The following is a 288,358-nucleotide window of genomic DNA, read 5'->3' on the forward strand; positions in this document are numbered from 1 at the left end:
CATTTCTTGAAATCTTGAATCAGAAAATTACCGTTATTGGTTGTTATTATTTAACTCCTCCATTAAGCTCAACTCCCTATTCCCTAGTAAACTCTTCGTTCCAGGATATTGCAGAGATGACCTCATTTAACATCATCGGGTGACGTCATGCCAGATCCAAATTACTAGAAGTTTTCTCCCTTTTTTGCTATTGGTATCTTTTATTTTTGAAACTGTAATTCTGTTGTCTTTTTTTTTTCTCTACCAATTCTCTCCGAGACTTTCTTCATCAAGAGTCTACGTTTGTTATCTTCGTCCTCTAGTTCTTCTTTACCATCGGACTCTCTCTTCTGACTCTCTTGTTTCTTTTACGCTCGCTCTCCCTATCCTGGCCTCTCTCTCTCTCGCTCTCCCTATCCTGGCCTCTCTTTCTCTCTCTATCTCCCTCTCCACCCCTTTCTTGTTCTCTCTTCACGCGATCTGTTGGTGATCGCAGCCAAAGCCCTCTTCAGCTTCCTCCCCCCCCCCCAGCGCCTCACACACTCACTCTCCACTCCTCTCTATCTCTCAGCCTCCCCCCCCCCTTCCTTTCCCCACTCCTTTAGCTCATTCGAAAGTGCAGTACGAGCCAGGAGCAGTGGTGTTCCTTCTAGCACAGACACCTACCGCTACGAGTGAGTACGATAGTTAGATTGTTCCTGGTTTGGTTTTGTTTTTCCCTTTTCATTTTCTTCAATACTCTCGTCTGCTGTGTGACAAAGTCATCGCCTGTGTTCCATGTCTTCTTATCGTCCCATGGATTTATCGTAATGTTCTTATGGGCGCTGTTCAGTAAGTACGTCTAGAGTAGCTAAGGCTAAGATACAAGCCTCCGTGAAGTGACTTTAGTGTTTTTCCTCATCAAAGCGCTGACTACTGGGATGTATAATAAGTACCAGAGGTCTCCGGACAGCGGGTCATCATTTGCATTCTTTGAATTGTGATCAGATTTCATGTTTTGTTTCCTTGGCTTGCGTCGATAGATGCCATTGTTATCAAGAGAATGGGATATATCTTTTAAAGTAATACATATGTTGTTAATGCCTGCGACTTTTAAAATTTGCATTGTGAGCTACGATACAGGGTTTTCGTATAAAACGAAAGTCATCATATATATATACATATATATCGTACACTTGTATATTAATTCTCGGTCATTACACCTCACGCTCGATACTCAGACCCCCCCCCTCCTCACATGTACAAGCTGTTGTAGAGAGTGGGGAAAAAAAAAAAGGGGGGGGGGAGGGGGCAACACGACAGGATGTGGATGTGTTTCTATTGATCTGTCAGTGTCAGTGTCTAGAACACCAGTGTGTCAGTGACAGCTGTGATGGCTGACTGCTTCAGGAACAATGTTTTCGGCCTCAGAGAGAGAGAGAGAGAGACAGAGAGCTCTAATGCTAAAGAACCCGGGGCAATCAAAGAATTTTTTTTTATATCCACATGCACATATGATGCAATTAAAAACAGAGGCCTATACCGAACTTCCAGTGTAACTTAATGAGCTTTCTAAATTATGGCTGCAGTATGGAGAGTGATAAATATAAAATTGGTCAATGTTACATTTGATTTTTTTTGTTTAATTTTGATCTATCTTCTGTGTATATAATTATGGACTTTTAATGCCTTTGTTTGTTAGTAAAGGCCGTTCAAAGTGGGAAGAGAGAGAGAATTCCAGATAGGGAGATAGGTCTTGTTAAAGAATCTATCATCAAGTCCGCTCAGAGTGATGTTTCAAGGAAGCTTCTAGTATTGCATTATTAATATTCAGAGAGCTAAAGAGAAAGGGGGAAGTATCAAGAGAGAGAGAGAGAGAGAGAGAGAGAGTGAGAGAAAGAGAGAGAGAGTAAAATCTAGTAAAATCAGCTTCTGAACTCATGGAGACGTTCCGAGACTGTTGGAGAGAGTCAATACGTTGGTTGTTGTGTTGTTGGTTGTTGTGCTGGACACATGACACCCTTAGTTGACGTCTTAGTTTGAGACTATAAATAGACTAATAAGTACTGAGTGGGCTTCGACATTGTGTACAATCCTATATGCCTTGTAATGTGTCAGTAAGAGTCACATCCAGAGAGATGTTTGATAATGTAAAATAGAGCTCCACGAGACAGGTTGTACAACAAAGGGAACTAGCGACTCCTACAGGGAAATAGATTTGATTGAGAAAAATACGTAGGAATGTTAGTCTTGTATATGTAGCCAAGTCCAAATAGTTCAATTGTTATCATCATCAACACCCCATTTTCGTTTTATTGACATAATACTTGATCTACTACTACTAATAATAAAAGTTTGATTTTTCTGAGCGCTGTTAACAAACATGATGTCGGCTCAAGGCGCTGTGATAACATTGTCGTGAATATAAAATCATCCTTATATCAGCACATCGTTCTCTAAATTACAACATTATCATTTTTATATTTCAAAAGATTAACATAATTTTATCATTATCATCTTGATCACATCATTTTCATTATTAAATCATTATCATCACAAGATAATTACATAATTACACAAATGTATTACTATGCAAGCACATCATTGTCATAATTACATCAATATCACCATCACGTCACCATCATCATTAAAGTATAATACATCATTATTATCACTAAATCATGCTCGTAATTACAACATTATAATCATTATCATCACATCGACAGACGTTCTAATCTTAATTGTATCAGCACCAAGTCCAGTCAACACACTATTAACAGCAGACATTGTTACAATAGGGGTAGTTATGAATATTTATAAAGAGGCTGTTGCCTTGGTTCATGACTAGTAAACTAGTTCTAAAATAGACATAAATAACTTAATCAAGAAAATATAAAAACATATAACAAATAATCAAATGTGTTGATAAAGTAAAAGAAAAGAAAAAAATTGAACGATAATTAATGATTAACTGCTGATAATGGCATACATTTCAAGACAGTTTCAGATACATAATCGATCAATCACTCTATAAGGAATACTTTTTCCTTTGTAACTAGGAACAATAACCTCGGCATTGATGTCAGTTTTCGTTCTGAAAAAAATGAATTCCCGTTCTATAATTAGAAAACGTGAAACAACAGCTTCAAAGACGAAACAGTTTGTATACAAGTCAACAGCGATGTTTGTTGGCGCATTGCCTTGACAGAATTTCCTTGTTACCGTTTGTTAGAGACAGGCGCCTTAAGTCGGTCTTTGTCTAGCGATCTGTCTGTTTTTGGTACAACGGGAATATTTTTAGTGCCGGATTGAGGTACTTAGATACCCAGGTCCAGAATGTAGACAATATATATTGAGTATTATAATTTGTAAAGAAATTGCAAAGCTTATATCAACTTTCTCTGTTTGTCTGTCTGGTAAAAAGTGTGTACACGTTATATCTCCCACACCATTCTCGGATCAAGCTGAAATTTGCACAATTATTCATTGCCATAGACAAGACATGAATCAATAAAAAAATGGAACCAATTAGACAATTTAGTACTAGTAATATATTATTTTGCTCAATAGCAACAAGAGAAACTTATACATCAGTATTTACGGATACGCTTAAATTTGTTGGGTTTAGTCCCCTTAAATAATTGCTAACGTTATTTCTCCCTCACGCATTCTCCGATCAAGTTGATACTTTAAACAATTATTTACTGTACCTAACAAAACATGAATCAATAAACAAAAATACTCAGTTAGTCAATTAATTATTACTAATTAATTATTTTGTTTGATATCGAATAAAGGAAATAAATTGAACATTATCGGTATATATAGTTTTAAGTACGGAATTTTCCAGTTTACATAAGCTTTGTTTTTTGTTTTTTTATATTTTGTTTCTATTTTGCTTGTTTAAAGTGTAAATAATGTACTGTGAATAATTTTAAAAACAAAAAAACAGACATTACAGAAAGAAAGTAAATTTAGATATTTAATCAAAGAAAAAGAAACCATTCCGTCGGACATTTAATTTTTAAATTAATAGATAACCCACTAGAACCATTGTTATTAGAGGACCCCCCCACCTTTTTTAAGTCAGTACTTCATGGAGGGTGGATGGCTGAAGGACGCTGATCTCAAAAACGGCCACAGCGATTTTCCTAAAAATGAAACAGCTGTATATCGCTGACAACACGGGGGAAAATCTAGTAAGAGTGAAAAATAAATTTAAATTTGGCTAGAGTATTAGACCTAGATCTAGATCCTATATCGGTTTTGAAAGGACTATTGCGTTCTTGAAATAAATGTCCTAATGTAAAACATTATTGATAAAACAGTTTAATAAATTAATTCAGAAAAATGTGCACATTGTCTTCTTAGTCTAGATCTTAAGGCATATTCTTAGAATATTATAAAGTGTAGTAGATCTCAAAGTGTAGTAGATATCAAAGTGTAGTAGATCTCAAAGTGTAGTAGATCTCAAAGTGTAGTAGATCTCAAAGTGTAGTAGATCTCAAGTGTAGTAGATCTCAAAGTGTACTAGATCTGTAGGGTAACAAATGTTCCATTGTTTTTAAATCTAAAATTCATCTTTAAGATAAACACAAGTGCTCTGTAAGTTGTATAAAGGATAAATTGTCTTTTTCAAAAAAATGTTTTGTTTCCTTGTACATTCTTCAAAGCACAAAATTTTTTCAGAACATGGGGACTTTTAATACTCTCTGTGCTCAATCTCAGCTCACTCTCAACTCACTCTCAACTCCAATCTACTTGCTGTCGCCATATAAACTCCATATCTCCCCATCTACATCAGACATCACTTCCTGTACATACATCAGCCATCACTTCCTGTACATACATCAGCCATCACTTCCTGTACATACATCAGACATCACTTCCTGTACATACATCAGCCATCACTTCCTGTACATACATCAGCCATCACTTCCTGTACGTACATCAGCCATCACTTCCTGTACATAATCAGCCAACACTTCCTGTGCATACATCAGCCATCACTTCCTGTACATACATCAGCCATCACTTCCTGTACGTACATCAGCCATCACTTCCTGTACATAATCAGCCAACACTTCCTGTACGTACATCAGCCATCACTTCCTGTACATAATCAGCCATCACTTCCTGTACATACATCAGCTATCACTTCCTGTACGTACATCAGCCATCACTTCCTGTACATACATCAGCCATCACTTCCTGTACATACATCAGCCATCACTTCCTGTGCATACATCAGCCATCACTTCCTGTACGTACATCAGCCATCACTTCCTGTACGTACATCAGCCATCACTTCCTGTACGTACATCAGCCATCACTTCCTGTACGTACATCAGCCATCACTTCCTGTACGTACATCAGCCATCACTTCCTGTACATAATCAGCCAACACTTCCTGTACGTACATCAGCCAACACTTCCTGTACATAATCAGCCATCACTTCCTGTACATACATCAGCTATCACTTCCTGTACGTACATCAGCCATCACTTCGTGTACATACATCAGCCATCACTTCCTGTACATACATCAGCAATCACTTCCTGTGCATACATCAGCCATCACTTCCTGTACGTACATCAGCCATCACTTCCTGTACGTAATCAGCCATCACTTCCTGCACATACATCAGACATCACTTCCTGTACATACATCAGCCATCACTTCCTGTGCATACATCAGCCATCACTTCCTGTACGTACATCAGCCATCACTTCCTGTACGTACATCAGCCATCACTTCCTGTACATACATTAGCCATCACTTCCTGTACATACATTAGCCATCATTTCCTGTACATACATCAGCCATCACTTCCTGTACATACATCAGCCATCACTTCCTGTACGTACATGAGCCATCACTTCCTGTACATACATCAGCCATCACTTCCTGTACATACATCAGCCATCACTTCCTGAACATACATCAGCCATCACTTCCTGTACATACATCGCACGTGCATTTATAAAAATAAACTGTATGAAATTCCCCCAGTATCTAACACTTGCAGCTTAGACCATAGTAGATCTACATGTATTATAACAGAACATACACACTCCCTAACTCAAAAAGTCAAACATTATTTAGTTTGTTTTAGTTTCTTTTATTGCCTTCCAAGTTTTAATGGGCAGATGATTGAAAATACATCTGTTGTTGTTGTTTTGTTTTTTTTTAAATAAAGAAACCGTCACAAGCGTGTATGTGTTTAATATGTACATCCACTTTTTTCCTACTATTAGTGAGTAGTGCTATGTACTAAAAACATTAACATCACGGAAAAACAAAATACCATTTATATCAGGAGCCTTCTGTCAACTAAACATTCTAGTTGGCTATGTAATCATTTTGTTTGTAAGTGAACCATTCAAGGAAATATTTCTCACAGCTTCCCAAACTAACAATGACAAATATACAATGATTGAAATCAATCACTTTTATCCACTTTTATTGTTATAGATTTAGATAGCGTCCAAGTACTCTATCAAACTGACGTCACAATTCGGGCAACTCTATTAAATTCGAAGCCGTCCATCGATAGAACTGTGCTGTTCTGCTCGTATTGATTTGAGAACCATTTGAAATTAAAATGTATCGATCAGTTCGTCTGGAAGTCGGACAGATAGAATTATGAGTTGGACTAGTCCAGCTATTTTGTCAGTAAGTTTCCAGAAGACGGGAGCAGCCGACGAGTTTGTTAAGACAATAGTCTGTTGTTGACGAGCTCTACGGAGAGGGTTGCCTAGAGACTGTATTGATACCGGAACCAGGGAAAAGACACACACAGTGCAGCTTTCTTTGGAGGGATTGGGAAGACTAGAACCTCTATTGGAGTAGTTTACTCTTTTTACTAGTTGTTTCTATCTATCTATCTATCTATCTATCTATCTATCTATCTATCTATCTATCTACTATCTATCTATCTATCTATCTATCTATCTATCTATCTATCTATCTATCTATCTATCTGTCTGTCTGTCTGTCTATCTATCTATCTATCTATCTATCTATCTATCTATCTATCTATCTATCTATCTATCTATCTATCTATCTATCTATCTAATCTGTCTGTCTGTCTGTCTATCTATCTAATCTGTCTGTCTGTCTATCTATCTAATCTGTTTGTCTGTCTATCTATCTAATCTGTCTGTCTGTCTGTCTATCTATCTAATCTGTCTGTCTGTCTGTCTATCTATCTATCAACCTATCTGTCTGTCGGTCTTTCTGTCAATCTCTATATATATCAATGAATATAACTCTTCAGCACTTTCTGGCATGGCCAGGCTCTGTTTCCATTCTCTGTCTCTCTCTCTCTCTCTCTCTCTCTCTCTCTCTCTATCTCTATCCATAACTCTTTTACTTCTTCTTAATCTCTCTCTCTCTCTCTCTCTCTCTCTTTCTATCACCCACCCATCGACTGTGAGTCAATTATTTTTCTTACTGACTCTCATTCTGTCTCCCCCATTCTGTCTCCCCCATTCTGTCTCCCCCATTTTGTCTGACCCCGTTCCAGTCTACCTTCCTAAACACGGGTAATAACTAGTACGAAGTAAATATGTATGTAGCGGGAGATAATCTAATATAGAAAATACATAAAATGACGAACAACAAGAGTTATGGTTTCCGCGGTCACAAGCCTCCTCTCATTTGTAGCCCCTAGAGTTATGACACCACAACTCACACACAGTCACACGCACACAGACGAACAGAACCAATATCATTAGTAGGCCTACCGTAAAATGAATGTGTCTGATGCACAAAGTCGCGCGCTAATCCATACATCCTGACCTTGTCATCTACCGTCTGCTTTCTTTGACTTGTTACGCAATCAGCTTAGTGCGCGAATTTTTTCATTAGATTTTTTTGTTTTAGATTGTTGCCAACTTTAAAACCCTACATTGTCCATAGAGGGTATTTAATGATGCACAGGTCTACACATTATGCAAAAACTAAGTTGCGATTCGGCGGGAAAGAAGACTACATTCGCATTTAATGCAGGGCCGGATTCACGACTTTGTCACCTCGCAGCGTTTCAAGCTTATATGTGTATAATATATAGATTGTCTCCATTGTCTTCTGAAATACAAGGAGCCACACACACACACACATATATATATAAAGAATCACCCTTTGGGTCAGGATTTTGTGATTTTACCATCACAAAAGAGATACAAGACACCGATAGCAAAGAAAAACAGACACAAACACTCTTTTGTTCCCCTGGCAATCAAATCATTAAATAAGAACAATCTATATCTATAAACTTTGTCACATGTAAATTATGAGTGAGTCTGGTGTGAATGTAAATTTTGGTTTCTTATAGTTATAATGTTTTTTGTTTGGTGTAATGCACAAATTCTTGAAATTGTAAGACAAATTTCCATATGGACAATAAAGATTATTATTATATATATAGGATATATACAGGGCTTTTTTTGTGACGGTGCGCAACGGTACGGCGTACAGGCACCTTTTTTATATTTCTAAATCACTTTTCTTGTATTTTAACGTATATTATTAATTTTTAGTAATTAAACGTTAGGCAATCAGCTTCTGAGTACCGGCACCTATTCACTGAGTACCGGCACCTATTCACTGAGTACCGGCACGTATTCACTGAGTACCGGCACCTATTCACTGAGTACCGACACTTATATTTTTTTTTTACAAAAAAGCACTGTATATATATATATATATAATTAGATCATTGCAACAACGTTTGGTATACAACATGCATAGGAAGCAAGTCAAACCCCATAGTATCTGTGGGTTAAATATAAGTTACGTTAATCTTGCAACAGACATACACTAAATATGCTTGCCATTTAAGTTCAACAACTTTAAATGCCAGCGACAATATTTATGACTGATAGTGATATGCTTAATGTAAATTTTGGGCCCCTGCAAGGCGCGGGGCTCAATTGGAGCAATCTGTCAAATCAGCCTAAGGCCGGCGCTGGCTAATATAGAGGTAGCCTCTTTCGAAAAGTAGCCTAGAGTTAGGGCTTTGTTTATTTAAAAAAAAATGTACAAATCATTTGTCAATAGGCTCCGTCCGAGTACACAATTTTATATGTTGGTTTTTCCATTCTCGAATCTAAGTTAAACTTTACACAATTAATTATTGTCCCTAAAAAAATTAATCAACACAAATTATAATAAATTAATTTTTGTTTAATAATTAATTTATTTAGAAAAGGAAAATAAATATAACAGTATTGAGACACATGGTATAAATGTGCAGTTCTCTCTCCTATCTAACTTTGTTTTCTAAGTAAATTTTAGATAATAGTTTGTCATTTTTTATTACTATTTTTCAGCAGTGTCTCAATTCAAAAGGTGCATTGGATTTACAATGGACCGGCTTTAAATCGTTAATTCATTTCTAGCCATGGATGTAACGGATTAACGGGTGCTGGTCTTCTCGTCTGCTGGAGATCAAGGAAACTGCTTCCTGGCGGAGAGATCTGCCAAACATCCTGTTAGCCCCTACAACCATTGAGTTCCAGAAGATCAAATTTGGAGTTTTAATATTGTTTCATAAAAAGTGATAAAATATTGTGTCTTTGTGTGACCTGTGTGTTATTTTTATAAAGTTACTTACTTGACCTAGTTAGTCACACAAGATCGTCTGCTGTTGATTGTATTATTTCTGGATTTACCCGATCTTCAGATAGGTGAGTACAACATTTGGAAAAAAATTCTTGAATATATTTTATTTCAAACTTTTTCTAGAACTTGTAAAAAAAAATATTATATGTGATCTTTAGTTTCCTCGAGATACACGTCCTCGTGGAGGTTTGGTGTCAGAAGTAAAAGTCGTCATTTCCGGTTGAACGTCCGATACAAGAAGGCATCAGAAAGAGGCATATGACTACCAATAACCTACTACACACACCTACACAAACTCACTGTGGCTATAATGCCTAGCGCATTGATGAATATATAGACTCAAAACACGGCCCACCAAACTACAAACACACACACACACAGTTTGGAACATTCACCCAGCTAAAACAACGAACAGTGCTAGGCTCAAAATAAATTCTTAATTAAAAGATAGGTCTTTCCAACGTTCTGCCTCTCTCTCTCTCTTTCTCTCTCTCTTTCTCTCTCTCTCTGTATCTCTTTTTTTCTCTCTCTCTGTATCTCTCCTCGTGTTTCTCCGTGTCTCACTCGTCTCCAAGAGGCAGTCTCTTGTTAGGAATATTGATTTGTTTTATAACCTAGACGGCTAACCACTTCTCCTTCCCCCCCCACCCAACTCTTACATTGCTCTCTCTCTCTCTCTCTCTCTCTCTCTCTCTCTCTCTCTCTCTTTTGATCCCAGCAGATTGTGTGATTGATGAAATCTAGAGTATCAATATCGATCAAATCAACATGTAATCGATTCCTCGTTTTCCCTTCAGTACGACACACAGAAACAAATCTACACTCCTCGTGTCCACTCTCTCTCCCTCTCTCTCTCTCTCCTCCCTTAGCCCTGCCCTCCCTCCAATCAACTCTCTTGCGTCCTTATTTTATCTTCCGAGTCTGGAGAGAAGCGGATGGTGAAGAATGGGGGGTGGGGAGAAGTGACAGAATTAAGAGATTATGTCTTCACTCGAGTTGTGTCATGACATCCTTTTTACAACGACAATCAGCTGACATTGCAAGTGACCGCTATCTGCCTGGACATTACGCAAGCACAACGGCAATCAGCTGACATTGCAAGTGATTAGGCAAAGGCGTACATTCGTGGAGATCAGAGACAGGAGTTGAAAACAGTTAGACACCTCTTTATATAGCTACTGCCTTCCAGACATTGTTTTATAGACGTAACCACTATCTCACAGACACCTCCTTATATAGCTACTGCCTTCCAAACATTGTTTTATAGACGTAACCACTATCTCACAGACACCTCCTTATATAGCTACTGCCTTCCAGACATCGTTTCATAGACGTAATCACTATCTCACAGACACCTCTTTATATAGCTACTGCCTTCCAGACATTGTTTTATAGACGTAACCACTATCTCACAGACACCTCTTTATATAGCTACTGCCGTCCAAACATCTTTTTATAGACGTAACCACTATCTCACAGACACCTCTTTATATAGCTACTGCCTTCCAGACATCGTTTTATAGACGTAATCACTATCTCACAGACACCTCTTTATATAGCTACTGCCGTCCAAACATCTTTTTATAGACGTAACCACTATCTCACAGACACCTCTTTATATAGCTACTGCCTTCCAGACATCGTTTTATAGACGTAACCACTATCTCACAGACACCTCCTTATATAGCTACTGCCTTCCAGACATTGTTTTATAGACGTAACCTCTATCTCACAGACACCTCTTTATATAGCTACTGCGTCCAGACACCTTTTTATAGACGTAACCTCTATCTCACAGACACCTCTTTATTATGTAACATTACGTTTGATACTTTTTCTGATTATGAATTTTCTGACAGTAGAAAAAAAATGACTTCACTATTTCACGAGTGACAAACTCAAAATTCTATCTCTCATTTCGTAACAGTATGTTACTAGCCCAACATTTTAGTATACGATATCATGGGACACGATAGGATGATAAAGAGGTCACAGCCGGGTCTACGTTTCCACGTGAACTGCCGCACTTCAGCATAACTTTTAGAACACTGAACAATCTTTGCATCTGAATTGATTTGATAATGATAAACAATATGAAATTATCAAATATAATGTTTAAAATACGTCGGAGTGGTATTCATAAATAACTGACCAAATTTTCTTCATACTTATTACATATTAAAGTGTCTGCCCCAAATTTGAGACAGGAAGTGTAGCTCAAACAGGGTAGACCTAAAAAAGAGCTTACAATATTTAAGCCTTAAGTCCTCATTAAACCATTACAGAGTCGAAGCTCTCGAAAATATGTGTGTCGAAGGAGCTAGTCAGTTACAACTAAGAAGAAAAATGGTTCAATAGACCGACGTTCCTTTGATCTCAGCAACATGTGTTTTTGTTGTGTGTGTGTGTGTACGTTTGCGTGTATAATTAATTAATTAATTGTGTGTGTGTAAGCTTTACGATTGTGCTGTGTTTGTGTTGACGCGTGTTTATGCTTGTTTGTGCGCGTGTGCTAGTTCGCGCGCACGCAGGAATGTGTTTGTTGATCGAGTTAAATAGCAACTCGGTGAAGTGTCTCGGTGAGCAAGTCACGTGCTCCACAAGTCGCCTGTTGATTGGTCAAACAAACCGCACTTAATTCTACCCTGGTGTCACACCTGGACCAAAAACCAACTGAATTTAAGTTCAAGTTAGAGCTAGGTCTAGTTGACGTTTTAGTTATGCAAATAATAATATTTATAATAATAATTATTCAATAAGATGTTGAGTGATAATCTCGAAGAGGTATACTGATAACTTAATATATAGATAAGGGATGCCGGACTTAACTAGTAGGTAAAACAGTGGCGTACCAAAGCTAGGTCGCCTGGCGCCTTTGGGCGCAAAGGGGCTGAAATGCGTTTCGCCTCTTCCCCTACATCTAGGTAGGCTCCTTGTTTCTACTATTTACACAGGAGGGCGAAATTCTGCTTTGTGAAAGCGATGCTGCTACTTCAGCACTGCATAAGATACGCTGTTATGGTTGCCATGGCGATTTAAGGATATGCTGTTTAACAGGGCGCCCCAGGCAAAATAAGGGTAAACGAGGTTCAGATTGCCCCCGCGACCTGCAATCAGCCGAGATCCCTAACCTCATGCGTACGACATATCGCCCCCGGGGAAGCCGACGCGACATAATGCGGATGGAACACTCACTGGACAGCGCCAAAGAGCAAAGTTGATTGACTTGGGTTTGTCTCCTTTTACCTTATAGCTTTCTATCTGTCTTTTTATCTATCTATCTATCTATCTGTCTTTTTATCTATCTATCTATCTATCTATCTATCTATCTATCTATCTATCTATCTATCTATCTATCTATCTATCTATCTATCTATCTATCTATCTATCTATCTATCTATCTATCTATCTATCTGTCTGTCTGTCTGTCTGTCTATCAATCTATCTATCTATCTATCTATCTATCTATCTATCTATCTATCTATCTATCTATCTATCTATCTATCTATCTATCTATCTGTCTATCTATCTATCTATCTATCTATCTATCTATCTATCTATCTATCTATCTATCTATCTACGTATAGATGACATTTCAGAAGTCAAACATATAGGCCTATTGAATTTGGCCTAAAGATACATTGAAATTGTGTTAAGTTCAAGTTAGATTGAAGATAATTTAGAGATTAGTTGTAGATTTGGAAATAAGTTAAAATAAGTTAATGATAACTTGGTAATTAGCTGATGGTTGAAAATAAGTTGAGGATAATAAATCAGTAACTTAATAGTTCCAGGCCAAGTAATGCGCCCCCGGCAACAGTTGACCTAGCAGTCTTGAGCTAAAAATCGTGTCAGGTTCACGGATACTATTTGAGACATTTCCTAAGTACTTTGTCCATTTCCTAGGTACTTTGTCCATTTCCTAGGTACTTTGTCCATTTCCTAGGTACTTTGTCCATTTCCTAGGTACTTTGTCCATTTCCTAGGTACTTTGTCCATTTCCTAAACAAATATAATTTCAAAGAAAGGCTGAATTAGAATACTGTGATTTCTTCAATGTGTTCTATATAAAGTTAATATTGTATTTTCTTATAATGGTTTCAACATTATTTGTGCCAATATGTTATGAGAGGAACCAGTATGGCTCGCGCGATGGAATTAATTTCAATGCAAACTTTTGACAAAAGGGCGAAGACTTTCTTTAGTTTTATTTAAAATTTGAGACTTTCGGAATTTTAATTTCTGTAACCCACTTCCGGTGCTTCTTGCTTACATTATATTGAAAGGGTTTGGATAAGAATATATGGGATAGAGCGTTCACTAAGTGGAGTTGTAGAGCTTCTTGTCAGCTTATTTGTTTGCATGATTCTAAGCTATTGAATTGCTTTGAACAAGAGACAGAGAAAAGTATATTCTTTAATCTCTTTAAAAAAGCTACTTTAAAAAAAAAAAGATAGTTCCAACACAACTACACCAAACTAGGAAAACACAAAAAAATACTTAAAAAATAAACAAATCTTATCGTAAGTCTAATGGTATCAATCCGTTTGGATCAGTCATGTAATTGTATAGAACACCGACCTGGATAGAATAAATCTGCGCTGTTAGAAATATATTAGAAATCGTTCTTGACTGAAGTGGTAGTGTAAGCTGAATTATTCCCCTTTCCAAGGGAAAGAAATAATACTTGACTAAAGTGGCGGTAAAAGCTGAATTAGTACCCTTTATAGATTGTCAAGCGCTTATTACCAATTTAATTACATGACTGGTCCAAACTAATTGACACACTTATTATATGCCTTTATTTTGCTTGTTACCAATTAATATTGTTTAGATTTTAGCAATGCGCTTGGATCCTATACCTTGTCTGGACCAGTTGTGAAAGGGGGAAGGAAGATGGGGGGGGGGTAACTTGTTGAATGTTTACATGATCGTTTTTTAAATGCATAAACAAAATTCTTTCAGGCACTAATTCAAATTATACCACCACATCTGTCAAGTACGATTTCTTTCCCTTGTTCAAGATACCAAACAAAATAATTAATTACCAATAGCGAATTAAGTGATTGGTTGATTTTTTTTTTGTATATTGCTACTTGTATTGTCAGGTAAAAGAAATAATTGTGCGAAATTTCAGCTTAATCCGAGATTGTGTGTGGGAGAAATAACGTGTACAAACGGTTACAGACAGACAGATAGACAGACAGACAGAGAGTGAGTTGATTCGAGTTCTATAATAATAGAATCACCAACTGAAATGTGGAAAAGTTTTAAGTAAGTCTAAGACTACACAAGAAGCACCGCGCTCTGCAGACATTCCAGCTGATATGCAAAGTAAGCGCAAATCAATTCGTCAGGCATCAAACCCATAACTGCTGGTGCTATCTTACAAAAGCGGCTAAGTGCCAAGACTAAACAGCATTCTTGAGCTAGAAACCCAACCAACCAAAGGAGAGAAGAAAAAATAATAGACTCTAGACATTCCAGACAGAACTCAAACATATGAACGATATCAAAGGAGGAGATATATAGGGATTTAGTGTGTGTGTGTGTGTGTGTCTGTCTGTCAGTTTTTTGTGTTCACACGTCACGTGCTAATCATGAACATAGACTATTCTATTTTTCACACGTCTACGTGCAGACTACTTGCAGACTACGTGTAGGCTTCATTACCCAACAAGTTCTGATAACGAATCGTAATTACTCCACGTGCTGGAGTCTATGACATTCTTTCTTCGCGATAATCTACCACAGAATGGGGTCACGTGATCAGCCTTGAAACAGAATAGAGTCTTCCTGTGGTAGCCAACTTTATATTGACCAGGGGCTACTTAGGTGTCTCACACATGGGTCAGGGGCCACATATAATGAAAATGTAAAGTCTAAGGGTTCGACACTCGTCCGCTGTTTCATTATGTATTAGTAAAAACTGGTACGTAACAGGTCTGATAACGATAAGCCCTGCTTTACGGGCCGGAAATGTGGACTTGGTATGTGAATACAATCTGTATATTTAAACTTAAAAACAAAAGTTCAGCTTTCAAAAGAACAAGAAGAGTATCTCCGCCTATTTCGAACACGAACATGACGACTTGGACTTTTAATAGCGCATTTTTTTTACACGTGACGGACAGACAAACAACATATAGACAATTATAATTTTCCCTGCTTTGAGAAAAAGGGGGGGGGGCTTCCATAAAATACAAACACATGCAATCGTCTGCTAAAACCAGTGAGATCTTTAGGATGTTAAGTCCTACTTTAAAAAATCTTACCTGTCATTTAATGTGTTGAAATTATATACTCTTGGAGGAGAATCAGCCTTTGAAGTTAGCTCCCTTCTGATCTTGAAATGAAATAATGAAGACATTACAAAGTTGTTAAACTAATCTCTTTCTTGTTCAAATGGGGGGGGGGGGAAATGGAACAACAGAATACAACATAAGTGGAGCAGATTATAGTTTATAACTGCGTTGAGGTCTACGGGTCAACATGTTGTTTTATAAAGTCTAGTGGTCAACACATTGTTTTATAAAGTCTAGTGGTTAACAAATTGTTTTATAAAGTCTGCAGGTCAACAAGTTGTTTTATAAAGTCTAGTGGTCAACACATTGTTTTATAAAGTCTAGTGGTTAACAAATTGTTTTATAAAGTCTGCAGGTCAACAAGTTGTTTTATAAAGTCTAGTGGTCAACACATTGTTTTATAAAGTCTAGTGGTTAACAAATTGTTTTATAAAGTCTGTAGGTCAACAAGTTGTTTTATAAAGTCTTTAGGTCAACAAGTTGTTTTATACAGTATGTAGGTCAACAAATTGTTTCATACAGTATGTAGGTCAACAAATTGTTTCATACAGTATGTAGGTCAACAAATTGTTTCATACAGTATGTAGGTCAACAAATTGTTTTATACAGTAGACAAGCTGACGGACACATGTCCATAATGTTGTTTTATTTTAAATTAAATTCGAACAAGTTACTTTTGTAAAATAGTCAGCGTTTTATCTTCTTCTCTTATAAAGCTGACTTACGCTACCAGGCTGTTGGAGTGTTGTGTAGTCTGTCTGCTTGGGAATAAATAGCTTGCTGTTTTCTTCGCCTTCACAACGAGGCTACTGACCCTGTTTGTATTTAGACTGTGTAGACTTACATCCGAGTTCAATGATTATGTTAAAACTTCAAATGTAAGAATGAAGCAAAAAAACGAGTTAGCATACTATGCTAAAGCATAAACTCCTAACATTTTTAAACTGTTTCTCTCCGTAATTATTTACCACATTCTTCAACGTTGGTATCGTTAGTTAGGGGAGAAAGAGTTAATGAATATTCGAAAGGATTATATAATGTAAAAGCTTTATGGATTGTGTGTTTGTTGGCAAGTTTCTTTGTTTGAACGTCAAACTAGGTCAACCAGTTATTGGATCAATAATTATGAAACATTTTTTTTTGAAATTATGGAAATAGATTTTGTTTCATAAACACAGGCATTTTGTGAATTTTTGCGATTTTTGTGCGTTCCTTGTAAAAATGTTTGAGTTTGTGTGAAAAAGTGAGGGAGGTCACACTGGTGTGTGTGAGAGAGAGAGAGAAAGAGGAAGAGAGTGTGTGTGTTTGTTTTGAGGATTCCAATTAATCATATGAAATAGAATGATCTACGTACGTTTTGGTGTGAGTTAGATTAGAACGAGAGTGTCGCCTTGAAGACTTCGCCAAGCTGGCTCTAAACTAATTCAATTCTGTCCTACTTCAAAGCGGAAGTCCATGTCATGGCACACGACATTTATCTAAGTTATTTTAAGAAAAACTTTTGTTTTGGAATATTTAGAAATCATACGAAATTTTTCAGTATAAGAGTAACAATTGAGATGAGTTCTGAACCCAAATATTTTTTCTTATTCACCTTTTCCCAACCTTTACTCATACTGATATTTTTCTATTGTATAAAAGAGTTTGATCTTTAGATATTACAAGATACAGAAATTTACAAAGAGAATTAGATGAATTACAGAAATGGGAATCAAATTGGAGCATGTCTTTCCAACCAGAAAAATGTCAGTTATTAAGAGTAACAAAAAAACTAAAACAAATTAATTCCACTTATCTTATTCATGGTAAACCAGTAACACAGACTAAAAACGCAAAATACCTAGGTGTTATAATAAATGAAAAACTGTCATGGAATCCCCATATTGATGAAGCTATCAAAAAATCAAACAAAGCATTAGGGTTTATCAAAAGAAATTTCTATAAATCAAATAAGAACATAAAACTAAAATGTTATTTGACCTTGGTTAAGCTAATAATAGAATATGCATCCTCTGTTTGGGACCCCTCACCTTAAGAAAACATTAAGAAACAGAGACAAAATAGAGCTGTGAGATTCATAACAAACGAACATTCACATTTGACTAGAGTAACACCTTTAAAAAATCACTAAATTTAGAAAGCCTTCAGGACAGAAGACTCAAAAGTAAAGTAGCAATTATACATAAAACACTTAATCATAATCTTCAAATACAAAAACAAAATTTAATAAAATACTCAGAAAGACACAAAGATAAAGGCACATTCCTCATTCCCATATGCTAGGACAAATTTGTACAAATACTCATTCTTCCCTTGTGCTATTAGAGCATGGAATGGGTTGCCTGAGCTGGCCAGGAAAACCAGTGACTTGGCAGAATTTAAGTCATTGGTTAATATACATGACTGAAAGCATGACGCGTAGGACGTAATCATCTTCTTTTTTGAAGTAACGTCTGTATAATATAAGAAGATAAGATAAGATAAGAAGATAACTCACAATATATACTTGAATACTAAAAAATAAGAGTAGAATCTAATTGGCCCAGTTAATTTCTCCTCTTACTTCCGAAATGTTTTGTTTAGAGCTTTAAATTAGAGTCTGTAACAAAACAAAGTTACAAACATGTTTATTGAACACAATGTAATTACAAATGAGTTTTTTTTTAAATATTATTTTTCGTTTATTTTTTTATTTATTGGCTGCGATCCTTAAAGTCTTAATCTAAATACGTGGGGTATCTTATCTTTTCAAGAAACAAATCGGTTGTATTTGCAATCACCAACTGAAAGGTAAATGTAAGGGCCTGTTAATTCATATTAGAATATTTTTCAAGTAAAAAGGTTTTTAAAAGGTACGTTTTAAATAGGATGAATAACGAGCTGTAGATGTCTGTAGAAAGCGTTTCTGCTGTGAAGAAAGCAAGAAAACGCTTTTGGCGCCCCCCTATACCCCCTCCCCCTAGCTGTCAAGAAAAAGCCTCAACATCGCCTGTTTTTTTCTATTTTTGTGACAAAAGTTGAGAAACACTGCTTATAGTAAACATATATATATATATATATGTGCTGTTTATGTTTAGTGTTGGTGTTTATAATTGCTTAGGTAATACATTTAATAAAAGATTTCCAGCACAGAAACATAAAACTAAATCTATAATTTTGATGTTAAGCTGTTAATTCAATTTACTACAGCAAATTCATGTTTTTAATTGCTTAGGTAATACATTTAATAAAAGATTAAATGTTTAAAATATAGTCACATACCTTTCCAGCACAGAAACAAAACTAGATCTATATTTTTGATATTAAGCTGTTAATTCAATTTAAAATATCAATGGTAAATGTATTGATGAATGTATTGATGAATGTATTAATGAATGTATTGATGTAACTATTCTAAAGCTTGTTAAAATGTAAATAGACGAATCTCTCAACTGGTCAAAATGTCCGAGGAATTGAGAGAGGTTGTCAAAAAGTCTTGCTTGGTGCCCCAACGGTACAAGGGACATGTGAAGTTGAAAATGTATAAGAAATATTACAAAATCAAATTTCTTTTGAAATGATATGCAGTATTTTATGTAATGAAATTAATTTTTTTAATTTTTATATTACGGTCTTAGAAAGAGTGAAGTGGCCCCGACAAAGATTCCTTCACAGAGGGCTCCACTTACTAAAAACCGGCCCTGTCTGGGTATTATTCAGTGTCAAAATGCCACAATTCAGGATGTTTATTTTCCATAAAGTGGTCGCGGCGCGTGTATAGCGGCAATAGGAAGTGTACACAGAGATAAGAAAGTTGGCATTAAAGGATCACATCCGCCTCCATCTAGATAAAGAGCTTTTTTTTTTTTTTTTTCAAAACAAACATTGAAAACATGTTTGGAAAAAAACAACAACATTGGCAGCACGGTGTCAGAATGAACAAAATGAACATTTGTAGTAGAAGCACAGAGCGCTATGTGGGATGTTATGAGCATTCTCTTCAATTTCTTGTTATGCTTTACGCTTTCAGGTGAAAGATCCTCAAACAGATTGACCCCCAACTCACTGTAGTATTAATGATATTTTTCAATTTGATAGGGTATAGAATGCACACACGTGGTGTCCGGGGGTGTGGACCGCATTGGGTTAAAATCATCATGGGTGATAGCAAGAAGAACCTGTATATATAATTCTCTACGTCGTCCAACCATGCGGGACAAGACGCATGGTAAGATAACTCTTTTATTTCTGCAAGTCGGACTAGAGTTACCCCACGTTATTTTAGCGGCGACAGAGAGCGCGGCTTAGAAAAAAAAAGGGGTGGGGGAAAGAAAAAGTAATCTTCTCTGCAATATATAAGTCTCACTTCGCCCAGCCTGTTTGTACAACTGTGTTTTTCAGGAAGTGTTCACCCGTCACTAAATAGTGGCGTATGCTTCGCCGCCGGTCGGCTCGAGTATTATTAGAAGGACATTATTTTAATATTCGAACAAACCTTTGAACGTTTTATATTAACGGTAGCTTTATCGTTATATATATCGTTATATATATATATATATATATATATATATATATATATATCGTTATATATATATAATGTATGATATAATATTATAATGAAAGAAAAGTATTTTTAAGGAACAATAACACGTTAAATAAGTTTCAGACTCAATGTAATGACTTCATACGAAAGTACCTTAAGGACAGACTAATATTCTCAGCGTAAAGATACGCAATTATAAGTTGCTAGGATTTTAATTGTAGCACCTATTCGCTTCTGTCTCTACCTTTCTCTGCCTTCGTACTTTCCTGGAGTTACCTGGCCAATGTCGTAAACCAATGTCGTCTGCTAAATCTCCTCCTCTCAAGTGGCCATAACTCTGCACGGCACGAGCTAGCACCTTTGCGACATCAACATGAGCGTCAAACTCTTTTTTTTTGTTGTTAGCCGTTAGAGCGACGCCCCCACGCAAACATCCCCCACGCAAACAGCCCCCCTTCAATATTACTATCTTTTTATGGCGTTTTTTTTAATAACAGTAGTATTCAGTTTAAAATAGAAAGGGCAGGGGAAGATAATGGGGGATTGTTCTTTTTCTTGTAGAGAGAGGAAAGGTTGGGTTACATGTGTACAATAATAGGAGCTCATTTTGGAGCAGTGCGCTTGGGAGTATGGTGTTACCATGCTGTCGTGATAGCGAATGCTCTTCAGACTGGTTGAATAGTCATGATGGTCATCCAATGATGGCATCAGGGAGAAGTGGGTGATCACTGCAATGTTTGAGTCGAAATTTGACTTGAATGTTAACAAATAATCTACAGGCTATCTAAGCATTGTAGTAATCTCTTTCTTATTGTCCTTAACAGATTAATCCATATTGATTATATAATATCTTTCTCTCTCTCTCTCTATATATATATATATATATATATCATTATATGTAATATACATATTGAAGACAGGCGCAGAAGATGGAAGAAAACTTTTCTATTGCTTGTTGTGTTTTTAAAAACTGGTCAGAAAGGATGATTGTGACACTATAAGAGCGAGGGAATAGGCTGGTATGTCAGTGTTAATTGTGGACCATATGGCACAGTAGATGTACTGCTGATGAATCGCCAAGGCTTTATATTCCTAAGATCATATTTCAATCTTTTGACGTTCACACACACACACACACGTACACACATCTACATATGTAACCACACTCACAATCTTTCGGCTGTCCCCACAAATGTATCCACACTCTTTAACACACATAAAGAGTCACATACACACATTCACACTCAGACCTTCGATCTCTATTTCTATCTCTCTCTTTCACACACACACACACACAGACACACACACACAGACCCACACGCACATAGACACACACATTTCATCTTATCACTTATCGAACGTGTGTCTTGTTTCTACATCACCCAGCCAAAATAAAATATCAGGATCCACACTCACACCTGACGGCTGCTCCCGCTGACTCCCTTCTGGCCAAGTTCTGGTGCTACAGGGAACTGCCATATGCCTGATTGCACTTCTAAATTATATTTTGTAGTTTTTCTGGCTTTAAAGAAGATGAAGAGGATGAAGGGTGGGACGGGGTGAGAGGAGTATAATAGCAAGTGGCAAAGTGTCAGAGTGGAGAGTGTCAGAGTGGAAGAGTGTCAGAGTGGAAGAGTGGCAGATTGGAAGAGTGGCAGAATGGAAGAGTAGCAGAATGGAAGAGTGGCAGATTGGAAGAGTGGCAGAGTGGAAGAGTAGCAGAATGGAAGAGTGGCAGAATGGAAGAGTAGCAGATTGGAAGAGTGGCAGAGTGGAAGATTGGTAAATGAGAAGAGTGGCAGATTGGAAGAGTGGCAGAGTGGAAGAGTGGCAGAATGGAAGAGTGGCAGAGTGGAAGCTTGGTATAGTGAAAGATTGGTAAATGAGAAGAGTGGCAGAGTGGAAGAGTGGCAAAGTGGCAGAGTGGCAGAGTGGAAGCTTGGTATATGAGAAGAGTGGCAGAGTGAAAGAGTGGCAAAGTGGCAGAGTGGCAGAGTGGAAGCTTGGTATATGAGAAAAGTGGCAGAGTGGAAGCTTGGTATATGAGAAGGGTGGCAGAGTGGAAGATTGGTAAATGAGATGAGTGGCAGAGTGGAAGAGTGGCAGAATGGAAGAGTGGCAGAGTAGGAAATCGGCACAGTTGAAAAACTAGTTTATTTCCGACATATTTGTCGCGTAACGACATCACATAATGCAAGGTACTTCTGAACTTGTTAAAAAACGCGAATCAAATATTACTTTAAAAAATAAAGAAACAAATGTCAAGCCGAGACGCAATATGTAGATATTTGTTTCAGAAAGATAGGGTCACTTTTGCTGCAGGCATTTAAAAAAAATGTTTACTTGGCTAGATAAATAATTTTGTCTACTTTCATGTACACACATTTTATTTCTGCTTAAGGTGTGTGAAAGTAGATCTCTAGTTTGCATAGACATGCGTCATGAAATGTTTTGTTTTTATTCGCGAGTGTAACCTCGCTTTGAAAACGAGGTCTGGGTCTGACTGATATTCAGAAGCAGTGCTGTGTGAATCGTCTGCAGAATTATGAATACAAAGTTAAGAATTAAAAATAAAACAAAGAATAAATCAACAATATAATCAGTTCGTTTTTAGTGATTCTGCAAGCCAAATAATATCTATTAATATCACGTGGTGCTGGGGTCAAGGTTATCACAGTAATGTAACTAGGAAGATTTTATTCTAATAGTTTCGAGTTTCAACACAGAAGAGTTACTAATCTAATGGGGGATAAATGGTTTCCAGTACCAGGGTGAGTTTGGGAACCTATAAATAGAGAAGGTATCGGGGTCCATTCAGTATTTAAATTTCAAGCTTTACGTTAAGTCTTTTCTTGCAAAAAGGAGGAACTCTTCAATACCGCGAAGAGACAAAAGCTGAGCTGGTTCAGTCTAATTGTAAGACATGAATCATTTTCAAAAGTCCGCCCTTCAAGTCGCAGTAGAGAGTGCAAGGGTCATCCAATTCAAAACTGGCTGTAGGCCTACAAAGTAAAAGATTGAGGTAGATTTTGAAAGAAATAGACTAACTAAAGAATGTCAAGGAGTCCGTATTGAAAGATCACTGTTGACAACTAAAAAAGAATTAGATGAGCTAAGAAAATGAGCGAACAATTGTGTGCCAACTCAAATATTTTCTTAACCTTTTAAAATATTAAGATGATCAACACTCCGAAAGATTTGGTCTCTCCACCACGCTTTCCATAAAATTCAACAAAATGAAAATACAGAGAAAGAGTGTGTGTGTGTGTGTGAGAGAGAGAGATAGAGAGAGAGAAAAGGAAGAGAAAGGATAGCAAAAAATAAGACAAAGAGAAAGAGAGAAAGTTAAATTGACTGTGGTTTCTCTGCTCATCATCACAGTGACAGCTTTTCAGAGAAGCGATGTTCTAACAATTTCAACCAACCGCATCGAACAAGGGTGAGCTCACCCCGGGGGGGGGGAGATGACTTCCCCAGCTGTTCCTGACAAGATGAATGGGACCGCACTGACCGGGCTTGTTCTGACTGGTTTATTGATGACCTTGTCAAGCCTAGAACTTTTCATCTTAACACCTGGCTCTGTGTCATTCAGCTTTCTACTTAGCAAGGAACTGGCAATGAATATTCCAGAGAATCGGGAGATCTTTTATTTTAAAAACAGACTCTTTTGTTCGTGTACTTGATGTAGGAACGTTTAATGGAGAAAGTGAATAAAAGACAACAACTATATCTACTTAAAAAGTTTACAGTTGTATCAGTGGCGTATCTACGGATTTGGGGGCCCCAGGGGGGGGGGGCTTGACCTCTTTAGGGGCCCCTTCATTATGAGATTCAGAAAGAATGTAAGCACGTTAACCCTCTAAGAACTAACGATCACAGACAAAACGTGTGATTAAAGTGGATTGACTTTTTCCTTGAAGAAGTAAGAGTTAAATATCAGAATAAAACCCCAAAACCTTGGTTTTTAAAAAGCAAAAAGCAAAAACTGATCGATAGATTCTTTGACTTTCGTACCTAGATCTAGTATGTTTTCAATTAAACCATTAGTATCTATTTGCTCCAGACTAACTTCAAAGCGCTTGTCGAATATTGAATTAACTTTAGAAGTGTGTGGCGATCCTTCAGGCTGACTGTCCGTTCGTCTGTCTGCCCGTCTGTATGTCTTTTCGCCCGTTCGATTGCCTGCCAACGGAGTGGGTGTTTTGATTTTTGTCTGTGTCACTTTACTGTGTCTGTGTTTGTCTATCTATCTATCTTTCTTTCTTTCTATCTATGTATCTCTATCTAGCCATCTGTCTGTTTGTTTGTCTGTTTGTCTGTCTGTCTGTCTATCTATCTATCTATCTATCTATCTATCTATCTATCTATCTATCTATCTATCTATCTATCTATCTATCTATCTATCTATCTATCTATCTATCTATCTATCTATCTATCTATCTAATAATCTATCTATCTAATAATAATCTATCTATCTAATAATCTATCTAATAATCTATCTATCTAATAATCTATCTATCTATCTATCTATCTCTATCTAGCCATCTGTCTGTTTGTTTGTTTGTCTGTCTGTCTGTCTCTATCTATCCATCTATCTATCTATCTATCTATCTATCTATCTATCTATCTATCTATCTATCTATCTATCTATCTATCTATCTATCTATCTATCTATCTATCTATCTATCTATCTATCTATCTATCTCGTGTTTAAATAAGTAGATCTATATCCTTACAACGATTTCTTTGAAAATTATTAATCTTGTAGAAAGTGGTAAAGTGGTAACAGTTACTTGCCCTTGTTCATCCCGCCGCCCCCCCCCCCCCCCCCATTATTCCCTTCACCTTTTTTTTTTCTCAAACACTGGACATCAGTGGGAAGCAATCGTTAACTGGTAAACTAATTAAGGTCCATAACCCCGGTTCTAACACTCGACCTATTGTGAGATTAGTGATCAACAGTGAGCAGTTCACCTCTTCCCCTGCCCTCTTCTCTTCACCTTTACTCCCTAACACCCCCTTCCATTTCACACGCACACAGAATCATTCCTTTTCTTCTTCATAGTAGTGCTTCAGAATACACTAGGCAAATGACCAAAAATAAAAATAAAAAAAAGGTGGGGGGAGAGAAACACGGGGAAGAGAAAACAAAATAAAACAGAGTTATCTCCGTCGTTAAACAATTCCGCGGAATATAATTGGATATCCGTTAGTGCTATGACAACACGAGCGTCTTTTTTTCTTCTGCTTCTCTTGTACGGTAGCGCAGCCGTTGATAAAGAATCGAACTTTTTTTTTTTAACCTCTGCATTGATTGTACTGCAAGGTTGGAGAGTGCGGGCTACAGGGTCTCATTGTAATGGTGTTTTAAAACAAAATCATACAAGGTTTTTTAAGTATAAAGATTTGACGAAATTTGTAAATAAAGCTATAAAAGAAAATGCAGTTTTACATAATTAGTCGTAGCTTACATAATGAGTCCTCATTTACTTTAAAAAATCTCTCTCTCTCCCGTCTTTCTCTCTCTCTCTCTGTCTGTCTGTCTGTCTCTCTCTCTGTCCCTCTCTCTCTCTCTCTGCCTGTCTCTCTCACTCTCTCTCTCTGTCTGTCTGTCTCTCTCTCTCTCTATTTCTCTATGTATATATACAGTGAATATAGAGACTATATAACCCAAAACCTACACCGGCTCACTCGCTCACAGGATGGCAGCCTTGTCGTTTTGGAATGCGCTCTGGACTGTCGTCTCGATCGCCCCGGATTCGCACCCTACACTTCCTCTCCCGACCTACAGGATGTTTGAGTTAGGATGCAATAATTTTCAATTCTGATCAGACGTCCGAAACATATCAGACAACAAAAAAATACTCATCACTTATTCTTACCTTAATATTCATAACAACATGATTTTGTGTCTGTGTTGAATGACGCATGGAAACAATAACTGGTAACGTTCCATTTTGTAGGAGGCGCGGTGGCTGAGCGGTAAAGCGCTTGGCTTCCGAACCGGGGATCTTTGGGCGCCTCTGAGTCAACCAGCTCTAATAAGTACCTGCCATTAGTTGGGGAAAAGTAAAAGTGGTTGGTCATTGTGCTGGCCACATGACACCCTTGTTAGCCGTTGACCACAGAAACAGATGACCTTTTCATCATCTACCCTATTGACCACGAGGTCTGAAAGAGAAAACTTTCCATTTGGTCCTAATCTCTTTAGAATTGTGTGAGCCTAGAGCAGTGACACCAAAGCTATGTCCATACCTACATCGGAACCAAAAACAATTCCTTATAGACAGAGTCTAGGTATTGGAAGTAGAATGTCATCCTTGGCTTCTGTTTGCAACGTAATCAGCTATTTCTATGGGATAAGAGATAACAAGCACAATCTAAAAAAAAAATCTTTAAAAAAAAAAAAGCTTAACTAAAGGGGGAAGAACTCCGTCCTTAAAACTAGATGTACAATTTATTTCCCTTATTCGATATTAAACACAATAATTAATCACTAATGATTAATTGACTTATTGAGTATTTTTGTTTATTGATTCATGTTTTATTAGGTACAGTAAATAATTGTTCAAAGTATCAACTTGATCTGAGACTGTGAGGGAGAAATAGCGTTGATAATTATTTAAGGGGACTAAACCCAACAAATTTAGCCTTATTAGTTAATACTGAAGTATGTGTTTCCCATGTTGCTATTAAAGAAAATAACGTATTACCAGTAATTAATTGTCTAATTGATTACTTTTTTAAAAATTGATTCATGTTTGTCTATGTCAATGAATAATTGTGCGAAATTTAAGCTTTATCCGAGAATGGGTGTGAGAGAAATAAAGTGTACACACTTTTTGCTAGACTAACAGATAAAAGGAGATATTAGCGTTGTAAAAATAGCTAAATATGAAATTCATTATTTATCTTCGAATAAAATACAAAACATTACGCCACTAAATTACGAAACTACTGAAAGGTGTAGCTATATTCAGAGTCTGTCTAAGCCGCCGATGTTTTCTCGTAAACAAAGATATTTTCTCTTGTTTTGGACTTATCCTTCAGAAAATCTATTATCGCGAGCAATGAATATCGCTGCAGCTAGAAATCAAAACAGCATGGAGCCAGACATCTTGATTCGGCGCCCTCAACTTCCTCTCCCCACCCCCCTCCTATTCGTTTACTTTATGTAAACTTTCTCATCACACTTTCAGAAATAAAGTTTGCCGAATCACACAATGGCGCTCGGGGGGGGGGGGGAAGGGGCACCACCGCCGCATACCACCTCAGAAACCCCCCCCCCCCACAACCCCCACACCTTTTCTTTTCACAAGCAAGACATGTCGGGATGTTACTGCTGATGTCGTCTTGTGCAACTGGGAGATTTATCAGTGATTTCCTAAACAACAATGATAGAAAAATTCAAGTCTAAACTAATCACATGTAAATATTTCCTTTTCCAATTTCGCTTCCAATCCCCCTTTTTTTTTTACGTTTTCTTTTTAGCTCGAGGATTTCCTCGTGAGTTGGTGTGGCTCTAGAAAATCCATGTTTTAAATTTCCAATCGCAAAATAACATTTTTTTTTTCGCTTATGAGGGAACGTGAAAGGAGGCTTTGCATTTAAACAAAATGTGCTTTTCGTTAGAATTACCTTTTCCTTTTTGTTTTCAATTTTTTAAAATAGTTTTTTTTTTTGGACTTTATCAGATTGTTTTATAAATGTTTGACCTGCAAAAAAAAAGTGTTGCTTCTTGATCATGTGTGCTTATCTGTAGGCCATTGTTCTGAAATCATTTTTGCCTAAATGTAGTTGGGGTTTCAATACAAGTAGAATGGAGACAAATCTCTCAAATATTTGGCTCATTTGGTGTTTCCAATAGACAGCAACCAGCAGCAGTCTAGTTAACTTTGTCATCACCTGCTGGCATGGTAATACTTAGACTCGAACAGAGCTACCATCTCTTGAAGAACTTTTTCATGAAAGATGCCTTTCCAAAACACTCACGATTCTTAAGGACAACCTGCACCCATTAAACCACTGTTACATAAGATCTGAACGAAGTGGTCGTCTCCTTTCCATTAGGACTAAAACAGAAAGATTTAAAAACTCCTTTATCCCAGTTTTGGTCAAAGTGTTACAAGGTCATCATTGCAGAATTAAAGTATTTTAACTTTTCTGTTTGTAGCACAAGAATAGTTGAGTTGACAGCAGTGACCTTTCGATCACCTTCACCTATAATTAGTTTGTTGGATCGTTGGGGCACCTCACAAAATTTGTCAACCTTCTTTCTCCATTCCTATCTATCTTTTGCCTTGGATAGAACCTCTTTCAATGGCAGACTCGTCCTTTGTTTATGTTGTCTTCCCATCGCTTTCTCTGTCTGCCTCTTCTTCTTTTTTCGTTGTACTGTTCCCTGAAGGAAGGTCTTTGCTACGAATGAGTCGAAACTTATTGTAACGTAATTATGTAAGGCAAAGGTCTATATTTAAAATTTACTTTGAAACAAAGTGTCAAATTCAAAGCTGAAAAGTGGTTCATAGCTACACGTAAGATTAAAGTAGCACAACCGCGGGGTCATATCTCCAAATGAAAATCTCCGCCTCAAGCATAATAAGAAATGGAAATTATTCGCCTCCCTAACCCTGTTCCTACCCAGCTTCCCCACTATTTAAACCATAACTTAAACCCTAATCTTAATTATATCAGTGACTGTTGATTAAAGACCACTTGTTTAACTGAGACAGAAGGTTGAGTTAGGGCTTTTAGACTAAGAAGATATGATAGTTGATAGAGACAATATCAAGTTGGACTTATTTGTGAAGACAATTAAAAAAAAAACAAAGCAGGAGTAACGAATGATATAAATGACCCCGATCTAACCCCTCTTTCTCGTACGATACAGATGTACGTTATGTAAGTTAACACAGCTGTAACTGGTGCTAAATACGAAAGCTTGTTAAACCGTTTTCATCGTCAGAAATAATGGGTTACCATCACGGCCGCAGCTGGTACTAAATGTACGTAACTAACAACGCTGCCAACGGCTACCTGAATGCCGTGATAACTATCGATCTGTCTATGCGCTAAGACGGAATCAATACGTACACACGACATGCTAATCGATGAATGAAATTGTTTCACTGATCGATGGGGGCGAAGCGTTCCCTTCATTGACTTCAGCTGTGACAGTGTTTAGGCACTTGTACTCACTCCCTCACTCACAAACACACACACTCTCACTCACATACACACACACACTAACTCATATACACATGCACACACACTCGCTCACACACTGAAACCTCACATTGCGTTGTAGAGACACTGTGACTATGCATATATAACCAAGGCTTACCTCCTTCTAAACGCAGTCCGAATTAACCTTCTCATCTTGTCCATGCCATCACCCTTGTTCCACCAAAATAGCCGCTATTAGTTCTGTGCCCGTCCGTCCGTCGCGTCCATCCCTTTTAGATCTTATAAACTACAAAAATGATGAAAATCGGTCATCATTATATTTTAGACATTACTAAGTTCTGATGCAACGGCTACTGTTTTTTATTTTCTGAACTTGAATCATTTAATTTTTAAAATTAAATATTGAAATGTAGTTTTCATTAAATTACAACAATTTAAAATGAAACACTTCAGGGGAGGTATGTTTTTTAAGAAAGGTCTCAGACTTTTTCCGCCTTGTTACAAAAAAAAAAATGTGCTTCTAAGGTCACAATAGAAAAACTATCAATGGCTCATATAAAATATTTTTTCCATTCACTAACTAGCTCATTGAATGAAATACTGATTTAAATGTTGCTTTTAAAAAGATTTTTGAATTCAAACTTTATTTTAGTTGTAAGTTTAAAATAGAGTAACATTTTATTGCGCACAGTCGTGACATGCTGCTGTGTACACTTGACGACAATCTAAATCAGACCAAATAGAGCCCAGAACTAGATCTATATTTAGGTATAGATCTAAATGTATAAATAATTTGAGAAGTCTAGGCATTGGATTTTTTTATCTGAGAAGTTGCTGTTGCTACTTCATGCACTATTCTCGCAAAAGCACGTCTAGACCTGGAAGTCTTTTCACGCTGCAAAATATTTCTGGATTTAAAGAGATTTATTTTGTTGTTACCTGATTATCATACGATTTCTTTTTCTATTTGTCCAATAGCATTAGATTTGTACTCCCTCCCCCTTTTTCTCTTTATCTCAACTCTATCTAGTTAATCTCTTTGTTGCTTCATACTTTTTATTCCTCCACGATGTTTCAGAACTATCTTGTCTTGTCATCTCTCTCTCTTTTACCCCTCCCACACCCCAGGCAATTTTTTGTTCCCCCCCCTTTTTTTTTACTAATGTGAAGCACGCACGTCTTCAAACATCTTCAAACCTTCTCCTCTGTAACCTATGTTTGAATTGTACTTTTATCCCATTGTTTTTCTTTTGTTTTTTTTTACTTTTTTTTTTCTTTTATAACTAATAACTTTTTTTGTTTTGCTTTCAGTTTTCAAAATAAAAAAATAAATTTATGACGAATGTTTTTCCTACTCTCTTGCCTACGATCGTTAGGATAAATCGCTTCTGGTTTTCTGATAAAACATTCATTGTTCTATATTTATTTCTTGCCAAAGTTCATCTTGAGGGGAGAGAATCCTCTTGTGAAATTATGGTAGTTTTAATCTAATTTCATACGACTGCGTTCCTTTTACCAAACTGCATTTAATCATTGAAGTGCGTTTTTTTTTTTATTTATTACAAAGCTTTTGTAAACTCAGTCTGTCTGTCTGTCTGTCTGTCTACTTGTCTGTCTGGTAAAAGGTTTGAAAATGTTTTTTGTCCCATTTCTCATTCACGGATCAAGTAAAAAATTTGCAGAATTAATTATTGAACCAGATATGACATGAATCAGTTTTCGAGAGTGTCAACCAATTAGTTAATTAATTATTGATGAATATTTTTTTTGTTTGATATCAAAATAGGAGAATAAATACTACTTAATGAGAGATGTAGATGTATATATGGACTTAATCCCGTAATTAAGTTATCAAGGAAATAAATACTACTTAATGAGAGATGTAGATGTATATATGGACTTAATCCCCTTATTAAGTTATCAAGGGAATAAATACTACTTAATGAGAGATGTGGATGTATATATGGACTTAATCCCCTTATCAAGGGAATAAATACTACTTAATGATAGATGTGGATGTATATATGGACTTAATCCCCTTATTAAGTTATCAAGGGAATAAATACTACTTAATGAGAGATGTGGATGTATAAATGGATTTAATCCCCTTATGAAGTTATCAAACGTTTCCTACTTCCCATTCTCGGATCAAGTTGAAATGTTACATAATTATTCATAGCCGGTGATAATACACGAATCAATCCAAAGATAAACTTATCATTTAATTATTTAGTACTAATTAATTAATTTTTGTTTTATGTAGTAGAAAGCGAGATAAACCCGTAATTTTTAGATGAATGGCAGTAATGGGCGGTTCTTTCCTTTAAATAAGCTATAAGCTTTGTTTGTTTTTTGAAAAGTTGTTCTTTTTTTCTTTTGCTATTTTTTTTTTTTTGATTCTAAAATTCAAAATAGGAAGAAAGGAGAATATCCTGAGAGTCAAAGTTTGAAGGGAAAGAGATTATGTACATTAAGAATCAATAGACCGAGTAATAGTTTGATTAACAGATTTCATTTAGTAACAAACGAGATTCACGTTATCGAAAAAACCTAATGCACATTTATTTAGAACGTGGAAAAATAGGATGAACTCGGATTTTCCATAGTGGTTTTTCAGATCCGAATGTGACAGACTTTACAAAACTTAGAAGCTGCTTGTGATTTTTAGGGGCTTGCTAAAGATCCATTCTTCCTAGCCCTATTCCCCCCTTTCCCTTTGAAAAAAATACAGGTAGATACAGCCTTTATGATTCGAACTCGGGACCATCGCAAGTACAGCATAAATCACACAGTCAATACCAAGTTGGAAAGCTGAGGGCGGGATGTCGTCTGGTGCCAAAGAAAACAAGCATTTCTTAAATCTGCATGTTTGGTTGTGATGAACGAACGCCTGAATGTAAACATTTCTTTTCAGAGATGATTGACCAAAAAAAAAAAAAAAATAAATACAAGATGAGTCAGTAGTTTGCTCCCTTTCAAAGTTTCAAAGAGAAACAAAATGGGATGGGAGAGATAGAATTAGCTTCAAAGCGCTGTGGGAGTTTTTTTCTTGATGAAAAGGAAAACAAAATGTGGGATATGGGGGAGGGGGGGATGGTTCACGAATGAATCATGTGTGCTGTTTGACAATCTTGTAGAGCAATATAAAGGTGTTTGGGTGTCACAGCCAGATACAAGAGTTTGGGAGTCACAGCCAATAGCAGGTGTTCTGGAGTCACAGCCAAATAAAGTTGTTTGGGGGTCAGGGCCAGATACAGGTGTTTGTGAGGAAGGACCAGATACATGTGCTTGGAATTCACAGCCAGATACAGATGTTTGGGAGTCAAATCAGATACAGATGTTTGGGAGGCGGAACCACAAACAGGTGCTTGGTAGGCAGAGCCAGTTACATGTGTTTGAGAGGTTTGGGGATAGGATTCAGAAACAGTATTTGTTGATGGTGCATGAAGGCTAAGCTTCCATGCAAGACACATACACATGCACACAAACATTCATATTGCACACCCAACACACACACACACAAAACCACACTATTACCAACTACAAGACGTATTTAAACTTGAGGATCAGAGTCTCAAATCTTGTTGGAAATATTGAATGCAGCATCAATAAATAACTCAAACCCGACTTGTATTATCAGTAACGGTCAGAAGAACTCCTATCGACCTAGCTAATACTTCTTACAGGCATCGAAACGGGCTCCATCCAAAGTGTCATCTAAACGAGGAACGCAAAGTATATAAGCTTAAAAGTATATTAACTTTAGATCAAAAAGAATTCTTCATCCAACAATGGCTTCCTACCCTCTGCGCCAGATCGCAATATCTTTCTAAATCAATCCTTCAAATTTCCTGATGAAAACATTACTCTGATACTTCGTCTTCTAGTGCTGAGTTGGGTGGTTTTTTTTAATAAGTAAAAAAACTTGCACTGAACACCCAAGCTGATTTTGTGGTAGGATTTGAGGGCGGAGAAGAAGGGGGTCGGGGTCGGGGGGGACGCCGATACTTCAATTTCGTATTGATCCAGAAGAGAATTGCCCAAGGTGAGGATTTAATGTCCTTGTCTTACCCTTGCAACACCCGCACTAGGAGAAAGCTACATATTCCGAGCCTGACATAAGAAATACTTTGAAAGAGGATTGGCAAAAGAAATAGGGTGAAAAAAAATGGAGGGGGGGGTTTTCCTCGTAAGTATTACGTGGAGGAGGGGGGTGGTAAGCTTAAACACGGCGGTGTTGGAGGTAAATGAAATAATGTCAGTTAAATCGCGAATCAAAAGAAGAAACCGTTTCGATCTGTCGCGCACACTGTTGGAGAAAATAAACTTCAAGAGCTCCAGTTTACTTGGCTTTATTTTCTAAGTGAAAACCAAAAAATATTCAAAAACTCAAAACTAGTCATAGTTCAAAGATTCTTAAACATTATTATGTGGAAGATTATTGTTTCTTTCCTTAGAGCCATTTATATTATCATTATCCTTCCACAAAGGACTCTAGTTCTAATCCATACTCTGGCTAAGTTATGCTTGCTAAGCACCTAAAGTTCTTAAGGTAGCATGAAAATGATTGAAAACCTTCTAGACTCCCCCACCCCTTCTTACTCATTACAAGGGATTTGAGTATTATATAGCATGAAAGATGCACTATTCAAAAGTAAATCCAATATATATATCGTAACAGTACAAAGCTAATTTTTAAAAGGTAATATAAACTCACTCTGTCTATCCGTCTGTCTGTCTGGCTGTCTGGCTGTCTTGTAAAAAGTTTTAACATATTTTTCTCTCATTTCCCCATTCTTGGATCAAGTTGAAACTTTGCACAATTATTTAGTTAATTAATTAATTATTGGTGTTTGTTATTTTGTTTAAAATCGAAATAAGGTAATAAATGCTACTTAATGAGAAATGTAGATGTATATATGGATTTAATGACCTTATCACATTTTGAAACGTTTTTTCTCCCACTTCCCATTCTCGGATAAAATTGAAATTCTGTATAATTATTCATAGTCGATGCCAATACACAAATCACTTCAAAAATTAAACGTTTAGTTAATCTATTAGTACTAATTAATTTATTATGTTTTATATAGCAAAAAAAAGGGATCTAAACCCAGCCATTTTCAGATAAATGTCAGTAATTAGTTATTCTCTCCCTAGATTAGCTTTGTTTTGAAAGAGAATCTGTTTTCTATTGCTTGTTTGTTTTGTTAATAAATTTAGTATCAAAAGACTAGGTAATAAATTAAAATATATAAGTATGTATATTCTGAGCATGCAAGTAGGGGACGACCAACAAATATTCAGGCTTTGGGTGGTACACATAGAATAATACATATATACATACAAAAATTAAAACAACCATACTGCGATTAATGGGGCAGACGATGTAATGGTCAGCTGTTTCTGTGGTTGATGAGGATGTCATGTGACCAGCGCCTTTCCTTTTCCCAAACTAAAGCCAGGTACCTATTCGAGATAGTTAGACTCAGAGGCGCCCTCAAGACCCCAAAATTAAAAATCCAAGTCTTCACCAGGGTTCAAACACGGGGACCCTCGGTACGGAATCCAAGCCTTTTACCACTCAGCCACCGCAACTCCTATATTCTGAGATTTATTTGTGTGATATTGCACATCCATGCTTTTCTAAAGAGTCTTACAGCAACCGAAACAACTCGGTAACCGCTGTTGCCAGAGAAAATTGGAGGTGCCTCATGCGTACAGTCTTTAATTATTGCACCTGCTGGTGGCGAGGATTCTGGACGTGGGAGCAGAGTCTTTCGTTCTCTGAAGTTATCACACGTAGAGAGGTAGATAATTGGAGAACAGATCACACGGCTGCCGAAATCAATAGCTGGAGCTTATCGATCTTTGCGTGGCGAGATGGGAAAGAAAAGAATGTTGATAGCGCAGAAGACTCCATTACAGTAGACATGTGGACAGTGCACGACAAATAGAGGCTATATGTGATTACAATGCTTATATTTACTCACTCCGTCTGTCTGTCTGTCTGGGTGGAATCTGGCGCATGTTATTTCTTCCACGTCCTTTTCTCGGATCAAGTTGAAACTTTGCACAATTAGTCGATGACAACACATAAATCAATAAAAAAAAGATTAACAAATTAGTAAATCAATTATTTGTAATTTATTAATTGGGTTTTATATATAAATCCTAATAGGGGAGATAAGTCTTGTGTTGATAATTAGGTGGTTCGCTAAAAATTCTAAACAAACAATAGTCTATAAACCTTTTTTGTTTTTATATAAATGCTCAGTGGCATTTGACGCTGGACTTAAAAATCGGCCATTGAATGGGCCTGTGATGTCACAGCCTGTAGGCTACGGAGACCAATAGTTCGTTGCCACGTCGTACAGATCTGTGACATGACATCGATGTATTGGTCTCTACTGCCCACGGGTTACAACGTTGCAAGTCAGTGTCAAGGCCTTCTATGACGATTGGTCTCGGCCTGGCGGATAAGTGGCGATTTATGAGGTCACAGTTGTTAGATTGGCTTTAATTATTTCCTTTCTACCATTAGTTTTCTACATGATTTTTTAAGTTTTTGCTTTGTCCTTCTCTGTATTAACAAGCGCCAGATGTTTAATGTTTACAATAATGTTGGTTTGTATGTTTGCAAGCATGTGAGTTTCCATGCTTGCAGAAATATCCGGGTTTGTGTGTATTTTAAATACCTGGGTTTGTGTGTATTTTAAATATCTGGGTTTGCGTGTCCTTACAAACATCTCGGTTCGAGTATTAACACGAAAAATAGGTTTGTGAACAAACAAATATCTGGGTTTTGTTTGTTGCATATGCATACATCTGGGTTTTTGTATTTTCAAACAAATGTGTTTTTGTACTTAAAAACATCTTGGTTTGTGTGTACAAACATCTGGCATTTAGTGTTTTAAAAAATCGTTTTTTTGTTTATAAACATTTGGGTTAAATGTTTTTAAAAAATCTGGGTTTGAGTGTTTACAAATTTGTTCCTTCATCTGTTGAGCATTTGTGAATAGTTAAGAGATCAATTCTCTAGTTTTAAAAAATCAAAGTCACTTTAGATCTAATGTAAAAAAAAAATGCTCCCCGTTGGATGTTACCTAATTTGTTTAAATCATACGGTGATTTGATTCACTTGAATTGAATCTAAGATTTGAATGATGTTTACAAAGCTTGCACCAACTCTGGGTGGAGGGATTAGTGGTACACGTTTTTTCTCCCACTTCCCATTCTCAGATCAAGATGAAATTTTGAACAATTATCCATAGTCGAGGACAATACATAAAAATATTCAAAGTAATTAATCAATTAGTGATAATAAATACATTTTGTTTTATATAGAAACGGGAATAAACCTTTCAGTTTTGAGAGGTGTAACAGTGATTGTGCGGTTCTTTCTCGTATGTAAGTTTTTTTGTAAGTATTGTTACGAATCTCACTATCCAGGCTCTCTGCAAGCTGCACCATACACCACCAACTTAAAGAACTTGACAAGTCAGGGCTCCAAAATAACGTAACAGTTTAATGGTTGAATAAATAACAGCCAATACTGTACAATTGGCAGCACGTAACACAAGACTGTACAAATATCTCCCGATAACACCGTACCGCCGTATCAAGTCTTGCACTGGCCTCTCCGTCTCGTTCCGGGCTTGCACTGGGTTCAACAGTTCAGGATTGACTTCACACACTAGGCTCGTTGTGTCAGACTCGATAGCAGACCAAGATCAAGACGCCAGTCGTCTCAACTGTACTTGACAGTACTCCGCACTGAACCGTCGTAATGCTCCGTACAGAACCACACCGCTGAACTGTGCTGTAGTCGACCGGACTGTAGTGAACCGGGCTCTGAACCCCTGCCGTGAACCCGCTTTCTGAACCGTCTTGACTGCGTCGCCTCCGCTCTTATATAGGGTCCCTACTGGCCTTCTCGAACCGGACAGAACGCCGCTCGAGGTTTCTAGGTGGTCAGATGACTACAACTCTCGTGACGCTCCTGAGCTCTTGTTCACGACGGCGATCTTTCCCGAACTGTCCTGTTGACACGCGACTCGGCTGACCGTCGTAGCTCGTCACGGTTGACCGCTCGTCTAGCGCTGGCCTGGGGCGATTTGCGTCGGCTGACTACACACACACCACTACCCTCATCTGTGCCACCACCAGGTTTATAACAGTATTTTAAAAAATTTTGTTTGTTCAGATATGGACAGATACTTCTCTTTTTTTGTGGTGATTTTCTATAGAACATAAAATTGACAATTCAAGTCTTACGTTTCACTGGGGTATTTACTGATGATTAAAGGATATGATTGTTTTTAAAGCTTAAAAGAGTTACAGAATATTCCAGACCCTTAGACAATTTAATGCTGTCTTTGTAATGCACAAAAAGAAACATCAATCACTGTTTATACATCGGCTGATAGAAGTGAACTTCATTATTTGCCCCATGGATAATAATGTAAATCATTTATTGACAATGTAATTAACATTTAATAAAAACATAAAGAAATGTTTATATTATCCTTGAGATATTTAGTTTTATTGTAGTGTAGAAAATATAATAAAATACAACCACGAATAGGAAATTTAACATTCAAATCAAAGTCACAGCTTACCTGGATATCTTTTTTTTTTAAAATTTGTTCCATCTGTTTATATTTTTATGGATATAAAAAATGTCACGGTTCAGCAACAAAAAAAATGTAAAATCTGCCGGAACGACTCAGCTCTCTGCAAAAAACTACAAACGACAAATGAATGAAAGAAAAACCTGTGTAGTTGATTAGGAAATTATCCGAACTTTTTCTTTACCCCAATCTTTATTCTTTGTATTTTTTTAAACTTTTGTGTTGGTTCTTTCCTTCCACTTTTAGATCTTCATCTTTCGAACTTTACGCTGTAAAAAAAATTTGCCTCATTAACGCGCGTATTTGTTGAGTATAAGAGGTTAGTAGGTAACAGTGTCGGTGAAGATACAGGCAGAGAAGTGGCGGGATGAGGTGTGTGGATGCAAGGGGCGAACGTCAAGTTGAGACATGAGAAGAAACAATAATAGGAATAGGAGATTCAATATATAGTCAACCATTTAGATTACGACTTGTACACTATACTGAAGAACTGATACCTATACTAATATTCTGGCAGCTTTCAGCTTGATAGAATCAACATTTTAAGAATACGTTTTTTGTTTGTTTATTTTTTGGTATTTTTTGGCAACAGAGGCGTCATTGACAAAGTTTATTTAGTTTATGTATTTTTTTAAAAAGTCTCACTATCTTCTATAACTAATTTCCTTATATCGCCACCACAGTAGTTCATATCGATTTCTCTTCTTTTGATTTCCTTTCAATATATTGCAGTGCTTAAAGAGCGTCAGCAAAGATCGTGAAAATTAAAGTGCAAACAATGAGCAGATTTCTGCGATTGACTTTTGGTGTCAAAAATTTACCAAAGTATTTGGTTGAGCTCATTCTTAAATAAAAAAAAATTAAATGTTTTTAATGGAAATAAGCAGACTCACAATAAAATAATTATAACTTTTATATAGTGCTACTTTCATGCTTATTTGTAGGGGTTTTGGGGGGGGGGGTATCTGGGTATCTTTAGGCGCTCAGTTAGCACTACCCTGCCCGAGTCGGGTGTTGAACCTCGAGCCCCCCTCCCTTCAAATGTAACCAAGCCAAGCCAAGTTCGAGAACTAAGCCTCTCGACCACGCTTCACCATAGAGGGCGAAAAATCGCCTTGATTTGATTTTTATGGGAGGGGGGGGACACCTCTATTACTCCATCCTTCTTGACAATCGCCCAAGAAGTTCGCCTTTGGCTTGCAGTCGTCTCCCATGCGGGCTAGGTACAAATAACTCATTATCGTCATCGTGATGTATATGCCATGAAACATTAAGACGCTATCGGTTTTCTTACCATTAAAACATTGGTGAAAATAATTTTATTTTTTTCTATGGACACCTTCAGTGGTGAGTCGTCTATAGATCAGCCGGAACGATGTCGCCCACACAGCAGTTCCTTCCTTTCCACGCAGCTGATGTGTCCAAAGGAACGGCTGGTGCTGATACGCGGCATTGCAGGCTCTGCTAGGGTGTGGCACTGTGGGCTTGACCAATGATCTGACCGTAATTAAAGAAGCACTATCTACCATGAATGCGCCCTCAGAACGAGACAGCTGGAGGTCGCTCACAAAGGATACACATTTGAGACTAAGAGAAAATCAGCTGCCGAAGACGCAGAAGGCGAAGGGAAAATCGAAATCGACCACCTGCGACAATGGTTATGCTTGCCCGGGTGTGGCAAAATATGTAGGTCACAGCTGTGGCGGAAACAGAAATGTAAAAAAACAAAAAACATCGAATATCTCATTTTGTAAAGAGGATTACGAGATTGGCCTGATGGATAAGTGGTAAAGCGTTTGCTTTTGGACAGAGGTGTTTTGGGTTCAAATTTTGCATTTCAATAATATTTTAGACGCCACTGAGTCCACTCTAATGGGTACCTGACCATAAATATAGAAAGAAAATTTGGTCGTTGTGTTGGTCACATGATAATCTGGTTAATCATCGGCCTTAGTAACGGTTGTCTTTTACTTCATCTGACCCATATATTGCATGGCCTGAAAAAAAAAAGACGCTTTAAAACAATGCACTAATGGATCATATGTAACCCTTAGTCCTAATTTCTACCACACATCACCCGACGTATTTGTTTTACCCCCCGACTATCGGCCACCGCCATAATCCAAAATCAGAACGAATTATCTTTCGACCTGTGTTAACAATCTGATCTCAATTACTGGTCTCAAGTGCAAAATTTGAAAGCAGCAGCAAGGGAGTTAATAAGCTTGGTTAGTGAGACCATCGATCAATGCAATTAGTGGAGCTTTGTGACGAAGAGTAAAACAGATCTTAAGCTGTTTTTATTTTGTTTTTAAGTTTTTAGCGTTACGGCGTGTAGCAGAGAAGCTAAATATAAAAAAATCTAAAATAAAAAAGAAGCTTTTTAAAGGGGAAGAACACTACTTTCGAAGTCTCTTGTGTTAGAGGCTTACAAGTGGAGATTCTAAAGAGAACCACAATTTCAGTCCCGAAAATCCTTTATGCGATTCCATATAGTGACTATCTTTAGTACCATTCAGCTGAAAAAAGGACAGGTCAACGGAATATTGTTAATAAGCTTTAGGTATCTGTGGTACTTAGCGCTGCGTCTTGATAGAAGAATATGCTATGTCTAAAACCAGAACCGGCAGCCGGAGCTACGGTCTCGGAGCCTCAACAAGAAAGGGACCTCCACAATTAGATACAAATATATACAAATTTCTAACCTTTTTATTTCGCATTTTTGCGGCTGCCGAAAATGTCGTGATTAAGAAGCGTTAGCATTTAGCCTGCTGGTGATAAGTAAATACAGCTCCGAATTTACGAAACTGTTTCTACCAAGGGCCTTACCCTCCACAAACTAAAAAATATACACTTTTTAAAACTAAAATATGAAATTTAAGTTTATTTGTTAAAATTAAGTAGGATTTAAAATGTACAATAACTCCATTTCTTTCTCCTAAAACATAGCATGCTTTTTAGATATAATTATTTTCAGTCATAAGTGGATTTTCATTAAAGTTTCCGAAAAACTGTAGGAGCCTCCACAAAAATCCTGCTCCAGGGCCTCCTCATACTTAAATCCATCCCTGTTCAAAACGGTAATAACTAAACTTTTAAATAATAGTTGTCCACAGGTGAGGCTAACAATGTAAAGAGACAAGCAAGAGAGATGTCATTTCATAAACATTTATTAGATAACGAAAGGAATCCGCCTCTGAGGTCGTTTAACTAAATAGTTACGTCCAAAGCCTTCTAAAGTGAACTTGCCTGTCTCTAAAGACGCTAACATATGTACTGTTCTCTTTATTCCATAACTAAACCTAGTCTTGGTTTTTTATAGTGACCTTATTGTCGCTATATAAAACCAAGCCTGCAATAAACAAAACAAATGACTCTTTAACTTTTAGCGTCTAATTCGTTATTGTAAACTATCGTAGCCTGCTTAACATATCTGAAGGGATACGCCCAGAAAGCGCAACCTTCGTTGGACTTATACAGCAGTAACAGCGAACCTGCGATAAAATGATATGCTCCGAACTCAAAAATGGTCTCGACCAGAGCGCTACCTCCAGAAAGAAGCACTGAAGACTCTCTGCCCTCTTTCATCACTCTCGGGCTTCACGAGGTACTGGAGATTGCTCCAATCTAGACTAATCGAATATGCTACATGTCGTCTGCTGAATTGCACGAGACGTCTTTCAGGTAAAAAAAAGACTTTTTATACAGGTCTAGATATTTGGTGAGCTTATTTCGCCTTGAATCAGCGTCAGAGATAGTAAAAAGTAAAGTTCCCCTTTCAGACCTTGTGGTCTATAGGGCAGATGATGTAAAGGTCATCTGATTCTGTGGCCTACGGTTAACGAGGGTGTCATGTCGCCAGCACAACGACTAACCGCCTTTACTTTTCCCCAACTAATGTTAGGTACCCTTTAGAGTTGGGTGGACTCAGAGGCGCCTAGGGATTCCGAAATAAAAATCCCAGTCTTCACCAGGATTCGAACCCGGGATCCCCGGTTCAGAAGCCAAGCGCTTTACCGCTCAGCCACCGCGCCTCCGTCAGAGCTACTAGGGGGGCTAAAATTCAAAAATCAAATTAAAAGATAATAATAAGGCGTGTCTTCGAGTCCCGAAGATTAATGAGGAATGCAGTATTTCCCTTGGCTACGCAGCCCCAGCTGTGACCTACATTAAAAGATAATGTAGTAACAAATAGCCATGACTTGACAGAATTTAAGTCATTGATTAAAATGCATGACTAGATTGACCTAGGAACACACTTAAGATATAATCATCTTCTTCTTTTTAAAGTAATGTCTGTAGTTCATAAGATATAAGATTTTTTTTTCTTAAAAATTTTTTTTTTCGTCTTCCTCATTTTGTGGTTTATTTTAAAATGCTCACTTCTGATGTCGAATCTCTGTTCTTTAAATACTCTCTGTCTCTCTCTCTCTTTTTAACCTGTCATGACAAGTCAAAGTACCACGTGACTAAGAGCATTCTAACGCTTGACATGTAGGCACAGTAGCAACAGTTCTGTTGTTAAAACTAGAGGTCCTGAGTTCAACACTTCCCATGCCAGCACTTAGCGGCACAGACAATCTCAATGGTTTCATTGGCTGTTTCGTTCACCTGAGTTCACATCTAATTAATGTTTGTTTTATTGTGATTAATGCAACGGATAATATTCTCCCTCATTACAACTGATGTATTCAGGGCCGGCCTTAGGTGATTGGGTGGCCCCAAATGTTATAAAAAAAATAAAAAATTAAGACCGAAAGTTAAGCAATGAATTAAAAACATCTATAAATCAACAAATAAGTTAAATTCATATAGCACAGTTTTCGTAGTATCCTATTCACTCCTTGAACACACTCCCACAGATGTCATTTCCGCTAAATCCAAGCGCCGATAGCATGGAATTGCTTTATGGACGATTCATGATAACCAGACTAGAAATAAAGTTTCGACATTTCACCAACAATGGTCCTCTAAAGTATGTTGTCTAACAAGTTGATTGGTGAATAAACCTTGAATGATAGTCAAGACTGACAGCTAGACTAGCACAGAGAGTTCTCTTAGGCTGGAGATTGGATCCACGTTTCGCAATGTTCTGGGGGCCTCACCATTCGGAAGCTTTAGGCGGCTGCCTAGTTTGCCTATGCCTTTTGGCCAGTTCTGATGTTTCCCCTTTACAATACGACCCATCCATAACCCTGAGCCTGTGGTCGAACTGTTGATACGCAATTTAAGGAGGAATTACCTACATGCAAACGCGAACCAACTGTTTGGGTGCGTATTGTTATTTTCATTTCTCGCTGACTCATAAATTAAAGATGTTCCTTTAAAGAAAAAGGTAATTACGTCTTTCTGATGTCAATCTAGTCGTGTACGATACAGACGTAGATTCGACTAAGTCATTTATTTTCTTAGCTCATTTAGGCAAACTCTTTCCGTGCATAAATGCTTCTAGGGAAGCCGTGTCACTTGTACGAGTTTGTCTTAGCATATGAAATAAGACAACTCTGTCTACCTGAGTACTTCATAAGCTTGCGTTCTTATAACTATAATAAGCTTAGGTTTTTGGCGTATCCGGTGTACAAAAAAAACATTAGGAAGTGTTGCTAAGCCATGTATTTAAAATGGTATATGATCATTTTTCTGCCCTTTAAAGCTCTGCTTAATCACATTTTCTAAGCTCTTCCGTTTGTGGATCTATATTGTTTCTTAGTTGGCAACATTAAAGTTTAACATAACGTCCCTGACAGATATTGATTCATATAGAGTCTTCAATAAATGATTCCAAATCTTCAGGATTGAGGATTTAAAAGTAAAGTTACAATTATGCATAAAACACTGAACCATAACTTACAACCACAATCTTCAAATACAAAAACAAAACGTAATAAAAAAAATTACAAAAGTACTTCAGTTAAAGCATGAGCACTCTCCTCGTTCCATATGTTATTAAAGCATGGGATGGGTTGCCTGAGTCAGCCATGAAAACCAATGACTTGGCAGAATTTAAGTCGTTGATTAACATTATTACTTTGACATAGGAACACGCGTAGGACGAAATCATCTTCATTTTTGAAGCAATGTCTGTATTCTATAATATAAGATAAGAAATAGCAGAGATTTTCGCTAGTTGAAAGCTAGAGTTGTAATAACACTATAGCTAGTTTATGTTAGCTCGTTTCTATTTCTTTGTTGAGACCGTGAACACTGTTGTAAAGGTTATTTTTTAACCTTTTTTTAATGCTATAAATATTTTCTTCCAGTACACGTGCTCTGAAAGATCACAACATGTGGCTCGCGTCACCAGCTCGTGGCACGCGTAGCAAAAAAAAAAAAAGGAAAACAAATCGGTTCATGTGAGTTCTGTACAATATTGGCCCTTTACATGACAAGTCGCAGACTAGTGTAGCACCCCACCGGGGCGTAAGGGCGGCAGAACAGAGAAGTGAGGGCAGTGGTAAAACAAGATTTATCATGCACATTCGCATACACACCACTTTATTTGTGTGCTTTTATTACGTAGCAGGATTTAGCTCAAGGGGAAAAATCCTGGAGGTTAACACGGGCTCTGCACTGGTCAGCGCATCTCCCTGGGGTGTCATTAGCGCCATGGGTCTCATGAATGAGTTCAAGACATTGTCCAGGCGAGCATGGTTTTCAAGGTCTGGCGGAGGGGCGGGTATTGTCTAAGTATCACCAGTGCTACCTTACGTTTTGCTGCTCTTAGTTCATGCTAAGAGACACCTTGAGTTTGTTTTTAAGGTTTATGTAATATGAAAGGAAACTGTCTATAGAGGCGTTGTACAAATGAAGATGTATTAATTCTTTATTTTCACTTTATGTATAGCATTAAACAGAATACAAAGGAAAGTTTCACCAAGATATTAAACAACAATAAAATTATCTATCTATCTATCTATCTATCTATCTATCTATCTATCTATCTATCTATCTATCTATCTATCTATCTATCTATCTATCTATCTATCTATCTATTTATCTATCTGTCTGTCTGTCTGTCTATCTGTCTATCTATCTATCTATCTATCTATCTATCTATCTATCTATCTATCTAACAATACACAATGAACCAGAAAACAGAATAAAGAATCCCATGGCCAAGGAAAACACACACGCACAAATACAGAAACATTTTTTTCACCCAGTTTTACGTGAGACTTTAACCTCTATTTATAAACATGAGTTCTAAGATCTTATTTAAATAAAACTGAACTGTTGGCTTTCAAAAAAAAAAATGTAGGTGAAAGATGAACGCGAATGCACACGAAAAGCGATGACGTCAACTGTCTGATATACGAGGTTGATCATTGCCTAATGGGGTTTATTTACGGTGGTGCGTTTATCTCACGAAGGTCCTTTCTGATTTATCGGACTTTCTTTTAATGGCTTCTGCTTTATTGTTTCTCTTCTTGTTAGTATTCATTGAAAAGATTTATTTACAGAAAAAAACAACAATAAGATATAAGTAAAACAAGTTCTAGGCCTATAGAATTGTATTGTTAAGTTTATTCATTAATATCATTTTAATAAAAGATTGACAGAGTCACACTTTAATAAGTCCTCACTTCAAATACGTAATGGCGGGTGGAGTTAAGGAAAGAACTTGTCATAAATGTCATTACTTTTACCATTATCAATGTAGATAATGACCCATTGTGGAAGGAGGGTGATTTTGAATAGTCAACATTTGTGTCCAACAGCAATCCCCTGGATGGGGTCAGGGGTAAAAGAAGAAAGAAAAAGGTGATAGCTCCTAGACATGTTTAACCGAGACCATTCGCTATAGAAGGCCTAATCACTGACCTTCAACGTCACAGCCCGTGGGCAGTTTAGACCAATAGCTCGTAGCGATTAATCGGAGAGATAATCAGTGGCTTAGCTTGGGATACAGGGGCCCCGGGGGGGGGGCATGACCTCTTTAGGGGCCCCTGCAATTTGACGTTTGACACCATGACATGTGATAATGGCAATAATACTTAATATAAAAACAAATTTCGGACACTCATTTGGGAGACCGGCCTCAAGAAATATCCCCGAAGGATTTTCAATCTTTAACCTTCCCCCCTTTTCCCAACCCTATTTACTCCACTGGAGATAATCATAACATCTGATCTAAGAACACTACACCACAATATTCTTCTGAATCAGATCTACTTTAAATCCACTTCATCTTGTGGAAGCTGAGCTTCTATCTTTTAAACACGAGAGGGTTGGTACATGTATTTAGTTGTTTAAACGAAGTGTCTGTCTTTGCTAGTTGCAGAAATAGACTATTAAGTGCACCAGCCTTAGACCAATCTTTGCTGGATTACTTTAACTCGGCTCTGATGCATTCAAAACGATAAGTTTTAGTTTTGACATGAGGCCACTTCTGGGGTGAATCTTATCGAGTAACCGTTGCGCGGTTCACCTAGCCAAAACATAGCAGAAATTTAAAAAAAAAGTTAAGCGATTTTAAATAACAAAATGAACTTAAAATTGGAGAGATTTACTAAGGTGTGTATATTGTACTGTATTTCAAGTCAATTTTGGGATAATTGTTTTCATTTAGGACTTAGTGGTCTTCAGGTGTGTTTAGTTTCCTTACCAATTCCTAAGTATTCACCTGTCTTTAATACTCGTCTATACATGTATTCGGTTGTCTAGGAGTGTTCAGTGGTTGTCTGCTAAGGTAATCACATGTTTTCAGTAGTATTGATCTTCAGGAGTATTCAAGTGTCACAAAAAAAAAAAAGAATTCTGTGTCTTCAAAAAAAAATAATTCAAAGTATTTAATAGTTCTCAAAAGAAGTTGGAGGTATAAAGATATTTTTTTGTAAATTTTAGTTTTGATGTGACTAAACCATTAACCCTTCATTTTCAATGCATACTTTTGTTCCGCTAAATAGTTATTGGTCTTAGGATGTGTTCGGCTTGTGCAATTTACAGTCAGATGTTCAGAGCTTGCGTTCCGATTTTCTTTCTGATAAAAATATGTCCGAGACGATGCTGTAGGCCAGGGGTGGCAAACACTTTGCTTCAGTGGGCCAATTTTTTTCACTTCTAATTCAGATGCGCCACTTCAAATTTTTATAAGTTTTCATTCTTTTGAAGTATGGTCATTTGTACATAGTTGGTTTCTTTGACGCATTAGTGTATAGTGGAGGCAGGGATTTAAGAAAAAAAAAAAAAAAAAAAAAAAACTTAACGTATTAAGTCTGTTTTTGCCAAAATTTTTAGTTTCCATTAATAATGTTAAATTATTATTTCTGTATGACTTAATGACTTATTATAATTTATGAACAATGTTAGCAGTTTTACATTTTTTAAAAATCCCATACAGGCAATATACATATTTAACTAGCATTGGCGATTTTTCCTTTCAAATGTGCTTTGCTTTCACCAAATCAGTAATATCATGATTTACTTTTGTGACCTCAGTTGTTGTTGTTTTTTTTAATCATTTTCTTTCAAAATGTTGAAACTATCATAATGTGTTTCTAATTATAGAAAGCTTAAGTAGGTAACATACATATTTGCGAAAAAAATTCAATGGTAACAATTATATTAATCTATTACATTACTTGTATTTTGGCCTGATTATTTTGATAAACATTTTGGTCAATTTGGTCGTCATAATAGCTAGTAAATTAAATTCCTGTTTTTTTTTTTGTCTGAAATCGGTTATTATCATTTTTTTTTGTGTGTGAACAGACTTGCTTTTTTTTTCTCGGGGTGAAATGCGCCACTTGTAAGTGTGCTATGCGCCGCTTTTGGCGCATGTGCCATAGGTTGGCCACCCCTAATGTAGGCCTTATCTCCACACTCGCCCCAGCGTTCCGGCTCTATGAATAAAAGGAAACTATTCCACGTTATAAGACTATAAGAATGAATGTTAAGAACTATTGACGTCAGTGGCCTCCCTTATCAAAGAACAATTGCATGAATCATGACAATCATGTGACTATCATGTGACTATGAGAGGCGCAGGTGAGCTTTAGCAGAAATAAAAAAGAATAAACACAATTTCTTCTTTAAGACGCTTCAAAAAAAACAAGAAAAACAAGAAAAAGAAATCCAGCCCCATTCGTGATTGAGAACAGGGATTTCCTGACTGGATTGCTTATGCCACGTATAGTTAGGGTCTATCTACTGAACACTGTAAGCTCTCATGCGGCAGATTTCTACGGGTATTTAAGTTTAGAAGATTTGGGAGCTTAACTCTTTCTCTCCGTAATTATTTTCCCCATTTCTATAAAATTAATCATTTTGCTAATTTGTATTCTCACTATTTCTCAATACCCTGCTATGACTTCAATAACATTTTTTTTGTTTATCAGAAAATGATATATTTGTATCGAATTTTAGGGAATTGCATGCTCAATTTGGTTTAATGGGGTCAAATCAACGTTGGCATCGTCAATTAGGAGAGAAAGAGTTAAGAACTTCAAACAAGCAGCCTCTCTACCAAGTATCTAGAATCAGACTTTGATTTACTAAGTTTCATCGACTATGAGCGTCATAGTATAGTCTATTGACGATGGAAGAAAGATATATATTGAATTTTCACCTTCAGCTATTCCTTAGTCTGTTGGACCGTTGAGGCACCACACAAGATTTGTAAACCGTCTTTCTCCATTCCCCTCTGTATTTTGCCTTGAATAGAATCTCTTACCTTGGCAGGCCCGTCCGTTCTTTATGTTGTCTTCCCATCGTTTTCTCTATCTTCGTCTTCGTTTTCCTGGTACTGTTCCCTGAAGGAAGGTCTTTGCAAGCCCCAAAGACCTTGTAATATGTCCATAGAGTTTAATTTTTCCTTTTCATTTTTACAATAGTTAGTAAGGTATTTTTGGTCCATATATATATATGGGGTCCTATGTGTGTGTGTGTGTGTGTGTGTGTGTCAAGTATTTCTCTCTAGGAGACGTGTTAGTTGTTAATAACAGTAGTAATAACAAAACGTATTAAAAATACTTGTAGAGAAGGAGTCGGTAAAGTTTTATCACAATCATTCTATGGAAGGGGAAGACCTCACCACCATTTCTTTGAACCCGGACCAGTGGCGTAGCTAGGAATTGGTCATTATTTGGGGGCACGAAGGGCTTGACCTCTTTGGGTGCGTAATATTTGTGCGTAATATTTAATATTTAATGTAAAAAACAATTTTGAACATTCATTTAAGGGCACCCCACGAGTGGGGGACTTGAGGGGTCTTTTCAAATTCTCCACCCTCCTTCCATTCTAGCTAAGCAGCTGACCCGAACTCATTGGAATCCAGCTACGCTACTGTCTAGAAAACTTAAATGAAAGCGATGAAAATCTGCTGACGGAATATGTCCTAGAGCTAGACCTTTTGAGAACCTGCAATGAGAAGATTTAAAAAAAAAAGAAAAAAAAAGAAAATGTTTACTGCATGCGTAATGCTGACAACCTGTAAGGACCACACACATACACACAGTTCTAAACACGTGGATTGTTTAGGAATAAGCCACCCAGACCACTTTCCGTTTCTTCTCTTGGTCTTACCTTTTCGCAAAAAACTGGCCAGTTTCACAAGTCAACAGTTGACTTTCATTGAGATGAATATCAACGGAATAAGACTTTAGTTGAGATAGAGCAGTGCGCTAAGACTATATAGAATTAGTGTGTGTGTATATGTGTGTATATGTGGATGTGCGTGTGTGTGTGTGAGGGCACAAAGTAGGGCATAACAATTATCTTCTCTCTTGTGAACGAAACAGTTCTGTGCAGTTGTGTTCTCGTTACATTTTGTATTTGCTTTTTTCATTAAATGACTCACTGTCACAAAATTTTGACTCACTGTCGCAAAGACATAGGAAAACAACCTGAATTAAAAAGAAAAAAAAAGAAAAAGAAATCGGAATGAAGCTTATAGATACGTTTAAAAAGGTCCAAAATTAAGGGTGTGTATAGTGTGCGATCGAATTGATCTTCGAGCCTCTCCTTCTTTAATAACACTGCCTGTGGTCCCGTCTGGTGCATGGACCACTAACCAGCGTCCTTTAGCGTCCTTCAGCTCCATTTAGCTTCCTTCAGCTTCTTTTAGCTTTCTTTAGCTTCCTTCAGCTTCTTTTAGCTTTCTTTAGCTTCCTTCAGCTTCCTTTAGCTTCCTTCAGCTTCCTTCAGATTCCTTTAGCTTCCTTTAGCTTCCTTCAGCTTCCTTTAGATTCCTTCAGCTTCTTTTAGCTTCATTTAACTTTATTTAGCTTCCTTTAGCTCCCTTCAGCTTGCTTTAGCTTTCTTTAGCTTCCTTCAGCTTACTTTAGCTTTCTTTAGCATAAAGGTTGGTATTGACAAAGGGGACCTTGTAGTCAGCTATTCAGTGGTTAAACAGAAATAATTAAGGTCATCACTTAAAACAAAAAAGATAATTTATTTTTAACTATCAACTATTTTACCGATTATCTCCCTTTTTGCCAAAAAAATATGTTGGTGAATAATCATATATCTCTTCTTTTGATTACAATATATTTGATTTAAATATTTTCTTTTAATCAGGCGCAAACAGAGCAGAGAACATTAAAAAAAAAAACCTCTTGATCTCTCGTTCTAGCTGTTGAAGTTATTTGGCAATTAAAACTGATATAAGGGTCGTGTTATATGATTTCGTTTAACGAGGATGCCTGTTGACGCTCCTTGGTTGGGTCACTATGTAACATAAAGTGTGGCGTAATATATATGTATGTGTTGTTGTGTTATGTCATAGTGTGTCTGTCTGTGCATGTGTCTGTGTGTGAGGTGTGTTTGTGTGTGTGTGTATAGAAAATAAAAAGATTACACTTGTGTAGGAAGTGAATTTATATTTTTTAAAAATTGTCTTATCTAGGTGTTTTTTTTTATTTCAGAGATGGGTTTATCGGATAGAGACCTATATTTATGTTCGTTTAGGTTTTTTCTTCTCTTTTTCTTATCATTTTATTCCAATGTTTAATGCTTTAGGTTTGTTTTAAGATTTTAAGACTTGCAGAAGTCAGTGTAGGAACTGCAGGGAGTTCCTCCCCTTCCCTTCTCTCACCCCCCCTCCCAACTCAACATACTGTTCTCACACATACACTTACGACTCACACACATACACATGTACGCCCCAGACGCAAAATTTGCTTATGTCAAAAAAACTGACGATCTAAGTAGGCCATCAGATGTATGCCTTTTTTTTTTCAGAGGACTCGATGGGTTATAAGCAGGGGTGTAGGCGGTGTTGAAATTGGCCCTGTCATTCCAATACACTCCAGCTCACAAATCATATATCTTATGATGGGCATCCAATTCTAGGTCTACCTGTCCTCAACATCAAATGTAAAATGTAATAACTCTCTATCTGTATAAGAAATGTAGGCCTTGTGTTGCCCATTAATCGCTAAGTGTTTGGGCCCTACATGAATGAGGCCTACTAGTAGCACTGTCTATGGGTGTAGGCTATTAGGTTATTTTGGAAAATCGGTTAACTCTTTCTCTCCGTAATTATTCTCCTTATTTCGATAAAACTACTCATTTGGCTCATATGTATTTCAGAATCCTGTCATGATGAAACTTCAATAACTTTTTTTTTGTATGTTTACAGCAAATGTTACATTTGGTATTGAATTATAGGCGAATGCATGTTCGTTTTATAAAACACGTATTAAAGTTTATAAATCCAAAACCAATTTAGTTTAACGTTGGCATCGTGAATTAGGAGAGAAAGAGTTAAGATTAAATTAGTATTACACTGCAGAGGCTGTAGAAAAATTTGTTTAGAGAGTGCATGAATCACCCCACTATTTAAATGTCCCCCCACTATTTAAAAAAGGAGAAAAATTTGACCCAGGAAACTACAGACCAGTATCACTTACCAGCATCACATGTAAAATCCTAGAACACATAATATGTAGCAACATCATAAACCACTTAGACAAACATAATGTCCTCACACCATACCAACATGGCTTTAGGAAATATAGATCATGTGAAACACAACTAATAGGATTAATTGATGATTTTTCAAAAGGTTTAGATAATAGTGAACAAATAGATGCTATCTTACTAGATTTTTCTAAGGCTTTTGACAAAGTTCACCACCATAGTTTGCTTAAAAAATTAAAATATTTCGGCATTAATGGTCCACTGCATCAGTGGATTAAAGTTTTTCTGATAGGGAGAGAACAAACTGTAATAATAAATGGCTCTAAATCAACACCGATAACAGTAAACTCAGGTGTACCTCAAGGAACAGTCTTGGGTCCACTACTATTTTTAATTTACATAAATGATTTACCAAATTGCATTACTTCAGGAACAAAAGTCAGATTATTTGCAGACGATTGCATAATATATAGAACAATAAAAACAACACAAGACACAGATATTTTACAAAGAGAATTAGATGAATTACAGAAATGGGAATCAAATTGGAGCATGTCTTTCCACCCAGAAAAATGTCAGTTGTTAAGAGTAACAAAAAAACTAAAACAAATTAATTCCACTTATCTTATTCATTTCTGTGGTGAAATAGTTGCTATTTGTTTATGTTTGTGTAACGTCGTGAGAATGTGTTCACAACATTGATTTAGTGTGCTACTGTCCAAGTCTCCTTCGTCAGTTCATGTGTCGTTCTAGTTTAATAAAGCCTTGTTTTAGGTTAATCTTCAGTGTTCTTTATTTCTTATTACAATTTATTAAACTAGAAATTTTCAATTTCATGGATCTATGTGCCTCACGTATCTTTTTTGGATTTTCGTTCAACACTATTCTCAGTCTGTAAGTAAAAGTAGTAATACAAATGGAACGTCTATTTAGGCCAAAAGAGCTAGACATAGAGCCTAGCTCGCCATCGGCTGCCGAGAAGTGGCTGCACTGGCTCAGAACATTTGAGAATTTCATCTCCTCAGTCTCTCATTGCGAGATTGACAAAAAGAAATTACTAGAAAACTACGTTTCTTCGAGCGTATTTCAGTACATAAGTGAGTGTACAACGTTCGAAGAATCAATCAAAGCTCTACAAAATGTCTACGTGAAGCCTAAAAGCGAAATTTTTGCACGGCACATGATAACTCTTTGTCGACAAGAGAACGGACAAACCGTTGACTCCTTCCTACTTAAGCTTAAAAGTATGGCCAAAGACTGTGACTTCAAAGCTGTCACCGCTGAAGAACACAGAGATATCTTCGTAAGAGACGCCTTCATTACTGGACTGGCTTCAAACAGCATAAGGCTGCGACTCTTAGAGAAATCTACTCTAACTCTACAGTGCGCCTATGAAGAGGCAAGACAACTCGAATATGCCCATAACCATGCCATGGCGTATAACATCCACTCTGAAACTCCCTGTGGAGCTAGCGCCGACGAGGAGAGCCTTTCTCCAATGACAAAAGTAGAACACGAGGTGAGTGCGGCGACTAGTAAAAGATGTTTCTTTTGTGGATACAGCCCACATCAACGCTTTAGATGTCCGGCCCGTGACGCTACATGCAACTTGTGCGGTAAGAGGGGCCATTTCCAGAAAGTCTGTAAATCGACCAGACAGACACTCAAATCTACAACCTCAGCCATAGTGAAAGCAGATGATGACACGTCTCGGACTACAACCGTTGGATCTTCCTGGGCATCGACACCAGCGTCCGGTCTTACTAAATCTACTATTTCAATACTCGTCAATGGAGTACCATTGAAGGCTCTCGTAGATACGGGGAGCAGTGAAAGCTATATATCTTCTTCAATTGCTAAAAGGTACAAATGGAAATTAGAAACGTCCAGAAACAGAATCTACATGGCCTCTACACATCTTTCTCGCACTACTCACGGCCATATTTTCGCTAAAATAAAGTACAAAGATGAACAATATGAAAGTGTTAAGCTCTCACTACTAGATGGACTAGTATCTGATGTAATCTTAGGGCTAGATTTCATCAGCCAGCACGAAAAACTGATGATCCCATTTGAAGGAAAACGAAGCACTCTCCAGGTCTGTACGCTGAAAGCTGCAGGAGTTGAAGCCCCTCGCCTCTTCGCTAATCTGGCTCCTAACTGCCATCCCATAGCCACTAAATCTAGAAAATATTCTATGCCTGACTCCAAATTCATTCAAACTGAAATCAAGAGACTTCTATCTGACAAAATTATTGAGCCTTCCACGTCCCCGTGGCGAGCCCAGATAATTGTAACAACGAATGAAAGGCACAAAAAGAGAATGGTTATCGACTATAGCCAAACCATCAATCGATTCACTTACCTCGACGCGTATCCCGTGCCAAAAGTGGATGAACTGGTGCAGGAAATATCTAAATACTCAATGTACAGTACATTTGACCTCAAAAGCGCTTACCACCAGATACCTATCAGGGATGATGAAAAGCAGTACACGGCGTTCGAGGCTGGCGGAAAGCTTTATCAGTTTTGCCGCATTCCTTTTGGAGTGACAAACGGAGTCGCCGCATTTCAAAGGACGATCAACACAATAATTGAGGAGGCAGGGCTACAGGACACGTTCGCTTACGTGGATAACGTTACCATCTGCGGACTTGACTCCATTAGCCACGACCAGAATCTACAGAGATTTCTCAATGCCGCTAAAAAGTACGGTATCACCTTCAACAATGATAAAAGTGCTATTGCGACTAATAAAGTATGCCTCCTAGGCTACGAAATCTCACAAGGGCAATTAAGACCAGACCCCGAAAGATTTCAAGCATTGAGAAACCTACCTCCACCACAAGACATGAAATCACAAAAGCGGGTGATTGGACTACTCAATGGATCCCAAATTTCTCCAACAAGATCCATTTATTGGTGAACAACAAAGCCTTTCTCCCCCCCCCTGAACAAGTACAACAAGCTTTTAAACAGCTAAAACACGAACTTGAAAACGCTGCTGTGTCGACGATAGACTACAATCGACCACTAACAGTCGAAACAGATGCCTCTGACATCGCGATTGCCGCCACTCTTAATCAAGACGGCCGTCCTGTCGCCTTCTTTTCAAGAACACTCACTAATAGTGAACGCAGACACTCAGCAGTGGAAAAGGAAGCATACGCTATCGTAGAAGCCCTGAGAAAATGGCAACATTACCTTATCAGTAGACCCTTCACATTGGTTACAGATCAACGCTCAGTGTCTTTTATGTTTGACCAGCAGAACAAGGGCAAGATCAAAAACGAAAAGATTCAAAGATGGCGACTGGAGCTTAGTTGTTTCCAATATGACGTCGTATATCGACCCGGGAAACAAAACGCCGCGGCGGATACCTTTTCAAGGAACCACTTTGCGTCAGCAATGACTGGAGAAGACCTCAAACTGTTACACAGCAACCTCTGTCACCCAGGGGTCACGATACTCCTCCATTTCGTTCAGACTAAGAACTTACCTTTTTCCTGCGAGGACGTCCGCAAAGTGGTAAACCAATGTAAAACTTGCGCTGAACTGAAGCCTAGATTCTTCAAACAGTTTTCAGGCACCCTCATCAAAGCTACCCAACCATTTCAGAGAGTAAGCATTGATTTTAAGGGGCCACTCCCATCTGCTACTCACAACAAATACTTATTAACAATGGTGGATGAGTACTCACGCTTCCCATTTGCCTACCCATGTCCCGATATGTCCTCATCCACTGTCATAAAGTGTTTAAATCAGCTGTTTTCCTTTGTTGGGATGCCAGAGTACGTCCATTCTGACAGAGGTACGTCCTTTATGTCGAGGGAGGTGCAATCCTTTCTGCACGAGAGGGGAATAGCTACAAGTAGAACAACCGCCTTTAATCCTTCAGGCAACGGACAAATTGAACGACTAAACAAAACACTATGGAACGCTGTTACTTTAGCACTGAAAGACCTCGATCTCCCGATCTCGAGATGGGAGCTTGTCTTGAACCAGGCCCTATACTCGATTAGATCATTACTATCTACGGCAACAAACGAAACTCCACATGAGAGAGTTTTCCGGTTCAACCGGAAATCCTCCTTCGGGATATCTATCCCCACTTGGCTATCTAGCCCAGGTAGAGTGTTGCTGAGAAGAGAGAACCGATCTTCAAAGTATGATCCTCTCACGGAGGAAGTCGAATTGCTGATGTGCAACCCCCAATATGCCGTCGTACGGTTGCCCAGCGGTAAAGAGGAGACGGTCTCTCTAAGACGCTTGGCTCCCACCCCCTCCCCATCCACAACAACAAGTGAACCTTCGTTCTTCCCTCAGGGTGAGGATAATGAATATCCTCCAGAAACTCAAAACACGGAAGTACCAGTCAACACCCCTACGGTGATACAAGAAAGGAAAGAACCCCTGGTAGGCTCTGAGGACCTCCGAGCGCTTCCTCTTGAAAATACCCCACTTGACGCTCAGGAACTCACTAGTGACTCCCAAACTGTAGAACAGGATAGTCAACCCCGTTACAACTTGAGAGAGAGAAGAACCAGACCGAACTATAGAGTCTAGAGTTGTTCCTTTATTGCACTACTTATGTTCTACATAAACTGGCATTGTTTATCTCTTGCTACTGATACTAGAGTTTACTTTTCACTTATTTACGTACATGTCTACTTACTACACTATTTGTTAATATTTAAAACAGAAACTAGTAATTGTTTATAAGTCATACAACAGATACTGGTTTTTAGGTTTCTTTGCATCACCGTTCACTATTGTTTACAAGAGAAATTAATATTTCGACACTATTTATTGATCTATTGTATTACAGGCACAGGCATTCTCTTTTATTTATGCTATTGGCCTACTATATTACTATACTTGCTATTTTAATTCTAGGCGGGGTGAATGTGGTGAAATAGTTGCTATTTGTTTATGTTTGTGTAACGTCGTGAGAATGTGTTCACAACATTGATTTAGTGTGCTACTGTCCAAGTCTCCTTCGTCAGTTCATGTGTCGTTCTAGTTTAATAAAGCCTTGTTTTAGGTTAATCTTCAGTGTTCTTTATTTCTTATTACAATTTCAAACCAGTAACACAGACTAAAAACGCAAAATACCTAGGTGTTATAATAAATGAAAAACTGTCATGGAATCCACATATTGATGAAACTACAAAAAAATCAAACAAAGCATTAGGATTTATTAAAAGAAATTTCTATAAATCAAATAAGAACATAAAACTAAAATGTTATTTAACGTTGGTTAGACAAATAATAGAATATGCATCCTCCGTTTGGGACCCCTCAATTCAAGAAAACATTAAGAAACTGGAACAGACACAAAATAGAGCAGTGAGATTCATAACAAACGAACATTCACATTTGACTAGATTAACACCTTTAGTAAAATCACTAAATTTAGAAAGTCTACAGGACAGAAGACTCAAAAGTAAAGTAGCAATCATACATAAAACACTAATCTTCAAATACAAAAACAAAATTTAATAAAATACTCTGAAAGACACAAAGATAAAGGCACATTCCTCGTCCCATATGCTAGGACAAATTTGTACAAATACTCCTTCTTCCCTAGTGCTATTAGAGCATGGAATGGGTTGCCTGAGCTAGCCAGGAAAACCAGTGACTTGGCCGAATTTAAGTCATTGGTTAATATGCTTGACTAAATGCATGACGCGCAGGACGTAATCATCTTCTTTTTTGAAGTATTATATAAGATAAGATAATCCATTTTTTTAGACGCATAAGCAAAGGTGTCAGCTGGCGCACAGTTGACTCAAAAGTCGACCATCTTTGTGACGATTTTTTATGAGATCTATATAGGCCTCAAACTGTTTAATCATAAACAGGATTTCCTATATGGTCGGTTCAAGCCTTTGGATTTTATCTCTTCAGCTTACTAGTTTGAAAGTTCAAAGGTCAAAGACGTCTTAAATTTCTGATCATTTACGCATGACTAAACGAGAAATGAGATCATGTCGAGATCTTGCCGAGATCTGACGAAGTCTGGAAGAAAAGCATGCAGTCACGTATTCTGCATGTACGCACCTCAAAACGGATGAATTAGCTTAGACTAAACATTGTTTGTTGTGTCTGGAAAGGTGCACGTTTCGCTTCTAAGCTTAAATACTTTAAGAATGTTTTTTTTATCATTTGTCAAAACCCCAAGGGACTCAGGCTTAATGTTTACATAAGCACCAAGGCTCTTGGTAAACACTACGGATGAACACTTACAATTTATTAAAATGTATTTCAGTAGGTGCTTGTGTTTTGGTCGAATATGTTTCAGCAACTGTTTATGAAGTAAACGTACCGCAATATAAGATAAGATAAGATAATTTTTATTGATCCAATCTAATGGAAATTCAGTTTGACAACTATTGACAACGTCAACGTAACTACTGTAACAATAACATTATAGATGCAAATACGAACAACATTCCCACACGAAACACATACACACTCACAAACAGCGCTTTATGAATAAGACTTCTATGAACTTCTCGATGATGACAGATGATCTTGTAACACTCTGGCCGACAGTGGGATGAAGGAGTTTTTAAATCTTTCTGTTTCAGTTCTAATGGAAAGGAGACGACCACTTCATTCAGATCTTATGTAAAAGTGGTTTAATGGGTGAATGTTATCTTTAAGAATCGTGAATGTTATGGAAAGGCATCTTTCATAGAAAAGCTCTTTACCTTGATCTTTAATTCACGGAGTTATATATTAATAATATTAATTAATATATATTCAATATATATAAGTCTGTGAATAAGAGGTGGGAATTATGAACCATATATATATATATATATATATATATATATTGTCCTGGTTTTGAAAAGTAACGGCACTGAATTTTTTTTTCATGTATTTGCAAAAAAAATAAAAAATAACGGACCTTTTTTTGTTGAAGCATAATTAACACTGAAAAATTGTATAATCACTGGCTTTTTCTGTGTAGATTGTTTTTTTGCCTGTGTACTTATTTTTCAATTTATTTAATATGTCAAGGGATGCAACTCTACAACAGACATTTGTCGAACCTGAAATTTGATACGTTTCTCTCCCCTTTTGTAATCTCTGCGGTTCTTTTTTTTCCCCCTTTCTCTAAGCTTGTGTAGACAAGGGAAGACAAGAGGAGAGACTACCTGCGAGGAAACACCTGAAAGAATCAATTCGATTCCCCAACACAAATAGCCTCCTGTCACTGGAGAGTTCCGTGGGAGCAAGGAGAAGAGGTGGTGAAAAGCAACAGGTCCTCCATCCTCCCTGCACTCCCTGCAACACTTTCTCCCTACCTCACCCCGCCCACTCGACAACACCTCCCCCTCCCCCGTTCTAACATGCACTTCCTGAAACTCATCGTCTGCGAGTTCACCTGGACAAAACACAGGCTTCCACATACACACACACACATGTGCACACAGGCACACACACATGTGCACACAGGCACACACACATGTGCACACAAGCACACCTGTAGGGTTGAATAAAAAAAAAAAGGGGGGGGGTTGAATAAAAAAAAACGGAACTCTACAATAACTTGCTCCAATGTTCCTGGCTGAACTTTGTCGCTGTTGGAGTTCAGAAAGTGAGTAACAGACATACTTGTACACCTGACAACAGGACGCTCACATTGCGTATTTCTCCAAGACGTTCTATATGCTACGCTACATCGCTCGGCCAACAAATTTGTACTTTTTTAAAGAATTGAGCCCAGGAATCTGGAAACTCTAGGCTAACGCCTGTCTGAACAAATCCTCTATCTTGTAGAGATCCAAGCCGATGCGAAGATAATACATTGCTTTAGGGACGAGATGCGAGGCCGAGCACACCGGGGAAACTCGTCAATTATCTTTTTAATGTTCTCTGCAGCCATGCGTGTGCTTTTATAAAAAGGCCCCATAAGGATCGTTAGGCGGATCGTAACGGGTTGGGCTCTTTTACATCCCCGCCAGTGCAATGAACGAGGTCCTTAAGCACCCCATATCGGGATGTTGTTTAGCTTACTTTCTGGCCTGATCGTCTGCAAGAATACTATCCCCTGCATCACATTGAGGCAGAGAAGTGTGTTGAGCTGCCAACTTCTGTTCGTGTCATGCCTTTTATTTATATTCTAGTTGTGTCCCTTGCTGTTCGTGGCAATTTCAAACAAAGACTTAAGACTTGTGCCCCTTGCGAAGATTTTACTCAGATGTTAAAGACATTCCACTAGATGCTGAAGCTAAGAATAACATGCCTTATCAATGACATCCTTGTCAATGACATCCCTCTAGGTGACATTCCTGTCAGCTCCATCCCTCTTTTACACCCCTCCTCCAAACAGTAGCATCGAACTTACAGGCAACTCTCAGTAATTCGATACAAGTTCAAGGACCATTAACAATTAATATATTTAATGACTATTTCTTAAGATCACGATCAGTTTAACGAGACATCTACCTTGGCCGCTCGTGATGATAATTAACATCATTTTCCGAAGTAGTTTTAGAAATGTCCTTTTTTAAAAAAAAATTGTAGTTTAATCCCAACGACCGCGATATAATTCTGGGTTTAAAAAGTGTTTTTAAATCTAACATTCATTAATTTTTAACTCTTTCTCTCCTAACTGACAATAACAGCGTTGATTCCACCAGAATGTGGTAAATAATTACGGAGAGAAAGAGTTAAGAGAAAAACAATCGCTCTTTAAGTTGCAGAAAGGAGGAATTATCTTTTTAAAAAGTATTTTTTTCCTTGTTGTTTTTTTAATTTTCGTTTCGTATTACAATTTTGTGTTTTTCAGAAATGATATAATTGAGTCAATTTCTCTTAGCGAAATAGTTTATGTTAACTTTTTCTTGTTCCTAGAGACAGTTTAACTCTCTCCATTTAGATTCGTGTTTACACCTTCCACTGGATTCATTCTCAAATAAATAAATATTCTTTGAAGTTCTGTTACCGCCCAACATTTAGAAACCTGGCATATCTGTCATAGACAAAAAAACATTCTTTCAATTGCCACATTGCATTAATATCTTGGGACGAGACAGGAAATTTGGCATTTTGGCATCCTGCTCATTCAGTACTTCATGCCAACGGTTCTGCAACACTTTGGTTCGCGAGAGTATTCCCCCAAAGGTGTTGATATTTATTGCGTCACAAAGGTAGGATTTAAGAGTACCGCAGGACCGCGAGAGCGTCTCTTTTTCATCTCGCCCAAAAGTTTAACGGAGAAATGTCAAGTCGGGATGACCCTTTCCCACAAGTTGAGCTATGACACATTATTATAACGAGGAACACACAGACACAAACAGACACACACATATATAGTGCTACATTTTTTGCACATGCTGTGATGATGCTGATTCCGAAATGTATCGAGCTCTGACATTCCTTTGGATCCAAAAGCTTCGCAGTGAGTGGAGGGCGGATTTTCTCTGACCGAAAACTTCAGACTTCATTTCAGACCTTGTGGTCTATAGGGCAGATGATGTAAAGGTTATTTGTTTCTGTGGCCTAATGGTTAACGAGGGAGTCATGTGGCCACCACAATGACCAACCGCCTTTACTTTTCCCCAACTAATGTCACGTACCCATTAGATCAGTGGCACCCAAAGATCCCGGAATTAAAAATCACAGTCTTCACCTGGATTCGAACCCGGGACCCCCGGGTTAGCCACGGCTAACTAAAAGTGGTCAATTATTCTAACGACTGCAGGTTATGACATTCTAAATTTCCAAGGCTCTACTGAGAATTATCAACAGTGTTAAAATTAATGCTTGTGTTTATTCAATATTTTAAATTATATCTGTCTGAGTCTATATTCTACCAATGACTTTGCTAGCAGCATTTATGATTCTTTGCAGTCATACTTTCAAGCACTCTCTTATTGCAATGTTTCCCAAAGTATGGTACGCGTACCCCCAGGGGTACGGGAAGAGTTTGGAGGGGCTACGCGTTGCACCTCATTAACTATGCTGGTTTTTTTTAAATACCCATTTATTATGTTCTGTAATAAATGAAAGTGTGGTTGGGGGGGGGGGGGCGAGGGGTACTCAGCATTACAAAAATTATAAAAGGGGTACACATAGGTCAAAAGTTTGGGAAACACTGCTCTGTTGCCTCATATTTTCATGTAATCTATGTTAGATCACAGCACGTTCTGGTGTATCCTACTTTCCACCAACCTCTGCTGCTTCGTACTTTAAATTACGCTCTACTTACGAACTTAAGAGTCGTGCGAAACTTGAGAGCAAGGGAATAATGTTCCTACTTTCTAGATTGTATTTGATGTGAAATGTAATAGACCTGTGCTTATCCTAGCGTGATCATAGTATTAGAGGCTGCAACCAGCATTCTTTAATAATGAATGGTTATTGTTAATTGACTCATGACTACGCCTCCAAGAGCTCGACACACAGAAAGTAAGCTAATTATCAGATACATTTTAGAAGGCATGTCTACAAGTCGTCGATGCGCCAAGACACAAAATCGATGTGGCCCGGGGGCTTGGAACTGTAAAACCTTTGACCTAATTTCACACAATCACGTTTTTTGTTTTCTTTTCTATATCTTTTATTAAATGAAAAAAAAAAATCTATTTCATTACTATGAGCCATTTTAGGAAAGCAGAATGTTATGAAAATATCTTCATTGCTAGTATAGTCTTTAAAAAAATCTATAAAATGATAAATAGCCATATTATAGTTAACTATCACACTATCAGATCGAATTGTTTCGTCATCTGGTCAGCTTCCTATGAGCACGTGACGTAACTCTTTGTTCGGCTTAAGCCTGCAATTACTTCCCCTTATTGATTAAACTAGTTTTGTAATTATTTTTTTTTTAATTTAAAGAGTATTAATCCTGCTGTATTTCTATTGTTTTTTCAATCTGTTCTTCCCGGGGAAAGGACAAACGATGGTCGAGATAACCTTATCACTGCTGAGTGCTGCTGGATTGATCTTTGGTTCGGAAGGACAAGCGAAGCGTCTGTGGGGCACTGGGTGGGGTGGGGCTCGGGGGAGTTTGGTTTGCAGGCCTGGCTTAGGGATCAAATACCAAGCTGTTCCTTCTTCTTATTGCATTCGTTACACGCGTCCAGAAACGTCCGAACATTCGTCTTTATCGACCAGAGTCAGCGCCTGAAGATAAGTCCTCTCCAGTAGTGTAGGTTTTTAGTCTACTGCATAGAAAGCAAAGGTGGACTAATGGAAGGGTCACGACCTGTGACGTGGTAACGAGCTATTGGTCTAAACTGCTAGTAGGTTGTGACGTCGCCTTGCGGTGTTCAGGACTTCTATAATGATTGGTCGCACATTAACCAACAGAATTTATCTCCGTTTTTTTTCCTCATAAGAATTGATTGTTAATTTATTATTTTTTTTATTTAAAGAACGAATTTAAAACTAGACACTGTACTGAGTGGTTGGACGTCCCTGCGCTTGGATACCAGGAAGGGGGGCATTTGTTGCAGAAGCTACCTAACATTTGCATGCCTGATGGCTATTCCTTACTAGACAAAACTATGTCATGTCTGAATATATAGAAGTACAAGGTCGTTTTTGTTCCGTCTTAAGAAATAAGAACATTGTTCTTACGTTCAGAGGCACAATGCGCGCCCCGGGGGGCAAGAAACTTTATTGGCGCCCCCCCCCCCCTTTCTATTTTCCATGAACATCACATAGAAATATAGGCTTATAAATGAAAGTATTTAATAATAATATAATACAAATAACTTAAGCATGAATTTGTTAACTAAAATATCCACAATCATTCTTATTTTTTGCGCCTCCCTGCGTGCCCCCTTTGCCCCCCCCTCTCTACGCCTCTGCTTACGTTATTTCTATTCGTGTATTTTCTAATGCCGCGTTTGTTTGTTTTTGAGACTGTTGAAGAAATACCGCACCATGGGCGTATCCTTTACACGTAGATGCAAAACTTTTACTGAATAATCGATCATTACAACTGGAATCCGGGTCTTTTATCACTAGAGTCTCATTAGCAATTATCACTGTGCACTAGACATTAGGATTGAAACTAAGACCGCAATCTGCCATCCATATTGTCTTCATTGAACACCATAATTAGGCAATGTATTTTATTTTCAAATCTAGAATGTTATTGTTACAGTAGTTGCGCTGAGGTTGTCTATTGTAGTCAAACTGAATTCCCATTTGATTGGATCAATACAAATTATCTTATCTTATCTAACACACACACACTCTCTCTCTCTCTCTCTTTCTTTTTCTCTCTCTGTTTATATATATATATATATAAATATATATCAACGATTGTTTTCGCTTTGCTTATACTCAATGGTAACTGGTTGAGTGCCAGATTTAAACCACCATCTGAAGCCGACGTCAAAAACTGCTAGCTATCAGTAACGGTTTCCTGCTTATCCTCAACATCCGTTTCTTCCCCCCCCCCACCAGACAACTCTCTGCGGGAGTACGCATCAGAACTCTCAAGATCACCACAGAGGCGTGTGCTCCTCTCTGGGTAGGCAGTGGCGTAGTTTTCTTTTCAACTGACGGCACGATTGCAGTAAACAAGCTTCCTCTTACTCGGTGAACTTCTAAAAGCTCTTCAGGTTTAGGCCACAAGGTTTCAACAGCTAGCGGAAGTCCGAATCTCGTGATGATAACTTGGCGAGCTACGCTCCTGAAGCTAAATAAAAAGGAATACAATGCTTAGGTAACGAGGATTAGAAGAAAACATTTCCTCAAATGAGTTGTTCTAGTGCCTTGTGAAATGCTCCATCTTCCCTAGTGCTATTAGAGCATGGAAAGGGTTGCCTGAGTCAGCCAGGAAAACCAATGTCTTGGTAGAATTTAAATCATCGGTTGACATGCATGACTAGATTGACATAGGAACACGCTTAGAACATAATCATCTCCTTTTTTGAAGTAACTTGTGTATTTTATAAGATAAGATAAGACTCCAATTTTGAGAATAAGAACGTGAGTGTTGAGAACAGAATGTCTTAAGCTCCTAAACCCTTGACCTTCACCTCTCTTTTCTTTGTCTGTTGGACGTTGGGGCACCACACAAGATCTGTCGACCGTTTTTCTCCATTCCGCTCTGTCTTTTTCCTTGGATAAAATTGTATGATCAATGATCAATGATCATGAAAATGATCAATGTTAATGTTTAGTATTTAAAATAATCTGTCCCTAACCCTGACACATTGTTGTTGGCGGCCGTACCACCAAACTGCTGGTACACAACTAAACTGCTGTAGGCGTATATTTCATAAAACTTTAGTAACTTGAGTAACTTAATTATGTACAGAACTAATTGAAATTCTTATATAGACTAAATAAACTTGAGATAAAATAAAATAAATGTATTACTATGTAGTAGACTTTAGTTATAATATAAAATAGTATTCTGAACAAAATCTAACTTGCTGCAATGACCCTTCCTTTCAGTCTCACGTTCTGGACGTCGCCTGTCCTACTTAAGTCCGCTGACCCTTCCTTTCAGTCTCGCGTTCTGGACGTCGCCTGTCCTACTTAAGTCCGCTGACGACAATGACCCTTCCTTTCAGTCTCACGTTCTGGAGTCGCCTGTCCTACTTAAGTCCGCTGACGACAATGACCCTTCCTTTCAGTCTCACGTTCTGGAGTCGCCTGTCCTAGTTAAGTCCGCTGACCCTTCCTTTCAGTCTCACGTTCTGGAGTCGCCTGTCCTACTTAAGTCCGCTGACGACAATGACCAATGACTATAAAATCACTATCTCCAGACCCTCTGTACATCTAATGTGAATGGACTATAAACCCACTATCTCCAGACCCTCTGTACATCTAATGTGAATGGACTATAAAATCACTATCTCCAGACCCTCTGTACATCTAATGTGAATGGACTATAAACCCACTATCTCCAGACCCTCTGTACATCTAATGTGAATGGACTATAAACCTACTATCTCCAGACCCTCTGTACATCTAATGTGAATGGACTATAAAATCACTATCTCCAGACCCTCTGTACATCTAATGTGAATGGACTATAAACCTACTATCTCCAGACCCTCTGTACATCTAATGTGAATGGACTATAAAATCACTATCTCCAGACCCTCTGTACATCTAATGTGAATGGACTATAAACCTACTATCTCCAGACCCTCTGTACATCTAATGTGAATGGACTATAAACCCACTATCTCCAGACCCTCTGCACATCTAATGTGAATGGACTATAAACCTACTATCTCCAGACCCTCTGTACATCTAATGTGAATGGACTATAAACCTACTATCTCCAGACCCTCTGTACATCTAATGTGAATGGACTATAAAATCACTATCTCCAGACCCTCTGTACATCTAATGTGAATGGACTATAAACCCACTATCTCCAGACCCTCTGTACATCTAATGTGAATGGACTATAAACCCACTATCTCTAGACCCTCTGTACATCTAATGTGAATGGACTATAAAATCACTATCTCCAGACCCTCTGTACATCTAATGTGAATGGACTATAAACCTACTATCTCCAGACCCTCTGTACATCTAATGTGAATGGACTATAAACCCACTATCTCCAGACCCTCTGTACATCTAATGTGAATGGACTATAAACCCACTATCTCCAGACCCTCTGTACATCTAATGTGAATGGACTATAAAATCACTATCTCCAGACCCTCTGTACATCTAATGTGAATGGACTATAAACCCACTATCTCCAGACCCTCTGTACATCTAATGTGAATGGACTATAAAATCACTATCTCGTCAAGCGGTATTAAACCTCTTTGAATTCAAGAGAAGTAATTGACGCCTGTCAGGATTTAACATGATTTGTTATGGAAAATATTTCAATTTTATTACATATTATTATGTATATGTTTAAGTATTATTGATTTTTTTTTAGCTTTGATAGTTGACATTTCAGATTATGATGTTTTGTGTGAGAAAATGATCAATGTTAATGTTTAGTATTTAAAATAATCTGTCCCTAACCCTGACACATTGTTGTTGGCGGCCGTACCACCAAACTGCTGGTACACAACTAAACTGCTGTAGGCGTATATTTCATAAAACTTTAGTAACTTGAGTAACTTAATTATGTACAGAACTAATTGAAATTCTTATATAGACTAAATAAACTTGAGATAAAATTAAATAAATGTATTACTATGTAGTAGACTTTAGTTATAATATAAAATAGTATTCTGAACAAAATCTAACTTGCTGATATGACCCTTCCTTTCAGTCTCACGTTCTGGACGTCGCCTGTCCTACTTAAGTCCGCTGACCCTTCTTTTCAGTCTCGCGTTCTGGACGTCGCCTGTCCTACTTAAGTCCGCTGACGACAATGACCCTTCCTTTCAGTCTCACGTTCTGGAGTCGCCTGTCCTACTTAAGTCCGCTGACGACAATGACCCTTCCTTTCAGTCTCACGTTCTGGAGTCGCCTGTCCTAGTTAAGTCCGCTGACCCTTCCTTTCAGTCTCACGTTCTGGAGTCGCCTGTCCTACTTAAGTCCGCTGACGACAATGACCCTTCCTTTCAGTCTCACGTTCTGGACGTCGCCTGTCCTACTTAAGTCCGCTGACGACAATGACCCTTCCTTTCAGTCTCACGTTCTGGAGTCGCCTGTCCTACTTAAGTCCGCTGACCCTTCCTTTCAGTCTCACGTTCTGGAGTCGCCTGTCCTAATTAAGTCCGCTGACCCTTCCTTTCAGTCTCACGTTCTGGAGTCGCCTGTCCTACTTAAGTCCGCTGACGACAATGACCCTTCCTTTCAGTCTCACGTTCTGGACGTCGCCTGTCCTACTTAAGTCCGCTGACGACAATGACCCTTCCTTTCAGTCTCACGTTCTGGACGTCGCCTGTCCTACTTAAGTCCGCTGACGACAATGACCCTTCCTTTCAGTCTCACGTTCTGGACGTCGCCTGTCCTACTTAAGTCCGCTGACACTTCCTTTCAGTCTCACGTTCTGGAGTCGCCTGTCCTACTTAAGTCCGCTGACACTTCCTTTCAGTCTCACGTTCTGGACGTCGCCTGTCCTACTTAAGTCCGCTGACCCTTCCTTTCAGTCTCACGTTCTGGACGTCGCCTGTCCTACTTAAGTCCGCTGACCCTTCCTTTCAGTCTCACGTTCTGGACGTCGCCTGTCCTACTTAAGTCCGCTGACGACAATGACCCTTCCTTTCAGTCTCACGTTCTGGACGTCGCCTGTCCTACTTAAGTCCGCTGACACTTCCTTTCAGTCTCACGTTCTGGAGTCGCCTGTCCTACTTAAGTCCGTTGACACTTCCTTTCAGTCTCACGTTCTGGAGTCGCCTGTCCTACTTAAGTCCGCTGACACTTCCTTTCAGTCTCACGTTCTGGACGTCGCCTGTCCTACTTAAGTCCGCTGACCCTTCCTTTCAGTCTCACGTTCTGGAGTCGCCTGTCCTACTTAAGTCCGCTGACCCTTCCTTTCAGTCTCACGTTCTGGACGTCGCCTGTCCTACTTAAGTCCGCTGACGACAATGACCCTTCCTTTCAGTCTCACGTTCTGGACGTCGCCTGTCCTACTTAAGTCCGCTGACACTTCCTTTCAGTCTCACGTTCTGGAGTCGCCTGTCCTACTTAAGTCCGCTGACACTTCCTTTCAGTCTCACGTTCTGGACGTCGCCTGTCCTACTTAAGTCCGCTGACACTTCCTTTCAGTCTCACGTTCTGGAGTCGCCTGTCCTACTTAAGTCCGCTGACCCTTCCTTTCAGTCTCACGTTCTGGACGTCGCCTGTCCTACTTAAGTCCGCTGACACTTCCTTTCAGTCTCACGTTCTGGACGTCGCCTGTCCTACTTAAGTCCGCTGACCCTTCCTTTCAGTCTCACGTTCTGGACGTCGCCTGTCCTACTTAAGTCCGCTGACACTTCCTTTCAGTCTCACGTTCTGGACGTCGCCTGTCCTACTTAAGTCCGCTGACGACAATGACCCTTCCTTTCAGTCTCACGTTCTGGAGTCGCCTGTCCTACTTAAGTCCGCTGACACTTCCTTTCAGTCTCACGTTCTGGACGTCGCCTGTCCTACTTAAGTCCGCTGACCCTTCCTTTCAGTCTCACGTTCTGGACGTCGCCTGTCCTACTTAAGTCCGCTGACCCTTCCTTTCAGTCTCACGTTCTGGACGTTGCCTGTCCTACTTAAGTCCGCTGACGACAATGACCCTTCCTTTCAGTCTCACGTTCTGGAGTCGCCTGTCCTACTTAAGTCCGCTGACACTTCCTTTCAGTCTCACGTTCTGGACGTCGCCTGTCCTACTTAAGTCCGCTGACACTTCCTTTCAGTCTCACGTTCTGGAGTCGCCTGTCCTACTTAAGTCCGCTGACCCTTCCTTTCAGTCTCACGTTCTGGACGTCGCCTGTCCTACTTAAGTCCGCTGACACTTCCTTTCAGTCTCACGTTCTGGACGTCGCCTGTCCTACTTAAGTCCGCTGACCCTTCCTTTCAGTCTCACGTTCTGGACGTCGCCTGTCCTACTTAAGTCCGCTGACACTTCCTTTCAGTCTCACGTTCTGGACGTCGCCTGTCCTACTTAAGTCCGCTGACGACAATGACCCTTCCTTTCAGTCTCACGTTCTGGAGTCGCCTGTCCTACTTAAGTCCGCTGACACTTCCTTTCAGTCTCACGTTCTGGACGTCGCCTGTCCTACTTAAGTCCGCTGACCCTTCCTTTCAGTCTCACGTTCTGGACGTCGCCTGTCCTACTTAAGTCCGCTGACCCTTCCTTTCAGTCTCACGTTCTGGACGTTGCCTGTCCTACTTAAGTCCGCTGACGACAATGACCCTTCCTTTCAGTCTCACGTTCTGGACGTCGCCTGTCCTACTTAAGTCCGCTGACACTTCCTTTCAGTCTCACGTTCTGGAGTCGCCTGTCCTACTTAAGTCCGTTGACACTTCCTTTCAGTCTCACGTTCTGGAGTCGCCTGTCCTACTTAAGTCCGCTGACACTTCCTTTCAGTCTCACATTCTGGACGTCGCCTGTCCTACTTAAGTCCGCTGACCCTTCCTTTCAGTCTCACGTTCTGGACGTCGCCTGTCCTACTTAAGTCCGCTGACCCTTCCTTTCAGTCTCACGTTCTGGACGTCGCCTGTCCTACTTAAGTCCGCTGACGACAATGACCCTTCCTTTCAGTCTCACGTTTTGGACGTCGCCTGTCCTACTTAAGTCCGCTGACACTTCCTTTCAGTCTCACGTTCTGGAGTCGCCTGTCCTACTTAAGTCCGCTGACACTTCCTTTCAGTCTCACGTTCTGGACGTCGCCTGTCCTACTTAAGTCCGCTGACACTTCCTTTCAGTCTCACGTTCTGGAGTCGCCTGTCCTACTTAAGTCCGCTGACCCTTCCTTTCAGTCTCACGTTCTGGACGTCGCCTGTCCTACTTAAGTCCGCTGACACTTCCTTTCAGTCTCACGTTCTGGACGTCGCCTGTCCTACTTAAGTCCGCTGACGACAATGACCCTTCCTTTCAGTCTCACGTTCTGGAGTCGCCTGTCCTACTTAAGTCCGCTGACCCTTCCTTTCAGTCTCACGTTCTGGAGTCGCCTGTCCTACTTAAGTCCGCTGACCCTTCCTTTCAGTCTCACGTTCTGGAGTCGCCTGTCCTACTTAAGTCCGCTGACGACAATGACCCTTCCTTTCAGTCTCACGTTCTGGACGTCGCCTGTCCTACTTAAGTCCGCTGACGACAATGACCCTTCCTTTCAGTCTCACGTTCTGGACGTCGCCTGTCCTACTTAAGTCCGCTGACGACAATGACCCTTCCTTTCAGTCTCACGTTCTGGACGTCGCCTGTCCTACTTAAGTCCGCTGACACTTCCTTTCAGTCTCACGTTCTGGAGTCGCCTGTCCTACTTAAGTCCGCTGACACTTCCTTTCAGTCTCACGTTCTGGAGTCGCCTGTCCTACTTAAGTCCGCTGACCCTTCCTTTCAGTCTCACGTTCTGGACGTCGCCTGTCCTACTTAAGTCCGCTGACCCTTCCTTTCAGTATCACGTTCTGGACGTCGCCTGTCCTACTTAAGTCCGCTGACGACAATGACCCTTCCTTTCAGTCTCACGTTCTGGACGTCGCCTGTCCTACTTAAGTCCGCTGACACTTCCTTTCAGTCTCACGTTCTGGAGTCGCCTGTCCTACTTAAGTCCGTTGACACTTCCTTTCAGTCTCACGTTCTGGAGTCGCCTGTCCTACTTAAGTCCGCTGACACTTCCTTTCAGTCTCACGTTCTGGACGTCGCCTGTCCTACTTAAGTCCGCTGACCCTTCCTTTCAGTCTCACGTTCTGGACGTCGCCTGTCCTACTTAAGTCCGCTGACCCTTCCTTTCAGTCTCACGTTCTGGACGTCGCCTGTCCTACTTAAGTCCGCTGACGACAATGACCCTTCCTTTCAGTCTCACGTTCTGGACGTCGCCTGTCCTACTTAAGTCCGCTGACACTTCCTTTCAGTCTCACGTTCTGGAGTCGCCTGTCCTACTTAAGTCCGCTGACACTTCCTTTCAGTCTCACGTTCTGGACGTCGCCTGTCCTACTTAAGTCCGCTGACACTTCCTTTCAGTCTCACGTTCTGGAGTCGCCTGTCCTACTTAAGTCCGCTGACCCTTCCTTTCAGTCTCACGTTCTGGACGTCGCCTGTCCTTTTTAAGTCCGCTGACACTTCCTTTCAGTCTCACGTTCTGGACGTCGCCTGTCCTACTTAAGTCCGCTGACCCTTCCTTTCAGTCTCACGTTCTGGACGTCGCCTGTCCTACTTAAGTCCGCTGACCCTTCCTTTCAGTCTCACGTTCTGGACGTCGCCTGTCCTACTTAAGTCCGCTGACACTTCCTTTCAGTCTCACGTTCTGGACGTCGCCTGTCCTACTTAAGTCCGCTGACGACAATGACCCTTCCTTTCAGTCTCACGTTCTGGACGTCGCCTGTCCTACTTAAGTCCGCTGACCCTTCCTTTCAGTCTCGCGTTCTGGAGTCGCCTGTCCTACTTAAGTCCGCTGACACTTCCTTTCTGTCTCACGTTCTGGACGTCGCCTGTCCTACTTAAGTCCGCTGACCCTTCCTTTCAGTCTCACGTTCTGGACGTCGCCTGTCCTACTTAAGTCCGCTGACCCTTCCTTTTAGTCTCACGTTCTGGACGTCGCCTGTCCTACTTAAGTCCGCTGACGACAATGACTCTTCCTTTCAGTCTCACGTTCTGGACGTCGCCTGTCCTACTTAAGTCCGCTGACCCTTCCTTTCAGTCTCACGTTCTGGACGTCGCCTGTCCTACTTAAGTCCGCTGACCCTTCCTTTCAGTCTCGCGTTCTGGACGTCGCCTGTCCTACTTAAGTCCGCTGACCCTTCCTTTCAGTCTCACGTTCTGGACGTCGCCTGTCCTACTTAAGTCCGCTGACCCTTCCTTTCAGTCTCACGTTCTGGACGTCGCCTGTCCTACTTAAGTCCGCTGACGACAATGCCCATTATCTTGCTACCTCTTCACACCGTCACCATAGAAACACAGACTCCATAACACACACCACATACACACAGTCGTACATAAAGTCACAACTTATGTGGATAATGATTTAAAATACAATAATGAATTTAATGCTTTGATAACTTTAAAGGCACATTCCTTGTTCCGTAGTGTTGTAAACTTGTCCCCCCCCCCGACTGACCTTTTGTTTTTCTACGTGAAAGACTTTTTGAGTTGTGTTTGTGCTTGGAGGGAAACTGACCTGAGGGCTGTGTTGGTGTGTTAACAGAGGAGTTATGAGTTTGGATTTCTTGATTGAGGATTGTTTTGTTTTCTATTGTGTTAGTGAATCGGGATATGTAAATTCGATTTGGAGATTGTGACATTATTTCTTTTTATCGGGAATATTAATTGATCCTAGTTGGATTGTGCTTCTGCAATCGGAGAGATACCAGCGATCCTGAGAGCACGGTGAGTTACTTTCTTTAGTTCAATCCCGTGTCGTAACAATATGCTAGGACAAATCTGTACAAATACTCCTTCTTCCCTGGTGCTATTAGAGCATGAACTGGGCTGCCTGAATCAGCCAGGAAAACCAGTGACTTTGCAAAGTCATTGATTAACATGCAAGAATAGATTGACATAAGGACACGCGTAGGACGTAATCATCTTTATTTTGAAGTAACGTCTGTATTCTATAAGGTAAGATAAGATATAACAAGATAAGATATATATGTTATAATATATGTATAATGATAATGATATGAATGATGAATAAATGATAATATTATTCAAAGATATAGATCTCAGAGATTCATTGAAATAGAACACTATACATTTGTAAATCCATCTTTAAGTGTGGAAAACTTGTCCACATGATTTCATAGCGACATCATACACTGACAGCAAGAGATTTCATTAATTTTACGACATTCGAAATGACTTCATGACATATACAGTGATACTGTGTTCATTTAATATACTTCTCTTTTGATGAAACTTAAATTTGTACCAGCCAATGGTCGCTCAGATAAACCAAGAGTTAAATTTCAAAATTGATGCAGGCATTTGTAAGATTAACTTGTATTTAGAAATGTTTTTAAGCTCTGAATTACACACGCACGCTCAGACACACACACACACGCGCGATTTCAATGACATCAAAGACGCAAATTGAGCCAAAGATGGTCAATATTTCTCATCTCTCTGTCTACCAACATGACCCTTGGACCACTTTGTGGTTTGTTTTTTTTACTATGCACAGTCTCTGACCAACGTTGACTTTAAATATTTGAAAAGACCCCAAATGAAGACTCTATTAAATTGGTAATAACCTCATTCAAATCCTTTTTCAGTATTGATTTTCATCTGTAATTATCTCTGTGGAATCAAAGATTCAATATTGTGGAAGGAAATTCTATATAAAAAAAAATAGATGTCTTTGTTTACGTTTTACACTGCTGAATTTGTTACATTACCTTTTTTTAATACTTCCATTCACGAAATGTTAATTAAAATCTTGTAGAACTTATAATTTTATATTTATTTTTTGGTCAGATAATTTTGAATGGATATTCGTTTCAACATAGTAATGAAACAAGAAAATAACATGAACAACTCTTTTTTTTTAACAAGACAATATCTCCTTTATACAACTTTACTAATGAATGTTAGATTAAAAAACAATGAAACATGTATTAACCCCGCCCCCCTTTCCCGCCTCTTCGACCCTGAAACAGAGTCCTGGTTAAAGCGGATGTAGAGATCTACTAAACTTCATAATATAACAATGATAGGCCTTTAGATCTAGGCTTAGAAAATAATGCGCAAAATTTTCATGAACATTAATTTATTAAACTCTTGAATCAATTATACATATGTTTCAGAAATACCAGAACGCGATAGTCTTTTCTAAACCGACGTTGAAACTAGATCTAGACCTAGTTCTTTAGTCAAATTTAATTTTTAATTTGAAAAATTTTAATGGTTAAACTAGAGTTTTCCTCGAGTGGCCAACGATCTAGTAATTCTTTTCTAAGCGATATGCATCAACAGTTAAATTTAGAGGAAAATCGTTAGCGCTTTTTTGATCTGTGTCCAGGTTCCAGCCTTCAGCTTCAAGGTTCCACTTGAAATAGTTATTGTAAAAAATGGCGCATATGCAGAAACAAATGGACATGACAGTATTTCTAAGGCCTGTCTTCTTGCTTGTCTATATGACATGATATAAAATTTACTTGGAAAGTAATAAATTGTGAAACGAACCTTGGTTACGAAGCTTAATTCCCCTTTTAGACCTTGTGGTCTTTAAGGCAGATGACGTAAACGTCGTCTGTTTCTGTGGCCTACTGTTAACGAGGGTGTCATGTGGCCACCACAACGACCAACCGCCTTTACTTTTTCCCCAACTAATGTCAAGTACCCATTAGAGCTGGGTGGACTCAGAGGCGCCCGAAGATCCCGAAATTTAAAATCCCAGTCTACACCAGAACTCGGACCTTTGTACGGAAGCCACGCGCTTTACCACTCAGCCACCGCGCCCCCAATGTTTACAGTAGCTCTGTTCTAATTTGTGCTGTAAGTTTAATATAACCGAAAAAGTTTGTGTTTGTTTTACACTTGAGTGACGTTCCACTAGACACGTCCATTATTAGCTCCAACTTCCAGCAGATCGGCAGGGGACGACGGTGCGCAAGGTTTGAACTTGGGTCTATTGGGATAACAGTCCGAAGGCACAGGATCAGGTGCCAACCGAAAGTAAAGGCGTCATGCGATTGTGGCTAGAACTACCCTTTAGTGAAAAAAACTTCTTCAATCTTAGGTTTACGACTCTGTTTTGAGAGTCAAAAAAACAACTAAAAATCAACCCAATGCGATGTCGTCTGCACAAATTTGCTAAAGATAGCTCGCCCCACTAAGATGTTTACGACTGATTGGTTAGTGACATTGGTGTCTGTGTGAGTTTGTGATTCACGTGACAATGACCTGGGGGGAGGTTTAAGCGCGAGGACGCCTGTCAGATTGGGAAAAAAAAACGTGAACAGTTTGAATATACTTCAAGGTAATCTTATGTCACCTTAGTCTGTTGGGGCACCACACTTGATCTGTCGAACGTTTTTTTTCCCATTCCTCACTGTCTTTTGCCAGGGCTAGAGCCTTTTTTTGTTACATGACTAGAGTCTCTCCCATTGACAGGACCGTCCATTTCATTCCCACATCGCCCCCTTTGTGTCCTCCTCTTTTGTCTGGTCCTATTCCCCGCAGGATCTCTTGATATGACCACACAGTCTTATCTTAGTAATACAACATTATTAGTAATTATAACCATACGATTAATCAACCAAGTAAAAATCAATTAATCAATTATCAAATCAATAAATTAACAAATCAGCCTAGCGATTTATCAATTAAGAAATAAATCAATGATGTGGTTATCCAATCAATCAAGTTATAACTTAACAGTTGCATCAGTCAATAAATCAATCAAGAGAGTATTCAGTCCCTACATCTCTAGCTCTATTAAACTTTGTCTGATTATCTGTCAATCCAGCAATCAATATATTTCTTCGTGTTTCTGTCTGTCAATCTAGCAATGCTTAAATTTATCTGTTTATCTATTTTATCGTCTGTCTATCTATCATCGATCGATCTATTTCTTCGTCTGTCTGTCTATCTATCCTTCAATTGATCTATTTTTTCGTCTGCCTAACTGTCCATATAACTGTAAAATAAGATTAAATCGGATTTTATGATTGTGTATGTACTAACGTTGTGACATTGGGGTACTCGTGTGAAAAGAACAGCTTGCACATAGTTAAATTTAAAACATAAATTTCTCGCTTTCAGAACAGTACAAAAATCACCATTGCACCAGAACTTTAAAAAGTCTAAAATACCATGATGTTGGGTTACATACCATGATGTTGGGTTACATACCATGATGTTGGGTTACATACCATGATGTTGGGTTACATACCATGATGTTGGATTTTCAATATCTTTTTCCAGTTTATGTGATCTAAACAGGACGGATGGACAGACGGACCACACAAAACTAATATCAGATATTCCCCTTTGCTAAAATAAGGATTTTTTTAAAACTAAGCCACATTTGCCCTTTTTTTCAGTTAGTTTCTTAATTAAGCTATCTGCTCGCCAATCCATCACTTGTGTTTACGTGTAAATACCTCTCTAAGTTGTCTCTGCCTCTGTCTGTCTTTGCCTGCCTCTGTCCCAGTCTTCTATTTTATATTCTCCCTCAGTATTTTTTGTCTTTCATACCCTCCTCCTCCTCCTCCTCCTCCTCCCTATACCTCTCTCTTCTTTTCAACTCCCGATTTGCCAGACCAACAAGGTTGTAAGCGATCAAGTCTTTATCAAGTGTGGTCAGTGTCGCAGCCACCACGAACAGGTCTCGTACTTGTAGGAGTCATCCCCCTCACTGCATTGAGCCCCATTCCCCCCACCCACACATCCCCACCCCTAAACACAACGTTTCTTTTACTGTCATACTCTTACCGTTAGAGTTAAATGGGTTACCCCCTAACAGCTCAAGAAAACCCCCCCCCCCTTTATAGTCCAAAATATTTTCAACCCGCCTATGAACGCGAGATATCGACCCTGTTCTAACCTTGCTTATTATCCAGTAAGTCCAACTTTGATCCATTTGTTTAGGGCCCCCCTTGATCCGTGAGTTTGGCCAGCACCCCGCTCCCAGTAACTCCTATGACGCATATCAAAACCTTCGACAGTCTTCATTTCATTTTGTTCACCCCACACCCACCCAATTAAAGAGCAAGAACTACAAGAAAGAGAGTGATATTGATTGGTCACTATAAATAGCTCTTCCAAGATGGCGAGCGCGTGTATTTACCTCCAGGGCCAGAAGCGAGACAAAAGACAGAAGAAGGATGATGCTGTGCCCCGATTCCCGGGTATCAAAAACGTCTTCAATCGACAGGTCATCTTATGGTCAAACAGATTAGTCTGGTCACCCTGGCCATGTTTGCAGTAGGGGATCCACTGGACGAGGGAAAGTATCGAGGTTAACAGGGGAAGATCTTCTTTTATGTTCAGGGTTCTTTCCCTTTCATGGCTGAATCCTTTCATTTCCATTACCATTGGCTTAGAAGACCGAGTAAAATATATGTTTACAGATTTCATAGATCGATGGTAACAAATTAACATGCTACGTTAGTGATTGATTTTTGTTTTCTGTTAGTGTAGTGTTGGGTATCAGTGCTGTAAATACAAAATCACAACCTAATAAAATACCCAGAAAGACACTTAAAGGATCATTTCTTATCCGTTACGCTAGAACTAACACATGTCAATGATTCTTCTTTCCCTATACAATTGGAGCACATAACAAGTTGCCTGAATAGTCTAGGGAAACCAATATCTCTAATTTACAGAAGCAACTATACTGAAACATTGGTAGCGTAAGATTATTAGTGTACATATAGTATCTGTTAGGAAGGAACGCCTGTAACTTATAAGATACGATTCATTTACAAATGTGCTTCAGCTGTGCATGAAGAAAAGTTCCAGAGATCTAAATCGATAATATTTTAGTATTTAAGTCCTATATATCTTGCTTTAAAGTTCTATTTCCGCTTAAATTCACTGCACTTTTGATTCCAATAATAAATGGGATATGTTACTTTCGAATAATTGTTATTACAAGCTTGTATAAACTCACTCTGTCTGTCTGACAAAATGTTTGATCACGTTCTTTATATATGTATATATATATATATATATATATATATATATATATATATATATATATATATATATATATATATGGATTTAGTCCCCTTATTACGTTGTAACACGTTTATTTCTCACACTTTACGTTTTCGGATCAAGGTGAATTTTTGCACAATTATACATACTTGGTAACAATACAAAATCAGTCCAAAAATTAACAAAGTAATAATCAATTAGTTAATTAATTTTGTATTAATTAGCAGGAAGGGAGCTAAACCCTGTAATTTTCAGATAAATGGGAGTAATAAGCGGTTAATTCCCCTTAGATAAGCTTTGGTTTGAAAATGTTGTGTGTTTTTCTTTTTTTCTATTGCTTGTTGCAATAACAGTTTCATTTCTTGTTATTTGGTATTTCTGACTTAATAATTTCCATTTTCTACGTTTCCATATCAGCTCTTCTTCACTATCCTTTAGTTTGATGAACCTTTGGAGTACCAAACATGATCTGTCCACCGACTTTCTCCAGTCCTCTCTGTCTTTTGCTTGGATAGAATCTCTTTCAATGGCAGGCCCGTCCATTCTTTTATGTTGTCTTCCCATCGCTGTCTCTGTCCGTCTCTTCTTCTTTTTCCAGGTACTGCTCCCTGAAGGAAGGTCTCAGTTTCAGTTTGAGTTTTGACAGTGGTTAGCAGGTCATCGTGGGGTCCCAATTGAAATTATGATCCTGTTTCTAATCTCTTCGCTTGTGACGTGATATTTATAGGCGATACCTAGGATCCTTCTGAAGCTTCTCAATTCTATTTCCAGTAACCCCCTCTCTAGTTTTGCAGTTAGCATCCAAGAATACAAGAACAACTAGAGACTTAAACTCCTCTAATTCATTGGTTTTCCTGCTGGATGATTCAGGTACCCGTTCCATGCTCTAATGATACTTGGGAAGAGTATGCCCTTATAATAGTCCTAGCATATGGAATAAGAAATGTGCCTATATCTATGTATATAACTGATTAAGTTTTGTATGTTTGCGAATTACATATTTGTTTTTCCTCAGCAGCCATTTTATCTGCTCATATTTTGTGTTTAATACCACTAACGAGAAATGTGTTTCACCCTTCAACAATGTCCAAATTACGAACAAACTGCTTTGACAAAAACGTTTTAAGTTGAAACCCAAATCAATTGTTTTTCTCCTATGAATGGATTAGGTCCAAATCGGAGAACCCTTCTGTTGACGAAATCAAATTTAACGCTTTTATTGCCCTTTCTTTCATCCTGAAGTATTTGTTGAGATTAGGCTAAATGAATTAATGACCCAGTCCACTTCTTCTGCCCCTTGTTCTACAAGAAACATGTCGCTTTTAGAAAGTTTACGACTCTTTGTGGAAACAGGGAATACATAGATTAAAGCTAGCCAGGTGTCCTTTGGATCTATCTATCTATCTATCTATCTATCTATCTATCTATCTATCTATCTATCTATCTATCTATCTATCTATCTATCAAGTCTGTTTATCAGTCGGTCTTTCTTTCTGTTTCTATGCCTGTCGTTCTGTCTGTCAGTTTGTCTGTATATCTATCTGCCTGCCTGTCTGTCTGTCTGTCTCTGCCTGTTTGTCTATACGCTCTTGTACTACCAAATAATTCTGTCTTGTTGCTTACTTTATGCTAAGTCATAAATTGCCGTAAGCATTCTGTGCCTCGATATCGGGAATATATTCCAGCCTCACCGTGACATCGCGCATACGTCCATCAGGAGAGACGGACAGCCTAACTGAGACAGAACACTGCCACTAGTGGGCTTCCACAGCACGTTCTAGAGAACAAAGATTGCACGTGGGGAGATTGAAAGAAAAGCTCCGTTAGCCCGCCCCATCCGCCACGCCGTTCCTCAGTGGGTGGTGATAGCTAGTGTTATTGCAATAGTGTCAATATATTATAGGAAGCGGGAGGTACTCCTCGCGAGCTCAGCCTCCGACCTTTACATGCGAAGGAGAAACCAATGACGTTAGCTCATGGAGTCGTGTTTCAAAAAAAAAATAAATCGGATGTCAATAAATGATCACATCCTTGAAATGCAACCTCCGTTAAGAGGAATTGCTGAAGAGCCATCTCTCATTCCAGACAAAATCCTTCCCGTTGGTCAAAGGATCATAAATGGGGCGCAAGGTCGATCCTTATCGGACACTCCATAAGATTCCTCAATACTGACATTTCCACTTGGTGAAAACGTGCATACCCCTCCCCCCAAAAAAAAATAAAAAAATAAACAAACAAACACCATCTGAATTTATGAACAAGTAAAACACGAGAGTTGAAGGCCTTCAACTACAGTAGACAAACTCGTTTAAACCGGTTTGTGACCTTGGTTCTAACCAAAACCTACATCTCTGGAATTTACAACCCCCTGCTAGACACGGCATTTCAGAAATAATGATATTCAGGTCTGACTCCTGGAACGATAAATGTGACAATTAGTGTCACGGCACTGCAGAGATGTGACAACACGCGTGGCAACCAACCCCCCGGGGGGTGGGGGGTGGGGGGACGATCAGATAAAGAGTGTGTTGGAGGCAGTGGGATGGGAGCAAAATTATGAACTTTCTACAGGTCGTCATAGTTTGAAGGTCGCTCATCAATACGCCTTCATCCTGCTGACATGAACGATTGGCTAAACTCGTAATTTAAGGTTTCTTTTTTTTACTTTGCCTTACGTCAGTTGTAAGGCAGGGCATATGTGATACCAGTCTGATACTCTGGATACAACTCGGATACTCTGGATACAACTCTGATACTCTGGATACAACACGGATACTCTGGATACAACACTGATACTCTGGATATAACTATTATACTCTGATAAAGGCCTAGCTTGGATACTCTAGATATAACTATGATACTCTGGATAAAGGCCTAGCTCGGATACTCTGGATATAACTCTGATACTATGGATACAACTCTGATACTGTAGATACAACTCTGATATTCTGGATATAACTGATATTCTGGTTATAGTCCTAACTTTGATACTCTGGTACAACTCCGATACTTTGGACATAAGTGGATATCGGTTTAACTCTTATTCTCTGAAAATAACTCTGATACTCTGGTACAACTCCGTTACTTTGGACATAAGTGGATATCGGTTTAACTCTTATTCTCTGAAAATAACTCGGATACTCTGGATACAACTCGGATACTCTGGATACAACTCGGATGTTCTGAATGCAAATTGGATACTATGGGACACGTGCTATTAGAGCATGGAATGGGTTGCCAGAGTCAGCCATGAAAACTAGTGGCTTGGCAGAATTTAGGTCATTGGTTAATATGCATGACGCGTAGGACGTAATCATCTTCTTTTTTTGAAGTACCGTCTGTAATGTATAAGATAAGATAAGATAAGGGTTGTCCATGTTTTCCTCTCATTCTCCTGACCTATGCTTGAGTGATCCCAAGGAATTCTGTGGCGCTATCTGTGGCACATACTGAGTTTACGGAGTTGTAGTTGGGAACATGAAAGCTAATAGTTTGAACATTTGTTTTAATTAGTTTCATTGAGTTTGACTCGTGAAGCCACCGGTTCTACAGGAGACAGATATCAGCCTTAACTACTTCATCTTTATACGTTGAAACAGTTTTGCGTAGCTTGATATCTAAGTTACATGAGGAGACCAGATGTTGGAATAGGTTGGTAAAAACTGTTTCAGCCATAGAGTATTTATAGATTATGGGATTAAGATCTCCTTTCCTTATAAAAACACCCGCTATAAATAGATAGAAGATAGATAGATAGATAGATAGATAGATAGACAGACAGACAGACAGACAGACAGAAAGACAGACAGACAGACAGACAGACAGACAGACAGAGAACATTAAATAATAACTTAATACTTAGGCTTGACAGAACACTATATAACGCTTGGCTGATTATCTGATGTTCGAGTCTAATCTGCACAGGTAAAGAAGTATTGAGCGCCTTTCTGAGGAGTCTTGGTGGATCCAGTTCTTTGACATTTGATGACATTTGAACGTTACACACAATAGAATTGGTGAGAGAGAGAGAGAGAGAGATTTAAAGAAAAAGAGAGAAGGAAAGCGAGAGAAAGGTAAAGAGATAAGAAGAGAAAGGAGAAAGAGAGAGGAAGAGATGTTGCCAGAAATAGAAATACAGAAAGAACTGTCGATTGCAGTTTTATTGAAACTAGAATACAGAAACGATTGGTTCGGTAAGTCTGTAAATACCGTAAGATCGAGCACCGATATGGTCTAATCATTCCAGGCGTATTGATGCTGGCATGTCGGAATGTCGTTATACGTTGTAGGTAAATGTGCTGTGTATGTGTGGTAAATGTGTGGTGCGTGTGGTTCTGGTGCCGTCACGATCTCGCTCTTTTGTCCAGACTGACGGTGAGGCAGAGATATAGATTTACACCCCCCCCCCCCCCTTTTTTTTGCAAGGTACTTTCCACCACCCCCAACCCCACACCTCATCTGTCTGTGCCTACCTATAGTTCTCTAATAATTTAGTCATAGATATTCTTTCTATATAGCAGATTGATACATAATCTAGTAAGTATGTGCATTCAATGTTGTAAAATGTCTGACATGTATTGTCTTGCTATAATAATAATTCCAATATCTTCGATTCCGAAGATTTAGAATGAGTGCTGTGTTTTACATGGCCAGGCTAACCCAGAATGAGTGCTGTGTTTTACATGGCCAGGCTAACTCAGAATGAGTGCTGTGTTTTACATGGCCAGGCTAACCCAGAATGAGTGCTGTGTTTTACATGGCCAGGCTAACCCAGAATGAGTGTAGTGTTTTACATGGCCAGGCTAACCCAGAATGAGTGCTGTGTTTTACATGGCCAGGCTAACCCAGAATGAGTGCTGTGTTTTACATGGCCAGGCTAACCCAGAATGAGTGTAGTGTTTTACATGGCCAGGCTAACCCAGAATGAGTGCTGTGTTTTACATGGCCAGGCTAACCCAGAATAAGTGCTGTGTTTTACATGGCCAGGCTAACCCAGAATGAGTGCAGTGTTTTACATGGCCAGGCTAACCCAGAATGAGTGCTGTGTTTTACATGGCCAGGCTAACCCAGAATGAGTGTAGTGTTTTACATGGCCAGGCTAACCCAGAATGAGTGCTGTGTTTTACATGGCCAGGCTAACCCAGAATGAGTGCTGTGTTTTACATGGCCAGGCTAACCCAGAATGAGTGCAGTGTTTTACATGGCCAGGCTAACCCAGAATGAGTGCTGTGTTTTACATGGCCAGGCTAACCCAGAATGAGTGTAGTGTTTTACATGGCCAGGCTAACCCAGAATGAGTGCTGTGTTTTACATGGCCAGGCTAACCCAGAATAAGTGCTGTGTTTTACATGGCCAGGCTAACCCAGAATGAGTGCTGTGTTTTACATGGCCAGGCTAACCCAGAATGAGTGCTGTGTTTTACATGGCCAGGCTAACCCAGAATGAGTGTAGTGTTTTACATGGCCAGGCTAACCCAGAATGAGTGCTGTGTTTTACATGGCCAGGCTAACCCAGAATGAGTGTAGTGTTTTACATGGCCAGGCTAACCCAGAATGAGTGCTGTGTTTTACATGGCCAGGCTAACCCAGAATGAGTGCTGTGTTTTACATGGCCAGGCTAACCCAGAATGAGTGCTGTGTTTTACATGGCCAGGCTAACCCAGAATGAGTGCTGTGTTTTACATGGCCAGGCTAACCCAGAATGAGTGCTGTGTTTTACATGGCCAGGCTAACGCAGAATGAGTGCTGTGTTTTACATGGCCAGGCTAACCCAGAATGAGTGCTGTGTTTTACATGGCCAGGCTAACCAAGAATGAGTGCTGTGTTTTACATGGCCAGGCTAACCCAGAATGAGTGCTGTGTTTTACATGGCCAGGCTAACCCAGAATGAGTGTAGTGTTTTACATGGCCAGGCTAACCCAGAATGAGTGTAGTGTTTTACATGGCCAGGCTAACCCAGAATGAGTGCTGTGTTTTACATGGCCAGGCTAACCAAGAATGAGTGCTGTGTTTTACATGGCCAGGCTAACCCAGAAAGAGTGCTGTGTTTTACATGGCCAGGCTAACCCAGAATGAGTGCTGTGTTTTACATGGCCAGGCTAACCCAGAATGAGTGCTGTGTTTTACATGGCCAGGCTAACCCAGAATGAGTGCTGTGTTTTACATGGCCAGGCTAACCCAGAAAGAGTGCTGTGTTTTACATGGCCAGGCTAACCCAGAATGAGTGCAGTATTTTACATAGCCAGGCTAACCCCGAATGAGTGCAGTATTTTACATAGCCAGGCAACCCCAGAATGAGTGCAGTATTTTACATGGCCAGGCTAACCCCGAATGAGTGCAGTATTTTACATGGCCAGGCTAACCCCGAATGAGTGCAGTATTTTACATGGCCAGGCTAACCCAGAATGAGTGTAGTGTTTTACATGGCCAGGGAAACCCAGTTTCGACCTACATATTTTTTCACATAGCCGTTGCCTTTAGGGGGGTCTATTTATGTTTTCTTTACGTTGTCTGCGCCTGCCCTCTACGAGGGTATTTCTGTGGGCCTCATGTGTGTCCCTCGGCCTTCGTGTGAGCTTTACAACTCTTTCAGAGGCCATCTGCTGCAAGGTACTTTCCTTTATGCCAGTGAGGGCGAAATGGCGCCTTAGTGGATTTTTATAGCGCTTACAGAGGGTGTGGGCACTTCTGTTACATCCTATTAAGTGTATTGCATGTCAATTAAATATGTTTCTATCTATCTATCTATCTATCTATATATTTATCTATCTATCTATCTATCTCTCTATCTATCTATCTATCTATCTATCTATCTATCTATCTATCTATCTATCCATATATATATATATGGTTTTAATTAATGAAGGAAATGTATGTTCTTTATTAGGGTCATGGTGGAATCGAAGGGACTCTGGCTCGAAACTCGAAGACTGGGATTCTTAATCTCGGGATTTCTAAGACGCCCCTGAGTAAACCCACCTCTAGAGGGCATCCGAAAGAATTTTGGAAAAGTGAAGACGATTGGTTGTTGGACACATGGGACTCTTCTTAACTGTTGGCTATAGAAACAGATAACCTTTTTATCTTTTCGATAGATGTCAAGGTTTTTGAAAAGGTAATTTAAGTTTTGTTTTTTTACAAAGCTTATATCAACTTTCTATGTCTGCATGTCTGTGATAGAAACAATGAACTGTAGTTATTTTATAAACTGATAGTCTAAGTTTGATAGAAATTATTGCAGTTCTACCAACGTTGTGTTAATGAAAATGAAAATCTTTTTCTTCAACATTTTAATACATAAGAAATATTTTTACAAAATTCATTATTTTAGTGTTAACTTCATAAATTAAGGAAAAACTATTTCCTAGAAAAAACAAGTTATTACATTTTTTAGGTGGGGTGGGGGTGGAAGGGAGTCATTAAACCAAATCTCAATTAGAGTTAATCACCTTTCTTGGCAACTACTAATTAGAAAATAAGATTACGCAATATGACATTTACGTGGTTAGCCCTTCCTGTTGTTGTTTTATTATTAGTATTTGACAAATGTTAACCTGACTTACTGGCCAGTTGTTGTTTGGGGGAGGGGGGGGGGGGGCAAAGCTAAATTGAAATGAAAAAGTTTATGTCGTTAGACACTTTGCTAATTGCAAATAGTTCAATAACCTTTAGAGATCAATTAATAGAATAGTTCAGAGAGAAAATACAGTTTTAGCACCAACTCTTCCCTTCTCTCTCTCTCACTCTTTTTCTCTCTCTTTCTCTTTTTCTCTCTCTTTCTCTTCTTCTCTCTCTTTCTATTTTTCTCTCTTTCTCTTTTTCTCTCTCTTTCTCTTTTTCTTTCTCTCTCTCTCTTACTCTTTCTCTTTTTTTCTCTTTCTCTCTTTCTCTTTTTTCTCTTTCTCTACACTCTCTCTCTCTTTCTCTTTTTTCTCTTTCTCTACACTCTCTCTCTCTCTTTCTCTTTTTCTCTATCTCTTTCTCTCTCTCTTTTTCTCTCTCTTTCTCTTTTTTCTGTTTCTTTCTCTCTCTCTTCCTTTCTTTCTCTCTTCTTTCTGTCTCTGTCTCTGTCTGTCTCTCTCTCTCTCTCTCTGTTCCTTTTATTACACTCTAGCTGTAATGTAAAGTGAAATAGAGTCATTGCAACATTCACTTCTCAATATCTGCACCACAGACAAAAGTGTGTAAGGGAGGAAGAAGGGAGGAGGACGGAGGAAATGCAAAGAGAGAGAAGGGGTGAAAAAAATAGTAAATGAGAGAGAGATGGGGGAAAGAGAAAGAGCGAGGGGAGGGAGAAAAGAGAGAAAGTGGGAGTTGAGAGAATGGGAGTAGAGAAAGAGGGAGGAATATGAAAATGAGGGAAAAAGAGAGAGAGGGGGAGAAAAAAGAGAGAGGGGGGGGGGAAGAAAGAGAGGAAAAGAAGGAAAGAGAAAACTAGAGAGGGAGAGGTTGGGCTGACCATTATAATTAGACCTCTTTGAAACTAAGTCTCAGAATGGGGGATGTCCACCTTGTTTTAGACCATTGACCACTCACGAAGTTGTCTGTGTGTTAAGCCCAACTCGTCGAATGACTTTTGCTTCCTCCAACTGAAGCATGACCTAAGGACACCACCCCGTAAAGATCAGATACCTTTTTGTTGTGTCCAACACTTTAGTCCAGACGTCTAGCACCACGCCAAATCATCCCAGTGTTTTCTGTCAGGACTCGAACCTTCTCATATCCCCCTTGACCACCCATTCTTAGGAAGATCGTCTGGTCTGGACTATTAGCGTCAAGATGGTTTCAGGTTTGAACCTTTCCCGCTTCCATTTCATTTTGCCCTGCAGAAAGTTTTAACTAGGACAATCTTCACTTCTGAAGTAAGGAAAAAAAAAACAGAAGATTACAGGGATGTATTTATTGAAAAAAAAACAACTGATTAAATAATTAATTTAAAAAAGTAAATGGTTCATTTTCAAAGACAAATAGTTGCACCAGAAATTTGCACAAACTAAAATTAATATCGAATAACTTTCTAAGATCGGAGTGTGACGGACGGACGAACGGACAGACTGCACAAAAGTAATAGCGGCTTTTTTTTTTCTCCTTTTCTTGGGCAGATAAAAAAAAAATGCACTGCCTCATGCCATAATATTCGTTTTCGTTCTCCGAGTCTCGAATACAGGTCAGTTGGATCAACTTAGCGCACTACTGTAGGAGCAGGTTGTTACAGAATCAGGAATGGTTTAACGTTCGTGGAGATAAAAACAGGGATTCTCAACCAGGTGGTAAACGTACCCTTATGGAGGGTTCCACGACAATTCGTTCACTGACATTTCGTTCACCGACAAATCGTTCACGACTTTTCGTTCACGCGACTATTCGTTCACCAGACATTTCGTTCACCAGACAATTCGTTCACGCGACATATCGCTCACGGACTATTCGCTCACAGACAACTTGTTCACCAACAACTTGTTCACCGACTGTTGGTTCACGACAAATCGTTCACGCGACAAATCGTTCACGCGACTATTCGTTCACGGCACGGACAAATTGTTCACAGACAAATCGTTCACAGAGGCGGCGCAAGGTGTAGGCGACGTTGGCGACTGGTCTCGACCATGCGGTTCGAGGGACCTCGAGCCTAAAAGATTTATCCATTACTTTAAAAAGTAGTATATAATAATATCTCTCTCTCTCTCTCTCTCTCTCTCTTTCCTTATCTATCTCTCTTTCACTCTCTCTCTTTTTTCCCCCTGTTCCGTTTTTTCCCACTCTCTCTACATAAAGAATTTCAGTAAGGCTTAAAAAAGGAAATTTCTGTTTATCTAATTATTACTTTTTATTTTCTTAAATGGTAATTTCCAAAAAATACACTTGACAGTTTCGTGTCCATTGTGTTATATTAATTTTTTTTTTTTGCTCCCCGCAAAAAAAAAGGGTCTCGCAAAACTTACTTCGCCCATATAAAAAGGAACTTGTTCCGCCACTGGCCACAGGTTGCCAAGTCACAAGCACGACCAGGCAGTCTTTATTTTACGTCTCAGACAAATCCTATTTTGTTGGAGCAGTGGACTTAGTAATGTACTTAGTTATTTACTTAGTCTCGCCTTCAAATCCCCAAAGTTTTGTTTAATTGAATGCGTGGGGGGAAGGAAAATATGCAAAAAAGGGGTACACCTTTTTAAAAAGTTTGAGAAATGCTAAGCAGACGATACACTCACAGATCTAAAGCTTACCTGTTAGGCGCGTGATGATAACCCAGTTTGACCTTTCACCTTTGACATTTTTACTCCCCCTCCCCCTCATTCTCGACTGTTTTTTTCTCTTTTTCGTAATTGTTTTAGAAAGGATGGTTCCTCTCCGCGCCATTAAATTGACTTCTGCTTGGTAACAAGGGGACACCACCCTGATTAACTCGACAGCTGTTCATCAATAAACTAGCCTTCCCGTTAGACACTTGTCGTCTTTTTTTGTTTCTTTACCGTGCTGCTATCTCAGTTTTTCTTTTTTATTAACTTGACTCACTTCCATCGCCATATTTCTTTCCCTTTTTTGTTTATCTCTCATACTCTTAGTGTGTGTGTACGCTGGGGTTTTGTTGAAATTATTATTTTTTTTAGTTGAGAGGGGGTAGGAGTGTGTAGGGGGTGGGTTAGTAAGTGGTCGGCCCTCTTCTCTCTTTCTTTTTTGCTGTTCTCTTTTTCTTTCTTTTTTCTTTTTCTTTCTTTTTCTTTTTTTTCTCTCTCTCTTTCTATCTGCTTTTTCCTTTCTTTACTCTCTTTCTTTTTTCTCTATCCCCTTCTTGTTTTTTTTCTCTCTGTCTCTCTTCTCTTCTTTCTTCTCTCTTTCTTCTCTCTCTTTCTTCTTAGTCTCCCATTTCTGTCTTCTTTATTTTACTTTCATCGTACCCACCATTGTGTTGCTTTTTATTTCTTGATAACAAAGGGAGGTAACATAGTAACAAATAAACATAAAAACAAATAAACGTAGTAACAAATAAACATAGAAAGAAATAAACAATGTAACAAATAAAGAAACAAATAAACAATGTAACAAATAAACATAGAAAAATAAACGCAGTATCAAATATACTTGGTTACTAATAAACAAAGAAACAAATAAACGTAGTAACAACTAAACATAGAAACAAATAAACAATTTGACAAATAAACATAGAAACAAATAAACAATCTAACCAATCTAACTAATACACATAGAAACAAATAAACAATGTAACAACTAAACAAAGTAACAAAAAAAAAGTAACAACTAAACATAGAAACAAATAAACAATGTAACAAATAAACAACGTAACAAATAAACATAGAAACAAATAAACAACGTAATAAATAAACATAGAAACAAATAAACAATGTAACAAATAAACAACGTAACAAATAAACATAGAAACAAATAAACAATGTAACAAATAAACATAGTAACAAATAAACATAGAAACAAATAAACAATGTAACAAATAAACATAGTAACAAATAAACATAGAAACCAATAAACAATGTAACAAATAAACATAGTAACAAATAAACATAGAAACAAATAAACAATGTAACAAATAAACATAAAAACAAATAAACATAGAAACAAATAAACATTTAAAAAACAACAACATAGAAACATAGAAAAATAGCAACAGAAAAAAAAAAGAAACTTGTATAAAGGTCATTCTCTTTCAAAATAAAACTCACCTGTCTCTTCACAATGTACATGTCTTCCAAAAAAAAAAATGGCCTGCCACAAAACCAACCAGGACTGCTCACGGGTGCAGGGCTGGCCTGACGCAACATCGACACTAATTAAACTCACATGAGACAATAGTCAGATAAGAAAGGCGCCCCCCCTCCCTCTCTGTTGGTGAGCGTGTGAGTACATGGGCATGTCTTCTCGTGTCTGCGTGGGTGAGTGTCTCGCTCTGAAAGAAATGGCCGATGTTTCCGTGTTAAAAAAAAATCGTACAACTTTCGAGATGCCAAAAAAAATGTGTAAAACTGAGCAGACGAGGAAAAAAAAATATCTTACCCATAATGCTTCTGCACGAAATATTAGCGTTCACTTCCTCTTTCGTTTTTCAGTTCAGCGTATTCAATTCTCATCATATTGGAAGTAATAAATTGGTAGAGGAATCGGGGGCGAGGTGGTCGAGTAATAAATTTACTTCCGCATTGCTCCGAGTTCGGATCCATGTGAAGACCAAATTCATTTAATTTCAATAATTTTAGGACGGTCCTGAATGAGCACAACTCTATTTGATGCCCAGCATTGGTTGGGGATAATGAAGGGGCAGTTGCGTAGCTGGGAATTGTCCATCATTTGGGGGCCCGGGGGGTTTGATCTCTTGAGGGGCCCCTGCATTTTGACATTCGACATCATGACATGAGATAATGGGATAATATTTAATATTTAATGTAAAACAAAAAATTCGAACACTGATTTGGGGATTTGGGGAACCCATCAAGTGGTGGCCCTGGGGGGTGGGGGAAATTATCAAATTCTCCCACCCCCATCCCACCACCTGAGCTACGCCAGTGGCTTTTGTTGTGCTGACCAATTGACAGATAGATTGATTGTTATCATTTCATAGAGTTATTTGTTGTGGTAACGGTGGATTTGCATGGAACGCATTACGTTTCTTATTATACCTGTGAAACAAGTAAAACTAAAAAAGGTTGTACAACATTTTTTAAATACTTGTCACAGTATGTTTTAAGTAGAAGTCTCCACCCTATCTAGATCTATATCTTGCATTTGTCAAAGCGAGTGACATTAAGTGTTTTTTATTCTTTTTTTTCTATTTTCTAAAAATAATAAATAAATGATCAATCATATGACAAATTATTGTCAAAAAAAATGGCTAAGTTGTCTTCCCTGATAACCAATTACTTCCACTTTAATTGACATAAGACAAATAAAATAATTCTATAAATAGAAACAGCAATTTATAATGTTGCTATGTGGTTTTTGTTACTGAAAGAAATTAATTGTTGATAGCTTGAAATATAAAAAAAAAGAGGAACTAATCGCGTGGGATTGATAGGATAAATAGGTGCTATAAATAGAATCGATTGTTGATTGATTGCGAGCAAACGTGTGTACGCCATGTACTTCCGGTACCCATTCTCGTTGCAGCGGAGGCAGCCATTTTTATACAAAATGAGTACGTAGCCCTAAGCGAAGAGAAATGAGAAATTGGGGTTGTTAGAACGCTAAAGAGGTAGATCTATTCCTGGACAAGAGCTAGTTTGTGCCTCAAAAGATATAAATATAGCAACTGAAGTTACTTTTATCCATTTATTGAGACTTCGTTTTTAATTCTTGTTACAAATTAATGCTGTTTTGCGTCTGGCGACGGAGAAACAGGTTTAAAATTTTCGAGGACATAAAAAAGATTACTCGTCATAAAAAAACACATCTATTTTGTCTCATTGAAACGGTGAAAGATAGAAGAGGATTGTTTGTGTTATAGACTAATAAAAAAAAAGGTCCTTTTCAGACCTTGTGGTCTATAGGGAAGATGATGTCTAGGTGATTTGTTTCTGTGGCCTTCGGTTTACAAGGTGTCAACGACCAACCCTTTTACTTTTCCCAACTAATGTCAAGTATCCATTAGAGCTGATTGGACTCAGATGCGCCCAAAGATTCCAATCTTAAAAATCCCAGTCTTCATGAGGATTTGATCCCGAGGCCCCTGGTTTGGAAGCCAAGCGCTTTACCGCTCAGCCACCGCGCCTCCTTAGAGAATAAGATTAAAGCTCGAGCCGGGATTTGAATTCGAGCGATCCTTCCCCTCCTTCTCCAACTTGATAGGCAGCCTCCTTAGAGATTAGTAGTGGCACAAAACAGCTTCCGTACTTATTAGCAGCAATCGACGCGTCTTATATATTATCTTATATAGTATAGATTATCTTATATAGTATAGATTATCTTGTATAGTATAGATTATCTTATATAGTATATATTATCTTGTATAGTATAGATTATCTTATATAGTATAGATTATCTTATATAGTATATATTATCTTATATAGTATAGATTATCTTATATAGTATATATTATCTTGTATATCTTAACAACGGCAATGGTCACAGTCGGAGATTCAGTGCCGCCACCTAGTTGCAAGGGTAGACAAGCCTACATCTGCTAACACGTGACGTCACAGAGAGCGGGAGTTTCAAAAAGACGTGAATGTCCCTCTTCTTGTTGAGAGAACGTAAAAAAAAAAAAGAGTTTAATCTGAGTTGAGGTTACTCGAGGAAATGAAGGAGCAGGCGTTATCAGAACGGCTTTAAGACTATCAGTTATCACTGACTTAAAAAAAAATAATAATAATCACATCCTATGTCGCAATGCATATTCCAAATATAAAGTTAATTAATTTTTTTCCCTGTTAATTTACAAACTTTATAGGATAATGATTTAAAAGTGGGGAAAAAAGGGGGAGGGAGAGAATTTATTTAAAATGTGAGATTGTGGAAGAGGGAAGGAATGTGCTGTCCAAAGGATACGCCGTCGACATTGAGTAACTCTACTCGGTGTCGTCGTTACCTATTGTGCAATGTGTGCAGTGCACGCAGGCAGCCACAATCCTGGCGGCGGCCCTGACTCTACTGTCTTTTATCTTAGAAATGTATTCCTCATACCTAAAGAGATACAGCGCTCATACAAAACACGTACACACAAGGGTCGCCCAAGACGTACACACAAGGGCCGCCCAACACGTACACACAAGGGCCGCCCAACACGTACACACAAGGGGCGCCCAACACGTACACACAAGGAGCGCCCAACACGTACTTACAAGGGCGCCCAACACATACACACAAGGGCCGCCCAACACGTACACACAAGGGGCACCCAACACGTACACACAAGGGCCGCCCAACACGTACACACAAGGGCCGCCCAACACGTACACACAAGGGCCGCCCAACACGTACACACAAGGGCCGCCCAAGAGAGGTCTGCAAGCGAGACATGAGAACCACAGGCATCAACCAAAGGATGTGGGAGGTGATAGCCCAAGTCCGGACAGCCGAGAGCTAAAGAAACGAAGTTGCTTCAGTCAAAAGAGAAAGAAAGCTGCCCTGTCAGCTAGTCCTAGGACTGTGACAAAATCTACCGCTCCAGAATTGGCTTGATCAGTCACTTCAGATTCGCCCCGTCTTAAGAAGAAACCAAAGCCATCTGGGCGTATCCATTGTCTTCCAAGGTAGAAGGAGCCTTATATATGGCCAACAGTTATTGAGCATAGTGTCATGTAGCCAGCACAACGACCAACCACCTTTACTTTCCCCAAACTAACGTCAAGTTAGGTACCCATTAGAGTTGGGTAGACACAGGAGCGCTTTAAAAATCCAGTCCAAAATTTAAAATCAGAACCCTAGGTTTGAATGCCAAGCGCTTAACCACTCAACCACCGCCACACTATATCTATATCTATCTATCTATATCTATCTATCTATCTATCTATCTATCTATCTATCTATCTATCTATCTATCTATCTATCTATCTATCTATCTATCTATCTATCTATATAATATAGATATAGGTATATATATATAAGTTTCATTCTTAAAAAAAATATATAATTATACATTTTACTGAAAGTTATGTAACAATGACCTGTCCCCCACCTCTCGAGCTAGTCTGTAGGTCACTGTAGGAGGTAAATAGCTGTGGGAGTGATCAATGAAAGAGCTCTATTTGGGAATAATGGTTAATTAAAAGCTCAGAACTGCAAGCATAATGTTAATCGATAGATCGAGCAGGCCCACGAGAGCCTCCGTTGTCTGACCATTGGCTGCCTTACCCGGTGGAGTGACGAATGCACACAAAAATAAATGACGTCATACTCAAATTTTACATTACAAAGTCCCCCTTTATTTATTTATTTTCTCCCCGGATAGGGTTAAATAAAAATGGTAGTGGCATTTCCGGTTAGATTACTTTAAGCACCCAACAACAAGAAAACAGAAATAAACAGTAAATTGGACAATAACAGAACAAACACTGTCTCATGCGGTTGACCTCCATCGGGAACATTTAGAATTGCTAGTGTATAGTTCAGCTTTCATTCTTATAGAAATATCTCAGAGTGATGTGGTCCAATCTCATGTGTGGACTAGTTGGTGGGGAGGGCGGGACAAGGTTTCTTTGCACAGGTTGGTCCAGCAACACAGGTCAGCTCGAGCCGGGATTTGAATTCGATCGCCCCCCACCCCAGGAAAGGTAGCCAAGTGGTTTGTGCAACTCAGTCCAATATTCCACATCATAAGTGACACGTGAAATAGGATGTATAGGCCGAAGAGAACACATACTAGTAGGAGTAACTTTGTTGTTGTCTGTTCAACTTTTAAGAAGTCCAGGTTTTTTTTTGAAATGCAATTCTTGGTTATTGTTTAAAAAAACTAATCATGAATGTATGTATCGTATGAATTGTTTCAAGTTTACATTTTTTTTCGTCTTTTTAATAAGAAATCAATCTTAAAAGATATTATTGAACTCATTTCATTCACTTTACAATCTGTCTTCTCTTTTTCACTCTGTTTTTTAACTCATTTCTCACGTTCTCTCTCTCTCTTCCTATCTCTCTCTCTTTCTCTCTTTCTGTTTCTCTCTTTCTCTTTGTCTCTCTCTCTCTCTCTCTTGCTTTTTTTAAAGTAATCTCTACCAACACTCAAGTCTAATACACCTTTTATCTTTATCACTTTGACTCAGCAAACAAATGTAAACCTCTCTCTGGATCACGCCTCTTCCCTCATCCCTCTTCCCTCACCCCTCCCTGCCGCGCATTCTACCACAATATTCTATGGTAAACTATCCCCCGACCCCCCCCCCCCCACTAAAAAAATCAATAGCAGTAAGATGACTTCATTATGGACAAGTTCCTTTCGTTCAGGTTCTGTCACAGTAAACGCCAAGATCGATCCCGAATGGACCGTTGGCCTGAAGCGTTTCTTGTTTTATTAGTAAATAAAACTCAAGCCTACAATTACAAGATACATTACAAGATGTATTACAAGATGTATTACAAGATGTATTACAAGATGTATTACAAGTCGCATTACAAGATGCATTACAAGATGTATTAGAAGATGTATTACAAGATGCATTACAAGATGCATTACAAGATGTATTAGAAGATGTATTAGAAAATGTATTACAAGATGTATTAGAAGATGTATTACAAGATGCATTACAAGATGTATTACAAGATGTATTACAATATGTATTACAAGATGTATTACAAGATGCATTACAAGATGTATTACAAGATGCATTACAAGATGTATTACAAGATGCATTACAAGATGCATTACAAGATGCATTACAAGATGTATTAGAAGATGTATTACAAAATGCATTACAAGATGTATTACAAGATGCATTACAAGATGCATTACAAGAGGCATTACAAGATGTATTACAAGATGCATTACAAGATATATTACAAGATGTATTAGAAGATGTATTACAAGATACATTACAAGATGTATTACAAGATGCATTACAAGATGTATTACAAGATGCATTACAAGATGCATTACAAGATGTATTACAAGATGTATTAGAAGATGCATTACAAGATGCATTACAAGATACATTACAAGATGTATTAGAAGATGTATTAGAAGATGCATTACAAGATGCATTACAAGATGTATTACAAGATGTATTAGAAGATACATTACAAGATGTATTACAAGATGTTTTACAAGATGTTTTACAAGATGTGTTACAAGATGTGTTACAAGATGTATTACAAGATGCATTACAAGATGTATTACAAGATGTATTACAAGATGTATTAGAAGATACATTACAAAATGTATTACAAGATGCATTACAAGATGCATTACAAGATACAAGATGCATTACAAGATGTATTACAAGATGTATTAGAAGATGCATTACAAGATGTATTACAAGATGCATTACAAGATGCATTACAAGATGTATTACAAGATGTATTACAAGATGCATTACAAGATGTATTACAAGATGTATTACAAAATGCATTACAAGATGTATTACAAGATGCATTACAAGATGCATTACAAGAGGCATTACAAGATGCATTACAAGAGGCATTACAAGATGTATTACAAGATGTATTAGAAGATGCATTACAAGATGTATTACAAGATGCATTACAAGATGCATTACAAGATGCATTACAAGATGTATTACAAGATGTATTACAAGATGCATTACAAGATGTATTACAAGATGTATTACAAAATGCATTACAAGATGTATTACAAGATGTATTACAAAATGCATTACAAGAGGCATTACAAGATGCATTACAAGAGGCATTACAAGATGTATTACAAGATGTATTACAAAATGCATTACAAGATGTATTACAAGATGCATTACAAGATGTATTACAAGATGCATTACAAGATGTATTACAAGATGCATTACAAGATGCATTACAAGATGCATTACAAGATGTATTACAAGATGTATTAGAAGATGTATTACAAGATACATTACAAGATGTATTACAAGATGTATTACAAGATGTATTAGAAGATGCATTACAAGATGCATTACAAGATACATTACAAGATGTATTAGAAGATGTATTAGAAGATGCATTACAAGATGCATTACAAGATGTATTACAAGATGTATTAGAAGATACATTACAAGATGTATTACAAGATGTTTTACAAGATGTTTTACAAGATGTGTTACAAGATGTGTTACAAGATGTATTACAAGATGCATTACAAGATGTATTACAAGATGTATTACAAGATGTATTAGAAGATACATTACAAAATGTATTACAAGATGCATTACAAGATGCATTACAAGATACATTACAAGATGCATTACAAGATGTATTACAAGATGTATTACAAGATGCATTACAAGATGCATTACAAGATGCATTACAAGATGTATTACAAGATGTATTACAAGATGTATTACAAGATGTATTACAAGATGCATTACAAGATGTATTACAAGATGCATTACAAGATGTATTACAAGATGCATTACAAGATGCATTACAAGATGTATTACAAGATGCATTACAAGATGTATTACAAGATGTATTACAAGATGATTCAGAGTCCCATCTCATAAATTAAAAGTCATGGTACCAATCCATTAGAGTAAAAAAAATAGAGTCCTAGCGTACGTTAAGATACACTTTTCAACCACTTAATTTTTTGGAACGACGCTTTGGCGGGCCGGATGAAACAACGTCGAGGGCCGGATCTGGCCCGCGGGCCCTATTTTGGGCATCACTGGTTTAGGCCAATTGTCGTTAGGATTTATCTGATAAAAACTTGATTTCAATTGTGTTGGAGACAAATTAGGACATCTGCTGCGTAGCGGGGTCACTTCCGTTTCTCACAGGAAGTAGTCCTCTTGTCCAGCCCAATTCAGTTATCTTCACTTCCGGAAACTTTAGCGACAAGAAACGCATTTTAGTTCGTGAAACACTGACCAAAAATCTATCTATATATATAATTCTCTTCATGGCTCAAGAGTTTGGACGAGAAGTAAAGGAATTATCACTTTTTATCTCTGCAAGTCGGACTAGAGTTACCCTACGAAAAAGAGGGGGGAGAACAAGTAGTATTCACCCGTCAAAAAATAGCAGGGCTGGACTTAACCGTTGTGTCCAAGAAGTCATGGAAAGATCACTCTTTTTTATTTCTACCACACGTAGTGGCGGGGGGGGGGGGGGAGAACAAGTAATCTACTCTGTATTCACCCGTCACTAAATAGCAGGGCCGGACTCAACCGTTGTGGGGCCCTATACGAAACGGAATCCGCGGGTCCCAGTTTTGGGTAGGAATACGGATTATAAATGAAAATTAATTTAAGAGTTTATATTAGAAAATACATTCATCTTTGCATTGTATTCATTCTTTACTACGTACAGAATTACTTTACGAGCCTTGCGTTTAGCGAAGTCATACAGTATATCATAAAAGTTCTATTTCCTACATAGATCACGCTCAATAGCTAGAATTACCAAATGTTTCAATCTATCTACGAAAATTGTTGACCTCAAGTAATTCTTCATTAGTATGAGGCTGAGAAGCTTCTTTCACCAGATGCGACAATTACGGGATAATGCCGTTTTTTTTTTATCGCGCGTAGGATTGTCGTTTTCTATATTGAATGACACCCCAAAATGACAATTTATGTTTATATATTTCAGGAGATTTGTATGAGTTTTCAAAAGATTTTAATAATTTCCGGATATTTCCCTCCGCGGTCGCATAGGTTGTAGTGGCATAAGGCCGGCCATGCAAAATAGCGGCGTATGCTACGCCGTCGGTCGACTAATAAATAAAACAGCGAGAGAGTGCCCTTGACCTTCATTGACGTATGTTGATTAAGTCGACGAACAGAGCTCATTTTCTTTGGAGGATCATTTGTTAATACTCTTACTAGTCCACACTTCAGTAATTCAACACGGTGCCGGCAAATACGCTTGTAATTTGTGTATACTGTTGTATGTATATTTTTAAAATGTAAGTATTTGGTAAACGTCTTTGTTCCTGTCTTATGGTTAACACAAGATCACGAAAAATCGAACCTGTATTTTTCATGACGGAAGTATATTCCTGTATATTCCTGCTGTATATTCCTGCTGTATATTCCTGTATATTCCTGTAAACTTCAGACTAAAAAATGATTAGCTCAATGATACAAGAGCCTTAATATTGTAATATTGTAATGGAAGGCATGTAAATGCTACCGGCAAAGTGCAAAATTCATGGCTGCCTGGTCGTGCGGTTTGTGCGCTGGACTGTCGTTCGGATTTATCGACGGTCGAGGGTTCAAACCCTGCCCGCTCCCATCCCCGTCGTCCTGCGGGAGGTTTGGACTAGGAAGTAAACTATCTTCAACTCTGAAGGAACATCCGAAACATGTAAAACATTTTACAAACATTCAGGCATTCTATTGAGTGCCTGGACATTCTATAGAGAAACTAGACCCACGTCTGGCAAAGTAGAAAAGAAAGATATTTATAAATAAATAGTGATAAATAAGTGTAACTGAACAACAGGAGATGTTAAGATGTTAAGTTATTGTGTATGTAGCTATACCAGCTCACCATTTTACCACAAAGAAAATGAAATTGAGATGCTCTAGCAGGATGCTAGCTATTGCCTACAGAACCGCACCACTAACGAGAAGACAACAGGATCACTAGGGCAAATGTCCCCACCATGACCTACTGATCACTGTAAAAACTCGCAAACTTAAAACTTTATGACCATATGGCAAGGTCTTCAGGGCACTGAACCAGGAAAAAGAAGAAGACGCAGACAGATAAAGCGAGGAGAAGACAACAACAAAGAATGTACGGGCATGTCATTAAAAGAGATTCTATCCAAGGTAAAAGAGAGGAATGGAGAAAGATGATCGAAAGATCATCTGTGGTGCCCCTTACATTTCAACAGAGTATGGGATAGGTGAAGGTGAGGTGGAGATGTGGATTTTCATGGCTGACATTTTCTTCCAAAAGTACTTATTGAGAAAAAAAAAAGACTCACTGTAGAATCTATTTCTACTGTTTTTACAAAGCTTATATCAACTCACTCTGTCTGTCTGGTAAAAAGTGTGTACACGTTATTTCTCCCACACCCATTGTCGGATCAAGCTGAAACTTCGCAAATTATTCTTTGACATAGACAGACATGAATCAATTAAAAAAAAACAACCAATTAGACAATTAATTACTGGTAATGCATTATTTTGTTTAATAGCATCATGGGAAAATAATACTTCAGTATTCACAGATATTGCTAGATTTGTTAGGTTTAGTCCCCATAAATAAATCCTAATAACGCTATTTCTCCCTCACGCATTCTCCGATCAAGTTGATACTTAAAAAAAATTATTTATTGTACCTAACAAAACATGAATCAATAAACAAAAATACTCAATTAGTCAATTAAGTATCTTGTTTGAGATCGAATAAGGAAAATAGTTTGTACAATATTGGTAGATTTTTCTTTCTGCATTCTTCTCCTTTGATAGAATTTGAAAATATTGAAACCTGCCTTTTTACCAGCCTGGGTGGACCACTTCGGGAGCCGATTTAGAGCTTGTGTTTCCACACAAACTGTCTTTTTAACCTGATTTTTTATATTTTGCTTATTTATCAAAGTGGGAACTTAAAGTCGATTAGATCAACCAGACAGCAAGCATTTAAATCAGAAAACTTAAAAGAAGCTGATATAGTTCATTGTGTAGTTCAATTTCAAGGCGAGTAAAGTTCTTGAATATTTTTGGCATGTTTTTCCAACATTTTTTTTTCATCAAAGACCAAACACGTGTCTAATATTTCAGACATAAAAATGATAGGTCCCTTTCGTTTTGTATAGAATACGATCATGCTCTCATTATTTTAAGATTTAAAAAAAATAATAGGACATAAAAATACATAACAAGTTTTCACAATCAAAACTGAAGCATCCTATAAAAAATAAAGGCTACTATAGTACTTTTGAAAAATTAAGTTGAAAAAAATGTATTCATTTTGTTTAGTTTTCAGTTCGAATGTTAATGTAAGTGAATGATAGTAACTTGATCAGTTGGATCAATCCAGTGCGGTGATCACTTATACACATGAGTACAGGCAAATTATGTAGGTCATAGCAGGTACTGCGTAGCCACGTGAAATACTTCACTCCTCATTCATCTTCGGAAAGACAAGCCACATTAGTATTATTATTATTATTATGTTAGAAATGAACGAGTAGTCATTCTCTGGCGCTGCCAGGGTCGAGTTTCGCTAAAGAGAAACAAAATTCATCGTAGTCCCTTTAACAGTTTCCACTGAGGAATTTTCTGGTGATGTGGCAGGTCTGCAGCAGTACCGCCTTCTGACAGGCAACGAAGATGTTCCTAGGAATGTTAAGGGCCTTGAAGGTGTCTGTGAGGTCAGTTGTTATTATCCCCTCGGTTGATATAACAATGGGGTATATTGTTATTTTGGACAATTTCCATAGACGCTTAATCTCCAAGCCTAGGTTCCCATATTTTCTTTGTTTTTCTATCTCAGTTTTTCTTAAATTATGAGACAGTGGTACGGCGATATCGATAATGGTAGCGGTTTTTTCTTTTTTATCGATGAACAGCAGATCCGGGCGATTGAAATCTACCGTTTTGTCGGTCAGAATAGGCCTATCCCAGTACAGCAGATGTTCAGTAGACTCGAGAACCTCTTGCGGAGAGTATTTATAATAAGGGGGAGTGTCCTTACCGATCAATTTGTACGTCAAAGCCAGGTGTTGGTGTATTAACTTTGCAACTTGGTTATGGCGACCTAGGTAGGCTGATTCTGATAGGGCTGGACATCCTGCCATAATGTGTTCAATCGACTCGCCCACATTTCCACGTTTTCGGCATTTGTCGACAACATTGAGTTTCAGGATATGCTTCTCGTAATTTTTTGTCCTGATTACTCTGTCCTGTATTGCTGTAACAAAGCCTTCTGTTTCAGGGTAGAGATGACCTGCTTTGAGCCATGTTAAGGAAGCAGCCTTGTCGATGTTGTCCCCATGTAATGAAGCCGGAAATTTTCCGTGGAGTGTTTTTTCTTCCCATTGGCGAATCTCATGCCCTACGTCGTCCAAACCGATATTGACATCAGCATTGTGTAGGTTCAGAGGGGTTGCATCGGAGTCGTATTTCCGTAGGAAGGAAACTAATTTATTGCTGGAGGCGAGCAGTTTTGATCGTATTTTTAAAACTTGCATCTTACACAATTTGAAGATGTTCTGCAATCCACGACCCCCATCCTTCCTGGGCAGGTATAACCTTATGGTGGAGGACTTGGGGTGTAGACATCGAAACTTGGTTAGTAATTTTCTAGTGAGTCTGTCAATGTCATGTAGGTCGGTGTCAGTCCATTTGATCACACCGAACGTGTAAAGGAGCACAGGGACGGCCCAGCTGTTAATTGCAGTGATGAGATTACTGCCAGACAGTTTGGTGTTGAGGATTTTATTAACTCTTTGCCTATATTTGCCAAGGAAGTCCTCTTTTAATTTCTTATGGTTTATCTTGGCATTCTGGTTTATTCCAAGATATTTATAAATAGAGGCGGAGTTCAATTCCTCGATGCCTTCAAATTCAATGTTGGTGTTCGTTGCCTTGCCCTTTTTAATGCTTATGATGCCACACTTATCCAGGCCAAAAGACATACAGATATCGTCACTAAAGCATTTTACCGTTTTGATTAAGGTGTGTAATTTTTGCTCGGTTTCTGCATATAGCTTTAGATCATCCATGTATAATAAGTGGGACACACATTTTGTACATTTAGTGTCAACCCTAAAACCGTTTGTAGAGTCTTGGAGTAATGTAGATAGAGGATTAATCGCTAGGCAGAACCAGAGTGGAGATAGTGAGTCACCCTGGTATATACCTCTTCTTATGTGCACAGAACCTAGTTTATCACGATTTAGGTGCAGGTTTATCTTCCAATTATCCATACAGACTTTCAATAGTTGTTTTATTCTTGGGTTGATTCTATGGATGTCCAGGGTTTTTAATAGCCAATCATGCGGAACTGAATCGAAAGCTTTTTTGTAGTCGATGTAAAACATGTGTAAATTTCTCTTTCTTCTATTAGCTTGATGCAATATAATACCATCTATAGTTAGCTGTACTTTACAGCCCATCGACTCTTCAATGCAACCTTGTTGTTCATCTGCTAGTAGCTTATGGGCAGAACAAAATTTATACATTTTACTTTTTAAAAGTGAAGTTAATAGTTTATACACCACTGACAGACAAGTGATAGGGCGATAGTTTGATGGTTGGTTCGCATCCCCTTTTTTGGGGAGGAGAGATGTTCTCCCTTCAGTGAGTTCTAACAGCATTGAAGACGGTTCTGATATTAGCTCGTTAAAACGTATTATTATTATTATTATTATTATTATTAGAGACAGGGGTGAACTGGCTATGTGGGCATTTGGGCAAATACCCGGGGAGGGGAGGGGGCGTTACCTAATTTGCCAGTAGTAGAGAAATTACATGTCGATATGTGAAATTGAGAATTTTATAATCTATCATTTAGCCTATTATAATTATCTTCTTATCTTACATATAACAGACGTTACTTCAAAACAGAAGATAATTCTACCTGAATGTTGGTCTATTTTATTTTTTCTTCTTCAAGTTTAAAAAAACACAAAATCTTTTAAAGTGAAATCTAATTAAAAGCAAATCTTGTTGCCTCAATAGAATGCTCCACCTAATTTGATAATATATTTCCCAGGCGATGTGTCAATGAACGAGACCACGTGATGTTTGGCATTCATTTTTATTTTGATCTTATTTTCGTTCGACTGTGTTTACAAAACAGGGAAGGGGGGGAGGAAGTCGTGCTTTGGGGAAGATATTTTCCAAATGTGTTGCCTGTCATGCCGTGGACTTATATCGGCGTGATACTAACCCAAAGAAATAATCTCTCTATCTATATATATGATTCTCTTCGAGGCCCAACCATGCGGTACACCACGATGAAAAAGTCATGGAAAGATAACTCTTTTATTTCTGCACGTCGGACTAGAGTTACCCAACGTAACTTTCGCAGTGACGGAGAGCGAGACTGAGAACAAAAAAGAGAGGGGGCGTATGCTACGCCGCGGATCGGCTCGTAAAAAAGAATTTAAAAAAAATATAGTTTGCACAACGGATGTGAATATCTCCACTCTCCTTTTTTATTTGATAAGATGAAAGTTATTTATATCCTTCTCTTTCTTTTTGTCTCTACTTTTTAAAATGTCTTCATGTTCAATTGTTCTTTCTCTCTCATTTTCTCTTTTTTTTTCGCTCTCTCTTCTATCCATTCCTCTTTCTCTCTTGCTTTTTCTTTCCTTCTCTTTCTCTTTTCTATGTCTGTCCCCCTCTCTCTCTCTCTTTCAATCTTTCTCCCTTTTTTGTTTGGCACTATCACTTTAATGTCTCTTTCTGTCACTCCCAGCATGGCAATCTGACCTCCAGACGTCTTTCCAATTATTCATCTCTTTATCTATCTGTCCAAATGTATGACTGTACATAAATCTGTTCGTCCGCCTGTCTCCGTATACAAATATTATTACATATGAAACGAGTCCTGATGGCTTACATTATAATTTTTACCTGCTATTGTTTGGGTTGAGGTCATTTTCCAAATGCCTTAAAACCCTAACCAATATCCCCCAAGCCTGATGGTGTATTCCCTTAAGGAACACTAAGCAGATTTTATCAGCAGGATCAATTGAAACGGAAAAAAATCATTTTCAGCATTAAATCAGTGATGCTAAAACCACGGCCCGAGGGTTATATTGGGCCTTGACATTGTGAAATCTGGCTCCGAAAACTTTATTCCATTGTGCAAAATGAAAGCGCATAAGCTCTGCTCGATTGAACCCGACGATGATGCCGCCCTTGACAAGCATGTGGGAAATTTACCTGGCCACATGGCCCAAAAAGGTTGGCACCCGCCACTTTCCACCGTAAAGATGATGCTTTTAAACACTTTTGTGGCCAACGGTTATCAGGATGTGTATAGCCAGAACTCAAATTACTTTACTTGAAAAAGACCAATTGCCCATATAGAGCCCAAAGCATTTCATTTTTTAAATACAAATTGATCTTTGAATCATGTTAGCCTTTGGGTGTGTGTTGTGATGTAGAGCCAAGACATTTAATCCCATGTGCAAATTAAATTACTATGAAGCAATTAAGGATTGATGATGTGGAGGCGGATCTGCAACAGCTTGGGCTTAGGGCGCGGAGACGAAGGGCCCAGAAGAGATCTGAATGGAAGGATGTGTTGAAGCAGGTCTGAGCCCTCCATGGGCTGTAGCGCCACTGGGATGGATGGATGGATGAACCAATTAAGTCTGAATAAAAATTTGAAAATTCTTTTATAGAAAAACTAGCATAAGTCACCTCCCCTCTTGATGTGTTCCTCAAGCTATATATTGCTTATTTTGCCACGAGCCTTTCCATTTTTTCTTACTTATGACAATCTAATAATATAAAGTTAAATGTTTTTCCATACATTTCGTGAACCTTCTAATTCTAGTATCAAATACTTTAAGTTGGACCAGCTTGTACAGTTTACAAAATCGTTTTCACGAATGCGTAGACAATTTGAGCATCAGTGTAGTAATATGTAAGATACAAGTTTAATCGCAAGATGTTAATGGATTTTCAATTATTCCTCAACAAACTCAGACCTGTTTGGACTCGCCATCTTGTCTGTACACATGTTACCTTTTTCAACACCCGCCAGTTCCGTTTTTTGAAACATCATAAAATAAAAATCACATCTCTTAAAGTAACATCTTATATATATATATATATATATATATATAGTTCGTCCATCGTGGTTCGATGATGACCGCTTTGTCATCCAGGGGGCTGAGGGCTTTGCACTGGGGCTTTATGCCTCCTCATGTGGCTGGTGAGACCTATATGAGCCCGGAATGTTCGGCTGCACACTAGGCAGGTTATTCCAGCTGGAGCTAGTGTCCTGGGCCTTGCTTTTCTTCTCTCTATATATATACTGTATATATATATATATATATATATATATATATATATATATATATATATATATATATATATATATATATATATATATATACAGTCCATCATAGTGCTATATGCAAACATATATATATATATATATATATATATATATATATATATATATATATATATATATATATATATATATATATATATGAGAGAGGGCGATCTTAACTCTTTCTCTTCTAACTGACGATACCAACGTTGATTCCACCAGAATGTGGTAAATAATTAAGGAGAGAAAGAGTTAATCATCGTCCATACATGCTTGTAGCCAAATTTTTAATGTATACATTACTCTTAAGTTGTATGTATTTTTAGAGATTTTCACGATAAACAAAACGATGTCAAGGACGCTAAACAATGTCAAGGACGCTAAACAATGTCAAGGACGCTAAATTGAACGTCACTGTTGCCAACTAACTAAGATGAATCGAGCAAAAATTGTAACACTATCTCTTTGTGTTCATCGTGTCAACCCTATTTTATTAACGCTAGTTAGTTTGCACACCGGATACGCCAAAATAGCTAGCTATTTAAAGTGTTTTTGCACCATGTATGAAAATTCTCAGTATTCATTTACTGTTAAATAATGTATGTTTTCTTCATTGAAGCTGGCAATAATCTAAATTTTATCTTGTATAATTTGAAGAGAATCTGGGAATCGATGTTGTCATTTTTGTGCAAACACAGAATAGATCAAACTTTATTTTTTAAAAATCTTATGTCAACTCACTCTGTCTGTCTGGTAAAAAGTTTGTACACGTTTTTTACCCGACACCTTACCTCGGATCAAGCTGAAATTTCGCATAATTATTTCTTTTCCATGACGGATCCAAACTAATTGATACAATTACACTGCGTAAGTTTTGTCTTTTTTTTTTTTGTCTTTCTTTTTTTTAATATGTTTTTCTTGTTTATTTGTTTGTTTTGTGGCTACAACAAGATCAGAGAGAAGTTTCCAGTTCAAGTTTTTTAAATGTTTTAGGCCACGCCCAGACTCAAAAGTTGAGCACCATGTTGTGTTTATATTAGGCTATCTTACGTAGGCTAATGACGTCATCATTCCCACCAAATCCTACCCGCTTTTTCCCAATTCCTTTCATGGATGGTGTCTATTTTTTTTCGCTATTTGATGTAACGCTCTCTCTCTCTCTCTCTTTCTTTCTCTCTCTCTTTCTCTCTCTCTCTCTTTCTCTCTCTCTCGCTCTCTATTAACGAAAAGCGCATTTCCAAATATTTTTTATTTGCTGTTGCTAGTTTTTTTCCCCTCGTGTTACTTCCAGTTGGCCTAACATCTCCACCCAAAAAGAAAAACACGAGATGGAAGCGAGGGTTGAAAATAAAGGTGAACAAAAACGTGTCTCTGGAAACCGAGCCAAAAGTCGTGAGACTATACGTTGTATAAACACGGCCTGTGGCGGCACAACGGGGGCTCTTGTTTGAAGTGAAAGCGTGGATACTTAAAAAGAGTTGCCCACTTGCCCTTACTGTTTACTTTCGTTCAAAGAGCAATCAAGGCGACGGTAAGCGCACCCAAGGATATTGTGATTATAAATTATCAGTTACACGTTAGTTATAGTTGTTCTGTAACAAAAGTTTCAAAAGTAGGTCAAGTTATCTAAATCTAAAACAATGTTAGGTAGTTACATTTGACTGACTTATCTCGAATATTATCTTCCTTACAAAGTTACACTTATAAATAGTTTTGAATGTCCTTTGACTACCATAATTTTGTTGTAAAACAAATTTAAAGGTCATGCAATACAATTGTGCCTCCATCTTTGCTCTGTTAACAAGGCCGGACTTACGGGAGAGCAAAACTGTGCTGCAGCCACACAGAGTATTTCCATCAAAAAGTTTGCTAATACAATATGCCAATGATATATAAGAAACGGAAGGAGATGATAGTAAATGTACTAGTAGTCTTCACATCTAAGGCTTTGTGCATTTTGATATATTATCTTATCCTGTTCCAAATTTTGCCAAGAAACGTGAAGGCCTCTATTTCTTTCACACCTCTCTCTATTTTCTTTCTCTCTAGTTTTCTCTTTCCATATTTTACTATTTACCTATCTCTCTTTCTTTTTTCTCACATTCTCTTTCATTCTCTTTCATTCTCTTGTCTTTCCTTGTCTTTCTCCCCCTTTCCCTTTCTTTAATCTCTCTCTCTCTTTATTTCTTCTTTCTAGCTCTTTTTTTTTTCTCTTTCCATTTATAACTCTCTACCTATCTCTCTTTCTCACCTGTTTTTCTTTCTCACTCTTTCGTTCTCTTCTTCTCTCTTTCCTTATCTTTCTCCCTCTTGCTCTCTTTTGTTTGCACTCTTTCTCGCCCTCTCTTTTTTGTTTCTTTCTCACTTTTTCATTCTCTTTCTTTCTCTTTTTCTTCTCCTCTTCGTCTCTCTTTCTTTCATTCTCTCTGTCTCTTTCTTTTATGTTTCTGTCAGTCCCAGTTCTTCATTTACCGTATTGCCCTACTCAAGAGAGCCAGGCCAAAGGGACTGTACTGTGAACAGTCTTCCTCCACTGGATTGAGTGACATTTAGACAGATAACCACCGCCCCACCCCCTCCAACAGTTTTTACAAATTAGACTCCCCCCCCCATTCTCCCTAGCGCCCATCTCCCCCTCCCTCCATTTTTTTTCTTGACCATCAGAATAGAGTGAGCACTGTGTGGACGAACTATTACCCTGTATAAAGTGTGAGCACTGTGTGGACGAACTATTACCCTGTATAAAGTGTGAGCACTGTGTGGACGAACTATTACCCTGTATAAAGTGTGAGCACTGTGTGGACGAACTATTACCCTGTATAAAGTGTGAGCACTGTGTGGACGAACTATTACCCTGTATAAAGTGTGAGCACTGTGTGGACGAACTATTACCCTGTATAAAGTGTGAGCACTGTGTGGACGAACTATTACCCTGTATAAAGTGTGAGCACTGTGTGGACGAACTATTACCCTGTATAAAGTGTGAGCACTGTGTGGACGAACTATTACCCTGTATAAAGTGTGAGCACTGTGTGGACGAACTATTACCCTGTATAAAGTGTGAGCACTGTGTGGACGAACTATTACCCTGTATAAAGTGTGAGCACTGTGTGGACGAACTATTACCCTGTATAAAGTGTGAGCAGAGCACCTTGACATCGTCACGTCTTACGTGCTACGTGTGAGTGTGTGAGTGTGTGAGTGTGTGAGTGTGTGAGTGTGTGAGTGTGTGAGTGTGTGAGTGTGTGAGTGTGTGAGTGTGTGAGTGTGTGAGTGTGTTTGTGCCAGCGTTTGTTTGTATGTGTCTTACGCACACGTGTTCATCATAACTACAACTAGGACATGTGCCCGTTTGATATTCACTTTTGTTTCTTGTAACGAATGTGAGTAGCTCGTCCACAGTGGAACACATGTAAAATATGTTTTTATCACACATAGATACATGCAGTGCTTTTTGTGACGGTACGCATCGGTACGACGTACCGGTGCCTTTTTCAATGTGGGGAAAAAAATATTATTTTCTTGCATTTTAACGACGTTCATTATTAATTTATTAGAATTTAAAATTTAAGCAATCCATCACTGAGTACCGGCACTGACAATACCATGTTAAGGTTTTTAGGGTTGGGTATATAAAACATAGAACTTTCGTTGTTTTTTTAAATATGCTGCAAAAGTAAAATGAATGTTTAAGATATAATGTATCGAAACAAAATATCAGTCCATTAAGGTGGAGATGAACTTGCGGTCAATTAATATAGAAATCGGAGTACACTTCTTTTATGCATTTTTATAAGACTTCATAAAGTTAATTTTTATTTATTCTAATATTTAATTATTGTCTTATTTAGATTTCTTTTTTTTTTTTATTTTTATACTTTTTATGGAGGCCCAGCATTTGTGCTATTCGTTTTTAGCTTTTTCCATCATAAGAATCCTCTAGAATTCTGTAAGTGCCTGAGGTTATGGGGGCTGAACTGTTACTGACTTCTTATTTAAGAGTATAGATTGCATTTGTGGTGCGCTACTAAAGCTATATTGTAATGATATAATTAGATTAAAGTTACTTGTCTAAAATTCACGATAAAAAAACAAGTTAGAATTTAGGAACACTGACCTTATTGTTAGCCGCTCCCTTAGTCAGAATAATCTTTTTATGGTAAAATTAAAACATGAACTAATTTTTAAATAATGAAAATAATATCAATAAAGATAGGATTTCTTAATGCTTTAAAATGTTTATAATCTTGTTAAATTTTTTTCCACAGTTTATAAACTTATCTCCCCTAGTTTCAGTTTGTGTCGACCTCCATAGCTGTGCACGTCACAGATTACGTCAGATGTAACTTACCAGGACCATGATCGTCTGACACGCCTATTTTAGATCGTCTGCAATCAGTTTTATTTCTATTTGGATTTACACACCTACAGAGACTTAGGAACGATAATTCCTAATGAGGGTTTACACGCGGTAGTTCCGGTAAGTCAATCTAGTTTTGCTCTGTCTACTAGTGTTAGCTCTCATTGGTTAAATATATTGGCAATTTTATTTTTAAATTTACGCGTGAAATAAGCCAAAGGCTTATGTTTGCTTTTCGATACCGAGCAATTTTGGCTGCTTCGAGATGTTCATACACAAAGGTGAATCCATAAATAGCAAATTTGTGTGTGTGTGTGTGTTCTAGGTATTAGAAAAAGGGAAGCACAGATAAGCGGTGTATAAAATCTAATATGTAAAGCAGAAAGTAAGGTGTATGTATGTATGTGTGTATGTATGCATGTATGTATGTATGTATGCATGTATGTATGTATGTATGTATGTATGTATGTATGTATGTATGTATGTATGTATGTATGTACGTACGTTTGTTTGTACGTACGTTTGTTTGTATGTATGTATGTATTTATGTCCCGAATAAAAATCAAAACCGTTTGACCAATCTTGATAAAACTAAGCATAAATTCTCCTTAGATCATGGCGGAGACCATGGTGTATGTTTAATGTCCCTCCCACAACCGGAGGGTCCTAAAAATATACAAAATGTACCTAATTGTGTTTCTAATAAAGAGCGAAACTTTTTAACAAATCGGGTAATCCCGTTTTCACAGTATTTTATATGTTCTATATGAATGGAATGGGTAAACCCATTGGCACACACTACTTTTATTTTCGTGGCAAAATTTCAAAAAAATTGAAGGGAACATTCTCCATGTTTGACAAAGATTTAAATTCAATCCAGTAGATCAGTGAAACCCAAACCAAGACCCGCAACCCGCGGGTCATATCCGGCTAGATGGTTATATAATAAAATGTGTGCGTTATTTGCAATGTAGAATTCAAGTTCTAAGCTTTTCCAAAGTAGCTTAAAGTAATTTGTTATGTTTTAGTTGGCAACTGTCATCTTTCATAATTAGTGATGCCCTTTCACTCAAAGTAATTGTTATGTTTTAGTTTGTCAACTGTCATCTTTCACAATTAGTGATGCCCTTTCACTCAAAGTAATTGTTATGTTTTAGTTTGTCAACTGTCATCTTTCACAATTAGTGATGCCCTTTCACTCAAAGTAATTGTTATGTTTTAGTTGGCAACTGTCATCTTTCACAATTAGTGATGCCCTTTCACTCAAAGTAATTGTTATGTTTTAGTTTGTCAACTGTCATCTTTCACAATTAGTGATGCCCTTTCACTCAAAGTAATTGTTATGTTTTAGTTTGTCAACTGTCATCTTTCACAATTAGTGATGCCCTTTCACTCAAAGTAATTGTTATGTTTTAGTTTGTCAACTGTCATCTTTCACAATTAGTGATGCCCTTTCACTCAAAGTAATTGTTATGTTTTAGTTGGCAACTGTCATCTTTCACAATTAGTGATGCCCTTTCACTCAAAGTAATTGTTATGTTTTAGTTTGTCAACTGTCATCTTTCACAATTAGTGATGCCCTTTCACTCAAAGTAATTGTTATGTTTTAGTTTGTCAACTGTCATCTTTCACAATTAGTGATGCCCTTTCACTCAAAGTAATTGTTATGTTTTAGTTTGTCAACTGTCATCTTTCACAATTAGTGATGCCCTTTCACTCAAAGTAATTGTTATGTTTTAGTTGGCAACTGTCATCTTTCACAATTAATGTTCCCCTTTCACTCAAAGTAATTGTTATGTTTTAGTTTGTCAACTGTCATCTTTCACAATTAGTGATGCCCTTTCACTCAAAGTAATTGTTATGTTTTAGTTTGTCAACTGTCATCTTTCACAATTAGTGATGCCCTTTCACTCAAAGTAATTGTTATGTTTTAGTTTGTCAACTGTCATCTTTCACAATTAGTGATGCCCTTTCACTCAAAGTAATTGTTATGTTTTAGTTGGCAACTGTCATCTTTCACAATTAGTAATGCCCTTTCACTCAAAGTAATTGTTATGTTTTAGTTTGTCAACTGTCATCTTTCACAATTAGTGATGCCCTTTCACTCAAAGTAATTGTTATGTTTTAGTTTGTCAACTGTCATCTTTCACAATTAGTGATGCCCTTTCACTCAAAGTAATTGTTATGTTTTAGTTTGTCAACTGTCATCTTTCACAATTAGTGATGCCCTTTCACTCAAAGTAATTGTTATGTTTTAGTTGGCAACTGTCATCTTTCACAATTAATGTTCCCCTTTCACTCAAAGTAATTGTTATGTTTTAGTTTGTCAACTGTCATCTTTCACAATTAGTGATGCCCTTTCACTCAAAGTAATTGTTATGTTTTAGTTTGTCAACTGTCATCTTTCACAATTAGTGATGCCCTTTCACTCAAAGTAATTGTTATGTTTTAGTTTGTCAACTGTCATCTTTCACAATTAGTGATGCCCTTTCACTCAAAGTAATTGTTATGTTTTAGTTTGTCAACTGTCATCTTTCACAATTAGTGATGCCCTTTCAATCAAAGTAATTGTTATGTTTTAGTTGGCAACTGTCATCTTTCACAATTAGTGATGCCCTTTCAATCAAAGTAATTGTTATGTTTTAGTTGGCAACTGTCATCTTTCACAATTAGTGATGCCCTTTCACTCAAAGTAATTTTTTTGTAGAATTTTTTTTTTTTTTAAACTTATATAGTAATCCTATCCATGAACGGCAGCTCAATAGTACTCGATCTACTCTAACAATAAAAAAAGCATTTATTTTTTAAAAAGGTGGGGAATGACCTGAATAAGAAATCATGGCTTAAACCTATTCAAACCGACATTGTAACCACACAGCTAATCATCAAGTTCTATTTACAAGAAAATAAACGACAAATAATTTTTCAAAAGACAAAGCTTATATTAAGAATAGTTGTATCAATTAGTTTAAATCGATCGGAAGAGCAACTAGATTTGTACTAGATCTACTCTAACAATAAAAAAAAAAGCATTTATTTTAAAAAAGGTGGGGAATGACCTGAATAAGAAATCATGGCTTAAACCTCCTCAAGCCGACATTGTAACCACACCGCTAGTGAAGCTCTTATTGTCTCGCCGTATTTCATGTTTGTGTTCACTAAGACTCAGGAGACGACCTACAAGGGGTACTAATTCAGCTTATACCACTAATTCAGTCAAGTACAATTTCTTTCCCTTGTTCAAGAAACCAAAAACAAAATAATTAATTACGAAAAGCTAATAAGTTAATTGGTAATTATATTTTTTTTATTAATTGTTGTGTTGTCAGGTAAAAGAAATAATTGTGCAAATTTTCAGCTTGATCCCTGATTGGGTGTAGGAGAAATGACGTGTACACACTTTTTACCAGATACAGTGTGTTGATATAAGCTTTGTAAAAACTAGATTAGACTGTATCTCACCATCTCAAGTGTGTAATCAAAACGAACGGAGGCTATTTAGCCAAATCTTTTTTTCTCAACAAAATTTGAATATGTAACAGTGTGTGGTCAGCTTACAAATAGATATATACACATACGTAATATATATATATATATATATATATATATATATATATATATATATATATATATATATATATATATATATATATATATATATATATATATATATATATATATATAGATATATCTGTATACATTAAAATATATTTATTAAATATAAACATTCTTTTTCTTGCAATAGAATAGGTAATGAAAAAAATTCTTTTCTGGTCTGGTTATATTATATAGCAAACAGGAATTACCAGGACAACTTCGGTATTAATTGCACCCCCACCCCCCAATCCAAGATTATCCGCATTATCTTTAACCCCCTTGACCAACCCCTCCCCCACCGGCCACACCAGGGAAAAAAAGCTAGCTTAGTGGTGTGCTCGGGAAAGGGGAATACGTAATCACGTGGTCTAGACAGGGGAAATCACTCAAATCATAAGTACACGAGCGGGCAGACGATATCGGTATGTTAGAATTAAACTCTTATCCCCTAAAGGGCATGTATTAATGTCAATTAGCTAATGATTATCCTAACAGAATGGAAGCGCATGAAATGATCGGTTTATAAATGTTACTGCAGAGCTGTACATGAAAAAGCCATTAGCAAAGCCGCCGCCTGAAAACTTACCAGGAAAACAAAAAATGTCGACAATCTCTGAGGAGACCGGACTCCAAAAGTGAAAACGTGGCTCCTGTCGTCTGTTGATCTCTGGATGGTTTCGGTTTTATTTCAACGTATTATGTTTTTATAGTATTATTATAATTAGATGGTTGTCTATCAACAAGAAGTTACAATGATCACATGTTTCTCTTTTCCCTCATACATCCGTCCGTATTTGTAACTGGCACTTTCATTTTATACATAGACTGTGACCTGATTTCTGTGTCCATCAGTACACAATATAGTATCTATCTATCTATCTATCTATCTATCTATCTATCTATCTATCTATCTATCTATCTATCTATCTATCTATCTGTCTGTCTGTCTGTCTGTCTGTCTGTCTGTCTGTCTGTCTGTCTGTCTGTCTGTCTATCTGTCTGTCTGTCTGTCTGTCTGTCTGTCTATCTATCTATCTATCTATCCGTCTTAAATAATTGGACAACTAAGTGCAGCTACCTGGCCATTTCAATTGTCCCTTACAGTATTAAGTCTAATACAACTGTTTCTGCTAACACTTCAAGCTTTGGTCAGACGGAATTGGCCTAGTAAGTCCATTTCTCTAATAAAGGACATTTCCAACCCCTGCTGCTTTTCGTTGCTAAGGCTTCAGGAGTCAACCTCAAGTACAAAAAAAATAATACAGGAATTGATCTCATTAGGCGTTGAGACTGTCCAGGATGATTTCCTCAGCAACAGCCCCTAAATTGATTTGGTACCTAACGTATTGCTTGGTATCTATGTGGATCATTAGCAGAAGTCGAGATAGGGAAGAAGAGGCAACCCACGATCGCTTTATATGAGATACAGACAAGTCCTTTTCCTCTAATCAGGACATGGTCGAATCAGAATAGATTTAGCTTGACCGTTGGTGGGAGGGCAGGGAAAACAAGTAGGGTGTGTGTGGTCAAGCCAGTGAATCGATGTATCGACCAGACGATACCAGAGGACTAGACGGTCAGTTTCCTGTGTCCACAAATCTAAACCAGACCCTCGTTTAGACTGGACCAATTTAGACTCCCGTTGTACAAACAGCTCGCGCACTAACACGCACGCACGGACGCACGAACATCGTCCACTCACAAACATTGAATCTTCTTTTCAGAAGTACCGGAATCGGTTTGATGTTTTTTTTTTCTTTCAAGCGATATCATGAATGTGAAAATAGAAATTTCAGGGGAGGTCATTCACTATTTTCCCCCCTTTCAATGTTTGAGAGTTGTTGTTCATTTCATTTATAGTCCAGCTATCTATAGCACTCCAGATTTAGGTCAACTGCAAAATATTTTCATCGTTATGGACTTCCCATTTTGAAAACACATTCTACACGACTTGTTTTAATAAATACAAAATATATTTCGTTAAATTAAAAAGAAAAAACAATATTACAGTTTAGATCTACATTTTAATAATGTGAAGCATGGTCGAGAGGTTAAGTACGCCTGAACTTGGCTTGGCTACCTGTGAAGTGGGCTCGAGGTTCGACACCCAAGCAGAGTTGTGTTTACTGAACACTTAGAGGCAGCATGGAAAACCTTCTCCCATATACGATATTCTTCCCCCTCCCCCCAACTAGTTCACAAATGAGTTTGGACCATGGCGCTCTGAGCATGCTATAAGCACGAAAGTAGTGCTATTTAAAGCTATAATGTTTATATCTACTTAAATTAACACAAGAGAATATCAGATAATTTTATGATGTAATTTATCTCTCTCTCTCTATATATATATATCTATTTATCTATCAATCCATCTCAGAAACACACAAAGATAAAGGCAGATTCCTCGTTCCATATGCAAGGACAAATTTGTACAAATGCTCCTTCTTCCCTAGTGCTATTAGAGCATGGAATGGGTTGCCTAAGCTAGCCAGGAAAACCAGTGACTTGGCAAATTTAGGTCATTGGTTAATATGCATGACCAAATGCATGACGCGTAGGGCATAATCCTCCTCTTTTTTGAAGTAACGTCTGTATCATATAAGAAGATAAGATATCTACCTGCCCCTGATTCTACACAGGATGGCTGCCTGGAGGACGCGGTATGTCGTTTGGTCGTCTCGGTGGTCCCGGGTTCAAACCCTGCCCGCTGCCATGGCTCTATCTTAAGCCTTGAAGGGACATCTGTAACATGGGAAACATTTTTACAAAAGCCAAAAAAATAAATAAAAGCCTAAATGTTGCGGACTGTCAGGGGGTAGGGAAGATTGGGGTAAAAATAAAATAAATTATAGCTTTTATATAGCACTACTTTCATTCTTATAGCAATCAACAAGTTGTGTGTGTGTGTGTGTGGGTATCTGGGAGAAGATATTCCGTGCTACCTTTAGGCGATCAGTAAACGTAACTCTGCTCGAGTCGGGTGTTGAACCTCCAGTCCGCTGCATAGGTAGCCAAGCCAAGTTCAAGCGTTCTTAGCCTCTCGACCACGCTTCCCACTAGGTGGGAATCGGTCATGGCTGTATCGAATAATGAATTCTATAAGGAAACCGTGAAGCAAGCACTGTATGTAGAAGCAGATAGTATAGCGTGTGTATCAGTTAGCTTGTGATGTACAGTATAAGCATTGCCGTGATTGTAAAAGATATTGTTCAAAGTAGATACAAAACGAGGTACTCGTCTATCCTCCGCTTCCACATCTGTGGCATTTTACGTCTCGAGTGACAATCTTTTCCCTTTGCAACTTCTTGTGTGACTAAAGAGGCCAATCCTTGATACACAGCTGCGATCGCAGGTTGGGCATATATAATCACCAGGCGCCGTTGCATTTTCACCCTTCTTTCTGCTTCTGTTGTGTATGACATCTGCAATCTGTGACCCTTCCTTTATGCTCTCTCTCCATGTGGATCTGTCCAGTGCCGCCACCTCTTCCCAGTTGCCAGTGTCGATTTTGAAGAGCTTCATGTCGCATTTGCATACATCCGTATAACGTAAAAGTGGGGGACCAGCGGCTCTCCTGCCTTCTATTAGATCGCCATACAGGATGTCCTGTGGAAGTCGACCTACTGGCATTCTACGAACGAGGCCAAGCCAGCCAAGGTGTCTGCTGCTGATAACAAAGCGGATGTCCTGGCACCCTCCTCTTTGGTTATCTTATCTTGCCACCTTATTTTAAAGATCCGCCTTAGGCATCGGAGGTGGAAGACATTCAGCTTTTTTTCCTGCCATGAGTAGGTTTTGCCGTATCACCTAATTTTGGGTTCATCTCCCCTTAGCTTAGTATATTTTCTATATAAAACAACATTTATTGATTACTGCCAATACTATTAACTGATTATCTGATCTGATATAACTTTGTTGTCATTGAGCATCAGCTTGTATGCCAAATTTGAAGATGAGTAGAAGTGGTCGAAAATCGATTGCATAAATACGGAGTTACTATAAGCGTTGTACAAAGAAAACAAACATTGAATTTTGTTAAATAGATTTGAAATTCCTCGATTCACTTTGGCTCGAGGAGCTAATTGTTGGGTCACTTTTTACCTCAATAGTGTGTTGTCAGCATATTTAACTTTATCTGTCTTTTGTTTATTGTTTACCTATAAAATAATTGTAAAATGTTATGGGTTTTTTTTTTGTCGTAAGTACAGTAACCCTTTCAGAATTTTTTATCTATGGGGCAGATGATGTAAAGGTCATCTATTTCTGTGGCCCACGAGGGTGTCCTGTGGCCAGCACAACCACCAACCGACTTTACTTTCCCCGAACCAACGTCAGGTACCCACAATAGCCGGGATGACTCAGAGGCGCCCTAAGGATCCCATAACTAAAAATCTTAGTCTTCACAAAGATTCGAACCAGGGACCTCCTGTTCAGAAGCCAAGCGCCGCTCTACCACTCGGCCACCGCACCTCCTTTTGCTGTCGAGGTTTTTTGTTCTGTTTTTGTTTTGGGATTCAAACTTAATGATGCTTTCGAAATTAATTTCTCAGTCACCTTTTTTTTTCTTCTATTTCTCTCTTTCTCTCCCTCTCTCTCTCTCTCTGTGTATATATATCTCTCTCTGTGTCTCTCTCAGCGTCTTTTTGTCTTACTTTTCTTTTTCTTCCCTATTCTCCTCTCTCTCTTTCCTTCATGTTGTTCCTAAAATTTTATTATTGAATCCCATTCACCTCGATACACAGAATGGGAACGACTGACTGCAAGCTGAACACAAAGTGCGAACAGCTCGTCAGGAAATCGATTATCGCATTTCTATAGTATATCTAGTAATTTTGCCCTCTTAAATTGTACGATTTGCAACGCGTATCCAAATCAATTATCAATAATTATTCGTTCATTTTCTTCTGATCAATTGAGAATACCTATATACTATTGTAACCTATGTTTAGCTGTAAAACAATGTCAACATTATCAGTTAAATTTGTGGTGCCGACCTATTTACATAGACTCTAATTGACGTAATACACATCATTTTAATATCAGCTCCCTTACCAGGGGAGAATAACTCCGGTCACACTATTCACTTGGTAAATAAATATAGAAATCAACATATCATTTTTATCCGTCTTTTATTCTCCTTACAGAGTTGTCTCCTAATAGTCGGGACCGGAGACCGGATGGGTGTCCCATTGCCGAAAACGTTGGATTACCAAAAGTTACCTTTACTTCAAAGAATTTCCACCGCATATACCAAAAAATTATTTCATTATTATAAGTACAGGGCCGGCCTTAGATAATCGGAGGCTCGAGGCGAAGTGAATTTTGGTGGCCCCAAATGAAATAGAAAAATAAAAAATAAACAGTGAAAAATTAAAATCAAGCAATGTATTTAAAGTATATCGTACTACAGCTATAACGCTGGGGTCACGTTTCGGTATTTCTTCTCTGAAACTTATTTTGATTCTTACGCGAGGCCCCCGCTAATCGGAGGCACTAGGCGGTTGCCTAGATTGCGTATACCTTAGGCCGGCCTGATTAGTATTAAGATATTCCTTCTAAACTTTTAAGGGTATAACATAAACAATAGACGAAATAGAGGATTTTATTTATCTAAAAACATTTTTAAAAACTTATGATTTCAGCTTTAAAATAAGCTGTGCAAAGTTACAAGATTACACACAGCCTGAAAGCATACGTACTAAACAATAACGAAATTAATTTATTTTTTCTTAGCGTCGGAAAATTGAATGAGTTGAATTTTGAATTGTCGGTCAATCAAGATTCAACTTTTATCTTTCTGTTGTCGTACCTTTTCATAGAAATAAAACAACTTTTACCCAATGAGAATGTCATGTGATAATTATCTGTTTTGTTAGCAGGCTGTCATGTGGCTAGCTCAATATCTAACCCGCACTCAAATTCCCATTAGATTTCAGTACATGCTGGATAGAGAACTCCCCAGATTATTAAGCAGGGTCTGTTGCCACGACCCTAATGTCCCCCCTCCCCAGGTCAGCGCGCCCTACAGTGCAGTGAGAGAAGGCTGAAAAATCCTTTACACGAGAGCTTTAAAAAAAATATTATTTAAGTGGCAACGGGTCAGTGCACAGCATTTTGCTTAATTGTTGGATATTAGCTTGAAGGTCTCTAATCCGATTAGTAGCTAATCTTTCCGTTAGGATGTTGCAGAATGAGAGATCGATCAGTGAACATTTTTATTCTCTGTCTCTCTATTTCTTCCATCCCCCTCTCTCTCTCTCTCTTACTTTCTATTTCTCCCTATATCGCCTTTATTGGTCTCTCTTTCAATGTCTTTCAGCTCACTGTATCACTGCCTATACCTCTCTCTCGCTATCACTCATCTCTTTTGACCTATTGCCATCTGTTTCTCTCTCCATTCTCTCTCCATTCTCTCTCCTTTCTCTCTCCATTCGCTCTCCTTTCTCTCTTTCCTTCCACTCTCCTTTCGCTCTCCTTCCTCTCTCTCTCCTTTCTCTCTCTCTTTCCTCTCTCCTTTCTCTCTCTCCTTCCTCTCTCCTTTCTCTCTCCTTCTCTTTCCTCTCTCCTTTCTCTCTCCTTTCTCTCTTCTTCCTCTCTTCTTTTCTCCTTTCTCTCTCCTTTCTCTCTCCTTTCGCTCTCCTTCCTCTCTCCTTTCCTCTCCTTCTCTTTCCTCTCTCCTTTCTCTCTCCTTTCTCTCTTCTTCCTCTCTTCTTTTCTCCTTTCTCTCTCCTTTCTCTCTCCTCTCTCCTTTTCGCTCTCCTTTCTTTCTCCTTTCTCTCTCTCCTTGCTCTCTCCTTTCTCTTTTCTCTCTCCTTTCTCTCTCCTTTCTCTCTCTCTCCTTCCTCTCTCCTTTCTCTCTCTCCTTCCTCTCTCCTTTCTCTCTCTCCTTCCTCTCTCTCCTTCCTCTCTCCTTTCTCTCTCCTTTCTCTCTCTCCTTCCTCTCTCCTTTCTCTCTCTCCTTCCTCTCTCCTTTCTCTCTCTCCTTCCTCTCTCCTTCCTCTCTCCTTTATCTCTCTCCTTCCCCTCTCTCCTTCCTTTCTTTCTCTCTCGTTTCTCTATCTCCTTCCTTTCTCCTTTCTCTCTCCTTTCTCTCTCCTTTCTCTCTCTCTCTCTTTCCTCTCTCCTTTCTCTCTCCTTTCTCTCTTCTTCCTCTCTTCTTTTCTCCTTTCTCTCTCCTTTTCGCTCTCCTTCCTCGCTCCTTTCTCTCTTCTTCCTCTCTCCTTTCTCTTTTCTCTCTCCTTTCTTTCTCCTTTTTCTCTCTCTTTCCTCTCTCTCCTTCCTCTCTCCTTCTCTCTCTCCTTTCTCTCTCTCCTTCCTCTCTCTTTCTATCTCTCTCCTTTCTTTTTCCATCCTCTCTCTCCTTCCTCTTTCCTTTCTCTATCCTTTCTCTCTCTCCTTCCTCTCTCCTTTCTCTATTTTCTTTCTCCCCCCTTCCAAATCACTTTTTTTTCTTTTCGCTAGCCTCGATTTCTGTGAAGTGAACAATGTCAATTGAAAATGACATACTTCTATAATTTGTGTATTAAAATTATATATATATTTCAATTGGTCAATTTAATTGCTTACTGAAGAGTTCTAATCCAATCTATTGTTGGTGGATAAGTTGTTAATGTCTCTCTTATCGTTATCAATAATTTATTATCTTTAATAAATTATATCATTTGGTTAATATTTGGTTTGTTTGATTCAAGTTAATTGCGCATGATAGTATGATTGAGGAATGGTTTGATTGTGGAATGGTGTGAATGTGGAATAGTGTGAATGTGGAATAGTGTGAATGTGGAATGGTGTGAATGTGGAATAGTTATAATGTGGAATGGTGTGAATGTGGAATAGTTATAATGTGGAATGGTGTGAATGTGGAATGGTGTGAATGTGGAATAGTGTGAATGTGGAATGGTGTGAATGTGGAATAGTTATAATGTGGAATGATGTGAATGTGGAATGGTGTGAATGTGGAATGGTGTGAATGTGGAATGGTGTGAATGTGGAAAGGTGTGAATGTGGAATGGTTATAATGTGGAATGGTGTGAATGTGGAATGGTGTGAATGTGGAATGGTTATAATGTGGAATGGTGTGAATGTGGAATGGTGTGAATGTGGAATAGTTATAATGTGGAATGGTGTGAATGTGGAATGGTGTGAATGTGGAATAGTGTGAATGTGGAATGGTGTGAATGTGGAATGGTGTGAATGTGGAATGGTGTGAATGTGGAATGGTGTGAATGTGGAATGGTGTGAATGTGGAATGGTGTGAATGTGGAATGGTGTGAATGTGGAATGGTGTGAATGTGGAATGGTGTGAATGTGGAATGGTGTGAATGTGGAATGGTGTGAATGTGGAATGGTGTGAATGTGGAATGGTGTGAATGTGGAATGGTGTGAATGTGGAATGGTGTGAATGTGGAATGGTGTGAATGTGGAATGGTGTGAATGTGGAATGGTGTGAATGTGGAATGGTGTGAATGTGGAATGGTGTGAATGTGGAATGGTGTGAATGTGGAATGGTGTGAATGTGGAATGGTGTGAATGTGGAATGGTGTGAATGTGGAATGGTGTGAATGTGGAATGGTGTGAATGTGGAATGGTGTGAATGTTGAATGGTGTGAATGTGGAATGGTGTGAATGTGGAATGGTGTGAATGTGGAATGGTGTGAATGTGGAATGGTGTGAATGTGGAATGGTGTGAATGTGGAATGGTGTGAATGTGGAATGGTGTGAATGTGGAATGGTGTGAATGTGGAATGGTGTGAATGTGGAATGGTGTGAATGTGGAATGGTGTGAATGTGGAATGGTGTGAATGTGGAATAGTGTGAATGTTTGATGAAAGAAGGGATATGGGAAAACAAAATGGAAGAATATAAACAAAATCGTATTCACAGTGTTAGTTATTACATTAAGATTAAATGTTTTATAAAAACTATGATTTTGACGTTTGGTATTAATGTATTGCTGAAAGAGTCTCTTCACGTAACAAGTCATAATTTGTTAGAAAGAATTTATAATTGTGCCAAGTTTCAACTCTGATAATGGGAAGTGGGAGAAGTAACGTGTACAAATATTGTACCAAAAAGACGGACAGACAGACGGACAGAGCGACTTGATATAAGCTTTGCAAAAACATCGAAATTTCCTCGTCTTTCGCTTTGAAGGTTGTAGAGTTAAGGAACACTGGGATGTAGCTGTCACGTGTTTCTTTAACACTCGTATGCGCATCACGTAGACCTCGTGCCAGATACTCCACAAAGGAGTTTGGATCATAGCGCATTAAGCTGAGTTAAGCATGATGCAAGAGCAATGTCCAAATAATAATAATAATAATGTACAATAAAAGCACAAAACTCTTCTTCACACCTTGCCACAGACCGTCTGTTACATTTCCCCGAGACACCTTCCTGGTAATTGCTGAAGATTGAAGTAATTCAAAACACCAAGTCTATCCCAGACTTCCAAAATACAACGAGACGTAGAACGAAGGCCACAAATGACGTCACCTAGACCTTAGTTCCTCCATTAAATAAAAACATTTGCTACGCCTTTGATATTTCCAGAACACGACACACTTTTTACCTGCGCAGGCCGTGTACCTGCCATTTTAACTTTGCCTTCTTAAGGCTCCAGCCTCATTCCATCATGTATTTGATTCACTTTTTCCTGAGTTCGTCTTGTGGCAACAATTTCACGTCATTCTTGCCCTGGCCATGTTGCTATTTTACCAAACAAAGAGGCAGCACACTCTTTTTTTTTGTTTTGTTTCGTCCCTATGTTGTTATCTTTCGTTTCTTTTTGTTTTTCTAAATTAAATTGTTTCGTTTGTTTTGTTCCTCAATCTTATTTTGTTAAACGAGACGAAATTGTTTGTTGTTTTTATATTTATCGATTTCGCCAATTAAAGTTTTCATTCGTTTCGTTTCTTTTGTTTTGTTTTTGTTTATTTTTTATTTTCTAATTGGAACACTGGAATAGATGGAGATGGAGTTAGCAATGGTTGCACAATATGTTAATGAGGAAAATTTTGGGCTATCTTGAAGAGAGTTTGGGCTATTTTGAAGAGAGTTTGGGCTATCTAGAAGAGAGGTTGGGCTATCTTGAAGAGAGTTTGGGCTATCTAGAAGAGAGGTTGGGCTATTTTGAAAGGAGTTTGGGCTATCTAGAAGAGAGGTTGGGCTATCTTGAAGAGAGTTTGGGCTATTTTGAAGAGAGTTTGGGCTATCTAGAAGAGAGGTTGGGCTATCTTGAAGAGAGTTTGGGCTATCTAGAAGAGAGGTTGGGCTATTTTGAAAGGAGTTTGGGCTATGTTGAAGTGATGTCTGGAAGTTGAAAATGAGACATTTAAGAGAACTTGAAATATTCTTATTTGTTTGCTCTGTTTTTTCTCGTTGGTCATCTCCAGCCACTTTCTTTTCTCTTGTTATCTCTCAATCATTTTTAAAAATCTTTAATGTTCCCAGTCTGTTCTCTTTTGTGTGTGTGCATCTCCTGTATCTCTCTGTCTGTATCTCTTTCTGTTTCTTTCTTTCTGTCTATCACTCCCGGTCTTTCTCTCTATTTCCGAGTGTCTCTTTCAGTCTTTGTGTCTTTCTGTGTATTTCCGTTATTTTAATCTGTCTCCCTATCTCTGAACAGTTGTCTGTGTATGTCTCTCTCTTTGTCTCTCTCCCTCTCTCTTTCGTTGTTTTTCTGTCTATCTTTGACTCTCACTGTCTCTTTCTGTCTCTCTTTCTGTCTCTATGTCTCTTTAATTGATTTTTTTCTGTCTCTATCTCTGTCTTAACCCTAGGCTTCTCCAAAGTTAGTCCATCATGCCTATATCTATGTTGATGTACCATACAAGCTGCCTCAAGTAACACAGTGCAGAAATGGCAGCCTAGACGTTCTAAATTATGCATGCAGTTATCTACCTCTTATTTCCACAACCCTTTCTTTATCGAAAAAAATTCCTGAAAACAAAACTACACCGCGATGTACGCGACGCTGTGTGTTCTAGACCTGCTCGACTCCGCCTTGACGCTGACTCGGACGCTCTATCGATTAGACATTACTGGTGTCGGAACAGTGAGAACAAAGCAATCGATAACCTGGGCAGGAAAGAGAAATCGGATTAGAGGGGCAGCAAGAATGAAAGCAGTCACGCACTCCTCTATCTGTCACAATGTGACATAATTTCCCTCTTGCTGGAAGTGTCACGAACCCTTTATTTGTGATCATGTGACTTTTCTTCTTCTTCTTGTTTCGCTACTGCCAGCAAAAAAATATGTTACAAAATTTCTTCTTTTTCTCTTTGCTGTTTGAAATACATAGTACCTTGAGACATTCATGACCAAGAACTGGATAGATATTATGCACCAAACCGCCTCACTAAGGCAAACCCATAATTGAAGTCAAGTGTATCCCTTAGCTATTATATAAAATTGCGGATATCATTATGAGCGTAACGTGGGCGCTGTGTTAGTTTCTAGCCCTACTGATTCTTTGTAACAGTCCTTAGGGTTGAGCCGACAACTCTTGGAGCTCCAGGCGGTCCACGGAAGTGCTTTTCCATCGTCCTGTCTCAACAACAGTTCTGTCCGGGAGGGATTTAAGCAGATATAATTTTGTTACATCCCTATTATCGATCGCTCGTATTCGAAGACGATCAGGCTTACACGCGAGGCCGAGGACCGAGCACACCTGGAAAACTTCCCATACTCCTTCTCTGTACTACATCAGCCGGAGGGTCTGCCATAAAACGACTCGTTGAATGAAATGTGGATATTGGGGCTTTCTTCTATCCCAGTCAGTGAAATGGTCTCGGCACTTAAGCACCCTAACGGGTGTTCAGTTCGCTATTCTGTTAGCATAATCCAGTGATGCCCAACCTAATTCAACCTGCGGGAAGTTTTAATTTCCGACACTCATGTCATGGGTCACAGGACCGAAAAGTTACATAAAACGAAAGGATATTGAATTGAAACTATAAGAAACCCTTGGATGTAGTACTTCTCTACTTAAAAATGTGAGCAACATTTCAGCTAGTTTTACCACCGACCCACTTTCTTGACTCTTTTTGTAAACATTGCCATAAACCCTCCAATCTCTAGACGTAATTAAAATAATTTTTTATTCACGGCTCAAACCAAGAATGACGTCATATTTATTTCTTATAAACCAATATATAGGCTTTTTAGCGTGTTGCCTTTCCTAAACGCACATATGTTAAAGGTCATGGTATCAATCAATCTGAGAAAAAGTGAGATCCTAACATAGAGGAAAGATACATTTTTTCAAGTTTTTTTTAATGGGCGATTTTCTACATCTTGTGCCGACGTTTCGGCTGGCGGATGGAACCACGTCGCCGGCCGGATATTGCCCGCGGCCCTTATTTTAGACATCACTAGCCTAATCGGTTCCTCCAACAACCGATTCAGCCGGGCGTAACGTTGGGTATGAGAATTGTTGCTGGGTGCGCTTGATTTGTAGCTCAAACAGCAGATTGAATCTTTATATATTAAATGACATAATTTCATAATTTGAGATAACTGTATTAAAACAATCTTGACACCACCTTATATATAATCACAATCTAAACATACCTCTACAAAATGTGTGGACAATGTAAAAGAGAATACACTACACGCTATATTTTTGTTTACAACTTACTCTGTCTGTCTGTCTGAAGAGTGTTTACATTTTTATTTCTTCGATACCCAATCTCGGATCAATTTTGCACAAGTATTTTTTTCCCATGACAACACAAGAATCAATGTTAAAAATTAAACAATTAGTATATTGTTAATGTTAACATGAGAAACAATTCGTACTAGACTGAAGTGGTGGTATAATCTGAATTAGTCCCCTTTATAGATTGTAGTTTGAGGCTTGGTGAACACAAACATGAAGTAAAAACAATAGACTCTTCGCCAGTAGAGTGGTTAACATGTTGGCTTGGGAAGCTACCCGTTCTTTCTCTTCTTCCCCTTTCCAACTGGTCCAGGCATGTGATAGGATCATAGCGTATTGAGAGCGCTAAAAGCATGAAATTGCGTTAAACAAAAACAATTGGTACAAATATTTCTAATCACACAGATTTAGTACCGTTAGTCTAAATCTATTACAAATTGAATGACATGACTTGTCCAAACTACTTGATACACTTATTATACACTATATGTGTTGAACAAGTTTTGTTGTTGTTGTTTTTTTTTTTTTTGTATATTGGTTGTTTCTCTAGTGTCCTTGGTTTTTAAAAGCAATTTTTATCTTTACCATATCAACAAATCTATTGCTTACTACATGATAATGTCACCAGACAGCTTCAGACTCTTACTATAACTGTCGTCAATTGTAGATGAGATCTTTAAAAAATCAAAATTTGGATTAATAACAAATTATTAAAATTAACATAAATCACTAAAAGATCTAGAAAAGAAATAGGAAAAGCTTGAGTTTTAAAAACTACAATTTGAGAATAAAATTCTCACATATACAAAAGAGTTGAGGCCTTTACATTATTTTTTTTTTGCGCGGCAACTAAACTTGCCTTACACTTTCCCTACACTTACACTACACTTGCCCTACACTTGCCCTACACTTTCCCTACACTTACACGACACTTGCCCTACACTTGCCCTTAATACCATTTCCGAACGTCCGATGTTTTAGCAAGCTCTAGTAGCAAGGAGATCGGTTATGTTCAAATTTCATCGATCTTTAGCTCTGAAAACCAAATACCTTCGCAAGTTAATTGCATGACATTGTCCCGCCTTTACTTTGCTTTGTTCGTCTGGAAATATTGACCCTTGAATACATTATCTGCACTTGTGTTCTAAATTTAGCTCACCACTGTTTTCCTTTTGGAGCGGTTTCCTGGTGCAGTCGTCTATTTCAACTCATTATGAGATGTTCACTGCGCATATCAGGCGCATTTCGTATTCCATTTGCTAGGACAAATTATTACAAGTGCTCTTGCCTGTTGAGTTAGAGCATGGAACGTCTTTGCCTGAATCAGGCAGGAAAACCAATGACTTTGGCAGTCACTAATTAACACGCACAACTAGATTGACACATGGGTTTACGTAGGACGCTATTATCTGTACGTCTGTAACTTATAAGATAAGATCTTTGAGACATACCAAAGGTATGAATATCATACTACGTTTTAAATTACGAACGAGTACAAAAATAATTACATCAAGACGTCATTAAGAAATAGTTCCTCACCAGTGCGGTATTTAGACTTGAAAAGGCCCTAATCTATTTGAGGTTTGGTGAACTTTTGGGTCCTATTATAAATCCAGATGTTATATATCAGTTGTAAATATTTCTGGGGACCCTAAGCTATATACTATATTACGTATAGGTAAATCCAGCTCCAGCCCTGTTGCTCACATAAAAAACACCTTCTTGCGACATTCAATTCTAAACTCTTGATATTTAAGCGCGTTGTAGTGTTTGTATTCTTTGATAAATTGTCTCTCACGCAATATACTACCGCCATAACACAGTTAAATACACACTAAGATAAATTCTATAATTAAAGCTACATAATTTAAAACCAAAACACAAGATAATAATTTGTAATCAAACTAATTGTTTCAAAGAACTTTTTAAAAAATCTAACTTAAATTCATTTTTTTTCGCTGATGATTCTATAGAAATGTTTTTTTTTTCATGTCTTTTTATTCAAATTAAATTAACGAAGACTTTTTGGGATCTCACGTGATCCATGCTGTTATCTTACACATTGATAAACACACACGCACATGCAAAGAATTATATATACATACGGAATCTTCATAATGCTTCAATGACGTATTCGTTTTTTTTTTTTTTTTCAGAAAATGTTTTATTCGGTATAGAATTAAAGGGAAATGCTCTTTTTATGTAAGACAAAGCAAAGTTTATAAAAATCAAACATTAATTTAATTTAATAATGTCAAATCAACGATGGTATCGTGTGGTAGCAAAGAGGGAGTTAAATATTCATTTAAAAACCCTTGTATCAGCTTTCATAACACGCTCTAAACACCGTCCTTAACCTTCGCGGTCATCTGCTGCCTAGTCGTCTAGCATGCGCGCCGGACTGTTGAGTCGCAGGTCGCAGGTAGTGTGGTTTGCGCTTTAGTAACGGTGGTCCAGAGTTCTAGCCCTAACCGCTTCAATAACATTCCGTCCTGCAGGAGGTTTAAGTTAGAACGAAATGATCTTGATTTCTGAAGATTCAATAGATTTCAATATCTGCACATCTTATTTCAAGAGATCTAGATCTTGTCTCTTCAATATTTGTTTCTTATAAACATGTAATGCAGGAAGAAAACAGGATTTACCTTGGATCAGTTGTGCCCAACATACGACCCGCGGGCCACATCCGGCCCCTCCAAACGTCTGCCCGCTGCGAACGTTAAAGCATCATATGATCGATTCCATCAGAGACGTCGATTATTTTGGAACGTGGCGCGATCTGTGACATGAATGTCGAAAAATTAATTTTTGACCACGTAACCGAAAAAAAAAGTTTGGGCATTACTGCTTTAGTTTTGAGTCTTCCCTTGGGGTGTGTGTGTGTGTGTCTATGTGTGTCTGTGTCTCTGTGTGTATCTGTGTCTGTGTGTTTTGTGTGTGTGAGTGCGTGTGTGTGTAAGTCCTGAAAGTAAAGGGCGTCAGTTACCTCTCTCGTTAATCAACCCTAGTTTAGGCTGTCCTATCTTTCCTCTAGTGTACTCGCTCGACACGTAGAGACCATATCACGAACTGATGGAACACGTTCATTAATGTACTGTAAACGAAACCGCACCAGAGTCCACAAAACCCCCCGCGGTCTAGAGACTCCAGTCACTCAAGCGGAGCGCAATTACGACCATTTCGGATGATTGTGTCCACGTGTGTGCCTGGGGGGAAACGTTCTTGGCAAGAATTAGGTGTGTGTGTGTGTGGGGGGGTTCAATTTGAGCTGGGTGCTCACGTTTTGCCCGCCCCCCCCCCACTGGCTCATGTAATGGCGACCTATTGGTGGTCGACAGCAAGTGTACTTTACGCAACGCTTATTATTTAGTGTATTTGACAATGTAATAATTGCTATGTGCTAGCTTGCAGGATGAAGTAGGTGCTAATATCAAGGGTGTTGGCCAGATACGTCATAAGATTCAGTGGCCGGCCGGAAATACTTGCATACTTTTGAACGTGTCATACATAATAAGTTACGTGCCGAGTGCACACCTTGGATATTGGAGGGGTTCCTGGTAGTGTGGTTTGCGCTTTAGTAACGGTGGTCCAGAGTTCTAGCCCTAACCGCTTCAATAACATTCCGTCCTGCAGGAGGTTTGAGTTAGAACGAAATGATCTTGATTTCTGAAGATTCAATAGATTTCAATATCTGCACATCTTATCTCAAGAGATCTAGATCTTGTCTCTTCAATATTTGTTTCTTAAAAGTTGTTCTATCAATTTTTGTTTTCTTCCAAAAAAAAAAAAAAAAAAAAAAAAAAACATTTTTTTTTAATTTAAAAAATCCCAGAATGAAAATATACATTTTTTTCTCTTTTTTTTTCTCGAATGCTCGATCTTTCTCTTGCATTCTCTTGCATTCTCTCTCTCGTTGTCTCGTTCTCTCTGTCCCTATGTCTGTCTACCTCTCTCTCTTTCCCCTCACTCCCCTACCTTCTCTCTCTCCATCCCTCTCTCTCCTGTTTCTTCGTCTGTCCTCCCCTCTCCTTCTCTCACTCTCACTCCCCCTCTATGCCCCTACCTCTTCCTTCATCTCTCCCTCTCTCCCCTCTCTCTCTCTCTCTCCCCTCTCTCCCCTCTATCTCTTTCTTTGTCTCATTCTCTCTCTCTCTCTCTTCTATCTATCTGGTAAGTCCTTGTGGCAAAGGCCACGAAATTGACTCTCGTCCTATCATTCTAACGCCTTTCCATCATAAGTTCCCTTAAGAATGGGTACGCCCCTGCACTGTAATGCCAAACATGTCACAGGTTCAACGCAGGAAACATACAAGTGCACCAAACACGAGTAGTGAGTTCCCCCCTCCCCTTGGTAAATACCCAAAATACCAACTCATATAGTGTGACCTTTCTAGTAATGTCTATGTCCTTGTGGTACCAGTCGCTTGACTATGTCGTTTACATATTGCGAAAAAAAAATATTAAAAATTACATAAAAAAATAGTTTTTACATTTTTCTTTTTTTTTTAAAGGAAATAATTTTATTCTTTTCCTGTTGTTTAAACGTGTTGCTTCTATAATTTAGCTAGTTAACGTTAATTGGTTGCGGTTTCACAGAGCGCAACCAAGGTTTCCCACTCTAAGACTTCATAAGGAACCCGGACATTTCTTTATATTCTTATCGATATTCAATCATTTAATATTGTTTTCTAATGTAGTCATATGTGGCTGAGGAGCGAAAACCGCTTGCCAACGTAACGAGTGGGCTCGACTAGAGTTCGAATCCCGACTCGACCTTATTTGCTTTGCTGGTCGTCTAAAATCAGCACGGTTACCTTCTCCCAGATATATCTCCCCCCCCCCCCCCGTCTAAAAGCAGCACGGTTACCTTCTCCCAGATATCTCTCCCCCCCCCCGTCTAAAAGCAGCACGGTTACCTTCTCCCAGATATATCTCTCCCCCCCCGTCTAAAAGCAGCACGGTTACCTTCTCCCAGATATATCTCTCCCCCCCCCGTCTAAAAGCAGCACGGTTACCTTCTCCCAGATATATCTCCCCCCCCCCCGTCTAAAAGCAGCACGGTTACCTTCTCCCAGATATATCTCTCCCCCCCGTCTAAAAGCAGCACGGTTACCTTCTCCCAGATATATCTCCCCCCCCCCCGTCTAAAAGCAGCACGGTTACCTTCTCCCAGATATATCTCCCCCCCCCCCGTCTAAAAGCAGCACGGTTACCTTCTCCCAGATATCTCTCCCCCCCCCCCGTCTAAAAGCAGCACGGTTACCTTCTCCCAGATATCTCTCCCCCCCCGTCTAAAAGCAGCACGGTTACCTTCTCCCAGATATCTCTCCCCCCCCCCGTCTAAAAGCAGCACGGTTACCTTCTCCCAGATATATCTCCCCCCCCCCCGTCTAAAAGCAGCACGGTTACCTTCTCCCAGATATATCTCCCCCCCCCCGTCTAAAAGCAGCACGGTTACCTTCTCCCAGATATATCTCCCCCCCCCCGTCTAAAAGCAGCACGGTTACCTTCTCCCAGATATATCTCCCCCCCCCCCCCCAAATGGTGCACAATTGAGATTGGACCATAGCGCGCTGAGCATGAACATTACGCTAAACCAATGCAATTAACATTTATTTAATGTTTAAGCTTTTTTTGTAGAAAATGATAAAGTATATAACAGCCGAAGGGTTGGTAATGGCCTCGCAGACGTCTCTGGTGCAGTGAAAAACTCGAAAGGGAATTCTTGCTACGTGTGAGACGGCGATGCCGCTGCTGACCAATCATTTTATTTGTCAGAAAATTGTACAATGGACGCCTTAAAGTGGACTACATTCATTTTGTTTTCTTTTAACAAATCTCGATCATGGCTAAACCAGAGAAGTTATTTATACAAATACTAGCCGAATATTACCCGCGGCCTGCGAACCTTAGTTTATGTATTACTAATCTAGTTGGTTGGATTTAGATCTATATCAAACTTAGCTAATGATCCTTTCAAGTTTTTCTCTTTCGCCACGAAAATAAAAGTAGTTTTGCGAAAATGGGTCTACCTGTCTGGCCGAATTTACCCGATTTGTTAAAAGTTTCTTTAATGGAGATAAATTTAGTTATTAAAATTGGTTATTGGTACTTAAATACAGATACAATTAGGTACTTTTTGTTTGTTTATTTTTTGGGACCTGCGGTTGTGGGAGGGACATTAAACCTACACTACAGTCTCCGCCATTATCTAATGAACATTTATGCCAAGTTTTATCAAGGCTGGTCAAACGGTTTTGATTTCTATGCGGCACATACATACATACATACATACATACGGCTTATAATCTGCTTTATATTATAGATAAATCTGCTAAGACCTTTGGGTATGTATGATACACATTATACATGTAATGTTTTTGACAAGAAATAATCTTTCTTGAACTATTAATATTTTTTAACAAGCAAAAAAAAAAAAAACAAAAAAAAACACAAAGCTTATATTAAGTGTATAAATTAGTTTGGATCATCATGCAATTAAATTTGTAAAAGCATCAGACTGCAATCTTTAAAGGGGACTAGCTCAGCTTGTACCATCACCTCAGTCAAGTACCATTTCTTTCCCTAATTCAGCTTATTCCACCATTTTAGTCGAGTAAAATTTCTTTCCTTTGTTTCAGATTCCAAACAAAGTAATTTATTACCAATAGTTAATTAACTAATTGGTAAATTTTTTTTTTTTATTGATTCTTGTGTTGTCAGGTAAAAGAAATAATTGTGCAAGATTTCAGCTTGATCCGAGATTGTGTGTCTGAAATAGAACTTTAAAAAATTACATTCATATTTCACTTTCTCGCCTTACAATCAAAGTCTTGTTTTCTCTTTGTTATTGGCATATTTTAAATCAACAGAACTCAAGAAAGAAATAAAAACACCCTAAGACTTGATAGTCAGTATACTTTGTCTGAGTATGGTACATTGCAATCCGTCAGTATCGTCAAGACTTATCCCCCCCCAACCCCCGGGAGTTGATGTATGTGTACTAACTGGGTCACGGTTATAAGACATACACGGCCAGGCAGGACACAGGGCGACAGCCAAGGGGAAAACGGGGAGGGACGCAGAGCACCAATAAGTGTGGATGACCAGATCTCGCGCACCTCGCGTGAGTTAGATACGAAGCTTGACGAGAAGTGAAACGAGAATGAGAGAGGGTGGAGGTATGAGCGAGAGAGAGAGAGAGTGAGAGAGAGAGAGACGGCGGGAGTGATAGAGTAAGATAGAGGTACACCCAGATGAAGAGGAGAAGGAAAGACAAAGGAGGCTTTTTGCTCATTAAAAATGAGGAGTCGCGCTGCCTGTTAGTTAATATTTCAACAACTTTTAGAGCCACAACAAAAAATTGTGTGCGTTGTTTCCCTTTACTTATTCTGCACATGAATCGTAAAAACAAAATTACTAATCCCTCTAAAAAAATAATATAATTAGTTATATTATTTAAAATAATACTGGACAGCGATGAATCAAAAATGTAATAAATGGGCTAATGGCCACCAGGCCATGACTAAGGTGGAGCCCAGAGAAGCCAATAAACTGATCTATTACACTTAAGAAGACAAACAAGATACTGTGTCATGATACAATTACTTTGAAAAAGTTATTACTGAATTGAGTGTGTGAACACCATCTCTGGTCAAAGGTACTACATATATTAGCATGTCTCCTTGTAGCCGTTCAATAATCGTATATGTGTTTGCGTGCCTAATTTTAGCTATCAATAAGAAATTTTAAATGAAAATTTTTATGAATTAATTTAGGTGATCGGAGAAAAAAATATTCATTTTGCCCTCCAACTTTCTGTAAACTGAAAACAAAATATGTTGGTAGAAAAAAACTTCGCTTTAGACACGTTATATATATACATGGGAGAAATGTTTCTCTGCTTCTGGTGCTGTTAAGATTTTCACAAAGCGTATTATAATAATAATAATACAAAACAAGTTCGAAAAATTTCAGTTTGATCCGAAATTGGGTGTGGGAAAACTATCGTGTACTAATTTTTAACCTGGCAGACGGATATAGTTAATTTAAGCTTTGTAACAAGCAGCGCTCAAAAAAGGACCTGTCTCTCTCTCTCTTTCTCTCTCTCTCTCTCTTTCTCTCTCTCTCTCTCTCTCTCTTTCTCTCTCTCTCTCTCTCTCTCTCTCTCTCTCTATATATATATATATATATATATATATATATATATATATATATATATATATACTAGACATATGTTACCCGCGACCCGCGGGTCTTTATTTGCGCATTACTTTCGATATAGTCACTGAGAGTGTTTTGTAAACAATTAAACGAAATAATAATGTAATAAGTAAAGCGAATGTGTCAATGTAAAAATAGCTAATAGGCTTCAATCCATTTTTTTTAAAAATTAAAACATTTGCTTTTGAATAATCTAGTGGATTGGATTTAGATGTATGTTAAACGTAGCTAATGATCCTTTCACGTTATTTCTCTTTCGCTACGAAAATAAAATTAGTTTTGCGAAAATGGTTTACCCGAAGTCGATACATTCTTATCTATTAAAAACGAAAAGAGCGATAGCTTTGTTAAATAAATGGGATTATAAAGTGAACAATTAAACGAAATTATTTTTAGTACGCGATTCATGAGTGAATATAGATCTAGGCCTATCTCAACTCGGCTTCGCAGCTTTCGTAAACGAATGTAGCTTTAGAAAACCAAATTTGAATGTTTATTTGATCAAAATATCAAATGAATGGACTTTAATTAATATATTTATGTGTTAAAGTATAAAACTATCTGTGCGAAGAGAAGTTTTATCATCTTAGAGTTGGATTAGAGTTTTAGATCTAGGGATGGGATTATAAAGTAAACAATTAAACGAAATAATTTTTAGTACGCGAGTCATGAATGAATATAGATCTAGGCCTATCTCAACTCGGCTTCGCAGCTTTCATAAACGAATGTATCTTTAGAAAACCAAATTTGAAGGTTTATTTGATCAAAATATGAAATGAATGGACTTTAATTAATATATTTATGTGTTAAAGTATAAAACTATCTGTGCGAAGAGAAGTTTTATCATCTTAGAGTTGAATTAGAGTTTTAGATCTAGGGATGGGATTATAAAGTAAACAATTAAACGAATTAATATTTAGTACGCGATTCATTACTGAATTGTCTAATGAAAGAATGTTCGTCAGGAAATCTGTAATCACAGATATAAGGAACTAATTAATGTAAAAAATGCTTTTGAAACACAAAATTGAAGGTTAATTTTATTATATAATGAAATCAATGGATCTTCTTTTGTCTTTTCATGTGTCAAAGTAAAAAACTATCTGCGCAAAGTGTATTTCTTAAAATTAGATCTAGGTCTAAATCCTTTCTATCTTTTCTCACGTCAACATTGTAGACATGGCCTAGATCCATAAAATACTATAGCTGTAATAGAGTCGGACAACTTTATTTTTTTTTGAGGGTCTTAAGTTTGTTTTAGGGCTACAATACATACACTACGGTCTAAGTTGGTACCCAAGGAACATTCCTGCCTAGTTTTATCAAGATTGGTCAAGCGGTTTTGATGTCTATAAGTAACATACATACATACATACATACATACATACATACATACCCCTCACATTCTACTTTATAATATAGATATGTTAGTTATGGCTCCTTCTGTCTCGGAAGACAATGGATGCGCCCAGTTGAGTCACTGGCTTTGGTTTCATCTTGAGACGGGGCAAAATATGTTGTGACTGATCAAGCCAATTCTGGAGCGACAGAGTTTGCCACAGTTCGTGCTTGTATATGCATCTGTCCTAGGGCAAGCTGATTGGTCAGCCTTCTTTTGACTTATGCAGCTTCATTTCTTTTGCTCTCAGCGAAGTTTTTACCAGCACCTACGTATGTACGCACGTACATATATATGTGGCATCGGTTTATATCCTCGTCGTATTGTTAAAGGGGCAGTTAAACCTTGCCAAAACGTTCCATCCTTTCTAGCCCTGGAATCGACATTTTTAAAGCGCCATTTGAGCTCAAAGTCTGAGAGCCGCATCTCCGATTGTAAAAACACGCCCCCAATACCTCGACTTACGTGAAATAGAAAATTAAGACAACGCACGTGCACTTAGTGGTAGTAAACAGAAAGGTAGCCACTGGGAGGTAGCCACTGGGGTGCAAACGCTGACATGCTACGCACACAGTATATAAGGCTGTGCGATCGCAAATCGAAAATAGCCTACCTCTTAAGTTTCTGCTAGCAAGGAGGTCATGGAATCACTCAATAAGGTACATGCCAAACATGCAGCACAATAGAGGTAATGTGGCTCCAGTACGTCTGAGGTGGGAGAGGGTGAAATTAACATAGGAACCTACACACTATTGATTATGTCCAGAGATTTAGTTTCTTTATCTCTAATTTTTTTTTTTTTTTTTTTTCTAAATCTTTAATTTGTTGAACATTGATTGTTTATTTTTTATTTTTTTTATAACATTAGGTTTTTAATATATATAAAATACAATGCAATACAATTCACATGCTAGGATATTTAGTTGGTGTATAAAGAATTTGTGTTTTTAGGTTTAATATTGGTAAAATTATTGTTTAATACATAGTTTTTCAGAACACTATATTTAAATACGCATAAAATGTTAAAAAAAAATATGTAAACAAACAAAAATCACCTAAACATTAATAATATGTAATACTAAAAAGTCAAATGTATTTCACTTAAATCCTCATATACACCAATCTCTTAGTCCGTTGAACCGTTGGGGCACCATACATGATCTGTCGAGCTTCTTTCTCAATTCGTTTTTTGCCTTAAATAAAATCTGTTATAATGACACGCCCGTCCATTCTTTAGTCTTCCAGTCGCTTTCTCGGCTTCTCCTCCTTTCCTGTGACACTGTTCCCTGAACTGTTCCCTGAACTGTTCCCTGAACTGTTCCCTGAAGTGTCTCTGCTTCTTCTCCTTTCCTGTGACACTGTTCCCTGAACTGTTCCCTGAAGTGTCTCTGCTTCTTCTCCTTTCCTGTGACACTGTTCCCTGAACTGTTCCCTGATCTCTTCCCTGAAATGTCTCTGCTTCTTCTCCTTTCCTGTGACACTGTTCCCTGAACTGTTCCCAGTAGTGTCTCTGCTTCTTCTCCTTTCCCGTGACACTGTTCCCTGAACTGTTCTCTGAAGTGTCTCTGCTTCTTCTCCTTTCCTGTGACACTGTTCCCTGAACTGTTCCCTGAAGTGTCTCTGCTTCTTCTCCTTTCCTGTGACACTGTTCCCTGAACTGTTCCCTGAAGTGTCTCTGCTTCTCCTTTCCTGTGACACTGTTCCCTGAACTGTTCCCTGATCTCTTCCCTGAAATGTCTCTGCTTCTTCTCCTTTCCTGTGACACTGTTCCCTGAACTGTTCTCAGTAGTGTCTCTGCTTCTTCTCCTTTCCTGTGACACTGTTCCCTGAACTGTTCTCTGAAGTGTCTCTGCTTCTTCTCCTTTCCTGTGACACTGATCCCTGAACTGTTCCCTGAAGAGTCTCTGCTTCTTCTCCTTTCCTGTAACACTGTTCCCTGAACTGTTCCCTGAAGTGTCTCGGCTTCTTCTCCTTTCCTGTGACACTGTTCCCTGAACTGTTCCCTGAACTCTTCCCTGAAATGTCTCTGCTTCTTCTCCTTTCCTGTAACACTGTTCCCTGAACTGTTCCCTGAAGTGTCTCGGCTTCTTCTCCTTTCCTGTGACACTGTTCCCTGAACTGTTCCCTGAACTGTTCCCTGAACTGTTCCCTGAAGTGGCTCTGCTTCTGCTCCTTTCCTGTGACACTGTTTCCTGAACTGTTCCCTGAAGTGTCTCTGCTTCTTCTCCTTTCCTTTGACACTGTTCCCTGAAGTGTCTCTGCGTGCCCTGAGGACCTCGTGGTATGCTCATAAATTGTTAGTTTGCGTTTTTTTAGAGGTCACCTTGGGGACCAATCGCCGTTGACATCCTGTTTTTAATGTCCAGGTTTGTGATGCGGTCTTTGTTTCCCCTTTCAGTCCTTGCGATCTATGGTGTAGATGATGTAGGTCATATGTTTCTCTGGCTAACAGCTAATGAGCAGGGTGTCATGTGACTAGCACAACGACCAATAGCCTTTACTTTCCACAACTAAAGTCAAGTACCTATTAGAGTTGGGTGAACTTAGGGGCGCCACAAATATCCCGAAAGTCATAATCCTCGTCTTCATCGAGATTCGAACCCAGGACCCCAGGCTTAATAAGCCAAGCGCTTAGTCACTCAGCCACCGCGCCCCCAAACAATAAATACACTCATATAAATAAATTCCTGCTGCTGAGTTGTTTCGAACTAAGGCTATAGACCCTTGATTTCGGTATTGTGGTGACTCTTCCGGTCGTAGTTTAATGACCATTGTGTTCGGAAATGTCGCAAGCATCAGTAAGTCACGCAAGGATTCTTCAGGCTGGCCACTTTTCTGGGGCTTTTAGTTTAGGGAATAATATGGAGTGAGCAAACAGAACGAGTTGCTGGCGGCCCGCCGTGTATGTTTAGTTTAAACATTGAAACCGAACAGGGATTGGAAAAACACACGAACAGGCAATATAAAAAAATACTTAAAAAAAACAACACCAAAGCTTATATAAGACACTGAACCGCACAATTACTGCCATGTCTCTCAATTCATCAAGATGTATCTATTTTTCTATATGAAACAACATTAATTAACTGTTTAATCGTGTATTGTCTTCGACTTTGAATTATTGTCCATGAGTCTCAGCTTGATCCGAAAAATAGTTGGGGAGAATGAAGCATTCAAAATGTGTACCAAACAAACAGACGGACATAGAGATTGGGTTGATGTAAGCTTTGTAAAAATTTGCTATCTAATAGCATTTAAATCCTATGATTTATTTCAGATGTTTATGCCTAAGTTGTGATAAAGTTGTGATAAAAAGTAATTCTCTCTTTGTTTGCATCTTGATTTAGGATCTAGTTTGCATTTTATTTTTCGCTATCTTCTTCTTCTTCTTCTAGCCAGCTTTTTTGCTGCTGAGCTGTCAGCTCTTTTGCAGACTGTGCCAAGGAAAAATAGTGTGCAGTGTTGGTTATGTTGGGCTGTAGTGGTAGTAGGGTCTGCCTAAGGTGGAATAGGAAAGGGCATTCAAATATTTTTCGGTATAAAACTCTGTCAGAGAGAGAGAGGAAGGGAAAGAGAAATGGAGAAATTCGGAGACAATTTAATGGAAAATAAAGGAAATAAAAGATGACGAGAAATTGACAAAAAAAAAAAAAAAAGAATGTTAAAGCTCTGAGTCTACATCGAAGGATTTCTGCTGCAAACTCAATAATATTTTGTGCTACAATCTTAGTTGCGTAGAAATTAGAGTCGGCAATGCTATAAGGTCCACGACAACTTGTATGTGCTTTAAAAGATATAATAGTAATAATAATAATAATAATAATAATGCTTGTCTTCGAGTCCGAAGATTAATGAGGAATTATATATAAATAATTATATATATTATAGATACAAAATGTTTGTAAAATGTTGACATCTTTCCGCTGTTCCTTTAGAGTTGAAAATCTACTTTCTATTTCAAGCCTCCCACAGGACGACGGGGGTGGCAGCGGGCAGGGTATGAACGAAGGATCCTCGAGACGATCAACGACAGTCCAGTGCGCATACCAGACGACCAGGAGGCAGCCAGCCATGATAGAGCTTATCAATACTTCTATATTTTTTTTTTGTACACCGGTAACACCAACTACTCCATTTTGAGAACTCCTGGTCTCAAACTAAGTTATTTCCAGTACCTTCATAAACAGAGCTGCCAATATACCTCATCTTTTAGAGTGTTAAATTCCAAAAGCGCGTATTGAAACATAACAGACATAACACTGAACCAAGGTTGTTCTTATACTCTAATACTAACTTTTACACACCAGTGCAAAACAACCGGACAGGTCTTGACACGTTTTCAGAAGATTCTCAAACTAAGTCTCATCACACGCTCTAATATATATGTTTTATTAATTATTCTTATTTTCTTATTGATTTTGGAAATTGAATACAAAATACAAGGTGCATCGGGATTCTGTGTTAAGGACGACATCAAACAAAGACTTGAGAAGCACTGACCTACATTAGTGTCCCAGGTACATTCAAAATCCAAGCAATGCTTTTGGCTCTTTCAATTATCTTTGCATGGCTAACCATTGATTGGTTGGCACGAGGTGGCAGGAGGCTATGCAATGACTCGTTAAGGAGCAGGAGGAAGGTGGAGAGTGAGAACAATGGGAGCTGTGAAGGACGACGGGGTGGCGGAGGGGGGCTCCCACGCGACAGCTTGTGTCAGATAGTGCTCACGCAATGGTTCACGTTCTGTTATCTACATCTCGATGTGTGCAGCACACAGTGGACTTTGTACATCTTCTACATCTCGATGTGTGCAGCACACAGTGGACTTTGTACATCTTCTACATCTCGATGTGTGCAGCACACAGTGGACTTTGTACATCTTCTACATCTCGATGTGTGCAGCACACAGTGGACTTTGTACATCTTCTACATCTCGATGTGTGCAGCACACAGTGGACTTTGTACATATTCTACATCTCGATGTGTGCAGCACACAGTGGAATTTGTACATCTTCTACATCTCGATGTGTGCAGCACACAGTGGAATTTGTACATCTTCTACATCTCGATGTGTGCAGCACACCGTGGAATTTGTACATCTTCTACATCTCGATGTGTGCAGCACACAGTGGAATTTGTACATCTTCTACATCTCGATGTATGCAGCACACAGTGGAATTTGTATATCTTTAAGTGTAAAGGCTTGCTGGACGTTTTTGTTAGAGTGGCTTTAAGGCAGATTTTGTGGGAAAGGCTTGGTGGCAGATTTTTTGAGGAAGGCTTGGTGGCAGATTTTGTGAGGAAGGCTTGGTTGAAAATTTTAAATATAGGGCTTAGTGGAAGGTTTTGTGAGAAAGGCTTGTTTGGAAGGTTTTGGGAAAGAAGCTGGGTGGAAATTTTTTAAAGGATATTTGGTGAAAATTTTTGTAAGGAAAATTGAAAGCTTTATAAGGAGGTTAGGTTGAAAGAAAAATGCGTTTATCGCCTTTGTTGTCAAAAATTTGAATTAGAAAGTCTTAGTTTATTTACATTTTTCTTTCTTTTTTTTTCTGGTTCAGAAATTGGGGTCTACTCAAAAAATAAAAATAATTTATGGTTGAATTGTATTCTTTTTTTGTCTCAAACCAGATTTTCCTTTCATTTCTTGTATGCCTCTGCGACAAACTTATTTTGTGGTGTATTACTACAAATCTTATAGCAAGCCTTTCACTCACACTCTCTCTGTGGTTGTAATGGAAACCAGTTGTCATAAAATGCTTGAGCACTGACATGGTCCGTACGACTTGGCAACGAGCTTTTGGTCTCCACTGCCCACAGGTTGTGACGTCGTTGCCTAGTTTTGAGGCCTCCCATAACGAACGGCCTAGCTGTAATCGACCTGGTGATGAGGACAATGGGCGTCTACATTACCTGCATCTCATTTCAAGCGAGTCGCATCGTCTGCTTATGTAAAATCAGTCAAGCATGACTCGCCAGCGCAATGTATCTTGTTTTGTTGTTTTTATTGTGTTTGGGGCCAGGTCTGTATGCAATGGTCACACAAGGGATGGCGTAGCAGATGGCAAGCGATGGGGAAATTACGTCTGAATGATTTTATAACGAGCCAAAGCGAAGCTAGGGTAACATAATGCCGCAATAGTCATTAGATCTATATTTATTTTGTTCAAAGCATCTCAAGAAATAATTCTGACTAAGGAGTTGCGAATTTTAAAAAAATAATCCATTTAATACGGCGCGTTTTTCAAGTTGACAACATTCTCATTGTGCTTTTGTGGATCAGTCGGGAAAGGGGGGGGGGTATCTGGGAGAAGGTTTCCATGCTGCCCTTAGCAAATACAACTCAGCTGTATTCGCGATTCGAACTCCAGCCCTCTTGCTAGGTAGCTAAACAGTTTGACCACACAGACACACATCCCCAAATTTTACTGATGATTGTGTTGACGTAGAGACCGTGGCCAAAGATAGAGCAGAGAAATGTAAGGTGACATATCTACACTCTTTATATTCACGTTTGGCCGGAGCAGGGGTCGCGGACAGAAGCAGACGACAGCCTGTAGCTACTAAGCCTCCTAAGCATAATTCCGTCTTCCTTTTATTCTGTTTTATCCATTTTTCTATTCTTTTGTGGTCTTCCTGTTTAAGCACTGACTATTAGCTGCTGTATTTTTGCTCAAACAGGGATGTCGCTAACTTTGTATTACTATTTACATCAGCCCTCTCTTCTAATGTCTTTTATATTTTAAAACGTCTTGTCTGTCTTGAATCTTTAGTTGATGTTTTGTAGTTTTGTGGCTCGTGCCCTGCTTCTCATTTGGATTCAGTTACAATGCATTAGATGTTGAAAGAAAAGTTTAAAAAAAGAAAGATTGTCCACAGATTGTCCACAGATTGTCCACAGATTGTCCACAGATTGTCCACAGATTGTCCACAGATTGTCCACAGATTGTCCACAGATTGTCCACAGATTGTCAAATTTAAATTTTCTCGTTTTCGCTTATTTTGAGTTTTCCGTTTTCAATGACAAAACTCGATTTGAATGTCGTCAGCGTTGAGTTTATGGAGGCGCAGTGGCTGATGGGTAAAGCGCTTGACTTTCGAACTGGATTCAAATCTTGAAGACTGAGGTATTTTAATTTCGGGATCTTCAGTTGCCTCTGAATCCACCCAGCTCTAATGGGCACCTGACATTAGTTGGGGAAAAGTAAAGACAGTTGGTTGTTGTGCTGGACACTTGATAACCTCATAACGTGGGCCACAGAAACAGATGACCCTTACATTATCTGCCCTATAGATCGAATGGTAAAAGTGAATGACGTCATTTACTTACACTTTTCACTTGGATTTTTAAAAAAGTTCAAAGCTGTCTTTCTGACGCTTGCTAAATTGACTTGCGGATAGACTTGTACTCTCAGAGAAAATGTAAGTTTTAATTCATGAATATAGTCAATGTACCTTGCTTTTAAAAAGGCTTCTATCAACTCACTCTGTCTGTCTGTCTGTCTGGTAAAAAGTTTGTACACGTTATTTCCCTAACCTTCATTCAAAAATATTCATTGGCATAGACAAGAGATGAATCGATAAAAAAGATTAATCAATTAACAAATTACTTATTGGTAATGAATTATTTAATTTAATACCAACAATAGAAATCAATCATTCAGTGTTCACTGCTATCGCTAGGGTTTTGTCTTTTTAGATAATAGCACACTTTCAACTTTAGAGAGCTATTGTCGGATTAAGTTGAAACTTTAATCAAATATTTATTGTACCTTTGAGATAGCTCTCCTACTGTCTTATTTTGGTAGCCATTAGCTGCAGGATCAACTTTGACCATTCAAAGCTTCCAGCTACTTTCCTCTATGCCAGAGAGGGCAAAATTGCGCCTGAGCTGATCTTTAAAGCGCTTTCGGGGGGGGGGGCACCTCTGTTACGCCGTCCTCCTTTAAGCTCACCTTTGGCATGCGGTCATCTCACATGCGAGATATGTGTCCGATCCGACCCAGCGCAGCTGTCGAATGGTAATTAGTGCTTCTATACTGTCCACACTGGCCTAATACACAAACACCTGTGTATATTTAAGTGTCATTTTACTTACATTCTTGGTTGTTGTTAGTTGGTGGCAGATGTTACTGTTACAGAAATCAAGAAGGAAAAAAATGTGTACGATAATTGAATGAAAACAATATGACACCCAAAACAAAACAACACAGGCCCGTATGTAGCCAGCCCGTCACTTAGTACTGAGTATGCGATACATGCCTTTGGGTGTATCTTAATGACATTGACTCACGGACATACGTTCAAGGTAAATTGAAAATGTGTCTTTAATGGGAGCAGTAATTGAGCATTATGTATTGTAAACGTGACTTAATTGTAAACGAATTAATATGAGCCGCTCTCAAGGTGACTGTCAATGTTTTTTACATGTAGCTTAGCAAACGTAATTTTTTTTACAAATCTTATAGCAACTTACTATGTCTGTTTACGGGGAAAAACTCCACACTGTCAACTTTATCTCTTAATAATATAGAAGTTATTTCCCCTTTTCGATATCAAATTAATACATTACCAGTAATTAATTGACTAATTTGTTAAATTAAAAAAATTGTTTCTTGTAATGTTAAATACAAAAAATTATAAAAGTGGGTATGGGAGAAGTAACGTGTTCAAACTTTTTACCAGACAGACAGAGAGACAGACAGAGTTGATATAAGATTTGTAAATAAGGGCTAGAAAATATCCTCATCTTTAGTTGAAAGAATAAAATTAACTAGAAATATTTAAAACACACTTTGTATTTATTTATTTATATTATTTCGAGCCCTTTGATCTACAGTTCTTATTGCTGATGCTTTTGGTTTAGGTGGGTAAAGGTACCCCCTTTTAGACTTTGTGATCTAGGAAGGGCATATTATGTTCATCTGTTGTTGTTGTTTTATTGCCCACGGCTAACGAGGGTGGCACGTGGCTAGTAGAAAGACCAATCGCCTTTTTTTTTAACACCGCGGCAGACACCTATTGGGTGGACTCGGGAGCGTCCTGAAAATCATGGGGAAAAAAATGCCAGTATTCATCAGGGTTTGAACTCAAGATCTCTCGGTTCGGAGGCCAACCATTTCTTGTTGGCTTGATGTGTCGTTATTGCTGGTGCTAGTAGTGTGAAAGTTGCTGATGCTGTTGGTGCGGATAATTAATGCCTCTGATTGATGTAACATATATGAAATAGTTCGCCATATTAGATATTTCGCCCTGAGCGTTCATTTATCTTGCCCAGACTATTTGTGCGGACAATCCTATCAAATGGTGTTTTTTTTTTTTTGCATTGCATTGGAATGTTTTGTCAGTACACAAAGGTCAGGGGGAGTTACAGTGCACAATGGTCAGGGGGGAATTACAGTGCACAATGGTCAGGGGGAGTTACAGTGCACAATGGTCATGGGGAGTTACAGTGCCATTGTGCATCTTGTCAGACCTTCATTGTGGTCACCGATGTATATATGTGTGTATGTTGTTTGTTGTTTTTTTTTGTATGTATATGGGCATATATGTGTCTTTATGAGGAGTGTATTCATAAGAAAGATTGGGCCTGTGTGTTAGTTTCTGTCAGTTTCGGTCTGTCTGTCCGTCTGTCTATCTATCTATCTATCTATCTATCTATCTATCTATCTATCTATCTATCTATCTATCTATCTATCTATCTATCTATCTATCTATCTATCTATCTATCTATCTATCTGTCTTTTTGTCTGTCTTTTTGTCTGTCTTTTTGTCTGTCTATCTATCTATCTATCTATCTATCTATCTATCTATCTATCTATCTATCTATCTATCTATCTATCTATCTATCTATCTATCTATCTATCTATCTATCTATCTATCTATCTATCTATCTATCTATCTATCTATCTATCTATCTATCTATCTATCCATCTGTCTGTCAATCAATCTATCTATCTATCTATCTATCTATCTATCTATCTATCTGTCTGTCAATCTATCTATCTAACTATCTATCTAACCACTAACTATCTATTGTTATGACACTATTAAGACTTTAGCGCGAAAAGTTATTTGTTTCATTGAAAGGGTCAAAAGTTTTTGACTAAGAGACACGCGACTATTAAAAACAAGACTAGGATTAAAAGTGGAACGAAAGTAGACACAGAATACAGGGAGAGCCTTTAGTGTCTGGGTAGATCTATAGCTTTAGTTCCTGGGTAGATCTATAGCTTTAGTTCCTGGGTAGATCTATTGCTTTAGTTCCTGGGTAGATCTATAGCTTTAGTTCCTGGGTAGATCTATAGCTTTAGTTCCTGGGTAGATCTATAGCTTTAGTTCCTGGGTAGGTCTATAGCTTTAGCTCCTGGGTAGATCTATAGCTTAGCCAAGGTTCCCTTCATTACGTATTAAACTTCTTGCTTGACATTGTTTATCAGAGTCGATTATTTTCTTGATTATTGGCCTTTCGACTGTGTTAGTTAAGTTTGGTTGTGTTTCACCTCCGTTTAGATTTACCTACATAAGACACAGAGCGTGGAGGCGCCTAGCACTAGGTATTTCAATATCTATCAATTTATCTGGGAAACCACATATTCTCGACCTGTACGTTGGTACATATGCACTGCGTAAACCAACAGGGCTTCTTAGGAAGGGAGGATATATATAGCTTCGGAGGATAACGCTTTGTTTTCATTAGAAATATAAAATATGCAGGTCACGACTGGGTTTGCGAAGTCATATGAAACACTTGAACTCATCCTTGAACTTTGAATCCAAGACATATCCATTACTTATAAATACCTGCCTATATACCTGCCTGTATACCTGCCTATATGTCTGCCTGTATACCTGCCTATATATTTCTTCCTTTCCCTATTTCTCTTCTATCTTTCTCTCTCTTTCTCTCTCTCTCTCTCTTTCTCCCTCTCTCTCTCTCTCTCTCTCTCTCAATAGATATCGTGGTCTGTCTTTCTGATTCTGTGAATGTTATTATTACTATCTAGATCTGTTATTTGTATCATTGTAGACAATACGATAACAATCAATTAAAAGCTCGTTCTCGTTAATGTAACAATCTATTTAAATAGCTGTGAAAACTTTATAAAATACTGTACAATATAAAATAGTGATAATTTCCATAAGCGGTTTTTACTCAGCTTTTTTTTTTCCAAAGCCGCTTCCTGGGTAAGAACCACAACTGTCTTGACATTGCGATACCTCGTGCTCACCCTGTTAGTGTCTAGTATTAACTTGTAATTTACACCGTGTCATTTAATCAATAAACATTATCGAAGTGGTGGTGGGGGGCATCTGTTTTGTCTGCTTCTCTTAGAACAGGCTACCGGTTATAAACTCCAAACTTCCAAGCGAGGCTCCCGACAACGGTGCTCTTAACAATTCGGACAGGGATATCACTCCCAGATGAGCGACAGTCATGTGATCTAGGTCAATCTAGGTCATGCACAGCGGATCTTTTATTTTGGCAAATAGAAATTAAAGTAAGGTTTGCTCGATTTATATATATATACATTTTTTTGGGCTCGAATGAAAATACATGGAAGTTTTGCTCGAGTCTGTGGTAAGTGCTCAACAGATGGGGGTGCTAAGCATTCAAATTTAGGCAGTATTAGAAAAATTATATGTATTTGCTGATTTTCAAAGCTTCTATCAAGTCAGTGGCGTTACTAGGGTGGCTTGGTGGGCGAGATGCGGTCCACACCGGGTGACACCGAAGTGGGAAAAGTATCTCTTGCAAAAAGTCACATACACTCCCAAACATGCCTAGGCAGAGCCGCTCAGCTCAGCGTGGAATTCGAACTCCATCCCTCCGTGATAGGCAGTTAAGTGGCACCCGGCCACTCGTCCCAGAAGTATATTTCCAAATGGTGGCTGGTCGTGTGGGAAGTTGATTGTGTGTCCACCAGCTTACGTGGACTATGAAACAAGGTGACCGCTGGAAATAAGAGAGTGCCTCTCTTCTGTTGATGATTTATTAAAGTGGGAGGATTCGAATTCCCCTGTTTCTGGTACTCTATTGATTTCTTCATGGTCTGGAAGCGTGCAAAAGAAAAAAAAAAGTAGGACACACACACACACACATACAGAACAACAAAACACACACGGATAAAGAGAGGGGGAAGGAACGTGTGTGTGTGTGTGCCAGAGAGAGAGAGAGACACGGAGAGAAAAAGAGAAAAACACAAAGAGGCACAGAGGGAGAAACACAAAGAGAGGGATAGATACCCAGAGAGAGAGAGGGAGAGAGAGAGAGAGAGAGAGAGAGAGAGAGAAGATAAAGAGAGAAAAAGACAGAGAGTGATTGAGATAGACAGAGAAAGAGAGAGACCGAGAAGACACAGGACTAGAAAGAGAGAGAAAGACAGAGAAAAAGAGAGAAAAATAAGACAGAAAGAAAGTCAGAGTTAGAGAGAAAGAGAGAGAGAGAGAGAGAGAGCAAATCTCACAGAAAGTTATGATTTTATTTCAAACGTGCATCACCATATTTTCACTTAAGTAGCCTATAAGTAATTTGTTTTTTAATTAATGACTTTGTCTACATAAGCTGTGATGGTGACAAAAGATGTAGGTCACAAATGGGTCTGCGTATCCACGTAAACTATTGTACTCTTCCATAATGTTCACATATTATGACAATCTTCTCATACTTTTAAAACGTTCAAACTCAATCAACAAAATAAATCACTGTGTAGTAGCTAAGTCTTCTGATGACCTTCTTCATTTGACCTTGAACTTTTTCAAATATTAGGGCGAATAAATCCTCCCCTCTCTTCCCGGGACTCGAACAGGAGTCTTCGCATTTTACCCTCTCTTGTCACTAGACATCCCTGTGCCGAGCATCACTTTGGTTAATGAGATTAATTCATTTTTATAATTCCTGAAACGGCACCTTTGAGTGTGTATGTACTGTGTGAGGGAGGTGAAGAACCAAGGCGTTTGGAGTTTCTAACTAATCTCATCAGATGTCGATCCAATTTCTCTTCGAAGAGAATCCGTTGCTCTTCCATTTTAGTCCCACAACCAACTTCAAAGGAAGATCAAAAACTTTTTTTTTCGTTGCTGTTTCTGGAGATTTGACCGCGGACTTTGGCCTATCAATTACTGGGCGTCTTTCGTATCCATTCTTTGCGATACGATGTTCCTACGAGCAGTGGCGTAGCTAAGGTAGGGGGAGGAGGGGAGAAGAATTTGAAAATCCCCCCGGGGCCACCACTTGAGGAGGCCCCCCAAAAGAAAGTTTTTTTTACATTAAATATTAAAAATTACGCAAAATGCAGTGGCCCCCCAAACAGGTCAAGCCCCCCCCCCCCGGGCCCTCAAATGATGGCGAGTTCCTAGCTACGCCCCTGCCTACGAGAGGACAAAAAAGTCACAGTTCCTTTTAAGCTTTATGGGGAAGGTTTAAAAGAAAGAGAGAGAGAGAGAGAAAGGGAGATAAAGGGAGAGAGAAAGGTGGAGAGGAGAAATAAAGAAAAAGAGAAAAGGCAGAGTTCAAAGAGTGAGAGTGAGACATAAAGAGATTAAAAGGAGAGAAAGAAAAGAGGAGTTCAGAGAGAGAGAGAGAGAGAGAGAGGGAGAGAAAGAAAGATTTCTAAAAGAAAGACAGATTTGACAGAAAGAATGAGTGGACTAAAGTAGTAAGAGCCACAATAAAAAGAATGTAGAAAACAAGTATATAAACAATACTTTAAACAAAACAACATATTTATAGCCATATATCTCATTACTGTAAGATCCATTTCCCTTTTTCGATTTCAAACAAAATTAATAAATTTATTTCATTAACTCTCCCGGTATCGGTTAATTCTTTGATTGATTCATGTGTGGTCATCGACATGGCGCAAAGTTTGAACTTGATCCAGCACTAGGAAGTAGGGGACATAACTTGTTCAAACTTTGTATCAGAGAGATAAACAGAGTTAATATAAGCCTTGTAGAAATAGTCATTCACCGCTAAATATTACAAGAGTTCAAAACTACATAGTTTATAAACACTTATTACACCACAGTTACCAACTTACCAAAAAGACTTTATTTATAAACATCTTCCTTAGTACACATCCTTAACTGCAAGAAGGACATTAAGAACTAAGCCAAATATAAAAACTACTTTTCTAAGAAAAAAAAAGACAAAGGGAAACAACTGTATATTTAGCAGGTGATTTCGCGATGTGTCTGGTGTAGAGATGTCAAAAGGGAGGTTACTCTCACCTAACCAATGAATACAGGTACTCGAAACTTAGGAAAGATGCTGCACAAGACGTGTTATACTTATTACTAAAGGTTCAATGTCGTTAAATAAATGCAATGTCTAGATCTTAAGCCGACTTCACTCTAAAGCTGTTTAGAAAATACGAAAAACATGAATACATGCAACCCTGCCGAACCAAGTTAAACAAAGATATATTGTAATTTTTTTTCCCCTTAAAAATGCAAAAAGTCCTTTATATTCCCTTTCGCTACACTTCAATTCTAGTCCTGTATTTAACAATGACGTCACTATTTCTAGGCAAAACTTTCCCTTTTTTTTATGGAACAAATAATTTTTAACGACGTGTCATAACAACTTATAGTCATATCTCTCTGTACAGTAAGATGTATTTCGCTTTATATCGAACTAAATTAATTAATCCACAATTATTAATTGAATAACATTTTAATTGATTCTTGTTTTGTTAGGTAAAATAAATAATTGTGTAAAGTTTCAATCTGATCCGAGAATGGGCGTGGGAGAAATAGCATGTACAAACTTTTTACCAGACAGACAGAGTGAGTTGATATAAGCTTTGTAAAAAAAAAAAAGGAACTGCTACAAATGTCTTTCCAATACTCTATCCTCTGACTCCCCTCCACCTGTTCTCTGTTCATTAGAGGCGGAACTCTCGATAGGCAATGAACAGGTAGGAAGTTTTGAGTGAAACAAATGCAGGCCACTTCACGTATCCGCGCCCCACATGCTTGAATAAGATAAGATAAGATAAAGAGTCTGGACATTTATCTTTTAGGCTGAAAAGTGTTCTTAATGTATGTCCGCGGTATTCTCCTCAATCACGTGACCACGCCCGGTGAAGCGCGTGACGTTTAGTGCAAGACTTATCGTTAACTTCCGACACGCCCACTTTGACAAGATTGTATTTTGAAGTTCAATGTCTTTCTGTAATATTGTTTCCTTCAAATGCGGCCTAAAGGGGTGGCAGATGCCTCGCATATTTGTATTGTCGTTGTGCCAAAAGAAACTTGATATCGCGATGCCTACTCAGGCTTAGGGCTATGGTGGTCCCCCTACGAATAAAGTAAAAAATCTTCAGATATTATCTTTCTCTCCGTGTAGATTTATCTGTCCATCTGATGATCATCTGTACATTCATCTATCTATCTATCTATCTATCTATCTATCTATCTATCTATCTATCTATCTATCTATCTATCTATCTATCTATCTATCTATCTATCTATCTATCTATATTTCTTCTAAAAATGTTCTTCTTCCAACTAACCACCAAGAATGACGTCATCGGTTGTTTTTTATTACTCTCAAACCCTTCTTGTCAACTCGCTTATCTTGCTTTCACATTTCATAATCTCTTCTAGCCATCCAGATCTCAACATTGATTGGGGCGTTAGATTATTCGTAAAGCAGGAAAGAAAAGTATTTGGAAATATTTGAATTTCTAAACTATACGTAATATAAGATAATATTTATGCAACAAAAATATGATATGATTTAAAGCGAGTCTTTAATTAAAATGTAAATCTATGTTTTTTCTAGAATCTGAAAATACATTGTAGTCAAGCCGCAATTAAATTAATGTTTATTATATATGTCTTTTTCATGTTCCAAACTTTTAATTTTTATACACATTGTTAATCACTCTAAAGAATAATCATAAATAAATAATAAAAGAATAGAATCGTCTAGAGTCACTGTACTGCAGTATTTTATGTGACTACGAACTACAAAGATTGGTGGCCGAGTGGTAAGCCGCTTGATTTCCAAACCGAGGGGTTTCTGGTTTCAATCTTGGTGAAGACTGAGATTTTGAATTTCGGGATTTTTTTTTTTAGGACGTTCTTGAGTCCAAGCAACTCTAATGGGTACTGTACAGGTAATACTATGGGAAAGTAAAGACGGTTGATCGTTGTGCTGGCCACATGACTCCCTCGTTAACGTTGGCTTTCTAAACAGATGTGCTTTTAAAAATCATCTGCTATTATAGATCACCAAGTCTAAAAGGGGTCATTTGAGCTTTAATGTCTACGAAGACTCACCTTGAGGCACGCCGTCTGCTAAGGGATCACTACAGGTTTTGAAAATGCCAAATACGCGCAACACATCTGATGTTAGTATCAACCGTTTTCTCCTCTCCTCCTCTCTTTCTTCTTCATCTTGATCCAAATCAGTGGCGTCACGAGGGTCGATGTCACCCGGTGCGGCCCGCACCCCCGTGACACCTTCCTAGTGACGCCACTGATTCAAATGTTTAATTTCTCGATTTTTCTTTCGCTTACAATCATTTCATCCTAACATTATATACACTTATAACCTGTACTATCGATCTTTGGACATTAGCTTCGAGTCTCGTATTCTTTTCCTCATTGCTATTGCTTTCTCTTTTTCTTTCTTTGTCCGTTGTTCTTTTCTCTTTCTTTTCTCCTCTCTCTTTCTCTTTTCGGCTCTTGCTATCTTTATCCATACGTCTCTCACCTCACTCGTACAAATATGAGTGTATATATATATATATATATACGTATTGCTTTTTTGTAAAAAAAAAAAAAAAAAATAGGTACCGGTACTCAGTGATGGATCGCTTAACTTTTAAATACTAATAAATTAATAATAAACGTTAAAATCCAAGAAAAGTCCTAATTTTTTTCCCCACATTGAAAAAGGTGACGGTACGCCGTACCGGTGCGTACGGTCAAAAAAAAAGCACTGTATATATATATACATGTTTATCTAATGAGGCTTGTCTTCGAGCATTTGTGGGCTAGTTCTATAAAATACTTTGCCTCCAGCCTGCGCTAAATAGTTTCAAGTGATAACTTCTCCTGCACTATTAAGATATATTGCAGTGCTATTTAGGTTCTTACATTTAGTTATGGTTCTACCCCTTACTTAAGCTTTGCTTTCTTTAAAGATTTTTTTTATATTTGATTGTTGTTTTTTTTTTAGCATTTTATGTTAGCTAATAAATACGCTGGGTATGCTGGAGAAACTGTCTAGGTCTACATCTGTTCACCTCAAGTAACAACCTGTATAGAGTTGTTGTTTTTTTTTAGCATTTTATGTTAGCTAATAAATAAGCTGGGTATGCTGGAGAAAGTGTCTAGGTCTACATCTGTTCACCTCAAGTAACAACCTGTATAGAGTTGTTGGTTTTTTTTTAGCATTTTATGTTAGCTAATAAATACGCTGGGTATGCTGGAGAAAGTGTCTAGGTCTACATCTGTTCACCTCAAGTAACAACCTGTATAGAGTTGTTGTTTTTTTTTAGCATTTTATGTTAGCTAATAAATACGCTGGGTATGCTGGAGAAAGTGTCTAGGTCTACATCTGTTCACCTCAAGTAACAACCTGTATAGAGTTGTTGGTTTTTTCTCTAGGTACTGAACGTGGTGGTCATCGGATTAAAAAAACAGACATACGGACAGACATAGTCTTAGATGTTTCTTGTAAACTTAGATCGACCTCTCTATCACCTGTTAAACGTAAAGGAGGATCCGCCATCTTTCAACTAATGACATGTGACATCCACCCAAGCGACGAACTCTCTAACCCCTGCTCTGGAGAATTTCTTCTGCCAATTTCAGTGTAGACTTTTTTGTGAGACTCTGGTCTTTTATCTGTGGCTCTGAAATAATCAGCTGCCAGATAGGACTTTTCGTCTTCTGATAAGCGATGTTTATATATACATATACACACGCCAGATTTCTCTCTCTCTCTCAATGTTTAGCCAAAACTTCTTTTGGATTAATTGTAATATATATTTAATTCTGAGCTTCGCAACATGTTTTAGGCTTCATAAATTTTTTCGTGAAAACAATTATTGTTTGACTGTCGGAAAATTTCTTTAAATTGGGTTCAGGTATAGAAGTTTCTCTTGTATATGTTTACTACCTGAATGTTTAGATATTTGATACTTGTTTATATTTTATTGTCTAATTATGACAATCTGTGGGCTGTGAAGACCAATAGCTCGTTGCCACGTCGAACAGGACTATGACGTGGCAACACGTTGTTGATCTAAACTATAGGACGGTCTTTGCGAGCCCGAAGACCTTGTAATATAGTCATACAGTTTTAGTTTGCGTTTTTATACAATTGGTATATGTCTACATGGGGTTCAATCGCTGTAGTAATTCTGTCTCTAATCTCCAATGTATCTATATTCATTATATCTAATTCTCTTCATGGCTCAAGAGTTTGGACAGAAAGTAATGGAAAGATCACTCTTTTATTTCTCCAAGTCGGACGGACTAGAGTTATCCCACGTAATTTTGGAGGCGAAAAAAAAAGATGGTGGGGGGGGGGGCAAGTAGTATTCACCCGTCATTAAATAGCAGGGCCGGACTTAACCATTGTGGGCCCAATGCGAAACGGATTTCACGGGACCCAGTTTGGGTAGGGATACGGATAATAAGTGAAAATTAATAGATTGTATTAGAAAATATATTCGTCTTTGCATTTTATTTATTCTTTACTACGCACAGAATTACTTTTCGAGCCTTGCGTGTAGCGAAGTCATACAGTATATTATAAGTATTCTGTTTCCTACATTGATCACGCTCAATAGCAAGAATTACCAAATCTTTCAATCTATCTACGAGAATTGTTGACCTCAAGTAATTATTCATTAGTTTGAGGCGCGAGAAGCTTCTTTCACTAGATTCCACAATTACGGGTGTTGCATAATGCCGTTTTTTTTATCGCGCGTAGGATTGACGTTTTCAATATTGAATAACACCCCAAAATGACAATTTTTGTCTATATTTTTCAGGAGATTTGTATGAGTTTTCTAAAGATTTTAATAATTTCCGGATTGATATTTCTAGGACTTTTTCGTATATTTTGCAATTTAAGGAGATTTCCAGGAGCTCCTGGTAAATCCACAGGAGGCCGCAGGAAATCTGTTATAAGTTATAAAATGGTTTAATTTAATAATTTATACATCTAGAATTAGCGCGGGTCCTATGAAGGTGCTGGGCCCACTGCGGTCGCATAGGTTGCAGTGGCCTAAGGCCGGCCCTGCAAAATAGCGGCGTATGCTACACCGCCGGTTGACTAGTATATAATGTACATCCAAAGATGAAATTTTCTAGCTAGTAATAACATTTGTTGTCTTCTTTACAGAGTGTTCTCCTAAACGAGTTGTATCCTCATCAGTGACGTAGAGAACAGAAGAGCAATGGCTGCAAGATGAGGTACTTGTTACCACGGAAGTTACGTCACGGCCGCCGAAAAGCCATCCTCAATATAAGAACTGGATTAGTCCCACTGTCAAGGGTATCTCCAGTAGAAGTGAATTACAAACGTTAGATCCCTTAGTCCAATGAGAAAGGTAACCAGAAAGCCTAGTTATACGCATGTTGACATTATGACCACAGTCTGATATGCAAATGTAAACATTACAAGAATTACTAGCGAACGCGCTGCAACTGAAGTCTTCCCTTTAGAATATGTATACTTACATAAAAATAAACCAAATTTGGGTGAACATGATACATTCAATATAATCCATATAGTCTTGAAATATACTGATCTCTTTTGCGTTATTATACCTACCATGGGCGTAGCCAATATTTTTATTCGGGGGAGGTTTGGTGGTGGTGGTGGTGGGGTTTCTCACTCCCCCCCCCCGCGAATATATATATATATATATATATATATATATATATATATATATATATATATATATATATATATATATGTGTGTGTGTGTGTGTACATAACTAATTTTTATTACACTCTGACCCTTCATTCTTTCGGTGCCCTAGAATAGGTTCATCCTGGAGTTAGTAGGAAAATTCTAGACTCCCCGCCCCTGCCAGCTCCGCCCCGCCTCCAAGCACCATTTCCGGTATTAAAAGCCAACAAAATGCATATTCTGAGGTATCTACTGTGCATTATCCTGCTATTAAAAAGTTTTATTTCAAAAACCTATCTGCTATTATTACTTATTTAGATCCTCCCGCGCCGTTTTTGGGCGGCAAGCTGCTTCCACTAAAATCTGTCTCTGGCAATGTCTGAATCCTCTTCCCACCTGCTCTGAGGACCTCCATAAATGTGTGGCGTCAATTTGTCCCTGTTTTTGCTTTCCTCCTAATGGCCTCAATGTCATCGCAACTTTTATTATGCGTAAATTATTTTGTCGGAGAACATGTCCCGCAAACCTCATGCGAATCTCTGTCACAACCTTACTAAGTGGTCGACTGCCAGTTCGGCATAGGATTTCCTTGATTTAGACCCGATCTCTATAACTGACTCCTAAAATCTGTCTTAGCCATCTTCGTTGAGCCACATTTAGTGTTTCAATTTCAGCAGATGACTATTCACTGCACTGGAATGTATGATAACCGAAATACTGCATTCCTCACTAATCTTCGGACTCACTTGCCTTATTATGATAACCAAACTTGATACTTGACTGAAATGTTAGGCTAATCTTTAAAGCCTCAAAACTTGTCTAAATTTATTAGCCCTAAATACTATAGCTAAATGATTATGGGCTAATTTCTTAGCTCGAATTTTTAATTTTTAGGCTATAGACTATAGTCATGTTATTATGTCCTATTAAGTTCAAACATTGTAGCCCTTCAATACTATGTCTTACATAATGTAATCTCTAAATAGTATATCCAAATATTAAAGCCAAATTTGATAGATCAAATTTAATAGAAAAACTTGATAAACTGAATATTATAGTCAAACTTCTTCATAGTACAAATTACATTGAAGTCCAGAATGCTATATGTCACGAATTATGGACCAATATTATAACCAAATTTTTAAAGTTCAAATTTAAAATCCAAAATTTATAACCGGCACATACCTGTGGTCATACCAATCGTTTAAAATGTTCATTCTCCAGGTCCTGCAGATGACCTTACAATACTAAACCAACGCTCATCTATATTCTATACAGTAGCATCTGCGCTACTTACCCTTGGAAGACGCCAAAACGATTATCTTCTCTTGCATATTATCTCCCTGATGTCACTCCTGGGTCACTCTACGGGATGTCATTCCAGATGTCACAGGACTCTGTGACTTGTGCGACCAACCCACCCCCCGCTGCGACTCTCCTGTTTCCTTCTGTGAAGTAAAGAAGAGTTAGAGCGTGGGAGAGCTCCAGTGCTGTCAGGAACTGTCGAGTCGCTGCGACAATGAACCTCGCCGACGCGGACAACCGCGTCATCATCAACGTGGGCGGCATACGCCACGAGACGTACAAGGCCACCCTGAAGAAGATCCCGGCCACGCGCTTGTCCCGGTTGACCGAGGCCCTGGCCAACTATGACCCGGTCCTTAACGAGTACTTCTTTGACCGGCATCCAGGGGTCTTCGCCCAAATTCTCAACTACTACCGCTCGGGTAAACTCCACTACCCCACAGACGTGTGCGGCCCACTGTTTGAGGAAGAGCTGGAGTTCTGGGGGTTGGACTCGAACCAGGTCGAACCGTGCTGCTGGATGACGTACACCCAGCATCGGGATACCCAGGACGTACTGGCCATCCTTGACCGCCTTGACCTGGACACAGATAAACCCACGGAGGAAGAGATTATGAAAAAGTTCGGTCTGGAGGAGGAATACAAAAGCGGCGAACTAAATTGTTGGCAGCGGATTCAGCCCAAGATTTGGGCGTTATTCGACGAACCATACTCTTCAACTTCCGCCAAGGTGAGTCTCTTGGAAAAAAAAAAACTGTAGCATTTTGTTATTTCATAACATGTTAGCTACAGTAATGTTTGCTTTTAGACTAATTTATCGAAAATAATTTGACCTACTAATGCCTATTCTTTTCACATGCAATCTCTTAGTAATGGATGATAATCAAATAATTCTAGATCTAGTTGGATACAAATGTTGAATAATACTAAACTTTGTAACATTTCAAAGGGGAAATACTCCTTCAAAAATCATTTCGTTTTTTTTTTCTTTTATTAGTTCATCTCAATGTAAATAAGAAATGCCAAATTAATATTTTGTATTTGTTTTCGTGTATGTGTGTGTGTGTGTGTTTAATATTTTTTGATGTTTTTTTTTTTTGTGTGTTCTTTTTGTGTTCTCTTTATTCAACACATACATCAAATTCTAATTTATAGTTTGGAGACCAAATTTTTAGTTTTTTATAATTTTGTATTTATACCGAACGAAATTTGCATAATTGCTTTTATCAACAATGTGAAATGTATACGGATCAAATAACAACATCAGCAATAGCTATTTCAATGGCTTATCAATAATTGCTAAATTCTCACGTACGTTGTGAAGAAGTAGGTAAAGTGATATTTTTTAAACGCTTCAATACTTACAAATACAGTCGTGTAAAAGAGGTAGGCCAAGGTTATAAAAGGCAGAGGCATATAAGGCAGATGCGTAGACTGCAGGAATATAGAAGGAAGAGTATGCAAAGGCAGTGGCACATAAGGCAGACATATTGAAAGAAGTATAGAAGGCAGAGGCGCGGTGGCTGAGGGGCAAAGCGCTTGACTTCCGAACTGGGGGTCGTGATTCAAATCCTCGTGAACGTTTTATTTCAAGATCCCTGGGCGCCTCTGAGTCCAGCTAGCTCCAATGGGTACTTAACATTAGTCGGGAAAAGCAAAGGCGGTTGATCTTTTTACTTTACTATAGAAGGCGAGGTAGCCCTACAGAAAGAGCAGAAAAAGTAGAAAGAGGCTTCAAAGCAGAGGCTTAGAACCTAGAAGGCAGGACTGCAATAGGCGAAGTAAAGAGGGCTGATGTATAACAATAGTCTGAACAAGTGACTTAATGTCATGACATTTTTTTTAAAGTTTTGTTTCATTTTTGTATTCTAGTTCACCTGACCCCGCCTTCCATCGACTTCACCATACACTTCAGCAACTCCTGATGCTTCACGCCTGGCCCTAATGCTCTTTGATCTTTTCCCTCCTGCCATTATCGTTTGACACCTTAATAGACACGCTTTAAGAAGATTGGATTTAGGGCACGATGACCTTTTTCTACCGCTTAAAATATATTTAAATAATCTATTTGCAAAAGTCATATTTTAAAAAAAAATTCTAATCCATTTCTTATCATTTTATTAAGACTTTAAAAAGTATAACTATTCATTTTATTATTATCCAAATTACAACTATATGATAGGCGATCTGTTTTTTTATTTTAAAAAGCTGATCATGTCTTAAAATGGTTCATTTTGTTTAGAAAAAATCGTGGCTGCATTAAACCGAGTGGCTATGCTTTCAAGGGCAAAATGAACTTTTGCACACTAACCCGCTGGAAACGGGAGATGACGTTACAGAATCGGACTATAATAATTGCGCGCTTACTGCCAGTATCATAGGATGCACTATTTTTTAACCTGATTTACATGTCTATATGCATGAATTGTGTATATATGTGTGTAAGTGTCCCCTCCCCCCTTTTTATGTTTTTTTTCTCTCTCTTTTGTTAGCTAGGGGAAATCTAAAGGGAACCAAAAAGGTTTTGAACTGAGTGATATGTCACGTGATATTTTTTTGTCTCTCTAATCTTCAGTGAGTCCAATAATCCCCTTTGCAAAATGTCTGTCTGTTGCCTATATGAAAGAGTTCTTGCTTTGTTTTAGATTTCAGTATTGGACTAAATTTCTTGATTATACACTATTATAGTATTTTCTTCAAAGACCAAATGTTTAGAATAGCTAGTCTTCTAACGCTATAAATGAACAGCTTCAACAGATATTTGCCTTTATTATAATTCAGAAACTGATACAGCCTAATGTCGTGTTTACTAGAAGTAAATAAATGAAAACTTAACTTCAACAACACCGAAATAGGAAAGCCTTATGACACTGGAAAATATTAACATATAATCCATACCCAAATATTATTCTAATGCTTACTTTATATTCATCTAATACTCTAAACTAAACATTAATATTTTATTATGAAAAGAACTGAAGAGTCATACTGCTATTTGAAAAAGTTTAGTTTGAAATAATTGTTTTAAATGTCTACATTCCAACTTACTTTAACTATAAAGAAAAAATAAGCTAAAAGTAAAAAAAAAATTAAGAAACGGCGTTTCTTTTACAGCTATAGAATTGGGGAGGCGCGGTGGCTGAGCGGTAAAGCGCCTGGCTTCTGAACCGGGGAAAACCGGTCTGGAATCCTTGAGATGACTGGGATTTTAAATTTCGTTATCTTTGGGCGCCTCTGAGTCCACCCAGCGGTTGGTCGTTGTGGTGGCTTCATGACACCCTCGTTAACCGTAGGCCATAGAAACACATGACCTTTGACATCATCTGTCCTTTAGAATAGTCTGAAAAGGGAACTTTAACTTTATTTTTATAGAATCGGAGATGTTTAAATGGAAGCTGAGGTGTAGCCAGGGTGGTGGGGGAGGGAGGGGAAGAATATGAAAATCCCGACGGGCCCCCACTTGAGGTGGGCCCCCAAATGAGTGTTTTTTACATAAAAATATTAAATATTATAAAAAATGCAGGTTCAAGCTCTTCGGCCCCCCCCCCCCCCCCCCCATGATCACTAATTCCTAGCTACGCCACTGAATGGAGGCAAATCCATAAATTGCATTTTTAAACATTGCAGCATCAAATTTTTTAAGCTCTTTCGTTCGTAGCAAAAAAATAATTTCAATATAGCGGAAGTACTCAACTTCCTATCCATGAATTCCAATCCAACATATTCAGAAACAAATGGGAAACTAACTGGCGGCTATAAAGGTGAGTAGATACGAAGATCAACAACTGCGCATTGAGATAGTGTTAAAAGTTAAGCTCCATTCCTTCTTATTTAATTATCAATATTAAAATTCAATTTAGCGTCTTGACATTGTTATAGTATATCGTGGGAGTCTCCAATATTGAACCTCTAAACACAATTTAATATGTGAATATACGTGTGGCCAGCACGTATGTATTCGTCTCATAATACTAACTTTACTAAGTGTCCAGGTCAAGGATGTTTCCTATGCATAAACAATATATTTACATTTCAGGAAACAACAGTAATTTTAATAGAGAACTAGAAATAGCTAAGAGCTAAAAAAAATAAAAAGGGATCTTTCCCACAGAAAATTCTCGTTCTTTTCTGCCTATTAGATGGGCAAGTTTTAGAGAGGGTATAAATACAAGGTACGCCAATTTCTAGTGAGGGTATAAATACAAGGGACGCCAATTTCTAGAGAGGGTATAAATACAATGGACGCTAATTTCTAGAGAGGGTATAAATACAAGGGACGCCAATTTCTAGTGAGGGTATAAATACAAGGGACGCTAATTTCTAGAGAGGGTATAAATACAAGGGACGCCAATTTCTAGAGAGGGTATAAATACAATGGACGCCAATTTCTAGTGAGGGTATAAATACAAGGGACGCCAATTTTTAGAGAGGGTATAAATACAAGGGACGCCAATTTATAGAGAGGGTATAAATACAAGGGACGCTAATTTATAGAGAGGGTATAAATACAAGGGACGCTAATTTATAGAGATCGTATAAATACAAGGGACGACAATAAACGGGATCAGTCGATAAGTCTCAACCTTAATTTGAACTACACACTTTTCAATCCATTACCGAAGTTACGTTAGACTGGAATTGTGTATTGGTAGCTTGAGTTGAATCTTACATTTTTTAGGAATTGTTCTCCGATGATTAAATCGTTTTTTACTACCAAGATGAACTATGTTGTTTCAAAGTTCAATAAGTTATCGCGCCTGAACGCAAGTGTGAATAGAATTGATACAGTTTTGGAACTGTATTTTATGTTTTGGATAATAGATAGATGTATAATAATAACACCAGTGAAGTTTAAACAATTGTTCTTTTTTTTTGCCTTATGTTTAACATTTTTTTTAAAGTCCTACTTTGTAATTCTGTTTGTCTTTTTGCTTTTCTCATTCTATCTCTTTTTAATTTTTCCCATATGCGTCTCTTTTCTATCTCACTCATTCTATCTCATTCTTCCTTAATCACATTGTCTCTTTCTCTTACACGCTCATACTCTGTCTCTCTTACTCTTTCTCTAACACTCTCTCACACTCACTCGGTCTCTTTCTCTCTCCCTTCCTGTCTCTTTCTCTCATTCATTCTCTCTCTCACTCATTCTCTCTCACTCTCTCTCAATCTCACTAATGGGTTCTCTCATTCACACAGACTGTCTCTCTCTCTCTCTCTCTCTCTCTCTCTCTCTCAATTCATTCTCTCCATCACTAACACACACACACACACTCTCTCTCACTCTTCAATAGATAAACTAGTTGTTACAACCACGCTATGTGCATGTCCATTCCTCCGCACGTCCGCTGGCTACTACCAGACCAGTTAGTTTACATTATCCCCACCTGTTCACTCTCGTTTTTCAACCCCTTTAAGTGATAAGGCCTGGGGTCAAGTCGGAGATTTGAACCCTACAAATTGAGATTTCACAGCCCACCTGCTAACACGCATCCACCCACCACCCCCAACAGCGCCTCTTATCTAGACTTATACATATCGTGATTTAGGTTTTCCTTTGTCTTTAGGATCTCTCGTCTTTATGTTGTCTCTTCTGTATTTACAGCCTCAATGTCTTTTACAGCCTCAATGTCTTTAGGTTGTTTTCTTTCTTTTCAGCCTCAATGTCTTTAGGTTATTTTCTTTCTTTTCAGCCTCAATGTCTTTAGGTTATTTTCTTTCTTTTCAGCCTCAATGTCTTTATGTTATTTTCTTTCTTTTCAGCCTCAATGTCTTTAGGTTATTTTCTGTCTTTTCAGCCTCAATGTCTTTAGGTTATTTTCTTTCTTTTCAGCCTCAATGTCTTTAGGTTGTTTTCTTTCTTTTCAGCCTCAATGTCTTTAAGTTATTTTCTTTCTTTTCAGCCTCAATGTCTTTAGGTTATTTTCTGTCTTTTCAGCCTCAATGTCTTTAGGTTATTTTCTTTCTTTTCAGCCTCAATGTCTTTAAGTTATTTTCTTTCTTTTCAGCCTCAATGTCTTTAGGTTGTTTTCTTTCTTTTCAGCCTCAATGTCTTTAGGTTATTTTCTTTCTTTTCAGCCTCAATGTCTTTAGGTTGTTTTCTTTCTTTTCAGCCTCAATGTCTTTAGGTTATTTTCTTTCTTTTCAGCCTCAATGTCTTTAGGTTATTTTCTTTCTTTTCAGCCTCAATGTCTTTATGTTATTTTCTTTCTTTTCAGCCTCAATGTCTTTAGGTTATTTTCTGTCTTTTCAGCCTCAATGTCTTTAGGTTATTTTCTGTCTTTTCAGCCTCAATGTCTTTAGGTTATTTTCTTTCTTTTCAGCCTCAATGTCTTTAGGTTATTTTCTTTCTTTTCAGTTTGAATGTCTTTAGGTTATTTTCTTTCTTTTCAGTTTGAATGTCATTAGGTTGTCTTCTGTCTTTTCAGCCTCAATGTCTTTAGGTTGTCTTCTGTCTTTTCAGTATCAATGTCTTTAGGTTGTCTTCTGTCTTTTCAGTATCAATGTCTTTAGGTTGTCTTCTGTCTTTTCAGTATCAATGTCTTTAGGTTGTCTTCTGTCTTTTCAGTATCAATGTCTTTAGGTTGTCTTGTCTTTTCAGCTTGAATGTCTTTAGGTTGTCTTCTGTCTTTTCAGCTTGAATGTCTTTAGGTTGTCTTCTGTTTTTTCAGCCTCAATGTCTTTAGGTTGTCTTCTGTCTTTTCAGTTTGAATGTCTTTAGGTTGTCTTCTGTCTTTTCAGCTTGAATGTCTTTAGGTTGTCTTCTGTCTTTTCAGCCTCAATGTCTTTAGGTTGTCTTCTGTCTTTTCAGTATCAATGTCTTTAGGTTGTCTTCTGTCTTTTCAGTATCAATGTCTTTAGGTTGTCTTCTGTCTTTTCAGTATCAATGTCTTTAGGTTGTCTTCTGTCTTTTCAGTATCAATGTCTTTAGGTTGTCTTCTGTCTTTTCAGCTTGAATGTCTTTAGGTTGTCTTCTGTCTTTTCAGCTTGAATGTCTTTAGGTTGTCTTCTGTCTTTTCAGCCTCAATGTCTTTAGGTTGTCTTCTGTCTTTTCAGTATCAATGTCTTTAGGTTGTCTTCTGTCTTTTCAGTATCAATGTCTTTAGGTTGTCTTCTGTCTTTTCAGTATCAATGTCTTTAGGTTGTCTTCTGTCTTTTCAGTATCAATGTCTTTAGGTTGTCTTCTGTCTTTTCAGCTTGAATGTCTTTAGGTTGTCTTCTGTCTTTTCAGCTTGAATGTCTTTAGGTTGTCTTCTGTCTTTTCAGCCTGAATGTCTTTAGGTTGTCTTCTGTCTTTTCAGCCTGAATGTATTTAGGTTATTTTCTTTCTTTTCAGCCTCAATGTCTTTAGGTTGTTTTCTTTCTTTTCAGCCTCAATGTCTTTAAGTTATTTTCTTTCTTTTCAGCCTCAATGTCTTTAGGTTGTTTTCTTTCTTTTCAGCCTCAATGTCTTTAAGTTATTTTCTTTCTTTTCAGCCTCAATGTCTTTAGGTTATTTTCTTTCTTTTAGGCCTCAATGTCTTTAGGTTGTTTTCTTTCTTTTCAGCCTCAATGTCTTTAGGTTATTTTCTTTCTTTTCAGCCTCAATGTCTTTAGGTTGTTTTCTTTCTTTTCAGCCTCAATGTCTTTAAGTTATTTTCTTTCTTTTCAGCCTCAATGTCTTTAGGTTATTTTCTTTCTTTTCAGCCTCAATGTCTTTAGGTTGTTTTCTTTCTTTTCAGCCTCAATGTCTTTAAGTTATTTTCTTTCTTTTCAGCCTCAATGTCTTTAGGTTATTTTCTGTCTTTTCAGCCTCAATGTCTTTAGGTTATTTTCTTTCTTTTCAGCCTCAATGTCTTTAGGTTATTTTCTTTCTTTTCAGTTTGAATGTCTTTAGGTTATTTTCTTTCTTTTCAGTTTGAATGTCATTAGGTTGTCTTCTGTCTTTTCAGCCTCAATGTCTTTAGGTTGTCTTCTGTCTTTTCAGTATCAATGTCTTTAGGTTGTCTTCTGTCTTTTCAGTATCAATGTCTTTAGGTTGTCTTCTGTCTTTTCAGTATCAATGTCTTTAGGTTGTCTTCTGTCTTTTCAGTATCAATGTCTTTAGGTTGTCTTGTCTTTTCAGCTTGAATGTCTTTAGGTTGTCTTCTGTCTTTTCAGCTTGAATGTCTTTAGGTTGTCTTCTGTTTTTTCAGCCTCAATGTCTTTAGGTTGTCTTCTGTCTTTTCAGTTTGAATGTCTTTAGGTTGTCTTCTGTCTTTTCAGCTTGAATGTCTTTAGGTTGTCTTCTGTCTTTTCAGCCTCAATGTCTTTAGGTTGTCTTCTGTCTTTTCAGTATCAATGTCTTTAGGTTGTCTTCTGTCTTTTCAGTATCAATGTCTTTAGGTTGTCTTCTGTCTTTTCAGTATCAATGTCTTTAGGTTGTCTTCTGTCTTTTCAGTATCAATGTCTTTAGGTTGTCTTCTGTCTTTTCAGCTTGAATGTCTTTAGGTTGTCTTCTGTCTTTTCAGCTTGAATGTCTTTAGGTTGTCTTCTGTCTTTTCAGCCTCAATGTCTTTAGGTTGTCTTCTGTCTTTTCAGTATCAATGTCTTTAGGTTGTCTTCTGTCTTTTCAGTATCAATGTCTTTAGGTTGTCTTCTGTCTTTTCAGTATCAATGTCTTTAGGTTGTCTTCTGTCTTTTCAGTATCAATGTCTTTAGGTTGTCTTCTGTCTTTTCAGCTTGAATGTCTTTAGGTTGTCTTCTGTCTTTTCAGCTTGAATGTCTTTAGGTTGTCTTCTGTCTTTTCAGCCTGAATGTCTTTAGGTTGTCTTCTGTCTTTTCAGCCTGAATGTATTTAGGTTATTTTCTTTCTTTTCAGCCTCAATGTCTTTAGGTTGTTTTCTTTCTTTTCAGCCTCAATGTCTTTAAGTTATTTTCTTTCTTTTCAGCCTCAATGTCTTTAGGTTGTTTTCTTTCTTTTCAGCCTCAATGTCTTTAAGTTATTTTCTTTCTTTTCAGCCTCAATGTCTTTAGGTTATTTTCTTTCTTTTAGGCCTCAATGTCTTTAGGTTGTTTTCTTTCTTTTCAGCCTCAATGTTTTTAGGTTATTTTCTTTCTTTTCAGCCTCAATGTCTTTAGGTTGTTTTCTTTCTTTTCAGCCTCAATGTCTTTAAGTTATTTTCTTTCTTTTCAGCCTCAATGTCTTTAGGTTATTTTCTTTCTTTTCAGCCTCAATGTCTTTAGGTTGTTTTCTTTCTTTTCAGCCTCAATGTCTTTAAGTTATTTTCTTTCTTTTCAGCCTCAATGTCTTTAGGTTATTTTCTGTCTTTTCAGCCTCAATGTCTTTAGGTTATTTTCTTTCTTTTCAGCCTCAATGTCTTTAAGTTATTTTCTTTCTTTTCAGCCTCAATGTCTTTAGGTTGTTTTCTTTCTTTTCAGCCTCAATGTCTTTAGGTTATTTTCTTTCTTTTCAGCCTCAATGTCTTTAGGTTGTTTTCTTTCTTTTCAGCCTCAATGTCTTTAGGTTATTTTCTTTCTTTTCAGCCTCAATGTCTTTAGGTTATTTTCTTTCTTTTCAGCCTCAATGTCTTTATGTTATTTTCTTTCTTTTCAGCCTCAATGTCTTTAGGTTATTTTCTGTCTTTTCAGCCTCAATGTCTTTAGGTTATTTTCTTTCTTTTCAGCCTCAATGTCTTTAGGTTGTTTTCTTTCTTTTCAGCCTCAATGTCTTTAAGTTATTTTCTTTCTTTTCAGCCTCAATGTCTTTAGGTTATTTTCTGTCTTTTCAGCCTCAATGTCTTTAGGTTATTTTCTTTCTTTTCAGCCTCAATGTCTTTAAGTTATTTTCTTTCTTTTCAGCCTCAATGTCTTTAGGTTGTTTTCTTTCTTTTCAGCCTCAATGTCTTTAAGTTATTTTCTTTCTTTTCAGCCTCAATGTCTTTAGGTTGTTTTCTTTCTTTTCAGCCTCAATGTCTTTAGGTTATTTTCTTTCTTTTCAGCCTCAATGTCTTTAGGTTATTTTCTTTCTTTTCAGCCTCAATGTCTTTATGTTATTTTCTTTCTTTTCAGCCTCAATGTCTTTAGGTTATTTTCTGTCTTTTCAGCCTCAATGTCTTTAGGTTATTTTCTTTCTTTTCAGCCTCAATGTCTTTAGGTTATTTTCTTTCTTTTCAGTTTGAATGTCTTTAGGTTATTTTCTTTCTTTTCAGTTTGAATGTCATTAGGTTGTCTTCTGTCTTTTCAGCCTCAATGTCTTTAGGTTGTCTTCTGTCTTTTCAGTATCAATGTCTTTAGGTTGTCTTCTGTCTTTTCAGTATCAATGTCTTTAGGTTGTCTTCTGTCTTTTCAGTATCAATGTCTTTAGGTTGTCTTCTGTCTTTTCAGTATCAATGTCTTTAGGTTGTCTTGTCTTTTCAGCTTGAATGTCTTTAGGTTGTCTTCTGTCTTTTCAGCTTGAATGTCTTTAGGTTGTCTTCTGTTTTTTCAGCCTCAATGTCTTTAGGTTGTCTTCTGTCTTTTCAGTTTGAATGTCTTTAGGTTGTCTTCTGTCTTTTCAGCTTGAATGTCTTTAGGTTGTCTTCTGTCTTTTCAGCCTCAATGTCTTTAGGTTGTCTTCTGTCTTTTCAGTATCAATGTCTTTAGGTTGTCTTCTGTCTTTTCAGTATCAATGTCTTTAGGTTGTCTTCTGTCTTTTCAGTATCAATGTCTTTAGGTTGTCTTCTGTCTTTTCAGTATCAATGTCTTTAGGTTGTCTTCTGTCTTTTCAGCTTGAATGTCTTTAGGTTGTCTTCTGTCTTTTCAGCTTGAATGTCTTTAGGTTGTCTTCTGTCTTTTCAGCCTCAATGTCTTTAGGTTGTCTTCTGTCTTTTCAGTATCAATGTCTTTAGGTTGTCTTCTGTCTTTTCAGTATCAATGTCTTTAGGTTGTCTTCTGTCTTTTCAGTATCAATGTCTTTAGGTTGTCTTCTGTCTTTTCAGTATCAATGTCTTTAGGTTGTCTTCTGTCTTTTCAGCTTGAATGTCTTTAGGTTGTCTTCTGTCTTTTCAGCTTGAATGTCTTTAGGTTGTCTTCTGTCTTTTCAGCCTGAATGTCTTTAGGTTGTCTTCTGTCTTTTCAGCCTGAATGTATTTAGGTTATCTTCTGTCTTTTCAGTTTGAATGTCTTTAGGTTGTCTTCTGTCTTTTCAGTTTGAATGTCTTTAGGTTGTCTTCTGTCTTTTCAGCTTGAATGTCTTTAGGTTGTCTTCTGTCTTTACAGTATCAATGTCTTCAGGTGTCTTCTGTCTTTTCAGTATCAATGTCTTTAGGTTGTCTTCTGTTTTTTCAGCCTCAATGTCTTTAGGTTGTCTTCTGTCTTTTCAGTTTGAATGTCTTTAGGTTGTCTTCTGTCTTTTCAGCCTGAATGTCTTTAGGTTGTCTTCTGTCTTTACAGTATCAATGTCTTCAGGTGTCTTCTGTCTTTTCAGTATCAATGTCTTTAGGTTGTCTTCTGTTTTTTCAGTATCAATGTCTTTAGGTTCTCTTCTGTCTTTTCAGTATCAATGTCTTTAGGTTGTCTTCTGTCTTTTCAGTATCAATGTCTTTAGGTTGTCTTCTGTCTTTTCAGTCTAAATGTCTTTAGGTTGCCTTCTGTCTTTTCAGTTTGAATGTCTTTAGGTTGTCTTCTGTCTTTTCAGTTTGAATGTCTTTAGGTTGTCTTCTGTCTTTTCAGCCTGAATGTCTTTAGGTTGTCTTCTGTCTTTACAGTATCAATGTCTTCAGGTGTCTTCTGTCTTTTCAGTATCAATGTCTTTAGGTTGTCTTCTGTTTTTTCAGTATCAATGTCTTTAGGTTCTCTTCTGTCTTTTCAGTATCAATGTCTTTAGGTTGTCTTCTGTCTTTTCAGTATCAATGTCTTTAGGTTGTCTTCTGTCTTTTCAGTCTAAATGTCTTTAGGTTGCCTTCTGTCTTTTCAGTTTGAATGTCTTTAGGTTGTCTTCTGTCTTTTCAGTTTGAATGTCTTTAGGTTGTCTTCTGTCTTTTCAGCCTGAATGTCTTTAGGTTGTCTTCTGTCTTTTCAGCCTGAATGTATTTAGGTTATCTTCTGTCTTTTCAGTTTGAATGTCTTTAGGTTGTCTTCTGTCTTTTCAGTTTGAATGTCTTTAGGTTGTCTTCTGTCTTTTCAGCTTGAATGTCTTTAGGTTGTTTTCTGTCTTTTTAGCCTGAATGTCTTTAGGTTGTCTTCTGTCTTTTCAGTTTGAATGTCTTTAGGTTTTCTTCTGTCTTTTCAGTATCAATGTCTTTAGGTTGTCTTCTGTCTTTTCAGCTTGAATGTCTTTAGGTTGTCTTCTGTCTTTTCAGCTTGAATGTCTTTAGGTTGTCTTCTGTCTTTTCAGCCTGAATGTCTTTAGGTTGTCTTCTGTCTTTTCAGCCTGAATGTATTTAGGTTATCTTCTGTCTTTTCAGTTTGAATGTCTTTAGGTTGTCTTCTGTCTTTTCAGTTTGAATGTCTTTAGGTTGTCTTGAGTCTTTTCAGCTTGAATGTCTTTAGGTTGTCTTCTGTCTTTACAGTATCAATGTCTTCAGGTGTCTTCTGTCTTTTCAGTATCAATGTCTTTAGGTTGTCTTCTGTTTTTTCAGCCTCAATGTCTTTAGGTTGTCTTCTGTCTTTTCAGTTTGAATGTCTTTAGGTTGTCTTCTGTCTTTTCAGCCTCAATGTCTTTAGGTTGTCTTCTGTCTTTACAGTATCAATGTCTTCAGGTGTCTTCTGTCTTTTCAGTATCAATGTCTTTAGGTTGTCTTCTGTTTTTTCAGTATCAATGTCTTTAGGTTCTCTTCTGTCTTTTCAGTATCAATGTCTTTAGGTTGTCTTCTGTCTTTTCAGTATCAATGTCTTTAGGTTGTCTTCTGTCTTTTCAGTCTAAATGTCTTTAGGTTGCCTTCTGTCTTTTCAGTTTGAATGTCTTTAGGTTGTCTTCTGTCTTTTCAGTTTGAATGTCTTTAGGTTGTCTTCTGTCTTTTCAGCCTGAATGTCTTTAGGTTGTCTTCTGTCTTTTCAGCCTGAATGTATTTAGGTTATCTTCTGTCTTTTCAGTTTGAATGTCTTTAGGTTGTCTTCTGTCTTTTCAGTTTGAATGTCTTTAGGTTGTCTTCTGTCTTTTCAGCTTGAATGTCTTTAGGTTGTTTTCTGTCTTTTTAGCCTGAATGTCTTTAGGTTGTCTTCTGTCTTTTCAGTTTGAATGTCTTTAGGTTGTCTTCTGTCTTTTCAGCTTGAATGTCTTTAGGTTGTCTTCTGTCTTTTCAGCCTCAATGTCTTTAGGTTGTCTTCTGTCTTTTCAGTAACAATGTCTTTAGGTTGTCTTCTGTCTTTTCAGTATCAATGTCTTTAGGTTGTCTTCTGTCTTTTCAGTATCAATGTCTTTAGGTTGTCTTCTGTCTTTTCAGCTTGAATGTCTTTAGGTTGTCTTCTGTCTTTTCAGCTTGAATGTCTTTAGGTTGTCTTCTGTCTTTTCAGCCTGAATGTCTTTAGGTTGTCTTCTGTCTTTTCAGCCTAAATGTATTTAGGTTATCTTCTGTCTTTTCAGTTTGAATGTCTTTAGGTTGTCTTCTGTCTTTTCAGTTTGAATGTCTTTAGGTTGTCTTCTGTCTTTTCAGCTTGAATGTCTTTAGGTTGTCTTCTGTCTTTACAGTATCAATGTCTTCAGGTGTCTTCTGTCTTTTCAGTATCAATGTCTTTAGGTTGTTTTCTTTCTTTTCAGCCTCAATGTCTTTAGGTTATTTTCTTTCTTTTCAGCCTCAATGTCTTTAGGTTATTTTCTTTCTTTTCAGCCTCAATGTCTTTATGTTATTTTCTTTCTTTTCAGCCTCAATGTCTTTAGGTTATTTTCTGTCTTTTCAGCCTCAATGTCTTTAGGTTATTTTCTTTCTTTTCAGCCTCAATGTCTTTAGGTTGTTTTCTTTCTTTTCAGCCTCAATGTCTTTAAGTTATTTTCTTTCTTTTCAGCCTCAATGTCTTTAGGTTATTTTCTGTCTTTTCAGCCTCAATGTCTTTAGGTTATTTTCTTTCTTTTCAGCCTCAATGTCTTTAAGTTATTTTCTTTCTTTTCAGCCTCAATGTCTTTAGGTTGTTTTCTTTCTTTTCAGCCTCAATGTCTTTAAGTTATTTTCTTTCTTTTCAGCCTCAATGTCTTTAGGTTGTTTTCTTTCTTTTCAGCCTCAATGTCTTTAGGTTATTTTCTTTCTTTTCAGCCTCAATGTCTTTAGGTTATTTTCTTTCTTTTCAGCCTCAATGTCTTTATGTTATTTTCTTTCTTTTCAGCCTCAATGTCTTTAGGTTATTTTCTGTCTTTTCAGCCTCAATGTCTTTAGGTTATTTTCTTTCTTTTCAGCCTCAATGTCTTTAGGTTATTTTCTTTCTTTTCAGTTTGAATGTCTTTAGGTTATTTTCTTTCTTTTCAGTTTGAATGTCATTAGGTTGTCTTCTGTCTTTTCAGCCTCAATGTCTTTAGGTTGTCTTCTGTCTTTTCAGTATCAATGTCTTTAGGTTGTCTTCTGTCTTTTCAGTATCAATGTCTTTAGGTTGTCTTCTGTCTTTTCAGTATCAATGTCTTTAGGTTGTCTTCTGTCTTTTCAGTATCAATGTCTTTAGGTTGTCTTGTCTTTTCAGCTTGAATGTCTTTAGGTTGTCTTCTGTCTTTTCAGCTTGAATGTCTTTAGGTTGTCTTCTGTTTTTTCAGCCTCAATGTCTTTAGGTTGTCTTCTGTCTTTTCAGTTTGAATGTCTTTAGGTTGTCTTCTGTCTTTTCAGCTTGAATGTCTTTAGGTTGTCTTCTGTCTTTTCAGCCTCAATGTCTTTAGGTTGTCTTCTGTCTTTTCAGTATCAATGTCTTTAGGTTGTCTTCTGTCTTTTCAGTATCAATGTCTTTAGGTTGTCTTCTGTCTTTTCAGTATCAATGTCTTTAGGTTGTCTTCTGTCTTTTCAGTATCAATGTCTTTAGGTTGTCTTCTGTCTTTTCAGCTTGAATGTCTTTAGGTTGTCTTCTGTCTTTTCAGCTTGAATGTCTTTAGGTTGTCTTCTGTCTTTTCAGCCTCAATGTCTTTAGGTTGTCTTCTGTCTTTTCAGTATCAATGTCTTTAGGTTGTCTTCTGTCTTTTCAGTATCAATGTCTTTAGGTTGTCTTCTGTCTTTTCAGTATCAATGTCTTTAGGTTGTCTTCTGTCTTTTCAGTATCAATGTCTTTAGGTTGTCTTCTGTCTTTTCAGCTTGAATGTCTTTAGGTTGTCTTCTGTCTTTTCAGCTTGAATGTCTTTAGGTTGTCTTCTGTCTTTTCAGCCTGAATGTCTTTAGGTTGTCTTCTGTCTTTTCAGCCTGAATGTATTTAGGTTATCTTCTGTCTTTTCAGTTTGAATGTCTTTAGGTTGTCTTCTGTCTTTTCAGTTTGAATGTCTTTAGGTTGTCTTCTGTCTTTTCAGCTTGAATGTCTTTAGGTTGTCTTCTGTCTTTACAGTATCAATGTCTTCAGGTGTCTTCTGTCTTTTCAGTATCAATGTCTTTAGGTTGTCTTCTGTTTTTTCAGCCTCAATGTCTTTAGGTTGTCTTCTGTCTTTTCAGTTTGAATGTCTTTAGGTTGTCTTCTGTCTTTTCAGCCTGAATGTCTTTAGGTTGTCTTCTGTCTTTACAGTATCAATGTCTTCAGGTGTCTTCTGTCTTTTCAGTATCAATGTCTTTAGGTTGTCTTCTGTTTTTTCAGTATCAATGTCTTTAGGTTCTCTTCTGTCTTTTCAGTATCAATGTCTTTAGGTTGTCTTCTGTCTTTTCAGTATCAATGTCTTTAGGTTGTCTTCTGTCTTTTCAGTCTAAATGTCTTTAGGTTGCCTTCTGTCTTTTCAGTTTGAATGTCTTTAGGTTGTCTTCTGTCTTTTCAGTTTGAATGTCTTTAGGTTGTCTTCTGTCTTTTCAGCCTGAATGTCTTTAGGTTGTCTTCTGTCTTTACAGTATCAATGTCTTCAGGTGTCTTCTGTCTTTTCAGTATCAATGTCTTTAGGTTGTCTTCTGTTTTTTCAGTATCAATGTCTTTAGGTTCTCTTCTGTCTTTTCAGTATCAATGTCTTTAGGTTGTCTTCTGTCTTTTCAGTATCAATGTCTTTAGGTTGTCTTCTGTCTTTTCAGTCTAAATGTCTTTAGGTTGCCTTCTGTCTTTTCAGTTTGAATGTCTTTAGGTTGTCTTCTGTCTTTTCAGTTTGAATGTCTTTAGGTTGTCTTCTGTCTTTTCAGCCTGAATGTCTTTAGGTTGTCTTCTGTCTTTTCAGCCTGAATGTATTTAGGTTATCTTCTGTCTTTTCAGTTTGAATGTCTTTAGGTTGTCTTCTGTCTTTTCAGTTTGAATGTCTTTAGGTTGTCTTCTGTCTTTTCAGCTTGAATGTCTTTAGGTTGTTTTCTGTCTTTTTAGCCTGAATGTCTTTAGGTTGTCTTCTGTCTTTTCAGTTTGAATGTCTTTAGGTTTTCTTCTGTCTTTTCAGTATCAATGTCTTTAGGTTGTCTTCTGTCTTTTCAGCTTGAATGTCTTTAGGTTGTCTTCTGTCTTTTCAGCTTGAATGTCTTTAGGTTGTCTTCTGTCTTTTCAGCCTGAATGTCTTTAGGTTGTCTTCTGTCTTTTCAGCCTGAATGTATTTAGGTTATCTTCTGTCTTTTCAGTTTGAATGTCTTTAGGTTGTCTTCTGTCTTTTCAGTTTGAATGTCTTTAGGTTGTCTTGAGTCTTTTCAGCTTGAATGTCTTTAGGTTGTCTTCTGTCTTTACAGTATCAATGTCTTCAGGTGTCTTCTGTCTTTTCAGTATCAATGTCTTTAGGTTGTCTTCTGTTTTTTCAGCCTCAATGTCTTTAGGTTGTCTTCTGTCTTTTCAGTTTGAATGTCTTTAGGTTGTCTTCTGTCTTTTCAGCCTCAATGTCTTTAGGTTGTCTTCTGTCTTTACAGTATCAATGTCTTCAGGTGTCTTCTGTCTTTTCAGTATCAATGTCTTTAGGTTGTCTTCTGTTTTTTCAGTATCAATGTCTTTAGGTTCTCTTCTGTCTTTTCAGTATCAATGTCTTTAGGTTGTCTTCTGTCTTTTCAGTATCAATGTCTTTAGGTTGTCTTCTGTCTTTTCAGTCTAAATGTCTTTAGGTTGCCTTCTGTCTTTTCAGTTTGAATGTCTTTAGGTTGTCTTCTGTCTTTTCAGTTTGAATGTCTTTAGGTTGTCTTCTGTCTTTTCAGCCTGAATGTCTTTAGGTTGTCTTCTGTCTTTTCAGCCTGAATGTATTTAGGTTATCTTCTGTCTTTTCAGTTTGAATGTCTTTAGGTTGTCTTCTGTCTTTTCAGTTTGAATGTCTTTAGGTTGTCTTCTGTCTTTTCAGCTTGAATGTCTTTAGGTTGTTTTCTGTCTTTTTAGCCTGAATGTCTTTAGGTTGTCTTCTGTCTTTTCAGTTTGAATGTCTTTAGGTTGTCTTCTGTCTTTTCAGCTTGAATGTCTTTAGGTTGTCTTCTGTCTTTTCAGCCTCAATGTCTTTAGGTTGTCTTCTGTCTTTTCAGTAACAATGTCTTTAGGTTGTCTTCTGTCTTTTCAGTATCAATGTCTTTAGGTTGTCTTCTGTCTTTTCAGTATCAATGTCTTTAGGTTGTCTTCTGTCTTTTCAGCTTGAATGTCTTTAGGTTGTCTTCTGTCTTTTCAGCTTGAATGTCTTTAGGTTGTCTTCTGTCTTTTCAGCCTGAATGTCTTTAGGTTGTCTTCTGTCTTTTCAGCCTAAATGTATTTAGGTTATCTTCTGTCTTTTCAGTTTGAATGTCTTTAGGTTGTCTTCTGTCTTTTCAGTTTGAATGTCTTTAGGTTGTCTTCTTTCTTTTCAGCTTGAATGTCTTTAGGTTGTCTTCTGTCTTTACAGTATCAATGTCTTCAGGTGTCTTCTGTCTTTTCAGTATCAATGTCTTTAGGTTGTCTTCTGTTTTTTCAGCCTCAATGTCTTTAGGTTGTCTTCTGTCTTTTCAGTTTGAATGTCTTTAGGTTGTCTTCTGTCTTTTCAGCCTGAATGTCTTTAGGTTGTCTTCTGTCTTTACAGTATCAATGTCTTCAGGTGTCTTCTGTCTTTTCAGTATCAATGTCTTTAGGTTGTCTTCTGTTTTTTCAGTATCAATGTCTTTAGGTTCTCTTCTGTCTTTTCAGTATCAATGTCTTTAGGTTGTCTTCTGTCTTTTCAGTATCAATGTCTTTAGGTTGTCTTCTGTCTTTTCAGTCTAAATGTCTTTAGGTTGCCTTCTGTCTTTTCAGTTTGAATGTCTTTAGGTTGTCTTCTGTCTTTTTAGCTTGAATGTCTTTAGGTTGTCTTCTGTCTTTTCAGTATCAATGTCTTTAGGTTGTCTTCTGTCTTTTCAGTAACAATGTCTTTAGGTTGTCTTCTGTCTTTTCAGTATCAATGTCTTTAGGTTGTCTTCTGTCTTTTCAGTATCAATGTCTTTAGGTTGTCTTCTGTCTTTTCAGTATCAATGTCTTTAGGTTGTCTTCTGTCTTTTCAGCTTGAATGTCTTTAGGTTGTCTTCTGTCTTTTCAGCTTAAATGTCTTTAGGTTGTCTTCTGTCTTTTCAGCCTCAATGTCTTTAGGTTGTCTTCTGTCTTTTCAGTTTGAATGTCTTTAGGTTGTCTTCTGTCTTTTCAGCTTGAATGTCTTTAGGTTGTCTTCTGTCTTTTCAGCCTTAATGTCTTTAGGTTGTCTTCTGTCTTTACAGTATCAATGTCTTCAGGTGTCTTCTGTCTTTTCAGTATCAATGTCTTTAGGTTGTCTTCTGTTTTTTCAGCCTCAATGTCTTTAGGTTGTCTTCTGTCTTTTCAGTTTGAATGTCTTTAGGTTGTCTTCTGTCTTTTCAGCCTCAATGTCTTTAGGTTGTCTTCTGTCTTTTCAGTTTGAATGTCTTTAGGTTGTCTTCTGTCTTTTCAGCTTAAATGTCTTTAGGTTGTCTTCTGTCTTTTTAGCCTGAATGTCTTTAGGTTGTCTTCTGTCTTTTCAGTTTGAATGTCTTTAGGTTTTCTTCTGTCTTTTCAGCTTGAATGTCTTTAGGTTGTCTTCTGTCTTTTCAGCCGTAATGTCTTTAGGTTGTCTTCGGTCTTTACAGTATCAATGTCTTTAGGTGTCTTCTGTTTTTTCAGTATCAATGTCTTTAGGTTCTCTTCTGTCTTTTCAGTATCAATGTCTTTAGGTTGTCTTCTGTCTTTTCAGTATCAATGTCTTTAGGTTGTCTTCCGTCTTTTTAGCTTGAATGTCTTTAGGTTGTCTTCTGTCTTTTTAGCTTGAATGTCTTTAAGTTGTCTTCTGTCTTTACAGTATCAATGTCTTCAGGTGTCTTCTGTCTTTTCAGTATCAATGTCTTTAGGTTGTCTTCTGTTTTTTCAGCCTCAATGTCTTTAGGTTGTCTTCTGTCTTTTCAGTTTGAATGTCTTTAGGTTGTCTTCTGTCTTTTCAGCCTCAATGTCTTTAGGTTGTCTTCTGTCTTTACAGTATCAATGTCTTCAGGTGTCTTCTTTCTTTTCAGTATCAATGTCTTTAGGTTGTCTTCTGTTTTTTCAGTATCAATGTCTTTATGTTCTCTTCTGTCTTTTCAGTATCAATGTCTTTAGGTTGTCTTCTGTCTTTTCAGTATCAATGTCTTTAGGTTGTCTTCTGTCTTTTCAGTCTAAATGTCTTTAGGTTGCCTTCTGTCTTTTCAGTTTGAATGTCTTTAGGTTGTCTTCTGTCTTTTCAGTTTGAATGTCTTTAGGTTGTCTTCTGTCTTTTCAGCCTGAATGTCTTTAGGTTGTCTTCTGTCTTTTCAGCCTGAATGTATTTAGGTTATCTTCTGTCTTTTCAGTTTGAATGTCTTTAGGTTGTCTTCTGTCTTTTCAGTTTGAATGTCTTTAGGTTGTCTTCTGTCTTTTCAGCTTGAATGTCTTTAGGTTGTTTTCTGTCTTTTTAGCCTGAATGTCTTTAGGTTGTCTTCTGTCTTTTCAGTTTGAATGTCTTTAGGTTGTCTTCTGTCTTTTCAGCTTGAATGTCTTTAGGTTGTCTTCTGTCTTTTCAGCCTCAATGTCTTTAGGTTGTCTTCTGTCTTTTCAGTATCAATGTCTTTAGGTTGTCTTCTGTCTTTTCAGTATCAATGTCTTTAGGTTGTCTTCTGTCTTTTCAGTATCAATGTCTTTAGGTTGTCTTCTGTCTTTTCAGTATCAATGTCTTTAGGTTGTCTTCTGTCTTTTCAGCTTGAATGTCTTTAGGTTGTCTTCTGTCTTTTCAGCTTGAATGTCTTTAGGTTGTCTTCTGTCTTTTCAGCCTCAATGTCTTTAGGTTGTCTTCTGTCTTTTCAGTTTGAATGTCTTTAGGTTGTCTTCTGTCTTTTCAGCTTGAATGTCTTTAGGTTGTCTTCTGTCTTTTCAGCCTTAATGTCTTTAGGTTGTCTTCTGTCTTTACAGTATCAATGTCTTCAGGTGTCTTCTGTCTTTTCAGTATCAATGTCTTTAGGTTGTCTTCTGTTTTTTCAGCCTCAATGTCTTTAGGTTGTCTTCTGTCTTTTCAGTTTGAATGTCTTTAGGTTGTCTTCTGTCTTTTCAGCCTCAATGTCTTTAGGTTGTCTTCTGTCTTTACAGTATCAATGTCTTCAGGTGTCTTCTGTCTTTTCAGTATCAATGTCTTTAGGTTGTCTTCTGTTTTTTCAGTATCAATGTCTTTAGGTTCTCTTATGTCTTTTCAGTATCAATGTCTTTAGGTTGTCTTCTGTCTTTTCAGTATCAATGTCTTTAGGTTGTCTTCTGTCTTTTCAGTCTAAATGTCTTTAGGTTGCCTTCTGTCTTTTCAGTTTGAATGTCTTTAGGTTGTCTTCTGTCTTTTCAGTTTGAATGTCTTTAGGTTGTCTTCTGTCTTTTCAGCCTGAATGTCTTTAGGTTGTCTTCTGTCTTTTCAGCCTGAATGTATTTAGGTTATCTTCTATCTTTTCAGTTTGAATGTCTTTAGGTTGTCTTCTGTCTTTTCAGTTTGAATGTCTTTAGGTTGTCTTCTGTCTTTTCAGCTTGAATGTCTTTAGGTTGTCTTCTGTCTTTTTAGCCTGAATGTCTTTAGGTTGTCTTCTGTCTTTACAGTATCAATGTCTTCAGGTGTCTTCTGTCTTTTCAGTATCAATGTCTTTAGGTTGTCTTCTGTTTTTTCAGCCTCAATGTCTTTAGGTTGTCTTCTGTCTTTTCAGTTTGAATGTCTTTAGGTTGTCTTCTGTCTTTTCAGCCTCAATGTCTTTAGGTTGTCTTCTGTCTTTTCAGTATCAATGTCTTTAGGTTGTCTTCTGTCTTTTCAGCTTGAATGTCTTTAGGTTGTCTTCTGTCTTTTCAGCTTGAATGTCTTTAGGTTGTCTTCTGTCTTTTCAGCCTCAATGTCTTTAGGTTGTCTTCTGTCTTTTCAGTTTGAATGTCTTTAGGTTGTCTTCTGTCTTTTCAGCTTGAATGTCTTTAGGTTGTCTTCTGTCTTTTCAGCCTTAATGTCTTTAGGTTGTCTTCTGTCTTTACAGTATCAATGTCTTCAGGTGTCTTCTGTCTTTTCAGTATCAATGTCTTTAGGTTGTCTTCTGTTTTTTCAGCCTCAATGTCTTTAGGTTGTCTTCTGTCTTTTCAGTTTGAATGTCTTTAGGTTGTCTTCTGTCTTTTCAGCCTCAATGTCTTTAGGTTGTCTTCTGTCTTTACAGTATCAATGTCTTCAGGTGTCTTCTGTCTTTTCAGTATCAATGTCTTTAGGTTGTCTTCTGTTTTTTCAGTATCAATGTCTTTAGGTTCTCTTATGTCTTTTCAGTATCAATGTCTTTAGGTTGTCTTCTGTCTTTTCAGTATCAATGTCTTTAGGTTGTCTTCTGTCTTTTCAGTCTAAATGTCTTTAGGTTGCCTTCTGTCTTTTCAGTTTGATTGTCTTTAGGTTGTCTTCTGTCTTTTCAGTTTGAATGTCTTTAGGTTGTCTTCTGTCTTTTCAGCCTGAATGTCTTTAGGTTGTCTTCTGTCTTTTCAGCCTGAATGTATTTAGGTTATCTTCTGTCTTTTCAGTTTGAATGTCTTTAGGTTGTCTTCTGTCTTTTCAGTTTGAATGTCTTTAGGTTGTCTTCTGTCTTTTCAGCTTGAATGTCTTTAGGTTGTCTTCTGTCTTTTTAGCCTGAATGTCTTTAGGTTGTCTTCTGTCTTTACAGTATCAATGTCTTCAGGTGTCTTCTGTCTTTTCAGTATCAATGTCTTTAGGTTGTCTTCTGTTTTTTCAGCCTCAATGTCTTTAGGTTGTCTTCTGTCTTTTCAGTTTGAATGTCTTTAGGTTGTCTTCTGTCTTTTCAGCCTCAATGTCTTTAGGTTGTCTTCTGTCTTTTCAGTTTGAATGTCTTTAGGTTGTCTTCTGTCTTTTCAGCTTGAATGTCTTTAGGTTGTCTTCTGTCTTTTTAGCCTGAATGTCTTTAGGTTGTCTTCTGTCTTTTCAGTTTGAATGTCTTTAGGTTTTCTTCTGTCTTTTCAGCTTGAATGTCTTTAGGTTGTCTTCTGTCTTTTCAGCCGTAATGTCTTTAGGTTGTCTTCGGTCTTTACAGTATCAATGTCTTTAGGTGTCTTCTGTTTTTTCAGTATCAATGTCTTTAGGTTCTCTTCTGTCTTTTCAGTATCAATGTCTTTAGGTTGTCTTCTGTCTTTTCAGTATCAATGTCTTTAGGTTGTCTTCCGTCTTTTTAGCTTGAATGTCTTTAGGTTGTCTTCTGTCTTTTTAGCTTGAATGTCTTTAAGTTGTCTTCTGTCTTTACAGTATCAATGTCTTCAGGTGTCTTCTGTCTTTTCAGTATCAATGTCTTTAGGTTGTCTTCTGTTTTTTCAGCCTCAATGTCTTTAGGTTGTCTTCTGTCTTTTCAGTTTGAATGTCTTTAGGTTGTCTTCTGTCTTTTCAGCCTCAATGTCTTTAGGTTGTCTTCTGTCTTTACAGTATCAATGTCTTCAGGTGTCTTCTGTCTTTTCAGTATCAATGTCTTTAGGTTGTCTTCTGTTTTTTCAGTATCAATGTCTTTAGGTTCTCTTATGTCTTTTCAGTATCAATGTCTTTAGGTTGTCTTCTGTCTTTTCAGTATCAATGTCTTTAGGTTGTCTTCTGTCTTTTCAGTCTAAATGTCTTTAGGTTGCCTTCTGTCTTTTCAGTTTGAATGTCTTTAGGTTGTCTTCTGTCTTTACAGTATCAATGTCTTCAGGTGTCTTCTGTCTTTTCAGTATCAATGTCTTTAGGTTGTCTTCTGTTTTTTCAGCCTCAATGTCTTTAGGTTGTCTTCTGTCTTTTCAGTTTGAATGTCTTTAGGTTGTCTTCTGTCTTTTCAGCCTGAATGTCTTTAGGTTGTCTTCTGTCTTTACAGTATCAATGTCTTCAGGTGTCTTTTGTCTTTTCAGTATCAATGTCTTTAGGTTGTCTTCTGTTTTTTCAGTATCAATGTCTTTAGGTTCTCTTCTGTCTTTTCAGTATCAATGTCTTTAGGTTGTCTTCTGTCTTTTTAGTATCAATGTCTTTAGGTTGTCTTCTGTCTTTTCAGTCTAAATGTCTTTAGGTTGCCTTCTGTCTTTTCAGTTTGAATGTCTTTAGGTTGTCTTCTGTCTTTTCAGTTTGAATGTCTTTAGGTTGTCTTCTGTCTTTTCAGCCTGAATGTCTTTAGGTTGTCTTCTGTCTTTTCAGCCTGAATGTATTTAGGTTATCTTCTGTCTTTTCAGTTTGAATGTCTTTAGGTTGTCTTCTGTCTTTTCAGTTTGAATGTCTTTAGGTTGTCTTCTGTCTTTTCAGCTTGAATGTCTTTAGGTTGTTTTCTGTCTTTTTAGCCTGAATGTCTTTAGGTTGTCTTCTGTCTTTTTAGCCTGAATGTCTTTAGGTTGTCTTCTGTCTTTTAAGTTTGAATGTCTTTAGGTTTTCTTCTGTCTTTTCAGCTTGAATGTCTTTAGGTTGTCTTCTGTCTTTTCAGCCGTAATGTCTTTAGGTTGTCTTCTGTCTTTACAGTATCAATGTCTTTAGGTGTCTTCTGTTTTTTCAGTATCAATGTCTTTAGGTTCTCTTCTGTCTTTTCAGTATCAATGTCTTTAGGTTGTCTTCTGTCTTTTCAGTATCAATGTCTTTAGGTTGTCTTCCGTCTTTTTAGCTTGAATGTCTTTAGGTTGTCTTCTGTCTTTTTAGCTTGAATGTCTTTAAGTTGTCTTCTGTCTTTTCAGTTTGAATGTCTTTAGGTTGTCTTCTGTCTTTTCAGCTTGAATGTCTTTAGGTTGTCTTCTGTCTTTTCAGCCTTAATGTCTTTAGGTTGTCTTCTGTCTTTACAGTATCAATGTCTTCAGGTGTCTTCTGTCTTTTCAGTATCAATGTCTTTAGGTTGTCTTCTGTTTTTTCAGCCTCAATGTCTTTAGGTTGTCTTCTGTCTTTTCAGTTTGAATGTCTTTAGGTTGTCTTCTGTCTTTTCAGCCTCAATGTCTTTAGGTTGTCTTCTGTCTTTACAGTATCAATGTCTTCAGGTGTCTTCTGTCTTTTCAGTATCAATGTCTTTAGGTTGTCTTCTGTTTTTTCAGTATCAATGTCTTTAGGTTCTCTTATGTCTTTTCAGTATCAATGTCTTTAGGTTGTCTTCTGTCTTTTCAGTATCAATGTCTTTAGGTTGTCTTCTGTCTTTTCAGTCTAAATGTCTTTAGGTTGCCTTCTGTCTTTTCAGTTTGAATGTCTTTAGGTTGTCTTCTGTCTTTTCAGTTTGAATGTCTTTAGGTTGTCTTCTGTCTTTTCAGCCTGAATGTCTTTAGGTTGTCTTCTGTCTTTTCAGCCTGAATGTATTTAGGTTATCTTCTGTCTTTTCAGTTTGAATGTCTTTAGGTTGTCTTCTGTCTTTTCAGTTTGAATGTCTTTAGGTTGTCTTCTGTCTTTTCAGCTTGAATGTCTTTAGGTTGTCTTCTGTCTTTTTAGCCTGAATGTCTTTAGGTTGTCTTCTGTCTTTTCAGTTTGAATGTCTTTAGGTTTTCTTCTGTCTTTTCAGCTTGAATGTCTTTAGGTTGTCTTCTGTCTTTTCAGCCGTAATGTCTTTAGGTTGTCTTCTGTCTTTACAGTATCAATGTCTTTAGGTGTCTTCTGTTTTTTCAGTATCAATGTCTTTAGGTTCTCTTCTGTCTTTTCAGTATCAATGTCTTTAGGTTGTCTTCTGTCTTTTCAGTATCAATGTCTTTAGGTTGTCTTCCGTCTTTTTAGCTTGAATGTCTTTAGGTTGTCTTCTGTCTTTTTAGCTTGAATGTCTTTAAGTTGTCTTCTGTCTTTTCAGCCTGAATGTCTTAAGGTTGTCTTCTGTCTTTTCAGCCTCACTGTCTTTAGGTTGTCTTCTGTCTTTTCAGCCTGAATGTCTTTAAGTTGTCTTCTGTCTTTTCAGCCTGAATGTCTTTAGGTTGTCTTCTGTCTTTTCAGCCTCAATGTCTTTAGGTTGTCTTCTGTCTTTTCAGCTTGAATGTCTTTAGGTTGTCTTCTGTCCTTTTAGCCATAATGTCTTTAGGTTGTCTTCTGTTTTTTCAGTATCAATGTCTTTAGGTTCTCTTCTGTCTTTTCAGTATCAATGTCTTTAGGTTGTCTTCTGTCTTTTCAGTATCAATGTCTTTAGGTTTTCTTCTTTCTTTTCAGTCTAAATGTCTTTAGGTTGCCTTCTGTCTTTTCAGTTTGAATGTCTTTAGGTTGTCTTCTGTCTTTTCAGCCTGTATGTCTTTAGGTTGTCTTCTGTCTTTTCAGCCTGTATGTCTTTAGGTTGTCTTCTGTCTTTTCAGCTTGAATGCCTTTAGGTTGTCTTATGTCTTTTCAGCTTGAATGCCTTTAGGTTGTCTGTCTTCTGTCTTTTTCTTACATCGATTTACTTACACAAGGCTGTAACTCATTGGTAACAAAAAAATTGTGAGGCCCCTTGTTTCCACCTGTGCCCCTTTGTTTGTACCTCGCTTCGAATCTTCACCTTTCCCTATCCTTTAAAATGTTGGGGCACCACACAAGATCTGTTGACCTTCTTACTCCATTCCTCTCCGTCTTTTGCTTTGGGTGGAATTTCTTTCAATGACAGGCCTGTCCATTCTTTTATAGTGCCCCCCCCCCCCCCATTAATTTCTCTGTCTGCCTCTTTATCTTTTTCCTGGTACTGTTCACTGAAGAAATGCCTTTGCGAGCCATGAAGACTAGTGGTATGGCCATAGAATTTAAGTTAGTTTTTTTTGACAGTAGTTAGCAGGTGATAGTGTGGTTCAATTGCTTCATTAAACCTGTTTTAAATCTCTTCATTTCTAATGCGGTCTTTCTGTAGCATCTCAATTCCATTGCTTTGATCCTGCTCTTTAGTTATGCATTCAGAGTCAAAGAATATAAGAATGTGGCCTTGACCACATGCCTTTGTTTTCCATATTGTTTGAGTTCAGCATGTGCTGCTGTGGCCTGTGTACTGCTGGCCAGTAGTTCAGGTTTGGTTCCTTCATCTGAGACAACAGCTCCGCTTTGTCTACATCTATGTTAAGGTCTGATCTTCGTGTACCCTTCAGACGGTCGTCACGAGCTTGTTTGGTTCGATTCCACACCTAGTTATCCCCCTGCCCTCTCTGGGAAAGGTGTGGGCTGAAAGCATGAAAACTATTTAAACACTAAATATTTCCTTGTCCTACGCTATGCTTTTTGTTAGCTTCCTAGTAACAGTTGTACATAGTTTGCCTAAAGAAGTGTTTAGATATAACAGAGAAGGGAAACACTTAGGCCTAAGTAAGTGGCATAGCTCAGTTCGACAGTTTCTATTCTATGGCCTTCTTCAGCTGCAAAGCGACTATGGATCATCTCGTTTCTTGAAATGGATGCATGGTCATTATTTATGGTCTTAACGATGTCGCCCACACGGTAGCCCTTTCCCCTCCACGCAGCTGATGTATCAGAAGGAACGGCAAGTGTCGATACAGTTGACACTTGTTAATAAAGATCTGACTTCAAGTCCTACGACTAACCTACATATTTTGCTACATCTAACATATACAAAGCGACATGGAGTTAATTTAATTGTAAATAAAACGACGTGATATTAACAAGTCTATCACGTGGCTACGTAGACCCAGGAGCGACCTACATAGTTTGACTTAACAAACGTTTACAAAGCCTTTGTCTGACTGATTTCATTTTTATAAGTATACGTAATGGGTAGATTGCAGTTCATTGTCGTGATCTCTAAATGACGCGACATAAAGATGACAACCTTTTTTCCTGCAGTATGCCTAACATTCTTTTATATCATTTCTGGTCCACGTTCACTTCAGACATTCACAAGAAATTGTTAAGTATTTCTAGATCTAGGTGTAGCTTGTACGTTCTGCACTGATCACGAACCCGTTCATTTATTCCTAATATATAAGCATTAACTTGGGCAAAGCATTGTTCTAGATTAAGGTCAATCTGAAAATATTAAGATCGTTTGCAATAAACATTTCTTCAAAAATCTTACAAAATACAAGTTTAATATTGCGACTTTTGTATAGTGGGCTAAAAATAGAAATAATCTTGTACAGGTTGATAATTGAAATTGAAAAGTCTTTTATGCCGTCATGAAATGCACAAAAAAAAAATATTTAGAAACACATTTGTTATTACTTCCGAGAATATAATGAAATAATATGGCTGACATTTCATCATTACTTCTAGATTAATCTCTCTTCAAGGTTACTCCTTTTTTAATATTAATATAAATTCTAGTTTCGGATCTACACCATACCTTTTATACAGACGTCAATCTATATAAATGGTGGCCTACTTTTAGCAAAGAACAGGAGCAATGGAGGGAAACGAATTATTGAAGATTATTTCTACAAAAATATAAACAAATGAATCTCTCAGATGCTTTAAATTTTCTCCCTTCAGCATTGTAACATCTGACCAAATAATTGTATCCAAAGATTTACTATTCTGTTGTAAAGTGTAGCTTAATAACTAAACCTTCTTTTGGACTCCTTGCACTATAGATCAGGGTTTCCCAAACTGTGTTCCGCGGAACCCTAGTGTTCCGCGAAGCCTTAAAAGGAGTGCCACGAACTACTGGAATAATTAACTAGTAGGCCACCACGTGAATTAATCTCTAAGAAAGCAATGAAGCAAAGTGTTCCTCTAAATAAAATGGAAAGGTCTACATTTCAGCTTTCTTCAGTCTGTGCAGTTTAACAAATAATACAAGTATAATAGGCCTACATTGGTTTAGTCGCACAGTTAAGTGTTACTGGCCAACAACCACATCAACTGGAAAACTCAGTGGTCTGAACACATTTAATGGGACATTATTCTAAAACTGAACACATTTGATGGGACATTATTCTAAAACTGAACACATTTGATGGGACATTATTCTAAAACTGAACACATTTGATGGGACATTATTCTAAAACTGAACACATTTGATGGGACATTATTCTAAAACTGAACACATTTGATGGGACATTATTCTAAAACTGAACACATTTGATGGGACATTATTCTAAAACTGAACACATTTGATGGGACATTATTCTAAAACTGAACACATTTGATGGGACATTATTCTAAAACTGAACACATTTGATGGGACATTATTCTAAAACTGAACACATTTGATGGGACATTATTCTAAAACTGAACACATTTGATGGGACATTATTCTAAAACTGAACACATTTGATGGGACATTATTCTAAAACTGAACACATTTGATAGGACATTATTCTAAAACTGAACACATTTGATGGGACATTATTCTAAAACTGAACACATTTGATGGGACATTATTCTAAAACTGAACACATTTGATGGGACATTATTCTAAAACCGAACACATTTGATGGGACATTATTCTAAAACTGAACACATTTGATGGGACATTTTTGTAACCCTGAACACTCTATGTAGAAAGTGAGCAGTCAACATGTATGATTTTTTTTATATAAAAATCAATAACAAAAGTCACGTCTTGTGACTAGACTGAGAAAAATGTCGATATAAGTTCGTTGAGATTTACATGTAAAAAAATAATAATAGAAAAAAACAACAACAGAAGACGTCTACATTCTCAGTTTTCCAATCGTTGTGGTTGTTGGCCTGTGGCACCTAATTGCTAGTACAACTAAACCAAAAAGTTTTTTAAAAAAAAATATTTTTTTTTAAGCAATATAGATATAACTTTTTTTATTACATGTAAACAGATTCAGCTTGAGATGAAATTAAATAAATCTAGCAGTAATAATATAACATGGTATTTTAATCACAATGTAACCCACAACAAAAGCGCGTCTTGATTCTTTCATGTCTCTAGATCGTCTGTCGTTCTTAAGATCTGCATTACGACAAATTAGCTCCTGTTTCAACAGTCTTAACCACACAGTCACCAACCAATCGCCTAACCTCTCCTCTTCGTCACCTTGGAAACACAAACATATTGGATCATCTAGTCCCAACACATGATCTTATTCTACCCTTGCATCAATGGGGTATCTGAGGAGAAGGAGTGAAGGCAGTTGTTCCTGGCGCTGAGAAATAGGGGGTGCCGAAATGGCTATAGAAATAGAAATTCCATAAATCTCAGTCGCTACAGATTGTCAACTTCGATTACATCATGTTATAAGTTTTGTTCGGCTGACATAAGAGTTCTTATGTAAATATCGACGGCACACAATATTGGGAGGGGGTTGCTAAAGTCTGCTATTGCTTTGTCATAATATCACATTGCATCGCTATTTATAAACAACGATCGTACACTTGGTAAAGTGCATCTTGAATATTTATCCAAACCTTTTCATTACTTTTAATATTTCTTTTTCTTTTAATTATTAGGTTATTGCTTTTTGTTTCGTTTCGTTTGTTTTGTTTTGTCTTGTTTGACTTTTTAGTTGACTCGTAAATTTTATTTCGTTTAGAAAATATATTTGATTGAGAACATTTTAAAACTCGCCATATTTACACCAAACATTTCCATCTTTACAGCGTCCGATATTATCGAGGGTAAGTGCTTTCATCCATCACGTGACATGAGTGCAGTACATTGTAATACATATTATATGTTTGTAATTTTTTCCCTCTATTTTATATTCTTATTATTTGTTTGTCAAATCGTTGTTTCTTTTTCTTTTTTTTTTTTTTTTTACATTTGCTTTTTTTTTTCAATTTTTTTTTTATTTGTGTCGTTTCCTTTACTACATGTAGCTAGTAGATCCAAGTAAACTTATTAATAGATGTAGTCTATATCCGGTGATTTCATCCACTTCCGGCAGGCAATAGTTTTAGATTTAGCTACAGAAGAAAAAATGTTCAAATATATTTTAGTTCAACAATTATTCATTTAAATGTATAGCTTTACATTCATTGTGTTTGAGGTTGTAGGTTATATTTATTTCAGTCACTTTTTATAAATAGTTTTAAAAATTTAATTTTTTATAGGTTACACATTTTAGAACAATTTTAAAAGTTTGAAATATTCTCATATTACGGTTATTATCTCCCTTTCTAACAATATTAAAATCATGTATTTAAATAAAAATAATTAAAAAATATGAAATAACCAAAATATGTTACTATTTTACAAGAATTTATATCTAGATTAAGAAATATATCTTTTAACTAAGATGAAAAAAAGATGTTTTGTTTAAACTACAAACAAACAATAAATGTTTATTACATTGTTGTTTTAACAGTTTTCTCCCCCAATTTATTAATTGATACTAACAAAAGTTCCTATTTGAGAAGATAAAACGCTACAGTGTCCAAAGACGAAGTAGTTATATTTAATTTTTACAAAAATGTATTTTACTAGATCTATAATGGAAGCATGTCTGTGAAGCGTGATATTGACCTATCGTAGATAGAGTCTAAATGTGTCGTCGACTGTGCCATGTCTTGAGAGACCAGAGATCCCATCTTCGTCTCAATATAAATGATTGTGATGAACGATTATAGTATTAGCTTAGTATGTGTCGTTGTTTCCAATGTTATTGTACTGCTCTTCTTTTCATGAGTATTTAGTGTTAACCCATTTTTGCCTCATCAAATGATGGTTCAACAGTATGAGAAAAAATGAAGCAAGTATTTGGAACAGGCTAAGAGTTAATGAGACTAGTTATTCTACAAATTAGGGTCAGTGCTTTTGGGTCGCAGGAAAATCATTTAAAGTTTTCTATTTAATGTTGTTTTTTTACATAGTCAAGTGTTGTCATTCATTCCTTGTATGTGTTTTTAGGTAGCGAGCTGTCATTGCTGTTATTTCCTTGTTTTGTCTTACCGTTTTGTTGTTTGTCACATTGTTGTTAATTATAGTGTCACGTAGAGGCATTTGAATCGTATTGCCTTACATGTATGTGCTTGGCTGCATTCTTAAAGACATGCTTAATTTTTTTTAATGTAACTCTTTCAAGCTTCACGCTGTTTATAGTCTTGAAGAAAATAATCAAAAATTTTTAGATGAGTTTATTTCTAAAAAAAAAAAAAATTAATACTTAAAACAATTTTTTACAATTAATTACTAAACATCATGTCCCAAAAGTGTCTTTTCTTAAAGCCCTGTGTACAATTGATGATTGGACTATGAACAGGTGATGAAAAACTGTTAGAGATGACTAAATTTTAAAAAGACCAAAAAATTATGTTTACTGTTGGTCTAAATTAAACTTTTGCAAGTTTCTTAAGTTTTAATTGAAACAATAAATATTGCGTCTAGTGACATTCTTCCAACTTAAGTTACAATTTTAACTGCACATATTTTTTTATTGGTCTTCAACTTTCCTAACACATTGCCTGCAAAAAAAAAACAAGTCTTGAAAAAATCTAATTAAAAAAAACTCCCTTTTTATAATAAATTATCACATATTATCTTCAAAAGTAGATAATTTTAGTAAAAGGATACTCCCTGATAAATATAAATATAGATTTATCGTAGAAATGTTTGAATCATAGTTTTTCTTTTTAGATCTACTTTATTAAATTATCATACATTTCTGTATGTTTTAAATTTTGCTTTTTAAAGGTTTTCCTCTATGCAGAACTTCAATTTTTTTTCATTATGCTAATTTAAAAAAAAATAAATAAAAAGAACTTTAAAAAACACAACTAGAGATATTTTGAAACAGAAATTAATTTCTTCAAGCTTGAAAAATATTTCTCGGAGAATTTAAGCTTTTGTAATCAGATGAATTGAAAATGTTCATGTTCGTGAGGCCTCTGTTTAAGAATGAAACTAACCAAAAGACCTGAAGTGCTTCTAAATTTTTCAGCATATCTCACACGTCTTTGCCCGGCATCTGTCGATACTACAGAACGTGCGGACCTTACCTCACCTAAAAAATTCAGTCTCTACCAAACATTTTACTCAACATCATTTGCTTTATAGTGAATCACTAATCACTAAGCCAGTGGTTCCGGAAATGTGTTCCGCAGAACCCTAGTGTTCCGCGAAGCCTGAATAGGTGTTCCACGAGCTACTGGAATAATTAACAAGTAGGCCACCTCGTAGATTAATCTCACTAAAAAAAAAAAAGCAAAGTGTTCCGCTATATACTCAGCATGTGCGAAGTGTTCCTTTAAGGGAAAATTTGGGAAACACTGCACTAAGCCAATACGTTCGTTGTATTTTGTTTTACATGTTGCCAAAGAGAAATTCCTTCTGACTAATTTTATGTGAAGTAAGCAGAGGAAAACAAAAAGATAAATCATTACGTAATTGTTACATAAACATGGGCATTGCTAGGAAGAGCACCCACATTCTACATAACAAATTTTGATCTATGAATATTACAAATGTAGGGGATATAGCTAAATGGATTCAATGAGACTTATAGCTAGAATTATATTTTAAGGTCAACAGATCAGTGTTTGAGGTGTGCAGGCACGTTCGTCCAGTGGCATATTGGTCCCTGCTTATATGTAACAAGTTGCGCACATTATACGATCAACAAGCCTTCATCACATTTATAAGAAACAGATATATGTGTAGCATGATCCGTTGAACGAGTCCAAGACGGCTGTAGCGCTAGTTTTCAAAACAGAGATTCTGAGGTTGAGTCTTAGAGATCATTTTCAATCCAGATATGAGAAGCTTCGGATTTCCGCCACCTCTGTTAAGTACTAGACCTTCGCAAGGGGAATCTAAAAAAGGATATTAGCCAATGTTTTGACCTTATAACACCCTCCAACATAATGAATTAAAAAAAAAAACACAGAATCATCCAATCATTTCAATCATTTTGTACAAACCTGAATGATTGAATGTGCTTTCTAACAACAAAGAGTGTGCAATGTATTTTATTTTTTTATAACCTTTTGTCTCGTTCTGACGTAAAAAAAGGAATGTGTGATTGATTAGCATAAATTGCTTGGATAACTAATAACAGGCATCAAGTTCGAATTCCTATTGGAGCTGAGCTGTGTTTGCTGAGCCACTAAAGGAAGTGCGGAGACTCCTACATATTCCTCACACACACACGCATACATACACGTACACACACGCATACACAGATCCACCAAAGAGATTGAACCCTAGCGTGCAGAACAGGCTTATAATAGATGTGCTGGTCCAAAGTAATAAAAAAAAAAAAAAAACAAGTTAAAAAAAGTAATAGTATACTAATAATACTGAATAAACAGTAATCATACTTTTTACTTTTGCAAACACTCACAAGCGCCCGTACACACGCCAGAGCCCTATTTGTTGTCAGGGGTCCACAGAAAGATGGAAAGTGTTTACAATCAAAATAACATAAAATAATAGCATCTGCCTCGTCAATTTATCGTATTCATGGTCTGTCTTAGGGTTGTCTGCCATTTGGTCTGTCTTAGGGTTGGCTGCCATTTCGTCTGTCTTAGGGCCGTCTGCCATTTGGTCTGTCTTAGGATCGTCTGCCATTTGGTCTGTCATAGGGTCGTCTGCCATTAGGATTACACGCGTTTACATTTGGTCTTATAAAGTGTAAAATGTTTTTACGATGTTTTACATGTTTCGGATATTCCTTCGGAGTTGAAGACAATTTACTTCCAAGTCCAAACCTCCCGTAGGACGACGAGAAATGGCAGCGGGCAGAGTATCAACCCCGGACCATCGACAAATCCAAACGACAGTCCAGCGCGCATACAGCACCACTAGGCAGGCAGTGCATTAATATTGAAACTGGAAGAGAATAGGGTTCTTCATCAACTCAACTCCGACATTGAGTTAAAGTAAGAGATCAACGTTTCAGCTTAAAAAAACAAACTTGTATCAACATTCTTTAGATTCTCAAGGAGAATTGTAACTTCCGTTGACTTTTTTTCTTAATGACATAGTTAGTTCCCTTTCCTCCTACTGACGTAATGTGATTAGGTGTGTGACTCTAATTGTCATGGCAACCCAATCCAGCTATCAGACAAAAAAACAACAACAAACCAGGACGTCTTTCATTGATCGCGTTCATATGTACAAATTATGAGAATTAGTCAAGACTTAGCATCATTGTGACTTTGACATTAAGACTTGAGTCAATACATGACTTTGTTGACCTACCAGCTTGTCATGATGACTTTCAAGCACCCAGAATCTATCTCACAAAATACTTTAAAATACCTAAATTTTAATTTCTTTGAATTCACACTGTTTCGTGACTTTTTAACTGCCGTAACTCTGCTGATCGGAATAAGTAGAGGGATTTTTGATATGCAAACTGTTACAGCACCCCTACGATGAAAGTCAAGGATCAGATTATAAGGATGATATATCATTTGTGTTATATAATTAAGTTATCTAGCAACCTTACTAGTGTTAACTGAAACTAATACAATTAGCATGAGAAATGAATTATAGAAATCAGTGAACATCGATACTGACCATTGGGAAGACATAGCTCTAGACCGCACTAGATGGAGAGATACAATGACCAAGAAAGCTTTGGACAGCGAAGAAACATGGGCTTCAGCTCTAGAAGAAAAGCGTGCCATGCGAAAATAGCCAGCTCCTCTACCACCGAAGCGAAAGCCACCTTAACCTGCAATATTTGTGGACTGGAATTATTCTCCAAAATATGGCTCCACAGCCGAAGAAGGTCAACTAATTATAGAAGGCGCATTGATTGAGATTTTGCCAGTAGAACTCTATCTGCCATACAAAAGTACATGGTCATACTTTATAAGATAATCATCAAAGCTCATTGAAAAGTTAAAAAAAAAACTAGATGTAGTTTGAAATACCTAGAGTAACAGTGTAGAATGCGCTCAAATGATTGCCTTTATCCTTGGTAGTAAAAAATATATATAAATAGTATGTAGTGAAAATCTATAGCGTTGACCCCGTTAATAGCAAGTTTTGTAATTTTACCCTAAGATATATCCTTGACCTTTCCGATACTAGTATAATTGACTCTTCCAGAAAGAATGGTGCAGCTCAGGTCGGGCGCGTTGGATGACAAAACGTCTGCTGCGTCTTGTATCGAAGTATGATGTCATCATGAAATGTGCAGAATAATGAAAACTGTTGATGAAATTAAAAGCTTGGATCGAGATTCAGTTTGTGTGGAACGAAACAAATCACTTAAAACATCGGCATTCCTCAGCATCTATTGGTTGATGTTGTAACGCCTGGTATTTAGCTAAGTGCGGCTATACTGGACACTTATTAGTCCAGATTTTGTGTGACTGGTGTTAAAAGTAGGCTACCTTTACGTATCCTTTAGTGTGTTGGACCGTTGGGACACCACATAAGATCTGTTGACTATCTTTCTCCATTCTTCTCTATTTTTGTTGTTGTCTGAATCTTCTTCTTTTCCCTGAAGGATTTTTTTTTTTTTGCTGAGGACCTTGTGATATGGCCATAGAGTTTATTTTATGATTTTTTGACAGTAGTTAGCAGGTCATCGATTGTTGCGGTAAATTAATTAGTTCAGATCTTGTATCATATATACCTAATTATACACTTTCAGTGAGCTAAAATGTAGAAATAGTATGACTATGATTCTAAGTGTGTCCTCACGAAAATTGAAATCCAGTTGTTGTTTTTTTGGTCACCTCACTACTAGATGCATCGTCGAGGATTAAAATGTCCAGAAATTGCATCTTAATAATACTTTGTGATCTTAACAGGAATAATCATCATCAAACTCCAATTTAGTGAGGGCTTCAAAGGCCCAAATCTTCTCTTGCAATAGCTCTGGATTAAAACCTTATTGCTTTACTCGTATGGGCAGCGGTTTAGAGCCTTCAGATTGAAGAAACGCTTGAGCGCTTATCTCTAAGAGTGCTATTCCAGCAGTAGTTGTAAACCTCGGCTGACACATCCCTTACACCAGACAAGCTTGCAGAGGCGGGCCAAGAGGAGTCAGAATCGCCAGCAGAATTCGCTCTTTACGGAGCTTCCCTTTTCCAAGTTACCAGAGGACATCTCATGGATGACGTCTGCCATTGTCCACCTCACCTTTCCAGGAATAGAAATCTAGATGGAGGATAGCTTGATGCAGCCTTGCAGGAGACTAACACCCTTCACGCTGTCATTGACAATTATCTTGTAACGTATCGCCTTCACCTATCTTTTAGTCTGTTGGACCGTCGGGGCATCACACAAGATCCGTTAATCGTCTTAATCCTGTGGTAAACTCTCTTTCCATTTATTTTATGTTGTCGTTCCATCGCTTTCTCTGTCTGCCTCTTATTGTTTTTCCTGGTACTGTTCTTTGAAGGCAGGTCTTCGCGAGCCCTTAGGACCTTTGTAATATGGATAAGCATAACAACGCTTTACTTAAAATTAACTCGGGGCTATGCTATTAAAAAGGCTCTTGTCGTGTCTTTTTTAGACGAATTTTATTAAAATTATTAAACTATTTGAAAGCATTTGTGAACAGATGGACTCAAAGATTAGCTTGCAGCATATAAATCCTCTACACAATGTCTAGACTCTAGACACTTTCAAAGATTGTCTGTTTTTGTTTTTTTTATGGAAGCTGTACCTTAGCAGCGACATACTTTGTTTATGAATGTTTCTAGATGATGTTATTTATTTCTAGGTTAGAGCTTATTTTAGAAACAGAACTGTTTATCAATGTAATCATTGTAAATTACTTTCATTGTCAAATATTCTTGTTTATTAAGATTTCGTTTTGTTATTTATTTATTTGTTACAAATCTGTATGTTTTTTTTAAATTAAAGAATGGCGTTCCTATCAAAGCAAAACATGTCATAAATAGCATGCAGCGTAAAAAAATCTGGCAAGAAGAATACACTCTGATGATGAAATATATGCCAGACAAGCTGAAAGAAAAAAACTTTTTTTTTATATATATTATATATGTGTATTGTAAACAAAGGAGTAAATTTATTGAAAAGGAAAAGTGAAATGTATGTATATATATATAATATATATATATATAATAAGGCAAAAAAAAAAGGCATTGCAGAAAAAATAAGTGTTTTAAAAAGTATGCTTGCAATATAGCACTTCGAAACTTTATCACGATTGTTCCAATTCTGGAGTAGGTATGAGTTTGAATATTCCAATATCTGTTTCCGAAAGAAAAAAAAACAATTAAAACTAAAAAAATGTTCGTTAAAAATAAGTTTTTTTAAAGGAAATAACTCTAGACTTACAACAATACATCTCAATAATGTAAAAATTATTTCCCTTTTTCGATATCAAACACAAAAAAAAACAGTAAATAATTAACTAATTGGTATTTTTTAAATTTAATTGATGTATCGTCTACGCCTATTATAATACTGCAAAGTTTCAACTTTATCCGAGAATTTATGCGGGAGAAATAACGGTTTCAAACTTTTTTCCAGACAGACCGGCAGACAGACAGAGTCACTTGATATAAGCTTTGTAAAAAACTAAAGAAAAAAATTCCAAATTGCACCCAATGGACGAAACAAATTTAGAACGGTTGAGATCTGCTGTAAACAAAGGAATACAATTATTGAAAAGGAACTGTGAAATTGCCGGCTTATAAAACTAAATGAAGATTTTTATTATTAACATAATGATTAATAAGTAGATAATTACATCAGAGAAAAATGGAAAGTTCCATTGAGGTTAAATTGAGGTGAAGCTACTTTTAAAGTGGTACTCAGGTAGCTGCTTAGTCCATATTCAAATACGGTTTTACATTTATAACTAGCCGGATAAAACCCGCAGCCCGCGTGCCTTGGTTTGTGTATCACTGATCTAGCGCCGTGTTCCCTTACATAGCTAATTTAAAAAACCGTGAAAATGGGTTTACCCGATATGTTAAAAATGTTTCGTTCTTCAATAGAGATAAATTTAAGTATTTTTATTATTTTGTTTTTAGGACCTTCTTGTTGTGGAAGAGACATTTATCCTACACTAAAGTCTCGGGCGTGATATAAGGACCATTCATGCCACGTTTTATTAAAATTGATCAAACGGTTTTGATTTCTATTCGGAACATATAAACATACATGCATATAGACATACATACTCCTTACATTGTGGTTGGTGTAACTTGTTAAAACTTGGATTCAGCATATGGTAATCACAATAAGCGTTTTATTCATTTTAAAAAAGTCAGTTACCTCCCTTGAACTTTTTCTCCGAAAATGTTCCCAGATGTCTGGTAATAATCTCTACCCTACGATTTGTTTAGACCTATACTACTCCTCAAGTAAACATTAATGGCCAGCCACTAGAAATAGTTGATCATTTCCGCTATCTTGTCTCCATCATATCCAACAACACTCTACTGGATAAAGACATTAACAACAGGATAGCCAAGGCAATGGGCACCATGTCACGGTTGCAGTAAAGAGTCTGGGACAACATATTGCTGACTAACAATACTAAAGCCTTAATCTACCGGACCTGTGTGTTGAGCACCTTGCTATACGGAAGTGAAACTTGGTCAACTTACTGATGGTAGGAAAAAAAGCTGAATGTCTTCCACCACCGATGCCTAAGGCGGATCTTTAAAATAAGGTGGCAAGATAAGATAACCAATGAGGAAGTGCTACGAAGAGCAGGGTGCCAGGACATCCACCAAAACAGACGCCTTGGCTGGCTTGGCCACGTTCGTAGACTTCCACAAGACATTCTGTATGGCGATCTAATAGAAGGCAGGAGAGCCGCTGGTCGCCCACTTTTACGATATGCAAACGCGACATGAAGCTCTTCAAAATCGACACTAGCAGCTGGGAAAAAGTAGCACTGGATAGATCCACATGGAGAGAGATCATAAAGGAAGGGTCTCGGATTGCAGATGCCATACACAACAGAAGCAGAAAGAAGGGTGAAAATGCAACGGCGCATGGTGATTACATATGCCTAACTTGCAACCGCAGCTGTGTATCAAGGATTGGCCTCTTCAGTCACACAAGAACTTGCAAAGGGAAAAGATGATCTCTCGACACGTAAAATGCCACAGATCTATTGTGTATTGATTGGTGGAAAACGTGATTTTTTTTCTGGTTTGATAATTTTCTTTCTGTTCTTTGCTAGCGCATTTGGACATCCGACATGAACTACTTAGCTAGACATCTGTAATTCACTAGTTTACTCCCCACCCCCACCCCACCCCCCGAATATCAAACACTAAATGTCTTAATTTCTGAGGCAAATCAATATCAAACATATGTTCTAGAAAAGAATTGATCCGAAAAAAAAAAGTAACATGACCCAGCAGCCAGATTTTAGTTTTTAATTGAGCTTATAGTTTACTCTTTTTAACAACCTCTATGTTCCTAAATGTTATCAATATTGTAGAACAAGACAAAAATATAAACTAGATCAGTACGCAGCACACTAAAACTTACCATTAGATCAGTAGGGTCACATCCATAAGTGATATAACTGTACTTCATAGTAGATATATACACAGTATGTCGGGAGCCGTATCTGCACAATTTCAAAAGATTAATTGAATATGTACGTTTTAAATAGAGTCAAGTTAATTAAAGATTATATTATTCATTATAAAAATAAATAGAGTTTACTGATTAACATTTCATTTCTTAATTGGAATTCATATATCTAGATAGACTGTTATGTTTCCTAGGTTTATATTTTTAGAAACTTCTTTAATTTTGTTCAGCTTTATTTTGAAGTTAATTTTATTAGTTTATTTTTATTACTTCTAGTGTTTAGGGCATAATTTCTTGCACTAAAACTTTGGTTTGTTGGTTTGTTTTTTTCAGAGTCAAATCACGTTTGTGTCTATGCTTGATACATTATAGACTCATCGGCCAACCTGAATTTCGGCCAACCAAATTTCGGCCAACCTGAATTTCGATCAACCAAATTTCGGCCAATCTGAATTTCGGCCAATCTGAATTTCGGCCAACCTGAATTTTAAGCATAGATAACTTTTGTGTGAACACGTGTCAACATTACAATGGTTCTAATGACTACAGATAAATGTCGGCACATCCGTGTGGCTTATAGACAAACCGTTTAATGAGTCTTTACTGTATCCAGCATATATGCATGCAGCTCGCACCTCTTATGTTTTTTTCTTATGGCCTCCTTATTTGCATATGCATATTTCTTGGTTCATTTTGGCTATACTCTATGACTAAAGTATCCCTCTTTTTTTTTAAATACACATTTTGTTGCATGTCTTCACTTCTTAGTACATGTTTCTCTTTCTAACATCTACGTAATGCCAAGTAGAATTTACGTGAAATGAAACGAACAGTAAATGAAGTTAAGGACAGAAAGTGAAAAACGTTTTCAACGAATACACACATTCCCTCAAACCATTTACTGCCAATAATTATTATTATTTTTTTTTGCATATGTTTTTTAAAAATTATCTTTTTTTTTTCATTATTGACAATAATTATGAATAGTGTAAATAGTGTACATTGAACGTATATATTCTGTCGTTTTTTTTTTAAATTTCATCTTTATTATAAAAAAAAAGGTTTGCCCTTTTCTTTGATTGGTTGGAAGATCTCGACTTAAAGTGACTTAAAACGAATTTGAGTGATCATGCCTTAAAGTTTCTTATTTCTATGACACCTCAGTAAATGACAATCTTCAATGTCATTATATACTTAATCTTAAGGCGTTGTCTAAAAAGAATAAAAATAACAAAATAACATTTCTGAATTTAAACATAGAAGTTGTCAGACTTAAAACAAGAAATATGCTTCAAATGTGACACTTGTACAAAGCATAAGATGAGATTTAAAAGCTCAAATAAATTAATGAAATACACATGCAGCAGAATCATGCGAATAAACCGCAAGTGAAATTTTCAAGTACCACCAGCATTGATGAAAATTCAAGATCTTTTTTTTTTACAAAGCTTTTATCAACTCACTCTGGTTGAATTCGGAACAGAATTAAGTAATAAATGACACTAATTTATTAACTAATTGGTTAATTTTTTTATTCATTCGTGTGTTGTCATCAACTAGAATAATTTTGCAAACTTTTAACTAGATCCGAGAACAGAGTGGGTTGATAAAAGCTTTGTAAGAAATACTGTTCAATATATTCTGACGATGCTTAATAGGCTGTTGAAAAAAAAATTCTCTTAATAATTGATAACTACCAAACAATCTTGTAACAAAATAAAAATATAAAACGTCACGTAATGATGTATGCAGTCTTGGCTTGTATTCAGAGACTTTTATATCAAAATTGAAACTTTCTAAATACTTTGCCTTTAAATAACATGTATTTTAATGTAAATAATATACAATAGTATGTTGTAAAGGACTTGTAGGTCTAAGTTTAGTGATATGCTTGATTAGTTTAAAATCCTAAGGATGGAAAGGTATTAAACTATGAGAACATGATACTATTGAGAACATGTTACTATTAACTTGTATTATCAACAATTTTAGACTTATACGAATATCTACATTTGTTCTCTCTTCAAAGCACAAAGAAGGCGTGTAGTTAAAGTGTTGGATAATATTTGAAACCTTATAGTACTTTAATTAATTTTTTAAAATATCTTAATCAAAGGTCCCCCTCTTGGCATGACTTAACGTGTTTAGTTTACATAGGGCTGATGGTCTTGAAGGTCTTGAAGTTGAAAATTTGAGATCCTTTCATCTTCATAAACGTTTTTATTAGATGCAGTTGCTCAATAGAAGCAATATAGATTATTATTCCCAGATTTTTTTTTCATTTTAAAGAAAGATGAAATGATTAAGAAAAGTGAAAATTTGCTTTCTTAATCCTGATTATGCTTTTTCTTTCTTTTGCAGATTATTGCCGTCATTTCCGTCTTCTTCATCGTCATCTCTATATTATCATTCTGCCTAAAGACCCACCCAGAGATGCGGGTGCCGGTCCTGAGAAACGAAACGTCTCAGACCGGGAATGGGAGCTACACCTGGCGCCTGCAGAAGCTCAAGACGGAGCCTCACGAGGCGTTCTTTTACATCGAGTGCGCCAGCAACGCTTGGTTTACCTTTGAGATCATCATCCGCTTCGCGGTGGCGCCCAACAAGCTCCGGTTCCTGAGGGCGCCCGTGAACGTGATAGACATTGTCGCCACGCTCAGCTTCTACCTGGACTTCTTCCTGACCGAGATCGAGCAGGAGAGCGAGATCCTGGAGTTCTTCTCCATCATCAGGATCATGAGGCTGTGCAAGCTGACGCGGCACTCGGCGGGGCTTAAGATTCTCATACACACATTTAAGGCCAGCGCCAAGGAGCTGATTCTTCTCATTTTCTTCCTAGTTCTAGGGATTGTCATCTTCGCCGCGCTCATCTACTACGCGGAGAGGATTCAGTACAACCCGGATAACGACTTCGAAAGCATCCCTGTGGGCCTGTGGTGGGCCATCGTAACCATGACCACCGTGGGCTACGGCGACATGGTTCCCAAGACTTACGTGGGCATGTTCGTCGGCGCCCTCTGCGCCCTGGCCGGCGTGCTATGCATAGCCTTGCCGGTGCCGGTCATTGTGTCCAACTTTGCGCTCTTCTACTCCCACACGCAAGCCAGATCCAAGCTGCCCAAGAAGAGGCGACGAGTTCTTCCCGTGGAGGCGCCCCGACCGAAAGGCACGAAGGCGCCGGGCATGGCAGGTGGCGGCGGCGGCGTAGGAGGACCTCAAAATAGGAGGATGAACGCCATTAAACATAATCATCCGGGTGCGTTGGATGTTAAAATGAACCGTATAGGTAATTGCACGCCTAGAAATTTTTGTTCTCAAGCAGGTTTTTCTTTTTTGCATACTTTTTCTTGTCTGTTTATATTTTTTATCCACTAAATGTCTTACAAATTTTAATTCCCCAGTCCATTACTGCTTGAAATATTTCTGGACCTATTCTTATACTTACGAACGTGCAACATCCCGGCCGCAATATATTTATATTTATATATGTTTAGTATTTTCACTATCTGTTTAATTCGTGTCGTCTGCTCGGAATTTTTCTTCCCAATTTTCTTGTTACGTAAATGTTGATTCGTTGTAACATTAGCGTGTGCTTTGATGTCAGCGTTACGGGCCTTGATTTGTTCCATTTTTTTTTTCTGTTGTGTTTGACGTTTCCGCCAAAAAAAACAACAAACAAACAAACCGGAAACACGTCACATAGAGTATATGTATTGTTCTAGAAGATGTTTCTTCTATGTGTCGATAGCGACGCAACTCTATGTTGTATATGTATATTTGTATGTGTTTTTTTTACATTTAAAACTATTCATGCGGGGTCTTATATTTGTTTAAATGTGTGTTTAAACAAGCACAAACGTTGTGTGTTTAAATTGGCAGGCACATGTGTTCAATGTTCTAACTGAAAAGCACACGTACTAATGTGTTCATTTTTAAAGGTGTTCTCTTGTCTTAGCACCAAAGTGCCGAGCTTACATTACGGTGTGCTGTAGATTTGTCATGTCGTAAACTTGGACTAATGAATGCGATAACGTTTTTAAATTGTAATCTAGAAAACCTCGTCTACTTCCTTGTTTCTATTCCTACATACATCTGTTTGTCAAAATTAATCCAATTAATAATTAGTATCCATCAAATACCAAAATCCGATTGTCTGTATTTATGTTGTTGTGGACATGGTCATCATACTAATATTTTTATTTTACAGCTGAATGGACCGAAAGCCACGGAAACCATTATTCCATACCATTTACATTACAATATGTTGTATAATTTAGGATAACAAAGTTTTATATATTTCAGTGTAGAGGAGAGCAGTATTTGGATCTACATTTCCAAGAATCCAAGATGTTTTTTTTAAATTGGCCACTTCCTGTTTTATAAGGCTGTGTTTTTTTCTACAGTTTTTGTGATGTTTATTTTACAAGATGTCAGACCAAAGCACACAACAGAAGGTGTTGATGTATATTGTTTTATATATATATATATATATATATATATATATATATATATATATATATATATATATATATATATATATATATATATAATTGTTAAATTGCTCTTAATGTCACGTGATCTCGATGTGCTAGTTGCCTAATTATAGAAGGTCATGACCCATTCGTCAGAGTCTTAAATTTGACTCTCAATACTTTGTAAATGTGTTAAGCCTTGCACTGCTGTAAATGCCCTTTAATCTGGGAAGTCAACGCACTGGAGGCGTACGCTGTCAATGTCTCTTATTCCGGGAAGTCGCCGCAACGCACTGCTGCCGTGCACGTGAATGCCCCTTGTCAGTGTTCTTCTGTCATCAAATGTCATATTGCTGTCACTGTCACGATGAGTCACAACTGCCTCACTCTAAACACTGTCACTCATCCTTAACGTCACTGTTTCAATCAGTTACCAGCGACTAGTTTCACTACAAAAATGTTCTACTTCTAGCTTTGTTTTTGTGTGTCGCCATCCCACTGCCATATGTTCTCATTCCCAGGTAATCGCACACTAGAGCGTCGTCTTTCTCTTTCAAAGTAATGTTGGATGCTGCACATTTCGATTCAGTGAATGTGTCCTGTCCTGGCTATCTCACCTACTTCACCTAGAGAGATCATTGTCCCCCCAGTACTCCATTCATTTTTTGTTCATTATCTCTCTCTCTCTCTCTTTGTTTTCACGTAACCTATTTTCATTGATTTCTCTATTTTCTCTCTTCAACTATTTCTCTCTCTGTCTCACTCTCATTCTCTTTCACTCTATTCATTTCTTTCTCTGACTCTCTCTTTCAACCTCACTCTTTTTCATTCTCGCTTACTCTCTTTTTTTTCTTTCTTTCTTTTTTTTCTTCTCTCTTTCTTTTTCTCTTTCTTTTCTATTTTTCTTTCTTTCTTTTTCTCTTTCTCACGCTCTTTCCATCGCTCTTACTCACTCTTGCACTATTTGTTTCTTTTTTTTTTTTTACTCTCTTTTACTATCACATTCTGTCTCTTTTTCTCTTACTTTTTTCTCTCTCTCTAATTTATCTCTTACTTCTCTCGCTTTCTACCTTACTCTCTTTATCTCGTACTTTTTTTTCTTCCTCTACTCTTTCTCTTTCTCTCTCCCCTCTTGTTTTATATTATAGGTGTAGCCTAACACAGCCTATATTTGTACGATACTTTGCGGTTTGATACGACACTTGTGTCTTTTTAAACATTGTCTAGTCTTATTTGTATCGATCGATGAAAACCATAATTTCTTTAAAAATGAATCACAATTGAATCATCGTATTTGCAAAGAAAATTGTATGTGTAGCTTTCCGCGAAGTGCTTCTGTTATTTGTAGTTTTCCAACAAAAAGCCGATAAACATTCAGATCTGCCTTTTAGATCTACTATTGATCGACTCGCAAATATCGCTTTTATTTTTATTTTTTGATATAAGAGGTCGAGATAGATTTAGAACTATATTTGTATGCCAGTGACTATTGAAGTAAATTAAGCATTTGAAGTTCTTGTTTTGGTTAAAATTCGGCTTATTGTTATTGCTGACAATGCCTTTTTTTTAAATCGAGAGTAGGATTTAATAATAATAATAATCTCAGGACATTTTCATGACTTTTTCTTATATTTTATAATTTCAGGAGATATCCAGGAACCCTTTAATAATAAGTTAAAATGGCTTAATTTAATAATTTACACCTAGAATTCGCATCGCGCGGGGCCTATGAAAGTGCGAGGCCCACTGCGGCCGCATAGGTTGCAGTGGCCTAAGACCGGCCCTGTAGATCTACATATTTCCGCGAAGTGCTTCTGATATTTGCTAGATATCTACATATTTCCGCGAAGTGCTTTTGTTATTTGCTATAGATTTACATATTTCCTGGTTCTCTCTGATCTTATTGACAAACCAAACATTTTTTTTTCTTATCTGTTGTCTTCACACCGCTAGGACAGCCCAGTGAGTAACTGACTCTATGTGAGGTCACTTCCGGAAAGAGTGGTGCCAAAATAACGTCTGCTGTACCATTACTCATAACTCTTCCTGCATTTTTTTATATTTTTGTACAAAATGGGAACAAATGTATTTCCCAATATTTTATAAGTAACAAAATACAAATGGCCCCATGATTTTTCTGGAAAAAAAAGGAAACTTTGAAGTCAACAATATTAACGACAATTTTACAGTCTAATTAGCATAATGATTATGATTATTTGGAACATCGGGACTCTTAAAATACTATAGAATTACATATTAATTGAATAAGTCTCTTATAATTTAAAATTAGAAAGCAGAAATCAATTGTGATCAACCCACGATCCTCGAATCATATCCGACCCTAGACCCAGTGCTATCCGGACCCTCGCTCGATTCTGCTCATCGTGTGTGCAAAGTCTGGGTTTCATTACAAAGCTTCTATCAACTCACTCTGTCTGGTAAAAATCGTGTACACGTCATTTCTCCCACTTCCAATTCTGGGATCTCTGGGATCAAGTTGAAACAATGATCCTCATTGTCGATGACAACACTTGAATGAATAAAAAAAAAAACAACGAATTAGTAAAATAATAAGTTTTAATAAATTAATTTTGCTTTATATAGAGACATGGCCTACTAAGCTAAAGGGAGATAAGCCTTGTGTATGAATTAGGTCGTTCGCTTAAAATTTGTAAACTTACAATAATACCACATACATTACCCATTGTTTTAGCTCCTCCTCCCCCCCCCCCCAACTGGTCCTCAAAAGTGATTGGACGATAGTGTAGTGAGCATGATATAAGCAGGAACTTTTCGCTTAACAAAACAATGAAATAAGATATTTCCAATCGTTCAATTCATTGCTGTCAGTCTCGATCAATGAAACATGAATTACACGATTGATTCAAAATAAGCAGTTTCACCTCAATAAAAGCTGAATTTCGCTCAGTACCAGTTTCGATCACGATAAGCATGGTTTTGTACAATGTATACTGTTCATGGCTCACCACTGACCTACAATAGGATCATTAATTATGGTTTATAAAACAAAATTTTATTCAGACATGAAACGATTTCTGAGGTATAAAAGAAAACTCCGGTGCAAAAAAAAAAAAAAGGATACTTAGTAAGTCATATTTTGGTCATTTTTTAACATTTTATTTTATAGTTTTTAGCTAAATGCATAATTAAGTGGCGTCTATTGTTTAAGGACCCATACGATTGGAGCAACAGAAGAAGGTGATACTATAATCTGTCTAAAAAAAACATTTTTTTAGATTAATCCAATAACTTAAGATAGCTGAAAGTACATTCTCACTACCCTTACAGCCTTACAGTACCTCATCAAGTACACACATTTTGGTTATGGCTTAAGTTCTGTTGACGGTCCATGCCATACAATAGGCACTCCAATATAAAATGGGCTTTATTAAAATAAATAAATAGTTTTCTTTAATATATAAGCTAAAATTTCACATGATTCACATTTGTGTAAATAAAATTATATTTATGATTTTTTTATAAGAACCCCCCCCCCCCGAAAAAAAACGATTTTACAACATGTGACATTATCTTGGCACCTCCTCTTCTGGGTTTATTTATTTCATTGTTGTGTTTTTTTATATGTACTTCCTTTAATTGATTTGTATTTCTCGTCTCATTATCTTTCACTAATATGTTCAGTTTGGCTATTAACAACTATTCTCAGTGACCAGTGCTAAAAAAAAAGCTAGATCTATGTTATTGTCCACTCCTTGTCTAATAACTAACTTTATAACAGTGTAACCATTTTCTCTTTTTGTTCCTGGTATTCTATGTACAGTATATGTGCTAACTGTTTTGCTCTGTGTACAAGCAGCCTTTATATTGGCTTCACTGTTGTAGACCTGTAATGTCTGTCCCTTTTTGGATATAGAGCCGGCCAGTGCTGGAGCAAGGCGATGGATTCATTTGCGTTCTTGTACACTTGGAAAATGGGTTTGGGTTTTTTTCCCTATGTATTGGGGGTTATTCTGTTATTGTCTCTTTGTGGGTCGTGGGTAAAATATTGGTATGCAATGTTCGCTCAAGATTTTTTAAAAAAACCAACTCATTAGAGTAATGGCTATGGAGATAAAGGTCTACGATCTTTACAATTTTATTTTACAGTTCTGACTTATTTGTTAGAGGCAAAAGACATCAACTGAGGAAAAAAACAAAGTGAAAAAAAACTATATTTCTCAAAAGCGTTAATCACGTTCATACTATCACGTGATATAGTATAGAGTAAAACAAAAATTGCCAGGTTTTATGGTATACCAGATTTAATTGTTTTTGGTGTAGAATAATTTACCATATATTAGAAAAGGATAAAAGATGTTTCATCATCATTACTCATCATCATCGATATTAGAGGCATATATGTTTGTGAGACATAGAGCATTTAACATTCTAAAATAGGATATCCTTTATAACCTAGTACAGCGGTTCTCAGCCTTTTATGCTCGCAGACCCCTTTTTACACTCCCCCATTCTGCCGCGACCCCCCTCCCCACACACACAGACATACAGCAATAAAAGAGTAGACAATAACAATTCGCATTTTCGATGGTCTAAGGGGACCCCTGGCAAATCGTCAATCGACCCCCCAAGGGGGTCGCGAGACACAGGTTGAGAACCCCTGACCTAGTATCTAGAGGAAAAAAAACAGTCATTTAATTGCGATTGTAAATCTATTCTCAATGTCAGTAACGGGCTCTGTTCATCCCACAAGATGTGAACTCTCTGAAAGCAGCTTCTTCATGGTCCTAATGCTGTTTGTTGGTAGAGCGTGTGTCATTTATACATATTAATTGTCATCTACATACGTATTGCAATTTTCTCAAGTATTTATCATTTTAAGCCGTTTATTCATTAGTGTTTATATGGCTTAAGTGTTAGTGAATTAGAGAGAGTCATTAGCTGTTTATCTATAAGTAATTTCTTTTGTTCATGTTGATTTGTTCTGTTTGTTTGACACGACTAATGTCTGTTTCAAGGCCCAGACATAGCCTGTGTATACGAATCTGTACATTCTGTTAAGACATAAAACTCGTTAGGGATAAAACGTCTAATAAGTTAACGCTAAACCCGAAATAACATTGGCCTATTAAGGGTATATGATGTCTAGTGCTGTTTGCACCACTCGCATCAACCGCAATACCCTTGCTACGCCACTGCGAAATACTGAATCAAATTCGAATTCACCATAAGAATGAATAGAAAAAAAGAGTCTCTAGTTCGACACAGAACAACAAGGTGATAGATTTTGTTTCAATGCAACCAATATAATTACCCATTGCTACAAATAGGTATATGGGTATAATAATAATAATAATAATGAAGAGCTGAAAGTTTTAACATGTTTTATAATTTTTATGGATAAACGGATAGACCGTTTTTAAAAAGAATACTGTGTAAAGAAATCAGTATTTTTTTTAAAACGTGCAATGCACCTCGAGGTACGAAACAGCTGCATCTAGATACAGTACCAGATAGTATTGAATGAGTGTTTTTTTTTAAATATCAATTTAGTTTCAATTAATTATATTAATTGGCCTACTCAATACATAGATCTGTATCCTGCTCCCACTTGCAATGTACTCTGACAACGCTGAGGGCTCCATATACAAGAGTCGAGATTCTAGTTTAGCCTACCTAACAATAAATAAAACATAAATTATAGAAAGACATATTTCAAAAGCTTGTGCAATAAATTCTCCTAGAATATTGTTGTTATGGCTTCGTGGGACATGCCAGATTTTTCAGGCTTCTACATTCCTAAGGATTCAGTGAAATACGAAGCATTAACCTGTCGTACACTTCTGATGTGGGATTTCTCTCGGAAATACGCCCCCCAAAAAATTGCTGTATATGTCATTGTCAACATTATGGAGTGAAAAAAAAACGTGCAGACCAAGTATCTAACTATTAGTACCGAGTGTGTGGCTTATATAAATAGTCTGAAACAATCGGATATAGGACATTACAAAGAGTCAAAGAGATCTAGTGGAAAACTAATTACAAAGTTACAAAAGCACGCTAGTTGTTGTTTTTTTTTCATCTAAATAGCCCATTCAAAGTAATAACTAGGTTAGACTCCACAAATTACAACTGAAGCGTTTCTAGAAAGGTCAATAATTTCTTATATGCAATCTTTAGTGTATGTAGACTATGTCATTAATATGGCCTCACCTCTCCCTTGACTTTCGTCGTAGAGGTGCTGTGACAGTCCGCGTAACAAAATCCCTTCACTTTTCTGGGTCAGCAGCTGTTCTTAGTAGGACATCACCAGAGATGCCAGTGTCTTTTACATTGTCCAGTCAACCTTTTTTTTTCTTTTTCGACCACTACAACTACGTGATCCCTCCACTTGACCTTGAAGAATGACTTTTGACAGTGGGTCATGTCTTACAATATCACCAAAACAGCTCAGCTTTCGTCTCTTCACAGCATTGAGATGTTCCTCCATTTTTACCAGCCTGACTGTTGACTTTTAAAAGTACAAACTCATTTAACATGTTTTCCTGGTATCTGATACCTGGCATTTTCCTGTAGCATTTACTCAAATGCCTTACTTATAATAAAATGTAGAAAGTCGAACTTTAAACGACGTCTACGTTCTGTAATATAGTTATATGTTATTGAGAGATGTTGAAGGTACTGACCTGATCCAAAGTTGACTATATGACATCATTCAGCACTATATTGACTTATTACACCCAGCACCTTCTAAATTTGTATTGTATTTGTGTATTACAAATATTATTATTGTGTACATACTTCTTTGGAAGTTTCCTCTGGACAATAATTAAGATAATATATCCATATCTTCGAGACCATGGCTAATAGGAAGTAATAACTGTGATTTTTTTTTTAAAAAAAGGCTCCAACCCAGTGCGAAACATTCCCGAGTTTATTATCAATGTAAAAAATGCCGTCGTGTTTAAATTATAGTAATGATCTCCATTAAATATGCTTGTGATTCTTGTTGTATGGGTTATGGAATTCGTACTAATGTCAAACAAATCTCACATACCTAGATCGACCTAAATCTAAACTACATCTAGTACAAAGAAAGAAACGGCATAAATGACATATAATTTATCAAAGACACTATATGTCTAGAATATTTTGGGGTAAAACGTGATGCCTACTTAGTCGTGCCTGTCTGAAACCTTTAGCAAAATATATTGTACTTACCTAGACACTAAATATATTGTACTTACCTAGACACAAAATATATTGTACTTACCTAGACACAAAATATATTGTACTTACCTAGACGCAACATAAAGATAGTATGCTATACAGAAAGTAAGGTGTATGTATGTATGTATGTATGTCCAGCGAAGAAATCGAAACCGTTGGACCAATCTTGATAAAACTTGGCAGAAATGTTCCTTAGCTCATGGCGGAGACCGTAATGTATGTTTAATGTCCCTACCACTACCGGAGGACCTAAATATAGACAAAACTACCTAATCTTATCTCTATTACAAAACGAAACCTTTTAACAAATCGGGTAAACCGGCTTCCACAGTATTTTATATTTGATATAAATGTATCGGCTGTCCGGGTAAACTCATTTTCCCACTCTACTTTTATTTTCCGGGCAAAATAAAAAAATTAATGTGAAGGGAACATTCTCAATGACTATTATATATCTAAATTCAAACCAGTAGATCAGTAATACCAAAACTAAGGCCGGCAGGCCGCGGGTCATATCCGGCCAGTATATATATATACTGGTCTGCGTGGAAAATCTGGTATATATTTCAACGAGTCCTGACATTTTCTTTCCTTTCAAAAAAAGATACTGTCTCTTTCTAATAGACCTTTGTGTTTTGATGTCATAACAGTATTTCTCTTTTCTTATATCCTTGTATACATATGTTCTTGTGATTTGTAACATAACATTTCACATCTTGACAAATCTAGACTAAGTGTATATACAGTCTAGTTTCCTCCATTTACCCCCATAATATGGTCTTGCTGATATTGTGTCAAACAATATTAGGAACATTAAAACAAAAAAAAACCCCAGACATTTTGATTATTAAATGTTACAAGGTAAAGTATATTTTAATCAGATTGCGTAGATAGCTGATAGGTATGTCCAGTGGACCGGAGCCTCTTGCCCCAATCCAGTAATGTGATTTTGAGTTCCTACATAACGTGTTAACCGTAGGCCACAGAAACAGATGGCCTTTACATCATCTGCCCTATAGACCACAAGGTCTGAAAGGGGAACTTACATAGCTAGACTCTATATACACTATTTCTATTTTAATTAAACTGTCTTTTCTTCTTTATAAATATTTTTATCGACTTTACACTGCAATGCATTCTGTTCTCCACTTCGTATGTTTATACTCTTTTTATGGGCAATATTCTTTATTATCTGTTTGCTAGTTTGCTTTTATTTTGTGAGAACCATAGGACAGTAAAGTGCATCTTTTTTTAAATTTAAACCTCCACCGATAGGGGTCGCATTGGTAACAATACACTTTCGCGTAACCCTACCTATGCGCCATCTGTTGCTAGGGATGAATCATGCAATTAATCCATTTACGACTTATGATTTCCCTCTGTCAAACTAGATGGCGAATCGGCATTAGATCTAATAGCCCTTTAAGATAAATTGTGTGTATATTCATACTCTGCACAGTTTCGACAAAAGAATATACATCCAGATTTCTTAGCCTCTTCCATAAAGCTGTAGCCAATGTCTGACTTGTGTCGGATTTGAGAATTGAGTGGCCCTTGGCAGGGTTTTTAAGGCCCCTTCCTCTTACCCTTTTAAGAAAACGTGAATCAAAATGCAAATGAAGAATTCTAGGTTAAGTCCTTGCACTACCGTAAATCCGGCACTGAATATTAATTGCATATTAAAATCATACTAATAAGGACTTGCAACACCTCAACAAATCTCCCCTTGGTGGATTTCTCCGCAAAAATTGAGTAGGCCTATATAAAGAATGTTGCCCATTGATTGATGTTTATTAATGACTTGCTCAAACCTATGTCTTATGGTCTCCATGTCATTCCCAGCTCACGGGGGTGCCCTACAGGAGCTGATGCCCTTCCGTAGTAAGTCGAACCAAATACTAGTCCATAATGCATAACCTTGCAAATGACACTTGCCAGATAAGAAAACGGAAATTAGAAAAAAAAAAAACAGCCCTATATAACTTGCTTGCTCACAATTCTTCGGTTTCTCTCGTCACTTGTTTTTGTACGCTGGTGATATGCTTGCACGTGATGGCTTCCATTTTTGTTTTCAGAAACTATTTTATTGCGCATGCGCTTTGTGTTACTTCCGTTTTCCTCATTATTTACTCTTCCATTTTGTTTCATTTCTTTTCTGAGTGTTATTCTCATATTTTAATGTTGACTTAAAAGTACATAACCAATGTATTCAACAATATTCATGTTTCATGTATCCATATAGTTATTATTTGTATGTTTACATTGTAGGTCCTATTTCTAAGGTCAAAGTATTATTGTACCAATATATTACACAACGGAAAATATAAAAACAAAACCATAAAATGTCCTTCAAATTTACAATAACTACTGGAGCTAGGCCTATAACTATTTGTTGTTAATTTGCTTCGTTTTTATAGGTACAGAATAATTGTTTAATTAATATATGAATTCAACCAAGCTTACAGGAAGACAAATTTCAAGAAAAAATCAAAGTAGTTTGTCAGACCTCAACTGGCTTTTAGATATCCACCAAGCCTTGGTTTTTTTGTTTTTTTTTTTTAAATTGTGTCACCATATTTCACTTATGATCCCAAATACTTTTCTTCTCTCAAGTTTTGCAGCAGACGTTAAGTTATTCTGTCCACCAAGTCTTGTTTTTTTTTTTTGTGCTGTCTCCATATTTCACTTGATATGATCCCAAATACTTTTGCTGTCTCGGCTTTTACAGCAGATATTAAGTTACTCTGTATCCTGGCTGTTGTTTTTTCCTTTGCTTGCTCAACTTAGACAGACAGGTTTTTAATAATATATTTTAAATCTGAGAGATTCTGCATCCTTGGTTATATTTCTAAGCATAAAACACAAAATATTGAAAATAACAGCGTCGAAACAACACTTTTATACAGCCGCTTATCAGATTCTATTTTGCGAGACCCATTATGGCTGAATAGTGCTTTAGATGAGGTGACAGTATGTGCAGAAATAAAGAGTTTCACCACCTTCACCTATCTCTTAGTCTGTTAGACAGTTGGGGCACCACACAAGATCTGTTGACCGTCTCTCTAGGGACTTTGCTACTTTTCATTATAACCTTTATATGCACATATCTATGTGCTCACTTCTTCAAGCTTTGAACAATTTCGAAAGTGGGTCAATTTCTCTCGAGTTTCAGAGGCATGTATGATGGGGTATAATTGATCATTTTTTCTTTCACGTCTTCTCTTCTGCATGATTCTGCTGAAGCTACAGGCTCTTTTGCAGTAACCCCATGCCTTTATAACGGAAGAAATAGGTCTATATACACTGGCCTTTTTGGTATACGATGAATGCTGTTATAGTTTTGTAAATATACGGTAGACAGGCTACAGTGGCATCTATATTCTTAATTTTAAACGTCTGCTGCTGCTCACATAGAAGTGGTCAGTTCTGTAATTTTTTTTTTAACTTTTTGTGTCTAACTCAGCTACTTTCAATATTTCTCTTCAATTTGTTGACATCTTGGATTCATATTATAATGTAACATTTTGCTGTTGACTTTTTTCCCTGAATGATATCTTTTCGGGATTGTCTCTCTTTCTTTTCAAGTTGTTTTTTTTTTTTTGTATTGAAACTATAGTTGTCTCAACTCATAGGTTTATTTTAAAACCTAACCTTCCCGTCATGCTTGATCTCCAAGGCCACTGCTTCATAGCAGACGTCATTGTTTTTAATGATTAAATCTTATATTGACACCCTTGAAACAGCTATAGGCCCTACTATTTCGTTTTAGGCCTACTTTTTAATAATGCATTAAAATTGATTACATTAGGCCCCAATCTAATTTTATAATCTTAAAAAGCGTCATGAGCAACGATTTAAGCTGATAAGAGATAAGATAAGAGATAAGATAAGATAATTTTTTATTTTATTTGGTCCAATAGGATTAACCAACAATTTTTGTTAATTGATCGTTCTGTTGTTATCATAAACTCTCTTCACTTTCGCCCTGCGCCTAATTGATCTCAATAATAACAGTATTATTTATTTTAGCTTATCTTTCAATGTGAAACAAAAAAACAAACAACACAGAATGAAAATTGTTTTAAAACACAGCCAACACAAATTATATACATTTATTTTTTAAGTTCTTATTAGTGCTTCCACTGCTGTACATTCTCTGCTCGGAGCGTAGTCCACTCTCCAATCTCGAAAAAAGGAAAGCTATTATTACGATTAAATACACTACTCGTGGAGCATGGCGGAAATGTGGTAAAGCACGTAGCTTTCGAGCAGCAGGGTTCGAATCCTGGTGTAGACTGGGATTTCGAGTTCACCCAAGTTTAATTAGCATTACTTTGTTAATTAAAGGCGGTTGGTCGTTATACTCTCCACATTATACCCTCGTAGGCCGTAGACCTTACAAACAAAACACAGATGACTTATTAACAAGATTTGAAAAGGTGAAATACACAACGAATTCACTATTTGAATTCTTTTCAAGCAGTTTCTTTCGTCTAATTCTTTTCTGAATGTGATAGTTCACTTAACATTTCCTAGATTGTAAAGTTCCATTTTTTTGTAAATTATATGATAAATATTTTGCAATTTGACCATGAAAAAAAAATGGGTTGCTAAATATTGTTTTATTTTTATTTATTTATATTTACTTATTCAATTAAGCGTTTTCGATGACAGTCTAAAATGTTTTGTGAAACAGGACTTTGCGATTTCATAAAAATTCAAGCCTACCTAGCAATACTAATAGCTATTTGATATGGTGTAGGAGCATAGTCACTACTAAGAGAACGAGTCTGCCAAAGCTCACCGCCATCAATTAGGAAAATAAAATAGGAAATCAACACAACACAACAAATATTAGTATCAATGTAGACTCAATGTAGACTCACTCGATGTAGACACAATGTAAACTACATGCAATAGCTGTTCTTTGACAGATGTGTTGAAATAAACTCACATTCTGTGTAGTGAATTACCACTTTGAGCTCATAGAAGGAAAGTGTAACAGAGCGTTCATACAATATCCGTCGTCAACTTATATTGGCATGAATGAAAAACATTTGGTAACATATAGCTTCTAGACAAATTGGACAAAGACCGACAGACACTTCTGATACACTGAGGAAAAAAGTAGGCCTAAAGCCGAATTAAGGCACAAACTTTAATCAATAATAATCAATAATAAAATCAAACAATCGTTTTATATGTATTAAATTTATATTATAGTCCGTCCAAATTTATAGTTCGTTCAAAGAAGTCGATGACGACCACTTACGCCATCTAGAGGGTTGAAGTCTTGGCACACTGTTAGGTTAAGCAAATCTATATTCTTTTAAAATGCATTAAAAACACTAGCAATGGAAGCACTACTATATGTCATTTGAACTTAGGTTTCAAAACATTTGGCATATTTAAAAGGCTATAGCTGTTGGGCATTTATTTTTATGCTGTTTTTGCTATTTTTTTTAATTTTTTTTTTTTGCATCCAAAAATTTTATTATTTCTATTTTGCTTTCAAACCACTTTCCTACATTAGTCATGACTGAATACGTCAGTGTCTATTTTTAGTACAGTAGACCAAAACTTATCCCATTCTTGAAGTTGGTAGGGAATGAAAGAAGAAAGTCAAATATTAATCGAATAATTAAAAAAGTATTTTAGTGAACTACTGCAGTAATTATTTCATAATATTTAAGTAAAAAAGGTCAACAAAGTTTTAACTTTATTTATCTAGCATTATCTCTTCTAATTTTGGCAATTTTTATAGGGGTCTGTTTATTTGTAATTTGTTTAAAATATGATTTTTGAGTAAGAGGAACAAATCAAAATGTTAGGTTCACAAATATATAGTGTATTCAATACAAATCTCATTTCTTCTTAGATTTAGAATATATTGTAGTAGGCCTATATATAACATTATATGCTTTTTTAAGTTGTTTTTTTTTTGTTTACTAAAAGCATTCTGCACACATTTAAAGGTATAATTACAACGCTTCGTTTTGTTTCAGCTCAGTAAAACATTTGAAATAATACGTTTTTGTTTTATAATAGTGACGACTGATTTCACCAGTGGGTGCTATTCGCTTTTTATTTTATTTTTTTTCATATTCATATTTGTTTTTTTTTGTAATTTATCTTTTAATATGTATGACCCAAATCCCCTAACATAGATAGAGATTCAAGTATATATAATACATACATATAGGATAGTGCATAATTTAAAAGCTTGTTTTAATTTCTGACCTTTAAGTAGGTTTTAATCAGTTTAATTAAGCCTCATTATATGCCTATTGTTATGGTACGATTAGGAATTAGTTATTTGTTTCATAGAAAGGGAAAGTTTTGACTTGGAGACAATGACGCGACTACTAAAAACAAGTCTAGGATTTGAGGAAGAATAGCGAAATGTAAACAGACTACTACTGCTGAAGATAGAGGCAGGTTTTATGAACGACATTTGACGGTTCCCTTCGTTGTTATTAAACTTCTTATTCGATATCAGAGTCAACTAACTAACCCTAGTTCTAAACCTAATTCAGAGAGCTGTTCATTACAGCGTTCTAAAACAGAAATATTTTCAAAATAATGAGGCTTGATTAATTCTTTTCTTTCGTATCTTTAGCCAACTTTTTAATAGAACATTTAGTTATCTGCTGCTTATAAATAGGATCTTATAGAGCTCCCTAGTATGTTAACTATTGATACGCACTAGCACTTATAAACGATGTAGGACCTGATTTGCAGAAACAAAAAGTACATTAGTTTCTTTCAGTACCTTAATCAAATTTCATTCAGTGCATATTGCTGTAGAACAAAGTGCATGGGGATTATGTATTATAACACTTTAAATAATTATATACTGCATATTCATTTTCTTAAAAAAAATCACTTTACTTCAACTATTACAGTTATTTTTAAGTAGTAATTATTATATTTTTTCAAATATAATGATTTAAAAAGGTATAATTCCAATGCCAGCTAAAATATAAATTAATGGATTTCTATTTTAACCTACAGAAAATAATGTTAAATTATAATAATTATGCTTTATGTTTTAAGTTATGTTTTATTAGCTTACTACATTTATTCAATAATAGTAATATTCATTCTTTTATAGCTACTTGCCTTCTAGAGCTAACAAAAAGCGTTAATGATTTCTTTTTCTGTTGATTGTAAATGGATGTTGATAATTTTCAAGTAATGTATGATGAATTTGTCTGTCTGTCTGTGTGATTCTTTGTATACAATTTTACTTATGGTGTCTTCTTTCACTGGAAAAAAAAATATCGAGTTGCTTTAATGTCATTTGGTACTTGCAATAAAAAAAAAGAGAGCTACAAATGGATTCTTCGGTGCTAAAAAATGGTCATAATAATTATTATATAGCTCAAAAAAATGATAGCTTATCAACAATTTTATTCTGTACACCAGATACACCAAAAGAAATCTAGCTATTTATAGATATTCTCAACATATATATGATTTCTCTGATAATTATAAATTTAAAAAGAAATGGATTTCCAGTGAATGAAAGCAAACACATAGGCAACTATCTTATTTGGTGGTGTTTTGAACTACACTGTCTCATGAAATGTGGCCAGTGTTTGCAGTTGTGTGTGGTGTACATTTTATTCATGTATTTAATCAAATTTGGCTTCAAGTCATTTGTGAAAAGTTGGCCATTTCTGAGTTTTATTTTTATTTTATTTGTTGTGTATTGTTTGTGTTTTTTTTAATGGATCTAGTGTTTATTATATGCATTTGGTATTGTGGAGTATCGTAATTGGAAAGGCACCATTATAATCTCTCTTCTACAGGCCATTATAATCACTTTGGAGTCCTCATAGGTACTGTACACAATTACTTTTAACAAAAAAACAAACAAACTTGTTGCAACTTTGTATTCTATGAATAATATTATCATGGATTTTTACATATGCTTATATTATACTTATCACAAATCTATTTCACTTATTGTCATGAGAATATATTCTAACTGCCTCTCTTTTTTTTTTTTTCAATAAATATATTTATTTGCCTTGGCTTCTTTAGCATATTTTGTGTCCACATACTTACTCAATCTGGTGCCTTCTATCTCTCTTGTTTTATTTTATCTTAATGCAGTTATAGACACACTTAGTTATATATCTCCCATTATATACTTTGAACACGATTAATGGAACCTCATTTTTTTTTAAATTTTTATTTAAATAAATTGCCTTACAATATATTCAAAATATGTTTGCATATATATTTTCGTAAACAATGAAAAAAAGTAACACTTTTTCCCACAAGCTTTTTATTTGATTATTTGCTAAAGACATTTTTTTTTTACAACACACCCCCTTTAATTTTGTTTATTACTTTTTACAGTATATTGGCATTTATTAAACCTATATTATATTTATAGAATAAACCTTTCAGTGAGCTGAAGATAGCACTGATGATTTAAACAATAGATGTTTAATTCTAAATCCTATTGTAGCTTTTCCATGTTCTAGTGAATTATATGATTAGATTTAGCTGCAAACCATTAGGCTATGACAACTATTGGCATCAGCTAGTCCATTCATTGGTATAAACAATATTTTTTTGCTTAGTTACCAATTGGGTTGGTGAATTATCCCAAGTAATTCATCTATATTCCTAAATAACTATAATTTTAAAAGAGTTTTACTTCATGAAATTAACAAAATTTGCAATCAAAACATAGCCTGAGTTATTTTTTAAACATGACGTATATTTTTAAAATTTCTAAGTTATGAATGAATTAAAGTAAAAGAACATAAATATATATCCAAATAAAATTTATTTTATTTTAAACAATTTGTTTTCTTATAGACTTAATTATAATCCCCCAAAAAAGAATAATTTCTTTTAATTTTGGTTATACTGTTTTTAGTTTTTGATCTTTGTACGAAATTATTTAAAAAAAAACAAAAAAAAACTAGAATACATTTATTAAGCCTCAAGACCCATTGCATGACAAAATATTATTTTGCTAATTATGTTAAGGCACCTAATTAGGTTCTTTCTCTATAGTTTTTACTACTCTCTGAATGACATTCCACAAATTTTGCATGGCATTTCTTTTTCTTTACCTTATATTTAACAATAGAACACACTCAAATATAGGTGGGTTATTCTCTCTTCTCTACTTTATTGATGTAATGATTCGCCCAAGTAATAAGGGAATAGAAAAAAATTAAATAGAACAATTGACAATTTTTTAAACTGAAAAATCTAAATCAATGCATGTCATTCTTTATATATTAATTCTTTCATTGATACAAAATGTTTTGTTTTTTTTACATCTCTTGATGGAGTGGGGAGGGCTAGTAGTTAAATGCTTGACTGCTTATCTGAGGGTGGCTGGTTCAAGTCCCAGAGATTTTGAGGTCTGTACTGAGTTTAGCCAGCTCTATATAGCCTCAGCTTGGAAAGTTAAGTTAGTTGGTCTTTGTGATGACCACATAACTCCTTGTTAACCGTTGATCTAAAATCATGTGAACTATCATCTCTAGGGATTACAAGATCTCAAAGGGCCCTTTAGTTTTTTTTTTTTTTTGTCTCCTTATGCCCAAATGCTATCTAAAGTTATATTGAAGAGGGTGATACAATAGTAGCCATTACCTGAACCGTCTGCAGGATAGCGGTATGACAGGAATTAATTTCTATGCTGTCAAACTGACAGTTCAAATGCAACTTTGTTTACTGACAAGCTAAATTCTGCATTGTCTTATTGGCTTCATATTGGAATTCAGTGAAGACAATTAAAACTTTAATTGTCAACTCCGAAATTTCCAGTCATAGGTCACATCCCCAATTTACCCATTTATTTTTCTATCATTGCAAAAAAAAGAGAAATATAACAGTTTTCATTTACACAATTTCCTAAATTTGTATTAAAATACAGTGTTCTAGAAGATTAGACCTCTAGTTAATAAATAAAAATAGTAAAAAGCCATCCTAAAATATTTTGACTTGGATTACTATTTATTGATAAAATGAATTTAAAAAAATAGTAATGAAATAAGTGTTGGCCTTCTATGTCATTATCAACATGCTTGAATATCTGACAATTATATCTTTAAAGTTATTGATTCATTTCAAAACATGCTCGAATATCTGAAAATTAAATCTTGAAATCTAATTATTGGTTCATTTCACATCTGAATGGTATCTTGTGCATTCTTTATTTTTTTCTTGTATCTTGACTTCTTGTTTCTGAATCATGCATTTGTTATGTTTGTTTTTCAAATCAACTTGGCATGAATCACTCTCAACTAGGCATGAATCACTCTCAGCTAGGCATGAATCATTCTCAGCTTGGCATGAATTACAGATAATTTTTTATCTGTATGTGTTGATTACTCACATGTTCGACTATGTCATCATCTTACTAAATTAGTGGGTATTTACTTTTATAAAAGCTAAGTATTACATCAAAATTTTAAGCAAAAGGGAGGTCTAGTTAATACGATAATTTTTAAATGGTCTAAATTCTAAAAGTAGTAAGTGGATTTTCTTATTCTTATATTCTAACATTTGCATTGATAAATTATAAATATTTGTGTATGTAAATCATATCTCAAAAATATCTTATTTAAATATATATCTAGGTAAGGTATTAATTTAAAAACAAGTTTTTCCCATATCCCCATATTATAAATATTTATTTAAATTATTTTATTTTTATTTGGTATAAAGAGATTAACAATTTTATATTAATACAAACTTTCTTTAAATTACATAAACTTCACAACATTATGTTTTTGGATGCTTCTGGTGCACTGTTTGAACATACTGTTTTTAGTATTTATGTTTTAACATGCAATATTTTTTAATCAGCAAGTTTTAGGCCTAACCAGCAGTATTCTCACTGCTATTGTGTATATGAGAGAATTTTAAACTATTTACTACAATATACGATATCATATTACAAAATGTTCAAGCAAAGTGTACTTCAAGCAGAAATGTGTGTTTTAAAGATAGTTTTCTGGAGTTTTAATAAATAGTATTTGCCAAATAGATTCTGTTTGCTGTGGGACATATTTTTAATTTGATAGTGTAGTTTATTGATATGAGAGGGTGAGGCTTGGTTGGCCTAAAACATTTTATTGATTGTGCTATTTTGCTTTTTTTCCCCCCTTTTTGCCTTCTGCCCTTCCACTACTTATACATTGCCCAACTGTAAACAAATCTTGAATGAACACCTGGCGATGCTGAAACAAAACATGCTTACAACAAAAGGCCACAATGGAGAGGAAGCCATCCCAATGCTGATGCTGAACCACACGGACAAGCTGGATGGCCAGGCACGCTCCAGAGCAACATCCAATGCTGACAAGATTGGTAATCTCCTTGACCACTCTTTGACTGGGCCCATCACTAGAGCAACTGACATCAGAACCACTGGTAACAAATACAAATACAATTTGTTCTTTTTCTAAGCATGAGCTTGTGACTACTGTTTTTACAAACTGAAGTATACAAGTATACTTGCTAATTAATTTTTTTTTAAATTTTTCATACTAAAATTAAAAAAAAGATTAAAAATGCTACAGAAATAGAAATCTAGTATTAAAAAAAAAGATTAAAAATGCTACAGAAATAGAAATCTAGTATTATCTTAAAAAATAAATATATTGCCCACTCTTATTTCTTAGAAATGTAATTTTAAAAGAAACATTTTTTTGATACAGATTAAGCCTAGATTAAGCTCAATATATATATATATATATATATTTAAACAGTGCTTTTGTTTTGTACCGGCACCTTTTTCAGTGTGGGGAAAATTTTTTAATTTTCTTATATTTTAAAATTTATTATTAATTTATTAGTAGTTAAAAGTTAGGCAATCAATCACTCAGTACCGGCACCTATTTTTCTACAAAAAAGCACTGTATAATATATATATAAATATATAAAGAAATGAAAGAAGACTAAAAAGAACCTTTATTTTAAAAAAATGACAGTTTATAAATATATGGCTAGTCTGCAATAATGATTATCTAGCTTAGTAAATTGGCCTTGTATATTGAAATGTGAAAACAAGCCCTATTCTCTGTAGCATCTATACTTTCATCATATCTAATATGATATCTACTTTTATCTTTTATATCTTTTGTTTTCATTATTCTTTACCATATAAAATATTAGATAATAGAAAAAAATTAAAGTCATAAATTTTTAATTTTTTTTTTAAATTATTCATTTCATTTAATAACAAATTGATATGTTTTCAATATTTTACAAACCATAAAAGTTAAGAATTCTTACAATTACTATTATTTTCTCTTCAAAACAAACAAAATAAGGCTTATCATTGTTTGTCGATGTTTTGGCTACAAGTTTGTTTTGTTGCTGTGGTGATCTGGTGCATGTTTTTGATGCATCTTTTTGCATTGATCTGCACATTGGTTTGCTTTGCCTCTTCTTATTGCTTTTATTCAAACTGGTTTGTCAAAACTTATCACTTTATAAGCATTTGAATAGTTTCTGAAGTCAAACACTGGCTAGGACACAAACACTATTTTTATCTTTTTTTTTACAATAGGATAATAGACTTTCAAAACAGATTTCATCATGACTACAAAGGCCAAATTTTTTATTAATTTTCTTTTTATGAAACAATATAACTTTAAAATTGTCTAATATAAGATTTCTTTTTTCATTAATTATTAAGGGTATTACATATATATTTTTTTCTGCGATTAAAATAATTAAAATGCTTGAAAGGTTGTTGAAATCATTATATAGCTTTAATGATTGCATATCAAGTTGTGAGAGCATAAGTTGTTAGCTTAACAATGTGATTTAATAAAAAAATTATATGTAGTTACAAAGTGAGCCCATGTGACGTGCATATTAAACAAAGAAAGGCATAATAATATATTTTATTTTTGGCTTAAAGAAATTGAACAATAATAAAATAATATGATTCTCAAGGAACTTTACAAAATTAAACTAGATCTATATAACTTTGGAGCTTGTAATTTTATTTACCATATACTGCATATTATCAAACATAATGATTAATATTGCTTCCACTGCACAATCCAAGGCATAGTGAACATTATATAAACAAATATGTGATACAAAAATAATTGGCAAAACAACTTTATCAATTTTCTGTGTTTTTTTATAATTATTTGTTTGTTTTTTTGGCTTAAAGACAATCATATATTGATATGCATATTTGTATTTTTTCATTACTCACAGTTACCTTTTTTTTTTTTTTTTAAATCATTCTTGAAGCATTGATTACAGTCTTACCCTGTTAATATTGAACCAAAAACCAAAAGCAGCTATTTCAGATTGTATACCTGCTTTCATCTTTGTAGGGTTAGTAGGCCTATTATAATTTAACTACTTTTAATGTGTTTAACCACAATGCTCCAACCCTATTGGCTAATATTAATTTATACTCCCATATCTCCAGTCAACTATAGTTCAATATGACATGGGTTAAACTGTTCAGCATATTAATAAAAGCTTTTTTTTTTCTTTTTTCAATTTATCGATATATTTTTCACTTGCATATCACAGTGGCTTTCTGTTGTAGCTTATACTTGTTTGTTGACTGCTTCTATCTATTTCTAGATAATCAACCTTCTTCCACGGCCCTGTCCGGCCTTCTGGTCACTCCCAATGCCCAGATCACAATGAACAACTCCACAGGGCCAACAGTCGCAACGTCTCCACATGATGACAAATCTGATAAAGGTTACTAAAACTTTTTATTGAAATTATCCCACAGTTCCATTTTATAACAATACTGTAAGATGTACACTAAAATCAGTTAAATTTATAAATTGTTTTGAATTGAATAATTTTTTTTTTACTAACAAAAATTTTACAACACATTATTTTTTTTTTAAATTGGTTATTACACAAAGAATAATAAAAAAATTAATGATATGTTTCTTTTTTTTTTATGCAATAAATTTTTTATGTTTACATTTATATAAATTTATACTTTATCGAAGAAATCAAAATCCCTAAAAGTAATTGCATTTTAGTTTCACGAAATTGTATGAATTTATTTAATTTACCAAAGTGAAAAATAAATTTATTCTTAAAAATCTTGAAATTCTAAGATTAAGTAAATTTGCAAGCATGCAACATTATAGAAAAATATCGATTCGTGGGTGATTACCAAGAACTGTAATATTTATTAACAGTCAAAACAGAAAGATTTTGTTTGATTACTTTTTATATGTTCTTAAAATTTTATTTTTTATTTTTCATTTTTTAAATTTATTTTTTGTTCAAATATTTTGCTTCTGCTGTTTCTACAATATAAAGTAAAAACCTAAAAAACAAATTTACAGTAAAGTAGCATTTGGCAATACAATTAGTAATTGACAAGCAAAAATGTGAATGGAAATCTTCTTTAATTGGTTAGAAATTTTATATTTTGTTCCTTTGAAAAATTGTTTTAAGAATAAAACATACAAATATAATTAAAAGTAATTTTATTTTTTGTAAATAGGGTGCAAAATGTATTTTTTATGTGCATTGTTGTTGTAATACACAGCTTTATTTTAAAACTGGCTTTTGTACTTTTCTTAAACTGTTTTAACAAGCTTTTTATTTAAAAGCTATAATATATTTTTGTTAAAAAAAGATGTTTTAAATGTCAGACTTCATTGAGTTTACAATAAACTTTTTTTGACCTTTGCTTTATTTTCTTTGTATTTCCATTTCCTCCACCTGTAAGATAAATTCAGCTTTACAAATTGCAGAATAGGTTATTAGTGTCTGTATGCTAGGGGAGACAATGAAATATTTTTTTTCAGAAATGCTGAAGTGAATTTCTTTTACTGATCTGTTTAAGACTTTAATTGCTGACCATAATTCTTTTAAAGTGTGATAAGCAGAAATATTGTAGTTAAGAAAAAATTTAATCATAAAGCTTTACTTCAATCTAGTATTTTAAAAGAATTTTTTTTATTAATAGTTATTACTGAGTTCAATTGAAATCTTTTTTAGTTATTCCTTTCTAAATTCTTATTAAGTCCAAAGCTCTTTAGTTAGAGATATTATCGAAACATTCTGTATGCCATTGAGCTGTCATCTTGATGGACCAAGGTTTGATCATTGCACGGTACAATCCCATGTCATTCTGCAAGAGGTTTGAGCTAGGATATAATAATCTTCCTCTCTTAAGGAATGTCTGAAACTTACAAGTCATATCATAGAATAATTTTTTTTTTGAATTAACAAGTAAAAGATTTTGAATTTTTAAAAAATTTTCTTTGCGGTCTAGTTTGCTTTTTTTTTTTTGGGGTAGGTCAATAATTACAATCGTGTTGTGTGGCCATCACAGTGACCGATTCCTTGGTAACAAACTCATTTGTGTTTCTCATTCTTTTTTTATTTTACCTTTTATTCATTGATATATTTAAAATTTTTTCTTTTCAGCTTTTCCTGGCTCATCAGACGGAGCTGTGATTGAGCCAATAGTCACAACCCTGCCCCCTTCAAACCTTAGCTCCTCCTCCTCTGTGACAGCCAATCAAAACATGGAACAACGATCCTTAGCAGGAACTCCAACCAATAGCAGTTCACCATCAGCACCTTCTTCTAATAATTTAGTAGCAGTCAACACATAGCCCCTCCTGGATTAGAAACTTATAGTTTTGTTTGCCTCGATCTTGTTTATTTATATATATATATACATATGTATACATATATATATATATATATAACTTCTGTTATGTAGAAGAAAAAAAAAAACAATTTTTTTTTTATTTTGTTGTTGTTATGTTTTTTGTTTAACTTTGCCTTGTCTGATATTTGTACTATGAGTAATGAAGCAGACGTGAAATTCACACATAAGTTATTTTTTTTGTTTTCTCTGGAATAATGTAACATACTGCATTAATGATTTTTTTTTTTTCATTTTAGTTAATGTTATAAATATGTCATTATTCATTCATTTAGACTAGCCCCCTGATTGGCTTTTGTTAAAGGTTTATTTCTTAATTCTGTAAGTGCTGATGACATTTTTTTATTGTGATAATGAGAACTTATTACTGTTCTATATTTTTAAACAGAGCAGATACTGGCTGTGTGACCCTGATAGGGCAAGTTAACAGTATTGTCTTTAGTGTGTCTTCAAAAAATCAAATAAATAAATAAGGAAGACTATACATGTATACACTACAGGAGAACAAGGACAAAGGGAGATAAATTTTTGTTCTGTATAATTCCAAGAATGTGTTGTTCTTTTTTTAACTTTCATACATATGCATCAGAACTGTTATGGTCATCTTTATATAATATGATATTTATTTTCCTTTTATTTTTAATTTAAGAAACAAAATGTTTGCTGCAAATACTGATATTACAAAAAGTTTTCAATAAGTATCCATTAGAGTGATTAGCTTATATGTGATAGAGAAGAGTGGAATATAAAATTCAGATTGTAGATGTATGTGAGGATGTCCCTAGGGATATATGCCATCAAAGTCTTTGATTTGATTAATGCTTTTAATGTCAGAGAACATGTTTCTTAGTAAGGAAGGAAATTCCTTTAGCCATTTGTTGTTGAAAACAGTTATATAAAACATTATTAATAATAAGTCATGATTATGATTATTTAATTAGTTTCTTGAAGAAGCTTAGAAAATGAATGACTGTGCACATTAATATTTTGTAAAAAGTCTTCTTATAATATTTTTTTCTTTTGTAAACAGACTTTATTTTTCTTGATTCTTTTCAATATGAGAATTAGTAGGTTTCTGTAAATGTCAGCAAATATGTAGCATAAACAATTATTTTTATATATATTTTATCAATATAGGGCTTTATTATACACCCTTTTGTTAAGAATGAAAGTTTAAAAAAAAGAAGAGTAAAAAAAATTACTATGTACATTCTTTCTAATATTTTTATAATTGCATTCTATATATTTATTAGTTACATTAACCAAAATTTTAACATTTTTTATTATTTTTGCGGTTTCTTTTTTTTTTTTGTTCTAGTATTAAATATAAGACCATCAACTGATTCCTAGACTTCCAAAAAAAAAAAAAAGAAAAATATAGTTTGACCAAAGATAATTATAATATTGAAAACAACTCCTCAACAACTGCTGAATAGATGTTGCTTGCTTGGGCTTTTTTTTTGTTTTCTCCATAAGGTAATGGTACATAGAAAAAGTAAAAACAAGACACCCTGCTCGTTAACCATTGGCCAAAGAAACAGATGACCTTAATATCATCTGTCATACAGGTCGCACAGTCTGAAAGGGAACTTTACTTTTTTTTATTTTACATAGAAAAAAAGTATGATTTGGATGTGGTCTTTGAGTTCAGTAAGATTTTAAGTTGTGTAGTTAGTGAGACACATTCATTTAAAATTTTAAGTTCTAATCTTTGTAATGACTTAATTTATTTTTTAATTACTATTTAAACACATGAGGCTAATTGATAGGTATGCATGCATCTATTTTGCTTAAGTTAGTCTTTTTGGTGCCATATCTTGCAATGCCTTATTGCACTAGGCATTTTTTTAAAAAGTTTTATCAACATCTCTGGAGATCTCATTGGAATTTTCTTCTTCCACTAGCTGATTTCACTGTTGAGCTGTTTGGCCATTTAGCAGTTTTTGTCTTGAAAAAAAATTAAAATATAGATCTTTCCCAATGATTCATACTGCCTTACAGGTTTTGGGTTTTACTTGATTGCTGAGGTAATTGAGTTTAGGTTGCGTAGCTCTATTAGTAAAGTTTCAACTTTGTTATTGTTTAATTATTCATCTTAAGATCAGCTATTGTGATGCAGCATATCATTGCTCGTATACTGGTCAGGATAAGTTGCAACTTGATTTTTATTCTGAGACACTTTTCATTTAACAGATCCACTTTGTAATCTTCATTTGTCTCCATGATCAAACCTTCTATATTCTATATTTATTTTTAGTTTTATGCATTGGCAACTTTGTTCTTGAACAACTAATAATATTGGCCTTCATCAGTCATAAGATGACTGACCCCTTTCAGTAGATAACTATGCCTCACCTCATGTGGAATCAGACAAGATGAGAGCCTGGGACTTGACTATGGTCAGAATGTTGTCTCCCTTTCAGCAGCTCCCTACTACAATCATAAGCTTGGCTGTTTTGAAATTCTCTTCTTTTAAAAATTTTCTAAAGGTTTCAATTTCCTCTTTTACATTCAAGCAGAAAAAAAACCCTTTTCAATAGTTTAATAGTATTGATAGTGCAGTCTTGACTCCTTTTTTTAAAATACTATTGTTCATATCTTATAAGAATATGTAAACTAATCAGTCCAGCATATATGCCTTTGCTAGAACGAACGTTTCTAAATATCTTTGCATCAGAAATGATGCAGTTGAAGTGAAATTTTTCTTTCATTGTGAGTGCTTTTATTACCAATATTGCTAATAAGCATTGTGGCCAGGTGGTGTTAAGGAAATCTTTTCTAGATTTATGTTTCAAGAGATTCCTTCTTTAACTCTTTCTCTCCATTATTATTTAACATGTTCTGATGGAATCAACATTAGTATCGTCAGTTAAGAGAGAAAAAAGTTAAGCACTAGAAAAAAATTTTGTCATAAATGAATAGTCTTTAAAAGTAAGAAATGATATTATAAATGACAATTAGCCTTTTTGGCAACAGGATGTGCCTGGAATTTTATTTAATATTCTGATTATTATAAGTGCTCTCGTTTAATTTTTTTTTTCATAAATACATTGCCATATTTAGTCACTTTTGTTAGTTTGGTTTCAGATTTTTTTTTATAAGTGATAGGAAATAATGAATGTTTTTAGGATATAAAATTTGACCTAAATATGAATAAATGTCTCTTCCAATCATCTATTTATTATTTTTTTCCAGAAATTTTACCATACCCTCTGTTAATGCAAATTTCAATCAGTGGAAAATTAGGGTTAGGATGGATCTGTTATAAGTAATTTATTGTTGCCACAATGATCACAATTTTTCTGTATATTTTCTTTTATATTGGTTTAAAAAGAAAAACCATGTGGTGATTGAACAAAATGTGTTGCTGCTGGATGCTGGGAACAGGATGAGTAGATAATATATGAAATTTAATTCTTTGGTTTTGGATTGATTTTCATCTTTCATTCACATGCTCACATGTTGTTGTTTTTTTTTTGTTTAGTTCAGGGCTTTGTGTTTTAATTTTATTTCAATTTCATGTGATGCCGCTTCCAGCTGTCTGTTACTCATCACATAAGATTGAACCTTCATTATGTTCATTCATTCAATTAATTGTGTACAAAAAAAAAAATAATTGACTGTGATGACATCTCATTATTATTTTTTGTTTGTCATTAATGAATTTTATCAGCTGTGATGATGAACATTAATGTGTAATTGTACTGCAATCGAAAGTGGAATGGAGAGAAAAAAATTAAGAAATTCTTGAATCTTATGTTTTTATTTGAAATTCATGTAATTACTATGACATTGTTTCTATGAACTTTGACCGCAGAGTAGCCTACTACTATGGTTTGTGTACATACATGGTGAAGGAAATAATTTTTTTTTTGTTAGTGAAACTTAGCAGAGTCTTATTAGGCTTATCTCATTTACAATTATAGCACTCAACTCATGTCAGAGGTGAGGGAACTGTGCTTTGCACGTGGCTCACTCAATCAAAAATTGTCTGCTGTTTTAAGTGTAAAATCTTTTGCTATAATTTATGTCTATTGAGTGAGTGCAGCACCAGGGCCAGCCTTTGATAATTAGAGGCCCTAGGGAAAGGGAATTTGGTGGCCCCAAGTGAAATAGAAAAACGAAAAATAAGGGGAAAAAATAGAATTACACAATTTATTTCAAACCTAGTGGGCACAAGTCTCACTATTTCTTCTTTAACAAAATTGTTTTGAGTGCTATGTGAGGCCCATAACAATCGGAGGCCCTAGGCAGTAGCCTAGTCTGCCTATACCTAAGGCTGGCTCTGGAGGCACTACTGCCTTTATGATGAAATGCATTTTTTTAGATTATTTTTTTTTGAGAAACAGTTTAAAAGTTTTTTTAATTAATTAAATCTAATTGTCCACCACTTGTTATACATTGCTGAACATTATTTTAATTAATTATGAAATAGAGTTTTTTTGTAAGTAAAAGACAACAAAATGGATAATGAGGGAATAAAAAAACAACTAATGGCTAAAGCCAACTTCATTTCAAAACATTAAATTGGCTATTATATCTTTACAATAAAAATGAAATCTAAATTTTGCTATAAATATATATATACATATTATATATATACTGTAATAAATGTCTCTTTACTCCTTTTTATTTTAAATAATTAGTGTTGGACTTGAAAACTCTGGGTTTTTTCTGATCACAGATGTCTATGTATTTAAAACAACAGACATTTTTTTTTACCACAGCTATTATTATTATATTATTATTATTATTATTATTACAAAAGTTTGTATTGCCATTGGGAAAAACAATATGATAATTATTACTTTATTACTGTCACTGATATTTTTTTATATCAATAAATGTGATAGATACCTTTTACTTAGTGATGTTCATTTGAAATCTCACCAATCCAATGATAACACTGGACCACAATATTTAGATTTGCTTTCATTTTGAAATAGAATCTCATTGATCACATTTTACCTCCTCTTCCATCCTCCCTGTTCTCAAGCAACTTTAAATCATAACCTATCATAAGCTAGTCTGTAGTGTTATTCTTTCAAACCAATGTGTCCACTAACAAACTAGCAAGCAACTGATTTGATAATAACCATTTTCTCAATTTTTGTAATTCTAACTAGGAAGCTAAAAATAGCTCAAGGGAGATATCATGGAATCTCCATATTGATGAAACCATTAGGATTTATTAAAAGAAATTTCTATAAATCAAATAACAACTTTAAGCTAAAATGCAATTTCATCTTTGTTGGGCCAATAATAGAATATACACATATCATCTGGGACCCCTCAACACGGGAAAACATTAAGAAACTGGAACAGACACAAAATAGAGCAGTGAGATTCATAACAAACAAATAGATTTAAATCTTGCCCTGGGTTTTTAATAATATTGGCAGTAAGCAATCATGGTACTCTCGGCTTAATTGGGAATAGATCTTATGTTACTTTGGATTTCACTGAGAAAAGACCCTTCTGAAATATCATCAAATATCTTGTAGGAAAATTAAGTAACAGAGAGGAGTTTTCTCTGCAGCCACATAACAGTAATGCAAACTGTAGAATATGAAAGATAAATGCAACTCTCATGTACTATATAGATTTTTAGCCTAAAACTAAATGGAATCTTTAAGAAACTTAGGTTAGCTTAAAAGTATATTTTTTTCCAGACCAAATCTCTTAAACATTCACCTTTATTCTTCCATTTATCTTCCTCTTTTTTCATGGGATACGATTTCTCTGAATTAAGCTAACTGAAGACATGTTAACTCTTTTAAACTCATCACACTAACACAGCAAATTTATATATAACTGATTACTTTTGTAAATATTTGGGAATAAGTTGTAGGTTAGACAGTTTAGGGTTAAAATGTTTCTTCTTATTCTCTACCCACTCATTATGCTTTTCAAACTCTTGTTAGTTATATTTTTACAAGGCAAAAAAAAAAAAATCCTTTAAAATTTAATTCTGCTTTGTTTCTTACCTAATTTGTTCATCTTAGTGCTACATAATAATTACTGAATGAGGTTACAGAAAAGTAAAAAGTAGGCTTAATAATAATAATAATAATAAGGCTTGTCTTAGAGTCCATAGATTGATCAGGAATGCAGTATTTCTAGTGGCTACGCTAGGCTTAAATAGATTTACAATGATATTTTAAAAATATAAGATAATAATTTAAAATTAATTATTTATTTAAAATTTCTGGGATTGCAATACAAGGATTCTTACCACCCAACCCCTTTTATCAACCATTGACCTTTTCACTTATCATAAATATTCATTTTTTTTTTATATCGATTTATAGAGAAATCAATCGCACCACATTTCTTATCAATTTCACTTGTATTATTATTACTATTATTACAATTATTATTATAACTCTTGCTATTATCCATTTACACCCACAGTCATTCTTTATTCTTATTCTTTTCATTATTATTCTTGCAGAATTTCATCTTCAAATTTATTTTGATTTTTTTTTTCAGTTTATGACTAAAATAAACATGAGTGCTAAACGGGTTGGTTTACTCTTCTTGTTTGAATGAAAGGGCGATTCAGTCATTTGGAACATTTCTTGAAAATGAGATTAACATATAGACCTTATAATGAACACAAAACACAACATGCCTTCAGGTCAATGCAGTTATCAATATGAAAATATGTTTGTGGTTGTGTATATTATGTTTGTGGTTGTGTAGGCCTATATTTTCAATTGGAGGTGTGGTGACTGAGTGGTAAAGTGCTTGGCTTCCAAACCGGATGGTTCTGGGTTCAAACCTTGATGAAGACTGTGATTTTTTCTTTTGGGCACCTCTGAGTCCACCTAACTCTAAAGGATACCTGACATTAGTTTGGGAAAAGTAAAGGTGGTTGGTTGTTGTGCTGATTGCTTAGACACCTCTGTTAACCATGGGCAACAGAAACAGATGACCTTTACTGTAGCCTTTACATCATCTGCCCGATAGATCTCATGGTCTGAGAGGAAAACTTTACTTTTTTTTTTTGTTTGTTTTTACAAAGCTTGTATTAGCTCACTCTGGTAAAAAGTTAGTACACCCAATCTCGGACGGAGTTGAAATTTTGCACAATTATTTGTTTTACCTGACAAGAATCAATAAAAAAAAAAATTAATATAACTAATTAGTTTTGTAACTATTAGTAATAAATCATTTTGTTTGGTATCTTGAACAAGAAAGAATTTGTAATTGACTATAGTGGTAGTATAAGCTGAATAAGTCCCCTTTATAGGTCATCATTTGAGTCTTGGTGAACACAAACCAGAAAAGTATGATGAGACAATAGATGACTATACAACCTTCCATGTTTATAGTCTCTCAACAAGGTTACTGTGTTGGCTTGATATGGCTGAGCCATGAGTTCCAATTAAGGTTGCCTCCCTTTTTTTTTTTTAAAGTTTATAAATTAATAGCCTAGATCTATTACAAATTTAATTACATGAATTACTGATCCAAATTAATTGATACAAGCAATCTCAATATAAGCTTTGTGTTTTAAAACAAACAAAATATAAAAAATACTTTTTGAAATAAAACAAAGCTTAGCTAAAGGCAAAGAACACCATTTTTAAAACTATATCTAACAATAATGTACAAGTTATTTCCCTTCTTTGATATTAAACAAAGCAACTAATAACCAATAATTAATTGACTGAGTATTTTTGTTTATTGATTCATGTTTTGTTAGGTACAATAAATAATTGTTTAACTCTTTCTCTCCATCATTATTTTCCATGTTTCAACGTATTTCTTCCTATTACTGAGTAGTATTTCACTACTCTTTTTTAATTAACCTCTAAAAACCTTTTCGTTTGTTATCAGAAAATGTTTTAGTTGGTATAGAGTTAACGGGGCTGCATGCACTTTTTAAACAAGACTAAAGTAAAGTTTATAAAACCAAACATTAATTTAATTTAATGAGTTCAAATCAACGATGGTATCGTCGGTTAGGAGAGAAAGAGTTAAAGTATCAATTTGATAGGAGAATGGTGAGGGAGAAATAGCATTAACAATTATTTAAACCAAATCTGTGAATAGGGCCTACTAAAGTATTAGTTTCCCTTGTTGCTATTAAAACAAAATAATGAATTGCCAGTAATTAATTGTCTAATTGGTTACTTTTTTTTATTGATTAATGTCTTTTCTATGCCAATAAATAATTGCGCAGTTTCAGCGTGATTCGAGAATGGGTGTGGGAGAAATGACGTGGACACACTTGTTAGTTGTTACCTGATATACAGAGTGAGTTGATTTTTTTTATATTTTCAATGACGTATCCTACCACTACACACAAACACACAGCATACTATTTGCATGGATTTCGCCTTCTCTGCTGAGATACAAAAATAAAGGCACATTCCTCATCCCATATGCTACAACAAATTTGTACAAATACTCGATCTTGTTCCCTAGTGCTATTAGAGAATGGAATGGGTTGCCTGAGCTAGCCAGGAAAACCAGTGACTTGGCAGAATTTAAGTCATTGGTTAGCCTAATATGCATGACTGAATGCATACGCATAGGACGTAATCATCTTCTTTTTTGAAGTAACGTCTGTATTATATAAGATAAGATAAGAGCTATCCACTGTTGTTGTTTTGTTATCCACAATAGTCTGGAAGAACAGGGCTCACTTAATGGGCTGTGTGAACAACTAAACAAATGTAAACTTTAAGACAATGAAAACTCTGATAAGAGATATGAAATCATGTTGCTTTTGACCGCGCAATATTTCCTCATGAGCCTCAAAGTGTCACTGCATGGGGTAGAAACGGTCGTAAGAGGAGACAATACGCCAGATTGAGAAGCAATAAAGATTCTCGATTGGGGTGCCTATAAGGACCGAGCCCATTGCACTAACGGCACTGAAGAACGCCCCACACTCTGTTCCTCAAGGGGGCCGCTTTCATGGCATGGTTGATGTGATAAAGAGTAGAAATAGGCCTATGGGGGAGTTTGCTCTCCAATTCACGCCATTAGGGGGCCGCCTTGAGTTTATGTGAATACATTATATAATTCTCTTTGTTATCTTTAAAATGTTGAAGAAAATAATCAGAAGCCAAATGGTTTACACTTTTCAAATTAATATTTAACAAATCTCAAAATATGTTATCATTCATCTGTGGGAGAATGTTAAATTCAGTTAGGGTTTTGATGACATTTAAAAATAAATAGTGTGAAATTTTTTTTTATCCTTTATTTATCGTAATTATACATTCGATTTGGATATATTTATCAAATCTGGATCAATCTTCCTGAATTTGGCTTTCTTCAACTAAAATGAGCTTATATTTGTTTATGTAAAGGGAAACAACTATGTGAACCAACTGACCTATATAAGAAATAGATGTCGAGACAGTGTTTTCCATTTTGTAGTTAAGTGTCTTGCGATTTCTGTTGTAATGGTTACCGATTCGAGCTCCTGCCTCCAAGCCATGGCTGACTTGGGGGTAAAGTTACCTTTGGCTGAAGAGGCCCTCGGCGCCGCAGATAACATCCGCCGATGTATTGGAGCTGTCATCTTTATGCAGTGGGTGCCCTCGCATTGTGGCGTGGGAGACGGCTGATGCTCTAGCAAGAGAAGGAGCGCTGGCCGTGCCCACTTTCGTAGCCCCAAGTATGTTTACCCAAGCTAAGACATTAATCCGAGAATGGGTACATGACAAGTGGTTGAAATCCTGGGATGGCTCCAACAAAGCCCGTGGAGTCTGGCAGCATTTGCGTCGTTCCATCCGCGAAGTTCCATGGTGGAGGCTCAGAAGGCCGGAACAATCCATTATTGCGCAGTGTAGGACGGGGCACTGCCTTGTTGGTGATTATTTTGCCCGGTTCCGGCCCACTTATGATGCCCGATGCCGACACTGTGGAGAGTCGGTGGAAACAGGGGCGTATATCTTGCAGGTGGGTCAACAGGGGTTTTGTTTTTGTTAGTGTTTCAATTAAAATTATTTTTTGTTCTTATTTTAAATCTTACTTTTGTTAGAACTATACAGAAATAGTCCATGACCTCCTTCTATGGTACGATTCCGCATCTACTACTGTTTCCCATTTACGCTCAGCTGATGTCTCCAAAGGAACGCGGGTTTGGATCAGAGGCGTCGTAGGTTTTACCAGGGTGTATCTCTGTTTACTAAAAGCTGCCTAAAGGTCACCGCCTCATGATTGTTCTTCAGGGTGGACTCCCGAAGCCTTACATTTGTTTGGGTAGGCCTATAGCCTCAATTTAAGTTACAGCTTTGGGGTTTGGATTCAGAATTTCGTTTCTCTTAGGTGAGAGCCAATTGAACGATCCTCTCCTGCCCCAAGTCCTTTCAGAGATAACAGCAGATCTATAACAGATAGTTTTTGGGAATCACTAGTAAATTAGTGACTAAAGATTCTCATTATCGATGGCCCGACCTAAGACTCAGGGCCTGGGACAGTTGCCCCACGCGCTTTTAGTCGCTACCCGCTATCTCATAAGACCGAAGGGAGGGACATGTTTTAAGACATCGTTTCCAGAGTTTTCACCCTACCTCTTTGCCACGAGCTTAAAGAGTATATCTTATCTTATCTTATAAAATACAGACGTGACTTCAAAAAAAAAAAAAAAAGATGATTACGTCCTACGCGTGTTCCAACTATAATGTAGTTTAGGTATAGAGACATTAAAGAAAGAGAGAGAGATATGGAAGATTAATTTGAAACATGTTTGATATACATTAACTCAATACCTGCTACGACCGGAACGCCGACTATGTATTTGTGTTTTATTTTAGTGTTTGTGGGAGGGTATACGATGTCTAGTTTTTGTTATTAAAGGGGCTCGATCTACTTTACAATAATGCAGTTTTTTTTATTAAGAGAGTTAATGCTGTCGGTGTTCAAGATAAATAAAAAATTGAATTGATTCCCTTTAGGTAAAAAAAAAATAAAAAAAAAATTGGATGTTTCACTCACGTGATAATGTGTTCCTATATCATGTGATTTGACAAAATGGCGAGAATGGCACAGACGTTGTTTGCTTTGCTGTCTGTTATTTTAACAAGCCAAGCTTCTTTGCTATGCAATGTTCCATCAAAATTTTGGTGCGATTCACCAGAAATCGCTCTTAAGTGTGGGGTAAATTTTAATTTTTGCTATAGATCAATGACTTTTTGATCGATTCACTGCTTTAATTAACTTCAAAATAAAATCTTTTTGTACATTAATTCATTAATTTTAACTTATTTAGATCTCTAGTCTCTAGTAATAATTTACTTAGATTTTAGACTCATTAACTTAAGTCTTAAGCCAATTATTGAATTAACTTATTAAGCAATTTAATTTTAAGCCTATTCTAGGCCTAGACTCTATCTATATACTTATATAGGGATTAAAATTTAAATTTAAGATCATATTAATCACAATCATAGATTATCTGATTAAGATAGATAGATCTAGAAATCTAGATCTAGTCATAATTATTAAGACTCAGACTCAGTTTTAAGTTTAAATTATTTATCAGACTCAGTTTTAAGTTTAAATTATTTATCATGTTATCATGTTACAAGTAATTGTAACTATTAAGCTGTTACTGGTACTATTACAGCATTAGATTTAGATCTAGATATAGATCTATAGGCCTATAGTTTTTTTATAGGCCTATAAAATGAGTATATCTAAGTCTAAGCCTATCAAGCAATCATCAATGTAAACAATTTTGCCAATAGTCAATAGTGACACATATTATAATATTACACACACCATCGAAAAGTCAAATGAGTTAATGTGATATATGATACATTCAGACGAGATTTTGACTTATTGATATTGCTGACTAAATAATGTCTAGAATTCTAGATCTACATAATATTAGAGCTCCACTCAGATGGCTGCCATCCCCAGTCGTCATTCAGGAGGTTCGGACTAAGATGTTATGGATGTAGAATGTAGAAATTAAATCTTCAACTCGGAAAGAACATCCGAAACATCAAACATGTTACAAGTATTCGTATAAAGTAGACTCTATAGATAATTACATCATAGTAATAGTATCAGATGTACTACTAGTATCACTATTATAAGACTGAAACCTATGTCAGGAGTGGCAAGGTATTAATCGTTTATCTACTAGATCTATATACCTATATCTAGACAACTTTGCTTTAGTTATATGCCTAGTCATCTTATTTTTGTTGGCAAGAATGTCTATAAGTTATAAAAAACAAAACATGATCAAAGAGTTGTCATGTAAGACTTGAGTTGAATAGTTATAAAATCTTAAGATTTTTACTAATACTAAGACACATTTTGTCACTCACAGGTTTACGAGCAGTGTTACAAACAGCAGTGGCCAGTGCACCAGGATGCCAAAGTTGTTAATTTCACTGTTTATTATGAGAGTCTTTGCCCTGACTGTAAAAATTTTATTACCACCATGTTGTTCCCTTCCTTCCTGAAAATTGGAAGCATCATGAACTTGACCGTGGTACCATACGGCAATGCACGTGTAAGAACTATCATTTATTTCTTTTTAAATTCATATTCTTAATTTGTTTGATTTGATCTGAGCTTGTCTTCCATCCAGGTCAGAACTACATATACTTACTACCAGAAGGGAATGTTGCATTACATTGTAAATGTATGTTGCTGTAAAGTTTCTCATGATGTATATATGTCTTTTGTAGTAGTGTTTACCTTATCATTATGTATGTTATGTTATAATTTATATAATATATGTTATGGTAAAATTTTTTATAAAGATCTTAAGTCCCTAGAATGTGAAATATAAAGATGGGTCATTTCTGTGTATCTTCCATATCTTTCCCCATTCTTAAAGTGGCATCCTCATTGGAATGTATATTAGAGAAGGATAGGCTAATATGGAATAGGAATATTTCATCTAGTGAGCTTTTATATTGGATTCTATCAAACCAACTAAAAAAAACATTCAATCTGCAATGCTGATCATCATGAGGGGCACATGCTGCTGTGGGAGACCTTACATGGTTAATGGTGGTACACTGTAGGGGTATACTAGGGTTTCCAGCCATGCTTCATAGAAGGAACTAGTGTGGCTCAAGGAGTCATGTCCCACACTTAACAGATGTGATAAAATGGACATCTATTTTTTGGAGACTACCTGATAGAAAGCTTGGTGAAGAACTAGTTTCCATTCTCAGCCTTGGTGTAAAATACTTTTCTTTAGTCAATGGTCATCTACAAAGATCTACCTTCCTGTTGAACTTGGTGTGGCTTCTCTGTAAAATTTCTGTAGACAGACTGCAATATTCAGGAAAAAAAAGTGACCTGCTTTGAGCAGTATAAAAGGCTGGATGAATACCCTCCAGCTAGAAAACTAGTGGATGGTTGGAAATGCAGAAGACATATCCAGATGCAGTCTTTTTTGCATCATGCCACTAGACTATCTGATAAAGCTGGCCTCTCCACCAACCGACAAAACATTCAATGCTTTCATCCCCTTCCCCCTTGGTGTCGCCCAACGACCCCAGACATACGCTTGAAACTAGTAGACCCTAATGCCACTAAGCTAAGTCGTTCATCTAATGACCTTCAAATTCTAGCACTGAAGACCATTAATGCCTTCAAGCCTAGTGCTATTTTTGCATATACTTATGGGTGGGCTTTGATAGATTCTGGAAGAGCAGCCTATGGAGCCTACATCAACTTTCTTGGCTCTTACTCAGTAAACATCTTTTGACCATGTGGTAGTGTTTGCAACTTTGATGCAGAGACCATGGCAGTCTGTGAAGCCTTAAAGGTCATTGACTCTCAACTCGGCGAGGGACATTTGAGGGCAACACAGATTGTTGTGCTCACTGACTCAAAATCTATACTACAGGTTTGCAAAGCCCTGGACCATGCCCCCCCCCCCCCCCAATATCCACACTGCCATCATGGCTTCACACAACATCAAAGCAGCACTATGGCACCCCTGTAATAATGCAGTGGGTACCGAGCTACATAGGTGTGATTGGCAACACTATTGCAGACTCCTTGGCCCACCCACTGAACAGACTGTAAGTTTTCATCATGCTCTGGCTATAATTAAAAAAACAGAAATGGAAAAGTAGTTTGAGTGCTGGGACAAGTCCCAAAAAGCTGTGGAGTCTGGGAGCGCATGAGGCACCCTCACCGCACTGCCCCGTGGTGGAGGCTGTCCAGGCCTGAGCAAGCTATTATAGCACAGTGCAGTGCACTGTCTTGTTAGCTCATATTTCTTACGGCTATGGCCAAATTTCGATTCACGGTGCTCCCCCATCAGGGAAGAAGAGGAAACCGTGCCTAATATTCTGTTTGACTGCCCCAGACTTGCTGATCTCCGTCTCAACAGGTCTGGGAAACCAAAAATTCTCGACCTGTATGGTGACCTGTATGCACTATGCAAGACAGCAAGGTTTCTGTCCAGAGCTTTTGCAAAAGAGGATTTAAGCCTCTCAAGCCCTCACTCAAATAGAGTTTAATGATGATGAAAACCTTCCTGTTGAACTTGGTGTGGCTGCTCTGTAGAAACTCTGTAGACAGAAGTGTTGGAGCAAATATGTTCATTGACTGGCACCTGGCTCTCTTGTGCTTTGCTGTTGGTGGTATGATTGAAACATTTTCTTAGCCAGTCAATTTATTTCTTGACAGGATGTTTGTTAATGGCGTTATTAACAGAAAGCATGTTACATAGCATTATCATTACCCCCAGTATATATGGGATCCAATAATTCTTCACATGCCAAGTTTCTATTAAAAATTATCTTTCTCAAACAAGCTTTGCCTATTTTTTATGAAAGATAATTTGTCAAAAGTTGTAATGTTGGGAAAATGGCCAGCCCCATTGATTCCTCCCCCCCCCCCCTTTTCCCCATGTTCTTTGTGATTCTTTAATTAGGTTTTTGTTTGCCAAATGATCCAAATGTGATTTATCAATATTATGTTATGTTAAAGGTGTTACAGTCTAAATGTGATTAGATGTACAACTGAAGGAACAAGTTACCGGTTCATCAAGATAATTTGTCAAAAGTTTTAATGTTGTTATGTTGGGAAAATGACTAGACTACAATTCTATATTCATGTGTCCTAATGTTAAAGTAATCCTGTTGTTGCTTTCTCCAACTAGGAAAAACAAGTCGGTGATCACTGGGAGTTTGAGTGCCAGCATGGAGAGCAGGAATGTGTTGGTAACATTATTGATGTAAGTTCATTGCAATTGAGATTAGATTTGTTTGTGATCATTAATTATATCATAGACTTTGATTATATTTGTATATAAATATTAATTCATTTGTTGTTTTTTTTTAACATCAATTTGTCCAGTTTTAAATCACAAATTTATTTGGTAAAAGAATCATTTTGTACAATGCATTGTGTTTAATAGTCACTACTTTTAATTTCTTTGCCTAGACGTGCACCATCGCCCTGGTCAAGAACATTGCAGTCTACTTTCCTTTCATCAGTTGTATGGAAGCTTCTTCAGCCAAGCCACTGGATGCTGCCAAAGTGGTAAGGCAAAGATTGAATTTGTACATTTGTGCTATTGAAGTGTCTGCTCAGTCTTGACTGTTCAATCTAATTGTCCCACTTAAATAATGTTAATACTCTAAATATGTCAACAAGCCACTTGACCAGCTCCTCAGCTAAATAAAAAAAACAATCGAAATATCAAAAAATCCTTTTAAAAAAAACAAAGCTTATCTAAGGGGGAAGAACTTGCAGCTCTCTCAATCCCCTTACAAAATAAATGGGATTTATCTATCATAAAATCCAGTTACTGACAACTAAAAATGTATTACAGTCATCACAGTGATTGTAACTATGCTGTTGGTAGCTTAGAATTTTTCATCTTTGACACCTCTGTGTATATATTTAATACTTGTTTAATATTGTGTTTTGAGTTACTACATAAATTTTTTGTGTGTTATTTTAAAACAATCTGTATGTAAAAACTGAAACTTGTTTGTCTCAAGTGTGCTACAAAGTATCCTGTCCCATTGGATGCCATCCTGAACTGCAGTAGGTCCAGCTTTGGGAACAGGTTAGAACATGAAATGGCAGTACAGACGGAATCCTTGCAGCCACAACATCAGTATGTTCCCTGGGTGACTCTAAATGGAGTAAGTTTGTTAACTAAATGATACTAAGTGTAGATTTTACTCAATTTAACTCTTTCTCTCCTAATTAATGTACTATTGTTGATTAGACCCCATTAAAATAAATTAGTTTATGGTTTTATAAACTTGTATTGGTATTATATAAAAAGAGCATGCACTCTGCTACAATTCTAGACCAAAAGTCACGTTTTCTGAATACAAACAAACATGTTTTTGAAGCTCAATGATTACAGGTTAGAATGTCGGAATATGGAAAATAATTATGGAGATAAAGAGTTAACATGATTTTACTAAATTAAACTATATCATTCTGCTTCATAAATATGTGAGATATTTGTTGGGGCACAACAACTGACTCACTCACAACTTCACACCATATGACTTGCTGCTGTTCTCAATTAATGGAATGGATGAATTAATCCTTTATGATAATCACCATTTTCTTCTGCGTCTCCCATTTTTCTTGTCCTTCGATGTTTCCTTTTGCTCAACTTTGTTCCAGTGGCGTAGGTAGGGATTTGTGGGCCCAGGGGGCTTGACCTTTTTACAGGCCCCTGCATTTTGACATTCAACATCCTGACATGAGATAATGGCATAAAATTTAATATAAAAACTAATTTCAGACACTCATTTGGGGGCCCCCCTCAGGTGGTGGTCCAGGGGAGATTTTGAAATGTGGACCCCCTCCCTCCCCTACCCTAGCTACACCACTGCTTTGTTCCATTACTTGTAACTGGTATTGTTTCTTGCATGATTTTTTTTTTCATTGTTACTTACAACTTACTTTACAAAAAAAATCAAAACCTTTTAGCTTCTACCATTTAGATTTAAAAAAAAAAAAATCTTTTAGCTTCTACCATTAAGATTTTACAAAAAATACTCTGTTAGCTTCTACCATTTAAAAAAAATGGATTACAACCTATTTTAGGTCCATACTGAAGAGATTCAGACAGAAGCACAAGATAATCTGGTAAAATTGATCTGTGATACATACAAGGTAACTTCTTATTTAAATCTAGAGATTCTAATTTCTACAATCATTATTTAAAGCAAACGATAGTAGGTACTCTGTGCTATAATTCAGTGATTGTATGCAAAAAGAGTTTAATTTTTTAATTATATTAAACTTGTACCAATTTTTTCAGGGGTCGAAACCACCAGGGTGTAGTGAGTCCTTAAAAACGAAACAGCTCTGTAAGAAGGAGTTTTAATAGAAGTCATTCAGTCTTTCATTTTGAATGTGTATTATTTATTTTTATTTTTTTTTAATTATTATAATTCTGATAAATGATTATCTGAAAGAAAAATTGTATATAATATATTTATTTCTATTTTCTTTATGGGGTATGTAATATTGCAAAAATACTATCACAAATTGGCACAAGATTAGGAATTTTAAAAAACTCTTGATCTGAAGAAGCAATGTCATGATTTCTCAAATTAATTAGTGTCATTTAATTCTATTCAATCACAGTTTTGACCTTAATATCTTTTCTGATTTTATCATAGTTTTGTTTGTTTGTTTTTTTTTTGGTCTCAAAAATTTTTTCCTTCCCTTTCCGTGGCAACTTCTTTCTTTACAAGTAAAGGTCATCAGGAAGTAGAAGCAGCTCAGTTGTTATCTCTGTGATTATGTGCCCTTTGTATCAGTCAGTATGATCCACACACACATTGGACAATGTTCATTAATTACATTTAAAACAATATCAGTAGTGTCTTGAAAATTTGCTCCTCAAGGACACCCGACTGGGTGTGGGGGGAATAGTTTTTGTTGTATATTCTCGTTATATCAGCAAGGCCTGCATAAAGTTGTTCTTTGGTCTGTCTTATCACATTTAGTGACATCATTTAATTTAATGATGTAAATGTGTTAAAAATTCCTTGATTGATACTAAATAAGGGTTTATAACAAAATGCAAATACATTTTTTTGTCCTTAAAAAAAAATCCCATGATGCCTCACAATTGAAAGTGTTTGTCTTCATAAGTTATACATACTGTTCCTTTGTTCAATACCGTTCCAGTTAACCCATAATTTTCTCTATTCCATCTGTCTCATTGATTCCCCCCTCACCCTTAAGCAGTTTTCGGCACTCCTCAATATTTACTTGAGAATTTCTACCGTGTTTATACAGGGTCATTCTTTAAGCAATCTTCCAATATTAGTTTTATTTTGATATTTTACTAAAAAGATTTTATTGTTTGCATTAATATTATTTATACTATTTTGTTGCCTTCTATTGACTTTTGGTATATTCTTATATTTGGCCAGTTATGTCATTTCTTATTTTGCACAAAAACACCAGTCTCATATTTATTTAATATCATAGGATTTAATTTGGAATCACACAATTGGGTATTATAAAGTATAATGGCTTGTAGATCAACTAAAGTGATGTAGTAGAGTTCCATTTAGAGTAGGATTTATTTTGATTTTTTCCAAGTAGTCAAATATTAGTGAAGATATCTTTCCTAACCTTTGCTACCCTTTTTAATAATATACAGTTAGTATTTGTTTTTTAAAGATTCGATTAGCTAATTTTGCTTATTGTTAGTTATCTCTCTTGAATATCACAGTTCTTTCCCTTTATCATGTTCATACATATTTGCCTTTTTTTTTTTGATTTTATAAAAATTATTAAAACAGAAAACTATTTATAAAGCTTTTTCTGTTCTTTATGATTTATTGTATGAATTTATGAATTGGGAATGAAAAATTACTTTTAATTGGTTGTAACAAACATTGATTGGGATCATATGGGGAAATGGATAGACTCGTATAGTTGGGAAATGTTGCTTCCAGTGGGCTACCAAAGTACCGTGTAGATTTCACTTGATTATGATGTTAGAAATGTTTCTATAAAAGTTTAAACACAAAGTAAATTTCTCCTTTGAAACTTAACAGTCCTCTAGGCAGATTATGTTCAGTTCATTTGTTTCTAGCCCATTAGTTCAGTCGCACTGTGTGTGTCCAGAACAACCATCAATCATTGAGATAAGCTAGTCTTTATAAGAGCTGAAGTAAGGTAGCCTTTAGTAGAGCTGAAGTAAGGTAGCCTTTAGTAGAGCTGAAGTAAGGTAGCCATTAGTAGGGCTTAAGTAAGGTAGCCTTTAGTAAAGTTGAGTTAACTTAAGGAATGCCCTCTAATCACGGATCAAATTCAGGATGTATGGACTCGAACTTGAGATCTAAAGAGATCTGCAGGTGAGTGGTCAACCATTAAACCACCCATGTTCCTTACCTCATCTATTCCAATAAGAGTACTGTTGACTCAGTCAATGTCTTATCTAATTCTGGGCACTTAGTTCAATGCATAAAATAATAAAATTCATATTAAGAAAAATGTGTCATCGCGAAGAGTTATTTGAAATGATTTTGTGTACCAATCGTTACCAATGATTTACTAGAATTGTTTCATTTAGAACGGTTATATGCAGACAATGAATTAGAAAGCATTGGATATATTTCAATGTATAAAACATCAGTTTGACTGTATATGTTTCTGACGACACTTAGGAGCTTAAAAAAATTGGTGTTCACCGCTTAGTATAATGGCTTATTTTAGTGAGTGACCACTTCAGTGTATACCAGCGAGTGACCACTCGTCATCGGGCCACGCCAATATCAATTTAGCTTGTACACTTGCGTGTATATAAATGCGTGTAACACAGTTTGTGGACTTGCTTGCATGTGATACACTATGTAGGACTGTTTGCATGTGATACACTGTGTAGGGCCTGATTGCATGTCAAATGTACACAGATCTAAGGCATCGCTTTTAGTTGCCAAGAATGTGTACGATTGCAGACATTTGTATTTGGTTAGAAATAAAATATACACGCCATACAACTGGTGCACAGCTCCCACAAAATATTCGTGTAGAAAGTAGACTATCTAAACATTTTACAATGGGACTGATGTTATGCAATGGTAAGGTGTTCTCGAGGAGGTTAGCTCAATAGATATACAAATACTCTAAAAAAAAAAACCTTCATTAATGCTGAACAGACTCCCATGACTGAGAATAAACTAGCTTATGATCCTCATAGCATGGGGCCGTAAGTGTCGGAGTTTCAGATTACAATACAAAGAAACAGCCGAAAGCAAAGAAAAAGAAAATTCAAAGAAAAAGAAATGCCCAAATCCTAAGAACAAAAAAAAAAAAAAAAAAGGAAAAGCCCTAATTCAAAGAACAAACAAAAAGAAAAGCCCACATTTTAAGAACAAAGAAAAAAAAAGCCAAAAATTCTAAGAACAAAGAAAAGCCCAAATTCTAAGAACAAAGAAAAAGACAATGTTGCAATTTGGGCCCAAACTATATCTACCTTTCACTTTATTGCAATTACCTTTTTTTTTCAAAACGAAGTTTGGACATCACATCTATGTTGGAGGTAACAGTAAATGAGATTGTGATCATCTTCGACCCCAAAGTAAGAGATTAACAATTACAAAACGATATGCGCTCTAAAGTGTTGTCTCGATGGTCTCGGGTTTAATTCTCTTCCTGCAGCTGTCCCTGTCTGAAAGGGGTTTGGGCTAGGATGAAGGAATATCCATTTTAAACAAATTCAATAATATATAACAAGAAAAACAAAGACGACAATAAAACTAATAACAGTATTAAAATAGACCTAATTAGGCAATAAGCACAACAAATACAAGAAGTAGTAGGCTACATAACAAGTAGAGCAATGAATCAACAACACCGATACAACAACATCGATATAATAACTACGACAAGAATAACAAATTCAAGTAAAGGGGCCTGCAATTATTACTCAATAAGAACAACAATATAAGAAAACAAAATAACACCAAGTACAACTAATCTACAAAGATATAAAATAATGCATTAAGCCAGACTGTTGAGAGGTTCAGAAAAATGTCTGCCATTTTTCAAGCCACAATTCTAGTTAAGGGAACAGACAAACTTGGTTCATTTCAAGCAGCACACAGGGAAGACTTGTAGATTGTTCTACTCTGTGTCTACTTTCAAGTGTTGCTGGTTCAAGTTAGTTGGTCTCTGACTGTAAGACTTAGCTGTACGAACTTGAGATGGGACGGAACTGAAAGGTCAAGTGGATACGAGCATCGTACATATGATTGACAATGTTCAACTTTTGCTAAGGCCTGATATTATCGTGAGCTGTGTCCAAATAACTTCTATCTTCGACAAATGATTAATTATTTTTTCTTACTGCCATCAGGGCCGACCTTAAGTAATTGGAGGTCATAGGCGCAATGAAATAGAAAAGCAACATATGAAGACCGGGAATATGAATTATAAAACCGTCCTGTGTCTAAATCTGAATCAACAAATAAGTTAAATTCATATAGCGCCGATAGCACTAATGTGTTTCATAGACGATTCCTGACTAGAAATAACGTTTCGATATTTCACTAAAAGGAAGACACCATGGTCTTCTAACATAGCCTATGTAGTCTAACAAAAAGATCTAAACATTCGCGAATAAGCATGAATCATAGTAGAGACTGGACTAGGCTAGTAGACATAGAGACTGGACTAGGCTAGTAGACATAGAGACTGGACTAGGCTAGTAGACATAGAGACCAAGAATTCTGCTGTTTGAGAACGAGGCTAGTAGACATAGAGACCAAGAATTCTGCTGTTTGAGAACGAGGCTAGTAGACATAGAGACCAAGAATTCTGCTGTTTGAGAACGAGGCTAGTAGACATAGAGACCAAGGATTCTGCTGTTTGAGAACGAGGCTAGTAGACATAGAGAACAACAATTCTGCTGTTTGAGAACGAGGCTAGTAGACATAGAGACCAAGAATTCTGCTGTTTGAGAACGAGGCTAGTAGACATAGAGACCAAGAATTCTGCTGTTTGAGAACGAGGCTAGTAGACATAGAGACCAAGAATTCTGCTGTTTGAGAACGAGGCTAGTAGACATAGAGACCAAGAATTCTGCTGTTTGAGATTTGATCCATGTTTCGCAATTTTTTTTTCTAAACAAATGTGTTTGAGTCATATGCGAGGCACCCACCAATCGGAGGCTCTAGGCGGCTTCTTGGTCTGTGTTTGAGTCATATGCGAGGCCCCCACCAATCGGAGGCTCTAGGCGGCTTCTTGGTCTGTGTTTGAGTCCTGAGCGAGGCCCCCACCAATCGGAGGCCCTAGGCGGCTTCTTGGTCTGTGTTTGAGTCCTGAGCGAGGCCCCCACCAATCGGAGGCCCTAGGCGGCTTCTTGGTCTGTGTTTGAGTCCTGAGCGAGGCCCCCACCAATCGGAGGCCCTTGGCTGCTTCTTGGTCTGTGTTTGAGTCCTGAGCGAGGCCCCCACCAATCGGAGGCCCTAGGCGGCTTCTTGGTCTGTGTTTGAGTCCTGAGCGAGGCCCCCACCAATCGGAGGCCCTAGGCGGCTTCTTGGTCTGTGTTTGAGTCCTGAGCGAGGCCCCCACCAATCGGAGGCCCTAGGCGGCTTCTTGGTCTGTGTTTGAGTCCTGAGCGAGGCCCCCACCAATCGGAGGCCCTAGGCGGCTTCTTAGTTTGCCTGCAGTTAAGTCATAGCGCTAATTACTGATTATGTCATACGCAAACTCACACCTCATTCTTGTTTTGGCAGTCACAAAAGTGGACATCAATTGATGACTAATGCTGGACCTTAATAGGCACAGACTTTCTAAAAGACCAAAAAAAAAAAAATAATTTCTATGCATGTTTTGTTTTAAAATCTTTGAGACATGTCTCAACTCCTGATTAACGAAAGGGGGGAATGTATTTAATATATGCATACATTTAAGGAGTTGGTGGATTTTGAGATTACAATGGTCTGAATGTATTAAATTAAAAAGCCAGAAAGATGATGTTTCTAAAATAATGGAAACAATACACAGTGGTTTACACGCCAATCATTTCACGATGAAGCTTTTATTTGTAGATGTATTCTGGGGCTGGGGCCATTGCATCGTTTCATCCGAATCACTTGTGCCAGAGTTGTGTTCATTTTATTTTTATCGATTACAAAATGTATTGTATTTCATTGCAGACTTTTCTAAGAGACTCATAGAGTCTACTATGAGGTTCTCACCATATACATATATGTATAAATGTATCGCATTGATGGAGGTAAATTGTCTTTGACATAGCAATGCAAACAAGCAAAATATAGAAAATAATTTGGAAAAAAAAAGCTTATATAAGAGGAATAATTCCACGTTTACATTCACATTTCTCAATACTGTAAGACTTATTTACCATTTTTAAAAGTTCAAAAAAAAATAATTAATTACCTAATTGGTTAATTTTTTCCAGTGATTTATGTTTTGTTTGGAACAATGAATAATTGTGCTAAGTTTTAGCTTGATTCGAAAGTTGGAAGTGGGAGAAAAAAAAATGTTCAAATTTTGTACCAGACAGACAAACTCACAGACAGACAGAGTGAGTTGATATAAGCTTTGTAAAAACGAAAAAACGTTTCCTTAAAAACAGTGTCATTTCTCTGAGTTCTTTGAGTTCTCAGATAAACTCGAAATTATTGTTAGACTTGGAATAAAAGGGGGAAAAAAATCCTGATGGGGAGTTGTTGACAAAGCGTAACGGTTGGGGGAGATAGAGGTGTTGGTGGAAAAAAAATAATTGCAATGGAGATAAATATATATTTGAACATGAACTAACTTTTATATAAGACTTCAACAAAGGCAGGTATTACGTTCTACGCGTGTCCCTAAGTTAATCAATTTGACTTCAACTCTGACAAGTCGTTGATTTTCCTTGATGGGGGAGAAAAGATTCTCAAAAAGTTCCCCTTTCAGACCTTGCGATCTATAGGGCAGATAACGAGGGTGTCATGTGGCCAGAACAATGACCAACTGCTTTATTTTCCCCCAACTATGTCAGGTAGGCCTATTCATTACAGCTGGGTGGACTTGGAGTGCCCATGGATCCCGAAATTGAAAATCCCAGTCTTCACTAGGATTTGAACCCGCTCAGCCACCCGCCTCCTCATTGTCTATTAGCACTAGGGTCTGGCCGGCTGTCAAAATCGGTCCAGGCATGTCGATATCATCCGGCCCATAATTTGTATATCATATGATGGGGATCCAGTTCTACCTGTCTTCAAAATCATTATGCTAAGTTTGATAAAGTACCCCTTGCAATTTATGGGGCAGATGATGTAAAGGTCATCTGTTTCTGTAAAGGTCATCTGTTTTTGTGTCCCACGGATTACGAGGATTTCATGTGGCCAGCACAAAGACCAACCACCTTCACTTTTTCCCAACTAATGTCAGGTACCCATTAGAGCTGGGTGAATCCCGCAATTAAAAATCAGTCTTTACCTGGATTTAAACCTTGGACCCTTTGGTTCGTAAGCCAAGCTTTTCCACTCAGCCACAGAGTCTGTAAAATATTTAACGCGACGCTCAAAGTGTCACTTTATTAAAATAATATTATAAAACCTTTAACAACGCAATAAGCGTCAAAGTAACATCGTGCGGCTCTTCCGGTGGCCCTACCAACCCATTTGGGTTAGGGTCCACCGGGCATTCGCCCATATAGCCAGTCCGCCCCGGATTATCACTAGATAAACAGCAGAAGTTTGAGAACCATTGCTCTAATATTTCGAGACATTACATTGATATTTGTTTAACTCTTTCTCTCCGAAATTATTTACCACATTCTGGTGGAATCAACGCTGGTATCGTCAGTTAGGAGAGAAAGTGTTAACATTGTTTCATTTGGAGACAATGCGACACACCTTACTCTATACAAGATCTTGTCTCTGCTAAAACGTTTATTCCTTCTGTTAAAAAAAAAGCATTAAAAAGGGTTACAAGGGTCACGTTCTCGATAATCTAAAAATAACAAACCTCAATTGGTTATCACATCGTGGAAGGGAGGGAGAGACAGATATGACAGATAAAGTCAGAAAGGGAAGAAAACCGAAGGGGGTGAGGGTGGGAGGGCGTAGAATGCTTTCACCCCCATACAAGTAAACCCCTCCAATTTACATTGCACCCGCCCTTAATGACTACCCCCCCCCCCCCCACACACACACATCTTCGTGGCTTATCAACTATGAACTATTTAAAGAGTGTCCATCCAGTCGCTAGTTTATATATTTGTTTATTTCAGTACGTCTTAAGCCTTGGACTACACCGCTCCATGATAGATAGGCTGTAGATGGTTAGCCCCCCCCCCCCCTTTTAACTGCCAATATCTGTGTCGCAGTTAAGTGTCTGCATGGGGAGGGACACAGCTGGGCGGAACGTGCAAGCTGTGTGTGTATGTGTGTGTACGTCTCATTGTCGCTCGTGCGACACAGTGGAGTGTGTAGCGCTAAAAGCACAGTCAACTACATTGGAATGTAAAAAAAAAAACTACTTATGTGCATTCGAATGGGATACATAATGAACTTGACACTGTGAACATTCTATAGATGTAAGTGTTAGGCTTGTGTATTATTAAATTGTCTTATATTATAATTTAATGACGTTCAATGTTGATATACAGAATTAGTTTATTATAGAGCTCTATGCTTATAAATAGTTTAACTGTTCGATCAGATCAAGTTAATCACAGAGTATGAAGAGTACAATAGCTCTAGATCTACATGTTGGGTTTTCAAGAGGACTAATCAATTCAACAATTCCTAGTCCAATGCTTGGAAAGAAAGTTTTATATAGGCCTTCCTTAACTCTTTCTCTCCTATTTGACGATACCATCGTTGATTTGACCTCATCAAATTAAATTAATGTTTAACTTTATAAACTTGACTTTGCGTTATATAAAATGTGCATGCATTTCCCTTTAATTCTAGACAAAATCAAACATTTTCCGATAACAAACGACAAAGCTATTGATGCTTAATCGTAACAAGGGAGTGAAATACTAATGAGCAAAATGAAGAATTACGTCGTAACGTGGAAAATAATTACGGAGAGAAAGAGTTAAGAGAGGAAGATTATTATGTCCTAGTTCAAACCTCTGCTAGACGGCAAGAACTGGAAGAGACGATAGTCCGAATCTCATAAACCAACTCGACTTGGCAAACATTTGCTCTAGTATAACGTAGAAGTTAAAATATTTTACCTTAGTAGCTTTCCAGTACCTTACATGTTCTTCTCTAGGGTTAAACGTTTCATGTGTTGGTAGCTGCCGCCCCGTGTGGTATGTTGCGTTCGAGACTGTCGTGGCTATGGTCAGGAGTTCGAATCTCGCAAACTGTCGTCTCCTGCCCATGTTGTGTGCTAGAAAGTAACCATACAAACAGACCAGGCCTGGTCTTTCGCTTCTGCTCGTTCAAGTAACTCTTCTTACAACCGTACACATGCCAATCGTCAACATTTAGTCTTACTTTCTCCAGGTCAGGGGTCAGGTTTTGCCCCATTCTTTTAATATTTTTCTTGGGGAGAGAAAACGCAAAACTAAATATTTGTCTAATGTTGAATAAACATTTTATTATTACACAGCTTATACCCCAACTCTTTCAGTCTGTCTGTCTGGTAAAACATTAATACACGTTATTTTTATGACACCCAATCTCGGATTAAGTTGAAATTTTGCACAATTATTTCTTTTACCAGACAAACCAGGAATCATTGTTAATTAATTATTGGTAATTATAATTTACTGGTGTGGTGGTATACGCTGCATTTGTTCCCTTTATACTTTGTAGAGAGAGAAGTTTGAAACTGGCAATAAAACCGTTTATTTTCATAAGCACTTCACTAGCACAGTGGTTAGTGTATTAGCTTGAGGAGGCTGTAGCTGACAAGTTTGAATTTAGGTTGTTGAACATTTTTTTTTTACAAATGCATTTTGAAAAGCAATAACGTCAATATTTCACCAGATGCCCCCGCTCTTCCCCCCCCTTTTTTTTTCCAACTGGTCCAGACACGTGATTGGATCTTAGCTTATTGAGAAAATTAAAACCACGGGATTGAGCGAAACAAAAACAATTGTTAGTCTAGATCTATTACAAAACTACGCTAAGTATACGCTTTTTTTTATTCTAAAGTATTTTGTTTTTTATATTTTTCTTGTTCAATAAACTAAGACACTTAGAGAACCTTTTCTACAACAAAGGGGAAAAAGAAGTCGGTAGTATTTGGGATGTTTAGGCAGCAAAGGAAAGTGTGTATGTGTGTGTGTGTGTGTGTGGGGGTTATGATGCGAAAACAACTATTATATACAAAGAAGTAAGACAGTGGTGCCTAAACTTCGGCCCGCGGGTCAGATCCCTCCCGTGACGCGGTTTTCTTCAACCCTAGAAAAATTCTACACACAGTACGCAATGAAACCACAAAAGATCGAATATATATTGGATTGGACGACTTATTGTTTTTTTTATTTATATATTGCGGCTCATGACGAAAATGACACGATCCCTAAGGCCGAAAAATGTTGGTGACCACTGAATTGAGGTATTTTCTACCAATTATCATTGACATTTTTGACCAAAATATGACATTTGCGAGATAGTCTGATGGTTATTCATAAGGTCAGCGTAGGCCTATTCAGGAAACATTATTTGTGTAGCCAGAGTCTTTCATTGAGGCAAAGTAAAACTAAGAGCACTGGTGTCTGATTACAGAAGTTGCACGAATTTCAGAATTATCTAGTTTGATTTTCATATACCTGTATAATGCTCATGTAGTTTTTCAGAAATAGGGTGTTGGGGGTCAGGGATATCTGATATTGGGTTGATTGTTCTGGAGTAGAGTATACTTGTATCATTTTTCTGTCTTTAGGGGGTTCATTGGTTAGGTAGTATGTCTTTGATATTAAATAATATTTCTATTACTGTTATTATATTTTTAGGTTAATCACTTTTCAATTGTTTATGATTTAATACTTGTGAATTATGGTAACTTACAAATAAAAACATATTTAAAAAAAAAAAAAAAAAAAGCCCACAAAAGAGGCAAGATGGCCCATAAAAGAGGCATATAAAGCCCAAAAAAGAGGCAAAGAAAAGAGGCATAAAGCCCAAGGATTCCTATGATGATAAAGCTAAAACTGAATAGCGCAAATTCTGAGGTTTCCTTTTAAAAAAAAAACAAAAAAAAAAAAAAAAAAAAAAAAAAAAAAAAAAAAAAAACAAAGATATCATATTAAAGGAAACTCAAGGAAAGAACACAACACATATCTGAAGTTTTATTATTGAGTGTCATTACAAAGTTAAAAATATGTAACCGTAGAACTTGAAAGAAGTGAATGTACATATCGCAAAACTGTTCACATATTACAATCATAATAACTCTATCAGACTCCTGTAAACCTTGACGGTAAAGGATTATAATTCCTTACCTCGGGATTTCACAAGGGACAAAAATTGTTATTAGATGATTGGAAATGTATCTATCTTATGTTGGTTATTAGGGTTATTGGTCTTTAAATATAACCTTGCTTTTTCAACTAGGAATATTTTTGGGGTATTAATTATATTATCTCAAAGTTTAAAAAAAAAATTGTTTTTCTTATCTAAAGGGGGAAAATGAGAAATATTAACTAGAAAGGAAAATTTTAAACTATTAACAGATATTAATCACATGGACTCAAAAAGTTTATCAACAGACAACCAAGTCCGGAGACTTCACAAAACAGATCGAGTTTTGTTTGTTTTCATTAATCTTGAACTTTCTACCTACTATTATTATTATAGCTTTTATATAGCGCTACTTTTATGCTTATAGCATGCTTAGAGCGCTTTTGATCCAATCTCATTTGTGGACCGGTGGGAGGGAGGGGGTAGCCAAGCCAAGTTCAAGCGCACTTGGCCTCTCGACCACGCTTCCCACCGGGAAGTAGATTCACTATTTTAATTTTATAAAAGCCCACAAAAGAGGCAGGAGTGCCCAAAAAAGAGGCATATAAAGCCCCCCCAAAAAAGAGGCATATAAAGCCCAAAAAAAGAGGCAAAGAAAAGAGGACTAAGGCCCCAAGGATTCCTATGATGACAAAGCTAAAATTGAATAGCGCAAATTCTGAGGTTTCCTTTAAGAAAAAAAAAATGAGCTTGATATCATGAATCTTCTGCATATTATGAACAAAAATTGGTCTCAACAATTTTGGTGCAACAAAGTTTTGGACTCGGGTGAAGTAAACAGCATGACTGTGCCATCGGAAGTTTTCATTTTCGTGTTGCCCTTAGCGTTGTGTTTTACCATTTTCACGTAATCAATATAACTGAATTAAAAAACAAACGGTGAGGGATTTCTTATTTAGACTTAAATCATCCCACGTCGTTCGACGCACTCATCTGCGCATTTGCCGTCAAGTTGTTTCCATAAACATCTGTCACTGGTTATGTCTGAAGCCTCTTCCCACCTGCCATGAGGACCTCCATGAATGAGTGGCGTCAAGTTGTACTATGATATCATTGCAACTCTTCTTGTGCGTAATTCATTTTGTCGGAGAACATGTCCCGCAAACCTCATGCGTCGCTCTTTCACAATCTTACTAAGGGTTCGACTCCCAGTTCGGCATAGGATTTCCTTGATTTAGACCCGATCTCTATAACTGACTCCTAAAATCTGTCTTAGCCATCTTTGTTGAGCCAAATTTAGTGTTTTTCAATTTCGGCAGATGACTATTAACAGCAGTTTATTAATGGAGCCCTGCCACTGATACAAATGTGTAAACTCTCTTGAATACGCTCTTGGAATTATGTGGATGTAGTTTGCTTTAGATTTTATATCGAAAAGAGAAGTTTTATCGTCAAAATCATCTGTTGGGGGTTTTCCACCTCAAAATGCTCTGTAGGTGGATCTTAAACTCAAAACCATCTGGAGGGGTTTTAAACTTTAAAAAAAAAGCCACTTTTAGAAGAGGAGTTTAAACTCAAAACCCCCGATCGGATTGGCTACGCTCAAATAGTGTGTAATTTGCTTTTTTTTTATATTGAAGAGGTATTTTTAGCATCAAACCCCTCTGAATGGGGGTTTAAACTCAAAACCCCTTTTGGTCACGCTCATAGCATTTTGAGTGCGTAATTTGCTTTTTTTCTTACACTGAAGATGTATTTTTTTAGCCTCAAACCCCCCTAGTGGGGGGTTTAAACTCAAAACCCCTTTGGCTACGCTCATAGATTTTAGAGTGAGTAATTTGCTTTTATTTATATTAAAGAATTATTTTTTAGCTTCAAACTCCACTGGAGGGGAGTTTAAACTCAAAACCCCTTTGACTACACTCATAACATTTTGAGTGTATAATTTGCTTTGTTTTTATTATTAAAGAGGTATTTTTTACCTTCAAACCCCGCTGAAGTTGGAATTAAACCCAAAACTGAGTCAAAACCAATTTAGCTACGCTCATAACAGTTTGAGTGCGTAATTAGCTTTTTTTATGTTGAAGAGCGGGTTTATCGTACATTTTAGAGGGGGTTTTAAAATCAAAATCTTCCTTAACTGTGCTCTTGAAATTAGGGGATTTTCGTTTGCATTTATTTTTTTTGTTTTGTTTTATAGAAGAGGGGGAGTTAACTGCAGAAAGCACAGATAGGGGGTTTAAAACTCAAAACCCCTGGTAGTGGTTTTTAAACTCAAACCCCCCTGTTAGGGGGTTTTTAAACTCGAACCCCCCTGGTAGGGGTTTTTTAAACTCGAACCCCTCTGGTAGGGGTTTTAAACTCGAACCCCCCTGGTAGGGGGTTTTAAACTCAAAACCCCTTTGGTTGTGCTGGGGCAAGTGATGGTTTAGTATTAAAATCTCACCTAAAATAAACAAAATCAAAGCAAAATTCAGTCACTAAGTTCCGATCCCCCCCCCCGGGGGGGGATTTCATTTAGGGGGGGTTTGAACCCCAAACCCCTCCCCCCTGGCTACGCCCATGCTTCACTGGCACAGTAATTTGTGAATAGGCCTGAGGAGGATTGTGTCATCGAGTGTGAATTCGAATCGTACTATTTGTTTTATATAAAATGTATTTCAAAAGAAATCACTCTAACATTAAACCAGATATACCCCCCCCCAACTGGTCCAGACAAGTGATATGAACACAAGGAAAGGGGAAGGGGGTTCGATGTGTCAGTCGACTTGGTACCATGGGCGTAGCCAGGATTTTTTTCGGGGGGGGGGACCCGGAAAAAAATATATGTTTGTATGGATGGATGTGTGTGTGTACATAATTAATCTCTATTACATTCTGACCCTACATTCTTTTGAAAGACGTTTATTGTGTCCCAGAATAGGTTCTTCCAGGAGTTAGTGAAAAAATTGTTGACTCCTCGCTCTTGCCAGCAATGGGTCTGGGGGAGCTCTTATTTTTCGTATTTCATTTGGGGGGGGGGGTTGAACCCCACCCCAACCCCCGGCTGCGCCCATGCTTGGTACACCCACTCAGAATTATATATTTATATATATATATTTATATATATTATATAATAATATATGGTCTGGCATCATATACGTCATACAGGCACTCTACGCAATGCTAGAAATCGATCGATAACAGAGTGTTGAAGGATTGGTTAACGCCCTTGGATGAATTGTACAGAGGAAAGACATTTGTTTTATGCCTTCATCCAGTGGTGCTCAAGCTATTTAGATCTTGGGGAAAAAGGGGGGGGGGCATACATGCACATTTCCGAAACAAATGTCAATAGATTCATTTAGTTCTATGGCAGAAGGTTTATAGGACAGATGCACGTCACGTGCCGGATGTGACCAGCTGGCCGTAGTTTGAGTATCACTGCCTTTATTCGAATAATCTGGAACTGGACATAATTGACTTACATTTGAACGAACTTTTTTTTTCGAATAGAAAGTGAATTTGAAAGAAGTATAATGTTAATGTTTGCGAGCTCGAATTGTAGGCATAAAGCGCTTGGCTTCCGAACAGGGGGTCCCGGGTTCAAATCCTTGTTAAAACTATGATTTTTTATTTCGGGATCTTTGGGCGCCCCTATGTCCACCCAGCTCTAATGGGTATCTGATCTTAGTTGGGAAAAAGTTAAGGCCGTTGCTCGTTGTGCTGGCCGTGGGCCAAAGAAACAGATGACCTTTACATCATCTGCCCTATAGATCGCAAGGTCTGAAAGGGGAACTTTTACTCTTTATCCTTTTACTGTACGGAGTCAGAAATGTGGCTCTTTCTTAACATTTGAATACATTTCTATTCATTACAAGAAAAGGAAAGAGTTGTACTAGTCCCTATACTGTGATCTCATGGTTCAAAATTCAGATGTAGGCCTATATAGTAGACTTCCAGTCATTCAAGGTGTTCCTGCTCTTTTAACTTGGAATGACTGAATGGATGTTCTCGATTCCGAAGACTAAGGATGAGTGCAGTGTTTCACATGCACACACAAACCCATTTGCTCCCTGCATATTTCTCCACATCTGATGCACACAATGCCGCTGTCCGCAGGAGAGGGTGGGGTGGGGGCTCTATTTATGTTTTCTTTACGTATTCGCCTGTCTTCAACAGGGGCTTGTCTTTGGGCCTCAGAGGTGTGTTGTGTCTTTGGGCCTCAGAGATGTGTCTTTGGGCCTCAGAGGTGTGGTGTGTCTTTGGGCCTCAGAGGTGTGTCTTTGGGCCTCAGAGGTGTGGTGTGTCTTTGGGCCTCAGAGGTGTGTGTGTCTTTGGGCCTCAGAGATGTGTCTTTAGGCCTCAGAGGTGTGGTGTGTCTTTGGGCCTCAGAGATGTGGTGTGTCTTTGGGCCTCAGAGATGTGTCTTTGGGCCTCAGAGGTGTGGTGTGTCTTTGGGCCTCAGAGGTGTGGTGTATCTTTGGGCCTCAGAAATGTGTCTTTGGGCCTTAGAGGTGGGGTGTGTCTTTGAACCTCAGAGGTGTGGTGTGTCTTTGGGCCTCAGAGGTGTGTCTTTGGGTCTCAGAGGTGTGGTGTGTCTTTGGGCCTCAGAAGTGTGTCCCGTGGCCTTAGTGAAAGCTCCCCAACTGTTTCTTTCCAAGGCTGTCTGCTACCAGCTACTTTGCAACAGCTTCCTCGGGCATGACTTTGTATTTTGATAAAAGAAAGTTAAATGCTCTGAATACATGCAATTTTATTGTAAAAGGGTCTAGTTTTTTCTGTAATTAAAAGATTGCTAGTGTTACAATTCAAGCACAAGCTTATTTAGTACATGTGTTAACATTGCTAGAAAGCCATTGTTGTTCATCTCAAAGTAACACATTTAAGTTCATTCTCTGCCTACCGAAACTGCCTTTTCCTTCTTAGTATAGCAACGATGCCTTTTCCTTTTTAGTATAGCGAAGTTGCCTTTTCCTTTTTAGTATAGCGAAGTTGCCTTTTCCTTCTTAGTATAGCGAAGTTGCCTTTTCTTTTTAGTATAACGAAGCTGCCTTTTCCTTTTTAGTATAGCGAAGTTGTCTTTTCCTTTTTAGTATGGCGAAGTTGCCTTTTCCTTTTTAGTATAGCGAAGTTGTCTTTTCCTTTTTAGTATAGCTACGCTGCCTTTTCATTCTTAGTATAGCTACGCTGCATTTTCATTCTTAGTATAGCGAAGTTGCCTTTTCATTCTTAGTATAGCGAAGTTGCCTTTTCATTCTTAGTATAGCGAAGTTGCCTTTTCATTCTTAGTATAGCGAAGTTGCCTTTTCATTCTTAGTATAGCGAAGTTGCCTTTTCATTCTTAGTATAGCGAAGTTGCCTTTTCCTTTTTAGTATAGCGAAGTTGCCTTTTCCTTTTTAGTATAGCGAAGTTGCCTTTTCCTTCTTAGTATAGCGAAGTTGCCTTTTCCTTTTTAGTATAACGAAGCTGCCTTTTCCTTTTTAGTAAAGCGAAGTTGTCTTTTCCTTTTTAGTATAGCGAAGTTGCCTTTTCCTTTTTAGTATAGCGAAGTTGTCTTTTCCTTTTTAGTATAGCGAAGTTGCCTTTTCATTCTTAGTATAGCTACGCTGCATTTTCATTCTTAGTATAGCGAAGTTGCCTTTTCATTCTTAGTATAGCGAAGTTGCCTTTTCATTCTTAGTATAGCGAAGTTGCCTTTTCATTCTTAGTATAGCGAAGTTGCCTTTTCCTTCTTAGTATAGCGAAGTTGCCTTTTCCTTTTTAGTATAGCGAAGTTGCCTTTTCCTTTTTAGTATAGCGAAGTTGTTTTTTCCTTTTTAGTATAGCGAAGTTGTCTTTTCCTTTTTAGTATAGCGAAGTTGTCTTTTCCTTTTTAGTATAGCTACGCTGCATTTTCATTCTTAGTATAGCTACGCTGCATTTTCATTCTTAGTATAGCGAAGTTGCCTTTTCATTCTTAGTATAGCGAAGTTGCCTTTTCATTCTTAGTATAGCGAAGTTGCCTTTTCATTCTTAGTATAGCGAAGTTGCCTTTTCATTCTTAGTATAGCGAAGTTGCCTTTTCATTCTTAGTATAGCGAAGTTGCCTTTTCATTCTTAGTATAGCGAAGTTGCCTTTTCATTCTTAGTATAGCGAAGTTGCCTTTTCCTTTTTAGTATAGCGGGGAGGCTCTGTGGCTGAGCGGTAGAGCGCTTGGCTTCCGGGTTCGAATCCTGGTGAAGACTGGGATTTTAAATTTTAATTGCGCCTCTGAGTCCACCCAGCTCTAATGGGTACCTGACATTAGTTGGGGAAAAGTAAAGGCGGTTGGTCGTTGTGCTGGCCACATGATACCCTCATTAACCGTGGGCCACAAAAAACAGATGAACTTTACATCATCTGCCCCCACAAGGTCTGAAAGGGGAACTTTACTTATAGCGAACCTGACTTTTCCTTCTTAGTATAGCGAAGTTGTCTTGTCTTTTTTTTTTTAGTACAACTTAGCTGCATTTTCCTTATTAGTATAGTGAATCTGCCTTTTTTTTCTTAGTAGGCTTTAGTAAATAGACCTTTTCCTTCTTACTATAACGAAGCTGACTTCTTGGTATATCCAAGCTGCCTTTTCTTTTTGTAGTATAGCAAAGCTGCTTTTTTCTTTTTAGTATAATAACAAAACTGCATTTTTCTTCTCAGTACAGTGAATCTGTCTTTACTTTCTTATATACTGAGTTTGCCCTTTCCTTCTAAGTAAAGCGGCGCCGCCTCTTTCTTCTTCGCAACAGTCTTGCAAGGCTTATGAAGGAAGTTTGAGAATCGAAAACTGAATTCTGTTATCGCTGGTATGCAGAGAAAGCCTCTTGACCTTTTATATCTCCATCTTTACATGATAGTGTGGGAAGCAGCACTCCTTTTTTTAATATCCGGGCCTTTGTTTTAAAAATGTAGTTTCTGTTTGCAACTGTGTAGACGCTATAACTAGATAGGAAGTGCAATAAGTGTTTCTTTGATTACAATCAACGGATGCCTTTTTATAAGCATGAAAGTAGCGCTATATAAAAGCTATAATAATAATGCCTTCTCAATACAAGATACTTTTCTCTTGCTATTCTGTTGATTTAGGCAAGTGGGTAAATAAGATCATGTGTGCAGAAAATGATTAAATTGGCAGGTGGTTGATGTCAATTTTAACATGAAAGTCGGCCAAATATTGTGAAGAACGCTTGCCACGGGAGGCAACAAAAAGGTGTAGTTGAAATATAATCTGTATTTGTCTTCCCTTGAAAATTATCTAAGTAAGGCGATCTGCTAACTCAATGACTTCGATTTTTGTTTAAGACTACAATAAACGTTTTGTAGTCTGTGACCTTTATGAGGTCCGGCTTCGATGTGCTGACACATTTGGATTAACTAAAGCTCCCATTCTTTTTACTCAATTTCTCATACATTGGAAGTCTGATATTTCTGGATGGTCTCCCTCCTAGCTTAGAAACGGAATCAAATAAACAAAAAAAAAAAAAAAAGTCCGTTTGCTAAAAAGACTCAAAAGATGGTGGTGATAAACAAATGTCCCAAATTGTTAACTCTAACCAGCTTAGAATTGACTTCCGTGTCCTGATTCTAAAAACAATGCCAGTATCGATCCAGGCAGTAACCATTAAGTCCAATAGTTTGTTTATTATCACGGTGATTGGCAAAGAGAATGTACAAGGGCTTGGTGGGGGGTGGGGGGGGAGGTAATTGCTATGCCACCTTTTGGGGAGTTAGGGAAAGGGGCTTATCGATCATTACGTAGCCTACTCCTAATGCCTGTCCTCCAACCCTCCCCTCCCCATTTCTACCTAAAAATAACTAGAACGTTGGTGTTTGTAAATGAAAGACAAACAATGTTATTAGTATGAGAAAAGTGTCAAAGAGAGAAAAAGAGAGAGAAAAGGAAATGAAAATAGAAAGAGAAAAAGAGAGAAAAAAAGAGGGAATACAGAAAAATAGAGAAAAGAGAAAAAGAGAGAAAATAGAAAAAGAGAGAAAAAGAAATACTTCAGGACTGAAGACTAAAATATTTGTAATTACAGACTACTTAAATCACTCAAACATTTGTAAATATAGACTACATAAATCACTGAAACATGCCTTTAAAATACAAAAAAAACAAAACATAACCTAACACAATGCTCAGAAAGACACAAAGATTAAAGGGATATTTGTAATTCCATAGGCTAAGACAGACAAGTAAAAGTGCTCCTTCATTTCTAGTGTCGTAAGAGCACAGAATGGGTTGCCTGAATCAGGCAGTAAAACCAATGACTTAAGCTTAATGGCTTAAGCTTCTAATTTTACATACACGTTTTGATAAACACATGGACAGGCGTAGTGGGTAATTATCTTTTTTTTGAAGGAACGCCAGTAATTTAAAAGATAGGAATGAGAGAGAGAGAGAGAGAGAACATGGTGAAAATAAAAAGAAAAGATAAGAAATATAATACTAAAATAATAAGAATAAAGCTAAAGAGAAAAAGAGTGACAGAGAGAAAGACAGAGACAGAGATAGAGTATAAATAGCGTAGACACAGTGGCGTACCTATGGTGGGGGATGGACGGGGGAAATTTGATTATCCCCTCTTGGCCCCATTGAGGGTTGCCTCAAAATGAGTGTTCGAAATATTTTTTTTTACATTAAATATTAACTATTACACCATTATCTCATGTCATGATGTCGAATGTCAAAATGCAGTGGCCTCTATAGAGGTCAAGCCTCCCCGTCCCCGACCCCAAAAGATGACCAATTCCTAGCTAAGCCACTGGGTAGACCAGAAGACATTCCTCCTGTTTGGCTCTGGACGTTTCTTCAACAATGGAGATTATAACGTCCTGATCCAAACCTTTTTTTCAGGACGTGCAGGTTTCGATCTCGGGACCATCGAGTAGACAGTTCAAAGCGCATATCCACACTACCAGTCTACCTTCTAATGAAAACGTCAGAGAAACCAAAAGATACGAGTAAAGGCAAACATCTAGGGCAGTGTTTCCCAAACTTTGTCCCTAACGGAGAACTTTGCATAGTCTGAGTATTTAGCGGAACATTTGTTTCTTATTTTTAGAGAGATTTATTCACGAGGTGGCCTACTAGTTAATTATTCCAGTATTTCGTGGACACACCTAGTCAGGCCTCGCGGAACACAATTTGGGAAACATTGGTTTAGGGAATCAAGAAGAGAGACATTGAAAGGTTATAGATGAATTGTTGAGCGCGATAGTTGCCTGTAGGAACAAGAGGATATCAACCCGGAAACTAGTGTAGCCGAAAGAATGTCAGGGAAATAAAAGTTTTTTTGACATGTTGGGATGATCACTCTCTACACGAAATAGGAACCTCATTAACGAATAAGCTCTAATAGAGCTTAATGGTAATGTTTCAATGTTTTGTTAGCACTGATGACTAGCATTTACTTGAAAACAACATGCTACTTTGGTGGAAGGATCGAATCACCAAGCTAGATGATGAGTAGGCCTATATTTAGCTGAGATGTAAAGCCAAAATATGTAATCATACCAGCAGTGTGTCGTGATACCACGAGTGTGTCATGATACCACCAGTGTGTCGCGTCGTGTGACAATCATTGTGTCGTCAGACCAAAGGTGTCGTGAGTCCTTTAGTGTGTCGTAAGACCATCAGTGATTCGTGAGACCCCTAGTATATATAAGATATTTTTTTTTAAATATTTATATACTTATATATATTTATAAAAATGTAGCTTTTGAATTTCGAGACTAAATAACTCATGCTTAATATTTAATATATTCTGAAGTATTAGACAATATACTAGTGAACATTTCCTAACATCTATTTTTGTCTTAAAAGTAAACTGTCCCTTTCAGACCTCGAGATGATGCGATCTATAGAGCAGATGATGTTAAGGTCATCTGAGTCCACCCAACACTAATGGGTATCTGACTTTAAGTGGAGAAAGTAAAGGAGGTTGGTCGTTGTGCTGGCCACATGACACCCTGCTCTTCGACCGTTGGCCTTAAAAACAGATGACCTGAATTTGTAACTTTTTTTTGAATTGTCTGCACACCAAAGGCAACACACACATAAACAAACAACCTGATATCTTCATGATATCTTCAACCCAACTACGTCATTAGTGCCTATAACAAATATTTTTCCCATTCATCCCTCCAGTTGTTACAATGACGTCTGCTAGAGTGCCGAACACTAGTCTTAACGAGGGCACGCCTGATGCCGGGGATGTCGTGCTGAGAAATCCAAAGAAACTCGGACAGTTGAGCTTTCTGAAGGAAGAGAGTGGCGGCGGGAAACCAGGAGAGAAGAGAGTCAAATGGAGTGAGTCGACAGAACTCAGAGAGAAAATGAAAGTGTACAGGAGAAGTCAGTAAGTGCTTAGAAATCTGTGCTGGCTTCCGTTAGTCTTGGGGCGACAATCGTTCATGTCATAGATATTAGTTTGAAAATTAAATGAAAGCTTTAACATTGTCGTTACACGGCAGCACCTCCCCCTCCCACTCTTTCCACACAGCTTACGTGTCTAAAGGAACGGCGATAGTCAATGCAGTTTAGGTTCAGCGGCCAGGGTGTAGAACTGTATTCTGCAAGGTTCCTGGGGGTTACCCGCTCCTGATTTTTCATCAGGGTTGACTCCCGAAGGCTGTATAGGTTTGGATCGGAATTGTTCTTGGTGGGTAGCCAGCCATTACGAACGAGCTCCTCGTAAATCTATGAAGCAGGGCACACCTCACTGGGGCTAAGTAATAGTGAGGCATGAAATGTGTTTGCAGAAACTTTAAAGTCACCTTAAAAATGTTCCGCAGATACCACGTAAACATACAGACACATTAGAAGCAAATAGAAATATAAAACTCAAATATTTTCCATCTGTACTAAGCCTACATTTCCACCTGTACTAAGCCTACATTTCCACCTGTACTAAGCCTACATTTCCACTTATATTTGTTTATTCTAGAGTCTGGAATCAGGATGTGCATGTAGATTGATGGTAGAGGTTAGATTTAGAAGTACTTTTGTTTACAAAGCTTCTATCAACTCTGTCTGTCTGGTCAAAAACCTTTTACACATTATTTCTCTCACACCCAATCTCGGTTCAAGATAAAATTTTAAATTCTGCACAGTTATTTCTTGTACCTGATGAAACAAGAATCAATATAAAAAAAATAACCAATTAGTTAATTAAACTATTGGTTATTAATTATTTGGTATCGAACAATGGGAAGAAATTGTACTTGACAGAAGTGTTGGTATAAGTTGAATTAGTTCCCTTGAGGAGACTTGTGCCATGTAGTTTGAATTCAAGTCGTACACCTTTTAAAAAATGTATTTAGAAAGCGATCACGGTAACATTCACTTCGATGTCCCCTTCTGTCGCTCCTCTTTCCCAACTGGTCCAGACAAGGGATAGGATCATTATGCATTGAGAAAGGTGAAAGCATGAAATAGAGCTAAACAAAAAAGTTAATAAAAATATTTCTAATTAGTCTAGAGTCTAGATCTATTACAAGTCAAATTATATGACTGATTCAAACTAATTAATACAATCAAACTTATTATAAGCTTTTTAAAAAGTTTTTTTTTTGTTTTTCTTGTTAATTTTGAATTTTGTCTAAATATTTTCCCTGAAGGTTGGACATACCCCTGGATTATCATCATATCGCATTAGAAGAGAAAAGGGAGAAAGAGGGAGTAAAAGAATGGAGGAGCAGCTTACATAAAGATGAGGATGACGATGAGGACGAATTGCAACAGTCAGAAGCACATGGTAACATCATGCATACAATAGACATAATACATACATAACAGTAATACATGTATATTAAGTAACACACTATATATATATATATATATATATATGTAAAAAATACAAAATACAAAAACAAAATTTAATAAAATACTTTGAAAGACACAAAGATAAAGGCACATTCCTCGTCCCATATGCTAGGACAAATTTGTACAAATACTCCTTCTTCCCTAGTGCTATTAGAGCATAGAATGGGTTGCCTGAGCTAGCCAGGAAAACCAGTGACTTGGCAGAATTTAAGTCATTGGTTTATATGCATGACTAAATGCATGACGCGTAGGACGTAATCATCTTCTTTTTTGAAGTAATGTCTGTATTATATAAGATAAGATAAGTGTGTGTATTATAAGGCCTACTACCTATACTTACTAAATGGAAAGTATATCTAATTACAATTCCACAATAAGTTTTAGATTCTATTTTTTTAAGGTCAGTATCAGATCTACACACGCAATAGCTTTGGACCCCCAATAAATATTTGGCACTGACACACACATACACATATATATATATATATGAGACCTTCACTTACAAAGGGTCCCATATCTCAAATTACTTAGAACCTTTTCAAGTCTAAAAATGGCAATGGTGCCAACTAAATAATAGAAATTAGTTTATAGGAGAGCAGGAGAGATTTAAAAATTGATTTTCAGTTCTAAAAAGTGCACACAATTTAACATAAATTTTAAAAGTTACATAGCTCATCAACATTTCCTGTTTTCTGTACACCAGATACATTAAATAGCTAGCTATTTATAGTTATCCACCATTGATGAGATTCTCCAATAATATAACTTATAATAACCTTGTGTTGATGATATTATAGTATTACAATAAGTATGTATTATAATTAGGTATTAAAAACCCAGTAGGGCTATACAGTACCTTTGTGGTGATAGGGCTTATGATGATAGAACGACAATGACTGAACTCTATTGGCTCAAAATTTTTCAATTTTGTACTTTTTTTTGGCATATTATACATGAATAAGCAAACAAAAAATGCACATTTTTGGGCAGTTAAAAATGAGGTAATCAGATTTTTTGGACAACCATTAACGAGGGGATCAAGTAGCATCTCAATGACAAGTAAGATTAACAAAGTGACCATCTAAAAATGAAAGAACTTTTTAAAAACCAAGCAATCAAATAGATTAACACTTAATACACTTTGGTTAATTTTATATTTAATTGTGAATATTTCTTTTAATTACCTTGTCAGAGACAGCTGTCTTGTCACCAACAGAAGTCACAGAAGTAGCAGAGAGTGAGAGTGATTCAACTGACACAGAAGAACGAGTTTCTTCAGATCATGTAGGTCAGTAACTAAATCCAAGATATCAAAGACTACTTTGAGTCTTTTAGTTGAATGAAAGCCATTGTAAATTTGAGTGAAAACTGCCTATTCTCCCCCCCCCCTCAAAGTTTTAATCTAAGCTTATTTTTTTAGAAACATATCAACAAATTAAAGAGCTGAAAAAACAATTGTCTTGGCTTTCTTGAAGAGAGAGTCAAACACCAAAACCTTTGGATTAACAACTTATGAAAATGTCTTAATTTAAATGGCACAAAAAATGTGTTCAACTAAATTATAAGAACTATTTATTTTGAAGATTTAAAGTATAAGTTATCTTTCATGAAATGGTGGAGAACTTTGCAATGGAAGGCCGAAACTCTTGGAATGGAAACTTATATTATTATAAACTTTGTACTGTGCAATTACACTCATACACACAACATACACAAATATACAAATGCATCAATCGCAGCCCAGATTTTTGTGTTTGCTCAGTTTATAGGTAAACATTTATGTTTGCTTTGATGTGATATATTAACTACAGGAAATTACTTAGTCAATCTAAGGGAGAGTATAAAATCTAAAGTCTATGAATTCGACTTTAATGTTTCTTTATGTTTGAAAATAATAAAAAAAATTTCTGTCAAAAGATCTGGACATGATGTTACATGTGATCAAAATAAAATCCACAAAATACACAGTCTACCCAGCTTATTGCGCAGCTATAAAAACGGTGAGTTGCTAATCTTATAATTATTATTGCTCTTTCATTAGACCCTCTTAGTTTTATAAAGTTTAGTTACAGTTTCATTTTCTGTCTTTTTATTGTTGATCACCCTAAAGAATAGAAGTACCAACTTTAAGAGAAAATATTTTTAAATAAATAATGCTAAAAAGTATCTAAAACTATCCATACAAAAGGCCACCTTTATAAAAATAGATAGCCTTGACATTATGCTTTGTTTTCAATTATTAAATTGATTAGCATGTAAAATGAAGTTCCCCTTTCAGACCTTGCAATCTTAGGGCTGATGATGTTAAGGTCATCTGTTGTTTTTTTTTGGCCAACAATTAATGAGTAGGGTGTCATGTGACAAGGACAACAATAAACCGCCTTTACTTTCCTCAAGTCAGGTACCTATTAAAGTTGGGTGGACTCTGAGGTCCCCTAAAAATCCTGAAATTCAAAATCCCAGTCTTCACTGGGATTGGAACACAGGACTCAGATTCAAAAGCCAAGCACTTAATCACTTAGCCACCATATGTAAAAAAGAAAAAGACTGTTGATCCGTTAGATAAACTTCACTATGTCTAACTTATTGATATGTTATTTCTCCTTGTTGTAGTACCAAGAATGGTTGTCGGACAGTAATAACACAAAGAATCTACCCCAAGACACAGTGACTAACATGAGAGCCCAGCTTGACCTATATAAGAGTGCAGTGTCCAAGTATGAGGCATGGGCAGACCACAATGACAACAAGACGGCTTGCCTCAAGTATGAAGAGATCAGTTTAGCTTTAAAGAAAGCTTCAGATTTGGGGCCACCACCAGATGCAGTTACAAAAGCACTAGTGAGTTTACATTAATGTTGTTTTATGCAGATTGCTAATTTTTTAAATGTATACAGTATTTTTGTTAGCTCATGAATAATAAATAAGATACACAGGAGTGAAAACAATATCAGTATGACAAACACATACACACTCTCTCTCTCTCATTTTCTTTGTTTGCAACTGTCTCTTCTTGAGTCTGTTTTTAGCTATTTCTGTTGTTAGCTATTTAACTCTCTCTTTCTTTCGCTGTCTTCAACTCTATAATTCTATAGGGTGGTTGTGTGGTTTGTGGGCTGAACTGTGGTTCTGACTTATTGATGGTCGCTGGTTCAAACCCTGCCAGCTTCCATCCCCCATCGTCCTGTGGGAGGTTTGTACTAGGAAGTAATTATCTTCAACTCTGAAGGTACGGTACTTCTGAAACATGTAAAACATTTTACAAACCCCCCTCATTCTCACTCTCTCTCTCTCTCCTTTACTTTGTCTGCATTTGTCTCTTCTTGAGTCTTTTTTTAGCTATAAAACTCTTTCTTTCTTTCTCGGTCTATAACTCTATACCCTCCATTCTCCCTCTCTCTCTTTTCTCTCTCCTTTTTTTCTCATCTCTCTCTCTCTCCCCTATTCCTCACTTTTCTCCATTCCTTTCCTATTCTCTCTTTCTCTCTCTCTTCTTTTACACAGCATGGCATTCTATATCCATTACAAAATATTAAGCAAATCAATGTTCACTTTCTGACTTGGCTTCTAGTACAACTACTCTTAACTAAGAAACAAATATACAGGAGCTTACTATTACCATAAATTCATGTTTCAAAATTACAGTTTATATACAAACTTTGATCTACTCTAGGCCTCCATTTCAAATTTCGCACTGTTCTTCTCAAACTAAGACTGAAAACTCATTTTATCAGTGTATAAATATATTTCACATTTTAGGTTTTTCTTATTTTTTATTTTAGAATGATACATTGAACAATGAGGAAAACTCTCAGAAGCAAGTGAAGGTGTATAATGAAATGGTGCAAGAGATTATAATGAGCATTGACTCTGTAGAAGTGTGAGACTCAACCCTATGTGTAGTTTGTTGCAAACGTCTGATGGTGTGTTTGCAGACGTGAAGATGTGATTGCATGGGAAGATCATACAGCTTGAGTATATGTGTTTGGGTCCTTGTCAAAAAAGGTTTTACTCTGCACCTACTGGCTGATAATTTCAGATTTGCCTGGTAGCAATCTGTGAGACAGGCCTAACCTTTAAGAAGTGCATATTATTTAACTTTAAAAGACAATAAAATGTATGTAACTAAAAAGACATATTCTTTTTTTTAAGATGTCACATAAGTAATAAGTAATAGCAGGATTTATTGTTATTTACCATTTTAAATAAAACATTTTAATAACAATAATAATCTCCTTTATTTTGTATACAGATTAGCAGTAACAGAAAATTAGTTTGTCTTTTATTATAACATTACTAATTTGACTTTGATGGTAAAGTGTTATAAAGATAATTTTTATATGACTTGCTTCTAAGTATAATATTATTGTTATACTCATTTGTGATGAACACGAGTGTGGGATGTGTTCAATAAATGAACTTAATGGAGGCTTTTAAACTTTGAACACATTCAAAAAATACAGGTTTCTGTGATGATGTACTTAACTCATAGAGTAAAATAATGATTCTTCTTCTACTTCTAGCCAGATATTTTGCTGTTGAGATCTCTCAATTTTGCAGTATGTGACATGAAAAAATATCATGCTGTTCTTCTCAGCTACTTTGTACTGCCATAACAGAGTTGATAGTGCTGTGTTGTTGAGGAAATAGCCTAGGGCCTAGAGCCTGTTTGTGGTGAATAATTTGGAACATTCATAAATAAGGCATTGTCTCCGAATTCCAAAGAGTAAAGAAGAGTGCTGAATATTAATGAGGCTAAACTGAACACATTGGAAAAAATGTAAAAAAAAAAAAAGTAATCAGATAAAGCAATCAGTAAGGAACCAACAATTTGAGCAAACAATAACATCCATCTTTGGTTTAGTGATTTGACCATTTTTTAAGATCCTAAGAGCTTGCAGATACCTTGAAGATACTGTAGCTTTAAAATGGAAGGGAGGCATGACAGAAAACAACAACATTAGCATGAAAGACAATACAAATAAAATGGACAGGTGTCCTATTTGTCGAGACTTTCAGGATAGCAGGAAGTGGATAGAAAAACTGATTATAGGACATTTAATGGTGTTCAAAAATCTGTTTAAAATACATTATATTCTTTATCTATTTTGTTTTCGCTGTCACAATAATAAGCAAGAGAAAATATAAGTGTTTTTATTAAGTAAAGTTTTGGGAATAGAAAAGGCGTTTCTAAGTGTTTTTTTTTAATTTCATTATACTATGTGTGGGCTTAGCTGTTGGGAGCTATTATTATTCTTTTTTTTTTTTTATTGGTTCTCAATAATTTAATAATTGTTGCTTCTCAATAATTTAATATTTGTTCTGTAAGTTCTGCCTAAGCTACTAGTTTGTTGTTTTTAAATTGCTAGAACATTTGTTTTAAATCTCGTATGAAATCATATAAATGTGTCAAATTGTCAGGCATTTTTAAGGCAGCTTCAATATGTTCTAGATGTAAGTTCTCATCTAGCATGATATTAAAACGTCTTCAACTCCATCAGTTTTTGTTATGTGATACAGTTATAATAGTCAGTTTACATGATTTGTATGAATACTATGAATTTAGGTGTCAAAGGCATGCATGAATAAATAATTAATCTTGAAATTACTCGTGGTTCCAGTTCCTGTGTAGCAGATGTATATGAAACTTGCTAAATGAGTTATGGAATGTGTGGTTATTTCCCTTTGCTTAGTTATTAAGAGGCCACATGAATAAGGCCATTTAATCAAGACAAGATAGAAATACAACGTATTAAAGAGTTTTAATAGGACAATAAGAAATTCAATATTTCAAAAATATATTTAAAATTTTAATGTTGTTTCCTTTCAATCTGATCTAACGACAGAGTTCTTAAAGGAGCATATGTTAATGATGCATTTCTCAAATTATAATCAAGCATAAAGTTGACATTGTTTATAAAGTTTATAAAATATTACAATATTGATAGATTAGAAATAATCACAAAGTGAATTTATCAATTCCTTAAGTGTGGTTTTGCATAGAGATAGAATCTTAACTTTTGGCATTCAAACTTATGATTATTGTGTGATAGATTTATGTTTGTGCAAATATACATGCACAAATAACTTTTGAGAGACAATGGATGTATTAGTGTCGATGATTTCTTCTCCTTTTATCTGGACGTAATCTGCTGTCACTAGGCAAGCCAATACTTTAGCGGCATCTGTACATAACAAAGACGGAATGACATTGTTCATACATTACGTAAGGCTCTAACAATATTTATTAAATAAACATAATGCCTGTAACCCTATATACATTGTTTTGCGCAAATTTAAATATTCAATTGTCTTTTCAGTCTGTTAGTGTTCACATATAATTTCAATTCGCTGAAGTGTCTCAGATTTGTCAATTTAATTGTAATAAGTTGAAAAAAAAAATCATTGCTTGAAACCATTATTTTTTCAATTTTGAAAACGATTAAAGAACATCAAACTAAATATATTTTTTTCCTTTTCATTTAATTACTCGAAATTATGATTTAGATTAGAATTAGATTTAGTGACATTAACACAAAGAAACGAACTACACATTTTCTTAGTAAATAATATTATTCGGACCTTATGGAAAGGTATATTGCACGGTATAACAAAGCCTATCAACTAGATCAATAATTTGCAGCGTATATCTTATTTAAACAATGGCGTGGACGACGCTAATTTTTTATAGTATACAGTAAAACAAAATATTAATTAAAAAAACAAGATGTGTATGTTAAAAACTCGAAAAAGAAAGTCAATATGTTTTAAGCCCTAAGAGTTAATTACATGATAGACCCGGTGAATACATTACGAAGATTTAAGTTATCACCCAATGAAGCCTCCAATAATTGACATATAAGAATCTTCAAATTAAGTAGACTAGATTCAAGCCAACGATGGCTAGAAAAAAATGAGTTGCCTGTATCCACAATGAAAACCCGTGACAATGTTACCGGAATTCATACTCTCCTGGTAACAGCTATAAATTTAATTAGAGGTTCATCCTTCTAAACTAAAGAGTTTCAATTTTTTTTTCTGTTGTTACATGACGTAATATTTTAAATCAAATCATCATCATCAGAAGATTGTTACACCGGCCTAAATAAATATTTCATCAGCACAGAAAATTATTTTATTAACCTAAAAAATCTGACAAAATTTCGATAACATTGTCCCGAGGCCAAGAGAAGTGTTATAGAAGCAAATACAGAATTGACACGGTCGAAAATATCCTGAGAAATCTATAACTCTAAACCACACTGACTTGTAGAGAACACAATTTGGGCAGTTCGTCACAGCAAGGATTTATCTTGCTAACGACAATGACAGTAAGATAATGCAATTGGAAGCAGTCAGACATGGCCACTTTTATTTTGTAAAGGGTTAGGCCTACATGCTGGGAGAACATCGGAGCCAGGCGCTTACTGTCTTTTGAATTTTCCGTCTCTACTTCATCAAGTGTTTGGAAGTCATCAAGCTTTGTTTTAACGGTTTCATGCGGAATGTCAGCAAGACACTCCTCAGAGACTTTCCTTTTCATGCTCTTGGTGTTCTTTCCACCGGAAGAGTATATCAGCCTTAGAGGCACCATTGTCTGTTATTTTGGGCCGTAGGTAGAACTTATTTGCGTAATGAGCGCGTGTCTTAATGAAGAATTGAGAGCTATAGATTTTTTTTTTTAAATTTAAAATGAGCCCGTTAAAGTAGTGGAATATATTTGTAGAAATAATTTATACTCAACTTGTTCAAATTTATAATTGTATATCGAATTTTTCTAACTATATTAGTGTCAGTGGCGAGCAGGATAGTCATTTTCAAAATTAATGTGATAGAAATTACCCAAGATTCACATTACCAAAATTAAAAAAGACAATCAACGCTGGCACAGAGACATGTTACATGTATTCCACACATTAGAAGTATATATTTATAAGGACATTATCTTGTGTTTTGATATCGAATGTCAAAATGCAGGGGTCCCTAAAGAGGCCAAGTCACCCGGACCCCCAGAACCCTTCAATTGCTACGCCACTTTAGTTGGTTAACCCATATTCCATGCATGCTCTAATGGAATTAGGGACAAATGAGCACTTGTATGAATTTGTCCTAGCATATGAAATACGAAATATGGCTAAGATATATAAGGATGTTAAATTACATAATGTTTATGGAATGATGAGTAACAGCCCGGTTTTAACGCACAATTTCTTTACTAAAATAAGTGTCCATACTCAGTGCTAAATTAGTTACTTCGAAAACATTGCATCTCTCGCGTATAGAATAGTGCAAGTGATAGTGTCGAGCACCTTCTGTGCAATGAGGATAACAGGCCTATAGATATTGATTCTAATTGAAAAGAAAAGAAAGAATGGAAGATCCCAATGATGATCCCTGATTTATCCATGTGATGCATATAGCCTACATCGACTTGTTGACTATGACGTAATTGTCTCCATCCAACGTATAAAATCTTAAGCTAACTCATTATTATAAGTCACCTGCATTATATGATAGATAAATCTCATTAAGGCCTACAAAGATGGACATCTATAGACTCTAGTTACGTACAAGTTTACGTTCATTAAAGTTTTAAGCATTTATTTGGTTAAGGTTAAATAGATGATGTAACAAATCAAATGTTAAATTAGTACAATGATAATATCATTTTGGTCATTTTTTAGATATAAAATTTATAAACAACTAGATCTACCTCTTGATACGGCCAATAAGGAAGAATACATTTTGGATATGCGAAAATCAAAATCGCATCACATTTTGTTACACGTTGATTGCCTTCCTTCTATGGTTTCACGAATAATTATATGAAAACCTCATTTCAAGTACTTTTTTTATTTTTGTAGTTCTAAATTTGAACGCGAAATAAATAATTATTGAATTGACTTTAATACTATCATTATAGTAGTTTACAGAAGAAATGAGAAATCATTTTATTAGTTAACATTATTTTAAAACTATCTTTGGCCTATTCCTGTTACGACGATAGTTATCTGGCCAAACACTGTTACTTTCTCTTTTGCATGCTTTGCATTGCTCGCCTTTTTCGGTGTAAACAGGTGTCAGCTTACTTCAAAATGTCCTTTGTCACTGTCGAACCTGGTAGCGATTTCCCAATCCAAAATTTGCCTTATGGTATATTTTCAACTCCTGATAATGTAAGTTAATTTAATTTCCTGCGTTAGCTAACAAATAATGCAGATCTATCTATTACATCCAGATCTAGGTCAAGGTATTCGCTGCTCCAATGAGAACATCCATTGGCGTCACACCTCCAACATGCACACGTCGCGTACTGTTCTCAAACTGGGACAGGCATCCGCCCCACACAGAGAAAGAGGAGTAGATCTAATCATCTAGATCTACATCTAGAATACTAGATAGATGTTCCAGAAATGTAGATCTAGATAAGATCAATCTTTTCGCGTTGAAAAGAAACTTTGACCAACTCTGCTGCCAGTGCAATATTTGGCCTTTATTGGCTTTATTATTTATAAAAGTTTATATTGCCTCTGAACTCTAATAAATACTAACTAGATCTAGACTTAGACTAATACTAATATTATAAATATATACCTGTATGATATTACATAAGTCTACTAGTTACAGTGCATCACAGTCACTAGATCGAGCCTTATAGTAGATTACATAGGAGAACAGTTACGATTTTTGACATTTTTGCTTTACTTTAAATGAATAAATGTGGGGGCATATTCTCATATTGTGTAGCAGAACCTTTACAAGAAAAAAAAAAAAGATACAATAATTCTTAAAGAAAAGTACAGTAGAAAAGTTTTGATATAAATTATTATACATTTACATATATAATAAATTTAACAATGCTACTTTATTGAACAAAAAACTAAATAATAAAAATGAATTGGTGCTACAACAAAAGAGCTTACACTTTTGATATAGTGCTAAAAAATGCAAAGAAATTTTATAATTTTTGTATAATGTTAAGCTAATAAAACTTCCTATATAAAGTATATTCTGAACACCTGATGCACTAAAATTGACTAAAAAATTAGCTATTTTTATTTATTTGACAATTCCCAATACTGGTTCACCCAGATGATGTATTATTTGTCGATACATGGCACACCTTTTTAAAAAAAAATTAAAACTAAAACCTCCATAAACAATAATTATAACTGAAATATTTATTTACTATTGCTATTATTCAAAATTTGAAACTGGCCAATATGCACAGTGCACAGTGGCCTTAGTCAAGAGAAAGAAAAAGAAAGCTGTCCTATCAGCTAGCCCTAAAATAAATACGCACACATACATGAACTCTTGCAAACTCTGCCACTCCAAAATCAGTTTCAAGACGAAACAAAACCAATGTCTAATCTGGGCGCATCTTCTGATGTCTTCAGAGATAGAAGGAGCCATATATAGAGTCTATATTGCTATTATAATTGTCTCTTCGAAAACTAACAGATTATCAATTTTAGTATCTTTATTCATTTGTTTCTGTCCCATCAGCCAAGGCCAAGGATTGGTGTTGCCATTGGAAGTCTGGTATTAGATCTGTCTGTCGTGAAACATTTTTTTGATGGTCCAGTGCTAAGCAGCAAACAATATGTATTTGAACAGGTTAGAGAAAAATATGTAGTATAGGTTTTATGTATGTATACATATTTGCTGTTTTTATTTACTCTTTATCTTGGTCCAGTCTATAGTTCCAGGTATTTCTCTCATTTTCTGTCAGTCTTTGGTGCATTACACATGATAAAGCTGCAGCAAGAAGCAGGGCCGGCCTTAGGCAAATTAGGCAGCGGCCTAAGGCCTCCAACTGGTAGGGGCCTCACAGAGGACTTATTACAATTATTTAGAGAAGAAATAGTGAAACTTGTGCCCAATATTACTAGGTTTTAAATTAAATGCGTAATTTTATTTTTCCACTGTTTATTTATTATTTTTTTCTATCTCATTTGGGGCCTCCCAATTCACGTCACCTAGGGCCTCCAATTATCTAAGGCTGGCCCTGCAAGGAGGTTCAGCTTTGGTTGGGCTGGTCATATTCCATCATGTCTGGTCTTAACCATTCACATCAATGTTATTGTTTTTCCTGTTGTAATATTTTATAATTAATCTCTTTAATTTCATCCAGTTAGGCTAATGGTTATGAAGGTATTTTACGCCTATACATATAGGTTATAGTTAAACTTGAAAACATTTTCCTTGAAAAAATGGACATTTTTTATTTTTTTAACAGCCATCTCTTAATGCTTTTATGGGGTTGGGCAGAGCAGCCTGGAGTGAAGCCCGCGCAACCTTGCAGAAAATTCTATCGGCATCAGAGCCAGTGCTTAGAGATGATTCAGATCTAAGATCAAGGTTTGTTTGGTTAAAATTTTGTAATAATATGTACAGAAAAAAAATCTTTTTATTTTTTTACTGCTAAAGCTAATATAATTATTTTTTCAACAGAGCATTTACAGCTCAAGAACAAGTCAAAATGCATTTGCCAGCTGCTATTGGTAACAGTTTTTTTTTAAGTTACAAAATTCATCACTTTTATCCATAATTTCATTTCTAAAAATATCTTATAAAAAACTAGTCAATAAATTTATGGCATCTAGTCAATAGATTTATAGCATGTGTACAGATTTTTTTGTCAGAAATTGAGACACTTTTTATATAAAAATAAATATGTAAATAAATAAATAAACTATTATGATAACAATATGTACAAATAATTAAATAATCTATAAATTCCTATTTGTTTATACATTTAAAGCTGCAGTTCTATTGTGTTGTTTATTCTAGGTGACTATACAGATTTCTACTCCTCTAAAAATCATGCCTTCAACGTTGGATGCATGTTTCGAGATCCAGCCAATGCTCTGAATCCTAACTGGCAAGTTTCACATTTGTTTCTCCTATTTAGACTGACCAGATTAAAATAATTGTCCATTTTTTTTTGCATTGGCAGTCAATTTTTTTCTATGAAATAATAATGAAGTCTGAAGATGATTATTTTAAAAAATAAATGTCCACAATAATTGAAGCTCAAAGATACTTTTTTTCCTAAATTTATGATAAGTTTTTATAAATAATAAAATAAATTGAAAACTACAATTGGCTCTTTGTTGGAGACCACTGTCTTTTCACGCATATAATCTGTGGGTTATACAAAATTTTATACAACGTGGCCAGTTGTTCAGAGTAAACAAAAGTGCAGGGTTTATAAAATGTATTTCTCATAAACACAGCATAAGGGAAAATATGGACATTCTGGTGGATCTTTATACCTCCTATAGTTTGTTGTGTGGTTGTGAAATGTACATTGGAAAGCTTTATGAGCATCTCATTATAAACCTTAAGAAAACAAACAGGACTGATGCGGTAGATGGTACAAATAGTACCGATGTGTCTAGAGGGACAGAGGTCTGTTAAGCAACAACTTTATGTACATGTAAGTTACGGCAAGTCACACTTTGCACATGTGGGTATGTAACGGTGCAGGGTGTACTATTATGTTTTTACTTGTTTTGTACTTTGTGCGGGGTATAGGTGTATGCAGGGTATATATGTGCGAAAAGATGGTTTTAATTATAGAATTGTCACTTTTCAGGGTCCATCTCCCTGTTGGTTATCATGGTAGAGCTTCTTCTGTAGTTGTCTCCGGAACCCCAATACGCAGACCTAATGGGCAGACAAGCCCAGATGAAAGTAAGTCAGTCAGTCCTTTAATTTTAATACTGTGATATATATATATAATTTTTTTTTTTTTTTTTTTAATTTCTTTACTCAATATGATGCTTTGATTATAGTAAAGCTTTAATGGATTAAGATATGATTAAGGTTTATGTTTTAAAACTTTTAGTAAGAGCTTGTCTGGTCTCTTAAACAGTGTTACTGAAAAAAAAAATCAAGTAAAAATAGGATGATTATGTCTATTTTGGCTATACGTTGAATCTGACCAACGTAAGGACAAATTTAATTAGCAGATTGGTCAGTCTAAAACCTATGCACAAAACTAGCAATATTTTGGGCTCTGCAGTCCACTCAGCTCTAATGGATACCTGAATTAACAAGTTGGGGAAAGTAAAGGCAGTTGTCATTTGCGAACTGACTCATTAACCTTGGCCAAAGAAACAGATGACCTTTACATCATCTGCCTGATATATCACAAAGTCTGAAAGGGTTATTTTACTTTTTTTTTTTAATTCTCTATGCACAAAACTAGCTATATTTTGTGAACTGCATTCTCTACAACCTCTCTACAAAGATTGTTCATTTCCTTTTCCATTTTTTATTTGAATTTAAATATTAGAATGACTTATGCGTTTAAAAAGTTAATTGGTTAGTGTCGTGTGCGCATGAAGTTTTCTTTGCATTTAGTATTGGTGTTTTAGCGTATAGGGAGTAGTTTCTTTTTAGGTGCGTTTTGTTGTCTAGAATATTGTGTGTGTGTGTGTGGTTATGTCATCCTTAGTTCCTGCAAGAGAGAGAGAGCTTCTTTTGTGAGCTGAGTAGCGGGTTTTGTGTTTCCCCCTTGTAGGGGGTGTTAGGCTTTGGGCTATGGGAAAGTGTGTCGCCTTTCCGCCCTTGGAGTTGTGTAGTAATTATTGTGTTGAGGTGTAGGGAGTTGATGTTACGTTGGGCGCCGAGATGGAGTGTGAGCGTGAAGGTGTGTTATGGAAACTTATTCGCGTGATATTAGACTAATTATTAATTCAAAGATGACTTCAATGATAGTGATGTATATGTAAATATGTTGGTAACTTATAATTAATTATTATTAAATATTGTTCATGTTGACAACTGTTGTTATTCACTAACTGTTCAGTTGAATAACTGTTATTCGATGTTTGTATTTTACATGCCATTACCTTTAGGTTCTTGTGTTACTCTGTTCAGGCTGGGGATACGGGACCATCATATCATACCCTACTTAAGCGACTAAACCCACCTTACAGTTAGCATTTACTTTTTTAAAGCCTCACAAGTAGTGGTCCTTTATAACATAATTTCTCTTATTATATTTCTCTAGCCCATCAGCATATAATAAAATGATATACAATTGTAACTGTTGTGGATAATATGTGTATCCATTGCGGTAATAAATTAATTGGGTGTCTCAAGAAATTGTTAGCTTACTTACCTATTTTTTTTACTTAGTTTTTTTTTTTTTTTTTTTTTTTGTGACAAAAATTTCATTCTGTTTTCTAAACTTGTATTCTATTGAAAACTACTATTATCCACTATTTTGTTTGATTCAGAAATGTCCCTTGTTTAAATAATCTTTAAAAATCCTCTTTTTTTAAATCTTACTTGAGTAATTTGAGACTCTTCCATTTATACATTTGTACAACAAAGCTCTTAACTGGCAATCCTATTTTGTTTACAGCTCAGCCTCCAGTCTTTGGCCCTTGCAGACTTCTAGACTTTGAACTAGAAATGGCTTTCTTTACTGGTCCAGCTACTGAATTAGGCTCACCAATACCAATGGACAAAGCAGAAGATCATATCTTTGGTATGGTCTTGATGAATGACTGGAGTGGTGAGTCATTTTTTTCTTCCAAGTACTGTTACTTTTTGTTGGCCTCCTTCAGTTGTACAACGACTATGGTTCATATTGAACACTTTTTTCATGTGACTGTGGAGTTTTTATGTATAGATTGGTTAAAGTACTTATTCAATCTTCATCTTTTGTTGCCTACATATTCAATATGTGTATTAGTTCAATATTCAGTTTTGTTGCATATATATTCAGTATGTATATTGTTCAGTATTCAGTTTTGTTGCCTATATATTCAGTATGTGTATGTGTATTAATTAGTTCAATATTCAGTTTTTGTTGCCTATATATTCAGTATGTGTATTAGTTCAATATTTATTTTTTGTTGCCTATATATTCAGTATCTGTATTTGTTCAATATTCAGAGCTAAGATTTTCATTATTTTTGTTTCATCTAGCTCGAGACATACAAAAGTGGGAATATGTTCCGCTTGGTCCATTCTTAGCCAAAAATCTCGGCACCACAATATCTCCCTGGGTTGTGACCATGGATGCACTAAAACCTTTTATTGTCCCAAACTCTGAACAGGTATTGTACATTTTGTGCAAAGACAAGAGTACAGTTTGTTTATCAAATACCTATGATTTAATTTACTTTGCAAAGTACATTCTTAATTTGTATTTTTTAATTATGTTTCATTCCAGAATCCAACACCCTTGCCGTACTTGCGACATTCAGACAACTATAACTTTGACATTAAGCTTGATGTTTCAATCTTTGGTTAGTATAGATGAAGCATATATATACTTGAAATGATGTTGGGATTAAATACAATCTCTTACTTTTTAACTTTGGAAACAAAAAAAATTTTTTTTTTAAATTCGTATTCATTTAAATTGCATTTCATAATTTTTTTCTTTCAGCTGAGGGTATGACCAAGCCTGCCATTATCAGTCAGTCTAACTTTCAAGTGAGTATGCTGTAATAAATTTACCATTAAAAATAGTGTTCAAAGCATATGTTTGGTATGTTTATTTTATCTGTTCTTACATTCATTTGAATTAGTGTTAGTACTATATCCATTGGGATGAGCGTTGGCTGAGCGGTAAAGCGCTTGGCTTATGAACCATGGGGTCCTGTGTTAAAGACTGATATTTAAATTCTGTATCTTTGGGTGCCTTTGAGTCCACCCAGCTTTAATGGGTACCTGACATTAATTGGGGAAAAGAAAAGGCTGTTGGTCGTTGTGCTGGCCACATGACAGCCTCATTAACTGTGGGCCATAGAAACAGATGACCTTTACATCATCTGCCCTATGGATCGCAAGGTCTGAAAGGGGAACTGTACTTTAATTGTTTACTTTTGGTTGTTACAATTTCCATTAGTTGCTCAATATAAATAATTGGAAACCTACTAAAACTTCATGCAGAAACTTTTGTTTAAAATATTATATAAGCCATAGATTTTTAGGTTTTAGCTGGCAAAACATTTTATTTTCTGTTCTATTTATTTATTTATTTGAATTCTGCATTTTCTTAAATTATAATAATTATTGATTAACCCTAATTTAACCAAAAATCTATTGTTTTAGAACATGTATTGGACAATGAAGCAGCAACTCGTTCACCATACCATCACTGGCTGTAATATTAACCCTGGAGATCTGATGGGATCTGGCACTATTTCAGGCCTGGTGAGTTTTGTAGTTCTCTATAATACACTTGTAAGGTGGAAAGGTTAAGTGTCATTGCTGGTAGTTATTGGACTTCAGTTTTATGATGGAAAAAATGAAAACTCAAATCGTTTGAGTAGTCCTCAACTGCAATTTGGTTCTTCATTTAAAAAAAAAATTAGACTAAGACATCACACATTTGTTTAGAGCACAATTGTTTGTCAATTTTTCTTCCAGGTTTCAAAAATATATTAAAGTTTATCCCATTTCCCTGCTAAAAGACTAAGTCTACAAGCAAAAAACCTATAAATGATATTAGAATTTAGTGTTTTTATTTTAGGGATCCGGTATATGAGAAATGGTGGAAAGTAGAAAGTTTGACTAAATGGGCCAATGATATAGGTTTGAGTCCTGGTGGAGTTATATTTTTAATGGATGCCTAATATTGGTAATGAAAATGTAAAGCAGTTGTTTTTTAAGTTGGCCAATATGTCATTGGAGCATTGTGACCGTATAGCCCTATTTCTGAGATGCATTCTCGCCGCTAGCTTAACATGCAAAACTTGAATCCAACTGTTCATTGTGGATTTTTTTTTTTTGTGTTGGCGGAGATCTTTGCTACTTCATTCTCCATTGCTTTCCTTGCATTCACTTCACTCCACAGTGTGGTCTAAAGCAATGTCTTCCTAAATATTTATATCTATGTCCACTCACTTGATGTAAACAACCAGTTTTCTGTGTGTGCCTGTTTGCTAATTAGAAATATATTTAAGGGGGTACAGGCTGAAGTAACTAAGAAAAGAAATGCTGTTGATTACCCCTCCCCTACAAATCAGATTGTAAACATCTATTGCTGCTTCATTCCAGACACCTACTTCTTTGGGGTCAATGCTAGAACTGTGTTGGAAGGGAACCCGAACAGTTGATCTGGGGAATGGCATCACAAGAAAGTTTTTACAGGATGGAGACGAGGTCATCTTTCGTGGTGAGTTGTCACTTTCCGTTCTCCTTGACTATAGAGAGAAATTATTTTAGAAAAGTTGAAAGCCTTTTAGCCTCTGAATATATTTAAATAAAAGTTAAGTAATAATTAAATAATTATAGCTTGAATTGGAAAATTTGTTTTTCTAAAAAATTAATTTGTTGATTTTTAACAAATTTGTGAGCTGTTAAATAGTCTGTTAGTTTTAATCTTGTAGTCTCATACAGAAATAACAGTAATACAGTAACAGTTGTGTCATGTGAGAGAAACTGAAACAAATAGCTTAATTTGTAGAAGTAAAAAAATATGATTAAAGTTTAATATCGTTAACTTGAAAGCTTAATGTTATCCACTTGGTAAATAAGCATTATAAACAGAGGCTGTATAGATTGTTATCTGCCATTGGTTTCAGCTTTGAGACATTTGGCAGGGCAGGTTACAATAGATGGTTGCTGGAAAAAAAAATGTTAAGACTACAATCATCTAGGGTTCTAAATTTCTATCTGATCATTTTTTGACATCAAATATTTTATTTCATCATCAGGCTATTGTGAAACAGAAGGCTACAGGCTTGGCTTTGGTACTTGCACAGGAAAAATTCTACCAGCACTTCAGCTTCAATTTTAAAAAGAACAACAGCCATGGTCAGTTTTATCTCTACATTAGTCAATTTTGTAATGAGATTTTTTACTTTTTTTTTAAGCTTAATAAACATTATACTTTTTTTTTTTAAATTATGTTGAAAAAAGAGTCTTTTGTTAACACACCCTCATACAGTCATTGTAAAAACAAATTTTTTAAGTGTTTAAGAAAGAGGTCCAGCTATAAAAAATGGAACTCTGCCTGCCACAATATGGGGCTTGTTTCTTGTTGAGTGGAACTGTGCATTTTGTTATTTTTTAATTCAGTCCACTCTTTGCTATGTTTAGGACTGTTAGATCTGAGCTCAAATACCATTTAAGGTATTATTCTGCATTTATGTGTATATACCTTACTATTGATGTGTAATGGGCTACATTATGATTGATGTCTTTTATTGGCTCTAAGCATCACCTTTTTTTGCATATTTGAAGGAACCAAAATTCAACGGATTATGATGGCATCCTAAACCAAAAAAAAAAAACAATCTTGAATTTACATGTTAAATCCACTAAATATTTGTATTGACTGACACATTATTTGGAGGAACAGATTCATGTGTGTCATATGTTGAAAAGAAACACACACATGCTTAAAAGTAATACTAACATAATCTTCAAAAGTAAAAGTAAAATGCTTTAGTGACTATGGGCAAGTATTTCAAAGAAGTCTGTTGACTTTCTCTTTGGGCAGAAATAATCCCTGACCGCTTCAATGTTCGGGTGTTGGAGTGTCTTCATTTTCCAACTTCCTCATCCTTTGTCCATGGTGCAGATGTCAGAATGATCTTGTGGCTGTTGGTTAGGTAGACATGTTGGAGAATATTTACCATGTGGATAACAAAAGAATTGGAATGTGTCAATAAAAAAAATTTTTTAATTGTGTTAACATGCTCCACTCAATCTCCCTTACTTCTTGCATTTGTCATCTTTTTCGCTTCTCTGTCCTTGTAACATGCAACCGAATAGCTGTGTCATATTTTTTTTTTCTATCTCCAACCCTTGAAAATAGAGTGCAGCTTACATGTGGGTGCTGCTTATATTCGATAGTTTGGTACATCCGATTACCGATTACTATATGTATTACATGTTCATACATTCTGTTGATGTATTTAAGAAAAATTGGTTTGTATTCAAGTGCCTTTATATTTACCCAGTAAAACTATCCTTGTGTTATATACATTTAAGCATACTTATTTTTTGTTAATTTTTTATTTGACTCTATTCTTTGTGATTCAGTTTTTTAAATATGCTGAAATTTCATATTTTTCAAAGGCCAACGGATAGTGTGGCATTCTGCTTCCTATATAAACATATCTCTTTCAATTATAGTTATACTTTAAAAGAAAAAATATGTTTGACTAAACATTTGAATATGATGGATGTAATTTAATACTTTCCTGACATATTAAATCAATCATTGATTTAATAATTTTGTTTTGGTACTTCAAATTAAGGATTCTCAAAGTTTTACTTTTTTTTTTTCTCCTTTAGAATGTTGGTTGTGTACTAGAAGAACAATGTTTTAATTGTAACATTCCATTGTTTTGTTATTGGAATTGTGTTATGTTTTTGTCATTTTCAATAAATATGTATTACTAATGTGCATTAAATATTTATTCATTTGTTTTGCTCATACTAAAGAATTTCTATTTAGTCAGTTTAAGAAACAAGTGTTTAAAATTCACTGTAAGACTGTTTTTTGTAAGACATGAATCACTTTCTAAAGTCATTGTTCAAAGTACTTCTTCTCTTCTTCTTCTAGCCAGTTTTTTGCTGCTGAGCTGTCAGCTCTTTTGCAGACTGTGCCAAGGGAAAATAGTGTGCTGTTTTCTTCAGTTGTTCAGCACTGCCGTACAGGGTGTTGGTGATGTTGGGCTGGAGTGGTAGTAGGGTCAGCCTGAGGTGGGGTAGGGAGGGGGGCATTCAAAGAGGTACAGAGGAGGGGAGCACAAAGAAAGGGTCATTCAAATAAATGCTGGCTGGACAACATGAAATAATGGACTAGCCGCTCTGTCATCTGCTAATGACAGCTCTCGGCCAGGATTGGCAGAGGGAATTAAGCATAGAAGACGGGATGCCACATTTATCTCATCAGTAAGAACTGCCAAGGGTCCACACTGTTGACGTTTAAAATGACTTATTGTGTGCCAACTACTTGTAAGTAGGTCAAGAAATAACTGCATTGGGGAACTATAAATGATTTTCTGTGTCAACCTCTTTACCTGCTAAGAACAGCTGCTGAGCAGGATTTGGTTACGCAAACTGCCACAGCACCCCTGCGACAAAAGTCAGATGATAATTATACTTGGAAGTAAGAGTAAAATCATAAAGATTTTCACTCGCAGCACACACCAACTATCAATGACTTTAAAGAAACTTTTTTCCAAAAGTTTTACTTTGGATTTCTCATCATTTTTTATGACAGTAGCATTACTGGGGTCCAAGATGGGGTACATTTTGAGAATCAGTCTTGGTAGAGACAGAAGTTTATACAGCTGAAAATGAAAGTAGGAGAAAAACACAATTTTGTGCTGGTTACAGCTGGTCACTCGCTGGTCCCTTGTAAAACATTGACCATAAAACTTTGCCTTCACTATGACAGCTGAAAAGAAAACTTTGCCTCTTTATCAAATACTAGCCTTTTGTTTTGGTGTACTGATGCTTGTACTATTAACTAGCAACTATTATTCTTTCAGTCATGGATAACCTCATTTTTCATAACCAGGAATTTAAACTTAGGACATACAGTGCAGCAGTTGTGCTCTTTGCTCGACCAATCTATCATTGTTAAGCACCTGTACCCCTAAATACTTGTTTTCTCGGAATCGGTTGCCTGAGACAGCCAGAAAAACTAGTGACGTTGCAGAAATTAAGTCATTGATGAAAACGCATGACTAGATTGTCTAGGAACCCGAGTAGGACGTAATCATCTTTTTTTAAAATAACGTCTGTATTCTATAATATAAGATTTAGCCGTGTACATTTAGTTGTAAAAAAAAAAAAAAACAGCGCTGTACAGCAGACCATAAAGTATTCTTCCCCAGATTTAGCCCAAGGACTTCGGGGTTCAAACCATACAGCCTAAGATTGTTATAGTTTCAAAAGTTTGTGTACAAGTATACAGCAGATTAGGAAAGTCGGGAAATAGAACATATTAAATGAAAAGGAGTTCCCAGAATATACAATTAACAATATCGTATTTGTTTTCCCTTCTTATTTAGGCCAGTGTTTAAATTGTGTTCCCATTTCTAGACTTTCATCAAGCCCCTAGATATTCATATAGAAAGTTAAGGGGAGAAAACCTTTTTTTTCAAAGGCATGATTACGGTTCTTGGATGATTATGGTTGTTTGTGTGAAATTACTGATCTGCCTTTCGCTAAATCTGTTTAATCTCCTGGATAACACGAACTAAGCCGACGATATACAGATATGCTGTCTGGTTCTAGGTCTAGAATGCTGTCTCGGCGTGGTCTTAGAATCAGTACAGATTATTAGTCTGGAGTATGGAGAAGTAGCGGTTCTCACATTCGAACGTTTTGAATCTCGGTACGTTATGAGTTCGGGGAAAATTGAGGTGTATGTCGTGTTAGAGTAATTTTTTTTTTATTTAGCCTATATGTAAGTTTTAGACGTTGCTTTGGAAATGAGGATTATCCCATCATAGACCAAACATTCTATATGAAGGAATGACGACAAGTCGGATCGACTGTGATGATAGCTCGAAATGTAAACCACACGTCTATTCGGCTTGAGTACATTTTTACTTGAAATGAGTTGGCAGTAGTAGCGTAGCCATGTAGAATGCAATGTTACGTAGATACGGGGGGAGGGTGAGGTCATCGGTACAGTGGTTAGCATTGTTATTATTGCTTTAGCGCGTTAGGCACTCTGTTCCATATTCTGACGCTCACAAAAGGACCTGAGGGGGGGGGGGGGATTAAGCGTAAAGACGAGATACCGTATAATCTCAGGCTCAGTAAGAACTGTTAAGGGTCCACACTGTTGAAGTTTTAAGCGACTTACTGTGTGGCACCAATCTCAGGCTCAGTAAGAACTGTTAAGGGTCCACACTGTTGAAGTTTGAAGCGACTTACTGTGTGGCACCAATTTCAGGCTCAGTAAGAACTGTTAAGGGTCCACACTGTTGAAGTTTGAAGCGACTTACTGTGTGGCACCAATTTCAGGCTCAGTAAGAACTGTTAAGGGTCCACACTGTTGAAGTTTGAAGCGACTTACTGTGTGGCACCAATTTCAGGCTCAGTAAGAACTGTTAAGGGTCCACACTGTTGAAGTTTGAAGCGACTTACTGTGTGGCACCAATTTCAGGCTCAGTAAGAACTGTTAAGGGTCCACACTGTTGAAGTTTGAAGCGACTTACTGTGTGGCACCAATCTCAGGCTCAGTAAGAACTGTTAAGGGTCCACACTGTTGAAGTTTGAAGCGACTTACTGTGTGCCACCAATTTCAGGCTCAGTAAGAACTGTTAAGGGTCCACACTGTTGAAGTTTGAAGCGACTTACTGTGTGGCACCAATTTCAGGCTCAGTAAGAACTGTTAAGGGTCCACACTGTTGAAGTTTGAAGCGACTTACTGTGTGGCACCAATCTCAGGGGAAGGAAAAACTGCAAAGGGAAACCATCACTGATTGTCCTTGACCCAGGTGAGAGGGGAACAAAATGGCATTAGATATTTCCTCTTATGGCTACCGGCTACAATGAAAGCGTAAGATCAAAGCCAATCCACCAATAATTGAAAAATAAAAGAATATTAAAGAAAGGCCATCATTTTCTAAACTCGGCCATTAATTGCCCGTACAGGAAGTAGTTCCTTGTATCGATGCTTTTCCAATATCCAGATTATGGCTGACAGATTTTAGTACAATGAATAGCTAGGACTACACCATAATGCCCCCATCTCGCTGGGACTTTTACACCAGTACAATAATCGAAGGGCATGTGTGATAGTTTTTTCTGTTGTTATTGTGTTTTTTTTTTTTAATAACAACTAGAATACTCAGAAGTTCTGGTACAGAGTTATAACTTCGAAATGTTTAAAGCTTATTTGTATATATGTGGTCGGTGTGTTTGAGAGTATGTGAGGTAAAAAAAAGTAAAGTTCCCCTTTTAGACGCGATCTATAGGTCAGATGATGTAAAGGTCATCTGTTTCTGAGGTCTGCGGTTAACGAGGGTGTCATGTGACCAGGACAACGACCAACCGCCTTTACTTTTCTCCAAATAATGTCAGGTACCCGTTAGATTTGGGTGGACTCAAAGGCGCCCAAATATTCCGAAGTTTAAAATTCAAGTCTTTACCAGGATTAGAACCCGGAACCTCGGTTCGGAAGTTAAGCGCTTTACCGCTCAGCCATCGCGCCTCCTTTGAGAGTATACGTATGCGTCTAAATACTTTCCTATACTTAGATTATTTTACAGACATCTATCTATGGCATTCTACGTTATACAATTTGTCATGTGACTAAAGAGGTCAAGCCTTGATACACACGGTCAAAGGTTAGGTATTTGGAATCAAGAGAAGCTGCATCGTTTTCAACATTTTGTTCTACTTGTATTCATCATCTGCAATCCAGGAATTCTTTCTGAATGATTGTCCTCTATAGACCTCTACTTGCCCTCCATAGACCTCTGCTTGCCCTCCATAGACCTCTACTTGTCCTCTATAGACATCTTGCCCTCTATAGACCTCTGCTTGTCCTCTATAGACCTCTACTTGTCCTCTATGGACCTCTACCTGTCCTCTATGGCCTCTACTTGCCCTCTATAGACCTCTACTTGACCTCTATAGACCTCTTTTTACCCTACATAGACCTCTACTTGCCCTCTGTAGACCTCTACTTGCCCTCTGTAGACCTCTACTTGCCCTCTGTAGACCTCTACTTGACCTCTATAGACCTCTACTTGCCCTCTATAGACCTCTACTTGCCTATATAGACATCTACTTGCCCTATTTTCTATTC

General features: G+C 36.6%; 4 protein-coding genes across 22 annotated transcripts; all 4 read left to right on the top strand.

Annotated features, from left to right (window-relative positions):
• The first annotated feature begins 577 nt into the window (after nucleotides 1–577).
• LOC106072560 (potassium voltage-gated channel protein Shaw-like) lies at nucleotides 578–230,954 on the top strand. 19 transcript variants are annotated; one of them, XM_056015397.1, is made up of 13 exons: nucleotides 578–653; nucleotides 9,298–9,651; nucleotides 85,187–85,414; nucleotides 110,151–110,362; nucleotides 155,492–155,699; nucleotides 157,230–158,040; nucleotides 187,246–187,263; nucleotides 199,439–200,363; nucleotides 210,601–210,639; nucleotides 216,573–216,602; nucleotides 220,009–220,173; nucleotides 222,361–222,483; nucleotides 224,185–230,954. In XM_056015397.1, exons 6-13 carry the CDS (start codon nucleotides 157,525–157,527, stop codon nucleotides 224,373–224,375), a joined length of 2,007 nt encoding a protein of 668 aa, XP_055871372.1. In that variant the 5' UTR covers nucleotides 578–653; nucleotides 9,298–9,651; nucleotides 85,187–85,414; nucleotides 110,151–110,362; nucleotides 155,492–155,699; nucleotides 157,230–157,524; the 3' UTR covers nucleotides 224,376–230,954. The 19 variants fall into 19 exon arrangements, with proteins under 19 accessions (XP_055871372.1, XP_055871371.1, XP_055871370.1 ...); XM_056015396.1 differs by having other exon boundaries at nucleotides 584–653; nucleotides 9,295–9,651; XM_056015395.1 differs by lacking the exon at nucleotides 578–653 and adding an exon at nucleotides 660–810 and having other exon boundaries at nucleotides 9,295–9,651.
• A 4,443-nt stretch (nucleotides 230,955–235,397) lies between these two features.
• On the top strand, nucleotides 235,398–242,838 carry LOC106072567 (gamma-interferon-inducible lysosomal thiol reductase-like). The gene is made up of 7 exons (XM_056015858.1): nucleotides 235,398–235,555; nucleotides 236,739–236,924; nucleotides 239,544–239,618; nucleotides 239,828–239,926; nucleotides 240,391–240,537; nucleotides 241,463–241,531; nucleotides 241,680–242,838. Exons 1-7 carry the CDS (start codon nucleotides 235,430–235,432, stop codon nucleotides 241,743–241,745), a joined length of 768 nt encoding a protein of 255 aa, XP_055871833.1. The 5' UTR covers nucleotides 235,398–235,429; the 3' UTR covers nucleotides 241,746–242,838.
• Nucleotides 242,839–249,691: 6,853 nt separating this feature from the next.
• On the top strand, nucleotides 249,692–270,088 carry LOC106072566 (uncharacterized). The gene is made up of 7 exons (XM_056015828.1): nucleotides 249,692–249,938; nucleotides 262,915–263,125; nucleotides 264,387–264,523; nucleotides 265,784–265,879; nucleotides 266,509–266,591; nucleotides 267,205–267,432; nucleotides 268,374–270,088. The coding sequence occupies exons 2-7, from the start codon at nucleotides 262,923–262,925 to the stop codon at nucleotides 268,473–268,475; spliced, it is 849 nt and encodes a 282-aa protein (XP_055871803.1). The 5' UTR covers nucleotides 249,692–249,938; nucleotides 262,915–262,922; the 3' UTR covers nucleotides 268,476–270,088.
• Nucleotides 270,089–273,597: 3,509 nt separating this feature from the next.
• Nucleotides 273,598–284,066, top strand: LOC106072559 (fumarylacetoacetase-like). Its single transcript, XM_056015979.1, has 13 exons — nucleotides 273,598–273,767; nucleotides 275,101–275,211; nucleotides 275,834–275,955; nucleotides 276,049–276,098; nucleotides 276,388–276,478; nucleotides 277,196–277,293; nucleotides 278,975–279,127; nucleotides 279,544–279,674; nucleotides 279,791–279,866; nucleotides 280,010–280,056; nucleotides 280,678–280,779; nucleotides 281,626–281,743; nucleotides 282,285–284,066. Exons 1-13 carry the CDS (start codon nucleotides 273,633–273,635, stop codon nucleotides 282,365–282,367), a joined length of 1,317 nt encoding a protein of 438 aa, XP_055871954.1. The 5' UTR covers nucleotides 273,598–273,632; the 3' UTR covers nucleotides 282,368–284,066.
• The last annotated feature ends 4,292 nt before the right edge of the window (nucleotides 284,067–288,358 follow it).

This window comes from Biomphalaria glabrata, chromosome 17, assembly GCF_947242115.1.
Source record: "Biomphalaria glabrata chromosome 17, xgBioGlab47.1, whole genome shotgun sequence".
NCBI lineage: Eukaryota > Metazoa > Mollusca > Gastropoda > Planorbidae > Biomphalaria > Biomphalaria glabrata.

Coding starts and splice junctions, on each gene's coding strand:
- LOC106072560 (XM_056015397.1), top strand. CDS start 157,525: ATGAACCTCGCCGACGCGGACAACCGCGTCATCATCAACGTGGGCGGC. Junction 200,364..210,600: donor TGTTAAAATGAACCGTATAG/GTAATTGCACGC, acceptor TGTCATTCCCAG/CTCACGGGGGTGCCCTACAG. Junction 210,640..216,572: donor GGAGCTGATGCCCTTCCGTA/GTAAGTCGAACC, acceptor TCTCTTCTACAG/GCCATTATAATCACTTTGGA.
- LOC106072566 (XM_056015828.1), top strand. CDS start 262,923: ATGACGTCTGCTAGAGTGCCGAACACTAGTCTTAACGAGGGCACGCCT. Junction 265,880..266,508: donor AGTTTCTTCAGATCATGTAG/GTCAGTAACTAA, acceptor TTCTGTCAAAAG/ATCTGGACATGATGTTACAT. Junction 266,592..267,204: donor ATTGCGCAGCTATAAAAACG/GTGAGTTGCTAA, acceptor TCCTTGTTGTAG/TACCAAGAATGGTTGTCGGA.
- LOC106072559 (XM_056015979.1), top strand. CDS start 273,633: ATGCTTTGCATTGCTCGCCTTTTTCGGTGTAAACAGGTGTCAGCTTAC. Junction 279,867..280,009: donor GCTTGATGTTTCAATCTTTG/GTTAGTATAGAT, acceptor TTTTTCTTTCAG/CTGAGGGTATGACCAAGCCT. Junction 280,057..280,677: donor TCAGTCAGTCTAACTTTCAA/GTGAGTATGCTG, acceptor CTATTGTTTTAG/AACATGTATTGGACAATGAA.
- LOC106072567 (XM_056015858.1), top strand. CDS start 235,430: ATGGCGAGAATGGCACAGACGTTGTTTGCTTTGCTGTCTGTTATTTTA. Junction 239,927..240,390: donor CACTGGATGCTGCCAAAGTG/GTAAGGCAAAGA, acceptor GTTTGTCTCAAG/TGTGCTACAAAGTATCCTGT. Junction 240,538..241,462: donor CCTGGGTGACTCTAAATGGA/GTAAGTTTGTTA, acceptor AACCTATTTTAG/GTCCATACTGAAGAGATTCA.